Raw genomic sequence first — 288,358 nt, forward strand, 5'->3', positions numbered from 1 at the left:
ATATATGCCAAGGCTGGGGCAGACTCCAAGGCTGGGATGTAACCCAGCAAACCATGGATAAAATAAAGACAGCTGGGCTTCTCACTGTGGTGTGAGGAGCAGGCAACACACAGCCCTTGTCCCCAAGCTGCTGTACACAGAAAATGCCTCAGAGGCACACGGTGAGGAGAACACTGTGCTCAGCCAGAAACACCTTTTAGGGTATTGCCCCAAAGATCCACGCTGGGAAACAGCCCCAAACTCTGGGCTTAGCCAGCTGGAGACTCAAGTTTGCCTCTATTTTTCATGTTTAGGTCACTTCTTACCATTCAGAGGCCTTTTGGCATAAATGTGCCTAACCCATGGGAGGGAGCTCCCCATCCCAGTGCCACCAGTTCGGACCAGCTGGAGGGGGTGGTGGGATGGAGGAGGGAAGAGCAAGGGGAGCTGCTGCTGCCATTTGGGGCAGACAACCACACTCGTGGTGCAGCACTGCACCTGCATCTCTGCCTGAGCAGCGTCAACACTCGCTTTTGTTTCGCTCTTGATGACAGAAGAGCCTTAATTGGGCATGAAGAAATCCATCAAGCAGAAGCCTGGTGCAGCCCCGGGTCCCCACAGCATCTGGCAGCTGCCGTGCTGCTCCAGGGCTGGAGGCTGCCCCAAAATAGCCCAAATATCATCCACCCCCTCCAAACACTGAATCTGAATCTCTGCTCCTGCTGCTCATCAACAGCACAAGGGCTTTACGGCTCGCTGGGGCTTGGTGGAGCCAGGTCCCAGCTATTTGCTGGAAACTGAGATGATGAATTATGTTTCCAACCTGAGGAGCTGCCCAGAGAACCAGACCAGAGGGCTTGACACAAAACATTAAAGCAAGGGGAAATTATTAGTTGTTTTTTGTGCATATAAACACAGCAGAGACCAGCCTGCATGGCAGCAAGGTGAAATAGGAGCTCAGCCAGGGATTTCAATAGCTGCAGGGTCTTGCTCATGGTTTAATGCATTTTTACAACGGGGGTGGAACAGGACCCATTCTGGGAATAGAAACATCACCAGCAATTTCATCCCCCTGAATAATTTGCTTAAAACTTGCCTGTGCTTTGATGCAGCAGCTGCTTCAAGGGCACCAGAAAAAAAAATCCCTTCTCCCATCCCCTTTCCAGCCCCCCGGCACATCCCTGTTGTGCTGCTGCAGCTTCAACTCAATAATCTCTGTAGGCACAGGGAGAACATCCTGATGGCTTTGGATGTTCCCTGGCACTGACATCCACCCCACGAGGGCAGGCAAGCCCAGCCTTCCCCTCTCGTTCACCAGCAGAAGGGGTGCCAGGGTCTCCCCATGGCCCTTCATGGTCTTGCCTCCCCTCTCGCCCTTCTACTCGATGAAAATACAGAATAAAAATAAAACCCCTGCACATTTATTTCATTTCCTCTATTTTTATTTAAAAAGAAGGTTTGCTAACAGCAATCAGTACCATGGCCCAGGCCCCTCGATACAACAGTTGGCTTTACCAGTCCCTGCAGCTCCAGCCCTGCTTTGTCCCTCCCCCGTGCTGGGGACAAACCTGGGAATTATCTGGCTTTAAGAACCACTCCCGAATCGTGGGAAGCTCCCTGGGATTGCAGATTACTCCCATCCTGCAGTTTTACTCTCTGTCTCTGTCTCTTTCTGTCTCATCTTAAGCTGAGGTTCACAGCCAGGTTTAGCTTTATTGTGAAACTACAGTCAAGTAAAAATTATATTAAAAAAAAAAGGCACCAAGTTTTAAAAAAAGAAAGACATGAAAGAAATAATTTTCTGGTGCTGGAAAGCAACATCCCCTCAGTGGCAGATTAGCCCACATTTATCCACTATAATGTTGCTTATACCTTAATCTTAGCCATCTTCATCTGACACTAATTAGCAGGCTGGAGGCTCCTATGGGTACAGTAGCTTCTACAGCCCAAAACATGAAAGTGAGCTCTTCTTTTTACCACTTGAAGCACTCAGCTTTTAAAGAGACAATGTCAAGTATTTCAGCCCCAAACTGTACACTTTTTAACTTAAAAAACACAGCAGCAGGAGGAGGCCCAAAGGTGATGATACCCAGCCATGGCAGCAGTGAAGTGCATGCCTGAGGTCTGCCTGTGCAGTTATTTACTCTCCCACAAATTAAACCCAAACAGCCCTCACTGAACCCTGGACTCACCTGAATTCTGGCACTGAGTGCTAATTAGGAGACAAACAGAATAGGCTACAGAGGCAGAAAATGAAACAGAATCATCTGATCAATCTAGTTGCTTCCTTCAAAACCCCGAAAATCAGAGAAAAGCAAATGTGGTTATAAAAAATTCTTTATATTTCGGGTTCTGTCTGGCAGGAAAAAAAAAAAGGAAAAGATTATTTCTATGATATTCATCACTAGGCAAGCATCCCTCCAAGATCCATCTGACATCCTATTTAACTGTTGGGAGTAAGCTAATTAGGGCTTGAAAGGACTGAGAGAGTGGGACTCCAGGAATTCAGCACTGTGTGCTGGTTCTTCAGGGAGAAACTGAAAATAAATTATTTAGACTTGAAAAAGTCCCTTGAAGTCCTGTGGTCTTTCTGCTTGGCTGGGTCTAGGCCTATCACCCATATTTTGGCAGTTTTTGGAGGGGGAAAGAAGGCAGGCTGCTTAGCAGGTAACAGTTGGGAATTAGAGGAATTAGAGCTGGATATATTTATGGTTTCCATGAGCCCTGACGGATGTTGAGTGTCTTTGTGACACAGTGAGACTCCTCAATACTAACGGTGCTGGTTTGTGGCAGCAAAGCTCCTTCCTGCCACGTTCCAGAAAAAGAAACAAAAGGAAGAGAAATACACCTTCAGCATCCTCCTCACCGTCCCCCTGGCCCAACACTGATGCTCTCATTCTCTGGAGGCCCTCACATGTGTGAGTGTCACTGGGATCAGCTTAGCTCTGCCCCCTGCCCCTTCCTGCAGACCCAGCTGCAGCCCCGGGGGCTTCTCCTGCTCTGAAGGCTGTGCCCAGTGTGGCACTCTGTGTTTGGATGGGTCTGGCACTGGTCCCTGCGGAGCAGGACCCGGGTCCTGCTGGGTGCCACAGCACCCTGGGCTGTGAGAGCCACCAACAAACCTTCCCTGCCCACCCCACTCCCTGCCCCTTCCCCTCCCCACCACGAGCACGGGGCCGAGGACGCGCCGCGCTGCCGGCGCCCCGGCCAAACAAACTAACTACCAACCTCGGACCAGTCACAACAAACGGCCACGTTTACCCATCCCCTAACACACCCTCAGAAACCAAGGCCACCTTCGCCCCTTCCAGATGTAAGGCAAGCAACACCCTTCGAGTCCAGCAAGCCCCACGGCAAAGGGGCTCGCCCAGGCCACTCCTGCATCTCTGCTGCCCCTCCCTTGGTGAACACCGAACAGTTATAACACTCAGGTCAATATATATAGGTACCACGTAGATATATTTGTGTCGCTGTCCCGCGCGTTAACAAAGCCCAACCCCGCCAGGCACCACTCGTCCTTTGTGCCCCTGCCCTTCCTCCTGTGGCTGTGCAGGAACGTGGCCGGGCGCCGCCCTACGTGGCGCCGTCGCACTCCCCCACAGTCAGCTTCAAGGCTCCTTGCTGGTGCAGCGTCTTTAAGGCTTTGAACTCCAAGGGCATGGTGTGCGGGCTGGCCTGCGAGGTGTAGCCGTACTTGAGGCTGTCGTAGTAGTGGTACTTGACCGGGTTCTGGTTCTGGTCCAGGGGAAAGGGCCAGAAGCCGTAGAGATAGATCTGGTTGCAGAAGCGCGTGGCCAGGGTGTACATGAGGAGGCCGGTGGTGGGTCGCTTGATGTGCACCTTGTTGGTCAGCCAGTACCTGCAAGGGGATAGTGCACACTGTTATTCACCCCGCTCACCAAGCTCGTGTCCTGCACGTTTTCCCTCTCCAGCCTCTGACTTGAGATGTATTGGTGATTCAAAGTGAGAGGACTCTGACTAGCAGAGTTCTCCATGCCAAGGAAAAGCCTCTCTAGGGACTGCATCCCCCTGCTCTCTCTGTCTGCGGGTTACATCACACTTGTTGCCATGGCACTGAAGCAGCTCAAGCCTCGACAATCCTTTATGAAAAACAAATTGCTTGCAACAGTGGCCTTCGGTACTTCAGCCTACAATTATCTTCCAATCAACCCTGGAGATCAATACCACAGACCAAAGCATCCACATGTCAAGTAGACTCCAACAACCCCTCGAAGCAGACACAGTCAAACACAGGCTGATGACTTTCATTGATGAATGAAGATTTTACTCTGACAGCAAACACCACAGGGCTGGAAGAACATCTGCCTTGGAACAAAGGGTCACCAGGCTGAAAGAGCTAAAATGCACTGCTGAGTTCCCATTACACCCAGTGACTGCTGCTGTGATCCTGGACCAAGATACATCACCACACTCGGCAGCGGGAGTCCATCAGACACACAATATGGCACATTGCAATATAAAATGTGAGATACTGAGGTCAGCTGGGCTCGTGGCTGGGAGGCACGTTAGTTTTTGTGAGGGATGGCAAAAAGAACAGGGGGAGGATGCAGGGATGTAGTGATGCAACAGCAGAAACGCTATCAGCCATGGTATTTTGGGCTGCTGATAAAAGTTATTGCAGCATCAACATCCTGTAAGAAGATGTGCCCCATATTTATTGCAAAGGCAACTTATCTGGTTCTCTCAGTAGGAAAACACTGTCAGAAGAGCAAAATCAGGAGGTTTGGGGAGGTAGGAGATATCCCCATGAGGCACACTCCTTCCTCTCCCAGCACGTCTGATGCCAGCACTGCCCCAGAGCAGGCAGGGCTGGGCAGGCAGCACATCCTGCTGTGCCACAGCCTGTCTGAACCCCTGGATTATTTTTAACAGGTATTTCCAACGGGCTGAGCTCAGGTGAGTGACTGGCAGCACCCTGGATAAAAGGCACGAGGAAGCAGAGCAGAGCACGTGGCATTTCTGTGCTCTCACCAGATGTCTGGGATCCTGAGCTGGGTCCTGCAGTCGCAGTGGAGCCCCAGGAAGTGTCTTGCTCCTCATTTGCACTTTCTGCTGGGCTCCTGAGGGTCTGGTGCTCAGACAGCAGGAACCCCTGGGAGAGCTGAGCCTTAATCCTGCAAATTAGCTTTTCACGAAAGCCATTAAAATTTAGCAACCAAGGCACAAAACGTGCTTCTTGTTCTCAGCCAGATAAGAGAAAAAATTGACTTTTCTGGTGAATCAAATTCTGGAGGCAGAGTGACCGCCTCGGCATATGCAGGAAGGGCACAGGGACAGTTTTCTGAGGTGCCACATCCATGGGTGTTCAAGGGGGCTTTAGCAAAGGACAAATATGATATTTTGGGAAGGAAGTCTTTGCCTGGCTCATGCTGACATCCAGCAAGAAAAAAGAGCAAGAAACTGGGAGGGAAAGCAATATCTCAGTGCCACAGCATCAGCATCTTGTGTGCTTTTCCAGCCCTAGGGCCATGTTGGGGGACCCAGCAGAGCTCCCTGCAGTGCCACTGCTCCCACAGGTAGCCATAAAGCAGCCTCCTTGACGAGTTTATGGGTAAGCACATTAGACCCCCTGTGTGCAGAGGGAAATGGGAGATTATCACAAGCATTTAACGCTGTGAATTAGGGTCCCCTCATGCAGCAGGGAAGCCACCTGGGAAGAACTGTCAAGCCATATTAACCAGCTGGCTTTGGGGGAGGACAACTGTCTGCGTTTGTCCTGCAGCTGCTTTAGCCTTAAAACTCTCCTATCTACTAATTTACCAGCTGGAGTACACAGAAAAATACTGGTGACCTTTTGCCCTCTGAAAACACTAACTTTTGTGTTTTGTTGAGAGGCTGTAAATACTCTGTGAACATCCAAGGCCCCTGACAGCAAGATGAAGTGATTCTTGCAGAGGCACAAGCCATTCATGTGACCAGCAGCCTCCTGCATATTAACAATGGGAAAAATGACCTGGGTCAGACACTCAAGCACATGCTGTCCTCTGAAACCCAGCACACACAGAAAGCCTTGGCAATTCCAACAAGTGTGCACAAGCCACCACCCAAAACCAGCCCTACCACAACCAACCCAGTGTATCCACCTCACCAAATGCAGCTAGTGAGCACTCACTTGATAGTATTGGGGTAGGGAACACTGAGAATTCACTTTTTTAATCATGAAAATTAAAACCTGGCTCTTTTTTTCTGTATTTCCCTTTGTTGCAGGCAGAGTATTGCAAAAACCTCAGTCATGCAGCATTATAAATTCTCAGTGCAGCTTTGAGAGGGGGTGATGGACTCCAGGCTGTCCCAAACCACCCACAGGGATGACATAACATAACACATAATGCCCAATCCACAAAACAGGCCATGCCACAGCTCCTGCAACTTGTTTCCTGGACAGTGAAGGTGGGAAATCCTCTGGTGAGGTCTGGGAAATACTTTTTAATGGCTGGTTTGTGATGGGAGTGACAGAGCCATGCAAGACCTTCCTCTTATCTCTCCCACCAGTGTCCAGCTGAGACAGCAGCCACAACCCTGGTGCAGGAGAGAACAGCTGGGGATGGAAATAAAACCTAATTAATTCTGTAAATCCAAATGAGGTTGTCTGGGCGCACATGGGATGCTGTGTCAACAGCACACCTTTAATATGCAAGGTCCAGGATTTTAATTAGGAGGAAAGATAATCTCGAAGCAGGCAGTAATTATTTTTCGAATTGGCTACACCAATCACCATAACTATTAACTGCAACATTTTATGGAAAGAGACAGCAATTAAAAGGGAAGAGCAAAGAGGAGTCCTGAAACCCAGTACCTCTGTTCTCAGAGCTGTTCTCCCAGTGAGGACCTCCTTCAGAAGCTGGTGCTGTGTCTGTAAATAAACCCTCAGGCGTGGATGCAGCTCCCAGGATAGGCAGGAGCCTGAGCAGGATCTGCCTCAGAACAGGAACCGTGATGCTGTCAGGGAAAAATTGCCTGAGACAGCTCTGATTTCAGATCTTGATAGTGACAGATGGAAAATGCCAATCAGATCTTCAAGGCCATCTTTTGTAAGGAGGCAGCCTAGACACAAGCCCTAACACCTTCTTGAACTGACACTTGAGAAGCTCAGAGAGTCTCATCCTACAGCTGGGAGGTGGTTCTGGATGCTCCTCATCTCCCAAACCTCAACTGGAAATGATCAGAAGTCTCCTAAGCAGAACTGCTGCCACGTTCCTGACCATCAGTGGGTGCCTCTTGAGAGGAGGGAAAGAAACTGCTGCACTGGGACCTTAAAGTGGGAATCCTTCAGGGGTAACACTCTGAAGCTGCCCCAAGGAAGCCACAGCTGCCACCAGGAAATGGGACAGCCTCCCCAGTGCACACCTGGAGCACATGCCCCACTACACTGAGAGTGCTCATCCTCCCCCAGCATCACTGAATTTGGGGAGAAGAGCCTGGATTTGGGCTGAAGAGGGACTGCTAGAGAGGGTGGGGTCCTGCTCTTTGCTTACCAACCACCTCCTGACATGCCTGAGAAAAACCTAAAATAACTTGGACCCTCCAGGTAAGGGTTAACCCACAGAATAAAATTAACAGAAAATCCATTGCTCTGATGAAATGAATAAAAGACATAGGTCAATGAAGAAATCAAATTTCAGCAGTATCAGCTGCATTATTTCATGATACAAATCAGAATAGCTGAAATAATGCAATTTCAGACTCTTTTAAAAGAGCTAATTCATGGAAGTGTGATACAAACACAAGCTGTTGTGGAGGTGCTAGTCCTTGACTGGCAGCAGTGCATTATCAGTCTGCCACACACATCCTGCTCCCAGTAACACCCAGACAAACCAGACACAGATCACCAGAGAGAGTGCCCTGACTGAACTTGGTGCAGGTGGGGACAGGACCTGCTGGTGCTGGCAGGGGACAGAACATACCCCAGTGCTGGGTGGATGAAGATGAAGTGCTAGAGCCCAGAGAACAACTGATATTCCCCCATGCAGCTTCTTCCAGCCCTTTTCTGTCCAGGTATTGAATTTCCTCTGTCACCTCCACCAGAACAGCCAAGAGTACAGTGATGAGAGCTGTGCTGGACAAGCAGGAACGAGCACATCCCCATCCAGGTGCTAACACTGACTCCAAAAACTGCATCTGGTGTCAGCTGGGCTTTATCCACAGGCTGGGCAAAGCCCAAACACCAAACCCAGCCTCCTTGTCTAGACTGGACCCAGACCACGTAGCCTGGTTTTGGTTTTGGTGACTTGGCACAAGTAAATCAACTCTGAGCCACAGATTAAAAGCTTTCTTCTCCTCCAGATCTTGAGCTCTTTGATACCTTTTCAAACACATATGGTACTCAACACCCTCAAGTTAGTGCATTTACAAACGGACAAAAAAGGAAAATAATTGAGAATAACCTTATTTCTTTCATCTTTCTTTTCTATGCCCCTTCACTTCTTTTGAAAAAGAAAAGACTAAATCTTCCAGATTAACAGGAACAAATGAACTCTCTTGGGCACCCAGTGCAGACACACCACAGCTGGGGTTCAGTGTGCCTCAAGTGCAGAAGAGGTGAGGACAATAGCTCACACAAGGACTTTTTTTGCAGGATATCCACTGATCTAACCCACACATGGCTTTATGGGGTGTTCACCATTCCCTCTCACATCCCACACCCTAGTGAATGGATGTTTTCTTTCCCTACACCTTTTGGACATCTTTTTCCCTCGCCTGAGTGCAGGACCATAGTCCTTAAACCAATTGTTTAATGTTATGGGGAAGGGCTTTAAGGCACAAGACCCCAGGGCAGGTATTTCAGAGGAGCTCCTGTAAGCATAAAACTCCATAAGGGAGGAAGCCTCAAGTAGCTGGTTTAGAAAACCCACAAGTGGGTGATGCTGGCCCAACACTGCTGGACAGAGCAGAACCAATCTTGAGACAAAGGGTGAGAAAAGCTGAGCTGGGAGGGCTGTGAAAAGGAAAAGGTTTGATGTGTTAGAGAAAAGCAGAGGCTGTGCAGGGATGCAAGAGAGTACAGGTCAGGAGAACCACCTGCACACATGTCCTGTGTGGCTGCAAGTGAGGCAGAGGATGTTGGAATGGATGTGGCACAATGGGGACACGAGGAGAGGAGGGAGCAGATGAGGGCTCCCACCACGGCTGATGGATGGGAAAGGCATCGTGCCCTGAAACCTCAAGTGAAGGCTCAGCCCCTGTTTGGGTGTGAGGAGCCAGGCAGACACCCAAGGCAAAGATGAGTGCACCCTGTGGCCTGTCAGGCTGCAGTGGTGGGTGCACGTGGCACCCTGGGCAAGCACCCTGAGGAGCTGTCAGGGCTGCTTGGACGTTAAACCTAATGGGAGAGCAAGGCACGGAGCTGGAAGCTTCATTGATTTCTCATTTTCTTTTTTCTCTCAAGGAGCCTTTAACGAAATCTTATGGGACTGGAATTGGTTACTGCCAAGAGACCCTTGTGATGGACACTGAGAAATGCCAGACCAGATTAGACAGAGTGAAACGTGTCCCTGAATTCACTGCGAGGAGTGACAGACAAACCTCCAGACACAATTATTTTTCCTCTCTTCCCGCATTACATGTTATTTCTCCAACAAAAGCTGCTTGGCAATAGGGATTACAAAGCTTTTTGGAAACACTAACAGGCAACTTATAAGGGGCTTGCTTGCTCCCCCAGCCAGACGAGGAGCATGGGGCTCGCCAGAGGAATTGCTCAGGGTACATTTTATGGAACTGCTGCCAAGTAAGGCACGCACATCCCCTGAAACACACAGCTCTGTCCCCAGGAGCTGGCTCCCTGCCACTAAACTGCCCCCCTCCTCAGCCCTGGCAGTGACCTGGCTTCCTTCTGAGCTCCTCCACTGGAATGCTGCAGGCTCTGTCCCCTCCTGGTGTGAGCTGAACCGTGTGAAAAAGGTCCTGCTGCACCGATTACCAGGAATCAACAACACAAAAAGCTATCAGCAAACATTTAAAGCACCCTCGCAGCTAGAAAGGTGATGTCTCAAATGATGCTGTTAAGGACAACAAAACTAAATGCTTTTTACTTATCTCAGAAATGCACCCTCTACAAACGCCCCAAAATGCACTGAAAATTACAGGAAAAAACGCTCAATTGCCACTGAAATGCATTTTGGTTTAAGGGAAAGCAGAGCAGGACAATAAATACTGTGGTTCAAGGAGGAGTCAAGGGCTCACAAATGTGTTTTGCTGGTAGTGGAGAAAGAAAAGGCAACGCTTTTGTGACCAAATTGAAGTTGGCTGAGATGTCAGCCTTTGTAGAAAGTGCTATTCCTTGGGAAAAAAAAATATAAAGGGGTGCCTTGGCTGAAAATCTTCCCCTATTTCTCACTTCTTTGTGACTTCCAAATCAGCTCAGGATAGATGATAAAAGGTAGTTTTATCCTAAAAGGGAGAAGATGGGACCTCTCTGCAACAGCAGTGCTGTGGGGCTTTGTGGATTATTCATTCTCTGCTGCACACCACATGCCACAAAAGGTATTTGTTTCATAAATCTCACATCTGTCAAACAAAAGCATAGTGCTATGAACCATCACAGAGAGAGCTGGAGAGACAGAGGATGTTGTTGGAGACCATACCCCTCATAAGCAAAGACAGGGGATGATCACAGGAATTGGACAGTGACACAGAAGATGAATAAGTAAACTCCTAGTAATTGTGGTCAGTTTGACCTGAGGAAGGACTCCTTCACCCCAAACCACATCAGATCAATTACCCTGAGCAAATGGCCAAGACAACCCTACCTGAGAGACTTCCTAAACTGCACTAAGAGCATCAGCCACCTCCCTCAGCTGTGCCCAGTTCATTCAGTTCTGCCTGAATCACTCTTAAATCCACCCAAGTCCAAACCTGAGGAGGCTGCACCAAAGAAAGGGTTAACACTGACCCCAGCTTCCCCCAGAATCACACAGCCCTTTGCCCCCCAGCCCTGGGGGACCCCTCTGTGAGCTCCTGGGCCAGCCCACAACACAATGGGTCAGTGTTGAAGTGCTCCCATCAGTTCTGGCTTTCTGAGGGGGCTGCAGTTTTCATTAGATTAATTGCTAATCAGTAGGCATCTTTGTTTTCCTGCTGCTAAGTGTGAGAGCAGGAGGGCAGGTCAGGCAGCAGCTCCCTTGCCTTAGAGGGCAATCCCTGATGAAGATTAGCACAGGCCTGTGTGGTTATAACTGAGTTAGTGCTGCCAGGAGCCACCTCCTCCCTTGCCCCCAGCACAGTGAGCAGCCCAAGGGACAGCACTGAGGTCTGGGCTTTATTTCCAGCCAGGACCTTGGAGTTTGCCATCAGCATCAGCCACTGTGCAGCCACGTGCTGGTGCTACACTCACCCCCAACACCCCCAGCTCACTCTACCTGCTTGCTGGTCTGACTGGTTGCATCTCTCTGAGCCCCAGGAGGTTTTGAGAAGCCCAAACCCACATTCCTTGCACGAGACACCAGTAGAGTCCATGGTTACACCAGAACATGTGCAAAAGGAAGACACTGCCCCAAGCCATGGGGAGAGCAGGCTCACTGCTCCATGCACGAGCCAGCACTGAACTCCTGGGCTTCTCCCAAAATCCCTGCATCCCCTCCAGCCAGGCAGGTCCTGCCAGGCACAGGAGGAGGCTCCCACACTGCTCTGCTGGAGCTGCACAGGGACAAGCAGTGTGCCAGGCAGCCCAGCTGGACTGCAGGGCTGTGACACTGAAAGGCCAGGAGGATGCTGTGAGCTGCAAGATAAGCCCAGCAGCTGAGCCTGTGGAGGCATCCTCCTCTCCCATGGGAAAGTGATGCCTAACCCTTGCCAACTCCTCTGCAAAGCTTCCTATGGGAAGTTTCTGGCACTAGGAATGGTTGCCAGCACAGGATTAGCAGCCTGTTGACTTAGAGGGCTTATTACAGGAGCTTAATTCTATTTTGACAGATGAAAGTAAGTCAATTATAGCTAGAAATAGCTGTGAATTTGGGTTGTGGGATTTTTTTTTCTTCCTGTTCTTCCCCTTCAGTGAGTTGTGGTGATTTCCTTCTCTTTCTTTACCTCAAAGCCAGAGTTTCCTGTGAGATGCCTCTCTGGCCCAGGGAAGCCTCTAACACAGGCACTTGGGGCAGATGTGGTACTTGCTCATTATTGCTGCCTGTGAGGCACCAGGGCACCACTCCCCTCCACCCAGCCCTGCCAAGCCTGCCCTGGAGCCCCTCCCTGGGCTTGCTCCTGGCAGAAATTACCCCAAAACCTGTCCCCTACCCACCCCCAGCACAGACACACAACCTGAGCTGGGACAGGAAACACCCAGCAGGGACCAACTGACCTGCAGAGCCCAGACTCAGAGGTGTGCAGAAGTGCTCAAAGTAATCAAGGAACTTTAATGCTGAGGCTTAGAATTGGGAGCACCAGCTACACAAGGAAATTCCCATCCCATGAGATTAACAGGCTCTACTCAGGATCAGAGGACAACTACTGCCATAAGCCATCTCCAGCAAAAGTCACTGTCTGCCTGAACTCCCTAAATGCCTAAGGACTCATGATCTTTCTAGAGAAATAAAGCACAAAAGCAAGAGCCTACCCCATTCCCAAGTCATTGACATGAGAATCTCACCCCTGGGGCTCTCTTTCTTTTATAACCTGCTCATCCCCATCACACCTGTGTCTCCTGTGCACCTGCAGATGCAAGCAGAGAACAGAAAGATCCTTTCCTTTCCTCAGAGTGACCCCAGTCACACCGCCTGGCCCTGTTAATGTGATCAGCAGGAGCAGAACACGTCACTCCCCTCCCACCCAGGCTCACACTCCAGCTCCCTGACTTGAGGAGCTGTGTCACACTGGTACGTGTCACTGAAGGACAAGGTGACAAATCTCACTGCTAGCTCAGAGCACACACACTTCTCCAAGCCCTAACCACAGGCTTGGGAGTTATGGTGACACCCCAGGAAAGCACTGGAGCTTTGGATACTGCTCAAAGCCCTCACACTCCCAGAGCACAGCGGGGAGCCCCTGTTCACAAGGTGGTCTCCAGCTCTTATCCAGGGACCACGCACCACCCCACCCTCATGGTCTGCTTTCAGAAGGAAATAACCCGAGCTGTTTTCCTCCAGCACAAACCCACGGATCTCTCTGCAGCCCAGGGAATGCTGGTGTGGAGCACAGCAGAGGCTCTCACCCTCGGACGGCGTGCAGCAGGCGCAGCGAGGGGTAGGCAGTCCTGACGTTGATGTGGTGCTTCAGGATGAGCTCGTTCACCCACTCCACTCTCTCCTTGCCCCCCTTGGCCATGAAGGCCGGGATCCAGAGGATGCTGCCGTTGAGGCTGTGCAGGCGCTGCAGCAGCTTCTCCCGCCAGGTCTCGTTCACCAGGTCCTCGAAGGCGCGCTGGATCACCGAGGGGTTCATCGTCACCAGGTCTGTCTTCATGCCCACGTCCTGGGAGTACTCCTGCACAGGGGCCAGGTTGCACCTGCAAAGGGAAACACCCAACTGTTCAATGGGCTGAGAGAGGGCAGTGGCAGGCACGAGGAGGCTGACAAAAGCCAGGGCTGGTGACAACGCGCCCATTTGCCCTCGCTTTTGGGAGGAAGAGGAGGGAGAATGACCCTCTGCAATAAATTAGTGATGATGAGCCATCTCCATCTCAGGGCACCAACCCTCAGGATGATGGCACGTGCACACGTGTCCCTCTGGGACAAGGCTACTGTCAGCCACAGCTGTGGGGTCTCATGGGGGGTTTGCTCTTCTGGTGCCACTCAAAAATAACATCAGCGACAAAGCTCCAGGCTCTGCTCCCATGGCAGATTTGAGACAAAACAGCCTTTTCCACTCAAGGAAAGCACTTGCCTCTTAATTCCAGCCCTGCTGGAGTAACATTATCCCGAAGGCTTTTCTCCTCCTGGCGAGTCTCTGTGAACAGCAGACCTGGTGGCACCAGTGCTGATACTGACACCAGAGGGAGGGGAATGCCAGGACAGGGTCTCCACAGGGTCTGGAGGCTGTGACCCTCAAAAATCACCTTTTCCTCTGGTGTTCATTGGTGCCTCCTCTCAGACTGTACATGTGGGGCACGGGCCATGTACCTTGAGCTCCTGTGTCACACCAGCACGAGAGCTAAGGGCTTGTGGGACAAACTGCCAACAAATCACCCTTGTCAGAGAATGGTTTCTACAGCTCCTTGAGGGGCCAGTCTGTGTCTGTGACATGCACATGGCACAGGGCAAATGGCACTGATGGGGGGATGCAGAGAGATGCTGCCCCAGCATCCTAAAAACCAGAGGGTACCAAAGTGTTTGCACACTGAGTGCTCTGCTGTGGTGTTTGACAGTGAAGTTACAGTATTCAATGAGCAGAAATTGCATCCCAAACATCTGCCTCGATAATCAGCCATTATTCCTGTTTTCCCTACTTGCAGATGGGGAAACTAAGGGAATGGTGGAAAGAAAATCCAGCTACTGGCATGAGGACCTTTTGATTGACCCATCACAGGAGTGAATTCAGTAAAAATAAACATTGGACCTGTATCCTGGACACAGACACAATCACTGGTCACTGCCAACCCTGCAGAAAAGGCTGCCTGGATGGAGCAAACCCTCCTCAGGAAGATGCAGGTTCCAGCAGTGGCTCAGAAAATCTACAGTGGGAAGTGTGACTGTGCCAGACCTGCACTAGCACATGGCTAGGGAGAAGTTGCTCAAAATCCCCATCCTCACATCCAGAAAAGCTTTTCTCCTGCAATTTTGCTGTCTGACACAAATGCCCCTCACTTAACTTTGCCAGAACCACAATAAGCAGTTTTTCCCTCTGCTCACTTGTGTTCCAGTTAAGGATAATGCTCTATCCCCTGTGGACAGGCTGGGGCTGCCAGCAGCCAGGCAGCTGGAGCAGCAGGGTTTGAGTGGGGGACAGAGGTGACATTATCCTCATTCCCACGTCATGCCAGCACTGCCTCTGTGAGCTGCTGATGGATTGGGCTGTCCTCGTAATAGACTCACCAGAAAACAAATGTCTGCATGTACATAAATCATCTGAGGATTCCACAGTCCCTCATCTAACAGGGGCTTCAGGCTGGGGGAGCAGGAGCTCCTCCTCCCCACTTCAGACACCTGCAGCAGTGAATTTGGTGTGTCCCAGAGGGACTCAGGATGAGCTGCTGCAGGTCCCTGGGGCAGCGCAGCTGCAGGGACAACAGCACTGGGGACAGAGGGGACACAGGGGAGTGTCAGACCTGGGCATGCACAAATGTGCTGCAAGGGCATCGCGTGGTGCATCCTGTGCTCAAGGGCAGAAGTGATTTGGGGAAGAACCAGGTTTGTGAGAGCCCAGGATGGAGTTTTTGCAAGAGGACAAAGCTGAGAGAAAAGGAGGCTGGGGGCTGGTTGATGCTGCACCACGAGAAGAGACAAGGTGCAATTGCAACAACACGTGGGGAGCAGCTGGAGATGGGCAGAAGGGTTTTCAGCAGGACGTTTGCAGGGGTGACCTGTGTGTGCCCGTGGGGCTGTGGGGCTGTGCTGCCCCAGCTGAGCAGGGCCCAGCCCCCTGCACTGTCCCCAAGGCCCCTGGGGCACTGCACAGGGAGCAGCCCTCACCTGATGACGAAGCTGTGGGCGTCGATCTCGGGGCCGCAGCCGCTGCTGAGCAGCACCCCCGAGTTGCCCACGATGGCACAGGTGGGGAACTGCTTGCCCTTGAGGGGAGAGGTGCGGGGCAGCAGCTCGTACAGGTTCTGAGAGACGTTCATGGTGCTGTCCCTGTCAAACACGTAGTGGATGATGTCCCCCGGCTTCAGCGTCCCCTTCAGCACCGAAATGTCCTTCTCCGCATCCAGGAACTTCAGGATCTGCTTCCTGAGCACAGGGAGGAAAACAGCTTTGTCAGCTGGGGTACAGAGAGAGCCTGGGTCAGATGTAAGGTGAGCTCTTGCCTGCTGGCTCCCTCACCCTCTGGCCAGTCCATCTGACCATGGCACAGCTTACAAAGGATATCTCCATCTCAATGCCTGCTCCCTCTCCACTCAGCCCTGCCCGGGGCAGGCTACCACAGTCAGCCCACCACTAGTGAGGGTCCCTGAGTTTATCCAGGCAAGAGGGTCTCCTTCCCACCTGCACACACAAATTCCACTTGGCCTGACAAACAGGGGCTCAAGAGCTCCTTGTTTTGTTGTCGCCAGGCCAGCTGGGAATTCATTTCCAAACGATTGCTTACAGATATGAAGCCTAGCTCAGCAGGAGATAACTCTTTTTATTTCTTCCTTGACTTCTTCAGATGATACACGGAGGCAATTTGCCAGCTTGCACTGGAGAGGACCAAATCTGTCTCTTGTCCTACAGGTAATTACCAGTACCTGATCTTCAAAGAGAGTGTCTGGTTGTGTCTCCATTTGGATGAGGCTGGTTTAATGTTGTGCTTAATGCTTTCATTACTTCTGTCAACAACAGCTGGAGACGAGGAGTCATTTATTACTGCTTCAGCTCTAGAGAAAAGAAATTCAGGGAGAGGGAGACAGAATCTGTTAGCATCCCAATGGCACTTCTAATCACCATCTCCAGCTCTGGTTGCTGGAATTCAAACTTCATCAGAAAAGCAAAATTGTAGTTATTAGCTAAACAAGAAGTGAAAGCCTGTTCGTATTCTGCTATACTCAAGCAGACAGACAGAGATCCTTAAATACTCACTTGCTTCCACGAACACAGACTGACAGCCAGGCACAGCTCCACATTAAAACACACCATCACACACTGAGCTGCAGGAAGGCATGCACAAAAACCCACACAGCGACAGGCTGGCAGATGAGCACTTGCAGACACCCCAAAGCCCCCCAAATTAACTAAGAAACTTCCTAGCCAAGGTGGCTGCCCTGTTGCCCAGTGGTCAGTTATGAACATCCCAAAGTGGAGCCATCTCAGCTCCTGGAGAAGATCAAAATCCTTGCCAGAGAGGAGCAATCCTCTCTTCACCCAATGGAGAAATTAATTCAGCTGAGCTACTGGGTGCTGCTTGTGAGACTGGGCTGTGAGCATCCTGTACTAAAAAAGGGCAGGCTGGCTCACTGGAAACTTCTTCCCTGCTTAGAACTGAGCACAAGGATTTCAGCACCCATATCCCCTGTTCCAGACCAAGAAACGAGCAGCAGCCAGATGCTGGAGATCACTGGGAGATCCCAGCATTTAATCCCTGCTCAGAGAAGCAAATCAGCCCCAGCACTTCTGTGACATTTAAATCAAACTGCATGAATTGAAGGAGCCTCCAAATATTTGGTTCCAGCCAGCTGCCCTCCAAAAAGAAAAGCATCTCATCAAAAAGCTGTGTGTGTGTCTGCAGACCCAAAAAAGCCTTCACACTTCAGAGCACTCTCAAAAATACACAGCCAAAGCACTTACTGTTAGCTAAAGGGAATCTCCCTCTCCACTGCAAAGGACTTTTTCCAGCTGGGAAGTGCTTTGTAAATAAATGCATTTATATAAAGCATGTAAACCCCAAGGAGGCAGCAGAGTGAGGGATGGGGCAGAGGTGGTGGCCCTGGCTCATGGACAAACATCCAGCTCCTGGGAACATATCTCCAGCCCAGGGAAAGAGCTCCCCAGGACACACTGTTTAATGCCTCAAAAAGGCAAGGAAATGTGTTTATAAATGCTGGCTGCCAGTGTCCTGATGTGTGTGTGTACAGTACCTCTCCAGAGGCTGCCAGTCTTTTGGATTTGTTTGCTTCTTGCATTTTGCTGCATCACTCATGTCTTGGAAACCTTACCTAGAAGGTGTCAAAAACTGTAATTCTGGAAGCAGGGTGAAACAATCCTGGGAACAGCTATGGGGTTTTTTTTGTTTTGTCCATTTTCTGTGTTTTGGTCACGGGTGGTGACATCATCACAGAATGATATCACTCCTCCTTGCGTGCTGGCACTAAGCTTTTCAAATGTGTCACTTGGCAATGCTGGGCTGACAGGGAATCATTGTAAAAATAACACAGAGAGACACTCAGTGGGGCTGGGATGCCAGGGAATGACTCTGCCACAGAGGGATGTTACTGGAGTGCACTGCAATAAAGCTGGAGCTCTGATCCCAAACACAGTGATCTCTCCTCTAATAGCACTTGGAACTATGGAAAATAGCAACTCTATCACTGACTTATTTTCACAATAAGTAACTCTTTCTCATTCTCTCAATCACCGCAACTTCCAGATCCTTGGTTATTTGCAAATGATTATTGCACTAAGCTGGAAGAAGGAGGGCGAGAAATGATTAAGAAAATGCAAAGCAGAAGTGAAAAGGAACAGATACATTTGCTAAATAAGAACAGCACTATCCAGCGAAGAGGAGAAGCAGATTAATAGCTGCCTTACAGCAAAAACAAATGAACACAAAATCTAATTTACAAACCTATTAGATTTGCTATGTAAGCTGTTCACAGCTGATCTGATTGTACCTCTGCCTCCAGAACTCCTGCAAGACAAAGGAAATGCATTATTTATAAATCCAGCTCCTTTCTGCCAAGCATTGTTCAACAGTGAAGAGATGCTGCTCTGAAGGGCTGCGAGCGGGGACACTGCCATGCCACCATGTCCCACCCCGTGCAGAGGGAGATGTCCTGATGCATCTGAAGGGCTTTTCATCCCTGTCACTGCTGCCCTGCTGTGACCACGAAACCATTCTGGCAAAGGATGGCCCGAGCCACCCCAATTAACAATACCTGTGTGATCTAAGCAGCCATCACAGCACCTGCTCTGGCTGCCACAGCGGTGTGCACCCTACAGCTGCATCAAATACATCTCCTCTTCAGGAGCCAGGTGTTAGCAGTGCACAGAGAAGCTCTCCTCCTTCTCCAGGCTGCCAATGGACTTTCCCTGTCCTTTTCAGGTAGGGACTGAATGATCTGGTCAGGATTCCCACCACTGTCCTCACCTGGGTTTTTAGTTGAGAACATCCAAGATCTCTGTTTTACGCAGATTGAATGCCCAGCCTCCTTCACTTCTGGAGACCTCCCAGGGTACCTTCTCCCACTCCCAGTGACCCAGACCAGACCCAGAGCTCCACTCCAGCCCACTCCAATCCTGTGAGTGCCTTCAAGCCCCTACTCCCCACCTTTGGTGTAACTTGGCTGAAGATACAAGGCCAACTCGGCACAGTCATTCACACGCTGGAGCTGAGACCTGAAGTGACAGCAGTGTCACTCCCATGGCCTGACACCACCACACAAGGACAGGTGCCAGAGCAGTCTGACCAAGACCTATGGGAATGAACAGCTGAAGTTTCCAGCACCCCTATGATGCTATATTGAAGAACAGATTGGACCAAGCGCCTTCAGAAAACCACACCATTCACACGAGCTGTGCATCCTCACTTAAATACATTCAAGTATTGGTCTGCATCCACCTGGCTGCATAGCTCCTTCTTGATTTAGCTTGGTGTTTTCAAAGGGGTCACAAAGAACAAGTCACCCACCTTGTGATGCTCAAGGGAGCTGGGCTCCCATTCAGACACATTTTCACTGCCATGTACTCACTGCTCTGTTTTATTGTTCCCATTCCATAGATATCCCAATGAGCACACTCACAGAGAGAACCAAATTCTCTTCCAGCAGAAATACTGCTACCCAGAAATATATACCTTAATGAAAATGTATCTCAGGAGAACGTATTTCTACCAGTTCTAAAAAAAAATCCCAAATGCATTAGACAAAAATGAAAGAGAAAAAGCGTGTGTGAGTGTGTTTGGTGCCATTAAAAAGGATTTTCAGACCTGCGGGATGCGACATAAATCCCCTCATTAGGCTGAGCACAGCCCTCAGCACCACGTAACATCAAACCCTTGGAAATGCCACGATGGTTTTCCCTTCCCTCCTTCCTGCCAGACACCATCCATGGCCAAGTCAGAGTGATGCCTGCTCAGGCACTCCCCTCTGTCCTTTGACAGACCTGAGAGCCTGTGAGCTATTCCATTTTTTGGTGCATCAAGGGAACAGCAGGACTGGCTCATTCCTGGAGCCTACTGGCATTTAACAAGCCTCCACACTAATGGGGCTCACGGCGGGGTGTGGGAGCAGGCTGGATTAGTGTGCAAACCACACACCTGCTCAGAGACAGCTCTGAAGGAGCCTTCCAAATGGGATTCACACTCCTTCACACTTGCTGTAGAACAGACAAAGCTTAGAGAAAGAAATGAGTTGGTTTTTTTTTTCCCTGAATACATGCTGGTTCACATGTGAAAGGAAAAAAAAGGTAAATGAGAAAGCAGAGAAGACTATTCCCTAGTGTTAGCTCCTACCTCATCCATGTTTTGTGGCTACAGCAGGAAGGATTCAGAGCATCACAACATATTATTCAAATGCATTTATCCAGTCTGGTTTTACATGCCCCCAGCAACAGTTCTGTGTGTCTCCTCCTGGAATTAAGGCAGGTGTTGGGCTGGAGATGCTGGATGTGAGGAAGACAAGTCGAGAGCACCTCTCCCAGCTGCCTGTGTGCAGCCTGGTGGGGAAGGCTGCCAGCTGAGAACCCCCTCCAGGACAGTGTCGGGGGTTTCTCTTTCCCCCTCACACATTGTGAAAAGCAAAAACATTGCAATGCAGACAGAGGCACAAAGGTTCTTCTGTCATAAATGAACATGGAGGGGAAGCTTACTGGTGGAGGAAGGCAAGGCTCTGCTAACCATCTTCCCATGGCACTGGGATCACTGCTCTGCTGGCCAGCAGCAGACACGATGCTCTCGTGGACACCTGAGATGTTGGCAAAGACACTGCTCCCTGTGCCAGGCTTGGCTTCTCTCTCCAAGACAAGGAGACTGCCCAAAGCTGAGACATGACACTTGGCTGAAGGTCTGAGCTGCTTTAGTGGATCTTAAAATGCTCAAATCTGTCAGTCTTTAGGCGCTTTGTGTGCCACACTACAATTTCAGGATGTTTTCCCTACAATCTCCCTTTGCCCAGAGGAAGGCAACGTGTGCTGTAGGATGCTGTGGGGTTTGTGGCCCTGCCCAGCCATCCTGCTCAGCTCTGCCACGGGTGGGTCCCAGCCAGACAAACCAGCTGCTCAAAACACCAGCAACTGAGCCAAGCAAGCATTTCCCAGGGTCTGCCACACTTCATTACCAACACAGGCAAGCCAGGATCCCTGTATGCCTTCACTTCCCCCACCTGGGAGGAGGAAAACATTTAGAAATGGAGGATACTAATTAAGAAGTACATGTTAAAAAAAAAAACAAACCAAACAAACCAAAAAACCCCAGTCCATTTTATACCTTCCTGACCTAGAGTTTCAAATCTCTTTGCTTCAAAAGGCAAAGACCAACCTCGATTAAAATAGCACAGATAGCATTGATTTTGAAAAGCTTTCTAGTGCTACACTGTGTTTGGACTGAATTGCCTTATTAATCTAGTTGTTATCAGTTTCATTGTATAGCCAGCTCCACAAAGTACCAACCTGCTTCCTAATCCTATTATTTACAAAACATTTTTCTTTGGGCTTCTGTTGGGATGTTTTCCAGTGATAAGTTGCATCTATATGTGCTAATGCCATCTTGCTGGCTTATGCCATCTTTTCTCATTTTTGCTGAGATTTTCAAGCTGCATTGCCACTATCTAATATATTATATAGGTCAAAACGTTCTGTGCTCAGATGTAAAGCGACACTGATTCATATATCAGAGGATGTAAAAGAAAAATTGTCTTATGGTTCAGGCCCAAATCTTCTTGGATGAATAATTTGTGACAAATCAGGTATGCAAAGACTTCCATTCACCCCCTGTGAATGGGCCTGTTTGGGGTTTTTACTTCCCTTTTCATCATTTCCCGCTTCTTAAATGCTTCTCTTAATTGTTGCTAGGTGAGTTTGGTCTCGCTCGGAGCCACTTCCACACGTGAAATCAAAGCTGCTTTGACTGAACAAGTAGGTCACAGAGCCTCGTTGGGCGAGCGCATCTCTACGAGCAGACTCCACGTGCCCACGTTCCCAGGCTCACAAACTGGAAAAAATGTGTTTTCTGTAGGTATTTTACCACGTCTGCCCCCAAGTCTTGCTTCCCTGCAGCAGCTGTGGCAGGCAAAACACATGAGAAGCATGGGAAGCAACTAACTGGGAATTCCAGCCATACCCAACCACCCATTTCATAGCTCACGGAATGATCTGGGTTGAAAAGGACCTTAAAGATCATCTTGTTCCAACCCTCCTGCATTTAACCACATTTGTGAAGCTCATTCCTGGTGGAACAAAACCCCTGCCTCTTCCTGACCTTCCCCACCCAAGTCCTCCCTCTTCTCCCTCCTCCATGTAAAAGTTAGATAATAGTGTCTTGAGGGATTATTAGGCTGAATTTATCCACCTGAATTCCCCAGGAAGGGAGTTCAGAGTGCCACAATTTTTACCTGAGGGATTCAAAAGACTAACACCTACTAATTAGGGTTTTCACAACCTGCTTTTATGTTAGGTGCATTTTATGATCCTTGTTTTACAGCTGGGACACTGGGGGTGAAGTGGCTTGGCCCTTAACACCATAAAATGAGTTCCACAAGCCAGGAGCAGGCACTGTGAGCTTCTAGCAGACCTGTCCTCTTGAAAGTGCTGCTCTTTATTTGCTGAGAGTGGGTATGGCTCTTGCTGGGTGAGAGGGCCCAGAGGACCACAGGAATGGATTTGCAAAGGTTTCACTGGCCCAAAAAGCAGAGGCAGCCAACAGTCTCCAGAGATGGCTGCAGACTGTGCCCATTAAGGCAGTCTGTATCTATTTTTAAAAAAATAATAAATCACCACCTATATTTACTTTGCTTTTTAAGGACTGCACTGATGTTTTCCTCAAGACCAGAACTGCTATTTTCTATCTAGAGAGAGCATGAGCATGATGCCAGGCCTAGCTAGAGACCATCCACCCAAAATCCCTGTCCTCCCAACCCAGGGGCTTTCCCCAAGGCAGCCAAGTGTGGAGGGGATGTGGAGTGGGATGTTCCCAGTCCCTCTGCAGGTTCCTGTGTTGTGGCCAGAGAGCCAGTCACCATAACTAACAGTTCTGGGGGAGAGGATACACTGCCCAGCCACTGGAAATGAAGGATATAGACGGCTCTCCTCCTCCCAAACTTTGGAGATTTGCTCCTGCTGATGCTCACAGTGCTGTGAAATGTGGATGAGGACACAGGATTCAACCCTCCTTCCCCTTTACTGAAATTCAGGGTTTGTATTGAGAGTAGCAGGACAGCAAAGGCACTCCAGGGCTTTTGGGGAAAAATTGTCATATTTCCAAGTTGTCTACGAAAAAGAAGTAATTGGCTTCCAAATGCCAACCTGTCCAGCCCTACCCTGCAGGATGGACAAGCAACAGTGTCCCAGGAGCCAAAAGTGAGAAGAAACTGAGCCCAGAATCTGACCTGGACTCCTTAGAGATTGTGTCCTGGTTTTCCACCAGAGTGTGGCTGGAAAGACGGAAAAAGCCCCCTTCATAAGTCCCCTTGTGGGCTTCTGACTAGACACTCAAGTGGTTACTGTGGAGTTTAGGTCAAAATCTACCCACATCCACCAAATGCTCTGCTGTCCCAGGAGAGACAAATTCTAAGAGGAAGGGCTGGCTAGCCCCACATGTAAATCAATTTGCAAATTAGAAACAAAAGCCAAAGCTAGATGAGAAGTGATGGGCTCAGAGATGCATTTCTGAACCTTGAGATCCTGCACTCAAACAGTCCATTGTGCACTCTCCTGGCACTGCTCCCCTCTCCAGGAATGCTGCTCTCCCAAGCTCCAGCATCATCTCGCCTTCCTGCATCCAATCTCATTAAATGCTGGGAGAAGCTGGGACATCAGACCCTTGCAGGCCATTCCTGTGACATTCCACCAGTTGCTTTGGAGGCTCTCTCATCCTGAGATGTGGGAGACTGTGATGAACAGAAGTGGTGGTTGCTGGGTGGTAGCTGTGGTACCCACACTCCCCAGGCAAGCAAGGGACTAACTGGGAAGACAATTCTAAAGCACCTGTCTGCTAGGACAGAAGATCCTGCAATACATCTTGACGAGATGTTCCAAATAACACTTCAGTGTGTTTAAAAAAACTCACTCCATTATATTGTCACAGCTTGGCAGCCCAAGTGTCAAAAATTTCCTAAATATCAGGTGCTACTTTTAGTGTTCCAAGCTTAGTTCTATCAAGTCATACAGTCTCATTTGGGAAAGTGTGCCCGTGTTATGGCTTTCAGAAACATCACCTGGTCCAGCTGGGGTCCCAGGGCAGGTCTGGTACATGAGGAGCAGCCAGGCTGGCACTGCAGCATCTTCCAGCAAGCACCAGTGAGGCACCAGCCAATGGCTCATGGCTCATGTCATGGGAAATGCAGACCTGTCAGTCCCATGCAAAGCAGCCTTGTTAATTTGGTCACCCCAATCCCACCTCCACAACATCAGCCACCCTGCAGCCTCCTTCCCAGGGACCACAGGAGGGTGGGAAGGTCGGGGTGCTCAGCATCCCTGCCTGCCAGGTGGTGACAGTGGCTCCACATCAGCTCCTGAGTGAATGTGAGCAGGGTCTGACCCTGACATCTCTGTCTGGCTGTGAGTCACGGTGTGCAACCACTGCAAGTGTCTGCTGAGGACACCACGGAATGGAGACACAGGGGTTTGCAAAACAGACAGCTATTGCTTAATAAGGAACGTGCCAATTAGTCTGAAACACTTATGAGACAAAACCCGTGACAAATCAGCAGGAACAGTGCAGCTCTCACAACAAATGGACACGAGGCGATGGGAGAGGTGCCCGTGGCAGCCTGTCACCAGGACACTGCTGGGGATCGCTCTGCACTGGGGTGACCAAACCCCTGTCCTGCCTTGAGCTCTGGGCCCAACCCAGTAGGAGCTTTCCTGAGCCAGAAAAGTGTCCCTCACACCTGTGGAGTGTCAGCTCTCACATCCACCTGCATTTGCCACAATGTCAGCATGGCCTGACTCAATCACCTCAAGATGCTCTTGTTCTGTCACTGCTCTAAAGACAAAATATTCACAGGGATAAAACGACAGACAATTCCCCTCTCCCCATCCTGTGAACTGGCAGGACCTTATTCCCTCCTTCATCTTTAAAATATTATTCCTGGCACCAGCTCTTTTCCTCTGGCTGTGTAAATGAAATCACCAGCAAAGAGACAGACATTGAAGCGGGCAAAAAAGACCCAGTGAAGGGCTTGGGACTGGGCCGTGTGTGTATCTGTGTATTTTGTATATATTTGTGTAATATATTTTCTTTCTCTTCTTTCCCTTCTGGCAGGGAGAAGGTAAAAACCCCAAGAGTGCAGGGAAGATCTAGAAAGTAGCTGAGTCAAAAGCCTCACTGCTTACAAAACATGTCTACACTATACATTTGTCCTGAGGTATTTTTTTCTGCTAACAGAGCAGAGCTCTCAGGGAACACAAACAGCAGAGCATCAGGCCTGCAGCAGAACCTGTTACCCTGAGCATTGGTGTCCCAGAAGCCAGAAATCCCAGTGGCTCCTGCATCTTGGGTGCCACATACCTTGGGAACTGGTACAACATGAAACTTTATCATATGGGACTGTGGGCCCCTGGGCTCATCCTCCTACAGCCCTCTCATCTCTTTTCCCAGTGCTCTGTGCAGCATACTGGAATACTGAAGGTCTCATGTGGTTTCTTCTTCCACTGTTGATGTGGATGCTGGGACCTCTCCTGGGCAGAGACATCCTCCTGGGACAATTCTTCTGTATGAGCATCCCCAAAATAACATCTGCTGCCTACACCAAGAGTGCTTGTGTGAGAGCTACACCCCACAACCAGCAACAGAGCCATCCCAGGACCTTCACAGGGATGCAGATCACAGATCACAATGCTCAGTTGCCAAATACTGAAAGCCCATGGTGGTTTCAGAGCTTGACCTCCTCTCTCCTCCCTGGCTCACAAAGCTACACCATGGAAATCCAGGCAGCAATAAGAAGTTTAATTACCCACTGAGCAGCTGCTGAGTGTGCTTCTGGGTGTCTGAAAAGATGCTGCAGATACCTCATGACATCTCATTTTCCCTTTGCAGGGGAAGCACAGCCCCTGTTGTAGCTGCTGGCTGAGAGCTGAGTGATATTCCTGAAGGTGCTGGCAAAGCCTGGCTGCAAGAACCATCCTTGGATTCAGAGCTGCCAGACACATGGGTGATACCTGGAGCCCACTGGGATGCTGTTTGACTGAGGATGCCTTGAGAGAGCACTCCAAAACTGTGACAAAATGTGCTTTTCAAAGCAGCCCTGCCTATGGAGAGCACTGTACAGGGAGGGACAGCATGCTCAGCACAAAGACGGTGAGCCTGGGGTTTGTGTTTGGGATATTCCCAGGGGATTTCTGCATGCAGTAACAAGGACCTGATCTGCAATAGCAAGAAGTATTCAGACTTAAGTTTGGAAAGAGCTCTCACCCCACACCACAGTCACTGCTCTGGCAGGTTTCAGCAGTGCTGTGCCCATTTCCTTGGGTCAGTCCTTTCACTTCCCAATCACAGCCAGTTCTGCTGCTGTTGGTGAAGATGCATCCCCCAAGGGTGCCACCACCAAAAAGGCTGCTGCCAGCCAAGACAAGGATTTACAGTGGAAACGTGAAGAAAAAGGAGCTGTAAAGATACTCTCCTTGTTTCCCTTTCCTTATTTCTTTCTTTTTCTATTGCATTGCAAGTGAGTGACAAGCTGACACCTGTCTGCTCTGCAGTGGGGTTTGTTGAAGGACACCTGGAACTCTGCAACTCCAGTGAATTTACTTTGCCAGGGAACTTCCTTGCTTCCTGAGGCAACAGGGGATGGAAGCCAGAGAAACAGCAAAATAATTATTGTCTAATGTTGTATTTTGGGCTCATTTCTTGCTGCTGAGGATGACCCAGGCCCAGGGAAAACAAATGTGGGAGGCAATTAGAAGAAGTCGGGTTTGAAACAATTTTGGTTTTTATAGCAACTGTGCCTGCTGTATTTAAGTAGTGCTATTCTCAAGGATGAAAAAGCAAAATACCTATAGAATCACAGAATCATCTAGATTAAAAATATCATTTAGGATCACTGAGTCCAACAGTCAACCCAAGACTGCCAAGTCCAGCATGAAACCATGTTCCTAAGAGCCACATCTACACATCTTTTAAATACCTCCAGAGATCATGACTCCACCACATCCCTGGGCAGCCTGTGCCAATGTTTGTCAGACCTCTCAGTGAAGAACTTTTTCTTACTATCCAATCTAAACCTCCCCTGGTGCTAGTTGAGGCCATTTCCTCTTATCTTAACATTAGGACAGCCTGAAAGCCCAAGGAAAGATAAAGGCTCCTGTTAAATGCTTTTCCTGGAAGATCCAAAGCCCACCTGTCATGTAAGAGAAAATTCACCCATTGAGTTCATCCATGCCTGGGGAAAGCTGGGGGGGCTGGTGATGCCTGGGGAAGGCTGGGAGGGGTGGTGGCAGCAGGATCTGCTGTGTCACTGCTGGCCCTGGTCCCAGAGGAGCAGCCAGGGCTCTGCTGAGGCAGAATCTCTGAACCCATCGTTAGTGCTCAACAAGCCTTCGCTAAACGAGCCAGCACTGGCAGCTCCTGGTGCTCTGCTGGAACAGGAAGGGTTCCTTGGTATTCCCGACTGGAACTGTGCACTTGCAGGGTGGGACACAAAAAGCCCACCTGGGCAGAAAGGAAACCTGAAGCCCTGCTGGGAACTGCTTTATTGTCTTCATTGTTGCATGAACTGGCCTGGCTACAGCAACACTACAGCCAAGAAGGGGTGATTTGCATCCTCCTACCACAGCTCTCCTCCCTAGCAAGGCCAGAAATTTCCTCCTTGGGGGTCTTGCAAGCTGCTGACAACCAGTACTGAACTGTGGAGTAACTTTTCAACAGATGCACTGGAAATTCCTTAGCACTGGCTTTTCTTTTGTTGTTCCACTGGCTTGCTTGGAGTCTGTGAGTGCTTTCCATGCTGCTGCTCCCAGCCCTCCCTGCAGGTACCATTGCTCCCACCACTCTCTCAAAGCTCAGCTTAAGGAAACAAGCTGTGGACATTGATCTCCCTCAGCCTGCTCCAGGCAGGAGCACAGGGGTTTGGATGTGTTTCTGTGGCAGCCCACCCTGCCCCTGCAGGGCCCCAGGAGGTGAGGGAGAGTTTCATGGGGAGGAGAGGGAGCTCTGCAGCCAAGCTCAAATCGGCTGCTTGTGCTCAGGTTATTGTCAGAAGAGCTGCAATCAAAGCCTACCCTGAGTATTTTCTTACTCAAATCAGTGCTCCAACTCTGCTTTTATTTTCCACACTGATGTGTCACGGAGCTTTTATTAAAGCCCTGCCATACCCAGGGAGTACAAAGGTCTCCTTTGGCTCCATTTACATGAATACTTCCAGGATGTCTGCGGGGTCCTGTCCTGCTGGGAGCTATTCCTCCTCCAGCCCAACCTGGATAATTGTTGGCTTGCACACACCCAGGGTGTGAGCAGACAAAAACGCTTGTTGGCAGAATGCAGCACTTTCTCCAGCAAAAACTTTGTGGTGGAGAGCAAGTCTTGGACTAACTCTGGGCTAGGTGCAGTAAATCACAGCCTGGAAGATGTAAGCAGGACATTTATACCCCATGGACCAACCCTGACAAGAAGTGTTACGACTGCAGCCCGCTCACAGCGAGTGCAGCAGCCTCCATAAAGGACACAAAATCTCTCCTCCCGAGCCTTTGAAAGGCAGGCGTCAGAAAAGGGCACAGGAGGAAAAAGTGGCAATTTACTGACAAGCTCCCCGGCAGGCAGGCCAGCAATATCAGCGACTCCTATTCCTCGCTTAGTGCGAGCAGAATAAAATTCCTCTCGCAATCAGCATGGAAAGGCATGTGGTCTGGGCTAGCGCGGAAAAGGTTGACTCATATTAAGACCAACCCATTACCAAGTGTCAAGTGCTCCCTAAGATGGCTCAGAGCTAATTCGAGAAGTCACCTGGTGGCAGCGGGTCACCAGCTCCCTCTACAGACAATCAGGACACAGCCGGACCCCTGCAGAACCGCAGCAGCAGGCGCAGAGTAACAAAGACAGTCCCCTTAAACCGGAGCAGCGTTTTCCTCATCACCGGCAATAATCACCCCGCTCGATGCCGAGCCCTTTGTCCCCTCTGCGGGGACAGGTCTGTCCCGCTGCCCTGTCCCCGATGGAGGAATGGCTGCGATGGCATCGGCGCTCCCCCAGACAGCCGGGAGCGCCTCTTTTGTTCGCTGCCAGCGAAACAAAGAGCGGGAGCGGTGCATGGAAACACAGGCGCCACCGGGCTGCAGGAAAAGTTCAGCAGCCCGGAACCAGCTGCCTGCTGGGGAACAAAGTGCCAGGACCACTCACCACAGCGATACTTCACGGAGCAGCACACGGCGGCGAGGGGGGAGAGTGTCCCTGCCCGCCAGCATCCCGCCGGCACCGGCATCCCAAAGCATCCCACCGGCATCCCAAAGCATCCCGCCGGCATCCCACCGGCACCGGCATCCCAAAGCATCCCGCCGGCATCCCACCGGCACCGGCATCCCACAGCTCCGCGACCCAAGCCACACACCCGCGGGTGACACGTGCAGACAGTGACAAAGACGTGGCAGGGTAAAACCCGCGCCCAGGGGTGGCTGCAGGGTGGGAGGAACGGGCTAAGCAAGAGCCGCGCAGCACCAGGAGCGAGAAACTGCTGAATTTTCATCCTTGCCCCGACACCTCTTTGTTTCAGCATCTCCTGGCTGTGGGAGGTGGTATAAGGATGTCTAGAGGAGTGAGACGGGACTGCTTAGGGCACAAACATCTTTCTCAGAAGCCTCTGGCAAGGCAGAGCAGCTCCAGGTGCCCTCGGCTCCTACCTCCCTTCACCTGCGATGCAGGGAACTTATTGTACAGAGGAACAGCATGGGTTTGGGTTTTTTTGTCCTTTTGCCAGTAGTATTATATTGTCTCTTACTTTTTACCTAATGAACGTTACACATTTTCTTTCTGAAATTTCTCAGTGTTTGTAGGTGAGAGAAATCTGTTCCTCCCCACTCCCACCCGTACGAGGCACGTTCTTCCAAAGACAATCCAAATCACAGGCAGGGGGCAGGGTACGTGTAAAAGTGGGCAAGCTGTTTATTCCTCACAATAATTAGAGAGCGTTTCGATGCCAAGGAAAAAGAAGAAAAGAGTTGCACCTGCCTATGTTTCCCAGCCCCCCTCAGTGCCAGCAGCATGCCAGGGGACAGCTGGGCACCTCCTTCCTTCCCTGCTGCACTGACAGAACCCAGGGTGGTCTGGGGGGGTGTGAAGGAGGAGGCTGAGCCACACAATACAACAGCCAAATATTCCTGATGTGGGAGAAAGCTGCACAAATATAGAGCATCTCCCAAACCTCTCATGGAGAGGAGCTGTTCCCTCCTGGACACACAGAGAGCTCCTGGAAAACTTTGGAAGGGTCTCTTCTCCACACTGCTGTGCACTTTTGCTGTCACACAGTTCCCTTTACCTACAGGACCTGTTAACAAAAAATGCTATTGTGTGGCTCCCACAGCTGAAAACCCTCTATCATCCCCTGACCTGCTGCACATCAGGCACTCTGCTTTTCCCTGTCACCACAGCAATACATGTCAGCCAGGTCAGAGCACCATGCTCACCATTCCTGGCACCATGGCAGCACACAGCGATGAAGTGCCCTTTGTGCCAGGCTTCTGTGCAAGGTGAGCAGTGTTTGGTCCCTTACTTGTGTTTGGGATGGAGGAGCTCATCAAACCCACAACACTCCAGAGATACAATGGGGAAAAGTGTGTGGGAGAGGACAAAGCAAAAGAAAGGTTCAGTTTGCCCGACTTCACGATTAAATAATATATAATTAATACAGCAGGGTCCACCTTTGCTCTGTTCATCCCTGTATGGGAAGCACAGCTGAAGTGGGCACTGATCTGTGAAAGGTTTGGTGATCACGTGTGTCAGAGGACATGGGACACAGGACCCTCCTTCACCCCTGGGTGCAGGGTGCTCCTCTCCTCTGCCAGCTCCCTCCTGCACTACCATTTCTGAAGCTGTGTGGAACAAGCTGCTCGCTGTTCTGACAGAACTCATCTGACCCTCTGCCGCCTCTGCCGCCGCACCGCTTGGCAGTACTTCCTTGGAGGAACTACAGCAACAAACTCAGATGCCAGGGTTTGGAGATAAGCAGCCAGCAAACAGCCAATTTCCATACAATGTACAGAAAAGAGAGGAGAAAAAAGACACAATACTGGGAATCCCTAATGAAACAGGGTGAAAAACAGGACAAGTAAGTAACAAAACAGAATAGATTTTCAATAAGGGCACAGCAAGTTCTAGTGGGTAGATCTAGCAGATAGGGGAGGAGAGAGAAGAAAGAACAGAAGCCGGAAAAGGAGAAGAGAAGAAAGCAAAGGGATCAGAGCAGCCTGTCCAATGGGGAGGATGCATCAGAAGACTTTAATTTCCTTTATTATTATATAGATAGTGCCAGCTCATTGCAGAGCAACAATTCATCTACCCTGGTAACCCATAGTCTGGTGCTGGATGTTTCTGGACAAGGCTACTGACCTTTAAGCACTTCTTGCCTGTGGCACCCAGCATAACATAACAATGAAACGATAAACAAACATCACTGCATTTCATTTATAATCTCATAAAGGTGTTTGTTTTGGTGTAATACAGTGGACAAAGCCCAAACAGAAAGACCTTTGTGTCATTTGGGTGCCCTGAGTGCACACCCCATTACTAAAATGATTTGTTTTTCCACATTGCTGTAGCAAGTTCCTCAAGTTAGTGCAAACCTTCCTCTCTGCATTTGTTCCTCTCATCCCCTAAATTTCCAAGCAGACCTCAGAGATGGGGTTTATGGGGTGGGAAGGGTGTTGCTCCTCAGACTGACAGGCTGCTTTAGCCCCTGCCATACGTGGCACCTGCAGGTAAACACTGACCATGACAGTGATCAGTAAGGGGTGATCATGAAACCCCTAATGCATCCCACAGGGACACACCAGTGGGTGAAGCTCTGTGCTCCATCACCCCAACTCAACTGATCCCTACTCAATCTCTCCTACCCCACACACTGGTCCCTCATCCACCCTCAGACTGGTCAGTTATCCATCACTCCCATCAGCTGCTGCCCTCTCCACCACACCCATCTGGACCAGAGGGGCACCTAACCCCCAGCTGGGCTGCAACTTGCCCCAGCATCCCTGTCCAGCAGACCACTCACACCAGTATCCCACTTAGGGACCTGCTCCATCCGTCCATCAGCACCTGAGCACCGCCCGTGCTAAAATCCCTCTCTCCAGACCAGGATCTGCTCCAACATTTCTAATCAGACTGGAAGCCCCCCAGCACCCTTACCCAGACCTGTCCCTGATAGAGCATCCCTGGACTGGTACCTCAGCCTCTCTAAAAGGACCTCCACGTCTCTAACGGGAGCAGTACCTGCTCCAGCATCTCTGCCCGGACTGGCACCTCAGTGTCTGTAAAGGGAGTGGTACCTGCTCCAGCATCCCCACCCGGACCGGTACCTCAGTGTCTGTAACGGGGCGGGACCCGCTCTGGCATCCCTCTCCGGACAGGTATCTCAGCATCCCTGAAGGACCGGTACCTGCTCCAGCATCCCTGCTCGGACCGGTATCTCAGCATCCCTGAAGGACCAGTACCTGCTCCAGCATCCCTGCTCGGACCGGTATCTCAGCATCCCTGAAGGACCGGTACCTGCTCCAGCATCCCTACTCGGACCGGTACCACCGCGTCTCTCAGAGGTGCCTGTTCCCGCAGCCCTGCCCCGGCCCCGTGCCCGTCCTGCCCCGTCCTGCCCGGTCCTGCCCGGCGGCGGGGCGGTCCCGCCCGGGGCTGCCCGCGGCCCCGCGGAGCTGCGCCGGAGCGCAGCGCGCTCCCTTCCCACTTGGGCACGGCAAAAACCGGGAGAGCCGGAGACAAAGAAACTGTCCGGGCGCCCGCCCCCTCCGCCGCCGCCGCCGCCTCCCCGGTCCCCAGCACCGCTCCGCGCCCCTTCCTCTGCGCGGGGCCGGGGGATTTACCCGCTCTCCTCCTCGATCTCCGAGATATCGGCGAAGATGAGGAAACCCACGAGCAGCGTGAGCAGCGCCAGCGTCCAGCCCCGGCACGGCAGCGGCATGGCTCCGGGGCTGGGCCGGGCTGGGCCGCTCCGCGCCGCTCCGCGGGGTGCGGAGCCCGGCGCCGCGTCCCGGCTCGGCGCCGCCGCCGCCCGGCGGGGCCGCTCCGCCCCTCGGCGCCCCCGGCCCGCCCCGCCGGCGCGGGGAGGCTGCGGAGGGGCGGGGAGGGGGCGCTCGGGGCGGGCTCGGCCCCGCCGCCCCCCGCCGCTAAAGTTTGCGGCGCGTCCCCGCGGCCCGCGCGTCCCGCAGCGGCCGCAGCGCGCCCCGGGGCCGAGCGCGGGGGGCCGGGAGCCGCCGCCTCCGCCGCGCCCTGCGAGCCCCCCGCAGCCCCGGGCAGCCCCCGGCAGACCCTGCCAGCCCCCGGCAGACCCTGCCAGCCCCGCACTCCTCTGTGCCGTCTCCTCCCCTGCGCCCACCGCGCGGTGTGGCGGGGTCGGTCCTGGCCGGGGAGGGGGTGGGCACCGCGCAGGCGGGGCGGCTTCTCCCCGAAAGGACAAAAACTGCAATAAAATCAGACAACGGGAACTCCCGCGCGCGGTGCGGTGGATGTACCTTCTGCTCCCTTGCGAGGGACGGGCAATAACAGAGCTCTTGGCATGGAACACACTCCGTTAAAAAAAAAATTAAAAAAATATATATACATATATATAGCTGAATAACACATCACACCCAGTTCTATTACTATCAGTCGCTATTTTAGCAACAATGATTCCTTACACTCCTATAAATACTGACCGTCATAACCATGGCACTGGTCCTACCGTGACTCTAGATCCCGCTGGAGTTTGAGCAGGCAGAATTTATTTAAGAGCAAAACTGCAAGGTAGGTGTTCTGCTGCTGAGATGCTTGGCTGCATCTCAACCACATTGCAACCCCTGCAAACATCCTCCCGCAGGCTACAGGCACCCTTGGGTTTTGTTACAGAGAGAAAAAACGGCAGTTTCTACACAGAAAGTGTGTGAAAGCTGGGAAAAACACAAAAGTACTGGCTGGACCAAAGATCTGCCAAAAAACCACCAAGAGGTGCTTTTTCCTATATCCCTGTTCTCTGTTAGTCCAGTGACAGACCTGGAGAGGAGAGGCTGGCTGTGTCAGCGTCTAGGCAAGGCCAGCCTGGCAGAGCCAAATCCAAGCACAACTCTTCCAGACCAGAAAGTTGCTGAAAATCAGAATATCTGGTGATATATGCACTGCCGAGCTGGAGAGGCACGCTGTAGATTTATAATGCAGCAGAGAGAAGCAGCACAGATGTGTTGAGAGCGAGAGATACTAATTGCTTACATATTTAAAACAGCATCTTTAGTCTGAATGGGAGGCACCATTAAGCAAAACAGAGCTATTAACTGGGGCCACTTGGAAAGCTGCCATTTTCCCTTCTGTGCACGGCTTTTTGCATCAATTCAGAAGTACAGTGTGATACACTGCCAGTGTTGTGTGATTCCTGCCGAGGTGCCTTGCACCAGGATAAAGCTGTCCATATGTACAGGGATGCCTAACACCAGCATCGTGTATGGGAAGGCACACTCAGCACTAGACTCTTTTCTTTATCTGGATTAAATGGTGGAAGGAGCGTGTTATGGCCCATGTGCTTTCCTGGGGATTCTGAAACTCTTGTAGAAAGAGGAGACAAACAAATCACCATTACATTTATAGGTAAAAAAATACAACACGGGTGAGTCTGGTACAATTATACTGTAGTATATATGGAAAATTTACACTCCAGTATACAGCTTTTATAATAGAGCATGTTCAGGACCCTGGGGAGAAAGTGATTTTAGGTGGCGTAAGTAGCCCCATAATTTACCTTCTGCGTAAATCTGAGAAAAGCCTCGTTTTCCTCCTGTTTTATTCATCTTGGACTCCCTTTGCCCACCGTGTTCTGGAGTTTCACAGCAGTGTGACTGGCCTGAGGATGAGGAAACAGGCTTTGAGGTGACCTTGCTGGTCTGACATTGGGGCTTCCCGAGATGCAGCGGGGCAGAGCACCGGTCCCCTGTGATTCAGGAGCACCACACCGCAGCTGGCTTCTCCTCGTACACATCCTTGAGAATACAGATGGAGATATCTGCTCCTGCATCTTTTTCAGCTCCATCCCAGGTGGTGTTTCAGCCTCTTTTGTCTGATCTCTGTGTTTCAGTTGCCAATCACAGTGTCAATGTGCAAGAAATCTCAATGGAGGCTGAGGAATAAGTGGGGGGATCGCTCAGTGCACGGTAGGAGTTGGTTTGCCTGGACAAGGACTCTCAGGGGCAAGGGCATCCTGTCTGCTGAGATGCTGCTTCTGCTGAGGAGTAGCTTTTCTTAAAAGACACGCTGGGATTTGGCTCTGCTCCTGTGTAACTCAATGGAAATGCTGCTATTAAATAACTGAAAAAAAAATCCTCCTTGCAGGATGAACTGAGAGTTAAGCTTGATGCCCTTCACTGGAGAGCTCCATTGCTAGAGGCTCACACAAAGAGCTCTGTGAATCCTCTACTTGGTGTCATCTGTTGCTTTATTCCTCTGAAAGATGTAGGTCAAAAAAAAGGTCATTCTTTGGCTGATTTGGCTTCAGACACAGGGACCAGGACCTTGAAGTGCAGCTGGTTCGAGGTGAGGAGGCAGCAAGCTGGATAGAAGATGCAGGAACAGTGCAGCTTGCTGAATTATTTTGTAATCAATTAACAAATCTGTATAACACCACCAAGTGTGACTGCGATGAGATCTTGTTGCACTGTTGAGGGCTAAATTCTGCACGGTCAGGAATCTCACTGCAGTGATAAGAGGAAATTAATATAATAATACTGACTACAGAGAGGACAGTTTACTCTGCATTCCCTCCAAGTCCATCCTTTACAGCATCCTGGCCAGATTTGGGGGAGCAGCAGATAATGCACCCTGATAATGCACCAGTTTCTTGTATTGTCCCTTATCCTGAAGAACTGCTTTGGAGCAATTGCCACAGTTCCTCAAGTGTTAGTCATTCTGCACATTCAATTCACTATGAATCTTTACATGATTCAGCTTAAACAGGTGCATAAACGTTGCAGGATTGGGTCCATAAGCATCCACAGCCTCAATTTTATGTCTCATTTGTAAGATGGGTTGCAGGAAGATGAGAGCAAACTGTCGCAAATAGACTGTTGTGGTAGAGTAATATGTTCTAAAACAGAATAAAAGCTGATTATATCTTCTGGTTCCTAATAATTTGGGGAAGTAATTCTGTATCTGGAACATTTGCACTAAATACAATAAGGTCTACTTAAAAAAACCAAAATGTTAGCATTGCAGCTAAAGTAACTGCACCAGAACAATATTGCATTTTCTGCTTTGTAAGGAGAAGAGAAAAGAAATGGCATTTTTACATTTTCCTTTGGCCTTTGAGAAATACCAGGAATATGTAATAACCACACTCACCAGCAATAGCTCAAAGGATTCAAAGAATAAGAGTCAAACACCTGGGGACATTTACAAACAACTGGCAGAGAGGTGATGAATTTAAAGGATATGAAAGGCACAGAGAGTGCAAAAATAGTACATATTTAAAAGGCTTTTAATCTATGTGAGACGCATCATTGAGGTGGGTAGAGACTCCTGAACAAGCAAAGGAGGGGCAGGGAGGATGACCCATGAAGTCCCTGCTACGCTGAGGCAAATGCTAGGACCTGGCGCAGCGAGAGGTCTCAGGGGACTTTTCTCCATCAAATTGGGAATGCTGTAAAGCACACATAACCTTTATCGTATCTGTCAGCCAAAATGAGCAAAGTTTACAGCCCGTTTTATACAGCTGAGCACTGCTGTGATGTGAGGAGCAGGCACAGGAGCCTGTGTTACCCAGGGCTGTCGTGTTCCATCGCGTCACTGCTGACACCGACCCTGCCTCTCGCTGCTTTCGTGGGAGAAACCCTCCCACGGAAGAGAGGTGACTCCCAAGGGCCATGAAGTGTCTTTTCCTCCCCAGTAGGTTCACTGGCAGGAAGGAAGGATGCTGATTCAGTAGGTTTGGTGCCCTTCATCTTCTCCTGAATGCTCTTGCTGGTCTCCATGCTGAGCAAGGGGTTGGAGAGTACCACCCCAGCAGCTCTGCTCAGGGATGGGGATGCTGGTGACAACCCAGCAGCTTCCAGAGCTGCCAGTCTCCTCACCTGGCTTCATCCACCCTTGGGTGAATGTTTTCCAGCTGGATCTGAAGTGGCTATGTCCATTACTGAAGTGCATTCACCTGGCTCCTGGAGGAGCTGCCAGACACTGGACAAGCTGTTTGTCCCAGGCTGCAGAATATGAATAGGGCATTGCTTTTTCTTTTTCTTTTTTTTTTTTTTCTCTTTTTCTTTTTTTTTTTTTTTTAATCCCTGAGTTGCAGCCCAAGCAGAGGAATTTAGACCTGTCCTAAAGTCAGTGAATCTGAATTTTACATTACAGGGGTCCATAACTGTGATCCACCCCCTACTGAAATGCGTGAAGAAGCATCCCCTGCTCCTCATCTTCTAGACAGGGAGAGCCTTTACATCCTTGGATAAAGAGCCAAAACCCTCCTGATTTTCTCTTTTCAAGGATTTTTGTCATTGGAAGGAGGATGCCAAGTCTGTCATCTTCTTTGTACCCAGACTGGTGTAGCAGCAATAAGAAAGCTTTGTTGGTTCACAAGAAAAGGAGAAGAAAATTAAACTGTATTAATTTCAAGCTCTATTAGGATTTTAAGAAAGTAAAATCAATAGAAAAGGATGGACTCGGTAGGGAACGTGACCTTATTTTCCCAGTCTGGGAGGGGAAGTGCACACAATAGAGAGATAAAAATACATCTATAAAACCAGATCAGTTTCTTTGATGTCAAAGAACAGAAGTTAAAATGCTTATGTGAACTTGCATCACTTGACTGGCATTTAGGAGAAGTGTCTTAAAGATAAAAAGAGCAAAACCAAAAAATCCCAACCCCAAATCCATCAAAAAATCCCCAATCCCCACCCCATCCATTAGTCCTTTCTATTTCTTTTTCTCCTGCACTAAATTGTAAAAATGGTGTGATCCATGCAATATTTCATCAAATACGACTCGCTGTTGTCAGAGCAAAATGTTTGATATAAAACAAGAATGATATTTCTTTTCTTTTTGGTCAGATAAGCTGGTTTGGATTAATAAAAATGCCACATTCACAATGATATCGATAATTTGCATGTGAAAAGCCTTCCACTTGGTAATGAAAACAATTTTTCAGTTTTGCCACCACTAGTCAGGAGAGATAAGGTCTGCCGTCCTCCCCCTTGCAATTAACCACAGGCACACAAAAAAACGGAAAAGGGAGAAAAAAGGGAAAAGGCAGAATATGTGTGATAATTGCAAATTGCCTGTTACCTGAACCTGATGCCAAGGAATTGATATTTCCACCTGCAGCTGCACAGCTTGCTCACTCTACAGCCTGGCCCCGTGTGCCTGCCAAGCCAGGCACCTCCAGGTCGGGGAGGCAGAGCTGGGTATGTGCTTATATTAAATTTGTACACCATGCTAATGGCATTTAGGGGAGAAAACCCCACCCTAAACCAAGTTTGCAGCCCCCCTTTGTGGTTAGCGAGCCACTGGGTGGCAGTGCTGTGTGTGCACGGGTGTTTATGTGCACACACATAATGGGGGCCCCTCTTTTTGGGGGTGTTGTGAGCCTGGGGATGTTTTGCTCATTCTGTGAAGCTGCTGTGATGCCCAGGGCAGAAGGCAGGAGAAGAAAGGTGTTTCAGCTCTGAGGAACGAGGACAGCTGCTGCATCTCCATGGCCCTGTAGCCAGGGAGGTGTCAGTGCCCAAATGTCACTGCCAGAGCTGGCATCCCACACTGCCCAAGCTGCCCCAGCCTCTTCTTCAAAGCTGCACTTGCAGTGTTTGTCTTGCACAGTCACCAGAGGAACAAAGAAGCATTTTGCTGATAGTCATGGAACAGAAATGACACAAGACTCCTCCTTGTTCCTTTCTCCTACCCTAACCCACGTTTCACCCTTTTTTTCCCACTTCACAGAGAAATAATTAACCCAGCAAGGCCATGTTTTCAGTGACTCAGAAGATGCTCACGTTCTCAGTGTGTATGAAAGATGCACATTTCTTGCACACAACCAGCAATGATTTGAATTTAACAACACATCCCCCCGAGATAAGTCCAAACTGATATGTAATTCTCACTTATAATTGTAGAATTGAAGTGGCTGATAAACAGATACAGGGTTCAGATGCCAAGCTGAGACCTCAGCAAGTTCTGAATTTTGTCTTTTATCTCTAATTAAAGCTGCTAAGACGTGGCATTTCTTTCAGATTTGTCTCTGCAACACCTCCAGCACAGTATTCCTGCATTTCGTGGCCCTTGAAGCACAGGTCATGTTTGACTCTAGTTCTGACCTGTTTCAGACTGACAGGTTTGATTAGTCTTGTCCTATACCTGACAGAAAACCAATTACTCTCTACAGCCATGTAGAGGGGGTAAATTCAACCTGGTTTGGATAAACAATCTCACGTGTAGGATGAAGGAACAAACTGTGTATGGGCACTGCAAGGTGTGAGAAGGGGATTCTTGCAAGAATAATTTGAGATTTCAGATTGTTCCCGCCTGGGAGAAGTCAGAGTGGAAAAAGAGGGCTGCAGGTGACAACACAGGGATAGATAAAGAAGGGGAAATCTTTATAACACTCCTTTGGGCCATCCAAGACAGCACTCAAAAATCTATCACCTGAGTGATGAGCATACCTGAAAAAACCTGCAGGAAGACTCTCTTGCTTTTTCGTCTCCCTCTTAGGGTGCTTTGGAAAAAATTGATTGAAATATTTACAAAATGTGCAGGTTACAACAGCAATTAAAACAACCAAAAAAAGAAAAGGAACAAAAAAAAAAATTCACATGCACACATGGTCCTTTGCAAATGAGAACTTTTCTGCCAGGAAAACACGAGATCTGACAATATGTTCCATTTAGCAAAGATGACAAAACCTAAAAGGGTAACATTAAGAATGTAACTTTTTCTTCTCTCCACCTCTTGCTAAAAGCTAAAAAACTGCTGTGCAAAAGGCCTTTAATGTGAAACCTCATTTCAGCTCTAGAAAGGCACTTGATTTCTGTAACTACGGTGACTGTAGTTCTGCCCCCCATCAATAATAAATGCTTCTTATTCCTTCTCTTTTCTACTAATATTTCTCATCCTTCATGTCCTTTGTGGTGGGCAGAGCTGCCGAGGGAATTGCTTAGGCTTTGAAATAAAGGGAATTTTGAAGGAGTAAAGTAGGGCAAAAGGATTTGCCCTGAAGGGATGCAGCCAGAAGGTGCAGGGGGAGCATGGCCCCAGGTTAGGTCCTCCTGAGGGGTGGTTGTAGTCAGGTGGGAATTGGTCTCTTTCTTCACACAACAACTGGCAGAATGAGAGGACACACAAGGGAAATACAGGCTGGATATTAGGAAAATGTTTTTTACAGAAAGGGTAGTAAAGTGTTGGAATGGTTTACCTGGGGAGGTGATGGAGTCACCATCTCTGGATTTGTTTAAGGAAAGATTGGATGTGGCACTTGGTGCCCTGGTTTAGTTGAGGCTGGGGTTGGCTTGGACTTGATGATCCTCGAGGTCTCTTCCAACCTAATGATTCTGTGATTCCTGTGAAACAAGAACAGACCTTCTTGGCTAGAATTCACCTTTTGGTGGCCAGCACCAAGGAAAAATCACCTACATTGATCCAAAAACCACTTAAGAAATTGCAAACATTCCAATCACATTAGAAGCAGCCAGGGCAGGATATTTTCAAGATCATACTTCCCTTCTGGGTTCCAAAACTGAATTTTTGAATACCTGCTCCTGGCCCTGCAGCACCACATGCTCAAAACCCACCTCGGTGGGAATCTGATTTGTCAGCTCAGTGAGCACCTTCCCTGGGAGGGAAAACTTTAGTGCAGCTTGTGCCAAAATGTAATTTTTGCTCTGATCTGGGATCATTAGTGTCCTGTGTGGTGAGGAATATGAATGATCTGCTGCCAGATCACACCTAGCACAGAACACCCGTGGGAGAAGGGCTGCATGGAGCACTCCTTGCAGGTTGGAGTGCTCTGTACAAATGCACAAGGAGGAAGGAGAGAGAAAAAGAACCAGTGCGGGGGAGAGAGACCACAGGCATGTAACAGCCTCCCTGACCTAGTGATTTATTTATGGCAGTCCTAGAGGGGAAGAAGCCATGCAAAGATCATGAGCCTGCATGCTGCAGTAAGTGGTGTATATGTGCCGGCATATATTTAGCAGGCAAGAGTACAAAGCACAAAATCTACAGAGGATGGGGAAATGCTTCCACTCCATGCAAGGTTTTTGAATTATTTGAGTCAAGCCAGGGGAGAGGTTTATTCGGAGGAACATGAAAAATTTCCCTTGTTTCTTCCTATAAATAAATTACAGGGAGATTCTTGGGTTTGCTTCCTTGAAAGCCAGGGTGTTTCCTCTCCCAGCAAACACCTCACCATGCCTCACTCTTGGGCTGGCCAGCACCTTCAAAGGCCTCTGCAGGGAATTTTGGGTGCTGATAGCCCTCTCAGGTCTGTAAGAGAAAAGGCTCTGTCCAGGATGAGGTGCCTGAGGGGTATTTCACAGTGAGCTGCTGTCTCCAGGGCAGGTGAACAACAAAGGAGCATTGCAGGGAATAGGCTTCCAGTACAGCAGAAACAAAGCAGAATCTGTCAGCTGAAACCAGCAGCAGTGTTCATTAGCAGTGTTCATTGTCCTGACAGATACCTGCTTTGGAAGGTTTGTAAAGTCCAGTATCACACCAGGGGACTGCACAAAGATTTGCTCTGCACTCACTGATGCTGCCTGGTGCTGAGGCCCTGCAGCCCTGGGGAGGAGCCCATCACTGTGGCCACCACAAACAGATATTATCAAAGTCCAATTCCCCCTGGAGTGATCCCTGATTCCACCAGGATGGTGCAGGCACCAGTGGGACCTGGGGCTGCACTGTGCATGGGGAGGGCAGGGGGAGCACGAGAGTTTGGTAGCACTCATCAGACCTTGCACGTCACAAAATATTAAGCCCTAAATGAGGACACGGTGTCACTTTGGAGCTCTTGACTCTGTTGTCTAAATTAAACCTCATCAGAAATAGGATCTTAAATAAAAGCCTGTGACACCCTCTTTGGTTTCTGAATTTAGCTCCTGCTTCAGCCTCAGGGATTTCAGAACTCTGGTGGCCTGAGCTCCTGGAGATCTGTGGGGACACACAGAGACCAAGTGTCCTAGCTACCTCTCCAGCTGTGAAAAGCTGAGGGTCTGATGACTTGAGGAAGGCTCAGCAGCATCATTGGGCTTATCCTATGCAGGGCCAGGACTTTGATGATCCCTGTGGGTTCCTCCCAACTCAGCATATTCTATGATTCCATCAGCATTGACTTGATTTGAGGAGCTGCATTTGATTACTCCAGGAGTGGACTTAATGTTTGGACTTGCATCTCAATCAAACTTGTCTGTCATTCATAGATTCTAGTGAAAAAAATAATCTCCGTTTATATATGGGAATATAACAATCAATCAAACTTTATAGCTCCTGTTTCCATTCTAGCAGCTTATAACCACATAATAAAGGCATATAATGAAAACATCATAAAAACACACAGTAAAAACACATTCACCATGCAAGTATTGCCATCTTAGCACATCCTGGATAGAAATGCTGGTGAATTCTTGAGGCTTCTGGTATGTACTAATAACCTCCATAACACTTCATCACACTCACCCTTCCCACTTGAGGAGAGCTCTCTATTTAAACAGCAGTGGTTATAGATGCATGTAAATGTTTGGATTCAGCAAATTAAGGACGTGAAAGATCTCCAGAAGAATTTTGCTTTCCTGGCTTTACTAAGTGAGTTAGAAGATTCTATGAGAAAAGCCTCTTCAGCTGCTTTTGTTGTCTTATAGCCCTTATTGGAAAAGCTGCATGAGGTGGGTGTTGCATTAACACTCTTCTTCCCTGTGGTTTAAATTAAAGTTCATCTTCACAGGCAGTCCTCTGCTTCACTTGAAGGATGCGAACAGCTCGTTCTGCCTCCCTGCTCTTTCTTCATTTCCCTGACACTTTTCCATAAATCCTTGCTCTAGCAGAGCATGGTTTGCTCACTGTGGAGGAACCAACACCCTGATCCTGCAACAGGGAGGTGATTCTTCCCCGTGATAAGAGGTATTGGTCCCTGCTAACTCTGCTTTGAACCCAAACTGTTGAGATTCATCTCAGCTGACTCTCAGTGTGTGGCACTGAGGTGCCAGTGACAGGGCAGTGGCACTCTTGGAATTCTTCTCCCACCCCGTGTAGCTGCAGCTCCTTCATGTGGGGGAAGTTGCTGAGGTCAGAGCCTTGTGTGGCTTGCCCACTTGTCCTTTCACATATTTTCCAAGTTTCTCACAAAGTTGTTCCAGTGAGTGAATAAACCAGAAATTAGTCATCAAGCCTGTCACAGTGACTTTCTCCTTCACTTCAATAGTGCCAGAATAGTCACCTCTCTACTTTAATAAGAGCCTCTTGAAATCTTCTCACTTTCAAAGATTTCCATTTCGGTTTGAAGCGAGCATTACAGTGACACTGTGGACCTATTGGCTCAGCTACAGGTTGATTTTTGTATTTTTTTTAAAGCCACAGATGTTACTGTAATATCTAAAATGACTGAACCTGTTTATCTTTGAGATTAAAGGCAATGTAGTTCCCAGTTTCCCCCAGCTGCTTCTTTTGTGGCTTTGGGAAGCACTTTTTACTCACATGGTTTTGCTTTTTCCTCCATTACTTCCCTCTCCTTTGTTTGCTTGACACTTTCATGCAGAGAAAGGGCAGAAACCTAAACTGGGCAAATGTGATTTGATCACAGAGCTGGTGGGGGGCAGGTGGAGTCAGTCACGCTGCCATGAGCTCTCTTGTGTGCAATCAGCCAGAGCTTGTTTGGGGAGAGCCCCCTGAAATGATGCCCTGCACAGATGCCAATCCAAAGCCTGTGATCCAGGGATATTTCTGCATGGATCTGGGGTAGTATTCTTCCCTCTAGTTTGCAGATGTATTAAAGCCGGAGGTTGGTTTACCAAAAACTGCAGATTGATTCAGCTGCAGAGCAGAAATTCCTGACCCGAGTCCTTCAGTTCCTCTCATGAAACACAAAACCACCATCAGAGCCTTTTTTTTTTTTTCCCCAAGTTCTCAGCCTCTTCAGAGATACACAAAATTAACCTGCACTCCCTTGGCTTCCCTTAATCTTACGAAAACGCGAGATGCAAAGTAACTGCATTACAGACAAAGGCAGCAGAGCTGCCCCCCTCACCCCAGCTCAGAAGTTGGTCCCTGGGATTTTAACTGTTCCTTTATCTACTGAAAAGGAATGTTGAAAAGTTTAATTGGCATGTAATGAGATAACTATAACAAGTTAATTAGTTCTCAATTAAATTGCGTTTACCATACGTTCTGAATATGTTGTTAGCAATTAACGACACCTAATGAACTTGCAGTAGTGACTGAGTTTACCGTGATAAGGGAAATAATAATAATAATAATAATGCTCACACGTGGCTCCATAGAGCATTAGAAGCAACAAATGATTTAATAAGTATGTGTTTAAATCACCATATCTTGTGCAGCCACTGGAAGGGAAACATCCAGAAAATTTATTCTGGCACATCTAGCAGGGTCTGGGAGGAAACAGTTGGCTTTTAGGATAGGTCATCTTGGAGAAAAAATTTCCGAGAGCTGTAGAAGAACTGAAGAGGGAAAGGGAAAGCAGAGCTGCAGGATAAGGTGGTTCAGTTTAGACGTAAGAAAGCATGACAGTTCCAGGTTGGACAAGGCTTTGAGCAACCTGGTTTAGTGAAGGTGTCCCTGACCATGCAGGGGGAGCTGGAATGAGATGATCCTTAAAGTCCTTTCCAACTCATACCATTCTGTCATTCTGTGATGATTTTATGACAAAGGAAGATCATAGCACACAATTGGGATAAGGTAGAAACTTCTGTGGGTGAGTGAAAAGGGTTAAATTCTTTTCCAAGATCACTTAAGCAGGTGAGTATATGGAGAGCAATTTGTCTCTGTGCTGCCAGTTAACCTCCCCTTAATGCTTTGTGCCATTAGAGTGTCACACTGAACAGGCATCAGAAGGAAAAAACCCTACAAAGTAATTTACATTTTAATGAATTTTTAATTGAACCAAAATCTGTTGTTTCTGTTTAAAGATGCAGTGTTGACTTTGTGGTCTGTGCTGCTGAGAGCCAAGTGGGATCTTAATGTGATAAAAACAATGATAACGCTAAGCTTAATTAGGTTTGAAAGCATCCCTGGTAAAGTGGTGGGAAATAAAAACGTTACCTTCCCACAGGGAAGCCAAGCAGCCAGGCTAGGGAGAGCCTGGACCACTTGGCCAGCCTGGCTGCCATGAAGCAAGAACCAGAGCTGCTACTTCTTGCTCGTGTAAAGCTCAGCCTAGTGGGTTCAGAGAGACAAAGCTGACACAATAATATTAGTTCTGTCTTTTCCTGCTGTTAGATCCAGCTTTAATGACTGGCAGGACCTCCTGGGGTTTCTCTAATCACCTTCCCCTTCATAACAGGGTATATCAGAATGCCACAGCCTGGCCATCACACTTGCCATGGCTGGGACTTGGAGTCATGGGCTCTCATGTCCGTCCCTGTCCTGGAGTATGTCTCCAGTAAAATAAACACATCCTCCTCTATGCTTCCAGCCCGCCTAGAGCTTGGAGACAAGAGAACTCCCTGCACTTGGATTTAACCAAAAAAGCTCCCTAGTATTGAGGTGCACATGTTTGCTCTCTCTCTGGGGTACCTGTAATCCTGATCCAGACATTTTAAGGCATTTTTCTGTGGTTTTAGTGCCTTGTGCAGAGCGATTTGCCAAGCTGACCGTGGCGCACACATACCCAAGGAGCTCAGTGAAATGGCAGCAAAGCAGCTTTTTAACACTAGTTGCACATCCTCTACTTTCATCTTTCCTCTGGCTGCCTCTGCTCCTGGGAGGATTGCTCTGTTCATAACATGCTCACAGTTTTGCATAATTAAACCTTGGGTTTTATTAGTTATCATTTATTAGGTTATTGTTGATTTGGTTGTGGCACGAGCATAAGCTGAGCACACCCCTTACCTCCATGGAGAGCCCAAGCATCTGACACTGTAACGAGCCCAAATAAAATCACAGCAATTGAAAACAAGCTATGGCAGCAGGTTTCAAAGCCTGTTAAAATCACTTTGTGAGCTTTGTCTCCAATATCCTGCTGTTACTTACCAGGTCCTGCATTTTGCAGCAATTTGCTCCACTCTTGCTCTGTTATGACACCGAATTTATACTGCACAGGAGTCCCTAGCCTCAATGCTCAACTTTGAACTTTACATTATATACCATGTTATTTTGGGGGTTTAAAAGTAAGGTTTCCCTTGACCAATTTATTTTGCACCTCCTCCTGCTACCATGGGCAGTAATTTGGTTCTCTGTTAGCATGGGCTGGAAGTATATTCCTTTCTAAAATAAACAAGTTTGTCGTTAAAAACATCTTTGCATGCATAGTGGGTGCTGAAGAGTTAAGACAGAGACCTTGCACCTCATCACATGCCTGAAAAACTCCTTATTTCTAGTTGGAAGCAAGGAACTTTTCACTGCTACATCAATTTTTCAACTACTGTTTTTGCCTTCAGAGGCATTAAACTCCAAACTCACTTTCCCTACCTTGCTGCTGTGTCTGAGCTGCTTCTCTCTGGAGCTACACCATCTGACCAGAGCCACAGCACTCCTCACGTAGCCTTGGCTTGGGAAATTATTCCTGCCTGCCTTTCTGTGCCTTGGAACAGCAGGAGCTGTCAGTGCAGGCTGCTGTTGCTGGGTGTGATCAGCAGAATGGTCCAAGAATAGCCCTTGGTCCTGACAGGGCATAATCCCAGAATAGCTGGGATGTTAGGAAGTTAGTAGAAGGGGAAAGAAGTCACTCAGAATTTTGACTTTCAAGCAGGGACACCAGGGCTCCCAAAGCCACATGTACTGAGAGAGGCGAGGATTTGGGCACAGCACTCAGCAGCTCTTGCCCTCACACATCACAGTGGGGCTTCACCTGCCTGAGGGAGGTTATTAGGACCTCTCTGGACAGGGGACATGCTGATGTATGTTACCTCCCCAAGAGCAGCTCTGGAAAGCTCACAGTATTTCCAGTGTATTGTGCTCTCTCTAAACTCTATTTTCACCTTGTCCACTGAGCAAGAGCAGCCCCAGAGCTGGAAGGCTGGGTGCAAACCCAGTTAGCAGAGCTGGGAAGCTCTCAGGGACAGAGAGGGATGGAGGTGAGGCCTTTTTTCTTGTCTTCCTGCTGTACTTGTACAGGAACTGTCCCTCTCTAGCCCATAGGAACTAATTATCTTGAAATCCAGGAAGCAGCTGCTAAATGACAGAGATGTCTTTGCATTTATATGATGATCATTACTGGAGGGTGTGAACTCAGCTCCTGCAGATGAGCTCTAAGTGTGGGAGGGTGCCACATCATTTTGCTTCTTCTTTCAGAAAGGTTATTTCAACAAATTGTGTCCTTCTCTTCTCTTCTTTTCCATTTTGCCCTGACTGTTGCAGGCACTCGAGGCCGTCTGGAGATCCTGTGGCCCCAAGTGAGGGCCCAGGCCAAGGGACGAGTGTCTCCCTCTCAGATGAACCTAAGTGTGTACCTGGCAGGTCCTGGTGACCACCACAGCAGAGTCTCTGCTTTTGTGATGAGATGAAAAATAAATGAAAAAAAAAAAAAAAAAAAAAAAAAAAAAAAAAAAAAAAAAAAAAAAAAAAAAAGATAATTGGCTTTTTGCATATTTAGGTGACTATGGCCCAGCTCTACAGAAAAGGCTTTTCTGAAGTGAAGCATCTCTCTGAGAATGTTTTTTCACCACAGCTTTATGTAAAATCTCTCTGCTTCCTCCCCACAGTTGAATCAGATCATTGATCTTGCACTGCAAGCTTTGCCTCTCCCTTTTCACCTGTTCCTGCCTCTGTTCCACACAGCCTGGTAATGATTCCAAGATACAAAAGCTCACTGCCTTCCTTACAATGAGTCCACTTCTGTCACAAAGCCTAATTTTGGGTACCTGGATGGAAAATATTGTCCAGGTACCATTTATGAAAATGCTTTTAATTCTGAAAGAAGGACGATTTTGCAGTTCTACTTGGGAAAAATGAGCACAACAAAGGGAATTTAGTGCAGAAGGGCCTAGAAAAGATCCATTCCACATGCTACAGGCCACAAAACACTCTTTATCTAACTTAATGTCTACAGGAAAGAATAAGCTCACAATGCACTGTGCTGTGCAGGAGGTTTTCCACCCTCCTAAGCCAGCATGTCTGGGAGGGAAAGGTACCTGAAAGATGGGTTTATGTGAATGTTTCTGGGGTGGGTTAGGATGTTACCCCTTCCTCAGAAGGGCACAAGGACCTGGACCTCAGCTGCACCCAGGCAGGCTCTGGCATCCTTCCTCAAAGCCACCATAGCCACTGTGACCTGCTGCAGAGGAGGTTGAGGTGCTGAGCTTTGGCAGAGAGGCAGCAAAGCAGCCAGGGCTGTAATGTCTTAAGCTGCTGCAGCAGGAATTCACCTGGCAATGACCTCCAGGAGGTCCTAGTGAGGAGCTGGCTGTACACCCATGTCCAGCAAGACTTAGGTCAGTTGTGATCATTTTATTCCCCAGCTCTGTAATGTGGTTGGGCATAGAAAAGCTGTCTTACTAAGTGGATTGATATAATTGACAGAAGCAGACATCAAAAATTCCTAGGAGACTATGAGTATGATCTTCTTTGAATGCAAATAGTTCCTAGCGCTGCAGCCCTGACTTTGGTTAGGCCTAATGCAAATTAATAAGAAAAATAAATTATATAATGGATGGAAGAACTTGAAAAAACACTTCACCCAAGAAAGCAGAAGTGATTTTTCGACAGCACATTGTCCAGGTTTTCACCAGGCTTCAGCTGCTTTTTGAATAATGAAAAAGATGAACAAGTGAAATACATATGTTTAAACCACAATCCTAATTGAAATAAATTATGGTCAAACAGGGCATTTTCTACAGAGGTGGAGATCAGTGTGATAAAACCAGGAACAAGATGGAATAGCAGAACAGCGCTTCAGAAGTGTTTAAAAGCTCTTCCCATTCCAAAGGAGTGGCTCACATTTGCAAAACATTTATTCAAGTCTCAGCTGAAAATAAATCCTTGAACGTAGCTGTGCTACTGAGAGGTTGCACAGTGGCAGTGCCCTCTTTAATCATTGTCCCATTCAAGCCCTAATCAGGGCAGCATATGCAGAAATGAGTGGTAGGAGCTGAGAATTCACCTCCTCAGCAGGGTGAGATTGTCTGTGTGTCTTCTTTCTAATTAGAAGCTCTATTCAAATGTTAATCAGCAACACCATGATTAAGGAGGATTAAAGAGAACACTTGGCCATCACTTCGCTGACGTGGCTAAAGAAGTTTGGGGTTTTTTTTTCTTTCTTGTAACAAATCAGGATGTTCTGCTCCTGGTGGAGTTTAGTGTTTCTTGATTTCACCTCAGCATCGGGGATGCCACCCCTTCTCCAGGATGCTGCTGTGATGCAGGACAGCTGTTTTACTTCCAAGCTTCCTTCTGCCAACCATCTGAGCCACGCTGGTCCTTGGTAAACACTGCTGATGTTTGAGGAGTGACGAGGAACTCCACCACCACAGCTGAGAGGAATTTGGGCAATACTCAAAACAAAGATGGCCTGAGAGAAGGTCACAGGAATAATCTCTCTGCCCCCCTGACATTAGCTTTGAGCTCTCTCCTCGGTTATTCCAGCACTTTAATACCCTTCTTATCCTATCTTCTCTGCCAATATGGGCTCCTAAATGGTTCTGTTTGAATTTTTCTTTAGAGAAAGGAAGAAAAATAATCACTGTTGGGGTAAGATGAAATCAAATGAATCTGAGACAAATGGGAGAAGTCAATGAAGGATTAGTCTCATACCTGATGGAAATGGACATTACCCTGCAAGTGGAAGGGACAAAACCACTGGAGATTATACCAGGATGACTCCAGACCAGACAGAATAAGATGAACCACAGAAACAATGGGCACTTCTCCACTCACAATTTCTCTGCTCTATTCGAAGGAAAAAGGTGCTACATGATTAGAGACTGCCTTCTCCAACATCCTCTCCTGAGGTGCCTGCCTCACATGCCATGCCTTGCCCAGTGATACCACATCATTCCCAATGCCTTTCCATGCCCATAATTAGGAGAAACAAAAAGCTCTCTTGTGTTTTTTTTCTTCTGAGGAATAAGCTCAACTAGCATAAAATGAAACAATTTATCTAATGGTCTTGTATTTGGAAAAAATCCCTTCAAAGAGTCTGTACAGGAACTGGCTATTCCTCCAAATACATGAAATGATTTAATTAAAGGTGACAAGTTAAACAGAAATTTTAGTGCATAGTGACCTCATTGTAAGTCTGTATTTTGCCTGTATAAAAACTTAACATCAGGTGAGGCTGCCCTGCCAAATCAAGTGTCATAACCAAGGTCCAACACAAAAACCTTTCTCTGAATTCCGAGGCTGGGGAAACTCCCTTCATTTGCATATTTCTAGGAAAAGAAAAAAACCCAAACAAGAAAGGAAAATTGAAAGCAATCAGCTCGTTTCTGGTGGAGAATTTGGATGCTGCCTCCTGCATCCATGCATAATCCACAGCACAGCATTCATTAATCCCTGATGATTCATGACTGGCTTCTCAAGCTGAGACACAGGATGGGTTCAGCCCTGAACTGCCCTCACTGTCTGGAGCATTTAACTCCAGGGGTGACAACACAGATTGCTGTGTTGAGGCCAGCTCTGCTCTGTAGCAAAGTTAAGTGTTGACTTCAGCTGTGTTTCTGACAATACCAAAGCAGGCAAGCAGAAATTCAATCCTGCACTATATATGTGATATATGATTGTTTGGGGCAAAAAGACTACCAGGGTCTTTAATTCTTCTTGGTATTGTACAGGAAGGAAAAAGTGGTGGCAATAATAGGCTGTGTGCTTGCAGAGTCCTTTCAGGCTGGATTCATTTTTAAAGTAAGCTAGAGGTTAGAGCAGAGTCGTCAGGGACTTCTGAAAATTGGGGGTTTTCAAAGCATCCAATTCCCATGTTGAGATGCTGTTTGCAGTCAATATCCAGCCCAAGTCTTCAAATATCAGCTGGGCCTTCAGCACACCTGTAGTCACACTAATAGCCATTCACAGCCCAGAAATCACCACGGAAAGGGTGACTCCTTGAACTGGAATGCTGTCCCATCTGAGATAGGCTGCAATCATGGGAGGTACAATCTGTGCCAGATTTAATGTACCCAGCACATGCAACAGCAATAGTGGAGGTCCCATGGAAGAGACAGCTGTGTAACCTACCCAAACTTACAGTCTATTGACCCATGGCAACATCCACATCCCTCCACTGTCACAGCTCACTGGGACCTGCACTGGGTCGATTAGCCACAGCTAAATCAACCTGCCCACACGACAGCACAGCTACACCGAAAAATCTGGGGAGAGCTGGAATTGAGCAAAGTGTGCCAGAGGGAAGGTGAGCAGGAAACAGTTATTTGCTGTTCTTGCAGCAGAAGAACAAGGGATCATTACGTGAAACTCTCAAATTGCAGAGTCAAGCAAATGAGCATTTTGCACACATAGTTAAACTGAAATATACTGCCACAGGATAATGTGGGGGCCAAAAATATTCATGGCCAGAAGAACCTGTCAAGAGTCATTAAAAAGAAGGACTTAAACATTGCCTGAAGAAGTGCATACAGTACTACAGCCTGAAGGTGAAAGGACACAGAGATGTTTCCTCTCTTCCAATACAAAAAGCTTCTGCTGCTGTTCACTGTTAGAGAGAAACCAGAGCAAAGCTGATGTTTGCTTCAGATGAGTACAGCCATTTTTATATCTTTACAAAAAAAAGTTCTGTTCATGGATTTGTCCTTCCCAGGGAAGGTCAGGATCTCCAGATACCTTTTTTGACATATTTTGGAAACTAGTCAGATAATCAAATATACCTGTGACTGATGCTGGACAAGGAGCATCTTCATGGCTGATAGCAATTAATCCCAAGAGTCTCTCCATAGCCTAATGGATTACCAGGACTCCCAAAGGTCATGTCCTAGCAGCAGAGCTCTCCCAGGATGGATTAGCAATGCCATCCATGTCCTGACACAGCCAGGGGAGCAGTGCCTGCTTCTCCTCACAGTCAGGGTGCCTGTTCCTGTCCCTCAGCTTGAGCCAGCAGACTGAGAGGAGCCTGTCTGAACCTTGCAGCTGCTCAGGCCCCTGACATTTTACTGCTGTCACCGTGGCTGTGTCTAGGCAGCACAGCTCAGCACTCTGCAGAGCTGTCTGAGCCAGCCTGGGTCAGGCAGCATCTGCACTGTTGGCACCTGAGCAGCAGCCACGTGGAGCTCCCTGGCACTTCCCACCATTATTTCTACCCACGGGGCTACTTTGGTGCCTCCAGCACCTTTGCTTAATTTTAATCTCAAGGTGATGAGGCCTAACATCCCCTTTTTCACCGCTAGAGCTGCAAGGAACAGCAATGTTGGTCTGTGCCATCTCTGCACACCTCACTGCTCTCCCTGCCAGCCTCGGGAGGGGAGGAACGAGACTGGCAGGACAGACAGAGCTCCAGGAGTGCAGACCTACAGCTCCAGGGCTGGCACAGCACCAGCCACAGCAGGGGTGTAGAGGAGAGTGTTGACAAGGGATCTCTGGACTCCAGGCAGCTCTTTTAACATGCAGCTCATTGCATAGGGTCGTGGGTAACAAAGAGCCAAGCCTAAAGCTGCTGGTCACAGCTAAAAGCGTGCCTGAGAGACACTTAAGTGCTGGTTACAATACATTCTATCTTTTTCTGTACTGAATATGCTAATTTACAACATCCAACCAGTAAAAGACACAAATCCTGTAGAATCTACATACAGCCTATTAGAAGTACTACCTTACCATACTGTGTTATGTTTTAAAGTCTAAAAGCTATTTTCTAGACCCCTTTTTTTCTTCTCTGCCAAACTGGCAGGGTCTCCCTGACCCTTGGACTCTTTAGCTTGCAGAAGCATCCCTTTTGTTTGCCAAGGACATTGTTCAATCAACAGGGATCCTCCCTTCAGCTCACTCAACCATTCTCTTTCCAGTTGTTCAGTCACTGACTGACTTGGAATCTTATACATCAAAACTAGCTCTCATTTCTATTTCACTTACAGGTTTCATATTCTCAGATTCTTTTGCCAAGTAATCATATTTGTAAGATTTCCCTGTTTCATCTTCCCCAACAAGGGGCAAAGCTCAGCAGGGACCCTCAGCAGCCTGCAGGAGCCCTGCTGGTGCCATGCTGGTCCCAGGCAGCCCAGTGGGCACCTCCTGGTCACATCCAAAGGCCACACTTGGAGACACTGTGTGTCTGTAGCTTAGGTGAGACAGCTGGGGACAGCCTCAGGTCTCTCCTTGTGTTCACCGTGGGCAAGAGTGAAGCACTCAGCTCACTAGAAGAGCTGGCTCTTACTGAGATTGAGATCACCTGGTGCTTGGGACACCAGTAGCTAACATTAGCACTTTCCTTAGGAAAGAAGCTGGGAAAAGTTGAATTTCCTGTCTTCATATCTTTTATTTAAAACATGGCTTTGCATCAGAACCTTTCCAGTGTTGGGCACTTTCATCTGGCAATAAAATTCTCTTAAAGCATTTAAAATAAAAACATCACAGTGTTACAAAACACCAAGGTTTTGATCTGAAATCATTACATTCCCACACGCTTAGTAACGTATTCATATTTTTCTTGCTTGCTTCTTTCAGCTAATAGTATCTCCAGAGGGGTTCTTCCAACATCACCTATTTCTTGGCTTGCAAAGAAATAAAAATCCTGATTGATGATCTGCAGGCAGACGTGATGAGAGCATTCCAATCAGAGGCACAACACTGGTGCCTGAGTAATGGGTTTCCCACGCCCACAGGAGGCACAGCACGTGCCAAGTGATGAGGTTGCTCTTCTAGCAGGCAAAAGTCTGCACCATCAGATCTACATAAACAGCCACAAGTTCACGTCACTGGGCTAAAGAAAGCAAATAGATAAACTCCAAATATCTCCCTGCACTTGTCCTTCCTCTTGTTAACATCCAGGCGTGAGCAGCAGCCTGTTGCAGCAGGTCATTTGTTTTAAGATTGTATTTGGCTTGACAGGGAGTCTAGACAGAGGAGTACTCAGTTAATCTGTCAAATTCCCATTCCTGTCCCATGCACTGAGCAAATCTGGGATGAGCTGGTGCCTCGAAAGTGAAGCAGAGAGATGAGGCAGAGGCTCCACTGCAGAGCAGCCCAGAGGAAAGGTCCTGGCAGACCATGCCAGGACTCCTCTGGAGGCAGGGGAGGAAGGAGCTCATTTTCCTCTGGAGCAGAGCTGAGACCTTTCAGGGTGCCATGATCACAAAACCTTTCTCCAAATCATGATTTAAAGGACTGGTGAAGTTAAAGCTGCTCAAGCTGGTGTGAATGGATAGGTTGCTTTTTAGGGCAGCAGGATTTTACTTTACAAAGGTTATAAAGGATATATCTGTGTAAGGCACTGGGTCATAGCCCAGTGGGACACAAGCTGGGGCCTTTTACTGCTTGTGAAAATCACCAGCAGGAGAAAACAGCTGCAGTTTTATTGTAGGGCCCTCCATGATGCTGTAATTCTCACTCCCAGGCTGATCTTTGCCACCCTCCTAGCGTGACATTTTTTGGCACTGGTAGGTAACCTCTGCCATGAAATGCTCACCACATAGCTGCTTTCTTTTAGAAACATCCATTGCCACAGTCCCAGACAGCTCTGATCAGCCAACACAAACCCTTTTGGGGGTCACCAGGGAATTTGGATCCCCATCCTGAATGCTGGGTTAAGAAACAGGCAGCCCACCAGGTAGAGTGGTTCCACCTTAATGTCAGGCTCCTAACACTGAATCTGTAGTTCTCACAGCAGCAATAATCAGCCCCAGAGCCTTGGAAAGACAGGCAGGCCAGGTTCATTTTAGATAAGGGAACTGTGAAAAATGACAGCATGACAGGCAACTGCACGAGGGAGAACTCTTCACACAGTTTAGGCTTTACAGACAAAATGCTGCAACTTCCCAGCAAGAGCTGCTCAGTCAGCTCCAGAGCTTCATCTGCTGGTGTTCCTCAGTTCACACCTTCCAGGTGGGATTCTTCTCCAAGCAAAAGGATACAGGGAATATAAGTTATGAGAGACGTGGCTGTTTTGGGGTACAGAGCTCTGGAGGTCCTGGAAATAAGGATGAACATGCCTATGGCACTGTGAAATCTGATTAGGGTTTGTATTTTGCTTTGTTGGAAGATGCCAAGTGCACCTTCAGTGAGGTCAGGAACAGGGTGTTCATCTACCAGCACCCATCCTCTGTCTGCTCACCCCATTTCTCCCCACATGCATAGAAATGCACAAAAATTCCTAAAAATTTTCAAAACCTGCTACTGAGGGACAGTATTAAATCCAAACCCCTGGAGGTTGGACGAGGTAGGGTGCAGAAACTTTCTCCAGCTGCTCCAACTAAAAGGCAGCCTGCAAAACCTGCTGAGCACTGGGTTAAGGCGTGATGCTGGCTGAGAAGCCCACACCTCTGTCCTGCATGATCCTGCTCATCCCTTCTGTGTGGGATCCAGAGCTGGTGTGTGCTGCTGCACCCCTGAGGGAATGAGAGCAAAGGAGACCATGGAGGCAGCTCCAGACAAAGATTTTTGGCTGCATCTCTGAACACTCCTCTGCCGATGAAATATTTATGATGACATGTTGCCTAGCAATGACCAGATTGCCCTGAACAGGCAGGAGATAAAAGATACTATGGGATGTGGGAACTATGGGAGAGATTGTGAAGGGTGGGGGTGGGGGTGGGGGGAAAGAATCAAAATCAAACCAACTCCAAACGGGCACAGATTTTGCTGGGCTTAGAACCTTTTACTAGTAAGAGATGGAAAATAGGTTTTGTTCAGTAAAGAATTGGATTGGTCAGACTGATTTCACCAGCTAGGTAGAAGCTCACAGGGATAAAAGCAGGCAGTCAGGAAGCACTTAGCTGTTATGTAGCAAAATGGTTTATTTTTGTCACTGCTTGGCAATGTGTGTCCAGACAGCACTGTCCTGTGGTGTTTTCTTTCCTCTCCTTGTCAACGTGCCAAAGCTAATTAAAATGAGCTGGGTCTATCTGTGAAGTGGGATTTACTGAAACAAACTAATCAGGAAGGCAAAAAATAGCATGTATTTTTGTCATTTGGAGGGAATTTGTTGTCTGGGAAAGGGGATGGATGGGAGAGCCGAGAGCGACCGCATGTCATCTGTTTTGCCATCTGATTCTCCTCATTCATCCTGGTGTATTTGCAGAGCACTCTCTTGTTGTTTTTTTATTTCGTCATCTCCTAGATTTAACCCCATTTCCAGCAAGGTGGAGAGGCAACAGGTGAACCAGTATGTTTCTGAAAAGCAACCACTTTAAAAAAGCTGGTGGTGTGTTTGCTATTTGGTGGTTCTCGATGTAAAGAGGGGAAAAAGGAAAAGACATGAGTTCTTTTCCTGTGAAAAGAGATCATCATGCAACAGCATTTGTTTGCTGGAGCCCTTGCAGAGGCCAGCTGTTAATAGATGGGCTGCATGAGCCTTCTCATTCCATTTATCACCAGTTTTGCACAGAAAGATTCTGCTGCTTTCACCAGGACAGTCAATCCAACCCTCTTTTATATCTAGAGCAGCCCTGATTGCTTTACCATCCATTGCCTGGCAGTCTTTATTCTTCCCAGATCCCTGTGGGGAAGGGAAGGTTGCTTTGCCCCACTTTGCAGATTCCCAGAGGAGCAGTGCTTAAAGCCAGACAGGAACTTTGCATCACCCAGCCTAACAGAGATCAAGACATTTCATTGCTCACCTCAATTCTTTGTGCATGATTGATATCATCCTTTCTCACAGCATCCTATCCCACCACCAAGCCATGGAGACTCTCTGGAGAGCTTGTATGCTTTTGGTTAAACCTCCTGGAAGACGGTTTAATTTCAAATCAATGCATATCTGATTGAAAAAGTGTAAAATATAAAGGGCAAAAATGGAAGTGTCAGGTAGGTGCTTGGCAGTGTTCCAGGGAGGAATGTGGGCCCCACTAGCAAAATTAACCTCAGCAGGGAAGTTGTGGAGGAATGAGGAATGGTCTCCAGAGGGGTCAGAAGAGCCCACATGGGACCCTCACTGTAATAATCTGGAAACACACCCCAAATAAATCCCCAAATCTATAGGAGGGACTTCCCTGGCCAGACCAGGCAAAGTGCTGTTGGTGGGACTAGTGTTTCCCTTACCCAGCCATGCTTGTGGGTTCCAGCAGGCTCCTTCAAGCATTTTGTCAACAGCTTGAATTTCTGCACTGCTCTGGCTTCGTGGAAGCTTTTTCAGCTTTGTCATTTTGACATTTCTCCTTTGCTGGGTTTGCCAGGCAGAGGTGACACAAGATGTTCTAGTCGAGCTCCTACCACTGTCCCTGCACCCCCAGGCACCCACCTGGGCTGCAGCAGTGTTTGCCAAACTCGCAGTTTTTTCCCTCTGCTTTTATCCAAAGCAGATGTTTAGCTGGGTCTTTGGGGATGTTCACTCCACTGCTTACACTTTGAGAAAAAATTCCCTTCCTCCAAGGTGGGTGATCACTGTGGAGTTGTACAAAGGCATCAGGTTGTTTGTGCCATCCTCTCACAGCAGTTTTGGGGACAAGGTTACTTCACTCCCTCCCAGCTGTCACCAAGAGCATGGGGGAACTAATTGCTGCCACCTTTAATGGATAAACCAAGGGCTGTTTAACCTTTGGTGACTGAGCAGATCTGGAAAATGAATTGAACAATCTTAAACACGACAAATTACGTGGTCAAAAAGAAGCAGAATGCGATGGCAGGTGCACTGATCTGCTGGAACAGAGGGGCGAGGGGAGGGAACAGAGCCCTTCCCCTCCATCCAGGTAAAAGGCTCCCCTCAGAACAGGAGCTCAGGGCTGGGGCCGTCACAGATGGCACATCTGTGTCAGCAGCCAGGCTCATCAATTACTGTCAGCAGAGATATTCCCCCTGACACAGAATCAGATAATGCTGAGTCAAAACCACGTCCTGCAGGAGACTTCAAAGGCCTCCACTTTCCTGCCCGATGCTATCGCTGTTCTGAGCAGCTGGAGGTGGGAGATGCACTGAGAAAGCTCCAGCTCCCCTGGGCTCAGTGGCTGGCCTGGCCAGTGATTTGCTGGATGCCCTTGGAAAAGCCAATTAAATTTAGGCTGCCTTGGATTTCTCAGTTGTACTATCCAGAGCTGTACTTAAGCATAATTAACTCATGATTTGACGGCAGTTTTGGCCATGTGGTTTGTAAGAGGGAGGCATGATGGTTAAAAATATCAGGAATTGAAAGTATTAATAGATTTTTAGGGCCTGAAGCAATGACTCTGCTAATTTATTTATACAGTATTTGTTAACCAGACCGCAGGACCTCTTCCAGCAGTGTCTACACTGCAGGCATGCCTGTGAGTCCTGCCTGTGCACCTAAAGAGATGCTGAGTCTTGACTCGGACATCTCAAATGACAGAGACCTCATCACATCTGCAGGTCTGCTGTTGAAAGGTTTATTTCCCTGCCTCTCTGACACACACCACATTGCCAGTCTGAGCATACCCGGGACGGGCTCCCCCTGTGATGGGATTAAAGAGCCGTAAATGTGAGCAATCTCTAGGCCAAGTGGAAGGCTGGTGACTGAGGGAGTTCTTTGCATTCTGGTGGATAAATTGAACAGATTAGGGTTTAAGCCACTCACAATAAAGAAGGTTTTTAAGGTCTTAAATCATTCTGGGAACTCTCTCCAATTTTCCCAGCACCTTTCTTTGAGTTTTAGATGCCCAAACTGAAGAAAGAACCAAACTCATCTCACTGACATTTCATTTAGATGTAACATCTCTGCACTACTTTTAATCTCCTTCCTTATTCATTCATGGCTCATATTTGTCCCTTTAGCTACAGCTTTGTGCAGAGAGTTTGTGTTTTAATGGTTTTCTACTCTGATGCCCTATTTCTATTCCAACAGAGTTTTTGAACACTCTCAGAATACCTGTTTTACAACCTGAGCAATGTTTAGGCATAAGGATAGGATGAATAACTTGATATTTTGATCTAAGGTAACAAGTGCCCCAAAGTCAGTCTAAGTTGGAGAGAGGGAGTCAAATTCACAGCTGGAGTTGTTCAACCAAGACTTGAAAGAATACCCTGGATGAAGACTGGAATTAAATTTCAAGGTGGGGTTTGCTGTTGGAGCACATCAAATCTGGCATTAATCTTATGAAATGTGCTTTTTTTCTTTTTCCTTCACTATGGCTTTGAGCAAGAACCAGCTCAGGGAGTTACAGGGGAAATGCTGCAGACTTTTATTCTAAATTTTTATTGCTGAAATGGGAATGTAAGGAGGATCCCTGACCTGAGAGAGTAAACCAAAACATAGCCAGAGGCAGATGAGTTTGGGATACCCAGAGAGGAGAGAAGATGGACAGGGAGAACTGAGTTTCACTGGTGTACATGCCACATCTGTTCTTTGCTGGCACCTTATTTAAGAAAGCCTTTGCAAGCTGCTCTGGGACCACAAATGATGTCCTGTACATCCAATAAGGACCCATCTCAAGTGCATGGCTGTGGGGCCACAACATAAGAAATTACCAAAAGACCTCTGAGTCACCAGGCTTTAGAAGTTAGAAATAAAGTGTGTCCATTAAAACATAATTAAAAAACCCTGCCTGCTTCAATATGATTAAGAGGTTATGGCTCCAAGGAGCATCCATCAACAAAACTGTTGTCCATGGAGGAAGACAGAAATCCAGAGAAGGAATGCAAGAAAGATGCAGGACAGTCAAAGAACAGATTGAGGAATGGTCTGTGGGAAAAAATTCTGTGGTAAGTGAAGAATATTGGCAGGTGGAAAAAGGGGGTTTCATTTAATAGAATGTAAATGATAAAAACCTAAAATGCCAGGACTTGCTTTACTTAAAAAACCAACCAAACAAGCAAACAACAACAACAACAAGAGATATGACAGATTGGCAGAGATGCTTGCAGAGAAATCTGGAGTTGAAAACTGCTTGCTTACATGAATGGCTAATTCCAATTAATAAACCCAAGTTAAGATTCCATTTTCTTGTCAAGTGAATATATCAGGCTAAGTAGGATGGACAATGAGGGAAGAGAAAAGGCACAAAATAAAAAAAGAAGACAGCATTCACTAAGTGTGAAGTGTCAGATGGACAGACTAGGGGCTACACCACAAAAACAACACATTTGGGTCTTTGCTTTTGAAGTGAATAAATGGGAAACTGGGGAAATGGAGACATAGAGATGAGAATTGTCCAAACAAAATGATGTCTGAAAATCAGGAACTGAAACCAGTGGAAAGGAAAGCTGAAGGGAATAGGGACAAAATGCTATTTGACAAAGAGAGAAAGAGAGAAAGAGTGCTGGCAAAGGCGGAAGGGAGAATTTTTGACTAGGGTGAAAAAGAAGTTCCTCTGCAAAGTTTTGTACTCAAAAATCATAATCAAATATATAATGAAATGTTTTAACCTCTGGGAAAGTCCCTGAGGAGTTTCATACAGCATTTTAGCTGCTCTGTTCAGATAAATAAACATTTTCTGGGAGGTTTTGTGTTGTATATTTCTATCAGCTGGGACAGAGCTGGATGGAGCAGGACACAGCCATGATTTACTGTGTCATACATTAATAGTATCAAATTATGGCTCTGTGGTTATTGGGGTGTATGGTGGAGTGTGTTTTACTCTTGGCAATAAATGTAGTGTTTGCCTTGGGATGTCAATCAATAAACTATCTGCCTTAATTGGTATCGATTTATTCATTCATTATAAGGCTGTACAATGAAAACCAACACTCCTGCGCCGTCACGGCCCCTGCAGCAACACAGCTCTTGCCAAATCCATTTTGCACGGCAAAACTCAAGGTTTCAGATGGGGACAAGCCTCAGTGAAGCCGGCAGTGACTCCAGCTCTCCCCTGGGACACCGAGGGGCTGCCCTCCATCACCTCTGATTGCTACAGACAGGGGACTCCTGTTCGGTTTTGCCTCTTCCATGATCCACTGCTGAATGGAAAGAGAAAGTCTCTCTCTCCTTTCTTTCTGCCTCAATTCAGCAGTGGAGAACAGAGCTTTCCCTACGTGGAGGTGCAAGCGTGGATACCCCGTGGGTTCCAAGGTGTGTTTGAAGCCTGCCGAGATGCTCAGCAGTGATCGGCTTTGCTTAATAGTGGTGACAAAAGCTGCTCATCCTGCCAAAGCAGCACTAAAACCTGCCCTGACACAGGGCTGGGTGGCAGGGGCAGTGCTGGGGGCTCACAGTGTCTTCCAAAATGACACCTGGAGTCTGCTGTGCTGTCTGTACAAGGCGAGAGGGTTTCACGCTACTTTTGGCTCAGTGGGATGCTGCCACTGTAACAATATCTCCTCTCTTTTACCTGGGAGGAGACAAAACACTCGAGTCAAGAGATAAGCTCTGACACGGCTCAGAAGCTGCTGCAGAGGGGCAGAAGGGATGCAGCAGTGCATGCAGCCTGTAGAGCACAGGCTCAGGATGGGGTGAGGGCTGCTCTCTCCACTGATGGCTCGCTTTCTTTTAAGTTAAAAAATGGTGACTGAAAAGCAGGAACTGTAAAATCAGTGGAAATGTAACAGGGACAATACCCTGTATAACAACAGTGAAAGAAAAGGGGACTGATGGCAGTGGGGGGAGGGAGAATGTTTTCCAAGGGTTTTAGTTATAATGAATAAATAAATAAATCCGTGTTTTGCTAATTCCATACTTTAAACAGTGCTCAGGATACCAGACAATCCCTGAACTTATGGCATGTTACAGAAAGAGGAATCTCTTTTCCTGCCTCACTGGCATCCTCAGTCATGGCTTTGTGCTTTGTTCTGGAGACGCCTCTCCCAGACAGGAATGTATGTGCTGGCAATTAGAGTTAGCACAGACAATTACACTTCTGGGGTTTCTCTCTCGTCTCACCTCATCTGAGCAAGTCAATTAATCTCCCTGCATCTCAGTTTCCCTGCCTGTGAAACAGATAATCATGTGGGCACCACCCAGCGTGGCTTAATCGAAGTGCTGGCATCTCCCCTGGCCACAGAGGTACCGTGGATTCTTTATCTGAAGCCAGGTAAAACGCTGCTGTCTGACTGGTATTATACCTGCCAAAGCACCAGCAGCCTCTGCCCACCCCTGGGATTTGCTGGGTCTCCTCCCAGGACCTCCCTGCTGTGGCTCTGAGCTGTGGGAGACCCTGCTAAAAATAGCAGTGCTGGCACTTCTACTCTGGATGCTGCAATTCATCCATTTTTCTTTTTTAAAGAGCCGATTTTACTGACATTTCTTTTGGGGAAAAAAAGAGAATGAGGGAGGGAGAGAAAGAAATCATTCAATTAGGGATGGAAATAATGGCCCCATTAGGCGGTCACTGCAGGATCAGGCAGGAGGGAGGTGAACTGCAAATTCTCGTGTGGGGAGGGAGGGTGAGTGGGGTGTGAGGGGCTCCCTTGCAAAAAGTGCCTGTGTGACGTGAGAAGAGCAAAGCCACAAAGGGAAACAGCCCCAGAGTGATGATGGGGCTTGCCCAGGGCTGTGCACACAGACAGGAACAGTTTCCATCTCTCCTGGGAGCACAGACCACCCCAGATCACAAAACCTGCCTGTGTCTCCCTCACCCACACTGTTTTTGCTCACAGCACTACAGAACATCAATCTGAGCCTCTCATGCAGTGAGAAGTGACCCAGTTAGGTCCCAGGATGAAAATTTACCAATTAAACAACTTTTCTACTGAGGAAATTGCTGCAGACATGATGTATCTCTTTAGAGGGAGATGTCCATTGGTGCTAAATGTGCTGGTGGTCCTGGCAATGCAGACACTGACCTGTTTGGAGTGGGTTGGACAAGCTTAATCCCATTTCAGTTATGCTACCAAACAGATAATGCCTGATAATTATTTTAGTCACTAATTTTCTGTATCACAGTATAACCCACGGTCCAGAGGGGAAAAGTTTTGTATCCCATTACCATATCCCTTGCATCAACTAATGACTCCAAAGATAAACATGTTTAAATTAATAGTAATTTGTACATGCTTTGTGACAACTCTCTTTCCAGCACACAGTCTTTACAGGCTCCCTATTTTTATGCAGAAAATGTATTGTGTTAAAGCTTGGAGAGCTTTTTATTGGGTATTTTTGGTATGCAATGAGTGCTTTTCTGGCATTAGTCCATCTTATGCCTACTTGGATTTTAAGGAGAGACTAAGTGGCTCTGACATGAGTAGAGGAGGGTGAGCAAATGGAAGAAAGCATAATTAGAGTAGATGAACATTTTGAGACTCAAAGAGGACTGTAAGAAGAACCACTCTAGAGTTTGGAGAATCTCCACATTCCCCAACAACAACATGCACCAAGAAAAAGGCTGTAGGTCTGCAGCTAGTGATAGGTACACAAGCAGCACATGGCAGCTGTGCCAGGCTGGAGCCCTTCTCTGGAAAATCCTTTGTGTTCTCAGTAAATCCTCCTCCCACACAGTATGTCAGTCATCCTCCCAAGATTTCAAATTTTCATTGGAAAGCCACAGTTTTGTCTATGGAAATGAATTTCTTCTCATAATTTGTGGTTTAGGGGTGGGGAAAGGTTGGTTTACTATAAAATAATAATAAAACCCACCCATATTCCCACCTCTTCTCATTTTCTCATTCAGTTCCTATTAGTCTGTGCATATCCATGTTAAAGCACAATAGGAAGGGTTCTTTTGGGTGGGGTTTGGCTTTTTACAATGCAACCCTAAAACAACATTCGGAAATCAGGCTCTGACCTGTCTGAATGGGTGCGTTGAGCCTTCAGAACAATTTTTGTAACAGGCAGACAGGTGAAAGGGAGAAATCACAGGAGGATTCAAACGTCTCATAAAACACAAGAACCAACCTGAGAGCTCACATGGTGCTGAAACAGATGGCTTTCTGAGAGGTAATCTGTTTTCTCAATTTGGTGCTGTAGAAGGCACATAAACATTTCCTAAGGAGAAGATGACTCCTTGTCTTTTGATAAAAGGCACCTGCCCTCCATGCAGCCGCTACCTGAACAAGGACAAAGAGAGAGAAAACTGAAGAAAAACATTAAAAAAAATCATGTTGCGTTTTTCAAGTCTTTGTTGGAAAAAGGATGTAGAGAGGGTGAATATTCCTAATTATTATCTGTGCAGCATTCACAGACAGTAGCTTTGGGGAAGCCTGTGGCAGGTGAAGAGAGCACATCAGCAAGTGCACACAAATGAGAGGGTACCTGCTCAAAGGAAAACAATGCATAAAACATCCTGCTTATGCAAATGTATGATGATGACATTACCAGGCACTGATTAGAAAATAAATCTGATTTGCTTAGGGCCCTTTTTATCAACAATCCCCTGTTTTTTTAAAAGGTGTCTGGTGGCTGTAACCTTGGCTCATTCCTCCATACTTGGTCCCCTGAGGTGAGGTCCAGTCATTCGGAAATGAGCAGAGGAAGGGAGGCTCCTGCTCTCTGGGTGTCTTGCAAGTGAGGCTGCAGGCACGGCTGATGAACACGCCAGGGTGGTTTTTGTGCTTGCCACAGGAGAAATGGCTCTTTATGCATCCTGTAATCTGTGTTCCTGCTCCTAAGGATGCTCACACGTACATCAATTCCTCTCCAGCCTCCCCCTGTGCACCTAGTCATGCAGCAAAGGGATAAATACTGAAACAACTTATGGAGTAGTCTGGTTAGAAGTTCACTTCTTGCTGTGTTTAAAAAGGTTTAGAAATTTCCTGTTTTCACTGCAGGGGCAGAGACATCAGGACATGGCTCCATCTGTATGGGCTGCTGTAGTTCCGGACACCAAAGAGCAGCACTGTCTCCTTTGATGGCATTCATTGCTAGCAAGATTTTTCTGATAAACACTGGCCATTAGCACATCCTGCAAGTGCCTTTTTTAAGCCCATCTCTTCTTGGCATCCATGACCTGCAGACTGGTTCCTAGCTCCACAAATTGGCACCGGATCGCATTAACAGATGGCCTCGAATACACGCGTGCCAGGACTCATTATACACCTCTTTTTTTCTTATTTTTCAAGAGCTGTGCATGGACTCTGTCCAAGTATGTGGCAACATCTCTCACATCTGGGATTGTGGTGATGGCTCCTTTCTTGTATAACAAAGGTGTGTCTCATGTGTGATGTGCTCTGCAGTCCTCACTCACACTGGAAGGGAGAGAAGCATCTGTCTGGTTGGAGTAAACAGCTGTGCATTCTTTTTGGGTAGCCTGGAGTGAGCTGCTGGCAGCTGACACAAAATGCAGCTGCTGGGATCCATCCAGTCCTCAGTACACTCCCAGCCTCGGTAGATCTTCCCAGCCAAAGAAAACCTCAAATGCTCCCTCAGCTGATATTCCTGTGGCAGCCACAGCACAGGGAAAACAGGGCACGGAGCAGGAATTTTCTGGCAAACAGCAGCAGGTGGTCAGCAAAGCCCAAGGAAAGGGCAAATGGAGCCTGGATTCTCCTTCCTTGGTGAGACTCAAAAGCTGTGTGGACACAATCCTGAGTGAAGTGCTCTGGGGGAATCCTGCTCGAGCAGGGAGGTTGGACCAGGTGACCTCCAAGTCCCCTCCAGTATTACTCATCCTGTGAATTTGTGATTTTACTGCTCAGGGCTCATTTCTGGGGTTGTCTCCACAGCAGAGCTGGTCAGGGAACTTCTTAGAGGTGGCAGCTGAAGCACACAGGTACCACAGCCACATCCTGATCCAACAAACTCTGGTTTTGAAGCTTTTAGCTTAATTTGTGTAACTTCAGGTCTGTGTTATTTACCTGATGGAGAAAGACTCATCCCTTTGTCTTCCTGAAGATCATCACGACTCTGCTGCCTCCCCTTTGTGTCAACCTCAATTTTTTTTTTTCCTTGGGAAAAATATGTTGTGCACTGTTCTGTCAGTCACTTCTTCAGGGATATGGAATCTATAAAAAAGAAAAGCCTGGTTTTAAATGACATGTCACATCAAACTGCCTCATTACCTCCAAAGTGAGATGAAATACATTCTCTCTACGTATTATTTTTCCCCTACTTCTTAGTATTACTCTTCATTCATGGGAATGGTGTTTAGCTTGGAAGATTATAGACTGGTCATAACCAAAGAAAAGGAGAGAAAGATTTACTCCAATCATGTCAAAGGGACCTCAGTGAGTATTAACTGATAAAGCATACACAGGTCTCAGCACCCCCTCACAGCCCGCCTGTGAATTTATCCCGCTTGATAAATGGGAGCAGTTTACAGAGCAGGCAGAAATTGATACTGGAGAGGTTTCTATCTGGAATGCTCTGTATAAATTACTGGATGCTTATCTGTGAGTAATTCCCTTGCATATGCTAACTGTCCAGACACTTAGAGCCTATGGCAAAGACATTAGATAACTTTCGATTCACAATTGCTGGGGGCAATCTTCAAGCTAAATAAATAGTTCATCTCCTTCAGACCCAAATGATATATCTGTTTCCTAGCACCACAAGTACTGGTCTAGAAATGGATACTTCAGCTACAATTTTTGAGCTATCCTTCCTTTTTTTCTGTGTCTGCAATTTGTGTCTGCACTTTATGTAATTTAGCAGCTGCTGCTCCTACCTTGCCTATTTTATCCATCAGGTTCTTAATGTCCCCATCCAGGTGTCTGTCAGGTAAATGGACAGTTAAAAATACGATTTTTAATATTTCTCTTTTTTTGCCATACACGCTCTATTGAGGCCACAAACCACCCCAAGCACCTTCCTTTATTTGTCTGTTTGGCAATTTTGCCCACAGCTCTTCCTTGCTACAAACTTATGAGCTGAGCTGAAAAGGAAATATTTTCTACTGAGCTTTGCAGTCTTGAGATCAGAATTCATCTGAGCAAAAAGTGAGGCCAGGATGCAGGCAGGGTGAAAATCAAGCAGTATATAAAGACAAGAGCATTTTTGGCACTCAGACAGGTGAGTGACAAATATCATGCTTTTCTGATATAACTCCCCCGCCCCACCTTAATAGAGACATTGCATAGTGTTTGTTTGGCATCAGCTGAATTTATAGCTCTATTTTCTAGAAATAAAATCACTATCTCTGCCTGAAAGTCATAGCAGATTTTTTTTTCCCCTAAAAGAATTGCATTGGCACCCTCAGCCCTCTCACAGCCCAGTGCCAACCAAGTGTGAATGAACCAGGAGGGGGAAGTTCATTGCACAAAAAGGAAACTTCAGGCTGCTGGCAATGTACAGCAGCAGATCTAAACCAGATGGGTGGAAGCTGCTACTTCTCCAGCCATCAATGCAAAGCCAGGGATTCCCATCCTGTTGTGACCCAGCTCCTGAGCCATGGAAACTTTCTGCCTCACTGTGAGGGTGAACTGTGACCAGCATGTGGCCAAAAGCCACGGTGTACTGGGAGGTGAGACTCATGGAACTGCTGTCCCTGTCTGAAGAGACACAGCCCTCCAGGGAGGACAAACACAAGGCTCAGGGGTCCCAGGTGCTGCCTTTGGTTTGAATCTGCTGCTACACTTCAGTCAAAACCTGCACCTCCAGGCTGAGCTGCAATAAGTTAAACAAGATGGTCAGCACAAGCCTCCTCACCACAGCCATGAAATAAACTGGAAATTGTTAAAACCTTAAGACACTCTTCACCCTGCAATACTCTTTGCTCTAACTTTTGCTGCCTCACAAGCTGTGCTGGTAGGTGCAGTTTCCCTTGGCAGTTATCAGTGAAGCTGGCTCTCTCTGTGTGCTGGATTCGTGTTTCTCAGCTCTGGAAGAGGTGCTGATCCCATGCCTCATTCTTGGCATTGCCAGGGTCCCTGGCAGAAAGCTGTGCACAGATCCTTGCACAGGGGAATACTTCATTAATCAAGTGCTGACAGTCCTTCACACTGGGGCTTTTTCCTACATGATGGTCAAACACATCATTTTTGCTCCTGAAAGCTGCTGCCTGCAATCCTGCACGGCACAGCTGAAGCACACAGGCCCCAGCAGTGGCAGAGGGCCTGGAGCTCAGTCTGTACCTTTGGGGAAGGGAGCAGTGCTTCCCAATATGCAGCCAGCATCTCACACAGATCTAGAGACAGAGCTTGGGAAAAGACAGGCTTCTTCCACCTCCTGGGTTTAACAGCTAGTGACAGCCCCTGTCTGCTGGTCAGAGCCCCTGTGAATGCTCTAAGCTGTGCCACCACATCAGGCTTGGCTGCCTCTCTCTCAAAGCCAGAGTTAACCCATCCTTTTCTCAATTTTCTGTGTGAAAGCAGCACTCAGCAGCTGCCCAGATCTGCAAGGCAATGCTAAATCTCCGGAGTCCATACTCCCAACCAGGGGCATCCCACCCCCAGAATGGGGGTATCCCAAGATTTTATATGGAGGCAAAACAACTCTCTCGTTTTCAATGGAATCCCTGGTATTTTGTAAGCATTTTTTTGGCTGCCACTGGACATTGAGCTAAGGATATTGGAGAACTGTCAGAACTGAATCCAGCTGTTCCCAGTCCAAACTCAGCATGTGCAGAGATGGCCGAGGTTGTTTCTCCCCACATTCATTGATGCTCAGATTTACCTAGTCACACAGATTTCTGAAATCCTTCAGAGGTTCCCTGCCATTGTGGTGGCATTTGACTGCCCAGAAGACCTGAGCTCTTCCCCCTCACTCCAGCTGTGTTGTGAGCAAATGCACAGCTGGAGGGATGGCCAGCTGGGATGGGCACTGGAGGAGCTCAGCCCTCTTTGGCCTCTTGCCCACCAGTTCTTGCTCCTAAGAACCTGAAGGCAGATTTTAGACCACAATTAATTTTTGTCATAAAAAGCTGACATCATTGATTATTAAAGGTCAGTGAGAGGAAGAAATCCCTTTGGAGTTGCTGCTTTAGCTGATATGTGGGAGCTACTGCCCATCTGCCAGGGCAGTGCTGGAGATAAGTCCAAAGTCCAAACTCAGCAGCAAACTACAACTCCTCTAGATCTGGCCAGAGCAAATAACATCTCCTGCCCTTGCTACATTGATGTGGGTCAAATAAACCTTTTGCTGCATGCTTGCAACAATTTGCACAAATTTCTTTAGATCCAGGGTCCAACAAGTGCTCTGTGCAGAAGGGAACTGAACACAAGTTTCTTTCTCTGTCTCAGCAGAAACATTTACGTTTCCATCTCACAGGGGAGAAAATTTAGATGCTATTTTCTCCTCCTCACGGCTTGTTGCAACAAGGACTCTCCCTACTACCTTTCCCAGAGGGGAGAAGAGTTGCCTTCATTTCTAAATTTAGATTTAATGAGTGCAAAATGAATAAGGCAGCAGGGGAACCTAATCTGGTTAGCAGAGCAGCAGCAGAAAGCACAAGATGCCTGAGTACAGTGTTCGGTTGTGATTTCCTGTGCTGAATCCACAGGAGCATTGGTTTTGTGGATAAACAGTTGGGTATGAATTCGGCAGGCAGTCCTTACTGCTGGTGATGAGAGCAGAGCTGAATTTGGCCCTGGGCAAACATTCCTTCCTGCTGATCTTGCTGCTTGGATGTTGTTTATGAAGGGAGAAACAGCACAGGCTGGAATATATAAAGTTCTGTGTAAAATCATTCCCTTTGCACAGTTTGCAGATGTATTTGGCTCCTAACAGGCAGCTCCTGGCTGTCCCTGCCATTGTCCTCTCTCCAGCATTGCCCTCCTCTACCAGGGGCTGGGAGGGCCTGGGGTGCCTCTCTCCTCCACTCCTGGAGCACTACAGGAGCTCTGATCGTTCACTAATTCAAAGCAAAATCATTTGCTGGGTTCATTCAACTCCAAGATCCCAAAAACCTTGTTTTTGCTTATCCACACACCTCAGTTTTGCTCCAGACCTGATTCTCCAAGCCCCTATTGATACCTTTCACTACCTTGCATTATCCTGGTTATCCTTCCCATCCCTCGAGGCCCAAAAGGAGAGTGCTGCTGAGCTCAGCTCCCCTGCATGGCTGCTCTGGTCTGAAAAATATCTAAATGGGTAGGATGCCCTGATTCTTACACCTCAGATTCTCAGAAAATATTTCCTCCAAGAAACCAAACATTACAATCCCAAATTTCTTCTTGGGGGTCTCTCTTGGGGAGTAGTCCCATGGGGGGAAAGAAAAAAAAATTGTCACCAAAGTAGCTTCACTGGCCAAAAGTACAAAGAAGAATGTGTACACAGAGATAAAATATTCAAATTCCACTGCAGGGCATTTTAAGGCAGAATTAGCACCTGGCACTTGTCAGAAATGGCAGAGGATGGCTCATGATGTTAAATGATCAAGGCACTTGCTTTGGTCTCCTGTGAAAGCCAAAACTATCTTCAAAAACTATAAATTCTGCTAGTCCTGTGCTGATGCTGCCACTTTCTGTGGTGTCCTGGGGCTTCCTTGGATGTCTGTGGACCAGAGACACATAAAGGATGCACAAACTGAATTTCAAAAGTGTCTCTGCTCCCCCAGCTTCTAGTGAAGTCATCTGAGGAGACTGCAATGCTCCAGTCCTTTCCTAATTAGATCAGCAGTCTCATCACCTCCTGAGAGGGCTTGGTGTATGCTCTGGCTTTTAAAGGAATTCTGCATCAAAAGCAGAGGTCCAAAAAACTGGAGCCTCCTCAAATAACAGAAAGAAATGTAAAGAAAATAAAGAGCTTTCCCCATCACAATTTTGAATGATGACAGCTGGAGAAATAACACTTGTTTGTAAATAACCCATGACCCTTTTCATCCAAAGGAATCCTGGTAGCAAATTAATCAATGCTTTTCTCAAGGCATAGAGGGCATTAATAACATGCTTGGCCAGTTTTCTCACTTGAATTTTAACTTTTTCAAGGCTGTGACCACACATTCCCAGAAGAAGAAATAGATAACATTATCTTTAATTTCTCACTAATTTACAATAGGCTTATTTTCAGGGGATGGAGCAGATATAATTTATTTTTATAGACACTTTATTTCAGGGGATGAATGCAAACAGAAAGCACCATCAATTACTCAGTCAAGCATGGAGGCAGCGAATCAGCTGGGTATGAGCAACGAGGGTCAATTATGCCCCTATATAAGATATTTCTGCAATATATAAATTAATACAAAAGCATGGATTTGTGTTTCAGGGCTTTCATTTAAGGTTTATTTGTCATTATTGGATGAGGGTTCATTTGTACAAATGGGTGTAAAGATGACCCTGACCTCTATTTGCAGGGTGAGCTGATGGGACAAGGGAAGGGTACCTGAGAGAAAGGAATTGTTATTACTCCCATTTTATGGGTGAAGAGTGAAAGGCTGAGTGGAAGTGTAAAGGACTGAGAGGTGACTCCTGTGCTCCAGTCACACTTCTTGTGTTCCCAAGAAGATCCACACCTTGGAAATTCAGCAAGCAGTTGGGAAACTGCAGCTTTGTTCTCTCTACCTCCAACAAAATGAATGGGATTAGAGATGCTCAGAGATAAAAGGTGGTCCAGAGGTCACCAGGGAGCAAACCCTCACATCTATAAACCCTGTGGGTGGGATCTGCACAAGCCAAAATGAGCAAACAACGGTGAAGTGTTTGTGAGGATTTATATAAATGATGCTTGAGTGTTCTCCTTGGGGATATTCCTGCCCTTTGCCATGAGCCTTCATACAAATTATATTTTTGTGTGAAAGACCAATTGTACAAAGGAAAATGCTCAGAAATATGCATTTGAGTGAGGGTTTCACTACAAAGAAATCTTTGTGGTATATGAAAGTTTCAGTCCTTCAGAGAATGAATTGAAGAAACACAATCTAGGTAAAACATTTTGCAAACCAGAAAATAGTAATAAAAGGCTGGCAAACAGCCAGGTGCCATAGAAATGAACTCAAGGACTGAGACACATCACAGACTGTGTTTCAATAAGGAACACTCTCATAAAAAACAAGCCTGTTCATTCATGAATAACACAGGACCAAGGGACAGGTCTGAATTTGTCATGTAAATTATTTACTGTAACTATGAAATGGCCACCTGTCTAGACTTGTTGCAGCATTTGAAACACAGCCCATTAAATATAAAAAAGGAAAACATAAAGTTTATTAAGCTGAAGAGGAACTTCTTTGATCCTGCAGAGTGGGATGGAGACCTGTCTGCCCAAGCCAGTCTGATGAGACAGCATCTCCTAAAAACACAGCACCTTCACACCCAGCACTAGCAGTTGGTAAAGATGGAATAAAATCTGCACTGTAAGAAGTCTCAAAGACATTTCTCTGGGTTCTAGCTACACCCTTCCATGCCTCCCCCAGCCTGTTCCCACCACCTCACCTCAGTCAGCTCCTCCACGGTGACATCCAGCTCCATGCAACCTGAGCTGGAAGACAGCTGAGCTGCTCAGGATTTCAGTGTGGTCTGTGGTTTCTTGGGGTGAGGTTTTTTCTTCTCCTTTTTTATTTTTTTTTAACCTGTTGCTCTATAAAATGCTTCCAAAAAAAAAATCCCAGCAGACCAATAACAAACAAGAGTTACCTCAGAAAGGCACTCGGCATTCTTGTTTAAATAACCTCTTTTACTCCTCAATTGCCTTGTTTTTCTCAGGGTTGTCATAGAGAGGAAAATATTGATGAGCTGGTGGTGTGTGAGGGAGCATGGATGAGAGCAAAGTCATTTACTCTGTTCTCAAAAGCATTTATTTTTGACCTATTTATCTAGTGTGTGTAGCTACAGAGTCCCTCTGCTCCTTCATGGCAGTTTGGTCATTGGGCAGAGCATCCTGCAGCAGAGACAGTGCACTTGGTTAATGCTGCTCTGCCTGGGACTAGAGCAGTGTCTGTCATGTTTAATACATCCTGAGAAAGCAGACACCTTGTAGCAGGCAAGTCAATAGGTTGTTTAGTTATACAGAGCTTCCAGAAGGCAAAACCTCATTTTCCCCTCTCTAAAGAAAGGAAGGGTCTTGGCTGTCTGTGCATTAGATCTTAAGAATGTCCCATCAAAACACAGGCTGCTGCAAAGGTTGTTGCCTTTTAAGAGAAATGTCTTACTGAAATCAGCAAGGTCTCTGCTCTCTCCTATGAGAAAGGAGATGAATGAAAGCAGGCAGTAGGTTCTAAGACAGCTTTCCCCAGAAATAACCCCAAACTTTTCTTCCTGGAGCATTGCAGCCTTGTTTGCACTTAACTAGAAAACTGAAAAAGAACTGAAAGGTGAATGATGCCAGGCCAGGCTGTCTCTGAGTTTTAACCATCAAAAGGCTCCTTCAGCAGCAGTAGCATTATGGAAAGTCCAAGACAGAAATGTATGATGTGGATCAAGAGCTACTTACAAACTCCAGCCCCTCTGGAAGCTACACTCTTTGTTGAGGACTTTCCTCTGGATATTTTTTCCTGCACTTGGTGAAACACACAGTTTTATTTCCAACCCACACAACTTGCCCTTTTCAGGTCTCACAATTCCTCTGTTCACACTGGAAGGCAGCATTGCCAGCAGAAGAGTTTTGACTGCAGCAGTATATTAACCAAACATCCTAATTAACTGATTCACCCTTTTATTGTCTCACATCTCCACTATCACTGGGCCTGCTGTGCTCTAACAATGCTTTAAAAATTCTAACTTGTTTTTTCTCCCCTGGCTTTTAAACACCCTCGCATTTCCCATCTGCAGCTTTGTATAGAGATACTCATGCAAAAACAAACAAACATGCTTCTTGCAGACTCCTTCACCTTCTTCTGAACACAGCCCCCAAAAGGTGGCTGCCCTGCACATTTCCAAAGCTTTAACCCAAGCTATGAACACATAAATACAGCTGTAGTGATACCAGGTAGCTAAAACCAGTAACAGCAGTGAGAGAGCAGAGAAAGGAAGGATGGAAAAGGAACCAGCTCAAATAATATTTTGTGAAAGATGATCCTAAATGTTATTAACCTGATTCTCCTCTGCCATCAAAATTACACCAAGGGATCTCCGGTTCAATGAGATTCAGACCATGAAAGACCAACAAAATCCTTTCTGTTAACAAGCCCATAAACTAATGGCACTTGAAAAACTCAGCACACCAGGCTTTATGACCCGCAGTGGAACAGATTAGAAGTAATACAAAGGCAAAGGGAGCCCCCTAAAACCTTATTTTTAGGAACAAAGAGTATTCCTGTGCTGAGCAGGTTTTGGTTTATAGCTCAGCACCCTCTTCTACATCTCCAGAGGCATGTGTTGTCCAGCAGCATGTTTCCACAATATTGGAAAAAACATATGCTAAGTCAAACATCTTTTTGTCATTTCGGCAAAGGCTGGGTTATCTTCTGGCTTCATACAGAAATCCAGATGTTTCTCATGATGCTCTGCTCCTTTCCAGACACATTTGGAAGTTGTGTGGGTGTTAGCACTGGATGGGTGCTGATTTCAGTGGGGAATTTGTACATGTCCTGAGTGGAGAAGGTGATTTGTATACACCCAAGGCCTGCAGGAAATGGTCTCCAGGATTTCAGGTCAAAGCATTCCTAGTTAATCTAAGGGGAAGGATAGCATTCAGCACGCTCTAAGTGTTGCCACAAAAATATCATCGTATCAATCATTCATATTGGCTCAGCAGTCCCTTTTCTCCTGCATATGAAGGGAGGATTGGAGAGGTAAGTTTAATTCCAGAAACCATCTCTAAGACAGAAAATCCCAATGAGGTTCCACTCCATCCCAAGCATTTCTTAGACTCCTGGATTTCTGCTTGCTCAATTTCTGTACTCATCTGCTGGCAGCAGCCTGAGGACCTCTGTTCACAGGCCACCCTGCAGCCTTTGGGGCACACTCACTCCTCACTGCCAGCCCCAGTCCACCTGAGAATAAGATAAAAAATTCCATCCCCTTTGCTCTCCTACCTCTCTTTCCTAACTTGCTGTATAATGAGACCATTTTTATTCTTTCTGGCCATCTCTTAAAGGTGAAAATTGGCCCTTTGCTGAGCATCAGCTTCCCAGGCTCAAGGCTTTTAATGAAAACCTCAAATTCCTTTATTTAAGGCCAGCAAGGTGACTAATGGACTAAATAGCCTGAGAGGTGGAGGAAAGGCTCTGTGAAAAGCACCGTGGCAGCCAGCAAGGTCCTTGTGCTGAGCTAATGTTCCTGACAGCCAGCCGGCCCCACGGACCTCAGGCAGGGAGCAAACTCCCCTGAGCTGCACTTTGCTCTCCCCAAGCAGCTCTTTCACACCTACAAAGCCAGTAAAACACCCTATTTCTGCAGCTGCCCTTCAGCTTTATGGATTTCTTCACTCCCAAAATAAGGAGTTTCGACTGCGAACTCAGCATTCTGCAAAGTACAGGCTGGGGCTCTGCAGCCTGTGCTCAAAGGCAGTGGGACACGAGCAGCCCCAGCCCCTGAACAGGCTGCTCCCAGCCTGAGGATGAGCCCTGCTCAAGCATCTTCCCCTGCCAGGGAGGGAAGATGCAAATTTGCAAAAGAGCAGACACAAAGCCAATTTTAAAACCAACGCTGGCCTCAAGCTAACAGGAAAAAATGCACCATTAGCTTTGATTTTTAAATACATTAGTTATTCTCTTAAAGGCTGGATCAATGGAAAAAGCAAACTGAGCAATGGATAAACCTTTAATTGCTTTGAAGTAGGATTCATCCTCATGGCCTTCTGCTGGGTGGCTGTGTGCTCCTGCATGACCTCACAGCAGCTGTGCCTGCTCCCATGTCCCAGGCAACCACCAGGCCAGTCAGGCACTCCAAGTATTTTTCTGGTGGGGTCTGGATTGGCAAGAGGCATCTGTGAAAAGTTCCAGGAGGTTTATGTGCACTTGTATCTCAAAATAGAACAAACCACTGAATTTCAGAATTTCCACAGAAGTGTAATGTTAAGCAGAAAACATTGCCTGAAGGCAATCAAAACATTTCATTTTGATAAAAGCCCAAATACTCCAATTTATTTGATATACTGAGGAAATTCAAGCTACAGTTTCCCAAAGAAAACTCTAAATGCTGCAGTTTCAACAAGATATTGCGGGCTCATCAGCTTTTGTTTGAATGAAGTAGCACTGAATGGAGATATTCCCACAAAAAGTCATAATTTGGAGGAAATTGCATTCTTTTCCCCTCACTGGGAATATTCTGGCTGGCTGTATGTAGCAGTCTGGTTTTGCATTTTGCCTGCAGAGCCAAAGGCATTTGTGTGGAAGGACACCGACTTGTCACAAGAGTGAAAGGAAAACAGAAACAAGAGTTAAACCCCAACTTTGCCCTGCCATGAACAATGTGGGATTGGTCACTCTTCTCTGGCTGGCTGAAAAATACTTCTTCAAAGAAGGTTTGTGGTACAGAGTCAAAATTGAAATTATGTTTTAGCCTTCCAACATTCTCATCTATGGACTGCTCTCTGCAGTCACACACAGAGCCCAGGGCTGCTGCCAGCACAGGAACACCCCAACACAAAACCAAAACAGGTTCCCACAACCCGTCCAGGCCACCCAGCCAGCTCAGGGGCACAGAAATCATCTAAAGCTTCAGGGGCTGAGCAAAGCTGGTGCAGAGCTAACACCTTCTGCAGAGCACATCACTTCTGGTGCACCACAACCTTCTCCACTTGGAGCTCCCCAGACTTCATCAGCAGTCACTGCCTCAGACCCAGCTCAGCATGGCCTTAGGAAAGATTCCAGCATCACAGCCTCCCTGGGCTGGGCACACAGCACTAAGACTTACCCAAGGTCCTGAACACTAAGGAGGAGAAGGATCAGAGAAGGTTGAAAGGGGCAGGTAAACTGATGCTGTTAATGTGACCCAAGTGTGAGTCCCTTCTAATTAAAGCAGGGCTCACAGCACAGCCACACACGGGCCCTGTTACTAATTAGGGAGGGCTGAGCCCTGACACATTAACCTCCCAGTCTCAAAACATTAACTTTACCAGGTGTAATATCTTCTAGGTGACATAAAGGTTAATAGTCTGCATCCACAACAGAATTCAGCTCGGTAAATACCCAATTAACCAGATTCTGTCGGAAGTAGCAGCAAAAATGAAAGGTCTAGGATAGCTAAAGGGAGGCCCTGAAATTCTGGGTGTGATGTGTGCTGGTGTGGTCATTGTCCCCCACAGTAGGGACCTGCCAGGAATGACCAGCAGAGCAAACAGGAATGAATCCTTCAGAGGGAGCTTGCACAGACCTCAACACAACCAGGAGCTGGGAAAGAAAAGGAAAAGAAATGAAGTGAAATAAATAAAAAGATTCTTTGCTGTCAATATTAAACAAAACATTTTTTTCCCGCAGACTTCCTCCCTCATTCCTCTTGAACTGTTCTCTAAAGCTTCTGTTGTTGGAAAGTGAATTCAAAGCAACAGTGGTTGGATTCAACTCATGTGTAACAAAATTGTTTTTCTTTTTTTGTTTTCTGACTTTTAATCTGTGTTTTGCTCACTGCCTTTCAGAAGAGGGAATTGGAACAGGGAAGGATAAAAACATGAACAAAAAGAAATAAGTGAATATTCAACTCAGTTGGAATGCACTTGCCTCGTTTAGCATCATTTTATAGAAACTCAGGAGAAAACTTCCCTTTGATACACCAGATTTGAAGCATTTAAAAATAAATGGTCAAAGAAGTGATTACTTTTATTTTGAGCAGTACAGCTGTTGGAGCAAGGGCAAGTGTGTGTCACTGAATCCTCAGGAATGTGTCACCCTCTGGGCCTGGTCCCAGGGCAGCAGGAGCATTGATGGAGATGGAGAAGCTTCTGCAGCTGCAGGGGCTCAGGGTGCATAGCAGGGCTCAGCCACTTCACTCAGCTGTTGCTTTTTCAGCTAAAAGCTCCTTTTTTTTCCCCTCCACAGCTGAACTGACACAAAGAGTGTGAGACACATTCATCACCATCGATACATCCAGCATTTTCCTGCTCCAATCATGTTGGAGCTCCTCCTAATTTTTGTGTCTTCTAGGTGTTCAAGTTCCTCTGTTCTCCAAGAATTTAAGATACCTTTGCTCTCTCTTTCCTTTCTCAGTTCATTAAACTTCATTTTGCCCTTCCCTAAAACCTGCCTTACCTTCTCTGCCACAACCAGTGCTCCACTGGACCTCCCCTCTGAAGGCACTGCACGTGCACAGCACACATTCACCACCACTGTCATATCTAGCAATCTTTCAACATCACCACCAGAACCTCCAGCCTGAACTCTCAACCCTGCTTTTACTGAGACTGAGAACTTTCTGGAACAGGCAGAGCACCAGCCCAGCCAGCCAACCTGGGAGAACCAAAGAGATCATCCAGCGAGACAGGGTAAGAATGAAAATAGTGTTTTTAATATCATTTACAGCAAACTTACAGTATGTATTTCACATCACATATTTCTAAACTGCTCATCTGGAAAATATAAGCTGCAAAAATACAGAACACAGTACTCAAAATATATCGAGCATGTGGCTTCTCTTTTTTTTTAAAGTCAATTGTACAGTGAAACATTTCCTTTTCCAAACCAGGTTTTGGTTGATTTTGGAAGAGCTGCTAAAACATCTGAAAAATTACCAGCAGTCAAATTACCAGCACAGTTCAAAGACCTTTCTGAGGACCACTTTCCTTTGGGCACAGCAGGAAAACAGTAACCCCCAGCCCGAGAAGGGGCAGTGGCAGGTGGGCTCATCCAGGTCCCACACAGTGCTGCAGACTATTTGTGGAGATGTTCTGTGCAGGAAGGACCTTCTCACCTTCTCCACACCCCACAAATGCTGCTCTGCCCAGGTGACTGTGAAGGACAGCAATGCTATGAGGGACAAACACCACGGCCTGGTCTGGTACAGAGGCAGGCAAATATCCTCCAGTGCTTGGACCCTGCACAGAGCTCTGCAGGTGAGTTTCAAGCCACAGGTGTGACAAACTGCATGGGGTGGTCTTGTTCTCCAACAAGACAGTCGGTGTGGAAGCATCCTCCATGCACTGATGGAAGATTACATCCAACACCAGCTGCAAACACTTGTCAGAGAAGTCCTGAGCTTCTGAAGCCCAGAGAAACTCCCACCAACAACCCAGTTAAGAGATGCATCAGGATTTGGAGGGCACATGGCAGGCCTGCCTTGTGAAAATGTATTATTTTCTTTATTTACATTATGGAGAAAGAGAAGGATGGATAAGGGAGTGGGTTAATATTAATATTCTTATTAGCCAAAGCTCCAAGCCCCTCAATCTCTGCCAGAGACACAGAGGTGCCAGCTGGTCAAGAACACAACTTCCCCAATCTGCTTTGAATTTTAAGCTCTCGATTTTGCTCATCTGTAGCTGCCACTAAGGGCTGTCAGGGGTGGGGGATAACCAGGTTACAGAGGCAGGGTGTGTGCTGCAGGTCAACCTCTGCAGCAGGAAAACTAGCAAGGAGAGATCAGCCACTGAAACCTCGCTGCTTCTCCACCATGAATGAGGCATGGCCAAGGACTGGCTGGGCAGTCTTTTCTGCTCACGAAGCACACCAAGAGCTGCTCTCCTCCTGCCTGTGTGAACTGCCCCCACTCCCTCCCCTCTGCTTTCAGATGGTGCTTGTGTCTCACCTGCACAGGGCAAAAGGAATTTTAAAACAGCCTTACTGCAAACACACCCTATCTAATGCCATTTATGCATTGCTAGCTCACACGACTCCAAATGTCCCTGTGCTTGGAATGTGATATAAGTACATACAGCAGGGAAAAAAACATTTCTGCAGACTGCATTTGACTTGTATCAAAATCCTAACGAACACCACATTTATTGTACTTTATTTACATGGTAGTCACGTATAATATAATACAATACAGCGTTCCATTTGCAGTGGTAGGCACTATGGGTTTTAAAATGTCACAGCTCTTCCCCTGCTCCATCCCACCCCCTCCTCCCTATGGATGTGGCACCAAGAGCTCCCTGTTGTGCGGTCCCAGCGCTGCGCCAGTTTCCCTCTGAACCTGCTCTGGGATGGCTCCTTCCCAAAAGCAGCTGAGGGAAGCTCCTTTCGTGTGCTAACGTGGAGATTCCAAAATGTCAGTGGTCACAGACCACTGGCAGCCCTTAGCACTTGTCAGGGGCAGTCATGTGCAGCCTCCTCACCTTGCTTTGCACCAAAACACTGTGAAGGCAAGGTGGGGTTGTAGCTGAGCTACAGACCCCTAGCACAGGGAATAGGCCACCTGTGATCACAGAGCACCGTTTGGTCCTGCTGCAGTAAGACTTTAGGAAAACGGCTGCGAGTCTCCAAGAGGGATCATCCCGCTCCTCTGATCGGGCAGGAAGAGTCATGGGTGAAGAACAGGGGTCATTTCTTCCTTTCAAGTTCACAGTTAGAGTTGTGAGGCACCAAAAACATAGCACTGTTTGCAGTGAGGGGTAAATGCACTGGTGTTTGTGCGATGCCGTACTGCAAGAGGAAACGGGTTTTGGGGGCTCCCGTGGCAGGGAAAGATGCTTTTTGCTGTCCCACCCACAGGCAATTAGTTTGGGAAGAACTAAGATATGTTAGGCCATATGCAACTCTCTTGATGCCCAAGAGGTTTCTGCTTCCAATCCAAGAGCTGTGCAAACATCGCAAATAAAATTTACACCACCTGCTTCACCTCAATACCAATTCAGTTTTGTCTAGGTCATACCCTTCTGGTGTTTGCTCTCAGTAATTACTCAAATGAGTGCTTTAAACAATGAGAACACAGGGAGAGGCTGAGAATTTCAAGCATCTGTGAGAGAATATTCCTGGAGAGTGGACTGTGAGTTGGAAGGCAGCACTTTGGCTGTCCTGGAGCACTGTGTGTCCAGCAGTGCTCAGCTCACTGGCACTGAGCAGGGATCCTCTTACTCAATTCCTAATCACATACTTTTGAACTAAATATTTCTACTGATGAGAAAATTCCAGCCTAGGGAACTCAGGGAGCAGAAATATCCCCTGTGAGTTTTATTTCCATCCAGAACAACCCCCTGTGTATGAATTACAAGAAAGCTTTTCCAACTTCCCCAGACCACAGATGATATGCAGAAACGATCCTGCAGATACATTGTAGGCATTTTCTTGGTTTTCTCAGCAATTTGCAAGGAAGAAATAAAAGTGAAAATTCATGTATGAAGTTGCTATAAATTATTTGCAGAGTTGCAGCTGACAAGTTTCTTATTGCTTCCTGCCATATGCAGACACCAACTTTGTGCAGAACAAGTCCAGCACTAGAAACTGTTCAGGATATGACAAATCTTTTCCTTCTTAGGGTTGGACACCCTGCTCTGCCACACTTTATCTGAATAAAGCAGGGGAAACATCACAAACTCACCCCATCCCTGGGGTCACTCCATTCATCAAACAAATACAGATTAAAGCAAAGCTTTGACAAACAAAACAACATAAACACTACAAACATCCTGAAGTCCTACTCTTGCACCCATCTTAGGGATTGCTCTGTCATCATCGCTTCTCCTGAATTCCCTGTTTCTTTTGGGACCAAGAAATGCTCAGAGCCAAGCAGTCAAGGCAAGACTGAAGCTGAAAGAGAAGCAGTCCATGTTCACACTGCCCTAGGAAACATCAGTATTGCTTCTGGGCAGGGACAGCTTCCTTCTGCTCCCCTCAATTCAGGGAACAGACAATGGCCAAAGATTTTACTTGGCATCACTAGTTAATAAAGAAGTACCTCATGTCTAAGAACTGCTGAAAGGCCATTTTTCAGCAAAGCAATTGTATTAAGACTCAGATTGGCTAGAAACGCCAATGGAATGATAGAAAACATCATTTGCAGCCTCGAAGCTATAGATTTAGGGGATATAAGCGGAACAAATTATAACATTTTGAACATATGTAAAACTCAGTGAGACCTGCTGGCATCCTAGGCAAATTTAAATGCCTCTCAGTAACTTAGGATACCTTGTACTGAATTGGTATACCCAATCTGTGCTTTGTCCTTGGGGGAAGGAAGAACTATGGCTAGAGAAAGGAAGCTGATGGTCAGTTTGGAAGAAAACACCCATAAACCACGGGTCTGGTGGAGTTAGGGCCATCCAGGAGCACAGAAGGGTGGATAATCCTTTCAGAGACACCGAGTGGCTCAGTTACAATGTCCTTTCCTCCTTGGACCAGTCTCAACCATCAGATAAGCATGGCTGAATCTGGCTCACACCAAAGGTTCCCATCTTAATAAACTGCTGCCTATGTTCCACCAGTTGTGTCTTGGCTCCCAGCAAAACAGGTGAGTCACAGCAGCAGAGTGGGACGCTGGGAGAGGTGAACCCAGATTTAGGCAAGAAATGCCAGAACCCCTATTGCAAATGAGAGCAGGTCAGTATTATTGCTTGTAATCAGGGGTGCTTTGCCCTGTGCACAGGAAGCTTGTGAGCTTTGCACATATTAATCAGATCTAGAGAGAGAACAACAACAAACCTGCTCCTGTCTGCAAACACAGTTCACATGAAATTAGGGGGATAGATGAGCACGGCTGCATTTAAAGGCAGAGCAGGAATAAGTCTGGAAACCCTTGTGAATAAAGAAACAAAGCTGTTATCACATCAGTCCAGTGAAACGTTTGCATGTGTCTTCTATACTGACAACTCCCCACATCACCTGCCAAGAAGAAAGCAAACTTCACACCAAGAATGCCAAAGTCTGAAGAAAATACCAAGCCAAACACATCCAGCTGTGACAAACTCACATGGCAGCGACAGCTGTGGCTGACTTGGGGTCTAAAGCTTCACAGTGCTGGTAGGCTTCAGGTTGTTGAGGGTTGGCTGTGGAGTGAAACTGCTGGTTGTGAGATGGAGGTGCCTTTCTGTGTCCCAGGACCTCATTCACTGAGAAAAAATATGAGTCTTTCTGAGACAGAAAGGTGAACCTTAAGCACATTGCCTCCACTGCAATGTGATGAACATAAAACTCTGATGGAGATAGGAGGGGGTCCAAATCACATTCATTCCCTTAATTTATTTATTTTTTTTTTTTTTTCAGGGAAAAAGAAGTCAATGCATCTCAGGCATTTGGAAATACTCCAATCACGTTCCAAATGTCTGCAGACCATCAGTACAATTTGGAAGCACTTTGAAGTGTGGCTAAGTCAGATAATGGAAGCTAATTCCTCTGCATCTTTCTCTTCTCACCTGCTGAGCAAGGTGAGACCCAACCACGATTAACAGCAGCAGCAGCACCAAGGAGTTTAGTGGCTCTCAGAGGGGAATGGCAGAGGGAGGTCCCTTTAGCTGAATTGCCAAGAATGGAAGGTTTGTGATATTCAAGTGATAATTCAAGTGATGGACTTTTCAGTCCCCCTCTACATCCAACATGTGCTGGGCAAAGTCAGAAAAATGGATGATTTCTATATGTATTACAAGAAGGTTCTGGAAATGCATCACCTTGTTAACAAGGACGCAGTGAAAACGATTCCTGTGTTATCTGCACCAATTTTAGATTGGGGTCCCCTTTTGATTCCACTGGGGCTATTCCAAAGTGGGATCTGTGCAAGGGAAAGGAAACCCCAACCTGAAGTCGAGCAAGGCAACTGGTCAGTCCCAGAGAGACTGCAGAACCTCAAGTAGTTTGTTTTTCCAAACATCCCATTCCTTAGCAGACAGCCACGTGGGGAACACAGTGGTTAGAAATGCCAAAAGAACATTTCTGCTGAGACTGAGGCCTCAACAAACCCCTGAATTTCAATGCCCTTGAATATGAAGAAACAACTGCCACCATTGGATCTGGACCACACAGCTCAGACCATGCCCCTGTTTCTGTTCCTGGGAATGGGCATTTTTCTAACTCCATCCTTGTGTTTTAGGTCTCCTGCATGGTTAAGGCAGTTGCAGGATGGAGACGAAGTGCCAACAGGTGAAGGCCCATAACGCATTTTGGGAAGAAGGAGGATGGCTGACACTTTCATTTGTTATTCTGTAACAAAAATTGGGTTGCAGGCAAAAATGGCTTGTGGTTCTGAAATCAGAAAAAAACAAAATGCCTGCTGGTGTGGATGAAGGGTTTGGTCTGTGTATTTTTTTTAAACTAAAGCTCTGTTTTTAAATCTGTACCAAAGCACTGGCAGCAAAGCCCTTCACAATACAGGCTTTAGACCTAACCCTGGGAGGAAAAAAAAAAAAAAAGAGTGGGATGGGGGAAAAGCTTTTCAAATGTTCCATTATCAAAAGAAATAAAATAACAATCATGCAGGAATTTCAAGTTACAGCTTAAAAATAATGTAAGTAACCCCATTCAACTGCATCTCCCACACATACTAAGAGAAGAGATCAAATGAAAAAAGAAAAACAAAAATGAAAATGTATTGTGCCTTGGAATCCTGTTTCTATAACTCCGGTCAAGGGGGACTTTTGACTGTACCAACAAACCACAGCTCATGAACACTGGGAATTTGTTTTACATCACGTCAATCAGCATGCTATTCTCCTTCACCTTGGACTTTCAGAGGGGAAAATCATGAAATTGTGAAAGGGGTTATGAAATTTCAAGCAATCAGGCTTTTAGAAAGGTTCTATTCTGTGACATTTGTGTTCGAGTCTGAAAGTGTGTGTATAATATAAAATTATGAGCTAACATTTGGAAAGACAGCAGTCTAAGTAATAAATCTGCAGAATGAAGAGAACTGTACAGAATGATTTCAAAGGCTTATACTTGACAATTATATATATTTTATGAGACAGTTATGCACCCTGTGCCTTCTTTGAATTCATTGTTTTATGGATGCAGTATCTCTATTTTAGCAGATAGGATATACTGAACCAATGGAATGGTCTAAAAAGCATCATTTACCACCCATCGTAACAATGGCACTGCATAGCTTAATATTTTTTTTTCCTTAAACTCCTTCATCAATCAAGTGATTCTTAACATGGCTGAAACCCAAGAATTAAATATCTGCAGTTACAATATTTGTTGAGTATTTGGCACAATGGAGTTTATTTGATACACCCTTTTTTCTTGCCCTTATTGTTGCTGAACATGTAGTTCTGTGCATAATTTGCAAACACACACATAAAGTCAGTCATGTGGAAGCAGTTTGATACTCCACACCCATGTTGCAAAGCCTGGATAAGAGCAAAGTCTGCTGAAATGGTGCTGAACATGAGTGACAAGTCATCAACTCTGTACTTGTGCCAGCTCTGGAGTGTCCACTGCAGCAATGGACAAGAACTTGGGGAAGATCAGACCCTCTGCCACCTGCATGGAAGTGACATCCAGCATAATCAACATGCCAGGTTACTCCTCTAAACATCCTCAAGTTCACAACAGCTTCGGAATTCACACAATAAAGGAACTTTTAATTATGATGCTAACCCTTAAAGCCCTTCTGACATTTAGTCCATTGGAAACAAGTCTGGTTCCTGGGGAAAAACTCATCAAATACCGCCAATTTGCATTGCTTCCCAGCAGGAATGTTTTGGAAAACAAAAATATGCATACAAAATAAGCCTGACCCCCACGTTTCTTGTAATCAGATGAAAGTTTCCCCATGGTTTTAGCAGGTTTAGGTAAGATTGCACTGCAAGAGCCAAGCCAAATCTGCTCCTGCATAGATGCGTTGTGGGGAGCTGAATGGAAGTTTGAGTTGCTCAATGCTGGCCAGCCTCTGCTCCCATAACCCAGCCTTCCAAAGGAACACTATTCCCACATGTACAAACAAAATGTGGCATCCAGGAGAGATTATGCCATCTTCCTCACATGGCTTCCACTGAAAGTCAGTGGAATTTCTCAGGTGAAAAATAAAATAGCAATTGAGAGGGTTGAAGGATTAAGGTCAGTATTCCTCTCATCTTGTTCACACGCACACGCACGCACACACGCTTTAAAGAAAACATCCACCACACAATTTCTAGATTGCAAATTATATATATATATCTTTAAAAACTGGAGAGAACATAAACAGCCTCTCCGTATTTATATGTATTCACTGAGTCACATAGAATATGAAAAAAACTATATTATGTAAATCATCATATTATCTATAATTCTCGAACTGACAATTGTTTTTATAGAGACACAGTGCATTCATTCTCTTTTTTAAAAACATATAATGTGTCTTCATTGGCTTGGTAGCATATTAGAATGAAGGCGTATGGATAAAAAAATGCAGAGGATTAAACAAACCCCTTGAGTCACATTACGTTTGGGTGAATTAAACAAGATCCTTCCCCAAACTAGCATAAATAAATCCTCCTCATGGAAAAGTGTCAGCGATTTAAGGGTTAACATAGATTCGAAAATAATTTCAAAAAACATCTTATTAGAGAACTACACAGATAAGTATTTGGAACTCATCCCCCTTTAAAAATGACAGCACGTTTGGCAAGTGTGAGCAAACGTCTTGAACTCTACTGGGTTTGAGATCTGAGCGCAGTTATTCACAGACAGCCACGGAGCTGCAATCTGCGAATAAGCCTGGTCTGGAAGGACTTGGATGCCCCTGACAGCACTGCTTGCCACCGGGAAGGTTTCCAGCAGCTTTCAAGGTATTTATCGTGGACTCGTGGCTGGTGACAGAGTGTGACTGCTGGAAGGGCTCCAGCACCGCTCCCCCTTTGCCACTGCAGATGGGGCAGGTTGGAGCAGCACCCAGCCTGGCCAGCCCTGCAGGGCTCCACACACCCCATCTCAACTGGGAAAAAAACCTATTGCTGTTATCAGCTTGCTGTTATCAGCTTGCTGTTATCAGCTTGCTTTCTCTACGTCTCGTGCCCAAGCCTGTGCCGGACTCTCTGGTGAACCTCTGCAGATGCCCTCCTTGGAGGCTCGTACTGTCACCAAAGGGGCTGGTGCCCAGCCACAAGGGCTCCCTGCTTTCTCCATCACCCTGCACGATGTCACAAGTGATCCCATTAAAAGACGCTGTTCTCGAGAATCCTGGCTGGGTCTGACTTTGAGAAAAAGACAAAAGTTTCCTGTGTTGCCGTTGCTGTTTTGCAGTTGTTTCTTCTTTCATTCGTGCTCTTTCCTTGTTTTTATTAAAAAGGACCCTTGTATTATTAATAAAGTTCACCCCTTCACAGTCACTATAAAACAGACTCCATATTTTCACACCACTCATGATCTTCAAGGTTATAGATAAATTTTGTCCTATGTGGTTGGTTTTGGGGCACTGAGTCCCGCCCCAGATTGTCTAGGGTGAGAGTAGAGGCAAAAAACTCACTAGTGCTGAGACCACCTTCGTGGTTCTTGATGTATCTTTTATAGTTTTTCCTCAAGCACTGCCAGGTGGTTGTGTACAGGATGAATGCAAAGGACTTGAGGGCGATAGCAATGCTGACATACAGGTATCTGTAGACCACATTGTCATACAGTGCACAGGCTCCTTGCTCGCCACAGAACGTGCTCCAGAACAGACACGTGGAGTCAATCCCGGCCCCGAAGATCAGTGGAGGTGGGATAAAACCTGCCAAAATAAGAGAGACAAATCATGCTTTTACGATCTTTGTGATAAAGAGAGAGGACGTGACTGCAGTGAGTGGAAAGTGCTTTATCAAGGTTAATAGTCCCAGCTGCAGCCTGTGATTCTGATTTTTGAAGTTCTAAATCAACCTGAATGAAGTTTGTGGATAAGCTTTTAGCTTGGACTTAATGATATCAATATGCAGCAAGGATTTTATTCAAGTTTGAGTGGCTTTTATTAAGCTTCTTGTTTGCTTAATGAGACTAAGTGGAGGGGTAAATGAAAGAGGAGGAGGACAGCCTTGCAGCTCACTCTGTAGAAACTGGCAGTTCTGCACTTGAGGGTGTTCACTTGAAGGATCTCATAGCACTCCAGTTCAGCACCTAAAATCAGCCTTGGCACTGAGATCCAGTTTTGGACTCTAGCCTGACAGAGCAAAAGCTTTTTTCTGGATCTAAGGAAAAGAAACAATAGCCCTAATAGATGTCAAAGATGCCATCTGAAAAGAAGGGAAAATTTCAGAGTGCCATTAAATGAAATATCACAGCAGGATTCTCCCACAGCCACTGCAGCTAACTACCGATGAGTGTTTCTCAATCATAGTTTGCAGCAGAGCTGCAATCTTAAAGCAAAGTAATCACTCCAATCTCATTTAACTAATAAAGGAAATGTTTTTCTTCTCTACTTTCTCCCATCCTACAGGGACACTGCAGCAACCCCCTCATTTCCCATTAGCCTGAGGGTGATTAGGACATCCACATTCCAGCTCCGCAGGCAGCCAGCGCACGTGCACTGTGAACATTCTACATAATGTAACCTTTTCTCTACCTTCTGCTGTATTTATGGGCAGAGGCTAGAAGCAGATAAAACCTGAAAAAAACCCTGATTTGATAAAGTTAATGCTGTGGGTTAAGACATGGAGCAATGGAGAGCATTGCATCTACTGAAATCCAACTGCAGGCAGGCACAACACTCCCCTGACAGTATCAATGCATCCGTAGGTGCTGTGATGCCTGAGACTCTATAAATACCTGTGAAAGCAGACATGAGGACTGCAGTTTTTAGACAGGAAAGTGTTTAATCTTGGATCCAGTTTCATCATTAACCTGGATTTCCAGGCTTAAAAAAGGTACCTTCCTTCAGCTTGTCACGAGCAAAGTAGTGACATTCATGACATGTATCCTAAGACTACAAATAAATTAGTTGTCTTCACTGTTCCCTGTGGTAACTGAGATCTCTTTATTTTATTTTGTTGATGACTAGAGCTCTGCAGATTTTGTTTGATCTTCTTTTTATGTTGATAAATGCAGGAATTAAGAAAGGCTATATGGGCTTTTGGTACTCATTTTAACCAGTCATTAATAGCACAAATGTAGTAAATAAAACCAGATGATAAAAAAGCAAAGACAATCTGTTTGTTACAAATCTTGGTTCTAGTCATCATATCTAAAAACCTGTCTATGTTCTTGAAAAAAATATCAGCACCAGCTCTTTGTTCATTGTTTCAATGATTGGAAAATCTAGGCTGGGCTGGTTCTGCTTCTAAGTTAAAAGACTTTTTATACTTGGAAACTGTGAACAACCACACACTCAACCTGGATTTTAAAAATTCAGCTGGGTTCCTGCCACAAACAAGCAAGAGGTTGTGCTCCTGCCTGCAGTTTGTGTGCCCAGTGCTGCTGGGTGGACCTCAGGGGTAACATTCAGATGTGGCAGTGACTGAGGAGCCACATTCTTTCTGGAATAACAGAAAACCACATTTGGATCATAATTTGAGGTGTGAGTCCCTACTTGTTAACATGCTGAGAGATGTTGACACAAAGCTTTGGAGACGTGCAGGCTGAACTTCAGAGAGAGCTGCCACCTCCACCTGCTGGCTTCAGCTGGCCTGCCTGGTGTTCACATTAATTTGACCTGGAAATTGCTCCTCATAAGACTTGAGGAAGGACCTGTTTTCCTTGAACTTCCAAGCTTCTCCCATGTGAATGCAGCCATGTGGAAAAACCTTTAGCAACCAGTGAGTATTTCATGTTGTTTTTAGCAGAGGAGAGGACAAAAGACTCACAGGAGCAAGCTGGTGCTCAGAACCCCTGAGAGAAGGGAGCTGAGGGGTGGCACTGCACACCAGAAACCCCTCCTGAGAGTGAAACACTGTGGGGTTTTACCGTAAGAGGCAAACAACATGAGCTTAGAGGAAAAAAAATCTAAGGAAGTGCCCTGCTAAGCAGAGGCTTTTCTAGGATGTATAGTGAACACTACCCAGAAAGGATGCATATAGGATCTTAAAGGAATGAAATTCTTTGCCAATCTAGACAATTCCATTCTGAACCTTTGGCTCCAGCAGCACTGCTATATTCTCTTCTCTGGGAAACTGCAGGAATGCTTTTATATGAAGATATTATTAGACTGCCCTCTCATAGCAGAATACCTATGAAATAACATATGCAGGAGGATACCGGGAGAATTCAGTCATGTTTCATGTTATTACAGTGAATATTAAAGAGAGTCAATCATGTTCTACCTCTTACTGCAAAGTGTTGCAAAAATTTCTGCTTTATATATATATATTTCATAGCAGAAACTGTAGGGCTGCATAAAAAAGGTGCTTCTGTCTTACTGAAACCTATTAGCTACGATTGCACCTTCGGGTCTCATACCTCTCACATTTAATTCTCTCCTTTGGTTCAAGAAGCAGCCATTATCACTGTCATCTTAAGTCAAAGCTTAAAGGTGAGCTGAAAAGCTTTTAAAATAAATCAGTAAAGCTATTCTCAAACCTCAGGTTGATAGAGGCACAATTTGGATACCCTTGCTCATATGGAAAAGTATCTTTCTTTTCATTTTCTGTGCGTTCCAGCTACATTGCTGATATGCTTCAGGATGTATTGTCTTATTTCATGGGAATCCCTTAGTGACACAGCAACACATAAAGATTTGAGTTTAAATTCTCACCATGGCTTCTTTATGGGAATGAAAAAAAGAAATCTCTTCAACTTAAGCATACATGTCTGAGCTGGGTTTTAGAGGAATTCAGGATACTGCTATCTCAGGAGGTTTCTCTCTTTTGAAAGGAAAAAAGAAAAGCTAAAAATCCCCCCCCCCTTAAGTATTTTTCCTTTGGAAACAACACCCCACAGCCATCCTCCTTGCACACTTGCCTGCTGACACTCCACATTCAGCCAGTCACAGCTGAAGTCAGGCTAAAACCCACGAGCAGCACCAGCAGCTAAAGAAAATGCTGTGTTTGCAAGGCTTGAACCAAAGCTGACCCAGGTCATCCCAGGAACTTCCTTTTGAGTTATCTGAGCTCTGGGTAAGTTAACTTGATTAAGCTTTTTGTATGACTGCAGTTACTTCACCAAAACCAATGCACATCTAATTTGCTTTATTGTAAACCGGTATGGGAGCACCATTTCCTGTTCAGCTTAAGGGAAAAAAGGTGTTAACAATTTAAGTAAAAAGTGAGGTCACTTATTCAAAGCCATGTCTGATACTGCTGGATTTTCAGTCCTGTACTTCCCAGTGTCTTGCTGCAGCATAAGAGATGGCACTTTAATCTCCAGCTCATTCCTTTGGGACTGAGGGGGCCATGCAGGGAGGGTGCTCCCTGTGCCCTGCTAAAAAAAGTAAATTCCATTCCCACCACATGCAGAAACCCTGGGCATGAGATGGTCCCACACAGTGATGGATCAGAGGATTATGCCTCGAATCACTGAGACTAATGAGCTGAAATAGAAGAGCTTTAAAATAGGAGCCACTTCTTCCAGAGGGAAAAAAAAAAAACACCCAGAAACAAGCAGCAGCCTGGTATGTTCCCTTTAATTCATACATTCCCTTTAATTCATACTAGTCCAGAGGAGGAGCCATTTGGATTTTAATGGGATATTAACCCACAGGAGGAAACAGGGGTTCAGCTTGTCTCATTTTCCTGGTTTCCTTTCCGAGACCCCCAAAGGAAGGGGCAAAGCCATGCTGTAACACAGGTCCTGTCCCTCAAAGGAGGGTGAAAATCCATATCCCTCCACTTGAGCAATATGCAATACAGCAGTAATTCCGCAAGCTGCTGACACGTTAATAACAGCTACAGAAGAGAAACTGGTTGTGTGGGACCATGGGAGAAACAGTCATTTCTCATGCAACACTGCATTTTCTTCCCTTAGCACTACACAAATAGCAGCAGTGCCTTCAGGAGCCTTGATGTGACATCCCTCATGGAGAGGGCTTGGACCCCAGTGTGTCAGACCCCACTCACGACAATGACAGCACTGCAGGGAGTAGAAATCAACTTTTGCATGTTGAAAATTGAGTGTTCCATGAGGGAAGAAAGGTTGGGAGAGAAGAACATACAACTTTTGCACCTACCTAGCAACCGGAGCAGCAGGAAAAGCACCCCCAGAGCGTAAGACTTGAGTTCAGGGCTGACGGTTCTGCAGGGAGGAGAGAGAGAGAGAAAGAAATCGATTCCTGTTGTTCTGCTTTGATTAACACACCCTCTGGCCATTCTGTGCTGTCAGCCAGGATGCCACCAGCACCTCTTCAAAAAGTCATTAATGGGGCTTTTCTTCAGCCTTCTCCTGAACTGCCTTCAGCCCCAAAAGTAATTGCATTGGTGATAGGTTCAGGAATTAGCCAAGTCATTAATAACAACAGCTAATGTTGTCATTGGATGGGGAAAAATGGAATTCCCATCTCATTAAATCATTGTTTACAAGCTCCCCATCATGTTTTCAAGGCTCCAGATGTTGAGAACTGCAGGGAGAGAAAACTTTTGGTTCTGAAACTCCCCAGACTACTGGGAACAAGAGAGGGAGGGAGGATGGTGGAGCAAAAGGTTCAGTCAGCCTGTTGATCCAGTGAGGAAGCGCTCAAAACTAGTTTTCATGTATGTGACTTCAGCATACCTTTTTTTTTTTTTAATCTTGGGAATACAATGTTTGCTATGAACACAATCACTGCTGCATTAAGAGGTATCTTTCAAAGGTGCTTTAAAAAAACACTCATGGCAGGGGTGGTTCTCTGTATAAATACACTGGAGGGGCATCAGCCAAAACTGGTAAAACAGAACCAGCAAGAGCTTTTAAGTTAGGATATAACACTTCTGATCACCTGCCCTCCTCTCACACATTCATGGGCCATGTAATACTACACCATGACTTCTGCATGAAGCCCGTGACCTTGGGATGAATTTCAGCAGTTTTCAGGCAGACCCCCATGCTTTATATAAAGCCTTTATGCCAGGAATGATATGACCTTGGAAAAATGTTCCAATGGTTAATGGCTTGGCTCAAATAGGATTCTACAGTTGGGTGGGAAATGGAGGAAACAGAGCATTAAAAGTTTATTTTAATGAAAAAATAGATTATCACTGGAATATTCACAGTGGGCTTTTAAGTGGTGGTGGTGTCCTTCCATCCACTTTTCTATATTTAAGACTAAAGTCAATCCCCATAACTTTAGGCTGGAGTAAAAATTGCCACTTGGAGAAATCTCCTTTTCTCACTGACTACAGCAGTGGCCAAATGACTTGCTTAGACAAGATATTTAATTTGTAGACACTGAGTCCATTTTTAAATAACCATGGGAGCTGCCAGTGTCACTTGTCACTGCTCTGGACATCAAGGACACATTCATATGCCACAACTTTTTTTAAGCAATGGAAGATAGCAGTTGCAAGAGAGCATGAGGTGGTATTTGGCTCAGAGCTCTCCACTGTACATTTTGCAGCTATCAGTGATTCTGAGTGAAGTTACAAATCTGGATGTGTGAATTGTTTATTTCCTACAGCTCTCAACTGAGTATGTTTAATCTTCCCTTTGCTTTTCTTACTCCCTGGTATTCTTCTTCCTGGCTGGTGCTGGGATTATCTCTTTTGAAGGCAACAGTAAGATGTCTCCATGCAGGTTCCTAAAGGTGCTGGCAGCTTCCTTGAACAAAGAACTCTTCAAACTTCAAATTGCTTTTGTCACAATATTTATCATGAGGAATTTGATTTGCCTTTAGGTACTGGAGATGCAAAGAGAGAAATGAACTAGTAGGTGGAATATCTCATTTTGTATCCTGCAGGGAGACATGCCCTCACAGAGCTGTTCTGTCCAAAATCCACTCAAGAGTGTGTTTCTAATACAGACCTTATTGATTGAATTTTATTGGAATTTTCCAGGCAGCAGAATGGATCTGCTATTTATGCCTCTGGTTATTACTCTCAGTAAGTGACAGCTTGGACAGCTAAGTAATTCTGGATAAATGTGGACTTAGATATATATGTATATCATAAGGTGAAGTGTTCCATATGTCTGGAAATAACACAAGGTCAGTTATGAATGAGCTACTTTTGCCCACCTATTCACATTGGTTTAACTCAGACACGTCCTTCAGACTTCCAAGTGCCTTATGTTCTTGGACTTGGTCCAGGATGAAAGAAGTTAAACTCCACTCAGGGAGGTATTCACCAAAGCTAGTCTTTGCCACAGCTTCTCATTTTTCCGTGGTTTCTGTGGTCTCCAGACTATCTCAAAAGGTGAGTCTAGGCCTCTCTCTAAGCCATTATGTGCTGAAAACACAGGGTGGTAATTCTGCCCCTCTCTCTGCAGCTGTAACTTCCTTACTGCCTGGATTGGAAACTGCACATCTGTATTTCCATTTGTTCTGGTTGTTCCAGAAGAACAACCCCTGCAGGAATCCTGTCCATTTGGGGGCCCAGTTCCTCCTCACTCCCTCACTTTACCAAAGGAGAGCTCAAGCAGTTCCTGTTTCCCCTCCACACCGCAGGCCCTGAACTGGGGCCATGCCACAGCTAAACCAGGCACTGCCACCAAGTGAAAAAAAAAAGTGCCTTAGGGAAAAAATGGCTTGAATGGAGGTTCAGTTCAAAATCATGGGTGTGGGGGCAGTGAGTTTGGTGTAAAAGGCAGAGGCCAGGAGCTGTGTGAGACCCTCAGCTCCCCACTGTGCCCTAGGGTCCCTCCAGCCCTGAGCAGCCCCAGCTGATGAGGATGGTGACTGAAGGCTCAGCTGATGAGGATGGTGACTGAGGGCACAGCTGATGAGGATGGTGACTGAAGGCTCAGCTGATGAGGATGGTGACTGAAGGCTCAGCTGATGAGGATGGTGACTGAAGGCTCAGCTGATGAGGATGGTGACTGAAGGCTCAGCTGATGAGGATGGTGACTGAAGGCCCAGCTGATGAGGATGGTGACTGAAGGCTCAGCTGATGAGGATGGTGACTGAAGGCTCAGCTGATGAGGACGGTGACTGAGGGCACAGCTGATGAGGATGGTGACTGAGGGCACAGCTGATGAGGATGGTGACTGAGGGCTCAGCTGATGAGGATGGTGACTGAGGGCCCAGCTGATGAGGATGGTGACTGAGGGCCCAGCTGATGAGGATGGTGACTGAGGGCACAGCTGATGAGGATGGTGACTGAGGGCACAGCTGATGAGGATGGTGACTGAGGGCCCAGCTGATGAGGATGGTGACTGAGGGCCCAGCTGATGAGGATGGTGACTGAGGGCCCAGCTGATGAGGATGGTGACTGAGGGCCCAGCTGATGGGGATGGTGACTGAGGGCCCTACTTGGTGAGAATGATGACTGAAGGCCTACCTGATGAGGATGATGACGGACGGCGTCTGCGCCATGGCCCCGATCATGCTGCAGACACACATCACGCACAGGAATGTCAGGAAGGCCTCCTCGCACCCAGGGCTGGGGCATTTGCCAGGAACCACGGTGGCGTTTTCGGCAGGGACCGAGGTGAGGCACGAACAGCCACTGAGGTTCTGCAGAGGAGCACACGGAGTCAGGAGAAGGGAGAGCTGTGATCCCCACCTGCCCTCTGTAACAGGGCTTGTCAGCAGCAACACCTAATCCTCTAATGGTCAATTAAGTAACTCCTAAGTGCTTGTTGGAGAGGGTTTGGAAAGAATTTCAGGAGCGTCAGAGCTGACGCATGTTGCCAGCAAGGGAAAGCTGTCCCTTGGCTTGTTTCTTTTCTTCTGCTCCTTTCAAGTCTCTCCCATAAATGTCACCGCAACAGAATTATTACCGAGTTCTACCTCTTTGGAGGAGAATAAAGAAACAATCTGTGTCTCTGTGACAAGGAAGATTCCCCCCATTACGGTTTTAATTCCTTTCTTATTTACCTCCGTCCTCTTGGCTGCTGTAATTAAACTGAAGTACATTAAATGCAGGTAAATCTGCAGCTCTGTTCTTGGCTGCAGGTTCGGGGCCTGATTCCAGCACCTCAAACCCTGGGAAGAAGCCACCCACGATGGGTGCTGCAGCTCACCCAGAGCTGAACTACCATGGCCTGGCAGCATGGACGCTGCTGGACTTCCCAGGGCTAATAAATGACATCTGGTTCAGAGAGATTTGTGTTGAGCTAAAAGCTCAAGTCAAGCGAGATAAACTTTATCAATATGTGATCAGAAGGAGAGTGGAATGACTGCATTTTGCTTTGATCTCTCCAGCAAGTGTGCAGTGTGAAAAGAAGCTTTGTTTGCCGGTCACAGATTTAAGGATTTACTTTTTTGTTCCTTATTTTCCAACTTGCCCTCCTGAATTTCTGAGTGGGGGATGCCAGTGCAATTAAGGCACACAATACTAACAAGAAATCCCTTAACAAATACAGAAAGAAACAGTCATTAATGATTCATGGCCGGTCTTCACAAGCCCTCTGGGTTTGCAGGTCACATGTTTGTATGAGGAGTAACGTCATAAAATATAACATCTTGAAAAGCAGCTGAATCTCCTCCCCTTCCCCTCTACCATGTGCAAGCAGAAGTTCCTTTGTTTTTGTGCAAAAGAGGTCCCCTTAGAACCATACAAAAGCACACTTTCTGGTTCACTGCCTCCAAAGGTAAGGATCAGCAGGGATACTACTCCAACCTTTCTGACACCAATCTCTTCCTTCTGCATAGGAGTTGAATAATATTTTTCCAACTAAGTGCACAGATGACAAGAGAGACTGTGCTGCAGAACTCTGGGAGAGCTGGAGCAGACATGCAGGTGCCTTTTCTGCTGGCAAGCAATAATTAACATAACAAATTCCTGTGCTGTGAGTTAGAAGCTGACACCTGAAGGCTCCAGAATGGTGACAATTAGCACCACTGAGGTGGCATTTGCACAGACAACAGGAATTTGTAACTCCTGGATCTTACTGCAGTACATTACTAGACATCAGCCTGGACAAGGTCCTGTGGATCAAACCCCATGTAAGTCTGGGAAAGTATATATATATATATATATGTATACACACATGCACATATGCACTGAATAACCCTTGGACGAAATTCCCAAACACTCAGAATTGGGTGTTTATTTCCCATGGGCTCTCATCGAGGGACAGAAAGCACCTGTTTTGGGCAGTGATGAGACAGACTGTCCCCCCATTGGTGTGACTTTTTATGAAGCACAAGGCAGATCCTACCTTCGCTGCCTGAAAATTTGTCCCTCAATCCACTTTTCCAATCACTTTGCTTCAAGGTGCTGGCCCGAAGCAGTGTGAGTGGTTTGTGCTAACTGCATCAGCTTGCTTAGCACTGCACCTCACCCTTACCTGGGAGATCTTTGATCTTTTATTACTGACACAGTAGGCAACTCACAGACATCAAACAAGGAAACATCAAAGGTGGAGTTATAACTTTGTCCTGTGGAGAGGCAATTTTTTGCTACCTGTGCCAAACTTCTACAGATCCTCTTATCTGCAACCCCACTGCATTCATCCACTTGTTATCAGAACCTTCTGCTGCCCAGCAACCTCAACACCCAGATTTATGTGTGCCTGTGAGGCTACACAGATGCAGAGTTTACACCTTTTAACAGCATCCTGACTTTGGTGTGATTATCCACGCAAATTACCCATGTTTTTAATTACTCATTTTTTAAGCCCTGGCTCTGACAGGGAAGGGACAGGCTGGTACTTCAATGCAAAGCTGTGAGGTGGCAGCACAGTAACTCCAGGCTGGAATTCATGTGTCCCCAGCCAAAATGCTGAGAGAGTCAGTGCCATCAAACAAAAAAGATGCACACTCCAACACATGGTATGCAAGAGTCACTCCCAGGAACGGCCTGAAAGAAAAGTTCTTGGGGGAGCCAGAGCTCTGCCTGCCAGCACTGATATTCCTATGGCTTTTTGCACAAGTGCACCTCTGGAATCAGCTCGGTAAGAGAGAAGGAATGAAAAAGAAAAATATAACTGAGCTACACACTGCTTTTAGAGATTGTTCACAGAGGAAAAGTGAAGAGAAGCAGTCAGAAATATAAAATGTAGTAAAGTTAAATAAAGCATTCAGAGAATTTTATGTCCCAGTAAAAAGCAACCCTTGGCTCATCACAAGCACATAACATCCACAAGACCCTCCAGACAGGTCATTACCTGGATTATGGGTTTAAAACTTGGTTTGGTAATTTGGCTTTGCCTCGAGGCCATTGCATGGCCAAACTGGTCCATAATTCTTGATAATGCCCTTTCCAGCGGATGCTATTGCTTCACCAATTTGTGTTCAAAATGTGACTGCAAAAAACCCCCACAAAACAAAGAGATGAGAAGAACCCCAAGGATGACAATGAAAAGGCAAAATAAGAAGGAATGAGTAAGAGAGAGCTTGAGGGAGAGTGAGGTTTTTTTGCTGAGAGGTTTGCTCTTGCAGAGCACAAGGACAGGCAGCTGCAGACTGAAGGGGCAGAGCTGAATTTCCATGCTCCTTCCAGAGGAGCCAGAGCTTTCCCCTGCACTGCACAGCAAGGAGATCGCTCCCACCCTCCAGCCACAGGCCAACACCAGCTGTACACTTGCTGAAGGCTTGGTGAACTGGTGAGACACAATTCTGTGCACCTGAAAGAAGCTGGTTTCTTGTTAAAATCATCCTGCTGCCATCTCAGGTGTTGACTTATTGGGAGGAGGAGGAAGAAGAGGGCAGGAGGTAACACCTTCACATGTCACACACTGATGTAGATCCTTGTAGGGCTGCTGAAAGCTCAAAACTGTGGTGTTTCAAAGGGATGCCTGTATCTCTGAGGCTGGAGAGGGAATGGAGGAGACAAGATGTTTAAACAGGATAAGCTCACAGATGATCTGGACAGGGAGACTACACTGCCAACAGCGTCTGCTCAGCAGCACTCACATGTGCTTTGTCTCCAGGGAAGGAAGGGAGGTTTGGTATCTTCTCAAAGGGGAAGCCATGGAGGGATAATTGCATGTGGTGAGCACTGATGTCCCTGTAGGCACAAACAGTCCCTGTGAGCAGGCTGACCTCCCATGCCTGCACACAGCAGTGGTCACCACGCCTGGCACAGCCCCAGGCAGCGAGCAAGGATGCAGGAATCCCACCAGCCCCCATCCACAGGAGCAGCAGGCACTCATTTTCAATGTAACCCAGAAGACATTAACATTTCAGCAAAAAGTGAAAAAGCTGGCCTTTAAGATGTTGTTTAAAATTCCCCACATCTTCATTATACAAAAGTAGTTTGGTCTTAAAGAGTTTTCTAAGGGGAAATAAACTCTTAGAGAGAACTGAAAATGCAGAATGTCTTTGGATGGAGTCTGCTCCCTTGACAACCGCTCCTGCTGCTGCCTCAGAGCAAAGAAAGGAAAGAGAGAGAAGCAAGAGAAGTTAAAGGAAAGCTTAAACAAGGGTGAATAAAACCAGGATCTGCTCACAACTGTCTAGGAACCAGATTCAGGAAAAGAGCAAGAGGAAGACTAAAACGGTGGGCAGGACAAGCATGGGCAGATGGAGAAGAGGGGAGATGAGGAGCAGCAGGATAAAAGAGAAGCTCAGCTGTCTGGGATCTCTTGCAGAGGATGTTTTCTGCCCTGGACACCTGTGCAGATCTCCTATCATGTTCCTTGGTTCCGTGCTGAGGAGGAAGACCAGGGCAGGAGGTTGTGAAATCTCATCCTTCTCTGTGGGTGAGCCTGGCAGCTGGAGAGTGTGGGCATTTACGGAACAGAGTGAAAAACAACAGGGGCTCAGGCCCACCAGAGGTGTGAGGTCAGCTTCTAGGGGTGCAGCCACTGCTGGCTGTAGGTGAGCTACTCTACCAGACATGCAGGAACCTCACTCGAGCTCCCAGAACTGTTCCTGCAGGAGAGAGGTCCCCAGGAAAGCCCACTCACCGTGCTGCTGCAGCCAGCAAAGCAGGCAGATAAGTATGTGACCCCGTCTGCCCCACACACTGGAGTGAAGGAATCAGTTTGGCATTCACAGTTGTTATTGCAGGGGGAATATGGGTCCAGAGATGAGGTTGGAGTTGAGCTGTAAGACAAAGAAAGAAATTAATGGACAGTGTGATATCAGCCAGTTTTCCAATTGTTGCCTCACAAAGATACCTTTGAGGGGGACAGTTAAAGCAAACATGTTACAAAAAAGCAGTGGGCAGGCTAGCTGGGTTCCAGCTCTAAGAAATCCAGACTACAGCCTCTCCTTGGAGACTGAAATGCCATGGTCCCTATCTCCCTGCAAAAGAGAATCTAATGCAAGGCTTGGGCTGCCCTGTTACCTCAACAAGAAGCCTCGAGGAAACGTAAAGAGATGCTGTGGCGATTGCTCTGTGTTTTTCTGCAACACTGTAAGGAGCTGACAGGCTGAAGTTGTCATCTAAAGAGTTGCCACTGCATACAGAGGCACTCAGGAGGAAAATATCAAATAACTCTCCAAGTCCTGCAAGTGCAGGATGTAACAGGGTTACATGGGCCTCATTTCTCACATTAAAATGGGCCTGCAGCCACAAACACTCTCTCTTCACCATATCTGTATTTCCAGGCATCTAAAACCTGGTTCTACAAATTCCCCTCGGGCATTTAAATCAATGTACAAAGCAGTGCATGTCCCTTACTGCCAGGACAAACCAGACCCAATGCTACAGAGCTGCCTGTGAGTACAGACTCAAGGCTGGCACCTTTTGATTCAGTTTAACTGAATTTCAGATTTTAGTGAAACTCTGTTGTCATCTGCAGCTATTCAACTCTCCCAGTGGTGAGTGGCATGGAAACATCCCAGACTAAGAGCCCATACAACACTGCTTTCCCTCTGCTTGCTCTATGGTTGCCTGAAAGCCAGCACTGCCTTCAGGTCCTGTCAAGGACCCTAACATGGATTTATGTTGGCAAAGCTCCCTGAAACTCTCTGTGGACTCACTTGTTTCCATAGGGAACAGTAACTCCTGCCACAGGTCCTGTGTCACACCCCAGGAACAGGAAGGACACGTAGCAAGCTGTGGACACCAGGTTCACCAGCATGGCCATCCTGATGGCTCCCAGAGCAGACAGGCTGAGCTTCTTCACCAACAGGCCACCCAGGAATATGCCCAGACATGCACACGGGATTGCTGTCATCCCTGCAAGAGGAAAAACCAGTTAGCAAGAGGCACGAGCAAGGCCAAGTGAACTACACTGTGACAGGGCTGAACTCTCCAGCAGCCAGATCTGTGCATTGGCATGAGGAAACCTTGCAATGACCAACTGCTGGAGCAGCACCAAGCTGGGGCTGCCCAAAAAAAGGAACAGATGCAAACAGGCATGCTGCCTTGCATGGAGGAACCAGGATCTTCTGCCAGTTCTCATCCATGCTGGAGGGAATGCCAGAGTTCCTGAGGCTGGCCCAGCCTGACCTAAGCAGCAGCAAATAAATACAAGAATTTTCCAAGGTGTCTGGAGGCTTTGGATGAGCCCTGCTGGTGCAACTCACAGAAGTCTGATCTTCAGAGACTATGCAGGAGCAGCATTTGAAAATATGAAATCTCCCTACAAGAATTTCTTTAACTGTGAAATGCAGAATCACTGCCAGAATGACTCCCTTTCCAGCACAGACAAAAATTACCACACTCTGCTTGTCTGAGGTCACTTTTGCTGCCAGATGTCACCCGCCTGAACTGTGCTTAGAAGATAATCCCAGTCTTGGCATTTCTAGATTCCACCAAATGCCATGTGAGAAATCTGATTATAACTTTGTTTAAACAAGTTGCTGTAAGAAACACAGAGGTGTCCAAGTCTTTCCCAGTGTCAGGTCAGAAGCAGGATGTGCTCTGGCTCATGGGTGATCCCCTCTTTGCTGGCCACCCAGCTGCACTCACATGCTGACTGCCCAGCCAGCTCCCTCCAAAAAGCTTTTTCCCATCTCCCAGTGGGTCAACAGTGAAGTTACTTTCCGTTGCCAAGCCTTTAATTTTCAGGAAAGATGGAACAGCCTAACATCTCTGAGACCTCTGGCCTTCTGTCAAGTCATATTAAAATTCACTAGCAAATTTCTGGGTTGCTGGGGGAGGCAAGGCTGACTGCAGGGGATTGTTTCTTTTGGAAAACCAGGCCAAAACCAGAAGATACCAATGAGTTTAATAGGGAAATAAACAACTGTCAGGAGAGCAGCTTGCAAACTCCTTGTTATGATATGAAGATCCACCCATTTCCTGATGTCCCAGTTTTTGACAGATCACTGCCAGCTGCCCATCTGGCGAGCTGTGGTCACAGATCATCCAAGATCAACTTGCAGATATCTTAATTGGGTGCTGCTGAAAAAAGGGCTGTCATAAACAAATGGCTGGGCCTGCCTGGGATGAGCAGCAGCAGAAAATAAATGAATATTCTGCCATCAGTGTCCTGACAGGGAACAAATGAACACAGAGAAATGTAGAACGTGAAATCACAGCAGCATGGAATGGTCAGAGAGAAGGGACATTTGAAAGACAACCAGGCTGCACTAACTCAGGTACTTGAACTGCTCATTGCAACCTTGTCATTACCAGGCCAGGGGAAAGCAGTGACTAACAGGAGACAATGGGCTTCCTAACCCAGACTGAGATGGGCTGCAGAACTGGGGGCACCAGAACCACAAGACAAGCAGTAAAATGGGCCACACTATCACTTGGAGAGCAACTGCAGTCTTGGGCAAGCAGAGGGCCCATTTCTCCTGCACCCAAGGCTCTCACAGACTCCTATCCTGGCTGTCCCATACTGCTTCCCACACAACAGGCTTGACTGCAGGGGAAGTGATGGCAGCAGGATGCAGTGGAGAGCACAGCTGAGAAGAAAGGATGCTGGAGGTCTGCTCTGGGCTCTGCAGCCACGGCACAGCTGAAGCCCAGCCCTCTCACTCACAGACACATTTCCACACGTCAGAAAAGTCACTTTTGGGCAGCCTAACCAGTGAGACTGGCAGCAGTTACCAGCCATGCTGAACACTTTTAAATACCTTTGGACACTGGAGGTTTGGCCCCCGTGGTTACTCACCCAGGAGCTGGTTGGCAGATGAGGTGGTGAGGTTGAACTGCTGCTCCAGGTACTTCCCCAGGAAGGCGGCGAAGCCGGCCACCACCGCAATCTCCATGCAGGCTGCCAGGATGATGCAGGTGAACACGGGGTTGGAAAGCAGGTGCTTAGTCACTTTGGGGATTACTAGAAGAGAGGAAAAAGGGAGAAGGGTTTTTGTGTAGACTTTACTTGAGGTGCTGGAGGTGCTTTTCTCCTCTTCTGAAGGGTAGACTCACTTCACATCAGGAGTAGTTTCCTGTTCTGCACAGGACAAGCTGTTTGAAATGTGGGAACACCAGAACAAAGTGAAACACCCAAACAGTGCCATCTTAAGATTCAAGAACCAAGAGGGTGCAGAAAGAAATAATCTGTGATTACTTACTCTTACAGATGATTTTGAAAATTGGAAGAATGAGAAAGATGTCCAGTGTTGCTTTTTGTTTCCCCCATAGGGCTCACTCACTGACAGTCACCTTCTTGCAGAACATGTGGGTGTTTTCAGCAAGCTGAAACTCTCTGGCTTAGCCTGGCCCATGGATACCCATGGCACAAGGGTCCTCCAGGCTTGTCAGTCTGTGTGTTCCCATAACCTACAGCTTCTCCAGCCAACCATGTAGACCCTCCCATCCTTTAGAAGGTGGAAGAGGACATGCTGAGCTGTTCACTGCGTAGGACACACACATGTGGCTCTGGTTTCATAATTCCTTGGCTCCCCCCTTACAAATAATCAGTGTCCAGAGTGCTCTCTCCTCCAAGCCCATCTCAATTTCCCGTAAGCAAACAAGACTTAGCCTACAAAGGGAAATCTGGCTAATGAATCAGATCGCACGTTTTCTACTCCAGCGAACATTTTAATTATTGTCGAGATAACACAGCTTGAAGAGGAGAGCATCCCAGTACAGAGGAGAGCCTTGCTTTGTCTCAATACCTGATGACTAATTTCTCCCTGAATTAAATGTGAAAATCATTAAGTTTGAAAATTACCTTGATGTAGTGTAGTGAAGCCTCAATGGACCCCAATTTGCATTTTGCAAATCCATCCCCCACATTCCCTGTGGTGTACCAGGGGCTGGCAGATGATGTTTCTGTGGTGCTGGCTTATGTTTTCCCTCAGGGATTTTTTTTTGCATTGGCCTCAGCAGAGAATGCACAGCTCTTTGTCAAGGCTCTGCTTGGGCGCTCTTGGTTCTTTCTTGGGGACAGTGGAAAAAAGGGTTATAATTAGGTTTGATCTAACCTTTTCGGAAGAGGTCACTCCACAGTCTCTCTGGTCTCTTTATATCAGAAACATTTTTCCAAGCTGTATAAAATTCCTGTGTTCTGAAGATTTACTGAACATAATTAAGGTGCAAGAGGCATAGCAATTTTTAGCAGGGGAAAAAAGAAAAGAAAAAAGAGGAAAAAAATACTGTGTGGGAGGAATGGGGAATTCAGACATGGATACATTTCTGAAGCCACCTGCTGCTTCCTTCAGTTCTTTGGTGGCCACCTACAGAATTTCCCCTTCTTGCCAGGAAAAATATAGAAAATGCAAAGGTGGATTTGGCAGTATCGAGCTTGAAAAGTCATATTTAAGGTATTAATGACTGTTGTGTCTCAGGAGTTCAGTTTGTTCAAGATTAATGGATTCCTTGAGATGTAGCTTCGTGCCAATTTAAATCCAAAGACTCTAAGGTCTAGCTTTAACTTTTTCCACCAAACAGTAGTGATGATAGCCTGCCTTTTGCAGGAGGGAGTTAAAGATCACGAACATTTATTTCTGAAGTTGGCACCCAACCATCATGCACTACCAAGGTCAAAATCCATCTTCTGTGCTTGGAGTGGACAACAAAAAATTTGCAGAGTTACTGCAGCATCTCACACAGGAGAGAGGAACCCTTCATAAGTGCCTTGTCTGGCAGTGCAGGGCTCCAAGTCACAGCACTTCATCACCTAAAGGGGCTACAGGTGGGGCTACAGTTTGAGAGGGACTCCTGACAAGGATGTGTAGTGATAGAACAATGAGTAATGGCTTTAAACTGAGAGGGGGAGGGATTACATTAGATATAACAAAGAAATTCTTTACTGTGAGGGTGTGAGACATTGGAACAGGGTGCCCAGAGAAGCTGCGGATGCCCCTGGAAGTGTTCAAGGCCAGGCTGGATTGGGCTTTGATCAACCTGGTCTAGTGGAAGGTGTCCCTGTCCATGGCGGGGTGTCTGGAACAAGATGATGTTTAAGATCCCTTCCAAACCAAATCCTTCTGTGATTCCATGATTCCACAATCATTGCTTCTCCCTCCTGTGAGTTTTCTGGGACAGATCTTGTCCTCTGCTGCATGTCTGACCTCTGTCTACTGCACAGGACTTGGTACCATCAGGCAGCCATGACACAAAACCCAGTGGAAAGAGTGCACAGACTACTCAAGCAGTGTCTGGCAGCCTCCACCATCACCTCAGCCAGGGCCAGCTCGTTCTCTTTCATCTTCTAAGGGAAATGACAGGAAGCTCCCTATAGAAATGAATAGCCTTTCATCTTGCTCCTGCCATTTGTTAAGATCAATTATTTGACACCAGCTGCTGCCTTATCTGTCTCAGTTCTTGGGGTGAAATACCTCTGGGAAAAAAGTAAAAAGTCATCAGCGAAGTTTAAAAATCTCTCAGTGGACTAGAGTGACATGCTTTCAGCTGCCTGGCATATGGTGCTAGGTATGGAGTAGGAACAGAAATGCCTGATGGGGGACAGTGAGTGAAGCCCTGGGGAATGCAACTGCTACAGATGGTTCTTCTCCATTGCAGCCAATTCATCAGGAGTCATGGTAAATGTTACCCTGCCCCTTACGGGCCCAAAGGTTACCTGAACACTTTGGAGCAGCCCTTTGCAGCTATGAAGTCCATTTGCAAAGTAGGAAAAGTTTTTTGGAATCTGATGAGTCTCAAAAATCTACTTGGAGAGCCCACAAGCTGCAGCAGACACGGCACAGACAGACTCAGCCTCCCACTCCCAGAAGGACGAGCTCATTTACCATCCTCATCCTGGTGCACCTGACACGCTCCAGAAACGGCGGCAGAAAAGCAATTCCCACTGCCCTGCCAAGATGCACTGAGGAGAACATGATGCCTCTTCTCACTGATGAAGCACTTTAATCCCACCTCTTCAGACCATCCATGCATAGCATTGGTCACAGGAACATCCACAGGCTGGGAGACACCTGGGTGGATGTCCCAAAGCTCTCCAACACCCCCCACCAACCCCTTGACTTCCCACCTTTCACACTCAAGCAACATCCATGCCAAGGCATCAAAACACCCTCCCTGTCTCCCTCTGTGGGGCCTCTGTGGATGACAGGCCAGGGGCTTGACAAATGCACACACTTATGTACACCAAGTAGCTTTGATTTGTCACTGCACATCGGGGAGTACCGGGGATAATTGGCAACCTCATTACACAAGGTTTAACTACTCTCCAGAAACGACAAACTACAATCATCACGTTGGTGCTTGAAATGAATTGTTTGGAACATTACAATCACCAAGGCCCCTGTTTCTGGTTGGAGCACCCTACAGAGACATGTTTTCAATTTGCAGTAAAGATGAAGAACACAGAAAGCAAAGTAATAAATTAGATGGAGGCTTACAGCATGGTCCACCTAGGACAGCCTGGTGAGGGAAAGGCAAAATGTAGTATTGAGCCAAAATACGACTTTCTAGTACCCATGTCAGCAGCAAGCCTCAGGTCTGAAGGGAAAACAAAAGGCAAAATCTCCACCTGGCTTGATGGAAAAGGGATGAAGAAAGCAGAACAGCCAGCAAGAATAAAACACATTCTGGAAAGAGGTAGCTCCTGTAAAAGACAGTATGGAGTCTGGAGTAAGGCAAGAGGTGCTGAAGACATCTCAGGTGAGTTTAATATGCTGAAGTTCCATGTGGCCTTGGAACCTCATTATCATAAAGGACATGAGGGCAAAGGATGACACATAAATTAAAAAAGCCTTCCTGACAAGATGCAAGCTTGAAGCACCAGTAACATACTCAAGCATAGAAAGCAGGTCCTTCTAGTCCATCATCTTTCCTGCAGCAACCACCTTTACTCGACTTGAGAGGAGGACATAAACCTTCCTCATCTGTGATACAGAAGTCATGGAAAGGCATTTTTTGGATACAGTCTCTGCCTGCCTTGAGCTGCTGCTCAGCTTTGGCCCTGAGATGTGCAGGCTGAAGGCCTTTCTGAATTTTTTAATGGTACTGACAACAAGACGCTGGCTTGGAAACAGCCAAGAACAATCTGATAACGATATCTGCACCCTTAGGAAACACAAGCCAAAGGAAACTCAAAGACTGACGGGACCTGATGCTTTTTATGATCATCACCTTCTCACCTAAGATTTGGATTTTTCAGCAAGCCTTTAAAGTGTTTGGAGGGGCACAACACCCAAACCCAAAAAGGCATTGAAGTCCAAACCTGGGCCAAAGCCTCACCACTGTGGCTGTGAATGAAGGTACAGACAGAGTCCTCTCCAACAGATTGTCACTATCAGTCATGAGAAGCCAGGAGTTAAAAACTACTCTTGTTAGCCTTTAATCCTGCCCAATCCTATGAACTCCCACTGAGGATTACAGGCTCCCCATGGTCCAGGCCCTCCCTGCACAGCTGGGAGCTTTTGCCCTAGCACTGTGTCTGCTCCCAGAGAGCACTTTTTGGGAGAGAAATCCTGGATTCAGAGTGGCTCCCCTCTAGGTATTCAGCAGATTGGAGCAGGACGGAACTGAACAGAAGACAAGGCAGCTGTCAGCTGTACATCTCAGCTCTCCTACACTCTTGAAAATGAATCTGGAAAGAAACCAAAATGTTTCCAAATCTAGGGAATTTGCAGCTCTGAAATTCATTTAAATACACAGTGAGTTTTCTTTTAATTCCTTGTGAATGAGCTTCTCTTTCCAAACCTGGAGGATTCCATATCAATTTCAAACCTTTTAGGGTTTTAATCTCTCTTGCTAGACAGAGCAGCAGAATGTAACGAATTTCTGGTTTAAATCATTGCAAAACAGAATGCATTTAGGGCAGAATGTTTCAGAGGTGTTGAAAGATCATGCCGAGGAAGCACTCTGAAATCAAATTTCATCAGAACTGGCCGCTCAATTCAATAGATGTGACATTTCTGTGTGAAAAAAAAGAGAAAGGTTTTAATGAACTATTTCCAAGCACGTCCCAGAGCAGTTGGTGTGTCAGAGGCAGGGAGCAAGAGGGCAGATTCTGGACAGACTCAAGCAGAGGGCACAGGTGCCCTGACACACCCGAGCATCTTCCCTGGCCTCAAGGAGCAGAGAGGTCCCCAAGGTAAAGCAGAGGTAGGAAAGTAAAGCTGTGCCCCCAGAAGAGGAGGGACTGCCCAGCCCATGCCTCAAGTGCTCTCACAGACCACACGGAGAGCACAGGGCTGGAACAACCCTGCCAGGCGGGAGCAAAGAGCAATGGCAGCATTTATTCAGACTTCCACTGCTGTTAATCCTTCACTTCTCTGTGCTCCCAAATGGGCTTGCTTTGCTGAACTGAAATACTAATCAGGTAAAGCAGTGCAGCATTCACGTGCCAATTCAGCCAGGGAAGCAGCTCCCAGGACTGTCCCGAAGCTTTCCTGCCTGAGCTGCCATGCCCCTGTGCAGAGCCCCTCGCTGCCTCCACTGCCTTTGATTGCCTCCACCTCGTGCTGTTCAAAGGCACCACTTTCATTTCAAGTTTAGAGCTCCTCTTAAGACTGCTTCTTTCCTGGCACAAAAATACCCCATAGGAAGAGATGCTAGGGCTTCCCAAGAGCTGGGCCCTCCCTCCTGCTTAGACTTTGACAGAGATGTAAAAGATCAATACTTTGAGCATGTTCCTTTTATATTAGTCCTGGCTTTTTTTTTTTTGCGTGCTAAGGCTAGAGAAAGCCAAGGAATCTCAGCCAGCCCTCCATCTCACTGACTTTCAGCAGATATTGTGGTGTCTGGAGCACCCTCCCACGTGCCAGCCGTGCCACGTCTCTAGCTAACAGCCATGACCCAGCTCAGAGCGTGTCCTCAGCTGACACTGCCCTGCTCCCTCTCCTAGCATGTCCTTTCTCTTGTGGCAGTCACTGCAAGGCTTGAAAAAAAAATGTAAGAAAAAATAATAAAGCTCCTTCAGTAGCCAAAAAAGAGATGCAGTTCATCCTCCAAGGGGACAATCCACACCTCCATGCAGACATGGACTTACAGCAGGAACAGCTCTGCCCAGGACAAGTGGCAGAGACAACACGTGCTAAAAACAAGTCAGAGTTGTGGCCATACAAACCCCAAGGAGCATCTCTGGTTCCAACCACCTGTACAGGCAAATCCTCTGCTGCTGCCCAGAAAAACTGTGGTTGTGCCATCCCTGGAAGTGTTCAGGGCAGAATGGATGGAGCTCTGAACAAGCTGGTCTAGTGAAAAGTGTCCCTGCCCAAGGCAGGGGAGTTGGATCTAGATGATTTTTAAGGCCCCTTCCAACTCATGCCATTTCATGATCCCATGGATTCTGTTCAGCATCACAAATTCATGAAGAATCCAAGATCATATTAGGACAGAAGACATGATTATGCATGAACATACACATTTTTAACCTCTGTATATAACTAAGAGCTTTTTACCCTAGGAAAAAGCCTGAACAGTCTTAACTTTCTCCAAAGGAGAATCAACAAATAGATTAAGGAGACAAGGACCTGTCACAAAGGAATGCATGCAGACATTTCAGCTGCTACCAAAGATTAAACCATCACCTGAAACACTGCCCATCAGGAACGATGAGGTGTGTTTGCCTCACTTCAGCAACATGACTCTTGACCACATTCCGACTGTGACAACAGTGGCAGTGGATGTGAAAGGAGATGTCAGCTACCAACACCGTGTCGTCTGTGACAGCCTCAAAGGAATAACTAAAAAGGTCATTCCTTGTCTTATTTGATGTGACGCAAATTTTATTTCAAACTCCATCTACAAAGAGGCTCCTGGAATACATACTGATCCAAAATGGGGCTACCTGCAGTGAGAGGGCTAACGTGGAGGCCTGTGGTGCCTCCTGATGTAATCAATACTTGAAGCATATGGATGTGGCAGTTTAATTTCTCTACTTCAATGAGCAACAGATGCTCAGTGAACCCCCCATGGCCTCCCTGTGTGCAAGATGCTCAGCACCATATTCAGGCTGAACTGCTGCCCCTCCGTGCAGCAGGGATACGTCATATTCTTTCATTTTTCTATCTGAAAACCTGCAAATGATCCCAGTGCCCACTCCAAAAGCTCAGAGGCCAGAAGCAGACACTCTGATGTGTACACAACAAAAGCCACAGAACTATCCATTTGGACATATAATGGGAAAAGCCTGTCCAACAAAAAAAATCCTTGCAAGAGGGATGAAAGGATGAAGAAAATTTACTGACCGAGTTTCAAACAATTTATCCTTTTACCTTTCTTCTGAATCTCCTCATCAAGTCAAAATTTCACATCTTTGACCTTCCCTTAATGAGCAACCACATCTACCATTCAAGGCATTTTTATATATTTAGACAACACCTTTTTCCCCAAAGTCTCTTTTTCCTTCCCATTTGCACTTCATTCAACTCCCAATTAAGGTGACTGTACAGGGAGTAAGTGATTTTATCCTCATTTATCTAAATGCATCAGGCTGTAATGAAACCTGCTCTGCCACAACAACAGGCAGTGGGAAGCAGCCACCAGTGCTACAGAAACACCCTCTCAGATGAAGAATTTTCCAGTACAGCCTAGAAAAAGGATATCTGCCCACACTCTCCCACAAAGTGCTGCATTCTCAATTGACTTTAATTAGAGCCACCTCCATTTCCACCACTGCAGGACATGATGTGAGGCTTTCTCTCTAATTTGCTACAAATCATGCTCTGCCCTGCCATTTTGCTGCTATTCCGGGCTGGTATCTCCCTCTTCCCATTTGAGTTTAAGAGCTGTGGTAATGCCCAGCACTCATTGCTTTGCATCTGGGATTGCCCTAAGCTGAAGCTCAGGTGCTGGAGACTCCTAGTTTCTTTTAAGTGCCCTTGCTGGCTCACTCTCCATTTCGAGGGGCAGAGGGGAGCAGCACAGTACACTGGGGAGAAATGCACAAACTGCTCTGGCAGCTGTGCTCCCCTTGATTTTTTTACCAACTCCATAGGACTACCAGGCATTTGTGAAGCCCTGCAGCTTAAAAAAAGAAAACAAAAAAACCAAACAACCAAAAACCCCAAAGCTTTCAAGTGGAACAAAGTCTCTCTCTCAGATGTGGACAATGCCAGAGATAATTAATTAGAAGCTAGGGAGCGAAATGTCAGGGTACTGATTTATTGGGTGACTTCTGGTGGGACAGAGGACCTGCTGCTGAGCCTCACGGACAACCTTGCCTCATGCCTCACTGTTGGAGTCCATATTTCCATGGATTTTCCACAGAGAGAGAAAAGTACAGGGATTGAATTAAAGCCTTTACAGAAATTAGACTATATTAAGCCACGTACACATAAAGTAGAGATTTAAGCTTTAACTTTAAGAAAGTACAGCCCAAGTGCCTAACTGCTAGCATAAAGTTCAGAGCTTCAGGCCTAGTGATACAATTTTAGACACAACAAAAATATAGTAGGGTACTGGTCATAACTTTAGATACAACTTCTAGCAAGTAAGACAAAGTTTTTTACGTACAATAAGATAGAGTTTTTACATTAATAAGACAGAGCTTTTACGTTAGTGAGATAGAGCTTTTTACATTAATAGATATGCCATATGCGTAAGTTTTGGATACTGTTTTTTGTAGTTTTATGAACTCTGAGAACTGGACTTAGATTGGGTAGCTTACACATAAGGATATAAATATGCATTTATGATTTGTGGATAAAAGGCCTCTGGGTTGGGAGTGGAGGTGTCGATCGATCGGTTTCTGATCTATCGATCCAACCTCTGCCATCCACAGCCTGAGGGAAGAGCCCTGCCTGGGAGCTGAGATGGGATTTATAAGGTTCTATCTACTGCAGTCCTTACCACTCGGGATCCAGGGCCCAGGGACCCCTTCCTGCCACCGCGGCCCTGCTGCTGGGAATGCTGCTTGGGGACAGGAGCTGGAGCAGGAGGTTGCTTTGCTCTGAGGCTGGAATTCTGTGCTAAATTGCTGTTCACCCCGGTGTTTCATCTTTCTGGGATTTCATGCTCATAACCATTGTAAGACCACACATTCAGAACCCTTTTGCCTTCAGACCTATGCATTTATGTAACAACTCCGTAACAACCTTAAAATGTCTTGGGACCTTTCAGACTTTTTACCAATTAGAAAGGGCCTGCAGCTCACCTCGCAGCTGCTGGAAGCAGGTGGTGCTGCTGTCCCCGTCCAGCGGGTGCCGCAGGACGCCGTTGCTGGGCTTGGGCCGCTCGTAGTCCCTGTCGGGGAGCATGGCCTGCTCGCTCTCCCCGGCGCGCTCCGCCCGCGGCGGCAGCGACTGCGGGAAGCCGAACATGGGCAGGGACGAGAAGAAGAGTAAGGCACCGCAGAGCAGGAAGCCTCCCCACCACGCTCCGATCCACCGAGGGTCGTCCGGGGTTATGTCCAGCTTACCTGTGGGAGGGGAGCAAACACCAGTCAAGGGTTTGGCTGTGGGGAGGGGAGGACAACAGGGTCAATGATCCCGCGGTTGTTGGGGCCTTTGGCTGGTGAGGGGTACGAGACACAGGGTGGGAGCTCACAGTGCTGTAGTGTGTGAGCCACCAGTGCACAGCGGCCTCCATAGCCAAGAGACGCTTAGGACCAGCTCCCATCACTTATCTAAACGGTGCACCCAGCTCCTGCAGCACCCTGTAATCAGAGCTTCCCCCGAGTGTTTTTGGCTCTGCCAGCTCTAGGAAGTTGCTGTATAGCAGTCCCCTGTGCTGGCACTGAGGTTTTGGTGTCCCTGTCCCAGTGCATCCCACTCACCTGGCACACTTCTGGCACAGACGTGCACACAGAAGGACACTGCACCTCCAAGCCTGCCTACCACCCTGTTTTCCCAGGAGCTCAATGCTCCCTCTGCTTTGAATTGACAGTCTTTTCAGCAAAACAGAGACTGGCATTTGGCCTTTAGGGGCACCTGTGACTGTGTGGAGGGTGAAACAGTCCTAAATATTGGAAAAGAAACCCACCCACAGCATCAAATTGGCCCAGGAATGTACAGAAATAATCAGAAAAGGAAGAAAAGAAAAAAAAAAAAAAAAGGCTAGAGTATCCTGTAGGCCATCACTCAGCAGAGATAAGGCCTAAGAAGGGTCTGGAGTCTGTGTGGAGAAATACAAATAAACAGCAGGAGAAGAAAAACTGTTTTCCTAACAGCTGCCTTGCTGCCACAGCCACAAGGGTGCCCAGTGCTGGAGCTGATTCCTGGGGGAGACCCAGGTCCACATGGCTGGAATAACAAGCTCCTCTGCTCATGGTGACTGTCTGGTTACAGCCACTCTGAAAAATCTGTCTCAAGCGAGGCAATCAAGTTGTCTCTCAAGCAGAGACAGAAGGAAACTCTTTTCTCCTTAGGGAAAATAACACGTAGCTCTCAAATACAGATAAAGTTTGAAAAATAGTGTTGTGGAGGGAGTGAATTCTTCTGCTGTTATTTCCTCCTGCCTGAAGTGCATTTTTTCAGGTTCTTGGGAACACAACAGCATGAAGAGTCAGGCAAATCAGTCTTCTTCATATTCCCTTCCTAAAATAGCTGCTGGGTGGCAGGCAGTGCAGCAGCATGCCCTGACATCCCACACCTTGTCCTGCTCCCAAAACAGAGAGTAAGACAAGGCTCAATCCCTGGAGCTTGCTCTCCTTGTGCCACCTCAATCTGCAAGGCAGAGCCAGCTGAAAGTGGAAACTCTTTTCTATACAAAAACAGAGGCCATGTGTGCCCCAGCTTTTGCATGACAGCGACTGACCATGGCCAAAGCCAGCTGGACCTGGAGCTGGGAGTGCTGCACCCTCCCTGTGAAATGGCAGAGCCACAGCCCTCCCAGGCTTCTCAGCAGTAACCTTCTACAGTCCTCCGTGGCTCAGTATTTGTCTGGGGCTTTCTGAGCTGTAAATACTGAGCAATGTCTTAAGTTAAAAATGTCCAGAAGACACCAAATTAACTTTTTAGCTAGGTCAGCATCTTGTCTCTGATAGTAATCAGCTGCAGCTGCCCAGAGAATAAAGTCAGCATACATTATTCTTGTGGCCTGGGGGCTTTCTAAGTTAGATTTGGTGTCATGTTCATTTTTTTTCATATACAAACTTGTCCAATTGCTTTAAATCCATTTGGAGATTTTGAGCACCTTATGGTGAGGAGTTCCACAGCTTCACCTACTGGGAGATAAAATATTTTCTTCCATACATTCATATTTTAGTGTAAATTATACTAAATAGACAAATATCTAACAGGTTTCAAACAGCTCCTCGCCAAACGAGGCTTTGGTAAAGCCAAGGAATGAAAAGGGTCCACGTGGTGTTTGACCAAACTGCAGCCAAATGTCTCAGTCATTCCAAAAGATACTGCTTTCTCATTTGATATTATTTACATTTCTTCAGCTGCCATGTGCATGTGGGATCAAAAAAAGGCAGTAACACTTTTGCAGACTTGCACAATTCTGAGTCCTGCTAGGTTCAACTCCATCCAAATGTGTTCTGTGACAACAGATTTGCAACACCATAGGGCTGAAATAAACCCTCTAAGGGACAAAACCCCTGCATAAGGGTCTGTGGGATTCGATGGAGATGAGAACTGTAGAAAAAGCATCTGAACAGCTGAGGGAAAGGAATGAAGCATCAGGTTTGTCGTGTGTAGTCAGAGGGCCAGGGAGCAGTGGAGAACAGCCTGTTACATGTTGCCCTCTCATGGCGAAGAACACACAGTGCAAGGCACCAATAAAAGCAGAATTTGGTCTAAACGAACAAAACGACAATTTGCAAAGAATCTGCTTTAACCCGAGTGAAGTCAAGGTGAGCAATAACTATTTAATGCTTTGGAGAAAAGCAGTAACGCTGCGGGACTGATTCTGCCCATCCAAGCAGGGTCATGGGCAGAAGGTGCTGGGCATGGATCTTACTGGTGTGCCTCCATCAGACCCTGGGTGGTTCCCCCACACCCTGGGGTGGCAGCTCTCCAGATTTCACCCCCTGCTCTGGACACAGCTCCCCTGGCATGACAATGCCACTGTGCTGTTTCAAGGTGTCCTTTAAAAGCAAGGATGAAACTCATCTCATAGCAGAAAACACAGAAGGGAACAAATTTTAACCATTACAAATCTGTTATTGGTCAGAACAGAGCTGAAACCTTTTGAATCCCAGTCTTTAAACCCTTCTAAAAATGACACTCATACATGCAAGAGGCACTGAAGATGGAATGACAGAGTTTCCTGCTTGTGAGCATCAACATTTTTGTCCTGATGACAAAAATTTAGCGTATTTGATTTGAAACCAAACCCAGCTCTCCTTACTTGTGTCAATGAAGACAGCATCCACATAGATTTTGGTACAGAAGGAGCCCAAGATAAATCCACAGGCTGGTCCAAATACCAGCATCGTAAACAGAATCCCTGCAAGGAGAGAGAAAAGAGAAGATTAGTACCAGACTCTGGTTATTCATTGCAAGTTGTTCTGCTTGTCTGCTGTAAGATGGTATTACCTTAGTGATGCCAAATAGATAGGGACAGTCTCTGTGTTGAATGCTCCAGGCAAAAGAGCACCCTAAATGTGTTTTGCTTTTCCATATCTCTTCAGGAAAATGAACAGATGGAGGTGTGATAATGCTGAAGGATTTCTATTGAGCTGAGGAGACAGTGTGGACATATGCTGTGTTTTGGTCGGCTGGCTGCTCTAGAAGATGTCTTACTCAGCACAAGGTAAAACAGACCTGCCTTCTCCTCATGGGCAACTATGTCTTTGCCACCTCCAGCTAAAATCCCAGTAGACAGAATTTTCAGACATTAAGGACAGCAAACCTATGAAACGAGTGTTGTCACAGACTGCTGGATAATGTCCCTTTACAGGAGTAGGAGCACTTTTCCAAATCTGTGGAGCCCTTCTCCCCATCAGACACACATGGCAAATATTCATGCTGTGTGGATCTTCCAGCCTCTCACAACTGCTTGTTCTTTCTGCAAAACCTGCATGAAATTGCCAGTGGAACGCCAGGAGAAGAGCTATTACGAGTAAATTACTTATTTGTTTCAATACAGTATTTAGAAGCATTTATTTTCACTCCCATTTTGGCCCTGAAACAGGAACGCTACAGGCACAGCGCCAGCTCTCAATTATCCAGGGCAGAAAGGCGGGGGGACACAAGGATAATCCAGAAAAAGAAGCAGCAAAGATAACACAAAACATTTGTAAATTAGACAATAAGAACACATTAGGTACTTTCACATTTGGGATAACAATAACGTTTAGGAAAAACAACAACAAGTCCCCCAAGGACCTTGTATATAGCGTTCTGAAGGGAGCAGGGACAGACTGAGCAGTGTGGAGCAGAGCAAGAGCCTGGTTGTTCCCTCTGGGGAAAGGCATTGCTGATGGACCCCTGTGCCTGGTGAGGGGGACACCCAGCAGGGATGTGCCAGCACCAGTCTTGGTGTCACTGCACTCCAGAGATGGCCCATGAAGGAGCTCATTTGCCATGGGGGTGCTTTGCTCACTCTCCTAATCTCTCTGGGGGTGTTATAATGCACTTCATCACAGCTGTCTCAGCCCTCAAGTTCCTTATCTGGAAACTTTTTGATTCCCAAGTTGCCTCTCTGTGCATTTCTCAGGAGCTGGAGGAATCCTCAGAGCAGCAAAAAAAATCCCCAGACCGCCATCCCCAAGGCAAACCACATCTGCCAACAACGGCTCAGCCAAGCAGAATAAACTGGTATGGTCAGAAGCAACTTCACCTCTGTTTTTAAAATGCAGGGTGCAAACTAATTCCTCCAGGTTACTGGCACTGGGACTTGGCTGGATTAATAACCAGGGACAAAGCAGAGGTGCCTCCAGCCAGCTGCTCACATAGAAACCCTTAAAGCCTTCATGGCTCTCACCTGCAGCAGCACGAGGGACAAGCGAAGGCGGTGGGAGGAAAAGAAGTGCCAGGTTGTGTGAGCTGCAGTGAGGGGTCACTGCTGTCAGGAGCAGCAGGAGCTGCCAGCCCCTGCCCAGTCTCTGCCAAGCTCAAAGCTGCAGCAATGGCACCGTGTCACAGCCTGTGCTGCCAGCTTCAGTCAATCCCCAGGGTCTGTGTCTGTGATGTCCTGTGTCACAAGGGGACCAGCCATCTCCCCTCCTGCAGTCACCTTGTCCTGGGGGTGCAGGGTTTGTCCTCCATGATCCAGCAGGACATGGGGGAATTGTGCTCCTTGAGCAATAGAGCTGCTTAGGAAGGCTGTGCCTTGCTCCTTTGGGGATCTATAAAGCCTCACAGGGGAGATCCCTGGTTACCTCCACAAGCCTTTCACGGGACGTGAAATGAGGGGAGACACAGGCTGAGGGAACAGAAAAAAAGGGATTTCTTTTCCCAGCACACCTCAGCCCCATCTCTCCTCCTTCCCAGCGCCAAGGCCAGCCCCACTTGCAGCTCTACAATTTCCAACAGGATTTTATAAAATTTCCATGTCACTTTTATGGTCACTAGATGGCATCAGTGTTTGTCATTCAGCCCCTAAGTGCCATGTGGAGCAGGCTGGGTGACAGTGCTGCACATCCTTGCTCCCGAAACACTTGCTCCTGGGGTCCTACAGCCCCACGGAGGGTGGCAGTGACAATGGGCACTGTCAGCACCCACATATCTGCCACATACACACACAGTCTGTGTCCCTTCCCTGTCTGTGTCCAGAAAATCACAGGTTTCAGGACAAACTGTTCTATAAATGTTAAGTTTTCAAGGACAAACTGTTCTATAAATATTAAGTTTTCAAGCACAGAGTTGAAGGAGACAGCATGTAACAGAGATTGCCAGGGCTACTCCTGTGATGTGGCATTCCAATACCTTTGAAAACTGAACACGAATTATGAATTCCTGTGTAAATATGGTCAAGCACATAAGGACACTCTGGTCCCCATATCAACTGGAGCACTGACAAATGGAGCTCTCAGGCAGAAGGACAAGGGCCAGCCAGCTCTACCCTCTAGGCAACACTTTTGGATGCATCAGTGTTGGGCTGAGGAGGGATGGAAGCTTGTCCTGTGATGATCTCCATACCACAGAGTTGTCTGACCATGTGTGTACAGGGAAAACCACAGAACTGGTGTTTGTTTCATGGAGCAAAGAGCAAAACAGAGAACATGGAAAGAGATCATCCTTCACCAAAAGCAAACAGGAACTATTTTCCCCTTTTCCAAAAGCAGAAGAGAGCAGGGACCTGTGGCTGGTGATCCAGCAGCAGCAGGGAGATGCTTGCAGAGAGAATTATCTCAGAATAAGGCAAGCATCAAGAAAGCTGTAGCCAGTGCAGGTGCAGGCACAGGCACAGGTGATAGATGAATACTGCCCCTCCTCACATTATTGCATCTCAAAACCACTAAGCCAGAAACAAGCCCTGTCCTCAGTTATTAAAATACCACATTTCATATCCTGGTGGCTGCAGGAAGGCACGATTTGCTCTGCCAGGCCCTCACTAGAGGGCAATGTGGGATAGAGCATCCACTGAAACACCTATCTAACATCTTACAAAAGCTATTAAATTATTATTCACCTCTGGGCTAGCTTAAAAAAAGCATGTTAATTGTGTTTTCTCTTTTTCTGTAGTTTGTTCTAAAATCAAGAAAACAACCAGTTCACCCCGTGCCCTTTTTTATCTTTTTTTTGAGACTCCAACAAAATCCTAGGGTTGCAATAATAGTATTTTACACTTTAATTCACAAATCAAGCAGATTGTGGAAAAACCCAAGGCATGGACTGCCACAATGGATAGTCCTGGTTCTGTACAGAGCAGGACCACGCTCAAGGATCAATGGAGCATGCTGCTGGGCAGAAAAAATGTCTAATTAAGCAACGGGATAGAGCCTGTGGTTGAACATTTCTGAGGAATTGAGGACACAAGGGGAAATTAGGCAAGTTTGAATTAGCTTAAGACATCCTTCCTCTTTTGAGAAATCCTGCACAACTGCTACCACCACCGTTATTAGGAGAACACTTTCCACATCACCCACATCGTCATGAAACCACAAAGCTGCTGCGCAGTAGGGAAGGAGGTCTTGCAAAAGCACTTTTCACAGTGCTGGGGTTGCTGCTAAGAATTAAAATGTGCTAAATTTGAGGCTAGCTTTAATAGCATTTGCTTGGTCTTTTCTCATGTTTCCCTCTAACTTTTATATCAGTCTGATTTGATGGAGCCAGAGGACACTGATTCCAGAGCAAACAGATCAAAGGTCCTAGAGCTCCACCAGGCTCTTGGGAAACTCCCACTGACTCAAATAAAACCAGTGATCAGTACTGGTACTGAAATTTGATGGTACTTTTATTTTTAACCTCAGAGTTAACTTTTAAAATTCTTACTACATTAGGGCAGTTCTTAGAAATACTTCAGAGAAGAGAATTTTTAAAAAAGCAACTCTGTCTTGGGAATTCAAACACTTTGTTGGGTAACTCTCAAACACTTCCTTCCGGTTTGTGTCCGTTTAGAGCACAATTACATCTTAGTTTGAAAACAGCTAATAATTTTGAGTTTACCTGCTCTACTCCCTTTATCAGTCTCCCTGACTCCCAAGAAGGCAGTGGGGAAAAAAAAAAAAGGGAGCAAAGCAGGCTGCACTGAGAAATCAGAAACATTTTCCTCCCCACCTTTCCAACTGGAACAATTTGCCAAATCCTACTTTGTCCTGTCAAATACCATTTTCCCAGAGCTGAGGAAAGGATTGGAACAGTGGTGAGTATTAGATCTGACATTTTGTGATGAGATTTTATCACTAGTAAGCCCCAAGACTGAAAATGCAGGTTTCCATTAGAGCAAAGGGAAGGAGCAGCAGCAGGTACCACATCTGTGGAGAGAGGGTGCCACAGAGATGCTCTGAGTCATGCAAAGTGCACAGAAACCAGATTACAGAGACAAGGATAAAGGCTGTCAGTATTTCAGTAATAACAAGCTGTCCCTTGGTGTTTCAAGTTGCTTTTCAGTAGCAACAGGATCCTGAAACATGAGCAAACCTGTGCTGTTGGCAAGGTAAAACAGGTGAAGCACCAACTCAATGCCTGTAATGAATTAACTGGGGACAGTAACTCCCAGGAGAAGCCCTCCTGGCTGGAAATAAGGCATGGAGGGAGACACTGCAAGGCTTGCCAGTCTCACCAAGGTGCAGTGAGAGGCATCTCAGGTACAGTCCACTGAGGAGTAAGGGCAGGTTCAGCACAGTCATGGACTGAGGACAAAGAACACGTGGGCAGCTAAAAAATACCAGGTTCAAAGCCTCAGCCTCACCAGGGGCTGAAGACAAGGAAATTTATTTTGGAGAGCTGCCGTACACCAGGCAAAGGTGAGCTGGCTAGGTGAGACAGGAGGAGGGAAAGCAGCATCTCCCACAGCAGGGCTGGCTATCAGAGCAGGAACCATCAGCAGTGACTCACACAGCACTTCCCAAGCATGGGCAAACCCCTGGTGCAGCAGAGGATACTGCTTTATTTAGCTGTGGAGTTGTCACTGGTATCTGCTGGGTCCCCAGGAGCGAGGATGCTCTTGCCTTGGCATTTTCATGAAATTAAAGAGTGTAGATTATTCACTGTGCTCCTAAGGAGCAGCACACGTGGTCAGAGAAATAACCTCCTCCCCCTTGCACCATGCCAAGGGACAGCTTTGGTGGGCAAAAAGCTGATCAGTTTGGAAGGCGTGGGAAATTGCTGCAAAACGCTGTCCTTGCATCAAGTAACCACACCCCCAAAGAGGAAGGGATCAGGGAGCTAAATGTGATCTCTGTCAGCAACTGGGTGGTTCAGTGACCATCACAAACCACAGATTTTGGGGTGTGTGGGTGAGGGCACAGCACAGACCCCATCTGCCATGGTCCTGGGAGTGCTGCTGTGGTCACAGGACAGTACCTGGCCAGGAACACCACCCTCAGGCCCCTGCCTGTGCAGGAGCAAGCTCCTTCTAAAAGCACAAAGGGAACTGGCTTTGCAGAGCACGAGATAATCTCAAAACCCTGCTTGTCCCACATTTCCCGCTGCGTGGAGGGCCGGGCAGGCCAGTGTAAAGGGATTATTGGAATATTGTAATTCACGGGCTCTGTGACCTGCCCTTAAAGAGACACCAGCCCAGCACAGCCTGTGGGAACCAAGGGCATCCTGGTACAGACTGGGGATGCTGCATCCTCCTGCACACCAAGGAGAGCTGCCCGTGCCCACAGGAGTGGAGGGATGCCTGCATTCCTGCTCAGCCCTTGGTCTCTCATTCCCAGCTTTGCTCATTTACCATGGAAAGAGATGATTTTTCCTGCCACTCAGCTCCCAGTCTACACAACCAGCTGCCATCCCCACCTCCTGCTCCCTTATAGCTCCTGCTCTCTGGCACGGGCTGTAGGGAAGGTGAAGGGGTGGTGTTGCACCAGCGGCGTGTTTTGATCTGTTCTGCCTCCTCAGTGCAACCACTGAAGTGAAGGAAATCTTCACACAGGCTGGGCAGATGCTTCCAAGTGCCTGCAGCTGTTGATTAATGAGGAACAACTTTGGGATAATTCACTTTAATGTCTAGTCTTTGTTTTGCTGGGGATCCAAGCAGCTCCAGCCCTGGATGGGGGTGAGGTGGGGAGGAGTGAAGAGGCTGGGGGTTCATCCCATCCGTACAGTAGCACACACATTATTTATTAGTTTTGCCTTCAGGAGCTCAACACCAGCAGACCCCTCAGACACCTATTTAAGGTTGCTCAAATGACACCGAAGACAGGCACAGATGTCCTGGCAGTCCCAAGGCAGGGAGAAGCTGAGATCCCTGCTCAGCCAGCCCCTTCCCATGATCATTCACTGCATCTCATTACTTTTCTACCTTTTAGCAAAAGCTAGTCCCTCCTTGTGATGAGCTGCAAGATGCACAAATACTATGTAAGTGCTTTAGTAATGGGGAACACCAAATGTGTTAGAACAAACTGAGTTTTACTTCTGAGCTCTTCTCATTGATTCCACTGTTACAGCTCACTGCCTGCATCTGTGTGTGCAACACAACACCTGGAGAAAGATCTGACAGTGCTGTCCCAAGACATCCTATTTCTCACTGACAGACTTGCAGCTGCTTTTGGGCCAGCAGAGCAGCTCCAGAAAGCCTGCAAAGTAAAAGCATTGGATTGAATCTGACTTCTCCCATTTCCATGCAACCACTTGTGATGGGAAAGCCACACAGTGGCTTAGTTCTTTCAGCCAGTGAAAGAAATTATTACGAGTTTGAAATCAGGCAGGCTTGGACATCTCCCAAACTCCCCTTTCCTTTGATCAAGCCTTTCTATCAATACACCACATCAGTTTCAGCAGCTTGTAAAATCTGCTCCTGCTTCATGAAGATCTGGGTTTTTAGTGCAAGCTACTCACTGTATACAAATGCTGCAGAATGACTTATTTACCCCCTCGTTTATAAGACTTAATAACTGTAGCTAAAGCTGATTGGGGAGTTTCATTTCCTTACTTACAAGAGGCAATAAAAACATGCACCCATGCTACAGATATAACAAACTTCTAATATGATTCTTCCAAGGCTGGAGAGAACCATGGCAGTGGCTTTCCTCCTGCCTGCTGGAAAAGACTATTTCACTACTCTAGCACAGTTTTTGTTCTGGCCTATATTTAACATTCAGACGTTAATCCCTAAAGGGGTTGCTTGGACTTGAAAGTACTTTACATGGAGGCTTCTCCCCAGACTATCAGGGTCCCTTTAAATATTGATTTCCATCAGAATTCAGGATTTCTCTAAGGAAATGTCTGCTGACTTAAAGATGAAATCTGTTTTCTGTGAGCAGACATTCTGCCTGGTGAACCACCCTGCATTTTCAATTATCACCAAGCCTTAGGTTTGTTTTATCAGCAAATCCCTGTCCCCAGCACTATCAAGGCTACATGTGAAAGGATCAGTGTTATACCAACCACTGACAGTCCCAGGAGATCCTGATGCACACACAGAATGTTTGCAGAGTGGCACAGAAGGGGATTGGACTTTTGCAGTAGGAGCACAAGCTCAGCATCCAGCCCCAAATTTTCCATCATGACTAGGTGCACTTGCAGCAGCTCAAAACACGTTCATCAGCTGGTTTGTGCCCTCATTCTGATGAGCACAGAAATAAGGAAAACCCAAGCCAAACAAAACCATCAAATCCCTCCTCACCAAAAAAAAAAACCAACAAAAAAACCCCCAAAAAACTACCCACAAACCAAAATATAACCCCATATCAACCAAAAACCCAGCCTATGTTTATTGGCTTTTAGGTTCCTCCTTTATCCAGCTACTGAAACACGATCACCAAAAAGATGGCAGAGAAACAAATCACACCATGAGAAAAGCTCCACAACCCTCGAATACATGTTTGCAAAGAAAACAAAAGTTAAAGCAGCCAATTTGTGACCTCTGCAAGGTAAACCACGGGGATGTGCTCACTACAGAAGTCTTGGGATTAATTTGGTCACACCAGTTAACACTGGGAACACACTGTTCCCCACTCCATTTTCCTCCCTCCCATCTAGTCCCCTCCCAGGCAGCGGAGGGACCTCTTGCTGCATTTCTCTCCTTCCTGATGTGAAACTGGAGAAGAAATTTGCTTATGCTAATCAATCCCTGGCACCAGCCACATGAGAGCTAATCCACTGGCAATATCCATCAGTCTCTGCATATTTAACCAAAGCAGTGAACACTCACAGAGGATTACGAACGCAGTGGCATTGTTGTAGCAGTGTTTTCCTACTTAAGCTGTGATCACTCGGATGCCTTGTCTCTTAATATTTACACACACTCCACACACAAACAGCATGCAGAATCACATCAGTGCATGCAAGCACCTCGGTCAGACATTGCCTATGAAAACACACACAGCACACGGTAATTTAATGTATCTCCCTGCGCCTAGTGCTGTTCTCCACCCTTTTCCAAAACACTTATTTTCACTCTGGTTATTTCTATAAACCACCATCTTTCAAGATAGGCATATTGCTTAATCCTCACAAAAGATTTGTCTCCTGCAAAGGTTTTACAGGTAGCTGGACACGCATTGCAAGAGATTAGAGATTCAGGCTGTGTTAGGAGAAGTCCAGAAAAAAAAAGCTTAATAGCCAATTTTTCTGCCACTTTCTGCAAAAAGGCAACAAAGAAACAAACAAAGTATGAACCCACGTCCTGTCCAGTCAGGTGCGTCACAAAAAGCTGATGCTGAGCGATCTCTGAAAAATAAGGACAAGCCACTTGTTCCACCTACCCTGCTGGCTCACATTCCTGTCCCTGAAACTTGCTTGTCATCACCTCAGAAGGAGTCAGCTCAGTTTAAGAAGTGGGTACAAGCACGTTCCTAACTATAGCGTGCAAATCCAGGGCAGGCTATTTCCACCCTGACGCACGAGCCCACGAGCCACGGATTCCACACCTCCAACACATGGTGCAAACACACCAGCCGTAGCCGTGGGTTTGGACCAGCAATTTCCACCTTGCAAGCAATTTTTCCCTTGTGCTAATTACCTTGGGAGGCAGCCACCCAAGAGACTTTGGAAGGAAAAAAAGCCACACGCTCCAACGCCAAGTACGGTTTTTTGAAGGGCTGAAGCCGCACGCCTTCGAGCTGTGCTCGTCTCCCCCCAGCTGTTAAACACAAACACCTGTTTCACCAAATCCACAACACCTCTGTAGCTGCAGACGGGCAGATTTCCTTGTGTTATTGCCCAGGAATTGTGCCAACTGTAGATTTGTATGGAAATACACTTTTAGGGCACTTTTCTCTCTCTCTCCAGGATGGCAACTCTGATCTGAGTTTGCTGCCTCATGTCCTCTTTAATACTGGGTGGTTTTGATCCTACAGGAGTGTAGGGTAACATTAAAGATTTGCACAAAATTCTTCCCAGCCCTCTCTCCCCTGCTCGGATGAGCTTTCCACCCCCACCTGTGAGCACAGCCTATGTTTGCTCAACAAACATGAGACCCTTTTGAGGCTCTCACACATTTTTACCACCATCACTTGAATTCTGCACAAGTCAGCACTTCCTTATACCCTAAAATACACTGGAAAATAAACCCCCAATGGCTCATGCAACTGAGGGTACAATGAACTATTCACACATGATTCTCACAGCCTGTAAAATGTGAATTTTGGCATTTGGAGGTTGGTGCAACACCACCTTCCCTTTTTATTTATTTATTTTCTGCTGTGTACTGAGTTCAGAACAGACACAACATGTTCTTTTGTGGAAAGAGCTACCAGAACTGCCTCCCTCTCTCTCTAACCTCAGACTTGGGGATATCCCTTCCCATCCCACATACCTTAAATGAGAACACGTTCAATTTCTGAGGTTTGATGTCAATACAGGCAGCTTGCTGCTTTTCTAAGCAATGATGAGTCACGAAAAGTTCAGCTCCTTCCTCCTTACTGGACCTCCTACATGTCTGTCTCACCATTTGAGAAACTCTTCCCTGCAAAATTCCCCACTTCTCCTTCCTACTTCTCACCTGACTGCAGCAGAGGGCCACTGCTGCATTTCCAGTCTTTTTCATGCCTCAAAAAATATTTACCGTTTCTTTCTTGTGCTGACAGCACCTGGGATTTCAAGACCTTTCCTCTTAGCATCATCCAGAGAAAGGATTTTTCCAGGGTTAGATGACACAGATTCATCCAGTCAGGTCAGGTATGGTGCTGGATACCTCAACAGCCCAGAGCTCCCCAAATCCTGCTCCCCTCCCAGCTGATCAAGCTGTTACACACACATACATGAGTAATCCTCCATCCCAAACACAGCACCTGCTGCAGAACGCTCTGAACAATGGGTGAAAAGTTCATATTCCTGCTGTTCAGGCATTTCCGTGCCAAGGAACCCTCCCACTGCCCCACATCACCCCTGCTCCAGTGCTTCCAGCTCAGCTGACAGCGCCCTGGGAACATAAGCAATTCTAATTTATTTTTCTCCTTTTGTTTCATGTTTTCTCAAAAGGTCTCAGAGGAAAACCTCAGAACAATTAAAGAGCAATGCAATATATGGTATGTTCATCTCTGAAGGCAAGCAGGAAGAAAAGAGTGTCCAAAAAAGCAACAGTTCCCCAGGAACTGCCAGGGCAGCTCCTGCCCTCCCAAAAGCCATCAGCAAAACTTTCACTTTTAGCAAGAGCAGTTTTAACACATTTTGAGATGTCTCTCCCTATCTCCTTTGTCTGGCTGCTGTGCAGGTACAGACTGCGCTGCACGGTGGAGGATGACTCACAGGCAACTGGCACTGGGTAAGCCCATCCTAAATTTCTGAGGCAAGGAGAGGCCTGGGAATCACCAATGACATCAGGCAAGCTGCTGGGAAGCCAGTGCTGATAACAGTTATCTGTAGCTACCATTTAGGAAAGTGCCGTGCTTTCCTCTGCACAGCAGATTAAATCTACTCTGGTAATGGCTGAGCTCAGGAAGGAAAGGAAATTGAAAACAAAACTTGTGTTGTTCTGCTTCCTCATATTGCAAACGCCATCAGAAAAAAGCATTTGCTCTTGACAATAGTCATTCTTTGCCCTGACCCAAATCTCACTGAGGTTTAGGGGAACTCTTGCACTGATCTTAACTGGCTTTGGATCAAATCCACCATTCGGTTCTTAGAGCAGATAAATATTTGTTCTTACAGACGTGTAGGGTGCTGGCCTGGGACCTGCCAGACTTGGCTTGACACAGATATCTCACACCTCCTTCCCACCCACCTCCTCCCTCTGAGGTACCTCACTGCAGAGGCTGCTCAGCCCTTGGCCGTGCACAGGTTGCAGCTCCACCAGCTTCCCTTGGACAGTGGCAGGAGCAGGCCAAGGTGTCCCCAAATCATCTGTGGGGATTACTGTGGGAAATGTGGGGTTGGGGCTCTAGATGTGCTTTTGTTTCATGGCATTGCTACTTCTCAACAAGTGAAATTTGGACAGACTAGATATATATATAATTTATGGGTGGGACAGTACCATGCTCCCAACAAAACCTTCCAGGACAGGCAATGGTGGTGATCCAGTCTGACAATCCCCTCCAAATATCCTCTCCCAAATTACCCCATGTGGGGAAGTCTGAAGGATGCCAGATGCCAGTCTGCTCTGGGGGATGGGGAGACTGGCTGGATGCAGGATAATCCCCCAACCTAAGATTAATTCCAACGAAATTGTTTAGCAGTCCTTTGCACTATCAGCACAAACCCTGCAGACTGGATCCAGAGGACTATGCTCCTGAGAGAGTGTTATTCAGCATTTCATCCCTTGTGCACAGCCCTTCCTCCTCTTGCCAAAACTACAGGCCACATGGGTGTTTTCCTGAGGTTTCTTACAAATTCAGAAGCTGTGGGGAGCTGCCAGCCTCTTCAGTGCTGCTTTCATAAGAATATTTTCTGTTGTGCCAAGGAGGACCCTGTCCCTGAAGGAGTCTCTTTCTGCCCAGGGGAGAGAACAGCTGCTGCTATCATTATGAGCTTGTCTCCCTTAATTAAGCAGCCACAGCTGAAAGATGAAACAAGGTCCTTTTCCAGCCCTCCAGGAAAGGGGCTGGATGGAGGCTCTGCCAGAAGACAGCAATTCTCCCACAGTAGACCTGGAATTCCCTTTTAAGTTGAGAAGTGAATTAAAAGCTGCTGAATATCCCATCTAAAATCAATCACATCAGAATGGCCCAATTAAGGGTGTTTCATGGGAGGTCACCCTTGCCTTAGGGAAACAACCCTAGTTGGCCAAGCAGGATGAACATAGGAAGGTGCATGATGGCCTCTTATTGCTAAAATAGATTACTCAAAATCTCCAATTCAATTACTCCTCCTCAGTGACCTTTCAGGCGTTGGTGTTCACACTTCTGGGAGTAATGGCTTTAATGATAAATACCTGATTTCCACTTTGTTCAGAGATGTCCACCTCTGAATTCGCTACTTTTTGATGGGCTTTACGTTTTCAGGAGGGTGAAGGTGTGAATTTGTTCTGCCTTTTTCTTTTGTTTGTTGGATTGGTTTTAAAATACCTAATTTTTCAATAAATACAAGCCTCCTAATTCCCTAACCTTTGGTTTCAAGTGTCCTGTCTTTGTAAGCATCCCTTCATCCTGGTTAGACAAAAATGGGGTTTCAATCAACCGAGTAACTGCAAGTATCTCTGAGTAGTATTTCTTAGAGTCATTTTGGTGCTGTCACTCATGCTCATCTCCAGTGTGGCTCTATTAGCGAATTCATGTTGACTCTCTCATTTCTCTGCCTGTTTATTACTCCAATCCAGCAATCACCTCCTGGAAGATGTTAACTCTTATGTCTGCATAGGCAAATGAACTGCTTAGAAAATTAAAGTAGTTTCAGAACCATGCTATTCTGGTTGGATCTGAGCTGGACTGAGAGTTTTATAGAACTTGTTAGCACCCACATGCTGCACATCCTGCCAGCTGAACTGCCAGTGCTGCCATTTCCAAGCTCAATCCTGTGAAGCAATCCAAGTTAAGATACTCATACTTTTAAAATAATCCAGCTAAAAAATCCTAGAGAGTCTGTGACAGGAAGCTGGAAACAGCAATTTCCAAACCAGCAAATAGAGCTGCCTCTTTATCGTCATTTCACAAGGTTTATCTCTACTGCAAAGTCCTGGTACGTGGAATTGGTCAAAAGCCTTTGATGGACTAGTGTGCCACTGGAAAAATGCAGTGGATGAAGCTAGGAGGCTTTATGAGACTGTGACTGCTTATCTTTAATTTTTTTTCAGGAGGAGAAAAAAAAAAAAAAAAAAAGACAGGACGTTGAAAATTCTCCCCAGAAACTCAAAACAGGTTTGAAAAAACTGTCAGTTCTACAGGATGAATTCTCAGAGTGCGTGATACAGAGCCAAATAAAAACCCCCAAAGAGTTAACAAACACACGGATCTCTCAGACACTCTGTTCTCTAAACACCCCGTGTGGAACATCTCCAAGCCTGCCCTGTTTCCCTGAGGCAGAGGGAGGCAGGGCTGCTCCGCGGAGCCGCCAAGCCCCGCGGGACGCGCTTGGCCGGCCCCCACAAACTGCCACATGTTTCAGCTGGTGTGGCTTTGGACCATGATCTACTTTCATTATTTTTGGCAGAGTTTGTCGCATTCTTTTGGACAGTAATTACGTTTTCCAGGGCAGGCTTCCTGCCAGAGCTCGAAACGATGACCAACAGGCCCTTTTTAACCACCTGCTACGATTCCAGCCTTGATTAGTTATTAATGTGCTGTGGCAACCCATTGCAAGAACCACATTTCTGGTTATGTTACCAAGCTGGCTTCTGGGAGAGGGAGGCTCGAAAGGAGAATGGGGGAATACTATAAGCAACAAAGACAGAAATTTGGAAGGTTGTAGAGAAACCACAGAGATTTTGTACATAGTACATGAGTAGGGACCAATTCTTAAGTGAGTACTTGCTTTGTCCCCACTGTTCCCACATCAGCTGGGACTGAGCAGCTGTGATATGATATGAGCAACCCAATGCTAATGATACCTAAAGATAGAAACAACTCCTTGTAAAAATCTGGGGTCTTTTTCACTCTACAAACATCAGGCTCCCATTTCCTTCTTGTGTTTTAGATGAGTCTGGGAGATGAGAGGCTTGAAAACACTGGGTTTCTGCAGATGTATGGACACTTTCTGACTGCCTCTACCCAACAAACACCAGCTTCATGGGCTCATTCATATTTGACTGAGAGGGGGTCTTAAACACATTAAATTGTTATGACTGGCATGAATATGTGGTCCTGGAATAGCTCTGTGCTAGATCCAAAGTAGCAACAGCCTGGCCACAAATGTTGTCTGTATTTATAGGTATTGTAGATGCTTATGATGGGATATCACAGAGAGATACCAAAGCACAGAAGTTTATCTGTGGGTTGGAAGGATGTAGCAAGTTCATCCTGGCAGGAAAACTGGTCTTTCAGTCAGAAAAAAGCTTCTCATTTCCTCCACCTTTTAATTTCTACCTTCTAAATTTTACCATCTCCTTGTTTCCAAAAAAAGAAATGATGGTTCAGTGGCACATGGGGATCAAACCTTGCATGAGGACAAGTCACAGTTTGTTGCTGAAGGGAAGTAAGAGGCTCCTGTCACTGCATATCGCCCACTTCAGGTATTTTCTTCATTTAACCACAGAGGACAGAAGATTGAGGCAGCAAGAGGCTAAGGCATATGACCAAGGATATTCCCAGGGCTTTAGGAAATGAGGATCTTTATCTTCCACCTCTTTTCTCCTGAGATGGTATCCAGAATTGCCCAGATTGCACATTAGATACTTTAAAATCTGCTGTGATGGATCCCTTCTCATAGTTTGTGCAGTCATCCATTGAAGTGTATGTCCTTCTCCTTTTAATAATCAAGTCTTAATTTTATTTTCCCTCATCGAGCACAGAAACGAGTCAAGGGCTTGGCACACATCACAGGCACAAAGGACACAGGTGCCTGGCACCTTCTCAAAGCAGCAGTCCCGAAGTGAGTAACCAACAATTGCACTCCACAGGAATTTCTATTCTTCACAGGTACCAAATTTTAAAGGAAACGTGACCGACAACGTTCCTGATGTCCTGCACAGCATCTAAAACTCAAGAAAAATCCCCATTAGTCCTGATTCAGGCCCACTTAAATGGCAGACTTCTTTGCAGACTTAGTCATGAGTATGTATTGTCCAGGGTGTACCAAGCTCTCTGACAACTCTCTCACTCCCTCAAAGCCATCAGGATTTCTCCCGCCAGGCTTTCCATGGCATCCCTCCCAGCCTCTCAGGCTGCAGCTGCAGGCTGCCAGGGCTGCTTTGCAGCTTCCCTCTGAGTAGATCTCAATAAAGCTACCCACAGGATCTTGATAAAAATTAATGTGAAACTCTTGCCGCATGCCACCAAATCTGCATCCCATGGGGGATATAGGAAAACTACTAACTTAGTTTTGTAATAAAGCCTCACCAAAGGAATGACCATCTCAGGGGAACATTCCACCTTCACTTTCACTCTATTCTTTTATCATCTCCCAGAGGTTTCCAGTAATAAAGCCAGCACTATGTTTATAAGGATCCAGAGCAGACACACAGAAGGCACTTTGCATTTATTGTGATGATTTCTGCTTTGCAAAGCAGGCATATGTCTGCCAGAAAGCTCCCTGCTCTGCCCCTGTCAGTGTAACCTGAACCATGGAGAGGAGAAAGGGACTTAGTTTTTCACATTATCTAGGTTTTGCTCCTTTTCTCAACTCTAGGAGCACCTGAAGTTAATTCTTCTCTTCACTTTTTTCCTTTACCTGATCAAATCCATGATTTAATAAGGAGACAAATATCTACAGACACCTTGGAGGGTCCTCAGTGCACAAGGAGTTGCCAAGAAAAGGAAAGCACACCACCACTCACACCTTTAGAGGCCTGGATTATTCTGTGGAAGATTTGGCAAAGTAGCACAGTAAAAAGAAAAGATTTTTCCATCCCTGTGAAAATAATTCCTTTGCTCCAATGTCGAGACAAATCATCAGCCCTCATGATTTATTTTGCCAAAAGAAACATTCCCAAGACACTTAACTGGAATTATTGAAACATTATGTGTTGATAGAGGGGAAAAATAACTACCTAGAGTTTGTTTCATCTCAGTACAACTTTATATAAAGAGATCTTTTGTCTCCACCCAAATACATAATGTTGACAATCTTCTGTTGAATATTGGGATAAATTTGATGCAAAACACTTCAATTTGAAAAACTTGGCACAGTGAGAAGTGTCCAGCAGACCCAACCCAGCAATCACCCTGCAAGGTTCCCTCTGCACACCTAATGTGCCTCGTTTTCCCAGCAGTAAGGTGCAAGGATCACAAGGGGATCTGCAAGTGACCTTTATGAATGTCCTTAAATATGGAGGTTGTATCAGAAAGTTTTAATTACTGCATCTTGGCAAGACTATGCACAAGACTGTAGCAGGGCATTTGTTTAAAAGAAATTACCTGGGCACTGAAGTCATACAGTGTTTTCATCTCCAGTGACTAAATGAAGCCTTCAGGCAAATTATTACACCTTTCCACTTAGGAAAGATTAAAGTTTTCTTTGACACTAAATGACCATTAACCACGTACTGCTAATAGGGGACAGTACCCATTCAGGATGGTAATTGAGGTGTGTGCCATGAAGGACAGTTAGGAAATACTCAATTTTCACAGTCTAAGTAGGTTAGAATCCATCTAGTTCATGACTTCAGCGAGTGTATCACTGCTCTGCAGTATTATGGAGAAGTTGTTGGGTCACATCTACTTTATCACCACAGTCAAGGTAGGACTGCTCTTCCTGGCTTTTGCAAGGGGATTATTTCCAGGCGTCCAGATGTACAATTTTACCATGCAGAACTGAGCATTCATGCTCGTTGTTAATACTGAACTAGTGAACAAGGGGAGAAAATGAAGATAGGGGAAAAAATACTTGAAATTGCATGTGAAAACCACTGTTCCTTTCAGTAGCAGCTGTAATACAAAAAGAGATGCTGGCTGACACAGTCTGGGTCAGAAAACCCTTCTGGGGACACAGAGATCTATGATGCTGTTTATAAAGGATCCTTCATCCACCCTGAAGTGACAACACTACAGAGGCACTACTGCAAACAGCGTGTTTAATCCTGCCTTTTGAGTGCTCTCTAGCACTGACCCTGCTTTCTACACACTGCTGTGTAAGAAAAGTGCTGCAACCTCCCCATCTGGCCATGGCAGGCAGTGAACACAGCCCTGTCCCCCCAAACACCACTTTGTGCCACTCCTCCTCCTCCACAGCTCGCAGAGGAAAGCGCCTGTGGTCCTGTCACAGCAAGAAAAGATAATGTGGAGGAAACCAGGTCACCTCTTGGTACACAGAGGAGACAGGCCGTTCCACAAACCTTTGTAGCCCTTTAGTACTGGCACTTGAAGGAACTCTGGGCTTGCACAGAAGGGCTGGAGTTGAAGAGAGGTTTTAATGTGTTTGAAAGGGAGGAAAGGAGCTTGATGAGAGCCATGCTGCACATCCCAGATACAACACGTACAGATCTCCTCACCTGCCGCTGAGATAGGCACAGAAAGTCCATCCCTTTGCACAGGGGAGCTTGCTTTTGTTTCACTGTTTTCACGGCTTTTGTCATGGGTGATTACGAGACCTGAAAAACTCTCCAGAGTGAGCAACTCCACTTCCAAACCTCCTGGATGCTGCTCACTCAGCACTTCCAGAAAAACTCCCAGTGAGGACTACTTTTTTAATAACCTGCCAAAGGATGAAGAGGCCACTTTACAATTACTAGTCCAGGTATTAGAGTATTTCTCCTCATCTACCTCCAGGAGACCACACCTCAACTGTTCCCCTTGTCAAGGAAGTACCTGCACCACTCCCTGCCTGATCCCAAATGTTACAAGTGACTATTCCTGAATTGGAACCAAGCCAAAGTTTTCCAAACTTCTCTCTAATTCATATGCTTGCTTAGGCTCTGAATTTTATTGCTCAGAAAGCAAACTGGGGGGAAAAAAAAGTAGCAGAAGCAGTCAGAAAAATCACATTTGTTACACACTAGAAGTCTCCCCCTTTCACTAACGAATGCTTCTCTCTCCACAGAGGTTCTCAGACATATCTACATAAGAGGCTTGACTGAGCTTAGCTCTCTGGAATATGTGTCACGCCAGATCCAAATCACAGCGCTGTGATGTCACGGCCAGCAGCAGCTCAATTCCCAAGACTTGCCTTTTTTGCACCAAAATAGCAGTTAAGCCTGAACAGGAAGTTCTGAAATATTCATAATGATGGAATTAGAGGTAACACTTAATCCTCATTACTCACTATTGGTATTTAGGCAGCATACTGTCTGGCTCGTGAATAATCCAGAGGCAGAAGGCAAAAGAAGTTAATATATGTGAACAGGGCACTGTCATTTCTGAAAAGTGGCTCTGCGCTGCCTCTTGGCTCCATGTAATCTTTGTGGGCAGAGGCAATGCAAATTCCTCTCCCTTTACCTGTCATTGTAAGAAAAATTAGAGCTGGCATGAATAAAGGAGAGAGCAGACAGTTCCACCACATTCTGCTTGCAGCTACCTGGAGCCGTATTTACAGCGGACGAATCGCATCGAAACTCCCCAGACTATCTGGGAACAGTTTGGTGGGTGGCTCTCCATTTCTACACCACCAGGTCTGCCCAACAGCAGTAACAAACACTGCTCTAAGACTTAAGCCACAGACAGATATTCCCTTTCAAGTGCAGCCATGAATTCTTTTTTACTTCTCATTCTGTCTTTTGCTAGCGTCAGGGCAGCTGGCAGAGCCATAAGTGCAAAGGCATCCTACCTCCTTCCAGTCAAGAGGAGCCAGATTAGCAAAGACCTGTTCATATACTCAGTCACCTGGCTCATTTGGGTTTAGGGACGGATCAGAGGAGCAGCTCTGCCTGCTGGGATCAAGGGTCAGCATCTCCTAAATACCAGCTAGAGAAATAAACTGAGGCTGACACAGTAGAGGCTAGAAAGGTCACATCTCTGTGGCCTCAGTTTAGTAACAACACTCGTTTCAGGGACTGCACATTCCACAGTCCTTGATCTCAGGTTATTTGGGGAAAAAAAAAAGGTCAAAATATTGCCTTTCTCTCCTCTGAAGAAAGAACCAACTGAGAGCAAAATACCTACATCGTTTTCCACTATGGCCAACAGCAACACAAGCCAAGATTTCTGGGGTGTTCCCAGCACTCCATCACCAAACACCTCACACACTTTGTGCTGGGTACCATCCTACTGTCATCTTTATCTTCCTGTGGGGAAGGTGCTGTGTTATTATCTTCCCTCTACTTCTACAAGGACATGAAAGCAGCAGCCAAGCTGAGGGTCCATCTGCCTCCATCACACAGATTCCTTACCCTTCAGCTGTGCTTTTCTCCTTCTCTCTCTCTCCTGGATGAAAGCTCCTGTTTCATCCCACTGCCATGACCAAGGCATTCCACTTCCACTCAGCCTACTAAAGCCCTTCAAGAACAGAGGCTGCTGCATTCTGATAAAGCCACCAAGCACCAGGGTTTTGATCAGAAGCTTTGAGTTCACCGTCTAAGGCATCAGCAGGGTGAGGGAGAGAGGGGGCATCCACAGAGGCTTTCTACCAATAAAAAAAGGCCTAAAAATGGACTGTCAGCTAGTAAAGCCCTTCAAAGAACTGAAGGGAAAGCACTTTTCCTTCTTATCCTCAGGAGCATAAAGATTCGTGTTTCAATGCTGCCACTGTAAATGAGGGCACATTGGGTACCACCATGTACTTCACAGGTTCTGCAAGTCATCTCAGGGATGGGGTGACAAAGGCACAAGTTCAGGACTGCCACCACAGACAGGGCTGTGACAAAGTTTTGACTGGAGCACAGTCACTCCAGCTGGCTCCCAGCCTGCCAGCACTTGTATCCCTGCACTTGCAGCCTGCCAAGGGTCAGAGAGCTGATCTCCAAAGCAACCCAAGTGATGGAAGTAAAACCTGATTCTCAGCTTGTGAGTCCTGGCTTGCATCAGGAAAGTTTAAAGCAGTTCAGCTACCTGTCACACTGCAGAGCAGCCTCTGTCCTAAAATGACAGGTGATGTGGGTCAGTGCTCAGGTATCTCCATCTGGTAGTGAAATGCTCTGCTGATGTGGGACAGCAGGCAGTGTGACAGCCCTCTGGTTTGTGCAGAGGATGCTGCAAGGTAGCAGAGAAAAAAGAAAAGGAGAATCACTCATCAGCATTCAAGAGTGTCAAACCGTCAGAGCCTGTCTTTTCCACCACTGGATTCTGCCCTGTGGAGACAGGGATCTGTAAGTACAGAACAAAGCAGGAGTTTCACCTCTGACATTACAAAAAGAAAAAGAGAAAAAGCCTGCTGCTTCCTCACAGCTCCTCTGGGCAGTCCCTGTTGTGTGGGCAGCAAAAGCTGATTGCAGATTGCTAACAGTAGCCGCCACTGCCATCTTCAAGACTGCCATTTGCAAGTGATTAATTAATGCTGCCTGGGTACAGACTGCATTGTTAATTAAGCTAAAGGGGACTTTTCAAAAGCAATACTGGTGAGTGCTACACTGTGCTGGAAGGGCTGAACATGGTTGTCCTTCCCCTCCAGAAACAGGGAAAACAAACAAACAAGTAAAGTATAGACCTGAACAAAACGGGTCCTAGTACATTTTTAAACAGATCACATTTGGTTAATTTCAAATAAAAGCTATGCAATTTAATTTCCAAGGCTAGAGGCAAGAATAATACAGCCCTGCTGTGTTGTCTTCATCTGTCTTCTAATAAACTGATTAGAGCCCAACACGTTAAAAGCCCTGTGCACCATTATCTATTATTCAGGTCCCTAAAAGATGTTAATTAACCCACATGTTCTGAGGAGCTCCATTGTAACACATACAATAGGGAGCCACATGGCTCAGTCAAAGCACGTGTTGCTTACTCGTTTTGACTTAATTACATGGGCATGATGCCAGGGGGGTACTGGAAGAAAAAATACTGTATGGCAGAGACCACGTCCAAACAAACACGTCAGCTTACAGTTCATTATTTTACCAGTATAAAACCCAAATAAATTCACCTTTCTCTGTTCTTAGCAACAAAAAAAACCCATGTGGCTTAGTCAGAACTAGGTTATGTCAGGCAAACCTGACATTAAACAGGACAAGTTTGGGTTCAAAGATCAGCACTCAAAAGAGTTGATCCTACCATGAAGAAGATCTGAAAGAAAAGTTCTTTTTAGGTTGAAATGCAAACTAAAGACCAAAGGAATTGTAGAAGGAGATGAGTGGGGTTTTGACTTAGTTCCTGGTCCCTAAGCCATTGAGTAATGAGTGGAAAGACTAAGAACAAGAAACCTCTGCATTAGCTCCTGCAGCCATGGCATGTCCATGCCCATGACAGATGAAGCTTCTGGAGAAGATGCATTACTCAGGCCCCCACCAAAAATATATAATATAAAATATAAAATCTTTCAGAGGTTCATCACACAATAAAGTCTTTCAGTCCATAAAGTTCAGCACACTAAAGTGATTCAATAATGCTCTTCCTAAGGTGACAAAACTCTCTCTCCCCAGACTGCAAGGCTTGGGAGTACATGATAATTGTAAGAATTACATTTCTGTTTGAACATGGTAAAATAACATGTGTTCAACCAAAAATACTGAGCCACAGCTGTTTGCACTGAAAACTGTATTTCTTCCTAAAATCTCCCCTGAGGTACACGCTCTTCATGGAAAACCTTGGGCCAAGCTCTGAAAGCTGGAAAAGCTGCAAGCATCAAAACCAATGCAGTTCAAAGGGACACCATCAGCTGTAATGCTGCTTGATCCATCTCCAACACTGCAGAGCCAACATTTAACAGGACAGCAGGTAGACACCCAACCTCCTGCAAAGCCTGAATGGTGGTTTTAAGTCAGTTCTCAAACAGAGAGGTGATCAATGCACGAGGGGAACGTCTGAACTGAAGTCTGAACTGCTGGTGACTGGTTTCCCAGCGTGGATGGAGTCTTTGTGGGTACTTGGTGCTGCACTGGTGAGAAAAGCACTGTGCTGAACATCCACGCACTGCATGGGTTAAAATATCTATCCTGTGAAACTGAGGTGATGGGTATCAACACAAACCACTAATAGGTGCAAACTGCTGCTTTAGGGCCAGCCCATAACCAACAGATAAAACTACAGATCAGAGGGGATGAAAGCCAGCACTTTGGACACTAAGCTAACTCACTTCTGTCTTGCAAACATCACCCTTTTTCTTGTTTTACAACAAGAAAGTAAAAGGGGAAAAAAAGCCTTAACAAAACCACAGACTTTTACAAGGCTTCAAGGATCATGGGCAGGTGAGGCTGCAAGAGAAGCACTGTAATCCCTGGCAGGAATGGATCCTGCTGCTGGGAGGCACCCCAAGTAACTCAGGTAACTCAGCAGGGTTTGGACAGCAGCACACCAAGCTCTTGTTGGCAGGGGTCACAAACAGCAGCTGGCCCCACATGAGCTCTGTGCAGCCCAGCACCTGGCTCAGGGCTTGCTGATAAGGGCAGGACTTTGCTCAGGGGCAGGAACTGATGCTGTCTCCCGGGGCTTCCATGCTCTGTTTCCCTGCCATAAATCTAAGCCAGCTCCATAAATCTGCTAACATAAACTGCTGGTGGGAGCTATGCAAACACAACACGGGCAGTGGGGAGTCTGGAGGGAGCCTACCTTTTGTTCATCTCCTGGTGCTGCTGCTATGTTTTTTTAAAGCTGTTTCAGGCTGCTCCATCTGCCAAGCACTTGTGATTTCAGCCAGCATAACCACCAGGAGCATATTACTTTGTGCCATACAAGACCTTAGTGATGGAGTTGCTCACGTCTGTGGTGTTGGGATTTTGTACTTAACTGCAGAAGGACAATTTGTTCCTTGTTCTCAGGAAGATGGAACTTGAAGACATGACAAAATTTGTATTAGAATTTAATGTTAAATGAAAAATCTGCAAAGGTTACTTAACTCAAACTGTCCTTAAATCCTTGTGTGTTCTAGGGAGCCAAGGATCTGGGTCAAGTTATCCCATGTGTATTTACCAGAGAACTCATTCTTTCCTGACATACATAGAAATTTAGAAAGGAACAGGCAATTTGAGGTTCTCTTCTCATTTATACTGCTGAATCAAAGATTTCTCTTGACCTATTCAGCTCCTGCTTTCTCTAAGACAAATGTTGAGCTCTCCCTCTGCTTTCTCTGAAATCTGAGCAGTGGAGCCTTTAGAGATGGACTGATGATGGGCTTGACTCCTCCTTTTTAAAACACAGAAGGGAAGGAAAACAAACAGAAGAACTCAGCAGTTGCTGAAGTAGCTACTCAGCAACACAAAGTTCCCATCCAAGGTTTATTCTGCTGGCAGAACTGTGAACGTGGAGCAGGTCCCCTGGCAGGAAGGGAATGCACCAGCACCACCAGGATTTTATTCCATCCTATGTCGACCCTTCTGCACATCCACCCAGCAATTCCTTCTCCTGGCAATGGCATTGTTTTTATGGTCACCCCCTATCCATGCAGATACACTATGTCTGTGTCTATCAGTGTAAGTAACAGCACAGTGTTAATTGAATGGCTGAGTGTTCATTCCATCACACATTAACACTGCTAAAAGTTATATAATTCAGTTCCCAGGGAACGTTTTACCATGCACTATAAACTGCCTCAAGAAAGAAGAAGGCCAAGACAAAGCAAACCAGCTCCTAGCGGCTTCTCCCCTCTTGGAGGGCTGTTATTTAATCAGCTTTTATTTCCATTATTTATCATGTGGAAGCAACGGTGCCGTTTCAGTGGCTGTAGCTTAAAATGTAATAAAATCTGGTGGTGACACAACAATACCTGGATCCTTCAGCCAAATCCCACATTTCAGTGTCAGGATGTACAAAATATTAATCATCTGATGCAGCTGCTGCTGTCTTTGTGAACAGAGCATATATTTCACTGCACCCTGGTACGTCTCTTCTCCTGAGGGCTTTTATTAAAAAGAGCCTGTGAGTTACTGAACCATTATGGTTTCCAAGCCAGAAATTTGACCCAATATCCAGGTTTATAATGCTCTTGGAAAATATTTAAATCAACGAGCAGACCCAGACCCTTAAATCACAGCAAAAGAACACCTGACACACCATTATACAACAAATCTTTTTTAAGAAGAGGCGGCTGATAAAGCTTAGCTCCTGGCATCATTATTTGCAATGTTTTATAACAAAGGAGGCCAGGTTCCTACTTAGGGATTAGGTCACCAGACAGAGTCAGAAAACATTAGAGCTGACAAACTCCTTCTTAGACTTCGTCTTTGAGTCATGAGTTTTGCAACACTTTAATTAAGGAGAATATTAGCACAATGTAACTGGGCAGCAGAAACAAAGCTTTGCTTGGAGGGGAGCACTGAGGGGCCGTCCCTGATGAGGATGATGATGATGATGACAATGACCATGCACTTGGGCTGCCAAGGCTGGGTCTAGCTCTGCTCTTGCCTTGGCCTGGCACAGCAGTAGCAGCCAAAGAGATGTGGCTCCAGCTCCTTGGAGCACTGCAGCTTTTGGACAATGTTCACGTGTCTGCTCAGCCCAGACTTTTAGAAATAGGAATACAGAAACACAAAGGAGGATCAGAACATTTCTTTTGGTGTCAGCGTGACTCCTGATGAGAACTGGGTCATTGAAGAAGAGCTATTTCAGCCATTATATCCAATTACAAAAAGGACTCAGCATCTAAAAATAAAGCTTTGTGTGCCTGAACTATATTAAAGGCAGATAATTCACAATCAAATAGAAGAGGCCACCTTGCCCAACATGTCGAGTCTGCATCTCTGCTGAGGTGTCACTGAAATGTGTCACTAACATGAGAGTTTCATGCAAAGGACAACAGCCACAGCTCCTGATGGTGATATCACTATACAGGAACCTCATTCTTGGACACTTTGAAAACAAAGAACTCCATAGCACCTATGTAATTACTGTTGCTGAACAGAACTTGTCTGCTTTGAATTCACTGGTATAACTAACCCAAGAATTGCTCAAATATCTGCTACCTCTCTCCAGCATCCCCCCTGTTTAGACATGTAAACAATACATCCATAGGTACTCCATCCTCCAAGGACCAAGAAACGTGCTCAGAGGCAAATCAGTCCACCTGAAACACAAAATCACCCTGTGGCAATGCCTGAGTCTTCCCACAGGCTCCACACTCAGCCTTCTAGCTCTGAAAAAAGTGCCATTGTCCTTCCAGAGGAGGATGTCTCAAGGCCAACCTATATACCAATTCAAGTGGACACTGCCAAGCCGAACTTCCTGGTGTAAGCCAGGAGCAAAATACCTTTAGAACAAGAAGGTGGGAAACTTGGTGCAAGACTGCACAGCCAGCAATGGGCAGAGCCTCAAAGCTGGTTCGATATATGCAAACATGCCAAAGATCAGACGTAGATTTGAAGCACTTGGAATTGCAAAGCTGGATTGAAGTCTCACAAAAATAATCTTCTTCATGGTACATCTTGTTCTTCCTATTTCTGAATGTGATGGAAACACTGCAAGAACAGCCTCTGCCATCACAGAGCAGCATATTGTATTCCCAGGCCGCGCCGCAGCGGAAAAGCAGAAGTGAATGGAGCAGAAAAAAGCGTAACACTCTTATCACCCTCAGAAACACTCTTTTTCTTTTCCTAGTATGCCATTTGAAAGTTTTTTACACCCATTTTATCCTCAGAGAACTCTTGAGGACAATTTCACAGAGAGGACCTAAAAGTGAAATCAGATTTGAGAAATTCATCCATGTTGGGGTGGGTATCTCCTCTTCGGCAAAGTGTGGATGCAATTTATCTGTGCAAAACCAAGAGAAAGGGCAGGGAGGACAGGAGGGAGATATCCAGACCAGCTGAAGGAGGGGCACCAAACATATTAGGAAGGGCAGAACACCATTGACACCCATCATGGACTGATGGGGCAGTTCTTGCTTAAACCTGAAGAGTGCAAATTTAAAAGCTGCCTTTAGAGGATCATTTTCTTACATCCTCCCTCTCTTGCTTTCAGCAAAACTCCTCTCATTCTCCTGCACCTCCTTCTGACACACAACCCTTACACACCCTGTTCACCTGCCCCTGTATCACACCCTGCTCTGTGCTCATCCCACCTCTTCAGATCCCAACTCTACAAAGATGCTCATTACATCACACTTGCAGTGTTAGCCAGACTTCCAAGAGCTTACAAGTGGGATTCAATAGCACCCAGCAGACAGGGACTTGGGGAAAATCAGTGAGTTCTTCACACAGGCCCGATTCAGGGTAATTACTAATCACACATTCATTACAGATGCAACCTTTTCTGACCCAGTTCTCAACAGGCAACATCTGTCTGCCTGCAAAAATGTGCATCATTGTGCTGTGACACTTGTATGTGTAAAAGGAATCATTATGAACAGAAAGCTCCCCGTTTGGCCAGAAATCTTTGTACATCTTGGATGGGCTTTGCCAGTCTCTGCCTTCCTTCCTTTGCCAACAGTCAAGGAACTTGCATCACTTGTCACTGCAGCTCTTCCTGCCCATGGGCTGTCCTGTCCCACACTTCACTGCGTATCAAAAACTTGCCCTTATAGTCTGTGGGATGCTCCTTGCTGGGCCTAAAAAGCAGAAGTGTCAGGGCTGCTTCTGAGGCTGAAAGCTTTTGAAGGTAGGAAGAGGCAGGGAAGGGCTGTGTAGCATCTGCTCCTTTCTGTTCCTCTGCAAACATTTCCCAGCTCCAGCCAAGCTGCTCTGTGCTAACTAGCTACTAATCCAAATTTGCTCACTGCTCACAGGTTGGCCACCTCCTCCAAGATCTGTATTAAGGGATATTAAAAGAAAGACAAAACTAATGTGTAGCCATTTTGTCAGTGGTTAACACCGAGCAATTACCACAACGTTCGTGTTCCATAACAGGCAACAAGCTCTTAACAAAGTGATGTTGTACAGAAGGCTCCTGCAGATCACAGCTGGGAGCAGGGCTGAGAGCTCGGAAGCACTCCTGGTTAAAAATAGGACAGTGCATGGAAGAGGTAGGGTTTGTAACTTCTAAAAATAGTCTTCCCTAAAAGGATGCTTTTTACCTCGCTCACACATCACATGTGTATCAGACCTCTCAGCAAGTACCAGCTGTTATATCAGGATTTTTGCCTGGTCCTAACTCATTATTTCAGAAACATGAAATCCTAACTCATAAATTACCAAAAAAAAAAAAAAAAAAAAAAAAAAAAAAAAAAAAATTACCATAATGACTCATTCGGAGAACTACATTCACAAATGCTCCCTTCCTCCTACCAGGAGACACATTCCAGGACCATGTGAGCAAGGAAACACAGTGGCAGTCTCCAAACAACACGGCCTCTGCTTATTTAACAATTTTGGCGAGCCTCTGTTTCCTGATTCAGTGCTTCAGATTTGCAGCAACAGAAGCGAGAGATTACAGAGCAGGTTTGTGGAGGCTGGGATAAATGTAGGTCGACCAAACTGAATTTCCTACGAGGTGCAGGAGAGCAGTGCTGTCACACCATAATGGTCTCCAGCTGTTACGCCACCAAAATACACAGCTAACATTTAAAACACACACATATAGTGCTTAAAAGCATGTACAAAGCTGGCTCATCCGACAGCAGGTCTGCAGGGCAGAGTCACTAACACAGCACTGGGTATTTATGGAAAGCACAGAGAGCAATCACTGTTTACATGGGGCTGATTCTACCGTGGAAGCACCTCAGCTAAATCAGACTGAGATGAGCAGGATTAAATGAAATGATTCTCCAAATTCCTGCCTTCTTCTATTGCTCTGCCAGCATCCCTGCTAAACTTCATGTCAATGCATAGCATCAGAGTTGTTATTCCACAGGAGCAAGGGAAGACCAAATCTGCACTGCTGGGCAGGGAGAAAGGGAAGGGAATGTGACCCAGCAGATACAGCATGGAATTAGCAATGGAGCTGCTGCTCCCAGCCCTGCCACTTGCCCATCCCTGCGCAAGTAAACCTGCCTTTTTGTGCTCTCATTTCCCAATCTCCAAAGCCAGGCTGCTCTGTGTAAGATCTTTCAGATCCTTGCATGCTCAAGAGCTAGACTGGATTGTAAAATGAGGGCAGCAAAGCCTCAGGGCCAATAAAGATGCAGAGACCACCCAAGCAAAATGCGTGAGTCAGTGGAATTCCTCCAATTTTTCATTTGTCCACAGTAACCAACGAGCCATGACGCTGGCAGGCTGCCACAGGACTCTGACAGCCAACTGCTAAAAATTATGGGTGTGGTTTTTCCCTTGGTTTGGGCATCATGAAATAAGAGCTCTGAATGTATGGATCTATTTTTAAGCCAGTGCCTTAACCAGCAACATCTGACAAAAGTGCTGGGCACTGCAGACTTCCAAAAGGAAAAGCTGCCTCAGTCTGGACTGCTCAAAGGATAGATATTAACTTTCTCTCAGTAGGTTTGACAGCCGTGACTAGAAGACAGGTGGGATTCCAGAAAACAGGAGGTATACAGGCCATCAGAATTAGTGTCTTTCAAAACATAGCTCTAAAGACTCTTTTTATAGGTGCTTTGACTTAGCCTTTGGCAGAACAGGAAGGAAAGACAAATATAAGCATTTCTTTCCCTCCTACCTCCTGGGCTGACTATATTTGTACTGCCACACAGACTGTTGACAGGTTGGTTCAAATGTCTTTGTAGGAATAACCTGAAAAGGCCTCAATTTTCTCAACAGCCTCCTTCAAGCGACAAATAAAGATAAACTACATACAGTACTACAGCTGCTGTGTAACCAGGACTCGAGGTTTGCACTCATGGCAGACAAGAGATGCATTTGCACTATTTGTTCCTCCCACACAAGCCCTGGGAGGTAGCTCAGGAAAAGTTTACCTGGTAGAACTTGCCTCAGGGGTTTTCTTTTCAGCTTTAGCATTTTACAGGGCCTGGGAGCAACTTCAGACACAAGTTTGTCTACATGTTAATGACAGAACACTGAAAGGAAAAGCAATGACAAAGCTGATTTATGATGAGCAGCTTTCCCTCTATGCAATGTCCTGGCTCCCTGGTGACCAGTCTGGCAAAGCACTTTCTAGCACTTCAAGTTGCAACTTTCTCCAAGAGCTGAAAGATTGTTCAGGAGCAACAAATACTGGAGGTCTGAGGAAGATATCTGCAATTGAGCTTGCTTCTTGCATTATGTTGGAAAAATCTCCAGAGCTATCAACTCTGTGTGGGAGGAGACATTTAGCAATTCCTTTATCCTGAATAACAAGCTGGAAGAATCAGAGGGAATTTTTGTTGGCCAAAACAATAATTGCTTATTCCTGGGACAGGGGTGTAACTGAGGGCCCGTGTTTGTATCTGGAGACTGAAAAACAGAGCAGGTGTACTGCACAGGTTGTGCTGTACCTGTGGCACAAACACCTACTGCATCTCATCAGATCCACCCCCAAGACAGAAACAACCGTAAGGCACTGATACCCAGCACAGTGTAAAAAGCAGCAAGGAGATCTCTGAATTTTGTTTGCCTTAGTTACAGCAACAGGCAGGTGTTTGGGCAAGCAGCTCAGGTGCCATGCAAATCTGTGGCCTCCCCACATGTCCAGAAGAACTGAAAGAAAGGAATTCATTAAAGGATATGGTGACATGCCTTTGATGCTTCCAAAGCTACTCTGTCTGCCTCTGAACAACTGAGTCATACTCACAAAGGAAACTCTTCTGAAGTTTATTTCTCCTCTAATTTGCATCTTGTTTTCTTGCTCCTCTTTTGTAAGCTGTGCTTTGAAAGCACATTTCCCTGCCAGCAGCAGAGCAGAGCTGGGAGGCGAGAAAGCTCCCTCCCACCACTGCAAGGATTCCTTGCTGGCTGCCCACGCGTCTCCCATCGCTGGGCTGACCCTGCCCATGGGTGGGCACGGGGAGCTCCCTCTCAGAGCTCTCCCACCTCCCTCCTGTGAGGGCTCTGGAGAGAGCCCCATTCCCTGTGCTGAGCCACAATGCTTGGAGATAAATTGTGCTTCATCAGAAGGACAAAAATAGAGATGCTTGCTGTTGATCGACACCCTATGGCTGTGTGCTCCTCTGCTCTCCTCAGCCTGCTTTCCAGGAGTGTGCCTGGCCTGGAGCTAACCCTGCAGCTGGCTGAGACTGCTGCTCTGAGCTCAGCTGTCTGACCATGACACAGCATCACACTCTTGGGCCACAGTTCTTGCATTAGATTGGAAAAAAAATAATATATTTATTAGTCAAGACATTTAGTGAGTAAGGGCAGTGAGGTACAGGTCTATGATAAACTGTTCCATTTATCCAACATTGTAATGTGTTTCCATGACAAATCCCAACATCTCTCTAAGCCAGAAGTTTCACTTTTGCTCTTTCCAAGGGGCCATGTTGCAGTACTGAGGATAATAGGTTGGTCCCACTCTACACCTCAATCCTTGTACTTGTGACTGTGGCCTGATAGGATGTGGTTCAAAACACATTTAGTGTTTTCTGAAGGGATTTTAAATGCAACAGCATCTCATGCTGATGAATTCCAGGGGAAAAAAATGCAATGGACAGGCATCATTTTTCAATATCTCTGCCACTGCAGGCCTCTGGTTGAACCTAGAGCTCATTTTTATAGGAAAAACCTATTAAAACAACCAGAAGACCATGACAGAAAGATATTTCAGTCCTACTGTCTGCAGAGCCAATTGTGCCCTGCAGGACTGACTACTCTGAACTTCACATTTCTCCTTCAAGGGGCAACACGTGGGCTGGACAGAGCTGTGTCCACCTCTCCAAGTTCAGGGGTGACCCTAGAATTCAGTGAAACTCACAACTCCAAAATTATGTTAAGTTTTTACCTAGGAAAGACAGCTTTATCCAGTTCCTCAAATCTCATTCATGGCTCCTTCACTATAGTCTATACATCTAACTTTAAATGCAGGAAGAAGAGCTTAAAAAAAAAAGAAAAAAGATTTAAAGAAAAAAATATTTCAAGGTCAAAACTTTGTGTTTAATTTTTTCATGAATAATGCAATGGCAGCAGTATGACATCATGCCTTCTGCCCCCATCATGGTTTTTTAATCATCAGAATTCTAAAGGTGTCTTTCCATCTCTCTCCAACATTCATAGGTAGATACTTGACAATTCAGTAAACTAAACTGAAATGAAGGCTCAACAGAGCACAAAATTTGAGGCTAGTTGGAGCCTTTGAACCAGACCATTATGATATTTTGGGTCAGTGAGTAGGAAAACAAGTTGGGATAGCGAAATGTCAAAGTGTAAAACTGTCAGAAAAAAAAAGATGTCAGAAACAATATACTCTCATTCCTCCCTGAAGATGACTCTGTCTGTGATACAATACCAAAATTATTTTACACACCAGAGATCCATGAAGCCCTTCCAGCTGGAATGGCAGCAATTGCTATCTCGCCCTGGAGTGTGCACACTGAGCTTCGTCACTCCTGATCTCGTGCTGTCATGCTTCGACCATGACATTTTATAGGTAGCGAAAAAAGAATCCTCAATAAAGCTAAGCTGATCGTTTTGCACTGCTGAGAAAAGGAGATGTATTTATTTTGATAATTTTATCTCCTCAGAGATAAAACTAAGACTTTAGAAAAAGATGCCAACATTAAACCACAGATCTTATATGCGGGTAAGTTGAAAGTTACAGTATTTCCATTAGCTAGGAAAGACAGAACTGCAATGAATTTGATGAGCATTCAAGACTTGCAACAATCTGTTTTATCTTTTTAAACCAAAATGCAATACAGAACCTACAGTGTCATTGCTAGAAATATTCTTGTAAAAAGGTAGCAAAGATACTTGTTAAACCCTTCAGGATAAATTGGCACTCACTCATGTATTTCAATCAATGACAAGAGATAGAAACATCTGAAGCGATGCATGAGCACTGTGAAACACGTTGGCTGAAGTTTCTCCAATTAGACAGTGCTGGGATTCAACAATTAACTTCAGCCATTTATCATTGTGTGAAGTATCTGGTGTAATATCACTGTAAAAGAGCAAATAATCTGCAATTGGAGCAAGAATGTGTCCCTTGACAAACAATTATGAGTACATATAATATGAGGGGAAATGACAGCTTGAAGACTCTTAGAGCCTCAGAAAATCACAGATTTCAGAACCTGATCATCAATAAACACCAGCGATCACGATCATCCTATGGCTATTCATGGATTTATGTAAAAATGCCCTGAAGGGCTCCTGCCACAGCCCTGTGTGCCAATCCCACCACGGCTCAACTGGAGTCTTTGCTGAAAGCTTGGTGTCAATGCCAGAATAAATCTGAAGAAATGCAAAGTTTGAGTTTGCCCTGGGATGCCCACTGAAGGACCACGGAGAGGAACATCAGCAGCTGCAGGATGGAGATGGACACTCCTCATGTCAGACAACCTGGCACCCACGAGCATTGAACTAATTTCAAATAGTTTAAAATGACAGCTGTAAGTTAGCATCCATTTTCTCCTGCACATTGACTACTGAAATGAGTAATCCCCTTCTTCAGCTCCCAGGAGAAAGCCAGGACAAATAGACTTTGTCAATCACAATATATCATTCTGCAGCCCCAGCTTCCCTAGAGAACCTCAGCACACGAGTCATTTACTGGACTGGATGGGCTCTGAGCATACACACTGTTGAAAATCATCTTGCATTCAACCCTGAGAGGACAGTTGTAATAAATATTTCCAAACTCTCATTTCTGTGGTTCCATTTCATGTACTTCTGTTAAAAAGATAAAAGCTAAGAGAACAAGTGGAGTTAAAAGAGCCACTTGCAGGCAATGCCTAGCATTATCCATCCAGGTCAAGGATTCTGGAACACAAATACAATGCAACAGAGGCTACAAAATAATGAAATTTATTGTTTTCAAGTGTGCCTATCTCTCTCTAGGAGAACTGCCTTCACATAAGCCCTGGAAATGCAGTGTCCTCAATGAGCAGAAGCAGCCTCTGAGTCAATCTGTTGAATTGAATCTCAGATCTACAAGTCTGAGCTTTTCTTTTGCTTATTCCCTCATTAGAGAAGTTATTCAGAAGGCGAGACCAGCAAAGACAATTGCAAATATGTTCATGTGCTGAAGTGATGCCTTGGAGATGACCTGTGCTCACACAGCCTGTCACCCCTTCTCGGTGCCAGCCAAGGTGATGCCTTCCCAAGCAGAGAAACACCAGGTATGTATCTGGCAATGTATTACAGGCCACTTAACCAAAAAGAAGACAAAAAATCAAGTCATCAAACAGGGATGAGTCAGCTGCTGCTTGCAGGTAGCTCACAGGGAACAATTCAGGCAATTCTAATATTTATTGTATAGATAATACTACTGTATTTCCAAAGAGCTTAAACAAATGGAAGAAACTATCTTTTTGCCCCAATTACTTTTGAAGCTGGGGAACCTCACTGTCAAGTAATGAGCGCCAAAAGTTTAGATGGATCAAGAAAGCAACTGGACAAAATCAGAAATCTCTCTTACTGCCAAGTAACACAGCAGACAGGAGGGAGCAGAGTTTCACTTCCCCCACTATGAGATGGAGCAAAAGGCAATTCAAGGAGGAGTTCACATCACATCAAACCACCAACATTCAAAATCCCAGCCCTGGTCAGTAGAAGAATTTGAAGAGACACACACTCAGTTTACACAGTGCAAATGGACTCTGTTGCTTTTTACTTGGCCCATGGATTTTCCATCATGGAGAAGCTCTTGTGCAGACACAGAAATGTGACAGCACACACAAGGTGTACTTCTCCTGGTGACCAAATCTGTATTGATGGAATTGAGTCACAGGTTTGCTGATTGATTCTGACAGGCACTAGAGAACCTCAGCAAGCCCCCAAACAGCTTTTGTAAAGAAGCAGTAGTAATTTTGCACTAACATATACAGAGTGAGCTACATAGTCACAAACAAAGCAGTGGCACAACAACAAAAACAACCTGGATCCCAGTCCTAGGACGCTCAATCCAATAATTTAGACATATCAGCGTGAAAGCCCTTGAAGTGGATTCTGGCTGCAGCCACTGTGCTTAGAAGCTCTTTTCTTTGTCATTCCCCTCTAATCAAATGTTTTACTTTGCAGAGACAAATTACATTCCTAGCTTTTATTTACTCAGGAACTGCTGTGACCAAGCAATCAGCTCCAACACTCTTCTGTCAGGTTTAAAATGCTGATGGTCAAATAACACAAGGGGTGATTGATCTTTCAAATACATCAAGCTGCTTGCAATTGCCCAGCTGCTTTTCACACACCAAGGAATGGCTGGCTTAGGGGTCTGTTATTCCCAACAAACAGGATTCCTCCAGTGACTTTCCCACAAGTTCACAGTTGTCCCACACCATTGTATACAGGCTCTCCTCGACTTTCATTGCATAGGGGAAGGTATGGAAGCCAAAAATCAACAGGCAGCATCTCTATAAAACAGTGAACAGGTTCCAGGGCCAGTTAGATCCAAACCCCTCTCCTGTCACCACCTGCACAAGATGCTGGAGAAGCCTCTTTTTGCTCCCAGCCATACTGGAGTCAGACACCACAACTGACAACAGAGTGGGTGAAAACCAGGCTACAAGTTGGCCAAAGCTTTCCCATATCTTATTTAATTTAAAAGAAGTTTTCCTATAAAAAGGTAAAAACTAATTTCAATACTTTTTCTTTCCTAATAAGAAGTTTTTAAGAGACAAAAAGTAATTATCAGGAAATTTGAGGGGGGAAGAGAGACTCTCAAAAAGCTCTTTAAGTGGCAGAAAGAAAACTCAGATTATCCCCTTCCTACTGCCATTGTGGGAGCACAATGCAATTCACTGGGAGGCCTCAGTCCCACAGATTGGCTGCTTATAATCACTACTAAGAATATCCAAGCTCAAGGTTCCTCTTCCTGTCCCAAGTGCTCCTTGCACCACAGAGGATGAAGCTGATGCACAAAGACCTGGAGAGATGTCTTTGTTCCAGCTGTTGAGTGGACAAAGAAATCAGAGCAAGTAATTAGTGCTGGTAGCTGGCACAAATGTAATTTTTCTTTTGAGATGTGGACTATATAAGGCAACCTGAATCTCCATCCCAAATTCAAACCACTGCAAAGAATCCACAGCAGAGAAGCTCTGGTTCAGCATATTATCTTAAACTTCTGCATGTGGAAAAAAATAATAAAGAGAGTTCAGCACTAATTCTTTTCTTTATTAGAAGTCAGTGCAGACCATATGTAATCCAACTTTCTGGACTCAAGACAGCCACCTGGCACCAAAGCACTGCACTCAATTAGTGTGATGGATTGATTTCTCCAAGAGGCCAAATTAATGCAAAGCATTAGTGTTATCCAGCTTGTATCAGCATCTCACAGTTCACAGAGCAGGTGACACCAGCCTGGCAGCACTGGGAAGATACAGGGAAAATGTGCATCCCTAATGCTGGCCAGCTGGTCAAGGCAGGATTTGAGGAAACCTCAGGAGGCTGTCACAGGACCTGTGCTCAGGTAGGAAACTCCACTCAGCCCTTGGTGTCAGCAACCCTGACTGCAACCTGCCAGCAAGTCTTTTCATTCCCCTCTGTCTCTTTGCCCTGTAAGCCCCATGCCTTACCTCACACTTCAACAACCTGCCAAAAGGGACTCTTCTCCTTCTGCCATTTATGCACAGACAACACTTTTCTCTGTTTCTCATCCTTATTACATGCAGCCTCGGGGTCCCATGTTTTGTTCACACAAGAAGAGCTTTCTGCAGACCAGGGAACTGGCTGAAATCATCTGCCAAACCTTCACAACAGCAGGAACATGGATCACACTCAAAGAGTCCCCTGGCAGGTCACAAAGCCTTTTCAAACTAGAAGCAAAGAACACTTCAGGAACTCTCACTATAAGCAAAAATAGCTTTGGAGGCCCAACTGCTCTAACAGCCTCAACAGCTACAGCTTCAGAACTTTGGCAGAATTTTACTTTTCTATAAACCTAAAAGAACAATTTTTTTTGCTTTGTGAAGTCAAAAGTGGGAGCAAACCACACAAAAAGAAGGCAAGGCAGTACAGGAGGGCTCTCATCTCTGCTCAAGTTTTAGGCATTGCTGCAGAAGACCTCATTGTATAATAGACTTTTCCTTGGTATTTTGGTTGCTGCAGCCCCAGCTGGAGTACAAATGTACTGAAAGCCAAAGCAACAAGGAATAATGAAAATAAATCATTCTTTTTTAAAAGCTGAAAAAAAATCAATTTGAATATGGCATTTTTGTTTATTTTAATTTAAAGCTATGACAACTGCACCAGCAAACTCATTACAGCCTCCTCACAAACAGACTGGTTCAGGGCAACACTAAATGTTAAATTATGACCACAGACCTGCAAAACTGCAGGTATTAATACACACTCAGAGAGTCCAGTTCATGTTTAAGAGTAAGGCCCTACTGGCACAGCTATAATTCAAAGGAATAACACAGATTTCCAAAGAACATCAATAAAAATATACTTGTTCTGGTTTTGATGGATACACATTGGGCCAAATAAGCAGGTATGTTACCACTGAGTCTTTTGCAATAATTGATACTGCAAACCTATGCAGCACAGAGGCATTTTGCTCCTACCTGTGAGCTCCAGGCTCCCCAAACTGGCTGCTCTGGTGTGATTTTGTAGCTAGCAGAGCATCAGAATAGACAGTGCAGGAACCACCTTGGTCCTTTTAGAGGAAATTACTTGGTATCTTAAGACTCAGTTCACAGGTAAATTAATATTTGTATCAAAAATCCAATTTACTGATTAATTGGTATTTTTCCCCATATTATCTTTATGGCACAAGAAAACAGAAGAAAATTAGGAACTAAATAAAATCGTATTACACAAGTAGAATAATTTACTCAGGCAAATATATTCAGAGACACCCCATTAACAGAATGGCTTAGCAAGACCAGGCAAGCAGTGATCACCCAGCCAAGCAGAACAACCCCTAAAATGCCCCCTAACTCCATTGTCTGAGGACATATGGCAGGGGAGGGGAATAAGCATCACTTAGAAATGGAAAGGGAAAAGTATTGATGGTTCTGTAACTCAGAAAAACACGAGGAAGGAAACATCTACAAATTTACACTTGGATAAAGATCACCAAGGCTTCTAACTGCCATGTTTCCTCCTTCCTTCTCCTCTCCCCTGAGAACCTTGCTAAAAAGAAATTTGCAGCCTCCTTGCAGGGCTTTGTTGTAAAGTGGGTCCTTCGTTTCCTCTTTTTGGGTTCCTTCTGAGAGCTTTGGCCTGGGGCACATTGTTTCAGCACCTCACTGACACCTGTTGCTCTGGCTCTCTTCTCAAGATTGCCAAAGACATTAATTGTATTAGCAAATGCAGATGGGAGGGGGAAACCTACAGGTGTAACCTCCATGGTATCCCTTTATAGGTAAAAATAATAAAAACAGCCTATGTGCAAACTGCAGTCCCTGCCCTTTTATGTTCTGGTAACACCTGGCCACTTCTGCTACTCCTTTGTTCTTTGACAAAACGGAAAGCAGAAGCTTATCTACAGAGATCATAAACCAGAAGGCTTTCATCTCCTGGAAACTGCACACCAAGAACAGCCATGACTGAAAAATCACCACTGACTGTTTGCAGAGCACTGACAGGAAAACCCAGGTTCAGCCTTCCCCACAGCACCATCTGCAGAATTCCCCCTCTCACATGCCAACCCCTCAGCTCTCAGCTTGGCATCACCAGTATCCCATCTCAGCTCTGCACTAACAGGATGCCCACAGTTCCCAAGCAGGGAATTCTTCAGAGAAGAGGCAGCTCCCTTCCTCACGTGAGAGTGAGTCCAGCATCACTGCCCAGTGCAGATGGCACCTTCCAGAAACACTCTGAGGGCACCGTGGTGACTCCCACTCGCAGATGTAGAGTCTGAATTAAAACTGGGGTTTGGAGGCAGCACCTGAGTTAAGCTCTCAAAGCAGTTGGGTGTCTGTCCACGACTGGGAGCATGCTGCTCAACAGCCAGCATCAGGAGCAGCACAAAGAACAGCAACCACAAGCACTGAAGAGAAGACAGAAGGACAGAAAGGCTGTGGTCAAGCCTGTGGAGAGGGTTAGTGGTGACTGATGGGAGTGCCAGATGGTCACACAGCAAAGTTTTGCCCTCTGCTGTGGATAACAGCATTGCCCTCTGAGCAGCTCCACTGTCAGTGCAAAATCCGCTCTTGTTCAGGGTCTTGCTGGTGAATATTTGCACCCCGGTCCTCCCACAGGGGTGCCATGTAGTGATGCACAAGCCCAGCTGCTGCAGTGGCCATGGGGAGGGAGGGCTCTCAGCCACACACAAATAAAGTGTTTGTCTTGCAGTTTAGATCTAAATAAGCTGTTTGGAAACTTGCCTTGGTGATTCTGGTATTCTACAGACTCTGTCAAAGGCCTCAGTGAGAAGCCAGGTGCCTGGTTCTTATGGATGGGAAAGGTTTCTCTCCATATCTCTGTGTATACAAGCATGGTAAGATCCAGGCAGCCTAAAATAACTGCCTTAAGCACTGGCAGTCCGAGGCAGATGTGTCTGATGACCTTGATACTAAATTTTTTGGAGGTCATAGGAAAACCCCTGTATGAGTCTTAAGTCACTGTGATCCTGAGGAGTAAAAGGAGAAATGGTCCAGTCAGACCAGACTTACACAGCTGTACATAAAGGGCCACAAGAACAACTCCCTCCATACAACAGGGTCTGTGACACAAAAATATCATTACTTTGTCCTGCCCTATCCCACCCAAGGCCAAACTCTCAGTCTCTGGTACTGAGGAAAACAGAAAAGGGCTCCTGCCTTGATGCACAAGAATTTGGGCTGCCATGTAAGTGAAAATCCCAGAATCAACCCACTGCACAAGTCGTGTATCATTAAAAAATAGTACAAACTCAGAAAGCAAGTTCAGTATGTGAAGAAAAATATTTGCAGCGAGTCAGTGGGTAACACATCACTGCTCCTCATGCACAGAGGAAATGTTATTCCCACCTTGCATTCTCCAGCACAAGAATTCCCAAAGCATCATGCCCTTTGCTGGGAAAGGAGTGAACAGCACATTTGTGGGCTGCTGCTCACAAAAACTCTCAGGCAGAACTTCCAGTTTCTATGTCCATGTTCATGCACTGGTGACGTGGGATGTATAAAATTACAGCTCCAAGATTACAGCACCACTGATGATATAAATAGGTGGTGATGCACAGATGACAACAAAGATGAAGGGTCAGGGATTTATGGTCTGTCAGGTGTTGCATGAGCAGATGGTGGCCAACAGCAGCAGAGAAGCCCAGAGCCATGCCAGACAGCTTTGCTACATTCATATCTCAAGCTCCACATCTGCTGTAAGAGTTTCCACTTCCTGAGCAGCTTCCCAGAATTGGCAGGGTGGTATTTCCTGTCCACACTGTGCAGAGATGAAGCTCAGACATGGCAGAGGGGACGTGTCCAGACCCCAGGACGCGCTCTGAAGTCCAGTGCTGTGCAGTGACCTACATCAACCAGCCTAGCCACAGAGGCAGGCTGCTTACAGCTAAATGAAAGGCCTAAAAACTTGAAGATTTGGAGGATTACAAGGGAGATGAGGCTGAGTCAGGTCCTAATCCTAAGTATTTGCCTGATTTTGTGTGCTAAAATGAGATCTCTCTGACACCATGTACTGCAAGTTTTCTAGTTTGAATTTGTTCCCAACCTTGTAGCATTTGCCACCTCAGCCTCTTTTCTTACCATAAATTTCAGCACTGGAAGATGACACATCACTGGAGGACTAAGCAGTATGAGTAGAACACCCTGGTTTGGTCATTTGGATTCAGTGTTATCTTGATATAAGGGACCCAAACACACAAATCCTCCCTTTCCCTGCTGCTCTGACAATAGCACTCCTTCATGCCAAAAGTCAAAGCAATAAAAATCCCCAACTGCTGAGAAAGGTATTAAAAAAGGTTGCTTTTTCACAACATCTTCTTGACTAGGTACATGTAGAAACATCTTAATCAGCTAAAACAGGATCTTGAGCTGTATTCCAGAGGTGCTGGTTAAATACTGACAGCTCAAAACAGGCAGGAATGGATGCAGCACCACGTGACATAAACAGTCCTCCACCAGGCAGTCTTCAGACTAAGAAAATTTATTTAAATATCTTAATTAGACACTTTGTCCCTCTGTTTAATCCTACATATGTAACAGGACATGCAAATTCAAGTCAGCAGTGTGGAAAGAAGAGGAGAAAGCACAAGGGAGGAAGGAAGAGTACACTCAGCCATAAGCTGCCCAACTAAGGACAAGAAATTCAGAAGTGTGAACTTCAGTTTAAGCATCCTATTTCCATTGCATTTTCATGGGAAAAGAACTATCCATGCTCTAAAGTTCAATTACTGACAGGACAGCATGAACACAGATAAAACCCCTCAGATTTCCAGAAAAGTCAGGAAACCTTAACTATGGTTTAAAAACTAATCTGCTGCCACTGCATTGTTAAGACCCCAATGAAACTTGTACAGGGCTTTAAGGCTTTCAAGGGAAATTTTAGACAGAGCACTAGCATTTCATGGATCAGACAATCCAATTTAAGGGTTTGCCTATGCTAGAAGTTCACTGCTTTTACTTGCCTGAGGTGGTTAGAGTGGCATCCTGCTCAGCCAGGCACATGCTTCAATATGGGTGCAGTTGTGCATGTAATAGTAATTGCATTTGTAGGGCTTATTTGCTTTTTTAGGCAAAATAAACCATTCCAAATAAGACAGTGTTCCCCTCAGCCCAGCACTGGGAAAACCACGAGTACAAAAATAAAATCCCATCTCTGACAACACGGTTTTTGATCAGTCTGTGTTTTCTAGCAGGCCATATCTGAACACTTGCAGAGACAGGAGGTGAGCAGAGAACCAGGAGAGATGATAAAATACCTCCTTTCCAATTTGCCTGGATTTACTAGTGCCCCAGCAGCGATGTTTCACAGCATATTTCTCCCCAGGAAAGGAGGAAATGGGCTGACATCCCACTATCTTTTCCACCCTGTGCCATATCACCTCCAAATTAGCTCTACATGGGAATAAACTCTCTCCTAAAGCAAATAAAACTTTTCTTCATAGCACAGTAAGTTTCCTTCCAGCTCAAGACCCTGTAATTTTAAATACAAATTTGCTCCCTTTACACCAATTTCTTAACGTTTATGGTGTGACTCACAGGCACAAAAAAGGATTCCCAATAACACCAGCTCTTCATGCAGCTTTGAACCTTGGTCAGGATGCCACATTAGCAGAGCCCCAGCCAACAATTTATTTGAGCCATTTCCACATGAGAAAACTTGGTTTCTCACAATGCAAACTGAAAGGGACTGTTTCAAGTCCCTTCTCTTTCCAAACACAAGTTTGGAAATATTTTTTTAATTGCTCCTGTATTTTCTCCCAAGATACCTTCAAAACAAGCAATATCATTTTTTCCAGTCTGACACAATGTCCTGCTCAGAAATGCCAAACAAACAGAAAAAATTAAAAAGTAAATAAACATTCAAAAAGATAACCTTTGGTTTAATATTAGTAACCTGCTTTTTTCATCTCATCTCCCACCAAGTCCCAGATTTATTTTGGAGGATGAAAGCAAAACAAGCCAGAAACACCATCCTCCTGCTGACTCCCTGCTTTATTAATTTGGTTGCAGTATCTTCTGCAGCTTGGGGTTTTGAGGGATTGGTGTGTTTGAGCCCAGGCATCATCCAGCCCCTTCCTCTGCTGTTCCCACTGCAGCACAAGGGTGCCAACACTCAAGGAGAGCAGACAGAAATGCTGGATGGCACTGCCTAGCCCAAATGCACATCTAAAAAATATTTCATTAGTCAACATGGTTTCTAGGCTGGAGCTGTTTAGCTTAGCAGTCTTAGAGTGTCTTTCCCTCTCCAAACACATCCACACTATTTCTTTTGCCTGCTGTGGCTTCTTGGATCCATTCAAACCACTCTTGCCCTCCTCTAGGAAAACCCAGGCAGCAAGCAACACACAGCCTACAGGATACCATCCTGCTTAGCCTTCTTCTTTGTTGTTGAACTGCTCTGTGTGTTTGTGGGATCCAGAACACCCTGTTCATTAAATCACATAATTAGCTGTTTGGATCTGCAGCACTCTCATTAGTCTGCAGCACAGCGGCACAGATCAGGGAACACGCAGCTCCCAGTCCATGTGGATGTGCAGACTGGGATCACAGCTCAGCCTCATGGCAAGCTCAGGTACTGCAAAAAGCATCCCAGCTCCCTGAGCACCCCAGTCTTGCCTGTGCCTCAGAGCTGGATTCACACACTGCTCACTAGGTAGAATTGCCACGTGCACAAACGTGGGACAAAGCACAGCCCAGGCCCCCACAGCAGACCCTGGCACAGCTCAGACAATGGGCAACTAAAGTTTTCACAACTAGAGCTCTGTTCAAGTCTAAACTTCCTTTTGTGGCTTCTCCTTCCACCCCATCTGCTTTTGGGCAATTCTTCTTATCTGGATACCCATTTCTACATGGGGTTTCATCAGGCTGGTGGATGAGGTTTCCTTATCCTCTGCAACCTGCTGGAGTGGGGAACAGAAGTGGCACATGAGTAACAGACACTCAGGAGAGGGAAAAATACATTAGAAAACCAAGCCAAGGCTCACTTAGCCTGTTTGGGGTTTTTTGTATTATTGAAGTAGGTTTTCATTAGCTGATAAACACTCTGACAATGTGATTACTCCAAGAGAAATCATCATGCAGAACAAATCAGTACATCCACAAGGCTGTCTCCACTCTCCAGCCTCCACAGGGACCACTTCCCCCATCAATAAATGTAGAGGGAAAGGAGATGTTAATTCTTCCTAGTAATACTTTGCCTTTCATCTGGGATTTTCAAAGCACTCAACATTGGGCATTTGTTTTGATAATGTTTAGAGGACCCAGGAGAGTGGAAGGCTCATTAGGAAATTGATACAGACAAAGCAGCATCATCCCTGTGCTGAAGACTTTGGTCTGACCAGGCTGGACAGACCAGGGGCATCAGAAATGAAGGCAAAAGAACCTGTATCCAATTATCCACTGAGATGATCAGGAAGCCAGTTCTATTGCCCTGAGCCTCAGTGTTACTCACTGGATCACACTGAACATCACAGCAAAGCTGCCCCCATCAGAGGCAGAACATCTCCACAAAACAGACAGGAGAGGCCAAAGGAACTCTGGTTTCCAGGAAGCTTAGGAAGTCAAAGAACAGACATTTATTTCCCTGGTCCCTAAAGGAAGTGCCCAGACATCTCCTGGATAAGCCAAGGCTCAAATACCTGCACAGAGACAGCTCCACTATAAATGCCAGGAAGAAATGTGTGGAAAAGCATATATGTGAATAACAGCCACTTCTCTTTTCCATTTCAGTGTTTCCTCCCCAAGGAGAATGTCGTGTATATTACTTGCATCTATAAATAATTTATGTGTCTGAAAGAAGAAGGCAAGGTCTTACAAATTTAGGTACCATATGCCTTCATACACATATTTATGTATAGAAATATATATGCACGTACAACACTCTGCTATCCTGGCACTCGGATTTCTACAGACAGCTCATTTCTCTCTCCTCTCCTCCTTTGCAGGATCACAGTAATGAAGTTAGGCCTGGCAACATTAGTGAAGCACTGATTTAATCCACCCTTTCAAATTCAACTGATATCTGCCCAGATAATATCAAGAGAGCAGCTGAGGCCCCTTTGTCAGCAGCCTTGAAGGAGTCATAAGCAAGAAGATAATAAGAAATCTTATTACCAGCTTGGAGAGAAAGAGAAAATAGGGATTTGGAAGAGACATATAAGCCAAAATTGACCCTAGGCGAATGAATGTGAGTAAGGCTTTCAAATGCAGTACATCAGGAGAGCCCTAAAATAGGATTTTAAATGTGTATAATGCACCCAACCAATTAAAAAGGTGTTTTATCAGAAGCTGGCCAGCTCTGTCCCACGCAGGACACAGAAGAAAATTTCTATCCTCAGATAAAAAAAAAAATTACCTTTTTGTTTCACCTCCAGGACATGAATTTTCTTTTGTTCTCTCCCCTTCTGCAGTATCAATGAACAAAAATGCCATTCTTGGTTTATGTATCTCCTCAGAAACACAGAAACTCTCTGCATATATCTGGAGCTGCCATCTAAATCTTAAAATTCATCCCAGAAGTTGGTTTCAGTTACAAGATGTTTTTGAAATAAGCACTCTTGAAGAGCAGTAGCACTACATACTTGCCTCCCAAGTAACTGAAGTTACTTTATTTCTTGGAATTTCTTAGGAACCAGAGACATGGCATATTTGTATGAATTATTTATCTAGTATTTCTCACAGAATCGGGTTTTTTTGGCAAATTTTGACCAATTTTTATACTTGAAGCTGGATATCACTTTGAAAAATACAAAAGTTTTGCAGCCCTGCAAAAAAGAGACAGCCACATGAAGGAATCACAGCCTGGTTGCCTGACCTGATCACCAGAATGACCTGCACAAACCCTTCTGGCAACTATTATGTCTGAATTAGTGATTGCTTCACCTCTGTTTTCTTTCCATAGAATAGGGCTGGCACTCCAGGATCCATCTCCCCACTGAGCTCCAGCAGAGCAGGGTTTCACACGCCCAAAACTGGAGAGGAACCTTGGCTGGTGAAGGCACAAGGACCCCTCACCCCTGCATCTCCACAGCCAATGCTTGGAGGAAAAGACTTTCACTGAGATGAGCCTGAAAAGGCCAAAGGGAGAAGCTGATGGCCTGTTACTAACAACAGATGGCTCTCAGTAGTGGATCTTCAGGGGAAATTGTATCATTTCCCAGTTTGGGGGCCTGGAAACCTGAGACACCACGGAGGTGAGGTGTTTTGCCAAGGGGCACTCGCAGTGACTCTGCTCTTTCTGATTTATTAATAACTCCATCTACACTGACTCAGCTGGAAAATATGGTGGCCTCTAAAGGCAGATGAAAGCTGGTTTATGGCCCAGAAAGGTAATGTCAGTTGAGCATATTTCTAAGCCTGTTTCTAAAACTAAAGTTACATTTAAGCACTCATATGTTACAGCTGATCTCCACCCAGAAGATGAAGTCTATTGTGCTTTGCAGGGCGTCCCACCAGAGGCAGAAAGAATTGTTTGTTTCAGTTGGGTTTTTAACCTCAAAGGAGAATAAGCAGCATTTTAAGTTGACCCAAATACTTGGCTTCACATGACCTATTTCTGAGTACGGTAACTGCACAGACATCATTTACAGGCCACCGAAGTGTGACGTGCAGGGAGGAGCACAGCAGCTGCACACAGCCCAGAACCCAGACAGGAAAATCCTCCCCTTGTCCCTGACCACTGACAGTCTAAAGCCTCCTCATCACCACTGATTTTGGTGCAGAATGGACATTTCCAACAGTTTCATTACTTGCAGATCAAACATAGAGCTAGGACATGGATCCATCTGACCCACAGGCTTGGATCTGACAATTCTTCATAAGCTTGGGACATACTCACAGAATTTCAGCCTAGCCTTATCAATTCTCCTTTTGGCTGAATCTAACACAATAAAAGATTAAGCAAAGTGGCCTCCTCTGCTGCTCTGACAAAGACCAGCTACAAGCAGTGATGTCTGCAGCAAGCACAGCTCACTCCTGCACATTCCTCTGCCCATCCAGGGCAAGGAGAGGACTGCTGAAGGTGACAGTGGATCTTCCCTGCATCAGGTTTGGCATTTCAACAACAAATAGGTCCATTTTGCAACAGGGTCCTTACAGGGACCGCTGTGCAACCCCGTGCTGTTCCAGCTCCTGCCCCAGCTCTACCCCTGTGGTCACGTCTCTGCCCAAGCACACTTGGGAGCTGTGTGCTCTGTGCCTAATCAAAATTGAAAGCCTCTTAGAATGACTGTGGTCTGCCAAGACTTCAAAGGAAAGGTTAGTTAAACTGCAGAACTACCTGCAGGCCCAAAGGTAGGACATTTTCTTTTGCTGACATAACTAGAAGTCAGTGCCTGCACATCATGGCAGGAATATGTGCAAAGGGCTCTTTTACCTCCCCATGTTTTGCCCAGCACTGGAGAGTTATCCCCTCTCCAGACAGATATCCCTAGCAGCTCTCTCCCACAGCTGCTGTGACAACAAGGCACTTCTACAGCCCTGAGGAGCTGCCTCTCCTCTTCTGTCTCTATAGTTCTGGAAGCACAGCTTTAATTGCTGACAGCATTGGTGGATGTCTCCTCTCTTCACACACCCATCCCCAGACCATGCCTCACCAGTCCCCAAAGCACTTCACAAGGTGCTCCCTGGGACCAGGGGGAAGGGAGCTGCAGAGCTGTGCAGCACTTCTCCAGCAATCATATTTGTGTGGGTGTTTTTGAATGGTATTTGAGAAGTTACTGTATTCACTGACATGTTTTGACATTCTTCTATTGGCATGTAAAGATGCAAATAGATGTAGCCTGGCTTTCATGGACATCACTCCATGGGCATCAGATCCCAAAGGGAGGTGACAATTCAGTGTAGACAGCAGGTGCCACAAGCCTCCCGTATTCTTCTGGAAGCTTCACACCCTCCTGACTTTGCACATCCATGCCCTCCACAGAAATTCACCACATGCTCATCCTCCCATCCTAACTGCAGCCTCCCTGACCAACTCCAAATTAAATCTAATAACCAGCTCCTGCCTAAATGTGATTATTGTCCCTGAGTTGCAGGAAACAGGGAACATTCTATAAAACTGAGATCAGGGCCAGCCTTGATAAAAGATGATAGAAATTACCTCTGGAAATAAGTGTAGTGAAAACAGAGGCTCTAACAGGGTAAAATAGCCTTTCCAGAGCTCTAAGCCTCTGCCCTACATTTTCTCCAGCTGGTATAAAGCCCTATATACTACATTAGGAGAAAGATGACAGGTAGCAGTTTTATCCAAAAAGCTTTAGATGGATGATAAAGCCAATGCAGGAGATAAAGACAGGAAGAAAAGACAAAGCATAGGGAAAAGTAACAGATCAGCCACTACATCAAAGGAGCAGCCCAGCCCTGCTTTTGAGGCAGAGGATCATCTGTCATGCAGTGGTTCCAAAGGCAAGGATTGCAAACCCGTGCTGGTGCCACTGGGGCATTCAGGGAAGCCCACTGAATATCTGATACTGAGGAAGACCCTGAGCAGCTGCACATTCTGTCCTTGTCAATGGGAACAACATTTGGGAATTCCTGTCATGGAATGAGAAGCCATCACCTTCATCTACACAGAAGGTACTCAGCCTTACTCTCATGGCCTCTGTACAGAGTTGTCCAGAGAAGAATACAGCTGAAAAAAGGAAAATAAACATCAGCTTTTCTGTTCTGGAGTGTGGTTGTTTGCATAGCTGAAGTATTTTTGGCTGTATATACAAAATTCAGTTTAGATGTTCCTTAAGTTCAGTTTTGACAATTAGAGAACTTAACTTTTATATCCTGACTGACCCTGTATTTTCAGAGAGGGTTATGATAGTTTCGGCTATAAAATACTGATTACCAGCTGTTTATTGCACAAGTGTGGACAACTATCCTACTTCCCTAATTTATCACTAGAACCCTGGGAAAAGCAAGCTTGCTTTTACAGCAGGAAAGGAGACACACAGTAGCACTGAAGTTCTGTCATGACACCAAGGAAAACTGGTCAGAAAGTCTGGCAGTCTCTCCAGAAGCTTGAGTACAACAGAGGTGCCTGGAAATGAAGCAAGGAGGGGCTGGTTTTTTCTGTGCAACAGCTGGGAAAATGCTACAAGCTTCTTTTCAAGGCCAGCCCTCATTTAACTGAAAAGATTAGAACAAAATCAAACAGTAAGGCACTCTCAAACTGACAGAGCTGGAGGACAACACATGCAAGCAAGCAGTCTGCATACAAAAATGAGAGCTGAAGAAGCAATGGCTGTATTCTCCTCCTAGAAAGCAGCCTGGGGAGTTAGACATAGCTTGGCTCTGCAAAACTTTGGAGAACATCATCTCCCACTGGATCAGCATCCTTTCCTATAGCAGACTTAAGGAGGAGTTTTCAGAGGATTGCTGTGACACTACAGGGAGGCAGCAGGACAGAAAGGATCCCCCCAGATCCCACCCCACAGCCCAGGCAGCCCTCCTAGGTGTGAAACCAAACTGGCTGGCAGCTCTGCACAGAGCCGTAGGAAGCCAAGGAGAGAAAAACATCCATTTATAAAAGACCCTGTTTTGGGAGAGCTGCAGCATCTTAGGGTTTTACAGAGTAACTGATTAAGCCCAGGGAAGATGCAGGAATTCTGCTCCAGTCTCATCCTCTGTGCCAGTGCCACAAAGACAGAATTCAAAGCAGTAAATATGACTGCTCTGCCTCTTTGGCATGAAGGATGCCCAGCTGGTGGGCTGTGCCACTAACTCACCTGGCACCAGGGAATGTGACTCTCTGATGACAACAGGAGAGGCACTGACTGCTCCCTCCTCCTCAGGGCAGGGTTAAGCTGTAGGACCATGGACAGCCCAGTGGAAAGCAGAGCATCCTTCTTCTGCCTCCTGTATCAAACAAGCTGAAGGATCAGGTTTAAAACATGGACTGCAATAAGAACTTTTTGGATTTTCTCCCACTTTTACAAGTCTTCCAAATCACATCAAGTGGCACATCTCTGGTTTCAAGGAACTGCCACATGTTGAAGCACTTCAGGTTTTTTTGCCTTGACTGCAAGTAGAAAACACATGGATAAATTGAATACCAGTCATTGTCATGCCCATTAAAGCATTTGACAGTATCCTAAATTTTACCACCACAAATAAAACCTTCACTGAACACAGGAAATGCCCAGCCATAGCCCATGGCAAACAATTAGTAGCTGGGGTTTGACAGACATTTCCATCCTATTAGCAACTCCTGCTTTTACCTCCTTGAAAATATTACTCAAAACCTGGAACACCCTGTAAAGTTTCATACACAGGGAAAGCCTAATTGAAATAATTCAGCCAGGGCCTTGGAGGAGCAGTCCAACAACTGGACTACAATCCAAGCAATTCTTCTCTAACCCTCCTCCCCAAACACGAGCTCCTACTTGGTTGCTGAGGACTCAGTAACAATGAATTTTTGCACCACAAAAACCTAGCTGTCTTTGCTGACAGAGCTCTCATTCTGCAAACTATATTATTGTTGTAGGAATTCAAAGGAAAATATCCAGTGAAAAATTAAACAGATTCTACCAAATGCCTTCATCCCCCTAACAAAGAGCAGATGTTAAAACCTTCAAGTGGTGTCAAAATATCTCTCTCAAAAGTGGCAGGTTTTGAATGGCTTGGTAATTAAAAACTCTGAAGATTGTTGGCTTTAGTTCAGCACACTTCACATTCACAGAAAGCCTTATTTCTTCCCTCCACAGTGCCAGATATTGATGTACCGAGATATTTAAAAAGCCAGTCAGCCACCAACTTCCACGAGAAAATGGCAAAAAAAAGCAGTGCTAAAATCCCAACATCTGCAGAGTCTGTTCACATATCATCAGTCTGCCTGGGTAATGAAGAGACAGAAATTTGCAAAATCACATAAACCCACAGCCAGCATTCACACCTTGCAGGGGAGGGGAGGGTTTTCTCCCTGTAGGCACCAAAAAAAGAGCAGAGGGAGCCCAAGCAGGACGTGGAAATAACCAAACCCCAACCACTGCGGAGCCAGGTACTGCCCAGGGGGAGCTCTGGTTGGAACATGCTGAATAGGAGGCTCCAGAGCTGTCATACTTTGGCCAAACTCCACGGCTATTTTAAGAGGAGATCTGTGTATATTCATTCCTTCCAGGATATACAGAGCACACTGAAACATGCAAACTCCCCCATAAATATGCTATAGATCAAGGACAAAACCAAGTCCTTTTTTAACACCAAAAATGTTTTCCACACAAAAGCCATGTTATTAATGACAATTTTTTCCTCAAGTGGCTCACACGATGGGTTAGTCACATACCTCCCATTGACTCTAATGAGAGCCGTATGGTTAGAACAGCAACAGCTTTTTCCAGAACATGGTGGGTGGAAGCAACTTCTATTTCAATAGGCCAAGAGTAGCGAGAAAGACAGAAAATCAGAAAAAAAAAATCCCCCTGCATGTTTGGAAGGGCATATGTGTTCTCTGCCTCATTTTAGGGACCTGAAATGCATCTTCAAATTAGTTCTTAGAGCTTTGCAACAAGACAACAAAGTAATTTTCAGAAGAGATACTGACCTGCTCCTTCCTTTAGGATGAACATCTTCCACACTGAAAGGACAACACCAAGACACGAGCATGGAAGCTGAAAACACATCCTGAGTTTGAGAATTATCTCACAGAAAATTATATACCTTGCCAGTGGTTCAAGACTGGCATATCTAGATTACCAGAGCTAGAGGGAAAAAATAGAAAGGCTTCTCCAAAGAGCCACAACATTTCAAGCTAACTTGAATTCTGAGATGGAAACTCACCCCCTCGAACCTATACTTAGAAAGAAAATCCCTAAAAAGTACAGTCTGAGATTTCATTTAGGAAAACTGAAAACAATCTTGTAACTGAGGATTTTCAAAACACTTCTGAAGCTCCTTAAAACGCCTAAAGCTCAGCTGTTTGCAAGCTGACAGGCTGGGCAACAGACATGAGAACTGGGCTGTGAAGGGTATTTTAAAGCAGAGGAGCCTCCCATGGTGCACACCTTTGAACAGGGACATGGGAGCCCTACAAATCCTACAAATCCCACCCCCAAATCACACAGTGTGAGCCTGGAAACCCAGACTGCTCAACAGCATGGAGACAGCTCAGCTTCCAGCTGCTTTTTTTTTGATATTTCTATTATTCCATGTGACCTATTAAGAGTAACCTTAATATTTGTATAACATTTCAAAACTCTGTCCAAACATCAGTTAATCCTCTTAACAAATCTGTGAGGTAAGCAAATGAGTATTGTCATTTCCATTTCATGGATGACAAAGCTAAAACACATAAAGGAAGTTAAAGCCACTGTTTCCAAGAGAGCATGTGAACAGAATGAATGAATGAATGAGTGAGTGAACAGAGCATCCTGAAAGTTCAAAAGAGTTCTCTTCCTCCAAAAAAATCATATCCCCTGCAAGTGTGGTTAGATATTCAGGTCCTTGAAGGAGCAGGGCATGCACACCTTCATGCAGAGGGTGATACCTGACACTCATCTTCATGTGGGAGGTGAATTCTGCTTGGATGTGATGGCATTAAGCCAGAAGCTGCTCGGTGAGTGGTTCTTGGAATATTGCTTCCAGGAAATAATGAAAATTATTCCAACCAGCACCACCTCAAATGTCCCTGGGAACAGTTCACCTCTTAAAACCCAGAGCTCCTATCTGTTCATACACCAGCTATGGCTGGGGTGGGATGTTTGAATGTCACCCAGCAGTGCTCTACAGGACAGACTCCAGTGGTTCCTTCTTCCCCAGGACAGTGGAAAAAGAATTTGCCCATTGCTGTAAACAGTGGACGTGGTCACCACTCTTGTTTTCCTATCTGATTTTTTTGAATATATTTGTAAGGGCACTGTAGTAATTGAGCTGGGAATTTTATTGTCTTGCTCTTATAAATCCAAATAAACACCACATGCCTGAGAAAAATGGATTAGTTATTAAAAAATACAAACATGAGCAAACAAGATTTTTTTTTTTTTTTAAGACTTCAAAACATATCCTGAAGTCTTTAATGCCTGAAAGGATAAAACCCCAAAAGGAACAGTACAGAGGCAGCACAGGCTAACTGATATGAGCCAAAAACCTTTGGTACAGAGTATACAGAACTGTGAAACAGGTTTGATCAGGGGCCAAGTTGTGTTTCCTGGGCTGGAGTGTGATTATCCAGCATGACTTTGCATTATAGCACAAGGGCACGGGTGTGAGCTATGAGAGGGTGCTGCAGGAAATCACAGGTGAAGAGCCAAAGGCTAAGCATCTCCAACAGAGAAAAAAACCTGCATTTCAAGTACACAAAGCTTTGAGTTAGGCCAGAGTTTTATGCTGAGGTGACAGGGAAAAGTAACTTAATTGTGGTTGATCCTTACCAAGCAAGAACCTAGTACCTTATATGCTTTTACTGCTGAAATAGAAACAGATTAGATATATTAAATTGATGACAATGACATTTATCTTGAGAGTCAAGACACAAAGTAACAAACACTGATTTGCTGTCAGAAGCACACAGAGCAAGACCTAGATTTTCATAAATCTCAGCTGTTGCTCAGGCAACAGCCACTTTTAAACAGCTCCCATGCAGAGAGCATTTCCTCAAACCCAGCCTGGAGCATCCTGACTCAGTTTCCCTGCTGCAAGCAGGGATGGGACCCTCAGGGTGAGAGAAAGCAGCAAGTGCTTCTCAGTCCCTGTGTGAGGAAAGCCTCCCTGGGGCCACTGGAAAAGCTGAAGCATCCCAGGGAAAAAGCTTTGCTGTTCAATGTGTGAGCAGGAAAGAGCTGGATGAGGTCTGCTCCCCTCCCCAGACGGAGGGAGGATGTGGCAGGGCTGCAGGGACGCCCTGCCTGTGGCTGTACAGCTTCCTGCACTTGTAAAAGCACCATAGACCAGCCCTGCCAACTACAACAATTGACAGACAAGCAGAAGCTCTTCCTGAACCCTGAGGCTACAGGGGCCCTAGAAAACAGCTACCAGGCAGGAGGAGAGCTGGCATCCCCAATTCCCTGCCTCTCACTTTGCTGGAGTGCAGCCTTTCTGTCCTCCACATTAGCTTGGCTATTTAATTTTCCTCCCTCCAATCCTCACTGCCCATGGGGAAGCAGCTCCTTCCCTGCCAGCCTGTTCCCACTCACCTGATCCTTTTGTTTCAGCTCATTATGGCTGTAGGTGTGGGAAGGAGAGCTCAGTAAATGAGCACCAAGTGTGTTATTCTCAGATTTTTCTTTACATTTTGTAGCAAGGTGGCACATGTATGTCAGCATGTTTTTCACTTTTCTTGCTGAGCAGTTTGGACAGAGCCTCAGATTTTTTTGAGATGGAAATGTTCTGGCAAAACTGTTTCAGACTGTTCTGCTCTCAGAGCATAAAGCTGAATTTCTTCCCATTTAAGTATTGTACCTGAAAAAAAGGTATTTCTTGTAATAACCCTTAGTGTATATAGTGGCCTGTTTTGCCCTCCTTACTGTAACAACAAAACCCTCCCATCTTCATTTCTTTCCTCTGATCAAATAGCAATGGAGATTTCCAGACTTGGGCACTATTAAAATCTGTACTCTTTACTAGTCAGTAAAAGGTGCATTAAGAACTGAAAGGGGTAATAGGGCATAAATGATTTTTAGGTGGCAAGTCCCACTGCTCTGTACAAAACACAGACAAGATTGGAAAATGTGTGACCTTGTGTAAGAGCTGTAATTTCAAAAAATTGAACAAGATCTCTAAATAACATTTGCAGAAGAAAAAGGAATCACAATCAAAAAAGGACTGAGTATCCCTCTTGCCACAGGTGAGACTGCAATGGGCTTGCAAAGCAGCCTTAGGCTGAGGCCAGGAGACAGAAGGAGAAAGGGATTTAAATGTGGAGCCAAAGCAAAAATACCCAACAAATGTTGTTTTGATTTGCCTGTGCAGCAACACTCCAGTTACCTGGAGTGACCCCACGGAAGGAGCCCAGCAGCAGTGAGGGTTCTGGGGAGATGCTGTGCCCAGATTGTCACAGAAATGCCGGGTATTTTAGCAGGTTATAAAAAGCAGAAGACAGCGCATGACAGTAAAGCAGCAGCCTCCCTGCTGACCCCACAGAGGTAAAAAGGCAGGAAGGTTTAGCTGAAATTAAATAGACAGTGGATTAGTATGGGATTTTTATCCTTGACCTGGCTTTCTCTCTTGCAGACAGCTTACACCCAAACACACTGGCTAAAGAGAACCCGGCAGACAAGTCATACAGTTTTGCTCTGGCACAATCAGAGGAAGGAAGTTATCCATGCTTTACTGTACACAAGGTAAAATTAGTTTCCTGCAGTTATAGAAAAGTTTTTCCTTCCTCCTTTCCCCAAAACACCTAGCAGTGCTCAGTGCAGTGATACCAAGTCTTATACAAGTTTTCTTCCTCAGGAATAAAGAGGAAACTAAACAAATTTCTCTTTTTTTTCTTTTTAAATTCACATCCTCCACACATCCAAGATTTACATCTGAAAACAAAGAGCTGCAGAGAGTGCTATGAAGAAGGATTCTCTTCTCCTCAGCCACTTCAGAAACATGCACATGAATCAGAAACAAGCCTTATGAAGTTTGCTGCCATCCTTTCATTCACAACAGGAGGCTTTCCCTTCCCCAGCCCCTTTTCAGAGACAGAAGCTGCATCAATAACCACTTCATCCTCCACTCCAGGATGAGACACTGTGGGCAGGAGCTGGCTTTCAGCTAAACCCCTGTCCGGAGCCTTTGCTGCATTTATCCTGGCAGCAGAGCCTGCAGCCCACCCTGTGCTGGCAGCCTGTGCCAGCAAAGCTTGCCTAAAATAGTTGTGTATCTTCCCAACTACAAACCAGTTCTGCTTCAAGTGCCTCAGAGACAGCAGCTACTTCAAAACTTCTTCAGAGCAGGTTAAACTTGCAAGGTCAAGTGATAACTTTGGGGTGTTTTTTGAAGCTGTGGAATACAATAAAGCGTCGGGCAGCACTGCTTTTCCTTTCCCCATCCCAATCCCATGCTGGCTCTGCATCCCAGCAGGATAAGGCTGGAGCAGCCCCAACGCTGCTGTGCTGTGCAGCAGTCACCTCAGCACCTGTCTGGAACCCCAGGGACACCTTGAGGTCCCCATCTCAGCAGGCACAGCAAACTCCTGCAGTCACAGGAGGAGGTGGCACTAGGGCAGCTGTGGGAGGCAGAGCTCTCCAGCACCACAGGTGACATTTCTGCAGCGTGAAAATGATGCAGGTGAGAGCAACAGCAGCAGCAAGGCAGCCCTTCCATCCCATGACTAAAGATACACCTCCATTAACTGCTGTGCAGTGAACTGAGATTGTCCCTTTTCTTAAGATCTTTAACTTTGAAACAAACACCAGAAAAACCCTTGCTGCTGCCTTGGAATGTTCCAAGCAAACAAAACTTTGATATGCTTCCTTTTGAAGTTTTTTTCCTCCCCTTCTTTTTTTAACCCTCGAAATACTGACTTTCTACTCAATAAGAGTGTTTGATCTTGTACATATCCCCAGTTAGAGTCTTTCCTTATCCTCAGTCACTGTGCTCCCAATCAGTTTGAAACTCCACCAGTGCTTCTGGGATGCTCCAAAGGAACAGTGTAAAACCAAGGTGTGACCTGAATCTCAGGACAGGGTGTTCTCTGAGCAAGCTACACCTGCCTTTCCTGAGAATTTGAAAATAAGGATGACTTTGCTACTCTGTCACAAATCCCTAGCCAGTATTTCATTTTAGTGGACTTAAATTGCTCTGGCACACAATGCAGCTGAAGGAAAAATGCTCCCCTGAGCAGCTGCAGTTGCTTGTTTAAAAGCAGAATAATCTTGTGTAGCTCCTCAGGATGGATCACTGGGAACTGTGATTCTGTGATGTTAACAACCCATCCCGAGATGACACATGTAATCCTTTGGCTCTAAAACAAAAGCAAACTGAAGCACAAAGGAGACATTCTCCTTCAGGTTCTGTCATCCCCTGCAAACACAGTCCAGGAAATGTTTTACCACTTCTGCACTGCAAACACCTCTAAGAGGAAGTGAAGCAGTAGACTAAAATCCCATAGTGTGACTCAGAGGACAAAATGTGGCTCTAACATTTCTGACAGGGGGGCAGCAGAGAAGGAGAACTGCACAAGTGCTCATCTCTAGGGCTGTCCCCGAAGCAATGGCTCAAGATTAGCTCACACAAACTGCTGGAGCAGCTGAGCTTTCTGGGGTCAGAGAAGGAAATTTCAGTCCTTAAGCAGTTTTGCTTATGTGAGTCAGATGCTCTTGAAGCAGTCTGTGTACACATGTGCATTTTCACACGCAGCCCCTTGCCCACACATTGATTAGCAGCAGCGTGTTCTGTCCTTCCTCCAGTTCTTTAATGCCAACACTGGGACTGCAATTCAGCCCTGTAAAAAAGAAGAAGCTCTTACAAAGCAGCGGGGAATCGATACGTGACAACTGTAATTCTCTGCTCAATAATTACACAGAATTTACACTGCTGAGTAGGCTCCCTCCATTGATTTTTACAAAAATATTTACTGCAGCGGGAACACAGGTGTAAGGCTAAGTTTTGAGGTTCTGTCTTTTCAGTGCATTGATTTCAAAATAATAATCAATTTCATACTGCTTTAACACTTTCATTCAAAGATATACCTCCATGCAGACCATGCCTCTGCCTACAGCATTCTTCTCCCTCTCCAGTTCTTTTTGTTCAAAAATCCCAGTTTAGCAACTCCTAAGTACTTATCACAGTCTCAGTAAGAAATGAGTCATGTTGCAGAAGGCCTTGGGTCCAACAAGAAAAGACAACATCCCTGGAATCCTGTCAACCAACTCCACCCAATGACACAACTGAGGGGCTGTGAAGATTTGCCAGAATGTCTCAGTGCTAGACAATGCTCAGGCTGTTAATTACACTGTCATAAGAAAAACAAACACACAAATCCATCCTCTTACCAAAGAATCTCTGACTGTGTTCTGCAAAACTTGAGGGATGAGGGGGGGAATTAAGAAGGAAAGAAATCATCGAGATGTCACCACCCAGCTCCAGAGAACACCTGTATCATATCAAATGTGAACATCTGGCCATCCAGCTTTAGAAACAATAGAAAATAACAGGACTAGAAAAGACAGACAAGACAAGGAAATTAGAAATATGGAATAGTAATACAGAAGGAGAGAACCACTGCTTTGGGAACTCAAGATGAAGACAAGAGATGACTGAATTGTGTGGAAGAGATGAACAAAACATTACTATTCTGTCAGGGTTTGTGGGCACCCAAGCAGAAGTTAGAAGAGAGATCTAAGAAGAATTTAGTTTGTGGAGCTTGCTGCTGCAAGATATTGGAAGGCCTGAAATATGAGCCTAAAGTCAGGTTAGATGAATTTGGAAAGTACAGACTCACTCAATACAGCAGTGGTCTGGATGGAGCCTCCAAAACCAAACTTGAACAGCCTGAACTGGCTTCAAATACCCAGGAGAGGATCCTCCTTGCTTTTTTCCACATTTTAACATTTTTTGCTGGTTACCATGTGAGGCAGGGCACAGGCCAAGGGGGACTCTGGCCACAGCTGTCCCCAAGCTTAATGTAGCACACAAAACCCTGAACTATTGTCAGTACCAATGGCACAAACGTGTGTGTGAGAGGCAGCTCAGAGGCACCAAAGATGGACACAAACTCCCCTCAATTTAAAGGAATAAAATCACCATTTAATTACTTCCTTGTTGTTGATGCTGTCCAGAGGGGAAAAAAACAAGATGAGCCAAGAATCTATGACTGCTTTTCCACAAAACACTGGTGTGCAGCAGCTTCTGTGGACTCAGCAAAAGATACTGCCCTTTCTCTTTAAACTTAGAAAGGAAAGTGTAAGCCTTCAAACCAAGAGCAGAGGTGTGGACCCAAACTAGTAAATCCCACTGGTATTCACAGATGAAGGGTAGGTCTCTATTTTCCTTTTCACTGCAATCAATTTAATTTTCTAATTTTTCATGTGATGAAAAGAAATTGTGTTTTCATTACATGAAGAAAAACAAAGACAGAAGGTCAATACTGCATAAAAAGTGTCACTTCCCTTGGTTTTCTCTCATGAGAACACTGATGCTACTAATGCACCAGGAATTTCATAAGAATGACTCATTATCTAAGTAACAAAAGATTAAGTTTTTCTTTTCCCCTCCTTAAACTTCTGCAAGAAAGGGTTTTTCAGGGGCATGATCAGGGTGACTCATTGCAGAGGGCACAGGGGCCACAGCTGGACGTGCAGCATTCCCATCTCAGAAACCCCTTCCAGGTGCTTTGCAGAGCTGTGCAGTGATAAATGGCAGATTAGCATCTGACACGCCAGAGGAGAGCTTGTAATTACCAGCAAAGCGGAAAGGCACAGGCAAATAATTGCCTCTCTTCCAGGAGACAAACATTAGAAAGGTTTATTGAGCAATGTTTCTTGGGGTGGTCTTCAACACCTCCTGGAAACCCTTCTTCAATTTTCCCCATGCTGGGGCCACTCCAAAGCCACAAGATAAACTGTCACAGGAGCAGGGGAAGAACAGTAAGAGGAATAAAACCTGCATCCAGGCTACAGAGTAATAAATATTTATTGCCTTTCCTTTCTGCACACTGTGGAAACAGATGCAAAATGAAGTTCAGTGAGTTGTGGGAGGCGAGCCAAACTCAGCTTTGCTGCTGCTGCAAACAAGCAGAGTCACAGGAAGGGCTCCTGGTTACCTTGTTAGTGGTGCAGAATTTGTCTGTCCATCCAGGACCTCTCAATCTCCAACATCCCTGCTCCACTCCACATGTGCCAGTCCCCCCCAGTCCCACATTCTCAGGAACAGCAGATCCCTCTGCCAGGCAAGACAACACACTGACAAGTGGCCCTCTGAAGCGCTGGGATGTGGCTGCTTAGTCCTTAAGAATTGCAAAGGCACACGAGCTGTTGCTGCTTTGTCAAAAAGCCAAAATTTTAATAGCTTCTTTTGTCCGAGGCTCAAACATCAGCTCCTCTTCTCATGTGATGAGAACCTCTCTTTGTACCTTCACTCAGCATTTTCAAGGAAGCCTGTTTCGTTCTCTCAGACTTTTTTCAGCACAACTGTGTGCTAAGGAAACTGTTTGTTCTCTTGTCTCACTGCCAGAAGCATGCGAATACTACAAAAAAACACACAGAAAAAACCACAACTGTGTTTCGTTCGCTGGCTGTCATATTTTTTCCTAGATTAAAGGCAAGTCCCACCATCCAAAATGCAGCTAAAAAAAGAAAGGCGACTGCAATATATAGGGAAGTGCCTAAGGACCAAATGATGTCACAAATTTTAAATATAATAATCCCAAAATCAAACTTGATTCATATTCAGTAACAAAGCTTCAAAGGGATGGGTGGGAATCCTAATTTCCACCTTTTCTTAGTTGATTTTGGTTCTTCTGTGCAGTCACTTCAAAACTACCACTTCCATCCAGTATCTTAAGTTCTTACAGGCTCCTACCTCACGGGGTGACACAGAGGCACAAATGGATATTTCCAATTATTTAGCTGATGATGCATTAGGCAGGGACTGAGTCTGGAAAACTCTTTGTGAGCAGCTCAGGCTTTGAGCACCCCATTCATCAACAGCGTGGTGAAGCTCAGGCAAACCCCACAAAACAGACGGGGTGAGAGAGAAGGATCCTTCTCCTGAGTGGTTATTCTGAATAACCTCACTAAGAGACCACCAGGGAACAAGAATTTTGATGTTTTCTCAAAGCAAGAACAGGTGAGGAGACAAAACAGGCTAGCTATCAATTGTTCAGGATGCACTTTTTTCCTTAAATAAATGGTTGAAGCACACCACAGGTTACCAGGGGACATCAGAGAAGCATGAAATGTGAAGCAGTTCAAGGAAAGAGAGAAACCTGAGGCAGGGCTTGGCAGTGCAAATACTGAGCTGGTCTCTGGGCTGGAGAGGAGGAAAAGCTGAACACACTGACTTGTAAAAGTGTGCAGGTACTGTGGGAGCAGCGGGTGAGACAGGTCAGTGCAGTTTCACGTGCTCACAAGAGGCCTCTGCAAACAGCAGCACCTGCCAGGAGGGAGCTGCTGCTCTGTCCTCATGCACACTCTGCCCACTGTTTCCTAATGCAGTTTGGCTGGTTTTTTTTCCTCTCCTCCATGTCTGTAACATCTCCAGTTGACTTAAAAAGCTATTTTCTTTTTGTAGACATATGAAAGCTCTCCATTATTCAGCACTTATTCCACATGGATGAAGGTCGATGGCCTCCTTAAAGAGCTTTCCCGCAGTGTGTAACATTAATAGCTGCACCAAGATGAAATTAATTTCATTTTCTGAGATCTTACTTTTGACACTGAACAAAGTGCGTGGGATGGGAAGGAACAGCAGTAACAATTCCTTGCATTCCATCCTCAAGGGAAATTACACCTCAGGCACTGGGACCAAACCCCACAGACCACTTCTATCCTATCCTCCAGGGCATGCAAAGGACTCTGAGGTGAACTGGTCAGCCCCAAACTCCTGAACACCTGTAAGTCACAGCCAGCACCCTTCTGTAAATAACACTCACAACATGTGACTGAGTTGGCAGAAGACTTGAGGAAGCCTTAAAAATGCTTAGGAGCTTAATGAGGTTAATTACTAGGTAAAAATATACTTTAGTCATTAGAAATAAAACACAAGAAACAAACTGTCCACTTCAAAGAGGGGGAAATGAGAATAAATTGCAGTGATTGGTATCAGGTCCCTCTGCTCGCACAAAGTAAAGTTGCCATTTCCCATTATATGCCCAATTTCAAGGGCTGGGTCCTAAAACCTGCATCTCTGATGACCATATGCAAGAAAGAAAGAAAAGAAAAAAAAAAAAAAAGAAAAAGGGCTGAACATCACATCCCCCCCAATACAGATCTCACTGCAATGGTTACAACATTCAGAGCCTGTGTGAGCCCTCTGCCAAATCAATCCATACCAGCTTTAACCCTTTAAACAACTGATCTTCTGAATCTGGACGTTTTTGACTGAACAAGCCATGGTGACATCACCAGGTCTGCTGGGAGTCCTGGTGGGATAGGACATCCCCCCTTAGTCACCCCCAGCCAGAAAAACACAGAGCCAGACCCTTCCTCAGGAGCACCTCTCCAGGAAGGCAAAGACAAAGCCACCAAGCCTACGAGGCTGAACACAAAACAGGGTGAAAAAAGAGAGAGTTTGGCAGCAGGGAGCTGCAGAGGAGAGAAAACTGAGCCAAAGCAATGCAAAGATTAAGAGGAAGGTGGAGATTAAGCACTGCTGTGACCTGCCGGTTTTACTATGAATAAAGAAAGGGCACAAGGAAATACAACACCAGTGCCCTGCTTCATGCTGTGCTGACCTGCCCCTGTTTAGGCTACCAGCATCAGATGGTATAAACAGCCCAAAGGGGATTTGCCATCATGGTGTAGAAATCATATGCCATTTAGAAACCCTGGAATTAAATCGACTTTGCAATTCAACAGCAAGCACAGAAAGAAGATAAATAAAAAGCCAGTGGGTTAAAAGTCAGGATCTCCCTCAGTGCTGGGAACACAGTTTGATTTTAGCTGTGCTGCACAGCTCGAAGACTGAAGCTTAAGCTGTGATATTAAGGTTCATACGGCTGAGAAGATATTGGCATTTGGGCAGACGTCAGCAATTCTTTCAAGCGAGTTACAGATACCAAGGGCTGGAAAGTCAGAAGCATTTCTGCTGTGTGAAACGTGACATGCCAAGATATTTATTCTGTTGCAAATGATGCTCCACATGAGCCTTGAAAGACTGGGTTTCTTGCAGCTGAAAAATAAGACACCCCATCCTCCACACACACAGGTTTTGGCCCAGGTATACTGATGCTCCTGCTGTCTGCTCCCCCCACTCTGTGCTCCCTCACAGACAACTTGGGACTTGCACAGGATCCCAAATTCCTTACACCATGGGGCTCCAGGGAGAAAAATGATAGGAAAATGCCTGTACATTAGTTATAATAAGGCTTGTGAGCACAGACTGGTGACGAGTGCATTCCACTAGCGCTGAATACAAATCAGAGGCAACACACAACCACAGAGCGCCTGTTAAGTGATCAGCTCGTGTCTGCAACTCCCTGAAAAGGGCTTCTTGCTTCTGGAAGGGCACGTGGAAGAAGCAGGACGGGAGAAGGGCAGCCCAGGACACACTGCCCACTGCAGAGCTCCCAGCAGGAACGCTGCCAGTTCCCACGGCCGGGAGAGCGCTGCCCGCAGCGGCTTTGGGGACCTGGGCACGCCGTGACCCCGCGGGCCAGAGCTGCCCAAACCAGCTTCCTTTTAACCTCACTGAAACAACAGCCTCTGCAGCTCATGGCCAAATATTAAATGTCACTTTCATACTGATTTTCAAGCTTGGACACAAGTGTTTGTTTTTGAGGGAATGCTCCAGAAAGTCTCTGCCTTCTGCACAGATGGGTACAGCCAAGATTGAGAGAACGATCCACAAGAACTGATGAGACTTGATTTTCCTCCTTATGAAATTATTATATCTGTGATTTTTCTGAATATAAAAGGTTACAGTTTAAACTTGGGATAATGAAAGCAAAAGTTGACTTTCAGTAAAAAAAAAAACCTAACCCAGAATGTTGCAATTACTTCTGCCACATAAAAAGCCTACTAAAGGCATATCTCTATTCAGAAATTAATATTCAAGTTAAATATTTGACTAGTTAGATTCATTTTTTGCAAGGCTTGTTTTATTGGGTTTTCCTCCTTTCTTAAATAAACTCCCTCCAATTTACTGCTAGAAAACCCTGAAATGGTAGAAATAAAAGGGAGCCAGTGTATCCTGTTAAGGTTTAGATCATGTCCAACTCCATAAGAAGTGTAGATAAACAGGAGGGAGGAACTCGGGCAACAGGATTTTGGGCCCATGGGATGGATGTCATGTCTGAGAAACACTTTTTGCCTTCTTGCCATGACAGAAGGCAGAAGATAAAGGCACAGCTCCTGCCCCATGTGCTCAGGCTGGATGTGAAAGGACACAAACACTATTACCTCCACTGCACATTAAGCTCTGTGTCACCCTTGAAATTGGTCAGGACCAGAAGGCACTGACCAACCTTTGGTTTAATTAATTATTTTTTCTGCTCCCTAGAGAAATTACACTAAAAATAAAAAAGAGCATTTTAGCTTCCCTTGAAGAAACTTGGAAAATTATCATTGCAACATAACTTTGGCATTCCGATTTTTTTTAAGTAGTCTACAACTTCCCCTGAAGGGTTAGTAAACTTGTTGTCTGTCAATGGAGATTTACTTGGTTAACAGTTGTATGCAAGTGGAATTAGACCTTCATCACCATTTCTAGAGCATCCTTGGTATATGCACAGCATTGCACAAATGAAGAACTGCACCAGACAAATAACAGGTCTCCCATCCAAAAGGGCTTACATTAATTATGTTAATCCAGTAGAGACAGAGGAGTGTGATTAAACAGTCTCTACTGCCTGGGATTTGGCTCTTATCCAGCAGTAATCCTGCACAATCTGTGTTTGAAGTGTGTGTGTAAGGAGTATACTCTAACCACCTCTGTTTGAAATCAAAGCCAGTGTCTTGGGCAGACAATGGCATCCCTAGATGGAGGAGCAGTTCCTGGAGAGCAGCATCTCCAGAGAAGAGCCCCAGGCCCCAAGCTCATCTCCAGAGCAGTCAGTCTCTCCCTGGACTACTGTGAACTTAAGGGCACTGGGGACTTGGAGTTAGGCAGTGACTGTAATTAAACCCAAAAGCCTCGTTAAGGAAGAGCAGAAGGAGACATCAGAAACAAATCTTGTGCCAAACCCTATGCAGCTGTTTCCTATGCACCTGATAAGGGAGGAAGACTCAGCCACACGGACCCTCCATGCAGTCACTCGAGGTTAGATTTGAACTCCCTCTCTCTGCAGAGAAGGTGCTCACACTCCTGCTGCACAGAGACTGTTCAACAACTATTGAAGTGTCACCTCCAAATCTGCCCTTTCTTTCAGCTGCAACACACGGGTTATGGACACAACTGGCTGAAAAAGGGACATTGATTCCAGTGCAGCAAGGGATGCAGATTCCCAGTGTGATTCCCACAGCCTGGGGCATCAGTAGAGCCTCTACCAGATCACATTTGTGACCAGCACAAAAGCAGTGGTCCATTCAGGTAGCTGAAGCCACTTGGTGCTGAACAGACAGGTTGTGACTAAGATGCCCATAACTGAGGCAATCAGCCTCAATGGTCAATACTGCACCTCCTGCTTCTCTTCCAGGGCCTTCCTGCAGAAGGCCAAAAGTTAGACAAGGAGCAGAAGGTGCAGACCCTGCAGAACTGAGACTGTGCCAGCTCCCCAGGGCAGCAGCACAGCAGCCTCGCCCCAGTGATGCCACCAAGCACACCCACTGTCCCCAGGGGCACGTGGAGTGACACAGCCCTGACTCTGCTCCTGCAGCAAAAGGTTATCTCAGCTTCTGGCCCAGCTGGCAGCAGACCCTGGACACTGCTGTGAGGACCCTGCTGATATACTATCCACCTGCTGTAACCAGAGCCCAGCTTATTTATTCACTCTGTCCCTGGCAGGCTGTCTCCCAGCCAAAGGCATCTCCAGGGAAAAGAAGCAAAGCCCCGAGTCACTGCTCACAGACACTGCTCTGCCTACCCACTGAGGAACCTTCTCCAGCCCATTGAGTCCTGAAAATCCCCTTTGGCAGGTAGGCAGCAGTTCTGTGCTACCTAGCACAGCTCCAGAGGGAAGCTGGCAGCAAAAACAATGAATCATCTGCTGAACTTTAACTCGTGGCAGTGTGAGCGTGGACTGTGCTGTGCTCTGAAGGCTGCGAGGAGCAGAAGCAGAGGCACAACTTCTGGGATGTGAAGGGGGAAAGTTCTGCTTCCAGACATCAAAACCCATTTCTACACATGCGACTGACAGAGAAGCAAATCCTTAAATCTAAAGAGATCCACTTAAACAAATTCCATTCCTCTCTCCTTCATCCCTCTGAGACAGAAAGTCTGCAAGATATTGTGGAAAAATCACGACACTCTGAGAACAAAGGCTGAGGTCCCAATCTTCTTTTTCCTCACTTCTGACAACAGAAAATGACAAGTGGAAATGCAGGTCTGAAGAAATGCTCTGTTTCCAAGTTTCCTGGACAGAAAACTGAGGTAAAACTTCACGTACCTGCTCAGAGAAGATGATAAACATGTCTACAAGTTATTTCTAAATTCTCAGTCTCATTTGCCAACTGAGATGCTACAGACAGCAAGTAATTTCTCTGTCTCAGCAGGGGAGACAGGACAGAAATCCGTAGACAATGCAAAGAAATGCTGCTCAGGCAGGAATTAAAGAGTCAATCCCTGGGAAGTCCCTGAATAACAAAGTGCAGATCACTGTTACACAAGTCTGCAACGCTTCTTTCATATTATAGTAGAAAAACACACATACAAGTAGGGAATAATGTCAAAATGTACCTATTCTACTACTAGTTTTGTGGTGGATAAACTCACTGCAATCATAAACTCCCCCAAACTTACGGGTTTGCTGTACCTGTCACTCCATAACCTCAACTCAAAGAGCTCTTTGATGATCTGCTGACAACTCACTTGTTCAAGGTTAGCATTTATTTTGAAAAGCTCAACATCCCCAGCACGAAAAAACAACAATGTTTTCCTTGGGTCAGCAAAACAGGGCAAAGGCAGCTTTTATTTTTCACCCTAACCCTAGCTGGGAGAGGCACGGCTCACATTCAAAGGCACAAGTACTCTCTGCCACACGGCTGGGAATGAGTTTTGCTCTGTAGCTCTGTAACATCATCCAATTCTCAGCTGGAGGTTTTCCAGTTAATAAAACGGCCATATGGGGCATTAAAAAAACAGAACCAAAAAACCAAAAACATTTCCTTCCTTCGCATCCTTCAGTCTCAAAAATCACAAAAAAAAAAAAAAAAAAAAAAAAAGGGAAAGCAACACCCAGTGGAAATTCAAGAGTGTCTCTTTTTCTTCTTCCAACCCTTTTACCCAGCGAAAGCGCTATCAGCACCTTTGATCGGTGTGCTGCGGGCAGAAGACAAATAATGATGGGTTGGAGGCAGCAATTAGCATTTCAGTAAACACTGGATCTCTCTCTGGGAACAGGGCTCCTGGCACACTCGCTTCCGCTCCTGACACCACCCACAGCCACCATCAAAACCCTCTGTTTATTCCCAAAACAGGCTGGCTTTAGGAGAGGAGCTGTGGTCCAGGAGGAGGCGATACCCTGGGGAATGGTGCAAGCTGTGCCAGGACAGGCAGCGCTTCCTCGCACAGCTCCCACTCAGAGCCCGGATTCCCAGGCGGGTGCCGATTTTAAGAGCCTGGATTTTACAAAAAAAAAACCAAAAATGTGGAGTCTTTTGGTGTGAGAATCCAGGTTTCTGCAGACTTAATGGAGGTGGCCCATGCCGTGTTTTTGGCTGAGCTCTTGTCTTAACTCTGGTTGCTTCCATACCTGCCCCAACACCCCATCCACCCCAGCTTTACCGCTCACATCAACACTCCACCTCCCTTTTGCCACCAGCCTTATTCTTGCCTCTGCTGAACGCAGCCTTCCCTCAAACAGATCTCCCAACACTTCACCCCATCCTAAGCCACTCCAAGAGCTCCCCAGTGCACTGTAGATTCAATTTCCAATTGTTTTCCTGGGCTGCCGTAAGCAGCAAGGACTTTCTCGAGCATATTTAGCCAGCCCTGCACCTCCTTACTTGCCTACTCCTTCCTCTGCTCCTCTGGCTCAGCTCTAGAATTTACTGCCCCTCCAGGGCTAATAAAACCCAAATTTGCTGATTTTAAGGCACAGACTGAGTCTCATCTGTTTACTCAGACTTGGAATAGCACAGGACAGCGAGACTAATTTATTCAGAAAGCTTCACTCAGCTGCTCTCATCTCCACATTACCACAGTTTCGGGAGGGTGCAGAATGTGAGATGAGCTCAGGGAGCCACACACGGGAGCGTTTTACACAGTAATGCTGGAGAGCAGCACAGCTGCATTTTCACTTCTCTTGTTTATCTCAAATTTTCACTTCAACAGGTCTTTTACGCATCGGCAAAACCCATTTAAGTCCGTATTTTTCACCTAATGGGATTGCCTGTCCTGTTTTTTGCCAGCTGTGCCAGCCTGTGCCTTATCTCCCCTGCCCCAGAGCACTTTCTCAGCAGTCCAAGGAATTCCATGTGCACTCCTATCTGTGGTGGGATGTTGCAAGACCGGGGTGATGGCACAAGTGCTAATTCAGCAGATTTTTGATAGGCAGATGCCACTTGTAAGATATCTTTACTCCAAGAGAAGTTCTGTGCCCACTTCACCACCTTCACAGCCTTAAAGCCAAAATCCCAAACATCCAATCAAGAAAGCAACAATCTTGGGAAGAAAAATGCACGACTTAACTCAGAGATGAGAAAAGCCACAGGGAACTGTGGAATTTGCTACCACTTTTGTTGTGCAGGCTGTAAATGAGTTTCCAAGGTGACTGGACAGGTCTGGTATGTGTATCCCAGAAGAGTGAGGTGTCTGACTGTCCTCAAAATGCTTCTTGCAGCTCACTAACCACTACCACAGGATGCTTTGTGCTGGAAGGGACCTTAAATCCCAACACCCCTGCCATAGGCAGGGATACCTTCCACTAGGTATCCGTACAGGATGCTCAGAGCCCCATCCAGCCCGGCCCTGAAGACTTCCAGGGCATCCACCAGCTCTCTGTGCAACCTGTTGCACTGCCTCACCACCCTCACAGTCAAGTTTTTTTTTTCCTAATATCTAATCTAAACCTACTCTCAGTCTGAAGACATTCGCCCTTGTCCTGTCACTACATGCTCTTGTAAATAGTCTCTCTCCACTGTGCAAAGACAGTGTTGGTCTCAGTTTAATCATCCAGCTCTTGGAGACAAGTTAAACAGTTAGTAGAGGTGGAGCAGGCTAGTGTTAGCAGACAAAAAGCCAGGGTCTGTAACTCCTTCGACACCAAAAGAAAGGAATGTTTGCACCCATGGAAGAAGATACATTGCTCTGCAGGAATGTAGTGGAATGCTTTAGTTCTCAGAGCAATTGCAGAGCACTGGAGTCAGAATTCCTGGGGTCTATTCTCACCCTCTTACTAACTTGTTTTATAACCCTTGAGACATTGCTGAGTAGGAGTATTTGCTTAACCTAAGCTTAATTTAAGTTTTGCCCCTACTTATAAATCAAGTACCTCCAGGACTCTAAGCTCCTAATGAGGTGGGCTATACAATTACAGAAGAGACTGTTTCCATTTGATAGGGAAGTCTCACCAACACATGAAGTGAAGCAAGGTTTGACAAGATGTTATTTTACCAGATCAGGTGACAACTTGGAAACAAAACGTAAATATTCTTGAGTATGATTAGTCACACTGGTCAGAACAAGATCCACCAAGCAGGAACATGTATTACATAGGTGTTATCTCTCCCCACACACCTCTCACCCTCTGGCACTTGTGGGAAACTCTTCACAGAACTCTACCCAGAACTATTGCAAATAATTTTGTTTCCTGCAATGCTGCTTCCTGTGTTTTACAACACAGTGTGCTTGTCTCCTACCAGTACCACAGCAGCACATTTACAGAGGACATGAAGATGTGCATGGAGATGAAACACAAGTGCAATAAAACATTCCAGAGTGTGAGTTTTTATGTCAAATACGAAAACACACACACCCATCTCTACACCACAAAACCAACAAGTGCCCAGAATGAACAGAAAGCTCCGAGGGACTGACAGCTCAGGCCAGTAAAACATTAATCAGTACTCAAGACACCTCAGAAGCACGACCAGTGGACTTTTTAGTTCACTTCTTCCATACTACCACCCCTACAGTCTCTAACCCCAGCACACAGTTTATAATTGTGTGCTGAGAAAAAGCTCTCTGTAACAAATCTTATTCTTCTGATGATCAGTCTGATTGAATTAGGACATCCATATGTTGTAGCTGATGGCTAACAAGATAGAGGTGGTTTTTCATCACATGGGTAATTGGTCTCTGCAGCAATTACTAACACAGCAAAGTTGTCCCAGTTGTCTTTTTCTCCCCCCTAATATTGTTTCTTTCAAACTCCAATAAGCAGTATCACTGTCTTGTACAAACAGTTACAGTGGGACAGGTTTGTCTAACACTGGGGGCAGGAATGGACAGAATACCACAGGGAAAAGGTGAGGAAAGCAGAGGGACACAGAGAGGAAAGAGCTGGTGCACAGAGCATTTTGCTCTTCTACCAGTTTGAACACTTGAATGTTCTCTATTGCTTTAATCTGCTGCCTTTAGCCAGATCCTGCTCCATGTCACAGACACAGCTTTGTTTGGCTGCACTCAAGAGCTCTGAGGTATTAAGTCAAAGAGCAAAGTCACATGTTGTTAACTTCTATCCAAGAAACAAAATCTCACATTTTATCTGGTTAATAAAGGGCCAAATTTGCATAGTCTCCTCCATACAAAATCCCTATTACTGAAATCAAAAGGGGGCTAAGTGGGAGCAGGCCTCCCTCTTAGGAAAAGCCAAATACCTCATTAGCAGCACAGTTACTGGAATGGCCATACCCTGGCAAAAAGAAATCTGATAAAAGACTGAGTCCTTTCAAAAGAGCAAAGTTCGAAGAAGATATTTTGGGAGCAGAAACCAACTTTGAACCAAACAACCAAATTTCAAGAAAGCAAAGCCAGAAATTGTCTAAAGCCAAGGAGGAAGTACATAGCTTAATAACTCCAGATTTATGCAAACTTATCATTTATGCAAAACAAATCCACAAAGTTATAAACCTTCAACATTCACCAAACCAAGGAAGAGTTTCTACTCCACTGGCTGCTAAGATGACCACAAAGGATGCCGGGGAGTTTTATTTTTGTTTTACAAGGTACCCATCACTTGTGGCCACTCTTTTTCCTCCAGGCTGGTGCATGGGGGGTAATCAGATACTTGTAGAGTTACTGATGTCCCCACAGCAGCTCTGCCCCAGGTCCCACCCTGCTGGGCCATCTCACACCTCACAGGGCCTGACAGGACAAGGGATAAAGGTTTTAAACTACTACAGGGTCAGTTCTGACTAGATACACAGAAGAAATGTGTTATGAGGAGGGCCATGAAACAGTGGCATATGCAACATTGACAGAGAGGTGGTGGAGTGCCCTGCAGAGTCACCAATGCCCAGCAAAGCCAGGATAAAACCACACTTGAACAGCTTTGGCAGCTGAGTGCTGCCAGTCCCTGTGGATCAACAGAGCCACACATTTGTGCCATGGCACTGCTTGGGACCTTGCAAAAGCAAACATTTTTAGGTGGTTAGTCAAATAGCAGTTATTTGGCACCCAAAGGGTATAAGTGTTAGCTTGCCCAAAACTCAGCTCAGACCTGCAGCAACTTCTCCAAAGTGCAAGAAAACTTGGTTGAGCACCTCAACCAGACACAGGAGAGGCAGCTGTGAAATAGGGAAAGCAGGAACTTGTGTGAAAGAACTCTGCATTCTCCTATGCACTCATATAAGCACCTTGTCCTGCAGATAAGCCAGGAACATGCAGCCAGTGCCCTGAATTGTGCTGGTGAAGGGGAAAATTCTGTGCCTTGTCCTACCACAGGAAACAGAGCCCCAGCTGTCCTCAGTGGCAGCCTGTAAACTGCAACCAAAACATCTGGACACTCCTTATGTGCAAAAGGTTGGGGAGTCTCAGTCAAGTTCCCAGGGGAAGGGCCAAGTTTGGCACATACCACTCCTGCTTGTGCCATCAAGGAGGCACAATACAGCCTTCAGCTTTTGACATGGGCCACTCACCACCTTCCAATCTATTTAATTAATTTTACGAACCTTTGGACTCTGCAAAAGTGCCATTTAAATGACAAGGGCAGTGCACTAGAGAGGCTGCCCCGGGAATGATGTACCTCACTAGGCTCTCCCAGCTGATGACTGTTTAAAACACACTACAGAAAAAACCCAACACACTCAACAAATGGAGTGATTTTTACAAGACATCAGAGTCAGCAAATCCCAGTTAAGGCAAAAATCAGCTGCAGAGTACACAGAGAGCAGAGTAACATGGAAACAGCTCCCACCCTCAATATGCTTTCACACAAAGTAATCTGGTTGGGCCCAAGCCTTATTTACTCAGCTCATAACAACAGCAAAAAAAGCTGTTAGCAGAAGGTTAAGGTAACTCAAACAATTGCTGTAAAATAATGGAGCCCACAGCAGTTACGATGTCGTGCATATATTTATTTAATTGAATAAATACATCCATTCAGCTACTGCTTTTCACAACAGCCTTCCTGCCTGCGGTGGGAAAGGTTATTCCCATTAATTGATTATTGTTACTGCTCTAATACACCCTACACACTTGTTTGTTTCCATTTAATTTTCCAGGGTATTACCACCAGCACTGTAAAAGGGGACACATGTAACAGAGCCAGCCCCGCTGACACACAGCAAATGAGAACACCCATCTCTCTCCAAAGGGGCAGAATGATAAAAAGCTGCAGGTTATCAATGGATCAGTGGGTTAATACCAGGATATCTGCATGAAGCCATGTAATTTAATCTGATCACAGTTAGTCCACGGGGAAGACAGCCCAGTGAACCCGCTGCAAAGACACCTTTCAGCAGAGAACAGGCATCCCAGCCCTGGCAGCTCAGCACTCACCGTGTGCCTTTCTCAGCCCATGGGAGACTGTGACAGGAAGGAAAGGCTCTCCAAATCACCCGTGGGAGGATGCACTCACCGAACAAAAGCGTTACAGAATTCCGTCTTCAGGCTAAAAATATTACACACCTATAAAACTGCCTATACCAGCAAGGAGAAAAGCAGCTCTCGCTTCTGTGCCCACGTGGGGGTGGACAAACTCACCAGGCAGCTGATGGGTATGGAGTGGGCACAGAGTAAATACAACAGATAGGAGTCAGCTACAATCCACTGCAAAGGACCTCATAAACCAGGCTTTAAAAGGAAAAAGGGTAAGGAATGCACAGGGCTGGCAGAGCCTTAGGTGGTGAGCTCAGAGAAGCATGTTCTAGCAGGAAGGGCTGATGTGAATGAAGTACCCATGTTGCTTGCAGACCACAAACAAGCACAAAAGGAAGGAGGGTGGCAGGGTGAGAAATGCTGTGAGGAGTGAAAGGATAAGCAGGCAGGATGGGCAGAGCTGTACAGACCTCTCAGGTGGCTCCTAAAGGCCTTCCAATAGATACACATCAACAGACAGCCTCAAAAGGCTGACGATATGACCTGTATGCTATAAACACACAATCATTCCACTTCCTGTGGTTTAGAAGTGTAGGTTCAAACATACAAGTCAAGAAATTTGAGAGCTTTGGAAAGGATAAGACTGATCAAAATACATTCATCCTCCATGTAAGAGACTCTCCATCAGGTAGAGACAAAACCAGCAAACCTTGAACATACAAGGTGTTGACTCAAACTCTGATTTCAGCAGCTTATGCTGATAACTTGCCATTAACTCACCAGCACAGATACTAACTCTCAGATTTAATTCTTGTCAGTCGAGAAAATGTTTCTGTTTCTCCAAAGCACAATGGCTGCTATCATTTTGACTGACGTAAGCTACCATAAATGATTTTTCAAATGGACAAATTTATCCCTGGAGACAGCAAGATTCCAATTAGGGCATATTTGTCTTCCTCTGCAGCAAATCTTGAGCTGGTGCTTAAAGCAAGAGAGAAGGCACCAGAAACAAGAGTGAGCTTTCTCTCTGTCATCACAAAACACGAAGTGCTTCTACACATTTGATGCAAAATGTGCACACTAATACACAAAGCTAGCAGCTGCAATGCAGGGTCCCAGCCCTCCTACAGGGTTAGGGCAGATGTAAGAACACACCAAGGGTAAGAGCTGGAACAACCATATGATAAAACCCAAATACACACACAGAAAAGGCCAAATAGATAAAAGAAGAAAGCAGCTAAACAGATACATCCAGCAGAGCTGAGTTATCCATTTTTCCATCCCTCTGCCCTGTCATGAAACAAACCAAGGACAGCTCTATGCCCAGAGGATGCTGTGCTCAGATACTCCCTTGCACACCAATAACTCAGGAGCACTCATCACTCCTCAGCCCATACTCCTTTAAGCCATTTTTCGTGTTACTGCAATTCAGCAAGGAGCTCCAAGTCACTGGTCCTGAACAGGTGGGGTATGTGCCCACAATGCCAAACACAAAGACAGCTTCAACAAACACAAAGGGAAATTCTGAAAAGCATTAAAGACCAGCATGGCATTCTTCTGAATGAGCCTCACAATCTGGCAGGGCTCCTTCCAACATCAATATCAATTTCCTCCATCAACAGGAGACAGAATAATAGCAACTTCCTCTGTTTAATACAGCCTTTAATTGTCCCAGATCAAATGCTGGCTCCCAGAGCCTATTCATGCTGCTCTACAGGTAACCGTGTCCTAGACAAGGTGCAGGAACTTTTATCAGCAAATGTTAAATGCAGCAGGAAGGCCAGAAGGTGTGTCTCAGGACTGCTAAAAACATTAACCAACCACATCACTGCACTGGCTCTAATGGAACTCACAAAGCACTGCTGGCAGCAGCATGGGCACTCCAGTGACCAGGAAACACTTGCAAGCTCCAGCTTATCTGAGAGGCAGCAAATCCATGAAATCACTGTCAGATAGGGCTTTTCCCCCTCTTTGTATCAGCTCTATGATGCCTCTGATCTCTTTCCTAATGACAAAGTCCTCACTGATTTTAAGAGAGCTCAGCAAGACTGAGCAGAAAAAGAACTAAAAAAGGAAATGCCAAGTGAGTCATTAGTGGGTGGAGAAAAGAACCGTATAGTAAGTAGTCTTCAACTTTTACTCCTTTAAAATAAACAGTGCCACAAATTGAAGGAATCCTTTGACACTAGTGAAGATGGAGGAGTAACAAGCCCTGCATAATCTGTAGAAATGATGAATTCCTCCACTCAAAGAGGTTACTTATGCCAGATGCCAATAAGAACACAAGTAAAATTAATCTGCTTGCTTGGAAACCTCTAGATAGGAGTTCCAATATTAGATAAAAGATCAGACTCAGCAAACCAGCACTAAACCAAACATTTTCCATCTTTGGGCTGCTACTGCCAGCATTATGACCTTTGAGTCAAGCAGGTACCCAAATGCTGAAATGGGAGGGGAGTTTCTTCCCCATCATTAGGTTTGCTTGACCAGCAACCTGTTCAAGGGAAAGGTGTCCCTACCCACAGCAGGGTGTAGGAGCTGGAGGATCTCTGAGCCCCTTCCAACCCAAACTGCTCTGTGACTCTGTGATCAACCAGAGCAGGCATGGTGCCATGATCTAACCCTGCTACAGCACAAATATGTTCCTTTGGAACATACTTTGGTGTGTACTTTCACACACTCATCTCTTTGATTCATTTTGCCCTGGGTTACCAAAACACAGCCCATCTTCCTAGGCCTGGTTACTACAGCAACAGAATCTTTTTGAGTTTGGTAGCAACACATTGCAGGCACCAAAAAAAAAAAAATCTGCCATTAGTTTAAGAAACATGAAGCTGCAAGTCAGCAGCCCATGCAGAGAAACACTCCTGTAGTATCTCACCCCTGCCTCTCCAATTAAGAAACTCTAAGAAAAACCAGCTCCTTGACAGAGCACAAGCCTGAGCAACCTCTGACTTCAAAGGATGCACAACAGAGGTGCACTGCCCACAGCCTCCTGTGTGCCTGTCACTGCAGAGAAACCACAGGAGAAATTTGATGGGCTTCACAGCCACAAGAATATTACACTCCACAGATGCTATTAGTTCCACTAATGATTAAAGCCAAAGCATCACTTTAAACTCCATATGGTATCACATCTGCATTCTTCTGCACACACATGAGTATTAACATACAAAAAAGCCCGTTTAGGGGGGGTGTTCTCAGGGCTTGGAATTATTTTTTTTTGTATAACCAGAGAAGCTGTCTTGTATTGTTATTTTACTGCAAAATGACCATATTAGATATTATATTATTATTCCATTTAACTTTCATACAACTCAGAAGGAGAAAAAAAAAACCCTCTCAGTGCACACAGTTATTTCTATCTAATTCACTGCCTTGGGACATGAGGGTTTTTATTGCAGAGGTGAACAATGACTAGTCCTTAGCTGTCAGGTTGAGAGACTGCTTCTAAGCCTCAGCTCCAGTCCAGCCCCATGCAGCACACACAGACTGAATATAAGCAATACACCAAGGACAGCACAAACTGGCCAATCTGATCATTTCTCAGCAGCAGCCAGTCATTCTAGAAAGTTCAGCCAGACTATTATCACTGTTATTAATTAGTTCCTATCCTGAGAGAACGATCTACGCCAGATTTGCCCCTAATTTCAACTAAGGGAACTTACCCAAAAACATTTCATCTGGTCATACACAGCCCCCACTGAGTGAGTGTGCTATTATGAGAAAGCAAACGGATATAAATTTAGCACAATGACAGTATCCACTCTGCAGTTATTTCCTCTGCGAAACAGAGCAGAATGAAGTGGGTAAGCTGCTCAGCCAGCTTTCTTCTAAGGCCACTGAAAACTGCATTGATGACATCAACAAAAATAATTAGTTAAAGACAAATCTGAGCAAATAATTCTCAAACAACATTTAAAACGAGCAATTTGACCTCCTCTCAAGTATCCACCAACATAAGATGACATTTCCACTTGTTTCTTCTCCATTTATATTCATTCATGGAATAGATTTTTTGCCTGGTAGCTTTTATTTTCACTAGCCAAATTGATTGCAAGTTGATAGACGAATTAATCATCCAGAATCTGAAACCCTGCTTGTGATGGATAGGCTAGGACAGGGCAGAAATTAAACTTCATTGCTGGTCGAGTGTGCATACACAGGCACTCCTATGTAATCCACAATTCAGATGTAGAAATTCAGGTTATGATATGATTTCCACAGCTAAAGCCAGAAAGCAAACAACCTCAAAATGCTTGGGGTTTTGTGGTGGGTTTTTTCAATGTAGTTTTTTTTTCCTTTGTTTTTAAACTCCACATGTAGTAACAAATATGATTAGACAACATCCTTATCTCTGCAGAAAAAAAAAGCAGCATATAGTAAGCAGAAATCATTTTCTGGAAATATTTTCCCAGCTACAGTTGAACTGCCAACTTTAAACACGTTATTTTAGCATACAAGATGAATGTAGCTCAGGAAGAAGAAGAATCACTCTTCCTAATCCTCCTCTCATGCACCCTCCTCCAGCCTGTTCTCAAGACATGAAGCATTGCTTAAAAAATGCCCACGGAACAGACTGAAAGAAGTTGCTGCTCCTCTATATGGTTATTTATAATAGATAATCTTAGAATCACTCTTAATTCCAGCTCATCATTTATGGTGTTGGCACAGTTGTTCCAGGGAATTCAGCCTCATTATTCACCTTTGGGTTGTACAGTATCTTGTATTTTATACATCATCCTTCTTTGACCAGTGGATCCCTCACAAACACAAAACCAAGTGAAGATGAATAATGACCCAAGGACAAAGCTAAATGCTGAAATACTGTGATTTTATGGCCAGCTACAGAAAAGCAGGGACATGTTTTGAATACACAGATGAAGCTCTAAGTGAAGCAGCAATACATCCAAGAATGCCACACTGTGTAGTGACTTTCCACCAGGCTTCTGCACTATCCCAAGACATTAAACAGCACTCACAAAGTCAGCAGGACCACTCAGCTTTGCTGTCAATGGCCACACTCAGCTTGGAAACTTGATAAAAATATCTATGGAAAAAAAACCCCAAACGGGAGTAGGATCACCCATTCAGTTGAAAGTCACAGCAATGTGGGGATGATGGGACAAGTGCACACTTTTGGTTACCAGGATTATACCAACAAGTGCAGAAGGATCTCATTAATGGCAGCACACTTCACTGATTTATTCCATTGGAGCAGCTCACCTAGTGACAAGTCCTGCAGAAAGAGGAATGGGCCAAGCTGGTACATTTTTTCAAAGAAAACTTCACCAACAACATCACCTTTAAACCTGCCTGCTGGGAGGGGGAACTACTGCTGAAACCCATAAGTGGTTTAACCCAATAACTGAGATGTTTCACTGGGGACTCAAAGGCAAATTTCACAGCACAACCATCTGAAAGAATTTTGCAACATGATCACCAGAACCATGAGTTCTACTTCACGCTCACTGTATCTCAAAATAGACCTCACCAGCTTCCACATTCCATTCTGTTACAGGGATCACATTATCAAGGGTCCTGCCACAGCATCCTGGGTCACAGCACCTACTCTGTAACTGGCACTTCCTTGCTAAAAGTGACAGTGGCAGTGACAACACCTGTGTCCTCTCAGACTGCAGTGATCACTCGCTTTGGAACAGGAAGAGAACTAGGGTATCATGTGGGGAAAAAAACCCCAACAAAATACAAAAATCAGTCATCATTACACACACCACTTGAAAATTCTTCAGCGAAAACTTAGCCATAAGCCACCAATATAAGAATTTAAAGCAATCTGGGCAAACACAAAAGAAGGAATGAGCATCTGCCCAATCATCCTGGCTGTCAACCTTTACCACGGGTACAATATAAGCAAACCCACTGTGTTTCCCTGCTGCTTGATGTAGAGACCCATGCCAAGTTACCTTCACAGCCACAGCAGCACATGGAGAAGAGGCCTTGAGGCATCCCTTCCACTGGCACCAAACAGGGAACAAGAGGAAAGCCTTGTGAGAAGAAGTTCAGAGAGCCTTACCTATGTACAGGGAGGAATCTTTCCGCCTGACGTGGTCATCAATGTAGGAAACTCCCAGGGGCTGGACAGGGGTAGCACCAATGCCCAGGAGGACCTGTGCCCCGATGAGCAGCAAGTACATCATGTTGGTAGCAGTCCTGTTCCTGCAGATAAGGTCCGGGTCTGGTCTCTCATCGCTGGTGGACCCATTGGCAGCACACACATCCCTCCCTTCGGCTCCCCAGCGGATCTCTCCCGATTCATATTCGTACTGGTGGGTCAGAAATTCAGGCAATGCAGAAAGGAGGGCCCCCAAGGCCATGACTATCCCTCCACAGCCTATCAAGCGTGGCCGGTGTCCTCGGGCTCCGAAGTAGCTCACGAAGAGGATGAGGGCCAGGTTGCCAATCTCGAAGCTGCTGGCGATGACGCCCACGTCAGCGCTCTGGAGGTTGAACCGCCGCTCCAAGGTGGTTAAAACACTCACCTGCAACACAGAAACCCAGAGAAAATTACATTCCTGCCTTCCATTCTCCCCATGTGTACTGCTAAAGTGTAAATTTCCTTGACTTTTCCTTGGAGCTGAAGCCATACCCATCAAAGGACATCCAGATCACAGCACAGGAGCTGACCTCCAAGCTGTCCAAATACAGCCACACCAGCAGGTCCTAATACCCAGTGACATTTCACAGCCTACCACCTGTCCCAGCACGTGTCACTTCCGAATTCCTGTGCCCATCAGTGTGTATTTTGGATGCCTGCAGACACCCATTATTCCATGATTGGTTAGTCTGTCTTTGGGCTCCCTTCCTACTTGAAGGCACAACCTTCACGGTGCCCTGTCCCACAGACCAAGGCACAAACCACACTGAGCTTCACATCCTGCCAGGCACCCAACCTTTTCCTTGGAATGAACTGCAGTTAGGGAGCAGCAGAAAACCCTGCAGATCCTTTGCTTCCACACCAGCACAAGGCCATTGAGCCACTCAGAGACAGTGATGTACAAACAGGCAGTTGAGCTGCCATTGAATGCTTTTACTCAAGTATATAAATAAAATGCTGATCAAAGGGTTTAAACTCTTTGTGGATTAGTTAATGACTGGGATTGTCACAGAGTATTTTTGAGAAGACAGGCCAATTAAGGTTTACATAGAAGATTTAAATCTACCATGAAGAAGGAATGATTTAACAAATTGTGGGTGTTTAACACTAAGACAAGAGAAGCACATGAATAGTCTTCAAATATTTAACATTGCTGCAAAAAGGAATGACCTGTTCTTTGAATTCAAAATGGATGGGACAAGAAGTGACAAGTTTAAACTGCAGCAGAGATGATTCAGGTTAGATACAAGGTGGGGAGAAATCAGAATTTACTGGCAGGGATTGTGAGGCACTGAAATATGCTGCCTGGAAAGGCTGCAGAGGCCTTTAACAGAGCACAGACCAGCATCTGTCAGAAAAGACACAGGTATGACTGATCTTGCCATGGGGCAGGAAGATGAACAAGATCTTCTCTTGAGAGCTCTTCCAATCTTGATTACATGGTGCAGTGGAACACAGTGTAGATTTTCTGCAACAGTCACAGCACTGATCAGAGCATGAAGGATGAACCATTAAATACCTCACTTGCTGTCAGCCCCACTCAAGGGAGAAAAGAGGGTATTCTCATGTCTATGGCAGTGTCCCTCTTCTACAGTAAAAAAGCAACAAAAGAAATCTTGAACGTGTCACAGAAATGCCAAAAACTTTTACCTTGAATAAAAAGTATCTAGTTTTTTAGACTGCAAAAGATCAAGGTATTTAAGGTTGTCCTAAAAGAGGCAGGTTTCTCTGTTCCAAAAAATATGTGATAAAGACCTCAGAGCAGAAGGTAGCCCCTGGATAGAACGAAAATAGCCTCCCACTGGAGGCACTGAAAATCTTTGCTGATAAACCTCACGAAGCAGGAGCCAGGCTGACCGACTTTAAAGTATTCTGACAGCAGCTCTTCTCCAGGGGCAGTTTGCCTCTGCTAGGGTACACCAGGGCACAGTTGGACAAAGACAGCCCCATTGGCAACAAAATGGAAAATGGAAACAACCCACTTCTGCTGCTTTGCATAAGCAAAAGCCCCCAAACCTGACTGTGGTAAGTGTCCAAGTCAGGTCTCCAAAACTGGACTGTGTTCATGCTTTCTGAAAATCCAGCCTTCTTCTCATACAGGCAGCTACCATTTTATACTACCACCAATGTAATCCTCCCCAGCTAAAGAGCGAAGAGCTGAGAGAGGCAAGGAGAAGGAAACCTAAAAATCAAATCCTCTGAATAAAGGCAGTGCAAGAGCAGTAATTCTTCCCATGCCAAAGGCAGGTGTGCGTGTCAGAGGGAGAGGAGATTGCCTGCAACCCCAGGTGCAGGTCCCTGTTGGGATGGAACAGCTTTGTGACTCAGGGGGGACAGCAGTGTCCTCTGCACGAGGGCACAGCACAGCCTGTCCCTGCTCCAGCAGCCTGGAGAGTGCTGGAGCTCACATTCCACAGAGACACTGCTGCTCCCAGCCCTGTGTGGGAGCTGAGCAGGTGAGCACAGACACTGCCAGGAAACATTCTGCTGGTGTTTTCAGAGCAAGGCATGCCAAGGAGGGGGAATACAGACAACATCCCATAGCCACAGGCAGTTCCATCCATGGGAGAGAGAACCATGGAATGGTCTGGATTGGAGAGGACCTTAAAGATCATGTATAGTTCCAAACCTTCCACCATTGGATAAAGATTTCTCATCCATGGTTTTATTGCAAGGTGTGGTCTAATGGGGCTGGTGCTGAGGTCCCATGAACAACAATTCTGACAGACTGGGGAATCTCTCCAAGATGAATATACAGCTCTGAGCACGCAGAATTATGTCTGTGGTGCTCACCTCTGAGTTGTACCTAGATGGGTACTTGATTAGTCATTACAGCTGTGTAAACTGAGGTAGAGAGCCAACTATTAATGAGACAAGTACAGTCAACAAAATTAATTTCTGATGGAATAATTTAGGATGGAAGACTGAAAGCCAATAGATGTGATTTCCCAAGGCCAACTGGTATTAACTAGCTTTGGAAGTCTCCCACATTTCAACCTGGATGCCAAATTTCAGGCTTTTACCATATATATATATATATATATAAGTGGCTAGAAAGCAGGATGGTGTTTAGACACATGTGGATGCCAGATCTCAAAAGGGTCAGATTTTGGACAGCTGGATTTCAGATACAGAAAAACACTTCATTTCCAGGTGCAGTTCATAGTGACAAAGACAGTAAATTAGTGACAAACCAAGGAACTCAAACCAGAGTCCCAATTCTCATTCCACTCTCACTCCAGTGGGAGTTCAGCCATTCTTTTCTTTTACAAAAGCTAACCCACTCACAGTAGGGAAAAAGAGTCTCACCATTTCCTAATTCTTTCTTGGTTTACTTTGGAGAAAAGACTGAAACAAAACCAGGAGAATAACAACACAGGGCAAATTCCAAGTCTCTTGATAAAGGCTGGCATTTCTCCTTATTCCTCTGGCCAGATCCCACTGCATTTCCCAGTTTGCTCCTTCTGGCTGTAGCACTGCTACCCAGTGCTACCAGCTCTGCCTTTGCTAAGTGGGTTATGAGGAGCAGAGGGTATGGTGAAAGAACAAATCCATCATACCAGCCTTGAGCATCCAGAAGAAAATAGCATCCAAGTACAAAATGCTGAGACCAGCATCAGCAGAGTCTGACAAAACTGACAGTCACAGTGAGGGAAAAAAAATCCCAAAATAAAAATAAGGCTGGGAAATAAACTGTCAACATGCAGATTCTTAGCCAGAGAACAACAGGAACACAACTGCATTTTATCCAGGGCGGCTGCAGCCCAGACAGCACAGCCCAAACTCTTACTATGACATTGGCTGTGACCTTACAAAGACCAAGTACTAAATCAGCATTAGCATAGCAGAGATGTTTCCTGCAGTCATGCAAAATAAACCCCTGCCCATGGCTAAAATCATTCCCCCACCCTCCATGTTCCACTTTTATGGGACTTCCTGCATATAAGGTTTAACCTGACTAAACTTGCAGTTTCCATGTAGGATGTTCCCAGTGCCCTTGTGGGAAAAAACCACTGTACTGCCCGTATTTCCTTTCACAATCCTGATCAACCATCACCAGTCCCAGACACTAACTCTGTTTATGCAGAGTTACATAAAATGTTGTAAAAGACACCACAGGTCCCTGTAAAGTGCTGATGGCATGTGAAAAGGCTGTGAGGATTATAAAAAGTCCCCGTGTGCTGATGCCAGGTTGATCACTCTAGAGCACAGCCCACGTGGATGCTGTTTAAGGGCAGGGAGGTGGGCACGGGATGGTGCAGCAGCACAGCAGCTTCACATGGACGACCTCCTGCTAAAACACAGCAGGGAAACACCAGGAGCCCACAGCTGGGAAGCTGCTGCTTCCTGTCTCCTGTCAACTTACACAGCTGTTCAGGCAGGGATGGAAAGATTTGACTAAGAGTATTTAGGTAAAAAAAGCTTCTAACCCAAGATTAAAACAGTTACCAGGAAGCCAAGACAGCACCCAGGAAAACTCAGGCAGACAAGAGAGAGAAGATCATGCAGTCTGACCCCAAGAAGTCACTGGTGTGACCCACAGGACCAGACAGGTCCAGGGCAGGCACAAGGACAGAGGCAGGCCAGGTTCTAACCATGGCACACGCCAGCACCCAGGAAAATGGGGACAGCACTGGAACTACAGCTTCCTATGGCAATGTCCCTGCCACCCTTACATGCTCACATCTGTCCCCCAGCAGGTCACTGGAGCTCTGACCAGCCAGCACTTTAATCACAGCACTGTACTCAGCCTTCTGCTGTGCCAGCTTTGCTGCCTTCTTCCATGACTCCCTTTTCACCTACTCCAGACATCTCCCACTCAGTTTTGGACAGCAGGTCCACTAAGATGTAGCTCTTACACAGATCAGCTCTGTGGCTGTTGTTTCTCCACAAGTTCATGCTCCTCCAGACTCTGCCTATACCAGATCAGTCACTGGACCACTGAAAACCACACCAGTTTGGGTACCTGCACAACTTGCCCATGCAGAAAGCAGGCTGGGCATCTAGAAAAGGTCATGTAACCCTTTTGGCTGTCTGTGAACACACTGCAACATACAATATCTAGAAGTGATTAAAACTTGTAGCATGCTTGCACTGTGTCCCTCTCTTACTGAGCCACAGCAGGCTGCACACACACATTTGGATCAGATGACTGACATCAAACAGGCCTGGGCTAAAGGGGCCTCCTAACACCACCCTAAAACACTCCACAGTGATTGAAAAAGGAAAATGTCTCACATAACGCACACAGTGAGAAATGACCCACATAAAAAAAAAAAAAATGAAATCAATCACCACCTTAAAATTTTCCAGCCAAAGCAATTTGTATTGCAACTTTTGTAACTAAATCCACGGAAGCTTATGCCATGCCATTCTGGACTTATTTCAATAATACATGCTCACATTCATCATTCCTGTCTGTCCCAAATCTACAGACCTTGGCCTTTCTGAACCAAAGTAAATTTGTTTTCTCTATAGGCTGTTTATTTTATATTAGTGCTCAGCACAAATACAATCCACAGACCCGCTTCACCCTATTGCCCCACTTTATCACTAAGAAATGAACTGAAGGCTGGGAGCACCATTATGGAGTCAGAGACACAGTACACTGAAAATGAATATCATATTGTTCATATCTCCAATGATCAAGTCATATTCACCCACAGAGTCTACAGTTAAGTTCATTGTATTAATAATACTGAGTTATATATAGAAAACACATTGACTTTATGCCTGAAGGGCCTTTTCAAAAGGCTTCTTTTTAATGTGAAATACATTTTCTCAGTTATGTGGTAAGAGATTGGACTTGAAGAGACATGTCTGCAGTGCTACAGGGTGTAAAATAATTGCCTGGCAACTATGTTCCCAAAGGAAAACAAATGCAAACCATCTCCCACAGTCTCCATTACAGAGCTGGGAAACACAAGGTTCCCCGAAGAGCCTAAGGGACCATGCCAGAAGTGCCACTCCTTCCAGGTGCCTCCACCCACTTCTTCAGGTGTCACCTCGTCCTCTCTTCCAGCAGCTGTGCAGGATGGGGCAGATGGGATCCCATTGCTGGGAGACTCTGAACAGCCCTTGTCCTGCAGAGCTGGTCCCAGGGACTTGGTCACCCTCCTTCCCACAGCCACCAGCTCAGGCTTCACGCCCAAGGGAATGATGCTGATCCTCTGCCCTGACACCTTCCTGCTCCACAATTCCAGCACTGAGATGGATCACTTGTGGTTGAGCCAAACTTTTAAAAAGGCAGCTACTTCCTTGGCATTTTGCCCACTCCTTCCCCATGGGATGGCTGGGAAGAGGGCAACAACCTTAATACCCTTTGCCCCAGTCAAGGCAACAGCTCTTCTTTCTGCTCCTCTCCCCACTGTAGTAGTGAGGGCATCAGGATCAGGCTGCTGATCACTTGTTTGAACACCTTTCCTGGTCCAGTGAAGTCAGTCAAAACTTGAAATACGTTTTCACTGCAGATGCCAGCACCTGTGCTGGCTTTGGGCACACAAACATAAGGGAAAGCAGAAAAAAGGTGATGATATGAGCACACCCAAGCTGGCTCTGCTCACAGTCTGGAAATCATCTCTGCATAGAAATTTGCATTCACATGACAGGGATAATGGATGCCACAGCTGAACCCCTGCTGAAAGTAGGGTGTTATTAGCTTGGCTCTTGCTGCATGTGCCTGTGCTGTTTCTAGGCCAGCACTTGAAAAATCTGCAAGTTACTGTACTGGTGCCATGAGGAGTTTGCAGCTTGGATCTGTGCCTCACTGGTGTGAAAAATTCATTTTATATTCTAGTGACCAGCTCTGAGGTTACCAACACAGTCCAAATGAAGCACACGTTCAAGGTCAGGATTTTCGGGGCCTGAGAAGAGAGGGTACTGCACCATGCAGCAAGAGGAACAGCACATCACACTCCTAGCTGAGGCAAGGCACACATTTTTGGCAGCCTTCTTCTCTCTGGCATCAAGCAGAAAACTATCTTGCCATCTCTTGCAGCCCACTGTGCATCTCCTCATTTCAGCAGCCACAGCATCCTGTGCCACTGGCCCTCGGCCAACACACAAGGCACAAAACAAGTGTACCTGGGTGCCTTCTGCAGGGTTTCACAGCTGTGCCACAAACACAGCGATGCTCCAGGCTGCTGCACACTGCAAACAGAGCAAAGAGTCCTCAGCACCCATGGAAGATATCCTGTTTGGTCAGAAGGTGGTACATCAGTGCAAAGCCACAGTTTGTTTCAAAGCAGAAAAAAGCCACGTGCCTCTGAAAGGTAAATGTGCTTTTTCCACTACTCTTGTGACCAAATACGCTGCATTAAAACCTAACCTCTAAGCCAGGCACTCACTGCAGCTGACAGCAATGCAGACAGGGCTGTCAGGACCTTCCTCAGTTGCTTCCTGCAGGTCCTGCATGGGACACAGCGGGCTGACCCCCTCTCCCAGCCCCCCAGGAGGGGAAGGCACAGTGCCCCACGTACAGCGCTGTGAACAGAAACATCACTGGGGGGTTATTTAGAGCTGTCCCCTCCCCTTCATCATGGAAAGTCAGCCTGAGTCACCAACAACTTAAAGCAGACCCAGGTACAGAGCCAGGCCACATGGAACTGCCTAAGCAGAACTTGAAAGGTTTTTTCTGTTGCTCTGAAACAGATGCACACCACAGCCAGAATCTAGTTTGTTAACCTTTTAAAGCCCCAACATACAGTGATATTATATTCACAACCACAGACTTGTGGCCATGAAACCTTCTGCCTCCAAGTCTGCTGTTCAATACTGACCTCACTGTGTGAAAGCAGGTGGTATTTTAGTCCCTGACAATGTATCTACATAAAAACACCCAGCGCCACAATCCATTTTTAGCACAAACTTTCCTTGAGTAGCACACTTACAACCAAGCCAGTAGATATTTGAATCCATACTTATTTTTAAATGTTATGTCATTTTCGCTGGCAGCCAAATAACACATCATAAACATGCAGAGAAGCACCAACCTCAGCCCTGTAGCTGCATTTCTGCATGCTTTAAAAACTGTAGCACAGAACAGCGCTGCCGGCACATTTCAGACCTGGAGGATGCAGAATTCCATGTGGAATAAGTGCACAGCAGCAGGGGCTGGTGAGCAGGGGCAGCCAATCTCTCTGTCAAAGTAAACAGCCAAGGGAAAGCTGCTGGAACATCTTTGACACATTCAGAGATGTATTTTTTTTTTCCCCGTGGCCAGCAAGTAGGTGTACAAAGCCAGATGAAGAGGAATTCAAAGTGTGTTATTTAAATGTAGGCTCCTACAGCACTCCTGGCCACATACAGAACTGGCAGCAAGATTCATACAGGGGTCTGAAACTCTGCAAACTGGGCACCATCATGCTGGGTTCCAGCTGAGAGGAGGAGATGAAATTCATGTCACTGGAAGACTCTTACCAGGAAAAAAACTAAAACCTTCCTATATACTATCACAGGGACTATGTACTACCACTGGAAAGGCACAATTCCAGGCTGTCACACTGCAGCACCCTCCCTTCTCCACCTCCACAACTGAATGCAGGTTTGCTTGTTCATCTAATAAAACACTTCCTAGCACAACACTTCCACGCCTGCAGAGAAGGCTTTCTACTATAAACAGGGCACTTACCACGCAGGAACCACAGTGCAAGCCTGACGAGGAAACCTGCCACGTGAAGGGCTTCCTGTTATCTTAATTTATGATCAAGAGCTGAACTCGGGGCTAAGGGCTGCACCCCAGTTATGCCAGAGTGCAGATGAAGAAGCAAGGCCTGTGGAGCTGGTTGCTGAAGCATTCCCAGTTGCCAGGCATGAACCAGGGCAGAAGTGACACAGGCAGGGCACTCTGAGGCAGCATTAATAAAAGCTTTGAAGGAAGCTGGATTCAGTTTTCACGGTTGGAGGACAACGGTGATTATGTAAAGGCTGTATACTGGGAGAGGAGCTTTTCTGACAAGTCCTACTACTTTTCTCCTCTTCTGCTCTGGCTCTGCTGATATCTCTCCTGCTGTACTTCCTACCCAGCAGAAAGGATGCCTGGCTGCAGCAAATGGGAACTTGGCTTAGGGAGAAGTTTGAGGCTTTTCTCATCAGTCAGTGCATCAAATGCTTTAATTTAGTAAGCCTTGGGACATAGGGAGCCATTTAAAAGGGAAACAACAAAATGGCCACGTTGTACTGCCATTCCACAGCACTTCGTAACAACTCATAAAAGAAATACTGAATTACTGCAAACTTCTGCAGGTGGAATTGGGGTCTCTCAAGACCTAACTAGCACCACCCCAAGCTTGCCCCAGAGCCACGTGTGCTGCTTGCTTATCCCCACCTCACACCCTGCAGCCCACACAGGCACTGTCCGTGTCATCCTGTTTATTTGCTAAGTAACACCCTCCTACAAAGCTGTTCACAAACGACTCAATTCTCCTTTCACGTTGTCTCTGTGCAGTGCCAAGGGTACAAACACGAGCCATGTGCTGGCTGCTGCCAAACTTCCCACTAAAGGGAGAGGCAGGCTGGGAGGTGAGCAAGGAGGGCCACAGTGTAAACAGGCAAGTCATGGTTTGAAGGTGATCTTAAATCTATTTACTGTAGAATCACCAGACCCTAATGAGCACACGGAAGGAAAACAGAAGTTCCTACCTTTTCTATTTACCACCTCTTCTATTTATCTACCATGAGCAAAAGCACAATAGGAGAGGGGTTCCCATAGAGGATCACTGGGACATACCAAGGAGGATCTTGGGACATACCAAATTCTGGAAGGAATCTGTCATTCAGGCACCAGAGAGTGGGAATGGTTTTGCATTCAGCGTTCCACACAAAGCCAGAGAGATCCACTAATGATTACGGCAGCCAACATGAGCGCTCGCTCTTCGCTCCTTGAACTTTCCCAATCTGTGTTCTCTCAACCTCCACAGCCATTTCAAATCCCATGTTTTCATCTCCTTCCAATTCTTCACTCATCCTTTGCAGGCAGCTTCAACATGAAGTTAATTCTCTTTTTACGCAGCTTCTCCCTGGTCCCTGCCTCCCCAAGGTACTAATTACAATACAGTTTATTAGCCAGGCACATAACATTTAGACTCTAATTTTGCCGTGCTTTAAAGGAAGCTAGACACCACTGAGACAGTCCACTGCAGTCACTAACAGGGAAGGATATTTTTCAAAAGCACTTCAGTGGCTTTGGAACAAGAGTCCCATTTTCAAACAGATACTTGTAGTAAGTCACTTCTGTCAATGACAGGATGGCTCAGAAAACATCCTTGAAAATAACACCCTCAGGCTCTTTTAAAATCCATCACTTAGCAAAGAGTGCGTAAAGCAGCCCCAAGTAGTCTTTTCCAGTGAAGCCTCAAACAGCAAAAGGCTAAATGTTTCAGCCCCGGAATTTCAGGCAGGTGTGAAAAAAACACTCAGCAACAAGGCTGCATCATCACAGGTAGAATAGCACAAAATTACCACCCCATTAATTAATTTAGTTCAGCCTGTTATGGTAACTGCTAGAGACCTGGTTCAGGGCCCAAGCCTGGGGGCCTCTTTCATCCCAGTTACCATCACTGGAGCAGCTCAGTGCCCTACACCTGGTGACCATGGACCCTGACAATAACACAGCTAGCACATTTGCTGACTGAGTGAGAAAGCCCAAAGAAGGCCTGGAGGTCTCCATGACAAAGCCAGGAGATGAGCCCTCATCTGCACCTTCACCAAGAAATACAAACAGTAGCTGTTCTTCAGCCAACAAGCATTACCCCATGGGCTAAGCTGTCCTCTCCCAGGTCTGCCACATGTCACACTGTCCAAATGAGAATAAATTCAGATTTCTCTGGGCATGAATATTAGTCTTGCCTGATGAAAGGAGTCAGTTTGGACATGACAGGTCTGGAGAGCCAGCTGCAAAGTGAGAGCTTGGCTTGAAAACATTACCCACATGTGGCAGGAGTGCTCCTCTGTTCCTGCCAGGATGCCACCATCAACAGAATCTACCTCGCCAGTACTGGTTCAGAGGAATCCTCTGAACCTCTACTGTTCCTCCATCATTTAATCTCTCACTTGCTTGAACAGTGGGGACGAGGAGGTGGTCAGGGACATACACAGTGACAGGACTCCTGGAAATGCTCCATGAACCCAGTATTTTGTGACACTGGATACCAAGAGATCTAAACACAATCAGGATGCTGAAAATCAAATTGAAAGTGTCTGAATCTAGGCACTCTCCAGTGCAGGGGGAAAATAAAGAAAAAAACCAAATGTCATTAGTTTCATTTGCACTTCCAAAGTAGCAAAGTTCTGTGCACCTCTTAAAAATCCCAATCCTTGAAGCCTCAATGTGATGCCTAAAGAAATCTATCAAGACTTGATCAACAGTAACTTGAGCACAAGTATTGGAGTAACCACACACATTCCATTCCTGTCAAAAGGCCTGGTTAGCTCAACCAGAAGACCACACTTTGCCTCAAGCTGTTTGCTGAACATTTTTGTCCATTTTGGCCAACCACTCCCCCAAACTGTAATGCCAACTCAGAGCAAGTCAGTTTGAATATGGAGATACAGAAGTGTTGAGCTGGAAACATTATAGGAGAGCCTGGGGAAAAAACTTCCATGCATGAGACCATACAGCCTTATACCAAATCCCAGAAAGAACTCTGCATCCAGATTTACCTTCCGTTTGTTACCCTGCTAACCAACTGCTCACTGGATACCTGCCCACAGATACCAAAGATGCAGTCTATTAATGTGGGAGCATCTGAAACACTTAGCTAACAAGGGACCCTGGGCACTGTTCAGGGACAGACTTCAAAAGTTTGCAATCTGAAAACACACAGAACTGATTCTAGAGGCTGCATCCAGTTATTTCCCAAGAGTCATTATCTACAACTACAGTAATTCATTAGGGATCTATTTAAATAAGAAGGCAAAATAAAAATCCTGGCAAAAAGCTTGTCCAGCATTGAATTAAGCTGAATAATTCAAATCAATAAATGTCATCTTAAATAAGGGAAGCTACACCATAGGGCCCAAATGCTTCCATCAGAAACAGCAAGAAGAAATTTGAAACTTCTGCTTTTCTTGCTAAGAAAGAGCAAGAAGTGAGATTAAGTACAACACAGTAACCTTGGTGCATCCTCATCTATGGAAAACACTGAACTTCTGTACAGGGCCAGCATCTGAGAAAGCTTGTGCAGTTGTGCCAAATGACACAGCAAACCCACAAAACTGTGCCTCTAGCACATGGCTTGCTAGTGTGGCTTAACTTCAATAGCCATCAAATAACTCCCAGGCTGATTTTGGAATCCATTCATTCACACAGTGATTTGTCAATGCAGATGCAGCCTCAATTAAGCAAATCAGCTCATGGAAGTGAACAGTTTATCTAGCTCCACAGAATACTTGAATACTTTCAACGTTTGCTCTCAAGCTCTCTGAAGCTGGTAGGTTTGAATCCCAAAAACTGTGAGAGAGCTTTTCAGTAACCCTAAGCAGCTCCCTTGAGGTACAATTTTTAGTAGTATTAAATATCACAGACTATAGATAGAGAACTAACAAAACCCAAAACCTAGTCTTAGACTAGCATCTAGGTTGCATTATGACCCAAGGGCTCAAGCAGCCCTGTGGTTTTGGTATCACATTTGGATATCAAAAATAGAAACTTGTGGTCCAAGCATCCCTCTTTGCACCAAAGCTGGAGAACACAAGACCAGGCAGGTTCCTGCAGGAACAGCTCAGTGGGCATTCCTTGCACTGGGTACCTTGGATGAGACCATCCAGAGGATCACCCAAACAGCCATCACTGCCCTTCACAAACAAGCACCCCTAGACAAGGCATCCCTTCAGCTGAAGCCCCTGTCCCTCAGCCAGCAGCTGCACTGACTTCAGACATAAGGACCTGCATTATAACTAGCCATAGGCAGCAGGAAACAAAGTGTGCATCTCATGCAGAGGCTGAAAGGCCCATTGTAATTAACCACTCTCAGCCCTGTACGCTGGACAAGACAAAAACAAAACCCACAGTTTTCCTTTGCTGGTAAGCCCTAAAAACACTGCCCACTATTTCTCATAAAGGGCCTGTATGTCCAGCACTTTCTCCATCACAAGCCAGAGCATTTGGCATAGGCTGTGGGAAGGTTAATTCCCACAAAAATCACATTTTAGGGACAATGCCTGCAGGACAAAAGGAACACTCCCATGTCACACAGACACGCTTCTCCTTGGCCTGAACCTTGCTGCCCAGTGGGACACCACAAAAACCAGTGACTGATCACCAAGAGCACACAGGACCCAAGCACAGGGGAAACCCTTTATCCAGTGGCAGCCAACATCTCTGCAAAGAGCACATCAGTGCTCAAATATGGTTCATGTTTTACTTTAGCTCATGGCGAGAGTGGATGGTCTCCCAGCAGAGCACAGTGAGGATCTGGTAGAGATATATTCCCAGAGAGCCTAGGGAAAAAAAAAGGGATGGGATGGGGGAATATAGTGTTTTGATTTTTGGCTTAGTTTTAAACATCAAAATCTATTTTAATTGGCAATTAAAATTAATTTTCCCAGGTCAAATCTGTTTTATCCCTGACAGTAATTGCTTTATCTCAACCCACAAGCTTTTTCACCTCATTTTCTGCCCCCAGTGTGTGGAGGGAGTGAGAGAGAAGCTGGGTGGGGATCTGGCTGCAGACCAAGGTTAACACACCACAACATCTCACCAAGGAAGGTGGACACCCTTTAACAAAAAAAGAGGTAAAGCTTGAGAAATCACTTGGACAAAATAGCTTTCCTAAATCACAACAATTACAACTCTTCTTGCAGCTCAGTGAGATGATGAGAAGCAAGCTGTAGGACTGAAAAACTGAAAGTCTTGAGTTTTTCCTCTTGAAAATCAAACCTTAGTTATATACTGTTCTTTTTCTGTTGTTTCCAAATTACTGGGTAAGAAGGGATCCATCCCTAATTTGGCACCTCAATGCATCATCGTACAACACTCAGACCACGTCAGGATCAGAAGTGAGCAGGTGAAACTCACTGGCAGGGCACAAGAAGCAGCAGGACACCACTGGGGGCATTCCCCTTTCGTGTTTTTCAAAATAATTTCCTTTCAGTCAGTGTTTTAGCTTCTCTCTTGGAAAGTTTTAAATGCTTGCCCTCTTCTCTCTTGGCATTTCCCAGTGTAGACAGGCACACATGCACATGCACCTCTGGTATTTTCCAGAGGCACAGGGATTGTCCTGCTGCTGTCCCAAGCAAGGCAATGCCAGTCCTCCTTCAGAGACTCCTTCCAAGCCAAACCATGAGGTTCACTCCACATTCCAGCACTAAAACACTCCCAAGCAAATCTCTGGTCTCCTGCTAATGATGTGCCAAATTGTGTTTGCATGAAGCTGAGAAGTGGAAAGAGGTAGCAACTATTTCATATCCTCCTTTTCAGAAATACAAAACAAGAACTCCAGACAATCTTTCTGCAGCCCTTCCTGGTAAAGTTCCACCAAGAGAAAACAAATACCATTCATTGTTTAACAGGACAGGTTGCAAAACTATTAAGTTATGATGTTTTCTCACTCCCTGTTATTCCTTTGGGGAATTAAAGGGATGAAATAAATCTGAAACTACAGAAAACTCATAACTCTGTCCTGCTGTGGCAAACAGGCCCACCACTGCTATCCTCTGGCCATGCTGTTTGAACACAGGTGCTCCTGCCAGCTGAAAGCATGAAAAGCTCAATCTAATACACATTCCAAGATGACTCAAGGAAAAATACTTACTTTTCACCTTAAACATAAATTCATAGAGTAATTCCTCTGTTTTAGGAATGCAGAGGGCACCACTACCTGTCACCCTCCACTGTAAAGCAATTCTCCATTGTCTCATGCAGTTCTGCAGGCATTCAAATGTTAGGTATCACCCTAAAATACACACAGGCAACACTCATTTCAAGGCTGTTTCTTCTATATTGACCCAAACTCAGGGCTGATTTCAAATGAGCCAAAACTCTTTCAGCAGGGGACCAAAACAAAACAAAACAAAAAGTATGCCACAAATATACCACTATTCATCTTTGAAAATGAAAAGTGAAAAATTTCTGAAAGGTTTTTGTATTCTTCCACACCCGTACCACAAATCTCAACAGCCGAGCTTTCTTTCATTTTCCTTATGGCAGAGTCTGTAGCTGCCTTTAAAAAAACACCAAAACAACTAAAGAAAATATTGGATTCAGATGCAAACATCAAAGCATCAAAAAAACAAACCTGCCATAGTTACTTCAGAAACTGGGTGAGTCATGAAGACCTCAGTACAACTGAATTATCCAGGTTCTGTCAAAAACTTCACTGTCATTTGATGGATCACCATAAAACTAAATTTTAAGTATTTTTAAACTTCCAGTAAACTAAGGAATTATTAATTATACTAGTGAACAGCATGGTAAGTATTTAAAAAGGACACTTAAATATTAAAAATAAGCCAATTTCAGTAATCCTTTCCCAGATGTAGCATGGAATAACAACTCCTGTGCCCTCACAGCCACTTATCTAAGAGCCACTGTACCTGCAAACACACAGAAATCATCCAAGTGATAGCTGCAGACACCAAGATGGTGTTAAAAAATACAGGGAAATCAGCTGCCTGCTTGGTGAGGTTTCAAAAGGCTACCATGAAGGGAGAGACAACAGAGGGGAAAAACAGAAACCAAAGCAAATTCCTTTTCTCCTTGAAAATAACAATGATGATAAACATGCAAGCAAACCAGAAATAAATATTTTGCTTTTACTCTGCAGTCATCTAAAATAACTGACTGTGTTCAGGCAGTGCTGCAACAGAAGCTCAGTAAAAGATTTTCAACTTCAGTACAGTGGGCACTGTGCAATCGCAGGAGGGGGCTGCCTGCCTCACTTCAGCAAGGAATATTCAAGGGGAAAAATGCTGAAGCACATCAAATCAAAAATAAGGTTGGGGGAAAAAAAAAAGTTGCTAACTGGAGTGCTTAGAAAATCTGATTTTAGTTCTGAGGTGTTTCTTGCTGAGTGAGGAGAGGCAGACCCAGACCTGTGCTCTAAGTCTTTATCTCTGTATGATTACAACTGCATACCTGCTTAAACATCTGGGAAAAAGAACATTCTTTTCCCCATCCTCTCAAACAGAAACAGCTTGGATGCAGAGACCACCTCTCTGAACACTACAGAATGCTTCCCATACCAGGGCAGAGCCCTCCCAGCTCTGATGGGAGCAGTGACAGGCACTCCAGGAGCCTCCTCAGCAGCCTGCAATCACTATTGATCCTATCCACAGAGCATGGACAGGGCAGTGGGAAATCTCTACTCACCAGAGCAGCCAGCACTGTTTGCTTTGCACTGCCTCTCTGCAAAGACACCGAGTGCCTAGTGGTTGTTCCAAGGTGACCTGGAGACAGGACTCTTGGGGTTCCAGTCCTGGTTTTGCTGCAGAGCTATAATGAAGCCTTGTAAATCAAAATCAGTGGCCCATTTTTCTGTGCAATAGGAAAAACTAAGTCTTCCAAACTTCACTGGAGCACTTAAAGGAGTTACTACACAAAGGACTATCACGTTTATTTAAACTGCTTTGGGTGATGCTTAAAATACAACACTTGTAGTTTCATCTGGTGTTGATCAGGAGACAAAGCTACACTAATTCATCCAAGGTGCAACCTCACCCCCTAAATAGTCTGCCATTGTTTGATCTTCCTGTGAAGAAATAGCAGGAGACCAAGGAGTCTGCAAGTAAGGATTATAATACACAGAGGACAAATTCTTCTTGATGAATTGCAGAACAACCCTTCTGAAGCAATAAATTTACACTGCTGTAGCAGGACAGAAATTGGCTTTTGGTCCTTTACAATATCCTGAAAGTAAGGGAAAAGAAAGCCCATGCAAACCTGAAGGACACCCCTTTGTGGGAACCAGGGAGCATCTGCTCTGCCCTGCAGAGAAGGGGAGGGATCACAGTTCCACAGAGCTCTCTCTGGGACAGGGGCTACACCACCACTGAAGAGTCACACTGCATTCCCTGCTCTAATTCGAGTTCCCTTTAAACCTCAGCTGCAGGAATACTGCAGGCCATTAAACCACACAGAGTCTCTCACACAGGCACCCTGCAAGAGCTGGAGGGATTCTGCAAGTGCAGGCTAGCCAGAAGAAATGAGACATTGGTTTTACGATGGACCATAACATTTCTAACTGTTCTTTCTTTCAGGGCTTACAAACATCACTTGGCCCTTACAGAGAAATGGAAGAACTACCAAACTTTCTGCAAAAAATTAGTAAAAACACTAAAATCAATTGATCCACATTTAGACATCACGTGCATTTTGCCTTTGAATGCATTTAAGCAAGAAGACATCAGATTGTAAATTGCAAACTACACATAATACATAATGTAAGAGATAAGCATGTTACCTCTACACCATTTCATCTATCAGTAGCAGAATAAAAAAAAACCCTTCTCCTAATCAACACATATATGCCAATTACAAGCTTTATTGGTACTCAAAAATCCACACTTGGAATTTGTTTCTATAACATAAACAAAGTTTTTATGTCAATGTGTCCATGCCACACACCCCACAGGAGCCTGAAAGCATCAGAGCATCAGAACTCAGAGCTGGATTTGGTTTCTGCTCCACCCTGCAGTCAGAGATTAGAAAAAAAATAAAAAATAAAAAAATAAAAATAAAATAAAATAATAATAATAATAATAAAAAAAAAACGGCTTCTTCGAGAAGAAGTATGAATGTAGTCAAAAGATCTAGTTTAGAATAACTTTCTGTGCAACTCAGCTGCAGAACAGACAATATTCTCTAATGGGAAAGGCACACTAGAAACAACTTACCAGAAATAACATTGCCAGCAAAGATATATTAAGGGAAAATGAACGGTAAGCAATAACCAGCCAATGCTTGGCAATATTCATCCCCACTAAAACGTTTATTTTCACCCTGTGGGTTTCTTCCCCTTTAACTGCCCCAGTGACAAATAAATTATGAACATTACAGCTAATTTATTACTAAGCACGGCTGAGGATGGAGAAAAAAAAAGACAGCAATATTTTCAAGCTGATTCTTATTCTAGGAAAACAAATACTTTATTAAAAACTATAATAAATTAAAAAAGAAAAACTACTCTTGTAGTTAAGTCTGCCCATGCCTAAGCCATTCAGGCTCTGCTGCTGCTAACCAATCAAATGCTTTATCAATAGCTTCAGAAACAGAACCAAGCTCTTAATCTTTGCCTCAGTTTCCCCACTTGTGACACTTCTCCCACCCCATCCATTCAGACTGCAAATACACAGAGGCAAATTCTATTGTGCAGCACCAAGGACAACAGAAAGCTCTGAAGCACTGCAGTATTCCAAAATCTGACTTTAGTGACATCCTCCATGCAGATCTTGCCAGATTTCAAGGAGGGTTTTGATCAGGTCTGTACACAGAACACAGAATTGTATTTGTTACATTTAACATGGGAGAGGAATGGGTTGCACAGCAAAACAACTTAAAAAATCCAAGAGCTAAATTCTGCTGTTAACCCCTGAGTACCTAGCTGCTCATCACACAGAGCCCCTGTTTCTGTTTGTTCCACCAGGAACCCTTTGGTGATTAACTTCTGTATTTATCTTTGATACTTATCTTTTTCCTGAAGGTGGAATTTCAAGATTTTCATTGGTATCTCAAACCCCAGCAGCAATAAAACCAGAACAGAAGGAGCCTGTCTCAGAGACCACATGCACACACACACTCTCACCTGGAGTCACATAGCACTAATTTTACTGCAGACACTTAGTTAAGAGAGTTTTTGCAGGCTGCAGTCAAACACTGCTGCATGGGGAAAGCTCTCCCCAGGAAGTTAAGCATGGCTCAAAAGTTTTCATTCAGCAAAACAAGAAACAATTTGGCATTCATTCCCACGCAAACACCAATGCACCCTCCTTGGGAGGGACCAATTATTTTCCTTTCCATCCCATGCTCAGGCCAGTCATCCTCTATCACTTGATAAAGCACATGAATAGCTGCATTCAAAGCTGTAGCAAACAGAGACAGCTCAGTAAAGCTCTGTAAAAACAGCTCCCCAGAGCACACCACAGAACTGGTTCCCAACGCGCTTCCCATATGCATGGCCCTTATCTAAAGAAGCCCATGACTTTGGCAGATGTTGGATGCTTGCAACTAGGTCAGTTTGAACCAGAGTGAGCCGAGGCTAAAGGCTAGGGAGAGAAATTAAACTGCGCTCCCGCTCCACAAACTGTGCCTGTCAAACTGAGAGCTCTTTGCCTCCTGCTCAGGCAATGATTTCACCACTGGCTAGGCAAAAGATTTGACTGGCAGGGTGATGAAGTGCCTCAGCGATGAACCGCCAGGAGCACTTGGAACGTTATTACCAGCAAAAATATTCCAAAATATAGTGCACGTAGGAATTCACAGGGAGGGAGGTAGACAGGCAGGAAAGTGCTGCCAAGGTATGTGAATCAGCCTTATCGAAATCCTCATCGCTGCACGGCTGGCATGACTGATCACACTGCTGCATCCACCCAAAAGGAACAAGGCTCCAGCTGGAGAGCAGAGGCTCCAGCCCTTCCCTCCTGGTGCCATCTGCACCAGTCACCCTCAGCTCTTTAATCCATTGCCCAGTGCTGCAGGAGAGCAACTGCAGGTGGAAATCAGCTGGGCTTTTAAAAGTTGCTCAGAAAATCCCCAGTAACTTCTGCAGCAGGAATGCCTGCAGACTACAAGCAGCATTTTCCCCACTGCCACTGCAGTTGCTGGGAAATTCAAGTTTCCAAAAGCACGCAGGAGTAATTAGATGAAGCCAAATAAATGTGTACACAAAACCTTACACGAATATGCAAATAATAGGGTGTATTCAGCAGCCCCAGGAATTAAAGCAGCAGCGCAGCCTTGTATTTGCATAAACTATGCAGGATATGGCACCAAGTAATTTTGGAACATGTGCATTTTGCAAACAGCAAGCATAATAATAGACAAATATTTTGGAACGTGACATTGATCAAATACTCCCTAAAACTTCACATGAAGAACCTCAGAGACACCGCACTATTTCAACACAGACATCTACTGCTGGCATCCTGGGGTATTTTCACTGCTGAGTTCTGTGGGAAAAGAATTGGACTTTATATAGATTTTTATCAGCATTTATTATTTATAAAGCCCTGTTGGCAAGCACAATGTTTTATGAACAAAAAAAAAGTGAATGATCCTTGCTTAAAAACCACATAATGAATGAATGTATACTTTGTACATTCAAGTGGTTGCTGCTAGTCTGTTGCACAGTGAACATGGAAAAGGGGAGGGTTTTTTACATATCTAAAAAGAAATAACAATAGCCACATCTAAAGGTATTGACATTAAAGCCAAGCCCAATCCAAACTGAGCTCTTCAATCACTCCTGAGAAGCCAATTCCCTGGCTTGTTTTCCTAACAAGCTGAGTTTCTGCCCTCATGGTCTCCCTGTGCAAGGCAAAATCTGAGGAAACCAGCTTGTCGCCGTATAAGGCAAAAAAAGGTTTCTCTTCCTGAGTTACAAATAACTAGGGAAAGTCACACATGTGGCCAAGGAAAGCAGAAGTATGAATACAGAACTCCCTCACTGCTGACAGGCTAAAATTAGTAGTTTATTCAACTGCCCAGAACTACACACTGTGCCTGTCCTATGCAGCATCTCCCTATTTGTCTTTCTGTTTGCTCCCCACTTTGTCTCGCCTGCTAATTTGTCCCTCGGGGAGCAGCCCAGCAGCCAGCAGCGAGCCCCAACCATCCCAGGGGCCCGAGCAAATGAATATCCACTTGCAGCTACACCCGGGCAAGTCTGCAGTGCCTCCAGTGATTCCACCCCATGGCAGCACCTGAGAACAGCACTCGGTCTCACGGGACACTCGGTAAAACGATTAAGTCCTCCGTGCCTTTCACCAAGCATCTTTGCTGCTCCTGCCCTTGCTCCCCTGCAGCACCTGTGAGTGCCGGGCAGATTTGCTTTAAGCACAGATTCACCCTGCAATGACAATTCCACATTTGCATCTGTTCATTGTATGAGGAGCTTCATGGTATTTGCAATGACGGCAGATAAATTATACAGGGAACAGAGGAACACTTGCCCAGTGCAGCTGGGCCACTGTTTATGCATGCTAGGGATTGTTTTGAGTTCAGTTTGCTTTTTTTCTTTCCCCCCACCGCCCAGATGTTTGTTACTGCCTGTGGATCCCGCTGGCCGTGGGGCACACTGTCATTCTGCCCAGGACATAGACCTGGAGAAAGGCAGAGAGTGGTGACAGCAGCGCCTCAGTCGAGTCCACCCCTTGGAGGAGGGAGGACTCCAGGAATCACAGAGCTCATCTCCAGGCGGTGGGGCTGGGGTGTGTGAAACACTCCAAAGGAGCAGCAACACTGCTCCGGTACAAAGCACACCCCAGGAGTTGGGGAAAACAGGGAAAGAAAGGCTAAACTGGTGAGGAGAGAGCAATGCAAAGGAGTTCCAGGAATATGCCACGCCAGGAACTAATGGTGCTGATCCTACGTTCAAACACCCCAGCGAGGCACACGGTCCTCCAGCACATCCATACATTCCTGGCACGCTGGTGCCCACTGGGTGACATCACCCGTGGGCTCTTCCTTGGATATTACTTTGAGGAAGGATTATCCTACACTCATTCACACTGACAGCTCACTTTGCAAGTAGCTCATCGGAAACAATATATTTACTTACTAAGGTGTTACTCACATAAAACAGGGATGCGCCTGTCAGGCTCCTACAAATTAAGTTATATCCATATATACTCACCTAGGGTATAGAACTGCTGAATTTATCTCATCAGATGTGATGCAGTTTCCTTTGGAATTACAACTATGTTTCAAACTAAACTTATGCTTTATTATATGGAGATGAATTCTAATTTCCATTTCATATTAAGAGGGAATATTAACCATGGTTTAGTCATATACCTTGAAAAATTACAGATCACATTCAGTACAAATTTGCATAAGTAGTTTGAGCATGTGAGAGAAGCAATGCTAAATACTGAATACAAGTACCAAATGCAGAGTTCTTACATTTACTGTAGAATATATTATGTGTATGGCCTCAAAAAGCCTCAGAGATTACGAATACATTTCTTTTCCATGGAAACTATAATTCTCAAATCCAGCAAGCTATTTTGAGAAATTTAAATCAACTATACACTTACATCTGCTGGAAGCAGAACATTTCCACAGGCTGTACACTTCAAGGCACAAGCACAGCCGTATGGACATCTTCCCAACTCTTCTACTACACTCCTGCCTCTGACACCACATCTCACTATGCAGATTTAGTGCTAAAGTCTTATTTGGATTGTTCTGTACCCAACACCGGGACTTTCGGGGCTGCTGCGCTTTGCACCGCTGCATCACTTAAGAGGATGAGCAAAAAGCGGTAATGAGGGGGGCACGAAATAAATGCCCCGCTAGCTTCTGCCGGTATTTATTCAGTGTGAGGTAGAAAGGCTGGCGCTGCAGCCGAGTGCCCGGCCAGCCGGAGACTCGCGCTGCTGCCAGCCCGCCCTGGGCACGGCCGCGCTCCGGGCGCCCGGGAGTCCCGCGGAGCGGCCGCACAACTTGGGCGGCAGCGGGTGGGTGACCCCTGGGCACTGCTGAGTCATTTCAGCCGCCGAACGCCGGGCTGCCCTGACCCCCTCCCCGGGCTGGGGGCTGCCCGCAGAGCCGCCCCGGCGCCGGGAAACTTCCCCTGCGCTCCGCCGCGCACCCCGCCCGCGGCTCAGCCCCGCCGGCGCGGGGGGCTGCGGGCCGGCCGCACTCACCAGGTAGGCTCCCACCGTGCCCTGGGCCAGCATCAGGGCGCACTCGGACACCAGGAAGAGCTGGATGCTGGAGAAGCAGGAGACCTTCCTCCGCCGCCTGCGCTGCCGCGGCGCGCCGGCCCCCGGGAGCTCGCTGCCGCCGCCGCCGCCCGCCGAGCCCCGCTTCCCCGGCATCCTCCCGGGCACCGCCGCTCCGCCGCCGCGGGATGGCGGGCCCCGCGGCTGCTCCGCGCCTTCCTCCTCCGCCTCCTCCTCCTCCTCGGGGTGCCAATCACAGCGGCAGCCCGCGGCTGCCTCTCCGCCCGCGGGCTGCTGCCATGGCCAGCTCGCCGCCGCCTCCGCCGCCGCCTCCTCGCTTCTCCCCTCCCCTCGCCCGGCCGCGCTCCCTCTCTCCGCCGGCTCCGCGCAGGCCGAATCCGCGTCCCCGCCGGCGAGGGGCGGGGAACGCGCGGGGCTGGGGCTGGGGCCGGGGCTGGCGGAGGCTCCGCGGCGGGCGGGGCGGCCCCGTCCCGGGCTGAGGGCACGGCGGGGGGAGCGGCAGCAGCGCCAGCAGCGACCCCGCTGCCCCCCGGCACCGGAGGGAGCGGGGATGCGATCGGAGGGAGCGGGGATGCGATCGGAGGGAGCGGGGATGCGATCAGAGGGAGCGGGGATGCGATCGGAGGGAGCGGGGATGCCACCGGAGGGAGCGGGGATGCGATCGGAGGGAGCGGGGATGCCACCGGAGGGAGCGGGGATGCGATCGGAGAGAGCCGGGATGCCACCGGAGAGAGGCGGGATGCGACCAGAGAGAGCCGGGATGCGATCGGAGAGAGCCGCGATGGCACCGGAGAGAGCCGCGATGCTCCCGGGCGGCGCTGCGAGCGGGGATTCTCCCCGCAGCTTGAGGGCACGGTGCCCCCGCAGCCGCCCGGCCGGTGACTCCCTGCCGGTGTGTGTCCCCTGTGCCACTCAGCCGTAGGGGCCCCTTTACAAGGGAAACGGAGGGCCCACAGAAATTTAATGTAAGAAATGAGCGGCGGGAGGTCGCTGGCGTCGCGCTGCCGCTGCCATGTGCGCCAGCCTTGGGCAGGCTTCGTGTCCCTGCCACCTGCCTTCCGTGGTGCCCTTTGTGCCCAGCCCCACCTCGAGTTCTAATTTCAAGAGATATCTTCTGCTAAAAACCACTAATCTTCACTTCTACTATTACAGATCGCATTCCTTGTCAGCGTAATGGCAAAACCTGATCTGTTTCACTCTTCACATGCACTTTTCTCGTTCATTTCAGGACCCACACTGGGGGCTGCGCTTCTACTTCCTTGTGTTTAATTAAACTCCAAGTTATGTGGAACTTTAAATCCATAGTCCATTTAGTACTTGGATACTCATGGCCTTTGAGAGGAAGAATTTTCTGTGGAAACACAGGTTACATTTTTCAGAAATACCCCATGATTTGCATCCTAAATTTCATTTTCAAAGGTAGTTGACGCCTTGAAGCTCCTGAACACTTGAGAAGATATCTTTGAAAATGGAACTTAAGACCATTCTAATTTTCATAATTTTCAGGGCATAAACCAGTCAGCACCAGGAAGTCAAGAGAACTGATATTTTGAATAAATCCTCTTTTTCTTCCCATAATCGTTTTTGAGTTTCTTCTCCCAAAATATTATCACCTCTTGGGAGCTTTTTACTTTGGCCTATTTTTACATGAGTAACCTTATCAAACATGATGCTGAAAATCTCTGAGCAGCGTCTCCACCCAGGCTGATGAATCTTTACCTAGACCAGCTGGTGCACACTGCAGAACTGCAAACCATTGCTGGAAAGAAAATGGAGAGGCCTGGCACACTCAATTGCTGCCCTTTGCTCATCTGCTGCCAACAGGTCCCTCCCATGCTGAACTTTGCCACAGCTTTTCCAGCAGGTCTGGGCCACATCAGCAGGTGTCAATAGTCCAGTCCACCTCAGGGACATGGTCTCCAATATTAATGGCCTGAGGCATTGTTATCAGATAATTAGTGAGGAGAACAGTCTGGTGCTTGTAGATGAGTGGTCTTCATTTTAATGAGATACAGATCAGTCCTCCAGACATTGCAATCTTCACAAGATACACCTTAGAAGCTACCTGAGGCCTCAATTGTCAAGGATTTTGCATGAGGCCATGAGAAACTAGCTCTTCCATACAGGTTCCTGCCAGTTCACGAGGTGTTTGTTTTCCATCCTGAAAAAACTGGTTCTTCTGCCAAAGAAACCCCCAAAAAGGCAAGTTTTCCAGAAATGGCATTAGACAACAAAAGTGCTCTTCTCCTTCCTAAAATGTTTATTTAGGCACCTCTTCTATAAAAATCCTGAAGTTGAGAAGCTAGCAGGGTCTCTATCTCTAGATGGTAAATTCACAGACTAATTCAATTAACGTGGCTAGACAGATACTTTGCTCCAGGTGGATGCTGTAGTGCATTATAAACAGGAAGGACAAGTTCACAGACTTTTAAATAAGTGAAACCAGGGTGGTGTCTCTTAAAATACTTGAACATACAGAGTTATGCTAGGAAAAGTCTTAAAATTTCCTGGAAAAAAAAATCCAACAGAACCAATACACATTTTTAGGGCATGCTGGTCTTCCAAGTCATCTTTTGCCTGCTCTAGGTTAGATGCTAAAGGCAGCAAAACTCATCTAACTCACCAAGTATATATCTGGAGGCAGAAGAAAACTTCTGCACGTGCTACTGCAGTTAGCAATATTCAAGTTGATGCTTAAAGCTCTTGAGAATATATATATATAATATATGCAAATGACATCTTGTGTCTTGATCACGTCTTAGACATCCTGTTGGAAGAGTTTGTCCAGGCTGATACACTGCTTGTCTTTCACAAGGAAAACAGCTGCTAGAAAAATTTGACTCTAATACTAATTATCTGAAACATCTGGTTGCTTGGTTTATTGCAACAGAATACAATTTTCTGTTCAGTTTCTGTCTAGAAGAGACAGAATGCCTAGATTTTTTTCTCTTATTTATGTTGTACGCTCACAATTATTTCCTCTAGAGAAATTCCTCCTGGGTTACTCTGCAGAAAGAAAGAGTGAGGGTCTTGCATCTCCACTGAAGTAGATTGGTAGACCTGAGTTTGCTTTTTGCCACCTCTAAACAGACCACATTCCTGAGAGATCTCCGTAGAGTGCTTCAGGGATGGACAAGTGACCTGGTTGGATTTAATAGTTAATTATTGCTATACCCAAACAGCTTTTCTGGCCTAAATTGATTCAGCTTTAACTACTAATGTGTGGAATACTAATGTTCTTGGATTATCATTAGCCTAGAATGAAAAATGACTCCATAGCTAGAATAGTCCCTTCTCCTCAGGGCTCAGCAGTTTTGCCAACACACTTCTCAGCTATTTCCAGAACCAAGCAAGCATTTCCCCCCTCAGTAATTTGTACTAAAACGTCTCACAGATACCTTGTCTGGTTTTTATAAACACTCGGACATTCATTGCTGGGAGGCAGCTTGCTGCCCTAGATAAGAGTGGGCACTCCAATCTTAAACAAGCCAGCTCCCCTGAGACCATCTCATTACCTCTTGTCTCTGGACATTTCCTGGCTGAGTACCTCTGGGCTTGTGTCAATGTTCACCTCTGGGTAACCTTAGCAGAAATGATGCCTTAAGTTTTTGCTTCCATGTTTTTTCTGACTCTGTGCTGCCTAAGTGTGCAGTTCTGAGCCTCCTATTAAGTGCTGGTAAGCTCTCTTCACAGAGCAGGGAGACAAAACAAATCCTACTGGAAACCAAGGACAGCGAGTACAAGTTTCAGACCCAAAAGCACAAACAACAGTGGACTGAAGAGAGAAAAGGATGAGACCTCATAACCTGAAGCTGCAATTGGACAATTAAACCCCAATATGCAGATGGAGTTTTCTTAATCCGTCACCATTCTGAAACAATTTCTGCTTTAGTTCACTTTTCCCTCTCTTGTTTGTGGTTAATATTACTGCAAATTAGCTGTGTAATCATGTGTCTTGGTACTAGGCAGGCATAACTTTTTTTATCACGTGTAGAGTCATTGCCTGTGGTATAAGGGGTGTATGGCACTGAAGAACTGAGAGAGCTGTCTAGGGTGAGGTCCTTAGTGAAGTACTTGACTGGTATCTGACACCTCAAGGGGCAAAAGTGCAAACTGAAAATCTAAGCTTGACCATCAGCAGTGTGGGTAACAGGAGAAGGATCAGGAGAGGATGATTTCCCTTCAGCAGAGCTGGTAAACCACTCCTGTGAAATGTGCCAGCTCAAGCAGCTGAGCTGTATCCTTAGGCATCTCTACAATTGCCATTGGAATCGTATTCCCAACCCTTCCAGACATATTTTACAGTCCAGGGAGCTAATGTGTGCCTCACCCCTCACCCAGTGCAGCCACACTGGAGCACTGTACCTATTCCTGAGGATGTAGCAAGGAAAATCAAGAACAGGTGCTAAGAGAAAACGATGGTCTTACAGAAGACCTGTGATATATATTTTAAAAACAAACAAACAAACAAACAAAAAAACCCCAAAGCAGTGTGGCAACCATAACTATTGACTTCTGCCACCAAAACTGCTCTGGATATTCCCTACAGAGTGACTGCACTTCATCGCTCTCCTTTCCACTGCTGTAGGTGAGCAGCAGCGATTGCAGGCTGACACTCACCCCAGGGCTATGGTTTCAGACAGGTGTTTGTGCAGGGCTGGGGCTGCTCTCCTGCCCCGTGGCCCTGGGTGCCAGCCCGCTGTAAATCGCTGCTAATCTGAGATAATTGCAGGGGTGGCTGAGGAACATCACCGTGAGAGCCGCCCTCGGGCCGTGCTTGCCTCAGTCTGCCGGGCTGTTGTTCTGCCCCTTGATCGGGCAGAGGAGATGCTCTCACCTGGCTGAGAGGATGTCACAGCGCCGCAGGTACAGGAAAACCTGGTCCCTGAGAGGTTTGTATTCTGCCTCCTTCAAAATCCCACCAGTGAAGTTAAAAATCGGGCATAGCTGTCTCAGATACCAGTCTCAGACTACACCCTTTTGGGTTTCTTTCCAGACAGTGTATCCATGTTCGGGCCAGTTTTCATTTGCTTTGAGCCATTTGGATGAAAGGAGAGCTCATGTGCTGCCAAAACAGATTTGCATGCAACGTAAATCATATCCCCTTGGCACCAGATCTGCACCCCTGACTGGTCCTGCTTGGTGCATTTGTCTGAGGGAAGGCTTACATGTTAAGAAAATAAGGAATAACTTCAGATAGGTTCAAAGTACAAGGAAGAAAATGTAAATAGATATGAGATCCCAGAGCTTTAGCCAAGAGGCTTTTCTTTGGGATAACTATGAAATTATGTTTTGTGATTCTCCAGTGCAAAACCCTGTGGACCAGCTGGCATAGGAGGGAGGAGACAGGAAGGGATTTTTAATCACCTACCAGTGGAGAATGGGGGTGTAAGTGTGCCCATCAGCCAAGGGTGTGTGGCAGAAAGGAAAACTGAGACTGGGGCAGCTTGAGGATGTATCAGCAGCTGTCATTTCCAAGATACCATGACACTAACAGTTTTAAAGCAATTTCTTTCTATAAACACTTCCGACTTTACTGCCTTGCTATTTTGAGTCCTGCTGGAGACTTGGACTCATTAAAAAGGCATTTCCTTCAGACAAGCAGATTAGATAGCTGTTCCTTCCCCCACATGATGAAAGGATGGAGAACACCTCACTGAAGCTAAAAAATGCAGAAAATTAGGACACAGTTTAACAAGAGGTCAAGGTTCACCTTGAAAACTCTATCTATAAAAATAATTTTAAAAGAGAGGAGATTCCTAAATGCAAGAATTGGGTGTCTTGTCTGCGATCTACATTGCACAAACCTGGCTCCTAACCTCTAATTACGGTTTCTCAAATAAATGAGACTTGGATCTGAAGGCAGCTGAGTAATCTCTAGTGCCATTGAGTCCATCAGACCTGAGGGAATGCGACACTTTTACAGCAGAACTAGGCACCCAGCAGGATCATGGTCTAAATGGAAATCTGAATGACTTTTGAATTAAAGCAATGTCATTTAGCAAACACAGTATAATTGTGGAGTACCTGCAAATATTGACATCAGCCTAACGCCTCATTTAATAGGAAAGTTAATTTGCAGAATCCAAAAATGAAAAGTAAATTACTGGACAATAGACTGCTGCTTTCCTGACTATTAATCAGCATCTCATAAAGCAATGCTCGTCCAAACTGTAAGTCAATATAAAATAAAAATATTTAATTTCTTTACTGTAAGAATGAGACCTTGAAACTCTAATTCTAGAAGATAATTGTATTTCGTCAGTCAAAAAAAGGAATGTCATCTGTATTTTATACATTGATGTGCATTTGTGAAACAGCTAAAATACTGACAGTAGTAACACCTTATTGCAAATGTTCTGCTTTCCTGTCGCTGTCACACTCTGGAAAATATTCTTGGCCAGACCTATCTGTGGCTAGTGATGCAGCAGAAGGCAATGTTCCCTGGAGTCTGTAAGAATTCATCTTGCAGGAGGTGGGGTAACACGAGGAGCGATGGTGACATCTTTTGTGTAGGAAGTCACCAAACCCTCACACAGTCACAGCTGCTGGTGACACACGGACACTTCTGCCCAACTCTGATAATTATCAGATAATATCTGATAATATCAGCAGGTCAGCCCAAAGGTCATTGCTGCGATTTCATTTTGACCCCTTACCTTGGGTTTTTTTGGTGTTAGGTAGACACAATTTTCTCCTTCTACGTGTCCACCTTGTAACTTCCTTTAACAGCAAAATGTAGCAGAGCTTTTATATGAAATTTTGTGAAGTGCTCTATAAACACTTTGTAAGCAAATGGAGTTCCACCCAGACACTGAACAGTTGTGCCCTGACACTTCTTGCTAGATAATGACTTGATGGACCCAGTACTTGTAAATCAGACTGTCTTCTTAATAAAGAAGTTGTTTACAGTGGTGTTCAGTGGCATCTTGAAATCCAGCCATGGGTGCATGGGCTGACTTCCCCAGGAGCTTTTTACTTGCTGTCCATGACCACATTCTCAGTGGATCTTGCATCTTGGCATGAACAATTTCGATCAAACACTGCTTGCTTTCAGCCCAGTCATATTTTTTTCTCTAGACATAATGTTGAGCATTGTATTTTTCTCACATTACAAGTTCCTGGGTTTATTGAAATGATTGTTGTATCCCCTTGCAGAATAGATTTTGTTAACATCTCTGAGCTGGTAAAAACCTGGCTTAGGGCTTTTCTGGATTAGCTGTTTCTTCCCAATGGGAGAGAGTTTCCTGTGTGATTTTGTGGTGAATCTGTAGTACCTGGGTCTCTCTAAGACACACTGTAGTCACAGATGATGTGAGCCACTGTGACGGGTGTTCCATATCTCAGGCTGAGGTAAAGGTGTTCATGGGAGAATGGGAAGCTGAATAATTATAGATGATAATTAAAATAATGGCCTATGATGTCCACGAAAGAATCAAGGCAATCAGCAAACACAAGTAGGACAGTACAGACAGAAAGGGAGGAACTTCACTGATGGCATTGTAATGTTGTGGAACAGCTCTCCTTAACAAAACCAGTTCCCATAAACCAGCCTTTTATTGCCTTGTTGTTGTTGTTTTGGCCAGAACTGAGTTCTCTCACCCCTTCAGCTGATGCATGACCCCAGTTCAATTCAATAGGTTCATCTTAGGAGCAGCTAACAGTGTTGTTGGGTGTTACCTTATATACTTATGTAATTTCAGTTGGGTGAACTTGATGTAAAAGAACACCCTTTTGTCACCTTAGCTGTCCCCATGCCTCTGGGTGCCATAAGGTCAGTCACAATCTTTGTTGGCTGGACACATAACCCTGAGCTGAGTTGTAATCTTTTATGTTCATGTTGATAAGTAACAATGTGCCTTTGAAAAATGGCAGCAATATGAGTGTATAGTGAGCATTTTGGCCAAAATTAAATGTTTTTCTTCTGTCTTATAGTCTACTGTAATAGCCTGTTGTAATTGAGTTTCAGCATTCTTGACAACATTTGGTCCTCAAAGGTTTGCACACAGACTAATGGAAGCAAGTAGGAACTTCAAGAATGGAATTTATTTTTTAAAAAACTTATTTTATTGGGGGTTTAGTAGTTTATTGTGCTTTATTGGTTCAAACTTTTAGAATTAAGAGAATCCCTAAATTATTTTATGTCTATGTGAAACTGAAATGCCTATAACAGCTTCTTGTAGTGTGTAATGACTGAGTACACAGACTGATATTTAAGGCAATGGTCATCTGAAATAAAGACTCAGCTGTGAGGGGAGCCTTTACTGAAGTCACTGCAGAAGACCTTGCAGAGCATTCCTGAGGTCTGCAGGCAAACTTTATCCAAAGAGCACCAGAGTCCTGCTGCACCTTTCCATGCCCATGGTCCTAGAGATTGACCTTCCCCTGGAAGGATCCTTGCAGTGTTTGGTATGAAGGAGTGTAATATCTCTGAAGCAATGACAAAAATGCAGGACGGAGGAATGCAGGGCAGAGAGGAGTTGTTGACCTCACTGGAACTTAGCTAAGTCAGTGAAAGATAAAGGGAATTTTCTCGTTCTTAGCCTGACCTCCAACATGAAAACAGGGCAATGCAATGGGTGGTCAAAGAATAAAACCAAGGTATTTGACAGTGCCTCAGTAAGGCAGTAAAGAGGTGCTCTACTTGACTTTGAAATAAGCAAGACCCTCAAGGAAAAAAATGTCTGATTAATTTACTTACTGTGAAGCAAACAGAGCCCATATTTTGGTTAACAGAACAACTCTCCTGTAAAAAAAAGTCAGGATGTGGGAAAGGAAGGTGTCATTAAAGGCAATTTGTGAGCTTCATATCTTGATGCCTCTCAAATGCAGCCTTGCCTGATGCTAATTCTAGAGTGTTCAATAAGCATGGAGAAAATGGAGCAACAAGAAGAGGCAAAGCCTGACAGGTTCTTTACAGTGTTACATTCCTGCTCCACTTCTCATTGCTATTTTAAAAAGAAAGTAATTGGGTTACAGGAAATATCCTGAAAGCTCTCACATGAATGTTTGCTATTTGGTTAGAGTGGCCTGCAGGTGAGCCCTCTGCAGTTATTTTTCGTTGAGAAAGAGACACAATTACTATCTCCTACATTTTTGTGATGTGAAGAGCTGTCCACAAGCCAAGAATGGCATTCTGCTAATGCTGAGGGTGCAGTAGTGGAGGTTTGGATGCTAATTATTATCTCACATCAGAGAATGGGATGGCTAGTTCAAAAGGATTGAAAAATAAATAATCTCTCACTACTCATTTAAATGTCCTTACCTTCCAGATCAAGAGACTAGTTCTGGCCTTTTATACTTGTGGTGGGACATCAAGAGATGGAATTCACTCTGCCACTAGAATTGTTCATCTTCCAAGGGGAGACCATGTGCACGTACCCAGGAAAGTTACAGTCAGGACCTAATCTAGAGAAAGAAATGACCTTGAGGTGTTGTTTTCAGGGATATTCCCTAGAGCTCAGTGGGATCTGGTGACATAAGGGCACCATAACCCACACGGACACCACAGGGACGGGAGCTGTTTCCCACTGCCTAACAACAAACACTTGAAACTATCAGGATCTACCTTTGCACCTACACCTTAGCTCCCTTTCTGACTTTCAAAGTTTCTTTTCTGAGAGAAACATCCTAACTGTCAATTATGAAGGATATGTTTGGCTACGTGATTAGGATGAGGGACAGTTGTTCAGAAGGCTACTATTATTTTTATTTTTCTATGGTAATATAAAATTCTCCTGAGAATCAATCATAAATATCTCTCCAGTGATTTATGACCAGTATGGGAAAGCTGAGAGATGGCTTGAATGCAGATTTTGTTAAAAATTATTTCCTTGATTTTTTGTCCCAAATGCAATAATTTACTATTATTAATAGTCTGTGCACATCACATTGAAACAAAATGAAGCATGCCACCTTAAGACAACCAGTGTACTCAACAAAACTTCCTTGCATAACTTCCTCCATGTAGACATGCATCAATCTTTTGACAAGAAGGATCTTGATTCTTTCCTTTGGTACAAAATTAAAAATGCCTTTCTGGAACAGAGAACTGAAGTAGTACTTCTACTGAGAGGATGAGTTTCATATCTTTACAAAAGATACAGCTTTTTAAATATTCAACTTTGTCAACTTTCATAAATTGCAGCAGTGCCCACCTGGTCTGTTGTGGACTGAAGTTCTGGAGGTGCTGCTTTCTCCTGAACAAAGGCTCAGTCTCAGCTCTCCTCTGTGTGGAGATTGTTTTACCACCTGGACAAGACAATATGGTAATGATTATTCAGGAGAGTGATTGTCACTCCAGTCATTCCATTGTATCCACATGCCTTTTCTCAATCAAGCTGAACAGACCCTCCATGAACTATTGCTGTTGTTTGCTTGAGAAAAGCTCATTACCAGAGCTGATCAAGAGAGATGCTTCAACCCTAATAAATACACGTATTTCTGTGAAAGTCGGCTTTTCATGTCATTTTTTATTAAAAGCAGTATGTTTTGATTACTGGATTTTCTAATAGAATTCTCCTTTCACTAAGTAAAAATTACAATGACAATTTTAATACCTTTATCTATAATTTTATCTCTGTTTTTCTGGGAAGGTCAATAAAAGTGTAAAAATGTACCCATTTTATTTTTCAAAATTAAAACAAAGACTTCAACATATCTGTCAAATTGCTTTCTCTATCTTGATTATTTAGCCATCAGAATGTATCTTACATCTCCTGTGCTCTGAATCAGCCTGACACCACCAACATTACCACAGTTTTCACATCCTACTGAGCTTTTTGTGGGTTTAGGTTTGCTAATAGAAGCATTAGAGGGACACATTTACATGCTGGCTCTGATTTATGAGTCGGTTTTATTTGTGGGGAGATTAAATTGTGGTAGGTTGGGTCTGTTTGGGTTTCCTGGATAGCCTCTGATTAGTTTTAATACAAGTAACCCTCACAGTAAATCAAATGTCTCAGCTGATCTACGGCAGAGTGAAGCTGTGACTCATTACCTGGTAGAGCAGCCTTTCCTCAGACTGTAACTCATTAAACTGAGGGAGTTATTTACGATCCTTGCAGCCACCCCAGCTGATGGTGTCACTTAGGAAACCCGGATGGTCCATATGGAATGTGAAATACTTGATGGTTTCATAGATAACTCATTAAGGTCTGAACAAATTCAAAGTATGCTTTCCCAAGGAAAGCTCATCTGGGTGATGAATGTGGCCATCACTGGGCTCCGGGGGTCACCTGGAAGCACAAAGAATGTCCCCTGCCTTTGCCCAAGGTTGATGTACATGAGGTTTTCATGGAAACTTGTTACCTCTGGGACCTGCAAAGTGTAATGAAAAAAGGATTTTTTTTTTCCAAGTCAAGCATGTGAGTCCTGCAGAAAGGGCACAAGAACAGACTTTAAGATGGAGCATTATTGAAAGAAGAAAAGTTCTGAGCCTGGAAGCATGGCTAATGCTAGCCTGAGGGCATTCAAGGCTTAGACAGTGCCCAGTGCTTGCAGAGCATCTGAGCCCAGGCCTAAGGACCGATTTACAGCAGCAGTTGGGTCATTTTGTCATCTCTGTGTTATTCAGCATCTGCAACACATTTCTTTATACTCCTTTCTTTCTGTCACTCCTTGGTATCCATGCTAATGCAGTATCAGTGCTCACAATCACTCCTTGGATTCACTCACCATCGTGCCCTTCTTGAAAACTCATGGCTGCACCATCATATTTACACTTCAGCAGCAACACCAACCCCCAAATCCCTCTGTGTCCACCAGCCAGCTGCCCCCCTCTCCTGAGCAACCATGCAGCCCTTCCAGAAGGATCCTGGCCATCCTCTGAAATGTGTTTTATTGTCCCTTGGACACCCGTCTGTCACTTGGATGGCAAGCAGTGTGAGACAAGGGCTGCACTCCTGCTTTCTGTTAAGTGGCTAATGCATGGGGGAGGCAGAGGGGGATATTAAATAATAATGACAATAATAATACATCTGATAGAGTTCTGTTCCACTTTAGCACTAAATGGAAAGCTGAAAGCCTCCCTATGGATCTTTTCCATCTCCTGCACCAATGGTTGTAACAGATGCATCAGTTTAAATTTATGACTTTCATGACAAATAAGACTGATACATGTGTTTAGAAAATCTGTGCCCAACTGGCATGTTTTGTTTAGGTGCAATCGATGACACTGCCATGTCTGTAATGCAACTTATAAAAGGCATAGATGTGGTCCACTTTTTCTTAGTTGGAGCAAGACAACATAGATCTGTTAATGTGATGTCTGTCCTTTACCTCCAGCTTTATGAAAACCTTATGAAATAAAAATAAAAGCAATGAACAAAGGAACTTTCTACTATGATTTTAAAAACACCTTCGAACAACGAGGAATTTGTAAAACCCAAAAGAGGAACGAGGAAACATTGAAGATGAAAACCACTGATCCATTTAAGCACAGATGAAATGATTTGACAATGTACTGGAAAGGAATATTAAACAGATACAAGCTATTAATTTTCACTGAGGCTCAGCCTGGGAGCTTGAGTAGTACCTAAGATTCAGGTTAACCCTTCACAGTGGGGAGGATCTCCCCATCAATCACAGCTTCTTACTCTTCTGGATGGATGTTGATACAGCTCATGTAATAACTGCAAAATGTTTTAGACAGGTGATAATATTTATAGAAGAGAAGGTGGAAAGAGTTCAAAGATTACAAGGAAGGCTAGCAAATGGCAAAATTAGCATGGAAAAATATTGATCCCTTTTATTTATTTCTTACAGGGAGAAGATATTGAGAGGTGAGGCTGGTCTCAGTGAAAAATAGTTTGTGCTATCAGGGCCTCTTGTGGGAGCACAGACCTTCCAGCTCACAGGTCAGCTGCTTATATTACAAACTCCCTGTGGGCTGGGCTCTCCTGGCCATTTTTAATGTCTGTGTACTCCCAGAGTATCTGAGCATCTTCCATCTTGAGCATAACAAACATGAAGCTTTTACAGGACTTCACAATGTCACTGGCTCATCCCTCATTTTGAGGTTCAAACTCTCTGCTCAGTGCTCTTGGAGGGGAATGAAGTTGCTGGGAAGAACTGTGCAAGCAGTTAATGTGAAGAATTTCAGCCTTGATACCTCTGTTCTGAGCACTCCATCTAAAACAGAGCATTTACCTCCCCTCAGCTGCCTATGCAGCCAAATCTTTGTCCTTGTCCTTAAAAAAACCCCCAACATTAAACTGTACAACAAATCACTATGCTTTTCCACAGGGAACAGTAAATGCCACTCTGCTCATACCTGACTTCTTCAACAATCCTACTGCCAGTGCTAGAAATAATGATGTGAATACCTCTACATCAGCGTTTTCTACCGTGATTAAGGCTATTAAGTCACCATAAAGGTCACCCTATGATAGACCACAGGCCCCCACAAGCCAGTGTGCCTAACACATTAAATGTTGGATTGCAGCTTGGTCAAGTGACTGGTGTAGTGTGAGAAATGAAATCAATACTCACCCTGGTGAGAAATGATAGAAATGAGCATTCACCATCAGCCACGTTCAGATGGCTGTGAGTCTGGAATGCCATATTTTCATGTTTATAATCTAGATGTTGCCTTAAAAATTGCCCTGAAACTCAGTAGTAGTGGCAATGCTGAGCACTTACTCCTTCAAGCCTTTCTTCAACTTTATCAATGTCCTTGATTTTTGAAGCAGCAGTCTTCTCTGTGGAGGTGTTGACCCATCCTGCCCCAGCCATGAGGGAGGGACCTGTTCTGCCAGACACCAGTTCCAACAGAAATAACTATACTAGGGAAGATTCAGCTTGTTCTTCCTGGAAAAAAAATACACCCAACAAAACTGTTGTAGCTGTTTCAAGGGGATTGCATTCAGTCTCTCACAAGAGAAATATTCCAGGTACACGAGATGCACATCATGTGGAACAAAAGCCTTTATTCCTCAACCTTTCTTCTTTCCCAATCTTCCCCATTTTTAACATATTCATTACAGTTATTATTATTGTGGATAGTATTATTAGTGTATTTTATTTTCTTTCACTTATCAAACTGTTCTTTTCTCAACAAACATTACCTTTTTTCGATTCTCCTCCCAATCCTGATGGGGTGAGACCATGATACCATGGTTCATTTTGTTGAATTGGAATTAAACAGAGATGTTTCTAGAGGAAAGGTTGATGTCTTAATATCTTCTCTATTTGGTCTTCAAAGAAATTCCAGTTTTATTCTTCTACATTTTATTTTTGTTTCAAAGGTGTACCAATTGAACAAACAAAAGGGTTTCAGGTTTATCCTGTTATCTGTTTACAACAGGCTGGTCTTGAGTTCAGAATCATCACTGTCTAAAAAAGCATTGAAATTGTAGTCGTGAATATTTGAGTGTGTGTTTATGTGCAACTTTCTGGTCTCGAGACCAAAAATAAGTGTTTCAGCTCTTTTAGCATGTACTCCTTGAATATTTGTTTTCCAGGTCAGTCTTAAAAGCAGCCTGTTTCTTACAAGAGCAAATCAAATATTGAAGTTGTTAAGTCCAGGCAGCTGCTTAAAACTTGGCCCTGTCTGAGAAATAATTAATAATAAGAAATAAAACTGTGTTTGTGTAACCTTTCTGTAGAAGAAGCTGCTAATTGGTACAGATGTCAGTGCAAAGAAGCACTCGGAAGAAGCATTGATTACAAATGCCCCTGGGATATGGCTCACTAAAGGTCAATCACTCCTTCTATTAATTGCTTTAAAAATAAGGCTTGGAGAAAGCTGCATGTGAAATAATGGTGGGATTTTGGCAATCCCTGCTGTAAACTATGGTAGTGTTTCCATTGGTTTCAGGAGGAGAAAGTTGTGCCATGGCTTGGATGGGCCCTTTTATTCCACCTGGGTTTGTCTGAAATTGGCTGGTGAAGAGGTGGCAAAGAAGTGCCAAAACCACAGGTCTTGTTACCGACTGCTGTACTGAAAACACATTCATTTCAAATACCTCAAAAAGCGCAGGAGAGAAAATTAAGTCTGGGTATGTTTCATTTCTCCAGGCAATTTTTCTTCCTGGGTTACACAAATCTATTCTTTTCGGTTGTTTAATACAAAAAGTCACAGAGTGTAATTGTTAAAGCGAGCGGTGGGAAATGCAACAGCCTGACAAGAAATTACATGTCTTATTTATCTCCACTGAAGTTCCTCCTGCAGGAGCTGAGTGCTGGTGGAATGTTATTGCATTGGAGGGTGTGCCTGGGCAGGGATACCTCCCCCAGCTCTGCAGAAGTTTCCTCCCCACTGGAAAAGGTAAATGCAAACCCAGGTCTGAATTAACTTATGCATCTTGCCAGAGACTGATGCCCCTCTGTGCCCTTGCTGAGGCAGAAATGAAGCAGGTCAGGCAGAACTGGAGCTCTGTGGGTGGCCTCCTGACTGTAGGAAAAATTAAATCAAAGCTCAAGGAATAGTTATCCCTGGGGAAGAGGATTGGTGCTTACAAGTTTTTTCTGTAGATGCCTGAAAAACTGCCCAAGCACGATGCACAATGCACAGCCCCAGTACAATGAAATAGAGATGAAAATAGATAAGGCAAGAAGAAATAATGTTTTTAGCACATTTATTTCATAGAAGTGGCAGTATAAAATCAGATCCTGTTTAACCAGATTGGAATTCTTCTGTGCAATGATTTAACAGCATGCTGATGTGCTGATAGCATTTGCCATCAGCTTAGTTAAATGCTGGTACATGGTGCTCCAGTCCTACAAAAATTCACTTGTTTTCACACATAGCTATCCAAGGGCATCAAGGCTCTTCTGAGATAGATGGCTTCTTCTTTTGAAGACCCTAGCTACTATTTTGATCAGTGCAGTGTAAAAAACCTGAAGGGAATTTGAATTAGATTTAAATTATGTCTTCATTTTGCTGTCATTATGTATATTGGGAGTAAGGGGAATGAGCAAATAATGAACAATATTGCAATTATACCTTCAGAGGGTTTGGCTTATGTAGGGCAACTGGGCCAACAGATGGTGAAAGCAATTTGATGTACAAAAGTATGAAATAACTGGTCTGGACAGAAGGATTAAAGTGGAGTGTGGCTATAAATTGAACATGGATCATGAAAAGTGTATTGGACTATTATGGGAAATCACTGCAGCCTGAGCACAGATGCTGCAAAAGAGCAAATCAAGCTGCACTGGTACAGCAATAGAAACAAAGAGAAAAGGTGAGAGTGTTATTGTTTTAGTCCTCTGTCAATTGTGCAGGCTTTGATCTGCTGGAAGGCGAGAGCTGCCTCGAGGGAGAGGTGCAGAAGGATCTGGTCGGGAGCAGAAAGTGCACAGGGGCTGGGCCCATTTGCATGGCAAACTACAGGGTGATGTGCTGATTTTAGAGAAACACCTTTAAGGAAGGGCTCCATCAGGGCACTGCATTCCTTAAACTAGCACTGAACAAGACAGAACATCTTATTAGTGTTGGCAAAAGGGCCTGGATGAGGCAAAAAGGCCAGGCTGCCTCTTCTGAAGCATAATGCAAGCTCAAAATAAGTAAAATGAGGACACACGTTGGAGAGTATTTAATGGGAAGTACCAAGTTTTTAGTAGATAATAGCCACTTAATCAAACAGCCTTATGTAAAGTCCTTCTAATCCTAGCTCATCAGCAGAAGCTATGCATCACTGGGGTATTCCCAGGACAGAAGAACAATTTGGCTGACAAATGCTAAAAGCAGGGAATTCAGGCAGTGCTCCTGTCCCTGCTGTCACTGTCTAAGGGAATGTGTGCCCCAGACTGGGTGCATTGTTTGGGATCCCCAGGGAAGCGCTGTCCAAGCTGGTTCCCAAGGTGGGCAGGGCATGGCACACACCAAAGTGACTGCACGGATTTGGGAGTCACATCCTGCATCCCTGCTCTGCCCTGCACTCTGTGCAGCAGGACAGCCTGGCCTGGATGTGCCTCTGGGATGGCCACATCAACCCAGCTAACACAGCTCTGTTAAAAAAAGGCGTTTACTGTGTCAGGTGGGTGTTGTGAGGCAGCTGGCTGGGATAGCAATACACTCCCCAATCACTCCCTGTTTTTAGGAAAGGATGCCTCCTGGTGTCTCCTTACCTGTGCATGGGGCTGCAGAGCTGACAGCGAAATACAGGTTCTGGGCATCTTTTGCTGTGATCCAGGGGGAGAATTTGGGGGCTATCACTGGACAAGTCCATACAGAAGGATCCCTGAAGGGTTCTCCAGAAGGGAAAATCCGAGTCGCTGAAGTAGCCCACTGTTGCTCTGTGTTCAACAAATGATAAATTGAATATGCTGCACCAGAAAGCCATGACCAACCCATCTGTCCAAACCCAGAAATACTCTCGTGTTCACTGTAAAGCTCTTCTAATGCAAGTGTGGTGCCATGGAGTCCCAGTGATCTGAACTTTCATGGCATTCCCTTCCCACCTGGGGAAGATAACAGCATATGGCTGCCCTGGACCAGCAGGACAGCCCAGTTTTCCTCATTTCCTAGCTGGCTAAATTGCTTTTGGCTGGACATGTGGTGGGCAGAGGATTGCTTCAGTTCATTTCCCACCCATAACTGAGCAAATCAGCTCGCTTACTCTCAGAGCTCCCATTAGCAGAGCTGATGGAGAGGTGTGAGGAAGTTCTTGTCTGCTTTTTCATCCACTTAGTCACACAGTCCAAAACCAAATTAAACCTTCACCCTAGAAATTTCCTATTGTGAGAAATGTGCTATTGTGAGAGGCACTTAATTCCTGCAAGGCCCTTGGAGTGCTGAGGAGTCAGAACAGCACAGCCTGAAGGGCTGAAGCACAGTAAAACCCTGACTTTGGGATTTAATGGCAGGAATAGAAAATAAGAGTGCTGGAGAAAATCAGTTTAGAGGAAGTAAAAATGGATATTTCAAAAAAATAGTTTTCTTCAGCTTTGGATTATTTACCATTATAAACTTTTCTCTCTGTTAAAAAAAATCACTTCTAGGTCAATTTTTCAGTAAAAATTCCTGTCTCAGCATGAAGGGTCCAGTCTTTTCAGCTTGAAAACATACCATTGCAACTGGCATGCCTGCACTGAAATATGTTGGTTTAAAAATGTGTACATGAAAGTTAGCACATAAAAACTGCTGCACTTAATTTTTCCAGTGTGTATTGTTAGCCTAAGTCAGCTCATGTGCATTGTCTCACTCCATCTGAACTGCTATATTTTAGGGATATTTTCTTGCAGAAAATAAATCAGCTGGATCCTTCTCTGGAGCTCCTAAATTCCAAAGTTCCAATTTTGTTTTGTCTTGATTTTTATTGCCTTGTTTTGCAAATTTTGGGGCTGGTAAACTGGAGAAATTTTCTAAATTGTCTGACCATTTCTTGCTCCTCTTCCTGTCCCCATGTCTCACAGATGCTCTCCACTCCCCCAAATGCCAGAACCTGCCCCATCTGGAAAGAATGCATCAATCTGGAGCACAGGCCAGCAATATATAAGGCAGGAGTAGGAGTAAAGTTATAGTAATTAAGGTGGAGTCCTGAAGGGATAGGTTGGTGTTAGTTAGCATTGAAAGAAATTGCAAGAGTATGCTCAGACCTTATTAGAAGATATTCCCTGGGTAGAGAATATGTAAGATACCTGAAGAGCTAAGCTGAAAAATAAAAGCTTCAGCAAGGGCTGCTTAGGTCTTAGGAAGGACAAAGAAGGATTTAATTTAGATTTATTCTGGTGAGAATTTTCTGTTGGAGAGATTCTTCCTGCTCCCTTTGCTCTCAGGGCAGGATTCAGCAGCGTGCCAGCTCCCCATCCCTGTCTGTAAGGGATACATATAGACCATGACAAGTACAAGCCAGGCAATGATGTGCAGGACAGAAACTCCACTGTAGTCACTGAACTGAGGCTGAGGTGCCTACACCAACGGGGAAAAGCTGCTGCCAAAGCAGGGTGCCAAAGCAGGTACAAAGCAGGAAGGAATCTGAATGGCTTACATAAGGCATCTGAAATGAAGCAGCCCAATGTCCAGCAGACCAGAACTTGTAGCAGAGAAAAAGTACTGACAGTTGTTCCATTGGATGTGCAGTATATTCTGGCTCTCAATTAATTTCTGTCCCTTCATCCTGAATTTAGAAGACAAAATAGGATGCAGCTCAGCAACCTGCACAGTTCTTGCTCCTATGTCTTCCTCTCCCTAGGGGGGTGCTGAGGAGGCTCCAGGGGCAGCAAAGCCGTGTGGACATGCTGCAGACCCTGAGCAAACAGCTCATCCCACCCTCCCCAGCCCCAGGGAAGGACTCGGGTGTCCTGAGCTGGCCTTGCCGCCTGGGCACAGCTTCAGCCTCTCAGCTTGCACAGTGTGGACACTTCTTTCGCTCTCATTTTGTGCTGGGATGGGCAGTGCCCTTGTCCCCCTGTGAGTGCCACTCTGAGCCAGCAGTGCTGTGTCCGGTCCTGGGGGAGAGGCTGGGCACGCCCCAGTTCTGTACGGGGGGAGTAACAAGCAGCGTTCACCCCCAAAACGCGGAGGCGTGGGGAGCAGAGGAGAAGATGTGACCTCAGCAGATGCTCGAGAAGGAGAGGGGGAGGATGTGCACTGCAGCGAACCAAAGTTAGCACCAAAGAGAGAGTGTTAGCCTCGCCACGGTAACAAAGGCACTGAGCTCTGGAGAGGGCGCTGACAGCAGCTCTGCTCTCCGAACGCCCCAGCACTGCCCCGGAGCTCTTCCCTGCGATTCTCCGCACCTCAGCCCTGCCTCCTGGGCAGCCACACCGACCTTCCCTCCTCCCCGAGCCTCTGAGTGTGCATCCCCCCTGTGCTGGTCCTCCTTCAGAGCAAGCAGCGCTCCTGAAGCACCCTGCACCTTCACAGCATTTCACAGACACCGACACACAGCACCTCTCCGGGCCAGCAAGTGCTCCTTGACAGAGATTTGTGTCTTGCAATTTTACTGGGAAAGGCTAAAAGATAATGGGGTTGGCCCAGTGCTCTTGCTGGCAGCAAGCCAAATCAAGTGTGGAAAATCCAAACTGGCTATAATGAGAGGAGATGATTTTGTGCCCTGTTGCACTGGTGGTGCAAGGATTCTGGTTAATTGTTAAGAGCTGCTTATGCAGGGTTTCTTTTTATCTGTAGACAATGTCTTGCAAAATGTGACTGTTTAAAAATACAGTTTAAAACCCCACAATTTTTGTCTGTATTCAGTATCAATAAAATAGTCTACACAATCTTACAGGACCATACTCCCTGATGTCAACACAGATGAAGCACCTGTCTTCCAGAAGAAACAAAATGTTGTCAAATCTGTCACCTTTAGCAAGCAGAGCAGCCTTTTCTTTTCTCCTGCTGTCTCATCTCTGAAGTACCTCTTGCCTGAATGACTCCAATTTTGATGATTAACCAGCCCGTTTTCAAACACCTAGAAAATGCCTTTCCCGAAAAGGGGAGGATCTGGATATTAACTCCAGGAGCACTGTGCTCAAATACAGACCCATTACTGCAGTTTGTTAATCGTCTGGGGAGACAGTGTCTGCAAACAACTGTGCAGGGACTCCTTACAGGGTTTATAGAAGTGTTTATAGCTTCTCCTGTACCTTCAGTGAAAAGCAAAATCAGTGTTCATTGATATATGAAGTCTTCAGGCTTCATTTTGGAGATTTCGGCTGTGGCATAACAAGACGCACTGAAAGCACTCTTGTGTGCTCTCCTGTATCTCCTCAAACTCCTATTCTCTGGCAGATCAGATGGATGGGAGGCTGCAGCCATTTGCATTTTTAAATAAAGTCAAACACTGTGAAGTGGAGCTTGGCTTTCTACAACAGTGTGCTGAGCAGTTGGATTTGGTTGTATTTTGAGAGGCTTGAACTCTGCTCCAATCTGTTGCTGTCTCTTTTCTGAGCACACTCCCTAGTGCTCTAATAAATATTAAAACCATGGTTGGGGCTTTTCTTCAGCTGAAACTTGAAATTAGCTGACATCTGGCAGAATCTGACCCAAAGGTTGGACAGAAACCATGTGGTTGTAACCCCCAGGCCATGGGCAGTGACCTTCCACCAGAGCAGGTTGCTCAGAGCCCCATCAAGCCTGGAGATAGTTTGGGGTCAGGTTAGGGGCAGGTATGTAGGCGTAAGGATATGCAGACAGAATGATCTCAAGAACCTTCAGAAGCTCTCCAAGAACCAAACAGAAAATCATAATAAATAAATAAAAACTAGCAAACAGGTGGTAAATTCAAAGAAATCAGAATAAATGTATCCACAGGGCTCAGCTTAGGGAAAAGCCATGCTACTGGAGTGATGTTCCTGCCCTTCTCCTTTCACTCCTTATTGTTTTGCAGCTACAACCAGAAATGGTCCTCCCCCTTGCCCAGGCTGAATTCAATCTCCCACCATGTCAGCAGCTGGTATCTCCTCAGCACTCACAGAGACATTTTGGGCACTGCCAAGGCTATTTACACTGCCAGAGGAAGGATTCTTATCCACTGAATCAGTGAAACCTGTGTCAAACTCAGCTGTCCTTCCCATATTCTGAGCACTTTACCTCTGCCTGTGTCTGAGGAAATGGGAAATATTTAGTGGCAATGTGCACAATCTCTACACCATTGCTGCAGGCTTTGTGTGCTCTAGCTTGGAGTCACCTGAATGGGAACCTGGAAGAGATGCATTAGATGTTTCAACTTGTTGATGCATGAATTTTGAGCTGGTGAAAACCACCAGAAAACCAGTACAGAAAACCACCCTCCCTGTCTGGAAATGTCAGGACAGTCACAAAGGTCAAAATTTCTATGGTGGCATCATTTGGGCTCAAGTTATAAAACAACTACAATGTTAGAAGTGTCTGTGGAAATTTTTCAGGTGACCTCAGTGAAGTTTGCATAAGTTCCCTTTCCAGTAATGCTTTATTCAAACACATCCTCACACATGCTGCACAAGTCCTGGCAGTTGGCCTGCTGAAGTGGAGAGGGCTGAACACATGGCAGGCTCCATGTGTGTGCAGTGTACTTTGCCCCAAACTGCTTGAAATCCCAAAGATTTCCAGAGACTTGCAAATGTTACACCAGGTTGGCCATTTCCACTTCCCTCCAATTTCTGCCACTATTTTTAAAAAAGGCTGGAGCAGCTCCTATCCATAAATACTCCACTTCTACACCAATATTTGAATTTCCAGTTGATCAATTTCTGTCTGTTATGCCACTGTTTTGTTTATTATGTATTAATGCTTCTCAGCATTTCACCATCTGATTTCTTTCCCTTCCTGCTATTGCTAGGTGACTCTTGCTAGGACACACTCAGACTATGGAGATTTACAGAAGAAACCTGTATTTTTCCCAAACCTAGAGTCCTGTAGCTCACAGCCTGCAGCGTTTCCAGGATGTGAATTAAAACAGTCAGCAGGACAACATGTCAGTCACTAGCACAAGCCAAAAATAGCATGTGTAAGGCCAAACTCAAAGGGCTAAAATGGTGCTCTTAGAGCAGATGTTTAAAAGCTTGTGCACAAGCTCTAGGCTTGTTAGCCAGCCTGGACCAACTGCAAAAGGCCTCTGGGAAGTATTAAAAGTCTTGGCCAGTGCACACACTTCGCTGTTGAAGGCACTGGAGATAAGTTTTTCTTAAAAATGAAAGTGGCAACCTGGGCTGAAGTCTTGGTCAGAGATCTCCTGAGCCAGAGATCCTGGCACCATTCCTGATTTGGGCTAAGTCCTCATTAAGGGCAGCAGGAGTTTGATCTCAGAAAGGGCTAAGCAGGGGCATTTATGGCTCAAGAGAATCTTGTCTTAAGGAGGATAGGATAGAAAAAACTACTTGAGAAATGGAGAAATGGCATAAGTAAGAATAATAGATGGAAGGTTTTACAAAAAGAAAAAATATTGAAAAAACATCAGAGGAAAGAAGATCTCAAGATTCCTGGCTGAGATAAGCCCAGGCAGCACTCAGCACACAGCAATCCCAGGCCCACTTTGCATCCACTCCAGCATCTGTGGAAGCACCAGGTCCTGACACATTCTCTGCAGTGAACAGGCAATATCAGTGACTTTTGTCTTTTTTCCCATTCCTCTTACCTGGTTTTCTAAAAACATGTCCTGATGAACAACCCATCCACCTTTACTGTTTCTGCCGTATTTTTATTTCTGTGCATTCCCTGGCTACAACACTTTGTCTTTGGCTTGTTACCACGGCAAGGAGCTGCCCTTCTGTGTCATTCACAGTGAGAAACCAGAGTCCCTCATACTCCACATAACAATTTTATAGCCTAATGTGTGAAAACATGAGCTCATCAAGAAGCAGAAAGCCAGCATTCACCCTGAGCTATGGATGATTTCCTCAGTCATTAAACCTTTGGCCAAGCAGCACCACTTTTTTTTTTTCTTTTTTTCATCATCACAAGAAAAAAATACCATCAAAGCTTTTCCCAAATGCCAGATTCTAGAAGTAACAGGCTGGGAGTTATTACAAGTCTCATTAGTCTCCATGCCCTTCTTCTCACACCTATGAAGACCAGCCAGTTATAAAAAGGGTTAGTTGGACTCAACAGTGAATGAACAATTTAGCTGGGTAAAGAACAGAGAAGAAATAGATTGGGATAATATGGTGGAGGAAAGCAAAATGAATTTATTTCCCCCAGGCTTAGCTGAAATTAGATGAGTGCTTGGATTGGGTGCTAAGGGAATCCCCATGGTGGTGTTTGATCTTGACCCCATGAAGAACAAGGATGTTTTTTCTGATACCAAACAACCACTGCAGTATTGGAAATTCCACCCAAATATATAAAATTATTATTTCTCCAGCATAGCTATGTGAGAGCTCTATCAAGGGTAGGTCAGAGAAGGCACGGTATTGTGGAGCTATTTTCTTGCAGATTAAGGCAGGAAGTGAGAAATGATCACTGTTGTGTCTGAAAAGATCAGGTTAAGTGCTGGAACAGAAATCCACTGAGGAATTAATTTGTAGACTTTGCAGAGAGTAAAGAAATTAAATCTAGCTAAATGAGTTATTCATATTTTTTCCCCTTAACAGTAGTAAGCATTAAATCTTGAATTGGGAATACAGTGAAGCACTGACACACCATCAGTGTGTTAACTGGCTCATTCATGCTGGAGCAAGGCTGTGGGTAACAAGGAGCTTTCATTAACAGCTCAGCTAAAAAGGATGCAGTTTTAGCAGGTACCTTTTCCAGCTTGTTTGAGCTGGGAGGGATGTCCTGGGAGGCCTGGCTGTACAGGCAGGCCAGGAGATCTCTCTCCTGATGATGTCGATTCCAGGAATGCTGTCTAAGGATTTTACTCTTCCCAATTCATTGGCTCTGGGTTCCTGTCATCACCTGAGCTACCTACATTGTCCTGACTGGTTTGGCACCTGGAAAAAACTGCTTTCAGGAATGAGGAACCAGCAGTACAACGTGGTACAGCTGGTGTCATCCTAGGAGTGAGAAAGAAGGCTGGCAGAAAACAAAATTTTGACCTATATAGAGCAGCGATCCATCTGTCCAGGGAAATACTTCTATACTTCCTAGAGTCAGCTGCTTCCCCTGCTTTACCTGTTTGTGTTCTGACAGAAATTTTCAGTGTTTTTTACCAAAAGGGTATTTTTCCTCCTGCTAGAGCCCTTTTCCCCAAGATTATTTCCCAAAACACGGTGCTAGGGAAGGCTTAGCTACCCAAACTTGCCACTCTCATGTGGTTTTCAGCAGCCTCCTGGGAACTCCCTTAAAGCTGTCCTGCTCAGTCATTGCCTTGCCTTCCTGGCTGGTTTTTTCCCCTTCTTTTTTTCTCTTTTTTTCAATTCAGCTGCTTGCAATTCACATGAACTATTGTATTAATAAACAGACCTTTCCCTTCACCAATCAGACCAACATATGGGATATGAAGCAATAAATGTCAAAGCAGCCTCACATCTTTCATACCGCCATTGGTCTTCACGTCTTGCAGGAGAGGAATTTCATCCAGCTGGTTTCATCGTGGTTGAGTGATCTTTAGTGTTAAATGCAGGGCAAAAGCTAAAGATCATGGCACCAGAATCCTTTGTACCTAACGTTACAAATGACTCGCCTGCAAATGGAACGAAATGTCAGAAGATCAAATCAAATAAATGAAGATATCGCCACAGCTACTCATGTGGAGCATAATGTCCCAGACCTTCTCTCTATTATTTCAAAAGCACTCACATTTCAAAAGAGTGGGGATTTCTTTTCTCTTCCTCGTAGGGGAAACTGACGCTGCAGAATTGAAAACACGATTGTGGTGCGTGCTGTGCTGCGTGAGAAGCAGTCACTTGCTGCCTTGGAAACCTTGAAAAGGCCGTGTCTCTGATTCTAGTTTCTCTTTCTCTCACCCTCTAATTATGTAAGCCCCACTCATTTAGGTTTGGACTCAGCCTGCTTTTCTTGCTGGTATCCATTACAGCATTAGGCTGGTGCAGTGACAGAGTGACCCGGTGGGAGGGTATAAAATACCTCATGGGTTAATGGGGGATGCAGGATGTTTTCCCTGGATGAACACTGCTGTAAGGGGGATACAATGGAAGACATGCTCCTCTGTAAGTGGCACTGCCTGTGCTACAGCAACAACCTCCCCTTCCAACATCATGGGGGCTGAGCTGATAATTTAAATGTAATTGGGCACCTCTGATTCCGTTTAATGGGGCTCCTGATAAATGGCTCTCCTGCCTAATTGGTACAGTTACCATAGGAGGCCTTGGCCCAAAGTGTGAAGCAATGCAGGCCCCTAACTCCCACTGAAATCAATTACACTGAAATCAATGAGAGTTAAACAGCTAAACAGCTTTTAAAATCTGGCCCTCAGTGCCCCCCAGGGCTATAATTTATCAAAACACCAAATAAATGGCATGCCTGGTTGATTTCAATGGTTGTGATTGGTTTATAGGAGTTATTACTGGAAAGCCCCCAGCTTTTAATACATGTCCCCTGTTATTTTTCCAGACTTCCAGTCTGTTGATGCAAAAGTGCAAAGCAAATGTACTTGAGTTTGACTCTGTTCCAGGAAAGCTATCAGGTGCAGTCCAGCATATCTTTTGATTTTGACTGTGATGAGGAAGGGGATAGAGGATTAGACAGACCTCTGCTCTCATCCCATGCAACCATTTTGTGCAAGTTCTTATCAGGGCCATTGATTTGAGGAAAAAACTTTGCAGTCTTTGCCCTTCAAAATTCTCCTGAATGTCACTGGGCATAAAATCAGCAGTGACCTTGAGGACAGAGCCTTTTCTGCACATTGCAGTGCTGTGAAACTGCACACAATACCAGGAGACTGCCACAAGTGCTTCATTCTTTAAAAGATAGTTCAATTAGGGTGTTCTGATGCTTGCTGGCATGATCTTACTGCTCTGTTACAGCTTCTAAGCAGGGTACCTTATCTCTTATAACTGTTGTGAAGTGCTTCAGTGTTCTGCTTTTCACAGTAGTACCAGATACCAAACTATGCCTCAGTCTCTACATCCCCTGAGAAATGGAGAGTTGCACCAGGACTGCTACTGAAAGGACATTTTCTTCCACAGGTATCAGTATGTAGGAGCATCCTGCAGAGAGTGGGATGTTAATTAAATCTGATTTATGTCCCAACATTGTAACACACGACTGTTGTGTTTGATAGGTTAATTGTGGGACATTTCAGTACATTTTCTGTCTACCCTTGTATGTCCTATGCATGTTGATCCTTTGGCTTCAGGGTCTTCTCAGAGGAGTGAGTTGAGAGGCAATTAGAAATTCTCTTTCCTGATGTGAAGGGAGGAGTGCAGCATGCCAGGTGGCCTTGGAGGGTGACTATCCAAACTCACCTTTTAGATTCCCAGAACCTCTGGGATGACAGAAATGTTATTTATAGATTCTGGTGAACGAACTGAATTTCTTCATTTACAACGGTGCCTTGTAACCTGTCAAACCAGATGTCAAATGTCAGTCTTTCAGAGTGTGACAAATAATTTCCATTCTGAGATGGCTTTATGTTGCTGATTAAACTCTTGACGGGCCATCAAAGACATCAAAGACATCAGATTCTGGAATCTATTCTTGATGACAATATGTAAACTCAGTGATCTACATATTGGCTCAGGGAGTGACTTTGTTCTTTCCTGCTCAGAATAGCAGTATTTCCTCACCCCTCAAGAGAATGATATGTTTCTCACTTTTTTTTCTTTTTGTGTGGTGCAGCTTGGACAAAAGGCTTGAAGGTGTGAAAGCAAAGTAGCAACACGAAGTTGCATCACTCATTCCCAACATAACTCGAGCTGGCAGTGTTTGTGCTGTCCTGGTTAAAGATGCCAGCGTGCACTTGAGTTTGTCACGCCGTGTGGCACGATCTGCTCGCAGCTGTCCTGCCAGGGGGAAGCCAGGCTTCTTCTCCTCTCGTGATGCCCCAGATTGTTTTCACTAGTGCCAGGCACGTCGTTTGCTCCAGCCTAGAGCAGGGCACTGAGGAGGCAGTGTGGTTAGTCCTGAGGACTGGCTCAAATGCCAGCTGAAGCCCCAGCTGCAAAGGATGAGTCTTACATTCCCCAAAATACTTGTTGGATGGAAGGCAGATAAAGGTAGAAGTAGTCTCTAGGTGTGTTGCTTGAAAAATCAGAACACTTCATTCCATGTGAGAAGAGATGTGGGTCCTTGGAAAAGAGATTCCAGCCTCTTTGGGAATCACACTTTGAGCTGAAATGCTCTGTGCAACTGGTACTGGGCTGCTGCCAAGAGCTGAGATCACAGTTCACCTGGCTTTATTTTCTCAGAGGTGCCTGGAAGTGGCTCATTTTAAACAATAGCAGTGTATGTTTGGGCTCACATGCTTTTCTTTCTTTCCTTCTCTACCCTATATTTCTTCATGCTTCCATGAGGTGACAGGCATGGTCTTCCATGTAATTTGATCTGCTATTCCACAAACTGATCTAGGTCACACTCTTCCAGTGCCAGCAACTGAGAGGTATCCATCAGTATCTTGCCTATTAATGATATTACACTTCCAAGAAGTTCCTTCCCCACCTGTACTTATGACAGACTCCATGTGTTGCCTTCTCTCATCTCTTTTGCTTTGCTCCCAAACTGGTGCATTTCTGACACTGGGAAATGTCTTGGTGAATTTCTGTATTTCCTAGAATGACCTTGTTGGCACTTTGACCACAGTATGTGAAAGACCTGAAATGCTTGCAACCTTTTAAAAATGAAGTTAATAAATATGTAAATCAATCTATGTTTATTTATAGCCTGGCAGAACTCAAACACCCAGATTCCAGCCAAAAGCTGTGCTATCTACAGTTCCAAATGGCTTAAAACTTCAGAATTTCAAACACCAGGAGGAGATGAACACATGCAAGAAGGATCATTCTTTTTTAACTGAATTACCCATAATTTCCTCTCTTTTTTTTTTTTTTTACTTACATTACAAGGCATTCATCACATCAACACACTATTAATTACACAGGGATCACTCAATATAAGAAGATGTATCTGCATTCCTCTCCATGGCAGTTCACAGAAGCTCCACTCAGGTGGGAGTGGACCCCATGTTAAAGGTGCTGCCATGAGGGCTGCTATGTATCTATGAATTTATTTAATTCTTTATTATAAAGTATGCCTGGGTCAAAGGATTACACCAAGGAGTGAAATCGGATCAGCTTGAAAAAGGGAAAAGTAAGAAGTCTCAAAATTAATGCAACACAGCCCTTTCAGATCCTGTTTATTTACTTTTTGTTTGTGGGTGGTATTTCCTTCATTCCCCATCAATCATGCCAGCTATTGATATTTTTTCTGTCAGACACTAACAGTATCAGACTGACTGACACTATCTGTCTATTGACTGCCTCGGTTTTCAACCTTTTTGGATTTGCAGCCCCCCTGAGCATTTTCCAACTGAGGAATTTAAGCCAACTGACATGGATCATTAGCTTGAGTTACCCTTCATGAACCTGTCAGAAGTAAACTGGAAACCTCAGAAGCCTTTGGTAGATAACACTGACTGTATAGGATAGATATTTACATAACACCATTGATGTCTCAGGTATAATCAGTCTCTAGCTGGATGAAATAATCGATAAGAAACCAGGCAGAAAATGCAGAATGAGATTGTTCTAGGGGTTAGGAAGCCAGACCCATAAGTGGATCCATTTTCTGCCTGCCTGGGATGAGACAGAGTTTCTGAGGAGGCCTTCACCCACTCAAGAGGACAGCTGAGATCTAGGCATTGTTTGCATGCTGGGTGGGTGGATAAGGATTTAGGACAGCCCCTACAACCTCTTGCAGGCTTGGGAGATACAGGAGACTCTAGCTTGGGTGGATCCAGTCTCTGTATTGAGTACTTACCTCTTGGGCTTCATTACACTTTATTTAGCACCTGAAATCATGTTGGAGACATAGTCTTTTGGGTCCCTCACTGGAAACTAATTATACTCTCATAAGCCTGCTAATTTAATGTGTGCTTCCAGCCACTCCAGGCAGGCACCACCTGATGTGCAAGTTATGACTTGCACAACACTTGGGGCCTTAATTTTCAGAGGTACCTTTGTGTGGAGGAAATCAGCAGGACACCTCATATTGCTCTTTTTTGTCTTCACATCATTGCTCAAGTAAGTACAAGAAAACTATGTAGTCACGTGTAGAGACTCAGCATTTCCACTTTTCTCAAATGTCAGGCAGGTTTGCCACCTCTGCTAGACTGAGGAGCTTTTTCCCAGTCAAAACCTACAAGCCAAAACTTCAAGGGAGATAACATCCAGCAATTTCGTATGGGTTCTTCACAGTCAAGAAGTTCAAGTGCATGTGGATATATGAAGTTGTGTTGGTTTAATTGACAGTTTAACCTAGTTTTGTCAAACCAATTATGGTTTCTGTGAAGGTTCACTTTTCCTCTATTTCATTTAAGATTAAATGGCTAAGTATTGCTGATTTAAGCTGGAATACGATAAAACAATTTCTAAGCAGAAAATCTACCTCGATATGGTAGGAAAGAGCACTGCAACTTATATCTGTCTTGGTTACACTGTAGTAATTTGTGTGTAGACTAAGTTTAAAAATTAAATAAACCTTTGTGGATACCATGCCCCAGTGATGAAAGAGGAAAGTCGCTGCCTGCTCATGTTCCAAATGTTTCTATGAGATGTTAATGAAGCATTTCATCTTTTAATGGGACCACTGGGATTGCGGTTGTCTATATTTTATTTTAAATGCTGTTCATTTTCCAGGGATCAATACCTGGTTCCTAGAAAAGTTACAAAAAATTCCAGTAATGTAAGGGAGAGAATTACTGTGTACCTTGAAGGCTGATATGTTGGTAATGAAACCTCCTCTGCAGTGTGAGCCAATTTTAAATTCTCCACAACACTGAACTTCCTTTTCAAGATGCAGAGCAGAAAGAAAAATCATGTAATGTGGCAAATATCAAGACAGAAGGGGGGCCCAGTAGCTTATCACATAAGTGTTTTGGACCCAGTCAGTCATTCAATAATTCAGCTTCAGTGGTGCTCTGGCAAGTGAGATAAAAAAATCCAGTGCACAATCCCAGAGGCCACTAATATCTCAGAAAGTGATGCCAGGATTTGTTGCCACCTACTCTGCTTGATTTTGTCCAGAAGGGACTTTTTGTTTAACAGAAGCAGCAACTATACTAGACAAAAGATTTTTTGGTAAGAACTTGCTTTGGTAAGTTGAAATCCAGTTTCCATTACTTCAGGACTTGGCATGAACAAAAGCTGCAGAACTTAAATGGTTTACAACCCACTTGTTGCATTTTTAAAAAACACTTATGTATTTTCTGTGCTGTAGTAGTCTGGTTTTAATTGTCTGGATAGCTTTTAGTACAACAGGCTCACATGGAAAATTTTTACCCAACAGAGACAGCTATAAGAACAGACCCAGAAAGTGCTGTGGGAAAAGCCACGTTTTCCATGTGTCATTGCTGAGTCCTGTCCCCAAACCAGGTTCATGTCTATCATCTGGCTCTGTGAACTTTCCAGTGTCATATAGCAACTGTACTTTTCTTTTCCTGCCTCAAACCATCTGGAAAAGCTGTTCCCAGCTGCTGTGTAAAACATAGTAGGAGAGGCTGTGAATTTTCAGAAATACTTCTTCCCTGTGCTACTTTTGGCTGGAGTAAAGTTTGTTTTCTTCACAGTAGCCAGTAAAGGGGTGTTCTGGATTTGTGCTGTTGATAACTCAGGGATGGTTTTTCTGGTGCTTACACACAGCCAAGGCCTTTTCTTCTTCTCACCCCACCAGTGAGCAGGATTGGGGCACAAGGAGCTGGGAAGGGGACACAGCCAGGACAGCTGACCCCAACTGACCCAGGGGATATCACAGACCATATGGAGTCATGGTCAGTGTGTAGAGCTGCAGAAAGGAGGAGGAATGAAGGGACATTCAAAGTGATGGTGTTTGTCTTCCCACATCATCATTACATGTGATGGAGCCCCTCACTCCTGGGGATGGTGGAAAATCTGCCAACCCAACTGGCTAGTGAATTCCTTGTTTTGCTTTTTATTTGCACGCACAGCTTCTGATTTACCTATTTACCTGTCTTCATCTCAATCCACAAGCTTTCTCACTTTCACTCTTTTAGTTCTCTCTTCCATCCCACTGGGTGGAAGCCTCACTGGCTATGTGAGGCTTAGTTGCCTTTTGGGGTTAAACCACAGCATTCCCCGTCAAATATTTTCCAATTCAGCAAAAAAGAAGCACCTCGATCTGCTGTAATTCCCAAGAAAATCCACAAGCTATCAAAACAAACCCTCCTTACCAGCCATGTCCACACTGTGCCTGGTTTTCTGCAGGGCTGGCTCCTCAGGAGGCCTTCTGGCAGCCCTGGTAATGCTTTGCTTGGCAGCAGCTCTGTTTTAGATTTGTTTTTATTAAAAATTATGGCACATACCCCAGAACGAGAATTTCAGCCTCTAAATTATGGTGCTGCACTGATGTGGTGGCTGCATTTTTTCTAAGTCCCGTAACAGGATCCTTGTACATGTGGTTGGTAACATTTTTTGTACAGATTTTCCCCAGTCTCTTGAGATTTCAGAATTGGACACATGATTTTCCTGCACTGGTCTTTTTTTTTCTTTTTTTTTTTTTTGGTATTACTAAGTGCCTGATTGTAGTTGACAATATGCTGGATACTGCTCCACATATAGCATGACAGGAGAGCTTGTAAGGTGTGAAATGAAGCTACAAGGGCATGGAAATACAGCAGAGATATGGTCTGCTCCTCTCTGCTGGAATTAGAAATAACGTGGGTTTGATAACCTGAAAGGAATCCTGTTCCCCTTATTTCTGGATGACAAATGAAATAATGGTGATCTCTGCAGTGTTCTAAAAGCCTCATCTTTGATCCCACCCAACTGAGCTCATGGTGACAGCCTGTCATTCAGGTGGGTCTGTGAATTGTGGTCATGAGGGCACACGGGCTTTGATGCAGTTCAGGGTACAAAAGGTGGAAGTGAGAAAATCTAAGGTTTAGTCAGATCTCAGCCCTGCCTTCTCCAAAAAAGGCAGAGTCCCACTGCAGGTCAATGCTCTGCATCATTGCCCCCCTCCTTATTCCTAAGCCAGGTGAGCTCTGTTTCCACTTCCCCCGGGAGGAGATGCAATACAGAATCTCTTTCAGGCCCGGAAATGGTTTCTCATTGTTGTCTGTGAAAATCAGATGATTTGTGCCCCATTGTAATGGAAACAGCAGAACGCTGGCTCCAGCAGCCATCCAAGCCCGAGAGGAGAGCTGGCAACTTCCCCCTGACATTTCCAAAACAACTCGCTGTATTTTCACTGCTAAATGATGCTGTGGACAGAAGCCCTGAGACCATTCTTCCCGTCAGTTCCAGGGACGGGCAATTAATCACTAGTGATTACAGGTTTTTTCCTAGCCAATAATTGCAAGGCAATTAAGTTTGGGGAAGGGAGAGCAGGGTGGCAGCGTGGATGGCTGTGCAGAAGGGGACTGTCAGCCCCTGGCAGTGTTAAACTGTCCCTCATCACCTGCGAATTTCGGTCAGCAAAGCATATTTTGATACGTGGTGATTGTGCTTCCACCTCAGTTTTCATCCCTTTCATTTGTCGCTTCCACTGAAGGTCAGGCATTATGTGTCACGGTTCAGAAAGGCTTGAGAAATCCATTAAAAGCTTCCACAAAGAGAGCAATTTTTCAGACAAATGTACGATGAAGAAACTGGTCTTCTCTGATGATTAATTCCAGTAACCATTCATCAAGTCAGGTGCCTGGCTTTGCAGTAGGGTAGGAGCATTAAGAGCTGTGATGAGTAAGGTCTTCTAGCCCTGAACCTCTGAACTAAATACATCAGCAAACTCCCAGGCAGCAGCTAGCAGAAATACAACATTAGTTTTAGTCACTGTACTGTTAAAACATGTATTTTCACTGGCAGGCTGCAATTGCCAACCCTTCATAAATCTTTCCACGGAGCCAGTGCCATGAGCACCACTGGTTTAGCTCTAATCCCTTGGATTGTTGTAATCTTTCATCCTCAGGGAGATTCCAGTGACCCCACACCCAGACTGTGCCTGGCTGATGTCAGTGGGAGTTTTGGACAAAACCTCTGGAGGGGTTTAGTCTAGCAGATATGTGGCCATGTTGTGATAACTTTGAGCTATAGTTAGGCACTGGTGGTGAGTGTTTAATGCACTGGCTGATACACAGTACAGAGATCAGGGGTTTATTGCAGCCACTTTTGAGCAGAGCTGGGTCAGCAGCTCAGGCTGTGCTTTGCACTGAAGAGCAGCACTGGTTCCATGCTTTGTCTGACCCCCCCAGCACCCAAACAGAAATGCTGCTCCTTGAAATGTCACTTCTTGTCTCTCTCTACTAGACTTCATTTTGTACTGCAGAAAGGGGTGCCCCAGATTTCCAGCTCAGAGTATCTGTTCAGTCAGGGCTCTGTGTATTTATCATAGGAGCTGGAGAATGGACTTTTTGACTCTGGCTGGGATGAGTGAGCTGTTTGATAAAATGTTTTGAGTACATGTGCTGTAGGGTTTTCTCCCTTTCACTTTCTTTCCCAGAAAAAGGAGCCACAGGGAATGAGAAGTCCTGCCAGCCTCCTTCCCTGATCCCACATAAGCCAAATTCCCCTTGAAGTTACACTTGGGTAATTCCATTGAAATGAATAAGATTTTTACAGTGTGATCAGGAAGAAAACTTGTAATACAAGTTTTTTAAGATACACTTACTTCATTCTCTTTTTTGCTGGCAAAAGTTGTATTTAGAATATTCTCCTTCCTTCTTGCTCTCTTGTGGGTATACCTCTTGTGAAACTTTCCATTGTTGGAAATGTCTGTAAAGAAAAGACAAAAAGAGATAAGCTGAATTACCTTTTTTTTTCCCTTAAAATTTTCTTCTGCAGAAGAGCTTTCAAGAATTGGAGAGAGAACATGAGATTTTAGTGCTGCCTTTAGCTATATGTAATTATAAAGTCAAGATATGGGTGCCTTTAGGGTATCAGCCTAAAAATGAATGGCATTTCTATCAGAGTAGCAAAAGGAATGTTAACTTTTCCCTAGTGATGGAGACCCAAGACAGAGGGAAATTGAAAGATGTGCTCCTCATTTCACAGCCATGAACACACACACATGATCACAGAGAGCTCTGGACACCAAGCCATGGATTAGAACACAGGTCACTGGCAAGACTTTGTTTGTGGTTATTCAGCTGCCATGGGGAACAAGCCAAAATACCCATTTCCATCCAGAAGACTGTAGGAAGCCAGTGTTACTCTTGAGCTAAACTGCTGCATTTGGTCTCTAACTGCAAAGAAGGGTTTTGACATCCTGTTGATCCAAACCATCTCTCCAGCAGAAGGCACCTTGTACAGGGACTGTGTCAACACTGGAGCCCAGCAGAGCCAACACCCCAGCAATTGCTGGTACCTGATTTTAACAACAGCAGCAGGATCCTCCTCATCCAAATTCTCACATGGGGCCCTGCATGGCTTTGCTGAAGGCTGCAATGTGGCAATCACACTGGTATCAGGGGCTAAGATAACCAAGCATGGCAGAGGGAAGACGAAAGCCATTACTCATTAAACAAACCAGCAAGGACAGGGAAGTTGCACAGCCCTGTTACATTCTCATACTCGTCAGATAACTTCTCTTTTTTACTGATAATTTTACCTCAGAGCTTTACAGCTAAGTGCACAATACTGAATATGGCTCAGTTAATTTACAATATTTTTTTAAATTCACCAGCTTGCCACCAAGTCTTGGAACTATAACCATGCAGCAAAGTCAATCTTTCTTTGCTGCCTAAGGTTTGAGAACTACAAATTACAGGTAATCATCAGCCTTCTTGATGTTTATTTTTAACTGAAAAAAAGGAAGATAGTGCTTTCAGGAAAAGCAAACTCTATCTCCTTCCTTCAAATTTTGTGCCAATGTCTTTCTTCTACTTCTCAATATTGATCTGTCTCTAGAAAACAAGATTATTAATTTCTAAGGATCTAAGGATATTTTCTCCATAGTCTGAGCTGAATTTGGCACTGTATTTAATAGATCAAGCTCAATACAGTGCAAAACCAGCTCATTTTTCATAGAAGTTTATCCTTTATTCTCAGCACAGCAGAGCATATCTTCTGCAGCTGAACTGTGTCAGGCTTTATCCTGACACTTCTCTCCCTAAGAAAGTTTGCCTCTGGCTGTCTTGTTTGCTTTCTTGTTGACTTTTTCTTTGTTCTTCTGTGAACACAACTCTTCATACCTCTCATTCTTCATCTGTGAAATCATCTTTAAAGAAACAGAATTAGGAGGACATTACTACAGTCCAGTCAAGTGCACCATGTGTAAGAGATGCCTGAGTTCAGCTTGCCTAAGCAATCCTAATTCAGTCCCTTATAAATGTGTTCCTTTTTCTACAAACTATAACCCCCTGTTCAATATTTCAGTGGATCTCCAGGGAGGGCCCCATCTCAGGCTGAGACTGGGAATCTGTGCCAGCAGAGCAGTGCTAATTGCAGGATGACAAATGTTTGCTGGTGGACCTCTGATGATGGTTGTGATCCTGGATCCCTGCCGTCTTCTAGGATGACCAGTTCATTTGGGCTGACTCAGATAATTAAATGCATGAGTAAATTTTTCCTCACTCAGCCTCTATTCTTTCCTCATGCGACTGCAGCTCTGTGAACTTTCCTTGCATTGAGTTGTCCCAGGATTACCTCTTTTCTTTGCTCAGGAAGCACCAAGTTAAGTCAACTGAATATTTGGTCTCTTTGCAAGGTCACAAAGGGGATCTGTCCTTCACAATGTCAGTAGATATTCCCTATCAATGATGGAAATTGTGCTACCACATATGGGAGACACTGCATGAGCAGATCAAAAGATCAGTATTTGATGTGAGGAGGACAGTCAGTGAGTCCATGCCAAATGCTTTTGGCAGATCAGCTCTTGCTTTGAGGAACACTTTCCTGTAAGATCAGGGAAGCAGTGCCATGATCATAAAATATAACCTCACTGTTTCTCTGTTTAACAGCTCTCTTTCCACCCAAGGCACAGACACTGCCTTCATTTCAAAGATGGTCAATCAACAGAGATATGGCCTCAGTTCCAGCAAGTGGACGCTGCTAGGATGGCATCTTCAGGACTGTGTCCATGCTGTTCCAAGTTCCAGTCCAGAGCTGGAAGAATTTCCTCAGGGAAGAGGAGAAATATTCCACCTTCAGCCTCTCCAGAGCATTAGTGATATAGCAGTGTGCCCACCTCTGGGATTTGGGTACACCTCTCTGCCAAGAACTGCTCCACCCCTCCTTTCCTTACAGAGTTCCTCACAGAACTTTGCCCACTGATGTGCAGCAAACTGAGGAGAGCAGCACAGAGAAGCTCCCCACACCTGCCAACCCACGAGCAGCCCCTTCCCACCTGCCATGCACACACCAAGAACATTCCTCAGACATTTCTGGGTGAATCAGAGAAGGAAGGTGCTTGAGAAGAAAGGCCCTGTAAACAGTTTACAGGAATAAAAAAAGGGAACTCATCTCTTCAAATAAAATAGCCACCTAAGAGAATAAAATTTTTCATTAATTTATTTCAGGTTGAACTTCTATACAAGTTTATGCACTTATTTTGCCTCACAGAATCATTTCAAGCATCATCAGTTCTCAGCTAACAGGAGGTACATTTCTAACAGTGCTGGGAAATTCCTCCCAGCTGCACCAAAAGGGTTCACAAACCATCACTGATCTTACACTGCAGGCCCTGCTCACATCCAGTACTTCTGCTACTCATCAGCTCCTGATCATTTTCCTTTTCTGCTGCTGTTGTGCTCTTTTCCAGAGGTACCAGAGCAACCATGGACAGCAGGTGGTGGTCTGAGCTGAAGATCTCTGCAGAGACCTGCAGAGGTAATTGGCAGATTGGGATTGAGATTCCCAGCCTGGAGGAAGCTCCTCTCAAAGTCCCCTGTGCCCACTCACTGTGAGCACCCTGCAGACTCCCTCGCTTCTCAGTGACAAGAAAAACTGATGACAACAGTGCTCAGGTCCTTCCTTCTCCCTTGGGAAGTCACTGCCTGGTTCTTACAACCAGATGGACTTCAAAATCCTGACACTTCCCTTCCAGCAAAGAAAAACTTGACATACAAAATCCCCGCACCAGCATTTTGAGAACATTTTCCAATAAAACAAATCAAAAATAGAGGGAAATTTCCAACTGATAAAATTAGCCCAGCCTGTCAGTGCTGCTGCCCTGAAACAATCAGTCATACCTGGGAGCTAAGCTCCCATGAAAGGCAATTGCATCTCTGTGTTGGTAATGCCTTTTGTCACTGCAGTATGTCTTTGAGGTACCTCCTGCCCCACTATGGCTGGTTTAACATAATCTCTTCTGATAGCAAATAGGAATTTTAGCTGTAGCCAAAAAGGCTTGACAGTGTTGCTTTCATCTTGGTACCATCCATGCTAAAGATATAAGCAGAAAAATATCACTAAGATACAACACATCATCTGGGCTTATACTGTCACAAAAAATTCAAAAAAGACACTACCACTTTCTGATGACGCTGTCATTAAATCTACCCTGGAGCATGATTAGTGCACACACAGACAAGGCTACAATGAGGATAACAAAATGAACTAGCAATAGCTACTCTTTGAGTAATTCTGAGTCATGACTGATTATCTGGTGCAGGATCAAGGAAGGAAACAAGCAAAGCCACCCTGATTTATGCTCCAGATGCCACATACTCTGCCAGGCTCAGGCTAGTGTGACTATGTTGTCCTCAGCACTTACAGTGGCTGCACATCAAGAAAGAATTTGGATTAGCACATTGAGGAACTAGTGCTTGCCAAAAGAAAATAAAGTAAAAACTGGGAAAGCCACTACTTTGATCCATTTTGTGGTGAGACATTTTATAAGTTCTCTCAGAAACAGTTTGGTGCTTGACATCTGATGCTTTCTAAATATGTCGGTGTTTGTGGCATGTGCAGAGAAAACCTGTGATCATCACAACCTCTTTAATGCAACACAATGAGATCTGACTGTAGCAATAAATCATAACTCATCTTATTCTATTCTCATTGATTTTGGTGGAATAAAGGTTTTGCCCAAAGGAATAGAACCACATGAATACTTTGTTAGCTTCTCATCATCTCTTTCTCAATTCATTACTGCTTTGCTTTCTCCTTTGATGACTGGTCATGGAAAGTAATTCAGTAAATAATTCTGGTGAAGGATTCATGTCGTTCTTATTATATGTGAGAAAACTATTTGCAATGCATCTGCAAGGAGATCAGCATGAGTTTTAAATCTTACCTGACTTTTAGACAACAGAATGCTGGCTTTATCTCTCAATTGGCTGAGAAATATGTTTAATTTTTTACTTTCAGTTACAAATATTTCCATCTGCATCAAAATTTACTTGCTGGGAGGCTCCATGTGCATTCAGTGCTCCAGGGATACAAACAATGGAATAGCATAGCTTCTTATATTAACTCTTTCTGGTTATCTTTAGCTTGACCCTGCCATCCCTGTCACACATCTATTCACATATATTTCAGGGAACTGTTGAGGAAATATCAGGGTGCAGTAACAGAATTTTGCTTCCAAAATCAATTTCACAGCAGTGAAGAGGGATGCAGCTGGCTGAGCTAGAAGTGATGGCTGCCACAGTAAACCAACTTTAATTTCCTGCACAATTTCTTTTTTCACTTTACAGGCTTAATACTCTGGCACAGAAAGACAGATTGTTGGGAAATAGGCTCAGGTGACCAATGAGAATGTGGAATGTGTTTGATTAGGTTTCTATTTAAGGAGGGATATTATTTGGGAAATTGAGTCTCACTCCTTGTTAGAGACTGATTCTAGCTTATCAGCTAAAGAGGTTTAGGTAACATTTCAGCAACACAGCTGGAAGTGGTACAATAACCCTTGATTTTAAAGGAATAATTATTGCATCCAGCTTAGACTTAAAAACAGAGAGAAACAGATTTATAGGGCACAGCAAAGGAAATCTCATTTTGTTTTTAATTTGAAAGCAGCAAGGAGAAAACAAGTTGTCATGTAGCTGTCAGTGGGATCCTGACACCTGAATCAGAAAAACTTCAAACACTGGCACAAAGCAGCAGCACCAGTTCTGTGCAAACTTGTGTCTCCTGCATGGGGAAGGGAAGAAGAAGAATCTGGTACTTCCCTCTGCCCATTTTCTACAGCCTGCCACAAACCCCCTTCTCTCCTGGTCAAGGTAGAGGCCATGCAGTTCAAAAAAATTAAAAGGTGAGCATTGCATCTTTGCAGTTGTCACCCCTGATCTGGACCATGGGGAAGTCTCCAGCAGGGTGAATTCTGTCTCTCAGAGCCTGTGATCCATCAGGGAATACACTCACATAAGGAATACCCTAGAAGTATCCCATTTAGCCCAGGCATTAACCTGCAGGTGAGAGGTTAAGAGGAACATTTTTAAAGCAGAGCAAAAGACTTAGTGATGGAACTTCTGTTGACATTAAGTCCCACACACTGCTTTGAAAATTTACCACCCAAGAGCTACCTTAAATCTATAATACAGTGATGGTATTAAACGAGGCAGTGACATTAAAGCACTGGCTTAAATCTTGGATTTCCATAATGCTATGAAATGGGACGATAGCAAATCTAGTGCTTGGTCTTGATTAATTATGTGAGAGGGATATGCTGGAATGGCCAGAACTGTCGTAGGAAAACTGCTTATTAAAAAGGTTATGATCTTTTCTTTTCCTTCCTAAATACCTCTTAAATGCTCCATCAGCTCCATCTGAATAGGCAGAGGGTACCTCATGGAGGTCACTTGGAGGGAAATGTTCCCAGGAAAAGCAGGACCAATCTTCCCTATACCCACAGGAACCAAAAGCTGTTTTCATAAAGTAGAGAAGACTTGCTAAATTCTTTCCATTCTTTAGAAAAAGTTGTGTTCTTTTCCCTGAGAAATGCAGTTAAGATTGGTTTGAAGCTTCTGAGAAGCTTAATGAACTGTGGCTATGCCTGTAGCTTTTTAACATTTGAAAACTTTTCTTGCTAATTAACTTCATTAATAGCACTTAGAGGCACAGTGGCCAATATTTACCAAGCACTGGCTTTACTGCAAAGCACCAGTGGAGCCAGTGGCTCAGCAAATAGATTCCCTACAGAAAAACTACAGAGCTGAACTCATCGTGGTCAGATTGTTTCTCCTCTGTGTTTAAAAAAAAAAAAAAAAAAAAAAAAAAAAAAAAAAAAAAAAAAAAAAAAAAAAAAAAAAAAAAAAAAAGAACACCTCATTGATGCTGTTGTTAAAAAAAACCCACAGTGGTGTTAAATGAATTGACAGAACTTCCTAATCCTGCTGGGGCTGTTATTGAGAGCTGCATTTCCTCTCTGAATTCACAGCGTGCACAGGGGGATCACTGCAGGGTGGTGGCCTCGAGCTGGACTGGGCTGGACAGGGCTGGACAGGGCTGGACAGGGCTGGACAGAGCAGTCCTGCCTCCCCAAGGACCCTCAGTGCTCAGAGGAAGATGCTGCAGAAACATCCCCTTCGAAGCAAGCCCCCAGGCAGTGAATGCATTAAAGAGGTTGTGATGATCACAGGTTTTCTCTGAACATGCCATAAACACTGACATATTTAGAAAGCATCAGATGTCAAACACCAAACTGTTTCTGAGAGAACTTATAAAATGTCTCACCACAAAATGGATCAAAATAGTGGCTTTCCCAGTTTTTACTTTATTTCCTTTTGGCAAGCACTGATTCCTCAATGTGCTAATCCAAATTCTTTCTCAGGGCTTGGTGGCACTGAGGCTCTCGATGCCTGGATGACTTCAGCATCCATCCAGCAGAGCTGTTGACCCTGGGTAGTCCATGGGAAGTCCCTGAGTGCATCCCCTGGGCACAGTGGGTGGGGGAGACCACCCTGACCAAAACTCCTGCTTCCCTGGAAAGGGAGGTGCACCAGACCCACTTTGTCCTGACAGAAATGTCCTCTGAAAGGCAGACAGGTTTCTTGGGCACAGCAATCTGAAGTCCTGCTAATTGGACATCACTGCAACAACTAACTGACCTGGAAAAGAATTGTGTAGATGTTACAAGAAAAGTAGCTGGATTTATTTCTTTAAAAGGTTTTCATAAACTTTTCCCTATTATTTATTTTCTTTTTGTTTGTTTGTTTGTTGTTTTCTTTTATTTCTTTCATAACCTCTTTTATTTACAGTGCATCCTTCAGGGGACACTGTTGAGCTATTCACTATAAATCTAAAATATATACATCTAGGTTGGTATATATATGGAAATAGATTAGTCTCTTTGACTTATATTTCTAGTCAGTCTGTCCAGATTACTGTGTTCTACCAAGGGAAATCTCCTGAGCAGAAAAATGTTTAAACTATATTTTGGGATTTTTTTTTAATATTACAAGAGCGTTTCTATTGGTATGATGGTTCTTGGATGCTTCTCTCCACCCTTTTGGCTTTTACTGCACTGACAGGATTTGAGGAGGTTCTGAAAGCTGCTGGGAGAAAACTGCTGAAGGCCCCAGGAACATAATATTTTCCTTCTGTTTCCTTCTGGTTTTGTCTTCTGTCGCTTTCTTTTTTTTTTTTTTTTTTCTTTTCTTTTTTCTTTTTTTTTTCCTTTTTTTTTTTTTGACATGAGAGCACAAATCCCAGGGGATTGCTGATGTGGTGAGGGAAACTGGAAAAGGAGGAACACCTCATCAGGCAATGGCTGCACAAGAAAGTTTCTCAAATTTTTCTTATCTCCATGCTATCATCTGCAACACCAGATCCTCTTAGGTTTTATACCAAAAGGAGTCTCTCTCAGGAATTGATCCCCTGGTGTATTATGTTGTGGATGGCTGAATTCCTCTTAAGAAGTTAAGATTTTTACTCTTATTGCCCATGAGGATGGGATGTAGGAGAAAGCTGGAAAGACAGGGGAAAACATCCTGCTGGATGACATGGGTTTGGGCATTGCTGAGGGTCCCTGGGTGCTGATCTGGAGGAGTTTGGCTCTGTCCCTCAGTCTCATGTGTCCTCTGCAGATGATAATCTGTGCCTGCAAGGCCATGTCAGCATTTCCCAAGGTCCCTTAACACTCCCTGCCACTGCAGTTGGGATCATTTTCCACTCTGCATGAAAAGCAGAGGAGGCCTGTGCATAACTGGAAGGTTGGATCTCCAGGGAGCAATAAACCTCCAATGTTTGCAATGGGTATAAACACTTTTTTTTTTTTTTTTTTTTTGCTATTGTGACTAGTTGGAAGAGTTTCGTATTTTTCTTTTCTTCTGCCTGTGAAAAATACATTAACTAATAACTTAAACCCCAGGGTGCATACTGGTGCTTTCTTAGACAAGAAGGGAAGGATCAGTATTAAATACAGTTTAAAATAATCTAAGAGGTATGTGGAAGGAAGACAGGATCAAAACAAATGACAGTAAAGTATTGAAATGGACTACAAAAAGGACTAAAGAAGAGTCCTTATGCAAAAACCAACAGGAGGAAACATTTGAACAACCATCTTGGGACCCAATTCTGCTCCTGCCTGGTTATCACCAGCCAAATTGCCAAAGTGATTCTGCAATTCTCCTTTCTCTGTGCCCAGTGGTGCTGCAGACTCTGCTGTGAGCAGGATGGGACCACAGTTGTCAATGGGAAATGGAAAAGAGATGAATTGCTGCAATCACAGGGCTTGAAAATGTGCCTGATGTGAACATCAGCAAGACATTTGGTGCACTCCTAAGGCTTTTCTATCACTGGCCAACCTCTGTGTGCTGTGAACAGGTCTAGGGCTTTGGAATGGTTTAGCCATCTCTAAAGGGCTGTAGAGGTTTTATCCACTTCAGCTCTCTAAGCCCTTAGTGCCAAATCCTTGTCCCTTGTAAGTCTCCAACAAAATCACCAGTGGTTTCAATGGGTGCAGGATCGGGTCCCTGGAGCACTTTAAGTAATTTAAACCACTCTAAATCCTCGAAGCAGCTTAAGTGATAAGCTACTTGTTCCAGAGTTTTCAGCTTGCAGACCCGGCTTGTAAAATACTCCAGGCAGCTCATCCAGCACTTGGCTGTGAGCACACACAGATGCATTGCTTTGGAACACAGAGATAACGTGGTGAGACCTTGTTATCAAACTCTCCAAGTGGTTTACTTTTAGAGAAAGTGGGACTTTGGTTATTTTTTAAACGTAGTAAATAACTTCTAACAGCCACCAGATGAGATGCTGTTCCCTGTGCTCAGGCAGGAGAGATAGTGCCAAAGGCTCTGGGCTCAGACCCTGCTGGTGATGCCATTTGCTGCTGCATTCCCAACCACTCTTTGAGATATCAGGAGCACCAGAGGCTCTTTAATGTACCCTGCTTTTGAATGATGATTGGAAAATAGGATAAACTTGGGAAACACTTCACAGAAACCCTTCTGTATAAAAGTCCCTTTGCGTGCCAGACCCTGTAAGGAAACCTGTGTCCCTCAAACCAGGAGATCTGGAAGTTTCAAAGTGAAAAACACCCTGCAAACAGCATTGGTGCAAGAGATGAGGGAGCCCACAAATACCTGTGCTCCTCCTAGCACAGGTATTTTTGGGCCAGGCTCAGGTATTGCTGCAGGAGGGGGGCTGAGTCCTGAAGCTGCTGCCACCCACAACCAAGGGTTCCTGTTTTCCCCAGGAGTGGCTGCACTTGCAACACCTCTTCCATCTTGTGGATTAGGAGGGAAATCGGGACCCTCCAAGGTGTCCTCATGGTGCATGGGCACTTATCAACCTTAATTACTGATGTTTATCTGAATGAGTGCCTCAATTCCAAATTAGGTTTGACAGGAAGTATGTGGTGGTAGAACTTTGTGGCTGGTGAGAGACAAATCCTTTGTCAGTCCATGGGCAGTGGTAGCATTCGTAGGTCAATACTTTTCACCTCGTGGGGAAAAGCACTGCTGCTCCCAAACCCTAATTCTACATGACATGGCACCTCCTTCCCTTTGTATCAGAATTTCTAAGGGAGCAGCAGCTCCTCCTGAAACTTGCAGGCAAGGAGGGAGAGGGCACCAGCTAGACACAAAGCCACAAACCTTTATGAAAGCTGGTGATAAACTTGTGTCTGCAGGTTAGAGAAAGGTGTGAATCAGAAACTTTGTCGTTTTCTCCAAGCCCTGGGAGAGAAAGAGGCCGAGCACTGAGGGGGAAAAAGATATTCCATCTTTTTCCCAGCCACTTTGGAAGTCCTAGCAGATCATCAAGCAGCATTTGGACAGGACTGCTGCAAACAGGTAAGTATCTCTAAAGAGAAAGGGAGGTAGAGGACCCAGACAAAAAATTCACTGCATTCCCATCCTTTCATCTGCATGACAGCACCTGGTTCATGCTTGTCCTTTCATCTATTTTTTTTTTTTTGCAGATCTGCAAATCAAGGCAACTGTGGCCAGGCCTAGTCAAGGGGGTATTTTAGGGAACTTATTAAGTCTTGCTGAAACCTCAGCAGTTTGCTACTTAGGGGACAATGAAAGAGTCTGAGATGTTGTCTGAGGCCTTAGCCAAGCTGTCTCCCTGGAGATGGATGCTTTGCCTCCCTGAACAAGATTCGGTGTTCCTGCAGTAATGTGGGAGGCTCTGATGGTGCCCAGCTCACATCTCAGCTCCAGGAGCAAAGACTGCAGCTCTCCACTGGCTACCACAGCATGAAATCTTTGCTAGCTCTGCTGTGTAGCACCATTCCTACAAACCACCTCAGCAGTTCTTCTGTCTTCTATCCCATCTCTCCTCCACTGCTGCTCCAACCTCCTTTCTTCCTCTGACTCCTACTATCTTGAACACACTAGAAAATGACCTTCCAGTCTTGCCCACTCCTCTGCTGCCCCCCTTTTCCTCCCATCATACTCATCACCCCACGCCTTCCTGCTGTCCTGTTTTCATCAGCCTCTCCCATTCAAACTCTCTTGGGTGTCTAGATAAATATCATATACTGAATTACAGCTGCAGACCAGAGCCCAGAACACCTGGGTCTGATTCCTGCCAGTGTTCATGAGCTTTTGTGACTCAGCCTCCTTCCTCATCTATGAGCTAAAGCTGGAAAAAGTATCAACAGGGGCTATGTGTTCCTTGGGTTCAGGGCATGATATAAATCCATGATTGCTGTTAACCTCTTTTGGGAGAAGTTGAAGTGGCCAAATTTTCTGGTGGAGGCCACTGGCTGCCCTTCTTGGCTGTAACATGCCATTTTTCCTGAATTTATTCCCCCCTTTTCCCTCCCAGGCTGTGATGTGCTTGGCACAGGAGCTGCAATCCATGCAATATTATTATTAGGCAATAAACAGTGTCCATGAATGATTTAAACACAGACAGAGATGCTGATATTGATTTTTCTTAAGCTCTATAAAGAATTGCATGGGTTGGTTTTTTTTTTTAATAGGAATTATTAGGTCATCCATGGGGGAATCTTCAAAAGTACCCCTCTGCAACAAGGCAAATAGTGAAGCTTTTGATTTGCAGAGGCTCTTTTGGGGCTCCATGCCCTGGGCTGCCTCTGCCAGTAGCACTGGGAGGGACAAGGCACAGGCTCTGGGGGTGTAATTTCTCTAATTTCTCCCCTGTAATGAAAACAGAACTGCTGCCTTGCTGGGGGGAGCAGAGAGTGAAGTCTGCAGAGGGGATGAGGAACAGACTGTGCAGACACTGATCGATGCTGTAATATTGTCTGCCCTTCTCCCTGGAGTTTCCTGTGCTGAACAGCTCCTGGCAGAGTCCTTCCTCCTCTGCTGCCTGCTTTCCAGGCCCAGTGATCTGTCTCGTTCCCTTTCTCACTTTCTTCCTGTCCCCTTAAACCATCCCTGCTGGCCTGATGTTTCCAGCCCTCCACTTTCCAATTCTCGCATCCTCTCTCCTCTGTCCTTCAGGACAGAGAGCATCCCCCTGACCTTCCTTAACCAGCCACCCTGCACTGGTGGACTTTGCTCTGGGTGAGGAGCACTCACAGCTCTCCAGTTCATGCTTTATGCCAGGTGCCTTCCACCCTTCAAGCTCCCAACCTTTCAGAAGGTAAAAAGCTCCACCAAACACTGGTAACAAACAGGCTGGTTGAGAGAGGGTTCTTTAACCACCATTATCTCTATAGCATTTATCTTAGTAGGGTACCTCTTCCCTCTGACTCTTGTCCCTAAAGTCTAATAAAATAAAAGAAATCCATTTTGCATTCAGATGTTCTCTGTTCAGATTAATTTACAGGGTTTGGGATTTTTTTTTTTCTGTGCAGATAGATAAAGAAACATTGCAGAAAATGCCTAAGGTATATATGGGAATTGGATCCCCAAGCCTTATTAAAAGTCAGTAAAACTGGTGCCTAAGAGTGGTTCACGTCTTTGAAACTCTCTCCTTTTGATTTCAGGAGAAGGCAAAAATGAGTGTGCCCTCCTGCATTGAAATGTCTTGGTGAAGACAGAAGAATTTCAACACACCTTTGTGACTTAGGAACACTGAACACAGAGATTTAGAAACCAAATTCTATTTTAACAGTCATCTACACACCTCCACGTCCAGCTTGGAAAGCTGCTCAGAAGGTGCCTCTCATCCTGCATGGCTTTTGAGGCTGACAATTTAATGCACTGGAAAACAGATCCTCTGGGTGTTGGATGTAATCTCCTGGATGCTGTCTGCTCCCATGAACGGCAAAAATTAAAAATAAGCTCCTTTGCAGAGCAAGAGATCTGAAAAGCAGGCCTAAACCCCAGACTGTGAGCAAAGCTGGTGAGAATTTGTGTTATCCACCAGTGGAGAGAGGTGCAGGAACATGGGAGCAGGAAACAGGAGCAGCAGAAGGCCCTGGCACCACACAAAAGAGGAGAGACCTGAGTCTCTGTGGCCAGAAACACTTTCAGTTCCCAGGGGTCACTTGAAAAGAAGCCTTTTGTAATATGAAGTTAATTTAATTAATCTTGAAACAATCAGAAGAAAAATCACTGCCAGCTATGTTGCTTTTAAATAAGGATTTCAATGGGCCAAGATCTCATCCTTTATAGACCCATCTGCCTAAAGGCCTGTATCTTATCTGATCATTTCCATGGCAACAGCTCTGGGATTAGAAAAGGATGAATGTTTAGGAATAGTTGCTGGAATTTCATGGAAGATGATGAATTGAGGATTACTTCACTACCTACGTGTTACCATGGAAATGCACATTTACAAATTGCACTGGATTTTAAACGCCACCATTATTAGTATAAATTTGTGCTGCTCTCTGAAAGAGCTCCAGGAGCCAAAGGTGCCTCTCACCTCTCCAGCCCCACTGAGCACATAAATGACTGTGGTGGCTGAGAAAGGAAACAAGTGTCAGGTCTTGGGCCAAATTTCTCTTATCAGACAAGCTCCTAAATGAAACCCAGGTAGTGAAAAGGGTTAAATTTTTTTTTAAAAGTGTATTTTGCCACAGAAAAGCCACCAATGAAAAACAACTTTCACTCTCAACACATATATAATGGAATTTGATAAATGGATGAACAGGTTTATGAATTACCACACGTGACTTCTTGACTTAGGAGATTTTTTGTCTTGCAAACTTAAGGTTATTTCTAAGACTGTTTATATTGCTTCTGTGAAATTCTTATTTTAAGTGTGAAACAAATCTACACACTCTGTTTCATAACCTATTCACAAAATATTCCATATTTTAGTAACCTACTCTGTTCTACCTCTGGAACTGAAGTAGGACTTGAGACAAATTCCCACTAAAGCCTCGGAAAACACAGTTCCCAGCTTTGAAGCCCAGAGCAAAAACAGAGAAATATTTCCCATCCATACATAAACCATGAGAATTCAAAGGGTCAGATAAATAACTACTGGAAATTCTTTTCTCACAGACACACCTGGTTTTTGTAGGGCCTGAGGAAGCATCTTTCCATACAAACAACTACAAATACCAAAATAAAGAATGGCATAATAACTCCTAGAAGGCTACTGCAGCTGATCCATGAATTTAATCTAAAGGGGCCAGACGATCTTAGAAGTAAAACTGAGCATTTGCAGCAGCTTGAGAAGGAAGTGTTATTTGTTTTATTTTGTGTATCAGGAAACTGAGTCCAGAAAAAACTACCCTGAGGTTCTGCAGCCTGGCTGAGGATGTGGCGTTACACAAAACTCACTGGCATTTGCTGGTTATGTTCAGTGAGGGATGGGTGGGGTAGTGATGCTTTTTCTTGGGGGAGAAGCAAAGGTGTCCTCTAAGGAGTTATGTGGCTGAGACTGCTCCAAAACAAATTCATCTGCTCTGACAGTCCTGTCAGCAACAAATCTGTTCAGACTGACATCCCCACTGCCCAAAACTGGGCAAAAACACCCAGGGCAAGGTGTTCCCAAGTGAGGCCAACTTCTGTTCATCCAGCCACCACTCTGTTAATGCCTCGTGGCATTTCACAGATCCTGGGCTTGCTGCAAATACACCAGGGTGATCCAAAGGCTGTGCTGGCTGTCTGAGTGACCTGGAGATGAGATGAAGGGAGAACACCTTCCCCATGGATGGCAGAGGGGGCACATCAGCTCACACCCTCTGCCACATGCCTGTGTTGCATTTTTGGCATTGAGAATGAGTCAAAACCCAAGAACACAGAGGCTCTGCAGTCACATTCCCCACCTGACCTTCCCATGACAGGCTGAAGCACTCAGGGGTGACCCAGGCATGAAGTCAGCTGTCATTTTTGGAAAGTATCATGGTGTGGATCTCACCTGTCCTTTGCACTGAGGAGGTCACTGCTAATGCAGCACCTCTGCAGAGCTGAGCATCCTCCCAAACCCACTGGTGTGTGGAGGGGAGACCTGGTTTAGTGGCAGATTTGGGTGTTGATATTGCATTACACCCAGCAACAATTCATGATGGGATTTTCTCCATGCTCTCCCTTCCCCACCTCTTTCTTGCAATCTTTTTGCTTTCTTAAGCTACTTCTTCTTTCTTTCATTTGATTGTGGTTTTGTGGGTGTTTTTTTGTTTGTTTGTTTCTAATGAGCCAAATTACTTGTGGGCTGTGCCTCTTTGGGAATAACAGGGGGCAGATGTCCCCACCTGCCTGAAAGCCCTGCTCCCACCACTGCCACATCCAACCTCCTGCAGACTTTCCCACCAGCAATTAGGAAATTGCTGGAGCAGGCAGAGCTGCAAAGGGCAGTGAGGATGCACAGAATCTTCCCGAGGGTGAGAAAATCCGAAGTGATTCAGCTGTTTGGAAAACCTCCACCCTTTCCTCTAAGATAAGCCTCACAGCTGGACACAGGAGCAGACACAATGAAGGAAAACAGCCTGGCTGAGGTGGGGTTTCCTCCTGGCCACGGTCCTGATCTTTGGGAATGGCATTTCCTAAGGGAGCAAGCCCCTGGCTGGCTCTACTGCCCCACTTGGACATGCCCAGACACCCCCAGTGCATTATCCCAGAGTTATCCTAGAATCCAGCACACTAAACCCACTCCCTGCTGCAATGCCACTGCACACAGATCACTCTGAGGATGCTGTACAAGATTTTAGGTGTCCAGGGAGAGAGAAATCCTTTCAGCAAGGAGGTTTTGCCTGTGGAAATGGGTGGTTGCTGGGCACCCCGCACCCACTGCCAGGGGGGAAAGGGAGTGAGCAGCAAGACAAGTTCCTTGCACACTTCTCAATTGCCAGCTCTATTTTTGGTTGCTACAAGCTGGAGTGCCACAGGAAAAAAAAAGCCTCATTAAAACTCTAGCAATGAGATTCTTCTGATTTTCTTAGCAGCTTGATGACAGTTTCTAGCTGCTGAAGTTTCAATATTGCAGGGCAATAAAAAGGATATTTTGAGGGTGGGGGGAACAGTCAACAGCTCAAAGAGCCTTTTCCTGCAGTCCTGCACAGATAAAACGTTTGTAACTTTCCACACACCAGGAACCAAACAGATTTCAATTACTGCAAACATTGGCTTTGAAATCAGTGAAACCAAACCAGGGAGCAGACTGTCTTAGGGATGAGAGGGCTTCTCTGCTCATGGCAGGGGTTTGGGACCTCATTGTCACACACACCCCATGAGACAGTCAATCCTCCCTTAGCTACATGCAGATAAATAAGCAAATTTTTTTTTCCTGTGAGTTGCTTTATGCAGAAAAGATTTGAGATGAAAATACATGAAGAGGTGATCAAATACCTCTGAGATGTTTAACCTTGGAAGATGAAAGGGTTCCCCAGTTGTTGTCACCTTCCCTAAGTTGTTATCAGAGCGATTATGTGTGATTTAGTAGTTTGCTCCATTGCAACACAATTTTCTATATTGTCTGAAATGATAAATGGAACTGCAGACTTGGCCCCTGTATGACTTCTTTGACTCTGCTGCATGGGACAGGTGAGAAATATTGCAGCAGGGTAAAAAAAAAGTGCTGGATGATACATGGGAATGAGCTGATTCCTGCAGTTTTCCCTACATGTCCTTAGGAGTCAGGAAATTATCAAGAGGGCAAGAAGTTATCCACAGGTAAAATGGGAAAGCTGTCTCTGCCACTGTTGAGCAGATGGGATCAGAGTGCTGCTTGGGCACAGCATTTCTCCTTATGTGCCCTGTATTTCTGAGGCTATTTCAGGGATTTGTTTGTTTTTCCAGTTCTTAGCAATTTGGAATTTAAAAATAACTCCCAAGTTTATTTGTTCCTTTGGAGTCCTCATGAGACCACTGAGAGCTGTTCCCCTCAGCTAAAAGGGCTCAAAATATCCCTTCCTTTTCTAATTTTTTTTTATTATTATTATTTAATTTTTGTAAATAAGATGCTATTCTTTAGGTATCATAACTCAGGAGCTGGATCCCACTAAAAATTTCAATGCTCAGGGTAAAAATGTTGTGGATTTCCAGTTCTGGTAACCTCAATCAAAGAGAAAACCCTCACTGAATGACCTAGAGACATCCAGCAATGCAGAGCAGACAGGGTTTGGTTTTGGGAATAACAAGGAGACACTTGGCAGGAAAGAACAACCACCTTGAGATTTACAATTGCAAATTTTCTTCCCTTCAAACACAGACCTCGTGCATCCCACTGCAGGTTTCGTGTACTAGTAACACTCCTCCAGATTCTGGATTACTGCTGCAAAACAGTCACACCACCACAGGAGTGACTCTACAGAATGTTGAGGTCCTTTACATCCATGCAGAGAATCTGTTACATTTAGAGAGTGACATTTTGTCCCTACATGGCTGTACAGGAGCGGGGATACAGAATTCCCCAGGGACTGCAGGGAATTTCCCTGTTCACTGATGCAGCACAAAGCCAGCTTAGAACTCATAACTGAAAAGTCCCTGAACAGTTCTTGGGGAAAAAAACAGTAAAAGAGGATGTGGGGTTCAACACACTCCCAAGGAAAGCCAAAACATGCTGCAGGTTGCTTTGCAGTGCTGGAGGCAAATTGAAGGAATGAAAGACAGTAAAAAGGGCTCCCCCTGAAATGAATGGCAAAGCTCCTGGTGATATCAGGAATACTCAATCAGAAAATAAAATCAAAAAAAAAAAGTCAACCTAAGCCTTGCTTTTTTTTGTTTTGTTTTCTCCTATCTGTGTAATTCCAAAATAGCCCTAGGAAGCAGAAGAAACATGACTCAAAGACAGACTTTTCCTCTTAAGACCCAACTTCCTTCCTTGAACAGTTTGCAGAAATTTCAGCTACACATCTCTGTGAGCAAGGACTTTATTTGAAGCTGTCCTATTGTTAGAAAGACCCCAGCAAAAAGCCTGTGGCCTCTACAGCAGACATCCTGAGGCAGGCAGGTCAGGCACAGAGTTCAGGATTTTGTTCTTTTAGGATGCAATTGTATCCAAGAAAGCAGGATGTGAGATTTACCCTGGCATTTTGCTCTTTAGCAAGAGGCAGGGACTCTGTAAGATGACATTCTGCACAGGCAGTGAGCTCAGACACAAAAGCCAGCACAGGCAGTGTCTTCTGGCACAGCCTGTGTCAGCTGGGCTGGCAGGCAGGGCAGCCTGAGCCCTGCTGAGTGAGCCTGAGCAGCAGCAGGCACAGCCAGGCTCCCCCTGAAATGAGAGAGAGCAGGAGCACCACGGTGCTGACATCCCCAGCTGGGGCTGGGCATCCTCCAGGGGTGTAAAACCAGCTTCAGACAGACCCACTGAAGGAAAAAAACCCAGAGTGCAGGACTTTGAAACAGAATTTGGGGTTTCGAGGTTGAACGAGTTCAAGAGTTTCTAACACACCTGGTTTGGGGTGAGGACTTTTTTTGGCAGGAAGGCTTAGCCATTTCTGAATTATTACTAGATATTTAGATTGCTAGATTACTAGAATACCTTCTATTACAAACGATGACTTTTTTGTACTGAAAAATGAGATTCGGGTGATGTAGAAATATTCTACAATGAAGCCCTTGGATAATGTCTTAGAGCTCAGATGGAGACAAGGATAGCATTCCAGCAGGCATGCAGGGCTTCAGAGATTACAGGGGCTTCCCATTCCTCTTCCAGACAACTCACTTTTTTCTCTGTTTATGACTTCTGGTGTCAATTCATCCTCCTCATCAGGCCAGAAGGCACATCACAGGGGAGCTGGAGCTGCTGAAGGAGCAGCAGCTGGGGGCTGTGGCTGACTCATCCCTGCACAGGGAATCCCCAGCATTTACATCTCTGAGACAGCAAACGCTAATTTCCACAGGCAGGTTAAATTCTCCATAAGTTAAAAAGACAAGTAATGTTCTGTCTCAAGGGCTCTAATTCACCTGGAAGTGTGAGACCAAGCAGAATTACACCAGTCAAATGCAGAGTGCTGTTTCCCTTTCTGCCCAGCAGTTCTGGTCCTTTTCTCATTTTATCTCTGTTCTCATGGGCTTCTCAACTCCATCAAATGCCAAAATTTTATCCTTTAAAGGATAAAACCTAGTTGCCAGAATCCAGTGTTTGTAGGAATGGCAAAATTAAAGTCAGGCAAGCAATACTTCCTGAAAAGGTGCAGAAATCAGGAAAGCCTCACATTTTTCAAGTCATAGCTTACTCCAGCTTGCTAGGTTATGTGTCCCTCAAGATCATAGCCAAGCATAAGGATGCTGTAAGCAAAATATCACATTGTTCAAGACAAAAAAGCCTCTTGATGCCATTCCCAGCCAGCAATGGTCATTACAAGCTCTGAGAAAAGCTGGATCGTCATAAAATCTGCCCAAAAGATGCAATAAAGGGCTTAGCAAAGGACACCAGAGAGAAACTTAAGTCTTACTTTCCTCAAGTTGGGAAATCCCTAGGAGAATCTGCAGAGATGGTATTACCCAAAACAATCCCAGATCACTGGCCTAATGCTGGTAATTGCTGTGCCTTGTGATTTATAAGGTATCTCACAGGCTGTGGCAGATCACTTTGGAGTGGCAATGTGCTTCTAATTTGTCACTTGTTGAGGAGGAGCAGAGGTGAGCTCAGGGTAAGGAAGCATCACCAAATTCAGGTTTTTGTGCCTCTTTAGGGTGCTATCTGCCTGTCAGCAGAGCTGTGTGCAGCCACTGCACCTCTCCTGAGGGCAGCCCTTGGCACCAGCACCGAGCTCCCTGTGCTGCCCTGCAGCTCCGGGGATGCTCAGTGTCACCCACACGGTGTCACCTGGAAGGGAACAGACATTGAGTACTGCTAAATGTCCAGAGACCACCCCTGCCACTCTCACTTGTCTTTGACATAATGTCTCTGCCTCTTTCTGGGTCCCTTGGCAGAAAGAGAGTTGGAAATTAAGAGTCAGATCCAGTCCTGTACCACAGGCCTACACATCCCAGACTGGATGCCAGTTTTAAGAATAACAACTCAGGCAGGGTCTTTGGCCCTTGGTCCCTGCTGCCCTGGAGAGTTTGGATGCTGTGAGTAATCACTTAACACACAGATTAAAGGAACAAAGGGCTTTAAGAGCAGGGCTGCAATCAACTGAATTTAATTTTTTTTGCATCAAGGGTACAGCTTACTGTGAAATCAGGGAAATGTGGAGATATCACTGCAATGCATCTGTCAGTCCTTCCCTAGGCCTGTACTGGGAGAAGGGAATTCCTTCTTCCTCAAAACTGGGGCTTTTGGCTTTGTTCCCTGCAGCAGATCCCTTCTCCTCGCTGTGGAACAGAAGCACAGACCCAGAACAACCCAGGGGCTCCAAGAACAACTCCAAAGGGTTAAAGAAGCTTTGCTACAAAGGTAAGTCATTACTGAGGTACTAAACAGGCAAACAGTGGGATTTTTCCTTTTTTCACTTTCACTTTTCACTTTTCTAATGCCTTTTTTTTCCTTCCTAGAAACACATTGCAAAAGAGAACAAACATACCATTCTCACAGCTGAGGTGCCAGTCCTCAGCTCTGTTATTTAGAGCTAATTTGGTTTCATTTCCATAAAAATTTGATGAAAGGTACTTGGAGATTTGGACAAGAAGTATTTGGGGAAAAAAGCATTTATTTTCCAGTTCACAGCAATTTATTTTCCAAACACTCACTTTTGTTTTGCAGTTGTACTGGTGTCATTCTGAAGAAGCATGAACATTGATTGCAAGGAACAATTATCTGAGCTTTCCACAGCAAGGCAAATCTAATGCTGAGTGTAGGATTTTGTATCTGTACAATAGTTCACTTATATTATACCATATCTCCTTGTAATGCTGTACAGAGTGCTCAAAAACTTCCTTCTGGGTGGGTAGAGAAACTGAGTCATGCAGAATAATTGCTATTTAACTCTGTATTCAGCAAGGCATTTAATGAGATGCTTAAGCCATTCTGTTTCATAAAGCATTTAAGATGTCCTGTATGGGATAAGCCATCAAATTGTCAGTTGAAGAATGTATTTTCCAAAGCACTGAGCACTTGGGAAGCTCCAATTGAAGTCAAGTGTGGCCTTTAAGATAAATGTCATCTTTTTTATTTCCAGCCTTGTATTTCCACTGTATTGAAGGGAATAGGTGAAAGCAAGCCTAGCAGGGTTTGCCCAAAGTTTGAGGTCAGGGAACAGCACCACCAAGAGAGTTCCAGATCAAGCTGTTGAAAGTCTGCTGTCCATGTGAGCACAAAGGGCTTTTTCTGATCTGAATGGTGACATGAACCTGGAACTGTAGCATATCCTGAGCTGGAAAGGTCCCACAAAGGTCAAAGTACAACTCCTGCCCCTGCACAGGACAGCCTCAAAACAGGAAAGAAAAAGGAAAAGCAAAACTCCTTCTTACCAGGCTTTAAACCTGGAAAGTTCACTCCAGCTTTTCCTTATCCTGTCAAGACTAAGCAGAGCCTAATTCAGAAGTTACATATTTCAGCAATCTCCTGTTTTTTTAATAAACACCACAGGGTGATGGGCCTGTATGGAGTAATAGTATTTTCTCCAAGATGATAACTCTGCAACTAAGCACAGCCTATACTCTCTTCAAAATATAAGGTGGGTAAAATACCCCCCAAATTATATTTGTCACTATCAAACAAGACAGTGTTTGCACACTTGGGAATAAAGTGAAGGCAATTAACTTCTCATACGCTTGAAAATATGTTCCACTGCCACCTGATTACTTTATCTTCATTATTTTTAGCTGTAAAATTATGTAAATAGCAATTTAGAGAGCCCAGAGGATTCTGAAGATTCGGTTTAATGACTCATAATTGTTTAATTGGACTGTAAACTGGCCCCTGCAGGGAGTTGAGCACAGGTACAAGTGTTACTTCATGTCCCTACCAAAATCTGCTAATTGCCAGCTTTTGTGTAAGCAACAGCTTCTAAGTTCTCCCAGCAGCACAGCAGTTCAGCACCGCTGAGGATTGAACCTGGAATGGATTGCAGAGCCTGTAGCATCCAGACAGGATATGCAGGAATTCACAGAATCCAACCACAGGCTGCATTCCATGAGCAGAGGGCAGCATGGGAGGGGGAAATGCTGTTATTAGAGAGAAAGGAAGAGGTTTAGCTCAATTATGTCATAAACTCCATCACAGAGAACACCACAGAAAGTTATTTAAGAAGGGAGGAGCATGCCAAACCAGTTTCTGGGGGATGTACCCAGTACTTTGGAGATGTGCTATGACAAATCCAGTTCCAAACAGAACAGGAGATATTTCCAAAATGCTGGCCAAGAGCCCCCTAAAAGGGAAATATTTAAGTTCCCCACAGAAGCAGCAAGGATCTCAAACCACAATCAAAAGAGGGCAGATCTTGGCTCTGAGCTGAGGCAGGTTCAGAGGCAGCACTGAGCTTCCACAAGAGGCAAACCCAAACCATCTTTTCTGCCCTCCCAGAAAGGAGGAATGAGGAAAGGAGATAAATCACTGCAAAAGGGCAGCAGATGTCCAGAGGAGAAAAGGCAGAGGACCTGAGATTATTCCTGCTGTAAGACTAACTGGCTTGACAAATGAAACATAATGGAAAGTGCCAACTCTGCTCCAGTCTCTGTCCATCTCTCCCCTGGTCGTTTCATTTGCCCTTCTTCCTCTCAACAGAATAAAATGAAATGCATATTTTACTGTAAGCTTCTTTACAGTGCAGACTGCAAGAGGCTTGAGGTCTTCCCTAGGGGGAATGAGCTAACCAGAGATTGCTTCATCCTTTAATTCCAAAGGCCAGGGACTTTCATTTTCAATTTCCTTTTATCCAGGGCTTCTTATTATGTTCAGGTTGCTCCTCCACACCCTTTACTGAGTGACAGGCGTGGACTGGAAGGTGACAGACAGACACCACACGTGTGGCCAGTGGTAGAAGAAACAAATCAAAACCTGCTTTGCAAACAGAAAGATCTTGATGAGTTTCTGGATTGTCTGATAAAGGTTTGTGTTTTTTGAGCCATACAGCTGGGCATCTCACTGTCAAATGTGATTAAAAATATCACTCAAAAGCATCAAGGGTAGCAAGAAGTCAGGTGGGGGGTTATCAGTACCTGGTAACCAGTTTTTATTAAACAGAAAACAGAGCTGGTGATGTTGCTGATGGTCTTCCTGGCACTTCATGACCTGATGTTAGATAGGACTGATCATCATGCAATTATTTGTAAAACAAAAAAAAAGAAGCTACAATCAAATTATATTTCCATGAACTGAAGACACATTGCGTCTATTAGTTTATGTTTAAACCATAATTGAGTATGTGAAGAGCTAATCATTGTGATGCTGAAAACATCTGCAACCCAAAAACTGAAATCCTTTTTGTTTTAATTCAGAGAAACTTTGACCTCCCCTGTATATGGGAACTGTCTCTTAAATTCTTTTTGGTTTCCCCTTTAAACATGTGGTAATTATAAACATATTGGCTTGTTGGGAGTTTTACGGACATTACAATCTAAGGATGTGCTGAAGATTTTGCTTCAGATTTCCAGGCCTTTGGATATTTCAGTCAGAATATTGGAAAGCCTATGAAAACCCTGAGCTTTTTTCAGCCTTCACTGACACACTCCAGCCTAACTCTCAGTGTAACTGAACGGACTTCAGGCAGCAAGGGCAAAAGAAGGACACCATGCAGTAAATATGTAGAAATGTGTTCTGCCTTCCAGCTCTGCTCTCTCCATGGCTCTGGACCTGTTAGATACAGGAGCCAAACTTAGCTGCAGCCCACCTGGCTCAGCCTAGATTAAAGCCACCTCCAAGCCAGGAGCATTTTCCCTCCATATTCCTCTCAAGACAGTGAAAACATTGTGCAAATAAAGAGAGCAGAAGTGAAGCTGTTTGGTGGCCAAGCTCACTACATTTGCTTTCAGCTCTCAATTACAGGCATCACATCCAAGAGCCAAGGAGCAGCAAAAACAAAAGCAGCCAGCCAAACCCTGCCACCAATTTTCAGTGTATAAATCCTAAACGAGTCAACAGATTTATCCCACTATAATCTCTTTGTGAATGATGAAAACAGGAATAAAAGGCTGAGATCTTCCATCCATTTCCTCACTGAATCAGAAACAACTTGGGTGCTCATCAAGATGATGCTCCACATTAACACAGCAGAGGATCTGCTCCACTTTCAGAGTCCCAAGCTCTGTGACACCCCTGAAGTCCCCACTGCCCGTGCTGAGCTGAGCCTGCCAGGGTCACTGGCAAGGCTCACAGAGAAGCCATTTAAATGAAATTATTCTGGTTTCACTAAGTGGATGAAAGGAAATGGACAGATTGTGCAGCCATGCCCTGCCTCACCTGTACAAGCCTTTCAGTTTTTAGCACCATTCCCTGATCTGTCCCTGAGCTCCTGGCCCAGCAAAAGCTGCACTACAGTGGCAAGTGCTGTCCTAAGAGCATTAGCATTAAGTACTACAGGGACTACAATCACCAAGAGCCTCACTCACCAACAGTGGAGGGTAACTGATAATTCCTCAAGGTTTTATGGCTGCACATGTGCTCTGGTTTCTTATAATATGCCAGCACAGCTGCATTTCAGAGAGCAATAAGCTGAGAAGTAATGAGGGTTATTCCATTTTTCCATCTCAGATCAAATCCTTGATCATTCCAGCTTAGGACAAAACTGGCTCACTGATGCAGACTCTTGATATTTTTGGTCAAACACCCATCATGCACCATCTTGCAGTGTTTACACAGAAGCAGGCCTGCATGGCAAGGCAGTTCCCTGAAGCATAAGATTTGATTAACCTCGTTAGCTTGCCTTGCAGAGCTGCAAATGTTGTTAGACATCATGAAATTATCCAGCCCTATTTAAGACCCAACTGGAGTATTTGGCCTGCTGACCTCCCCCAGCAACAAATTCCACAAGTAAAATTAACCACAGCTTTCACAGCCCAGAGTGGCTCAGTCCCTGATCCCAGCCAGGAGCATCTCTTTAAGCCTCACCTATGGGAGCTCAGGGTTTCTCCTGACACTTTACCTCTCCCCACTAAGTCACCAGACAGTCTCCCTTTCAGTCCTTAAGTCAGTCCAGACTACTGACTTAAGTATTAAAAGTTAAATTATTAAAGACAATAAGCAGCACCGTTAAAATGATCACAAGCTGCACGTGCTTGAAAGGCAAAGACAGAAGAATTAAAAACACTAACACTCCAAACCCTCTCTCAAGGGTTATCCAGCTTTATTGGGGCTGATATAAAAGACTTTATCTGCACTGTTATCCAGGGAAATATAAATAAGATCAGGCACCCTGGTAATACAAGCACTCATATGCATATTGACTTAACTGGTCTGTAATAACAAATTCAATACTGACAATTTTTCAGTTCTACTCAAGTAGGTGCTTCACAAGGCACAGCAGTAGACCTTGCCTGAACTGGAGAATTTCTAGCCTAAAGAACAATCCTACAAGTCATAGGAAGTTCACAGCTGGGCTTGATCTTAAGGGTCTTTTCCAACCTAAATTATTATACACAAAGAGTGATAGGGGATTGCCAGCACTAAAAACACTCACAGCTGGAAACTTCCACATAACTTGGAGCCAGTTACTCCCCATCTCACTGATTCTCACTCCACAGTTTCCCCACTGATTTCTCCTGGATGCTCCTTTGGGCCCTTTCAGAGCTGCCTGTTGCTTTCCCTGACTCACAAAAACAATAAACATTCAAAGCCTTTCTGCTGGAGGAACACACAGTGCCAATTACAGCAACATCATCCTTCTTAATCAAGGTTAATTTCAATGGGTAACGTTTTTCTCTGTTGGAATATTGTCAGGTGTTTTTAGATCTCAAATTTTATATAAATTTAGCCTCTGAATTCTCAAGGAGAGAGTTGCTAAGGTAACCAGAGCCAGCCATATTGCTGTATGTTCTCCCCATGGAGCTTCATTAGGGCCAATCAGTCATTTCCAGGGTAATAGAATATGTTGCTTTCAGAGATAAGGATACAGCTTTTTATAGTGTCAGGGTATTTTTATTAAGCATGTTAACCCCTTGCCCTCTTAAGAATCAGGCACTGGCCCTTTCCTTAGAACTGTAATACCCAAGAAATGAGATTCAGGGAGACTAATTGCTGACAGTGGAGCACCTAGGGCCAGATCAGAGGAAGTCAGCATGCCTGGAGTATGTTGCCTTTTGATAAGAAAGCCAGGGGTGGTTGGGGATTGTTTTCTGCTGGCAGGGAGCCAGATCAGCTTTATATCCCAGCAGCCAGGCACAAAGCCTGCTTCTGAAATAGATCTGACCTGCATGAACCAAGGGGTTTGGTGTATATGTTTCTTGTTCCAGTCTAGACATATGGACTACCTGCTATGTTTGGTCTCTTGTGTGAGCATCATCATCTTTCACATCTGAGAGTTACTTTACACCTGTTCATAGAATTTATTAGCAGCTGCTTTGGAAGGCTGCTTAGAAAAAACCACTATCAGATCAATTCCTAGAGATGAGACTTAGATCTACTTCCCCAGAACCTAGAAACCTCCCAAATTTCATAGGTGAAAACAGCACAGCCAAGATTTGCATCTTGTTTAGTGAAAGAGACTCTGGCTGTTGTTCTCACTGTCCCTGCACTACTCATTAAGACCATCTTCAGAACACACGTATTGTCATTTCATTTGCATACTGGCTTCAACAATTCATTTTCTCCAAGAAACTTTGCAGTGAGTACTAAGGAAACCCCTCTGTACCAGAAGAGCTGATGTTTGTGAGCCAGGCGTGCAGATCCATCCCCTCAGTCTGTACCTTCAGCATGGAGCTGCTCCAAGGTTATTTCTGAGTAACAACACATTTATCCCTGTGCCTCTTTCTCATCCAGAGAAACCAAGAACACCTGAACTGAACATGACTTGACCTCACTTTTGCAGAAAAAATTGAAAAAATAGTGCTAAGAAAGAAAACACCTTTGCTGCCAAAGTGGTGAAAAAAAAAAAGAAAAAGACAAAAAAAAAGCAACCAAAAACCAAGCCAACACAACTCATGGGCAGCTTTCTGTATCTCAGTCTTCATCCAGCAGGACTCCCCCAGAGTCCTGCCTGCAGACCAGAAGCTGCAGTCATCAGACACCAGAAACCCAAAGGAAAAACTCTTCCCCTCCGTCCTCCTCCATTAATCTCTTTGGAGGTTCCTCCTGGTGCAGAAAGATACAATTACACCTCATCCCTCCCTCCCTCCTGAACACCATGTCCATCTTATTGAATAATGGATATAACACTGCAGTCAGGAAGGACAGCATCTGTCAGCTGATACCGTGGTTATTGTTTTCCCTTGAAAGAGTCCATTATTGTAGTCCTGTAGCAGGTTCACTTACAGACAAACAGAAGCTTTACTTAAAAGAGGCAGGAGCTTTTGTACTGGGGAAGTAGAAACAGCTGGGCACTGGCATATTTTTGTCATCTCATCTTTTTTTTTTTTTTGCTATTATATATTCACTAATAGGATAGGAAAAGGTAATTATGTGGAATTTGAATAAAATTAATGAGATAGTGGAAATTATTTTAAAAAGATGACTGAAAAAAACCCAGCATTTGCAGCACAGAGGTATTTAATAATCATTTGAATAAAAATCCACTTGTCCCAACATGAATTCATAATTGAAACAAGCACATAGAAACGAATGAATTTCAGGGCAATGTCCACACTTACATCTAGTTTGAATTTGTTACTTTGAAATAGAAGTGTAGGGCATGAACACACATTTGAATACAAGAACAGCAGGAGTGATGGTGGCACCCAGACAAAAAAGCATAATGGGCAAAGGTGGGTTTTTTTATTATTTTGGTAATTCTTTCCTTTTTATTTGTCCTCATTCTTCCTTATGACAATGTCTCACCTCCTAAAAATGGAACCTGCCCCTGTAACAGAGCATGAAGAGCCTATAAGAGTGAACATAAAGCATCATTCCAAGGTCTTAGGAGCCCAATCACCTGTGCATAGCTGTCCCTGCAATGGAGGACAGGAGTTGTGTGTCCATCTGCAGGTGAAGGATCAGCTCCTCACCCCTGCTCTGGCTCCCCTTGGGGTGGGTCCTGCAGCCTGCAGGGGATGTGCAGTGAGGAGGGTGAAGATGAACACCTTTCCCATGGCTGCTGCATCCCACCACAAGGTGTGAGATTGGGCTGGCAAGATGTGGATGCAACTTCAGCACCATCCCTCTTTCAGTTTTCCGGAGAAGAAACGCACGAGCAAAGAAAAGCAGAGCCATCTTCCTCATCAATATTACCCACACTAATGAGAATGTTTAGCTTGCAAAGCTTGACTGCAGCTGTAGCAGCAGAGCTCAACTCAAACAGAAAAACCTCAGCAAGCTGCAGGGAAGGTGCTCCCAGCCCAGGCTCCAAGGGAATACCTCTCCATTAGTAATCATTAAGCACTGAAGGGGGAAATCAGAAACAGAACCCATTCTGCTTCAGTCATCTATGCTCAACTCCCTGACACAATGGCTACCCAGGTTCTCTTTAGCTTCTTTTCATCAGTGCTCCACAAATCTCCAGACAGGCATGGAAAGCCCAGGCAGGCTGCAGCTGCTTGTGGGGAGCAGTTTTGTGAAAGCCTCCACTCCCTAGGACTGTCCCCTTCAATAGCAGGTGATGGCTTTTTCTGCTTTGCAAATCAAAACACCTTTCTAGCAAAGGAAGAAATAAAGCAATAAGAAGGTAAATTAACCCCCTGCAGGAAAATTCTGTGTTCCTGGGCCTGAACATCTGCCTTGGATGCTTTGTGAAGCAGCCAAGTACTATTATGAGCATAATCAGCCTCAGAAGCTTTGTAGGGTGAAGCTGCTTGACTTGAACTTCAATCCTCCATGAAACCCTCAAAGCTCACATTAGAACCCTCTTTGGACCTATTTCTTCACATCTTGCTCCCCAGCCACCAGCATTTCCCATTTATCTTTTACCAAGGGCTCAGTTCAGTGCCCACCTGACCCCATTTCCCCCCAGAACTGTTGCCTCCCACCTGAGGCACCCTTAGACATCCCACACCACGTCTTGGCCACCTGTCAAAGCCCCTTTGAAACAAGGATTCCAGGCACCTGGAGCTCCCTTCCCTGCAGAGCCACCTCACCTCTGGTCTGCCTGCTGCTCAGCTGCATCCCTGCAGATTTTCCCATCAGCTCTAATAACTGTTCTTTGTAAGAAAGAAACCCAGGATAAATATAAACTAAAAAGTACCACCTCAATACAAAATGCAGCACACCCCTCCCCTCATTTCTACTCAACCAATCCATCACAAAAACCCTTGGGACAGCAGGATGTTCTTTGCAGCTCCATGCTGTGGAGCAGGTAGCAAAGCCCACAGTAATGATGTGATTATCAAGTTATTTCAGAGAGAATACCCATTAAAGGTTGTTTTTTTTCAAGCCCTGGTTCAGCACAAAAACAAGTCATCTCTAATTGCAGTTATACCTGTACCAGCTCAGAGAAGTGTATAAAATCTTACTGTTCTGCCAGGTGAAAATGATTTATCTCATGAGGCCTGAAAAGTACAGTAACAAAGATAATAACCAAATACAGGCAGAGGAGAAGATAGAAGTGTTTTGAGGACGTTTAACTCATTGGAAACAAAGAAGAGAAAGTAAAGTATTATGCTTCCTCTTTTCCAGATGTGGAAGTAAAAAACCATCCCACTTTCTGGAGCTCTGCATATCAAAAATGAAGCTTAGACACTGTTACTCAGCTGGAGGTTAAGAACAACTCAAAAGCTGTTTAGGATTCTGAGCATCCTTAATTCCTGCTGGAGTTAACATCATGCTGATAAGCACCAAGAAAGTTTGAAAGCTTATGCAAAACTTGCCCAAGTAAACTAAATAAACTGCTTTGATCTGCAAGCCACAGCAGGAAAATCACAGCAAAATCAGTTTTTCTTCTATTCCAGCACTTGTGCTTCTGGCTGGAATTAGAAAAATGCACATAAACAGAGCTTTTTCTGACCTCGAACCACGATACTTGTCAGAGTAAGTGCCACCTTAGGCCACCCTCTTGTGGCCAGGGAAAATTTTGCAGCCACCTTGTGCTGCTTTTCCCTCTCCATCGCACTGATGGCCCCACTCCCCCAGCATGGGGGGTTGCTGAACCCAAGCTTTGAGCTCCTTCTTGGGTTCCACCCCACTGCAAAGTGAGGAGATGCATCAATTCCAGCAAGGGGTTGCATCTTAATCATGCCCGTGCTTGGGACATCAGATTCCCTGGGGGAAGGCGAGTGGTGAATGTTGGCAGCAAGGGGAATCTGTGCTTCCCTCCAAGCACATCACTGCACCCCAATCCGAGCCTCACCACAGCCCCTGTCAGCTGCAGAGAGGCTGCTCCTGCCTTGGCTGGAGCTCACTGCTGAGTACCCTGCTCCAGCTCGGGATATTCTTGGCTCTGAGCACACATCCCACCCTGCAGCAGGGCATCAGCCTGGCTGAGCCTGAGCTGCTCCTCTCCTCTGCCCTGCAGGCTGTGCAGCCCCTGGGACAGGGTCAGTTCAGTGAGCTGAGCTGGCGTGAGGAGGAAGGAAAAAATGAAAGAAGTCTTCCAGAGGATCAGTTTCTTTATCTAATTTGCACTGAGTGGATGAAGGAGAAGCAGGGGGAGGGTGATGCTGAGAGCTGGTAGGGCTGCACTTCTCTGTGGCAGGGTCCTGGTTAGAGGCAGCATCAATTCACATCCTGAACCTGTGCCAGTGTCTGTTTTCATGTCTGGATAGCACACCCAGTGCATACCCACACTCTCACCACATCATAAATATGTGCCTTTAGCCACAGGCCAAAGCAAATTAGAATTTAGGATAAACAGCCCTCATTTTTATTTAAACCTGTTTATGTACTTTTGTAGAGAAATAGCAACACTTCAATCCTCTGCACAAAATACTTATTAATAGCAACAAAACCAAGTAAATAAGGCAGGGAAACAACCAGGCTATTTTATTGCAACTAATCCTCCTTTTGCATCATTCATATTTATTCAGGCCAGAGACTGATTTTCTTGGTCTGCCAAGCATGGCTGATGGATACACTGCAAACACAGAACAGACCCTTGCTCACAGCCAGGATTTTCTGTGTCTCACTAGAGTGCTTTTGTTTTATCTCTCTCCACACCTTTTCAGCAAGACAAGAGATCACAGCTCAGATGGGTGGGCAATTGTTAAAGGAAGAAGAACAAAAGAAGCAGTCAGGCCAATCTGAGAGAAAGATGTAGGCAGAGCTAAGGCATAGAGACATCTCTATTGGATTTAGGCACTAAGGACCACGTAAAGCACTTTAGGGAATTATTAGCCACTGGAATAGGGAATTAATGTCCAACTCCCTTTGAAAAATATTAAACCTTTGCCAAAATAAAGAGGGACAGAAAGGAAGTTTTGTGCATGATTCAAGGCAGAAGTTTTTTGCTCCCTAGTCCTCTTTGCACCTAAGGGGACCTCTGGACCAGGGCCAGAACTGCATAAGAGCCACCCCTGTCAGAATTGTACATCACTGTGGTGGTGCATGCAACTGGGACCCCCACTAGCAGCAAGGTCTGAACTTGTATCTAAATTCATGCTGCCTTTTTCTCAGTTTGCAGGTACTCACCCATCTGATATGCTCTCCTAGAAAGCCTTAAAATAACGTTTGGGGTTTTTTTTCCCCCAGAAGAAGTAATCCTATCTCTTTTCCACCTTTTACTGCATATTCTTATGTGCTCAAGGCACACACAGCTTTTAAATACTTAGTCTTTAGGAATCTGAGCTGCAAAAAGCAAAACCCTCTTCAGAGATGTGTAACTCAAGATGCTCTCAGTCTTGTTGTGCTCTGTGTTTGATTGAAGCCCCTCACCAGACAACACAAAGCAAGCTGCCTGGTGCTGCAGAGATGGATAGATCTGTTTGTACAAGATTTGGACAATTGCTCAGATAAAATCCTTGTCAATACTCTCTATTGTCACATCCACATTGCATGCACAAATAAATCCTGTCTCGCTGGTCCATCTTTCCTTTTGCTATTATATCTGGTGTAAGGATAGAGCAACACGTGCTTTATACGAGCCTACTACCACAAACTGACACTGCCAAAACCTAATTCTCAGAGAGAGAGAAAAAAAAAGGAAAAAAACAAAAAAACCCAAACCAAAACAAAACAAAAAAAACCAGCCAAACAAAAAAAAATCTGATGCTTTACACCTCCTCAGTGCTCTCTCAAGAGCCCCCAAAATCAGTCGAAATTGAATTGGACGCATGGAGCAGAACTCTTGGGTCTCGTGTCAGGAGACCAAGCACACCAAGTGATAACTTTGAGGGCAGCATGTCTTCAGAGGAACAGATACAGGATTTTCCTGCTCCAGGGGCAGCAGAGTCATTGTACAGCAGGCTTATAGTGTGCTCTGCAGAACAGAACAAAACCTGTGTTACACCGTTCTTCCTCCAGTCTTCATCACTCAGGATGGAAAATGGAGTCACTTTTCCTGGTGTGAAAAATGGCTGATAATTCTGGCACTGTCAACTCCACATGCCCAAGCAGAGCCCAGGATCTGCTCTCTGCTCTGTGAGGATCACCTCTTTGAGGGCTGAAGTCTCAGTCCTGGGGAGCAAGCAAATTTCCAAGGGGATAATGGGAAGCAGCTGCCTGGCAGAGAAGCTGGTCAAGCCTAGATTTAGCAGAGAAACATATTTCCTATCTCCTCCATCTCAAGTGCCCAGAAAGCAGACAGCACATTAGTTAACAACCAGCCCCAGGAGAATCCTGCCTTCCTGTCTCTGTCCTCAGGGAAGTGCAACTTCTTAGGAGAAAAGAAATATTGATGCTCAAGAGCTACAGCATAAGAATAACTTGGGCAAAGGTCTCTGCTTTTCCCTCAAATTATGTATTTCCCATTACATTAATTTATCCCTTTCGCCAAATCTCACACTCTCATTTTTCTTAATTATTCCTGACAAGTCAAAAGAGCAATGAGGGCTTCCATAAAGAAATCTAAAAGAGCTTTCTCACACTGAAGAAAACAGGTTCAGCAGGCTTTGGTGCCAGGAAGGCAGGGAGGGCAAAGGGAGGGGAAAGAGGCATTTCTGCATTGCCTTGTAGCACCGGGCACACACTGTGGGCATGAGACCTGATCCCAGTTCTTTAGAACATTATGATAGATGGGGAGATGGCAGAAACATGGCCCTGGCACCAGGTCACAGCTCATTCCTACTCACAGGAAGGACAAGAAAGGAATGACAGTGAAAATGACTTCACAAAAAATTCTGCCCTGACAGCATGAGAGCCTAGAGTGGCACAGAAATGCCCTTCCCTGGCTCTCCAGTCTAAAAAAATATCCATTCTCTGGAGCTGCTTTGGTCTAATTTGCCAGGGGCAAGCTGCACCCAGCAGCTTCAGGGGGGACTGAGCACACCACTGTCTGTCCTGGGCTTGTTAACACAGGCAGGCAGCACACACAAATCAATAGCCAGGGTCTGAAGTTTCACAGCAGGTCATCATTTGATCTGGTAATAAATCTTCTATGGTTTATTACCAGGGACAACAGAAGTAGAGGGAAAACATAGTTTTCACCCTAGCCATGACCAATGGGTTATAGGGAAGGAATGTCCAGAGTGATGGTCTGAGTTGTTTTGTTAGGGAACACATTAAACACTGATTTTGTTCTCTGCAGGAGGGATGCTGTCCAATGAAAGTGTCAAAACAGCAAAATGAATTCAAGAAATAAAATATCCTGGAAACAGGGAAAAGGATCCTAAACTGACATTGTTAGGACACTCTTTGGGATTGGTACCACCTCTGTCCCTCTTTCCTGTCTCCTTTGAGTTGTGGGGAGAATTAAGCAGTCCAACCCTCTAATTTTGAAGCTTCAGTGGAATGAAAGGGTTTTTAGCCCCATTTTCCAGGCTGCTACTGCAGCACCTTTACCTGCATTAAATTGGAGCCACAGCTGGGCAGCTTGTCCTCTCCTTGGTACCCCAGGGGGATTCAGTTTAAGGTTTAAATCACCCATGTGTCAGCATCCCTGACAGCAACAGCCTACCTGGCACAGGGTGTGCTAGGGACAGTGAGCAAAAACACTAATAAATCTCTACAAGTTTTATTGTCTCTGGAAAAGTGTTTGTTGGACAAATCTCTGTGTGCATAAAGGTCCATGCCTTACTGAGCTCTTTAGGCAGCTTTTAGTGGGACACAGGTTACAGCCTTGTTTGGATAAGAAAGTATATTGTGACCAGACAGCTGGGCAAATATTTTACCTTGGGAAAACCCCAGCTGACATTTCCTGCCTCCTCACTCCCAATAAGCAGGAAGTTTTCATGGGCTGGCTCTCCATCTCCAAAGCTGCCTCCAGCCTTGCACTGCTCACACAGAGGAGCTGCAGACCCACGTGCACTACAGGGTTAACCAGAAGCCAGGCTGTAAAAGCAATTCCAGCCCTTGCTAATCCCATCCACTAAGCTGTGAGTCTGTTCCCAAGGTTTCCCAGCACAGCTCACTGCTGCATGTGCCCTCATATTATAGCAGAGCACTTTATCTTCAGGCTGAATTTTTGTAGGGCTGTTGAATATAGTGATGTTTCAAGCTGGTCTGTCCAGATAAAGGACTGGGGCTGGACTTCCTGGAAATGCAGGATTTGTGTCCCCAGCCAGAGTGTTTTTCCTTCTGGCATGTGCTCAAAATGCCTGTAACCTGGGAGAGCAAAAAAAAAGTTTCCAAAGTAGGATGCCCTAGATTTTATCATCACAGCTTGATCTACCTGGTGGCCTTTCTGCTGCTGACAGCAATATAGTCTCAGGTATTTAGACATGGTCCTTTCTCTTCTGGGTTCACTCCCCTGAGGCTTCTCTGGCTCACAGTTCTCTTGGAATCTCCCTGACTCATGTGCCTTCTTCTCCTCTGCTTGTCACCGTGGGAGCTGCCTCGGGGTTGGTGTCCCCTGGCAGCCTTGTACTGGTGCAGCTGGAATAACCATGCTGAGGATGCTGATGCAGGTCAGGCCCTGATCTGTAACTGGGAAATACTGAAGGACCCAGGAAAAGGGAAAGGCTGATGGCTGCCTCCTACCCAGTCGTTCTGGATGCTGGGGACCCAGATTGACTCAGAAAGCTCCCAAAACCCTTTTTCCATCTTCTTATTCCATTCACCTGATTGCCTCTTAGTCATGGCTGAAAATGCTGGCTTTCTTTCCTCCCCAAATATTCCATCTACTCTAACAAGACAGGAATTGCACTTAATTGTTTATCTGAACTGAGGCTGTAAACTGTTTAAATGATTCATCCATTAATATTCAAGGTGGATGCTGCTTCCACACGTTTCTCTGTGCAGAAAAACAAGAGATGCACGTGTTATTTTAATGAATCAATAATTACTGCTCATAAAATGTTATGAAGATAGGGCACACCACTATGTATTAGAGCAATATTTTAAGTTGTTTTACTTAATTTGGTGATAAAAGCTGGAATTTGTCTGTGAAAGGAAAGTGTTTGTCCCCAGATCATTGTGGGGTTTTTTTCTGGTACCTACACAGGGAGTGAAGCACTGGAGCATCGTTAGGAGAGGCAGGATGTCAGCTCCCAGTAGTGATATGCAGACCAGCATTTTGCCAACCCATCCTGCAAATAACTTTGTTCAGACCCAGTAGTTTCTGGGGAAAAAACAAAAAAAAACCCCCAAAAAACAAACAAACAAAAAACCCCACCCAAAACAACAAAACAACAAAACAACAACAACAACAAAACACCACCCACCAAAAAACCCCAAAAGAAAACAAAAAAACCAAGGATCAATTTCATCATGTGGAATTGGAAGGCATCAAGCCCACTCCTGGGAGTAACTGCTGGGAACACGGGGATTGAATGACTAAAACCCCATTTAAGTGACAGGAATTCTGCCTTTCATTTCAGTGTGGCCAGGATTTACTTGCAAGAAAAGAGGGGAGAGTTCTTAAGATTTCATTCAATTTGGATAAGTACCAACAGTTTGTTTGGGTATCCCAGAGCCTTTTATCTGCAATAAATACAAAAAGAAAAGGCCTTTGAGAAGACAGATTGAGAGGGTGTTAAATAAGTTGTTACCCTTTCCTTGTTCAGAGTGCAAGCAGCCACTTTTCATGGATAGAGGCCCTAAAAGGCTGCCTACATACGATCAAGAAGTAAATTGTATTCAAGACTTTAATGATGGAAATTTAACTTGCTGCTTTGGGCTTACTCTGGCCAAGCCAGTGGATTGATGCACGAGGGTCATGCATTATTTCAGCTGAAGCACTGTTGACAAATGGTGATGAGATTGCAGAGAATTATTCAAGAGACATAAGCAGCAACAGGCAAGGAGAGTTTTTCCTTTATCAGGACTTGCCAAATTGATTCTGAGAAGCCTGTGCTTCAGTGAAACTTTGTCTCCTGCCTTCTCACCTCCAAAAGTCTCCAGTTTTTGCCCAGAATGGAACTCTTGTCATGCAGACAGTTGTCTGGTTTCAGTGTAATTCTTCCTTGCTCTGGTGCCAGAGAGGTTTGGAGACTGAATCAATATTTGCAACAATTACAGAGGAACTTTACCTTCAAGCCTTCTGAATTCAGCTGGCTTTTAAATTTGTCAGAAATAATTCTCCACCATCTCCTTGCAGGTTTTAGCAGTGGACCTGAACATCCAGTCATGCTGGACAGGCAGATGGTCCAATCCCAGCTACCTGTGCAAAGGTGACTCTGCATTTGCGTGATGCCACTTTAAAAAAGAAGTAAAGGACTTCTGAGAAGCTGAGACACATCTACACAATATCATTTCAGTCAGGTTCCCTGAGCAACAAATATTTTCATGCAGCAAATTTATTCTCCTTAAAAAATGTCCCATGGGAAGAAATATCATATGGTTGATTGTTCATGAACATTTAAAGAGTTTCCTATCTGGCAATTCTTTCTCCTCCTGACAGAATATCAATCCAGCCATTCTGTCAGCTCCTGTGCTTTAGTTTAGTTACTACCACAGTTACTGCTACAGCAGTAAAATTTATTGATCAGACATTCTTGCTTTACAAGGTAGAAATGGAGGGCTGTGACTGCTCATTCCCCTACAGCATGCAGTAAGTGTCTTTGGAGGTGAAGAGCCTTGAACATTTATGGAGCTGCAGACTGTATTTTCCAAACTGGGTGTTCGGAATGACAACCAAAAAGAGAATCATTGAGCAAATGAGAAAGGAAAAAAAAATCCTGTTTGGGCTCTCAGTAACCACTGTTCACTTCTGCCTGTAGATATCATAGTCTGCTCCTGGCTAGTGTAGAACTAGCAGTGAGCTCCATGGATTCTCCCTTTCCCTCCCCACCTCTCCCTGGAAAGTGCTGCACCAGATGGAAAAACCCATTTGTGTGGAGTTAACCCAGCTGCAGAGCAGAGGCATTGGGGTGAAGGTGTGCCCTGCTCCCAGGGCCAGGGCACTGCTTTGCATCCTGACCCACAGCCCCATCCCCAGCCCTGCTGCCGGCACGGGGAGCGGGAGGGAGCGAGGGGCACTGCTGGCCCTTGGCAGCTGTTGTCTCATTAGTTCTCCATTAACCATCAGGAACAACATGTGATGCATTCCTGCACCCCTCTAGCTGTCAAAGGTATTAAAATGCCCAGTGCCATCTGACTGGGAATGTGAAAGGCAGTGGTGGGGAGACAGGGCACATTAAGCGACTCAGAAACCGAGGGGCCAGCTGGTCTCTTTAGAGGGGATCATTTGAAAGGCACAAATGGGTCTGAGGGAGCACAAGGGAGGCTCTGACCCTGAGCACTGAAGCACGTACTTCTCTTCAAGGAGTTAGTAATTCCACTAAATTCATTGGCAACAATATTTTTGACCAGCTCTTTTCTGTGTCTAATGTTCCCTAGATAAAAAAAAAAGAAGTGATAATATCAGCTTGGCAGTTGTTGAGGTTTACAGGCTAAATGTGTGCAGAGTGCTTTGAGATAGGAACCTAGGAAACAAACCCAAAGGGGACTCCAAGGGTACCAAATCTCATAGGCACATCCACCACTTAATATCTTTGATAAATTTAGCAAGCTCCATCCTGAAACCTGTCACATTTCTCACCCAAAGTATTTTGGCTAGCAAACTATTCACAAACGTTACCTTTCTGAGGATTAGAAGCAGGGCTGTTAGTGTGGCAAATGATGAAAAGAAAAGGCATTTAGGAAAAGATTATCAGCTGCACTGTGAGCCAAAAGGAACAAGTGTGCTCTGAACAGTCCATTTGCTTCCTGCCTGCTCTGGGCACTGTTCCCCTGTCCTCTTCTATGGTTTATGTCATTGTTTTCCTCCAGCCATTATTGCCCCATTTCTCCTTCCTGTTGTCTGCAGACGCTGCTCCCTCCCCACCTTCTTCCTACTGATTTTTGGATCCTCTTCTCCTCCACCACTTGATTTTGAACAACAGAAATCCAGTCCCCCCTTACAACCCAGGAACACGGGCATTTCCCCTTTTGCACTGAGCTCCTGCCAGCATTCAGCCACACCCAAGGCTGGGGTCAGGAAAACCTCTGGCTGCAGAGAAGATCCTCTGCATTCCAGGAGACAGCATTTCTTCCCTTCATGCTGGCTGATGGAATGATCTGCATGGGGAAAATCAAGAGCCTGATGGAGGAGTGGGAAGAGTGGCTGTACCAGCACCCCCAGGCTGTCAATAACCATCAGGATGATGGTGGCTGAGCCAGTGTTGGGAACCACAGAAGCAGAAAGGAGCCAAACACGCAGCAGTAGCACATTATTTTTCTTCTCTTTTCAGTAATTATTTCCTAGGATGAGAATTTTCTTTTGATCAACATTTTAAAATTGAGGCCACTCTCTGTGCAGCGGTCACAATCTGCCCAACATTCACATCCAGTGGTGGGGACAGGACCTGCTTTTGGATATCA

General features: G+C 45.4%; 2 protein-coding genes across 2 annotated transcripts; both read right to left on the reverse strand.

The window, feature by feature from the left end:
• Positions 1-750: 750 nt before the first annotated feature.
• On the reverse strand, positions 751-33,165 carry ST8SIA2 (ST8 alpha-N-acetyl-neuraminide alpha-2,8-sialyltransferase 2). The gene is made up of 6 exons (XM_063412732.1): positions 32,946-33,165; positions 18,346-18,408; positions 16,313-16,441; positions 15,558-15,815; positions 13,142-13,435; positions 751-3,838 (listed from the first exon to the last, which is right to left on the reverse strand). Exons 1-6 carry the CDS (start codon positions 33,041-33,043, stop codon positions 3,553-3,555), a joined length of 1,128 nt encoding a protein of 375 aa, XP_063268802.1. The 5' UTR covers positions 33,044-33,165; the 3' UTR covers positions 751-3,552.
• A 45,164-nt stretch (positions 33,166-78,329) lies between these two features.
• Positions 78,330-215,793, reverse strand: SLCO3A1 (solute carrier organic anion transporter family member 3A1). The gene is made up of 10 exons (XM_063412505.1): positions 215,381-215,793; positions 192,500-192,965; positions 115,103-115,201; positions 111,963-112,226; positions 102,621-102,785; positions 100,534-100,732; positions 99,513-99,651; positions 94,997-95,172; positions 91,759-91,823; positions 78,330-87,399 (listed from the first exon to the last, which is right to left on the reverse strand). The coding sequence occupies exons 1-10, from the start codon at positions 215,552-215,554 to the stop codon at positions 87,020-87,022; spliced, it is 2,127 nt and encodes a 708-aa protein (XP_063268575.1). The 5' UTR covers positions 215,555-215,793; the 3' UTR covers positions 78,330-87,019.
• Between the last annotated feature and the right edge of the window lie 72,565 nt (positions 215,794-288,358).

This window comes from Prinia subflava, chromosome 15 (genome assembly GCF_021018805.1).
Source record: "Prinia subflava isolate CZ2003 ecotype Zambia chromosome 15, Cam_Psub_1.2, whole genome shotgun sequence".
Classification (NCBI taxonomy): domain Eukaryota; kingdom Metazoa; phylum Chordata; class Aves; order Passeriformes; family Cisticolidae; genus Prinia; species Prinia subflava.

What these genes read in the sequence shown, in the direction of transcription:
- ST8SIA2 (XM_063412732.1), bottom strand. Translation starts at nt 33,043, where the DNA reads ATGCCGCTGCCGTGCCGGGGCTGGACGCTGGCGCTGCTCACGCTGCTC. An exon ending in GAGATCGAGGAGGAGAGCGG is followed by an intron (nt 18,409 to 32,945) that starts GTAAATCCCCCG and finishes TTTGTCTTGCAG; the next exon opens with GAGTTCTGGAGGCAGAGGTA. An exon ending in GCCCACAGCTTCGTCATCAG is followed by an intron (nt 13,436 to 15,557) that starts GTGAGGGCTGCT and finishes TTCCCTTTGCAG; the next exon opens with GTGCAACCTGGCCCCTGTGC.
- SLCO3A1 (XM_063412505.1), bottom strand. Translation starts at nt 215,554, where the DNA reads ATGCCGGGGAAGCGGGGCTCGGCGGGCGGCGGCGGCGGCAGCGAGCTC. An exon ending in CTGCTTCCAGCAGCTGCGAG is followed by an intron (nt 102,786 to 111,962) that starts GTGAGCTGCAGG and finishes CCTCTCTTCTAG; the next exon opens with TAATCCCCAAAGTGACTAAG. An exon ending in TCCGTCATCATCCTCATCAG is followed by an intron (nt 91,824 to 94,996) that starts GTAGGCCTTCAG and finishes TCCTCCCTGCAG; the next exon opens with AACCGTCAGCCCTGAACTCA.